Genomic DNA, 288,358 nt, shown 5'->3' with positions numbered 1-288,358 from the left:
GCAATAAAACAACAGAATAAAACAGCAATGTTTAGCCGCTACCTGAAAATACTGAATTCAACAGCTCTCAGATTCAACTTGCAAGCTTGCACACGCATTGCACGCACAAAAGTTCCAGACATGACGAATTTTACGCGCTCCCGCGTAATGCGTAGTCTCGCTCGCGTACGCTACAGTAAAAGTGTGGATACATCATGGTTTAACAACGGCTGGCTCCTGTACAAAGGTATAGGATGAGTTGTTGAAGTATGCATTTATTATAAACCTATATAAAGACCCATGGGGCATTATGATTGTTGAAGAAAATATATGCTCGGTGTTCACGACATTTATTTAAAAGTGGCCAAAACAATGCTGACAATATCCGTTCAATGAATGATTCATGCATTCAATTTCAAACTTGACGTTGAAGGCCGGGCAGGTCCCCGTCAAAATCGGACCAGCCAAATTTACACGCTACAGAGCCTGAAAAATAAGATCCCGCAAATCACAAATTGACACACGTATGGGAGCTGCCATGGGGTGGTCGGGGGGTCGCCGGGTGTAAACGAACGTGTCACCAGCAAGCGTCCTACGCGCTCAATAACGTGTCACACTCGGCAGTCCACACTTTTTAATGCGTGCCGGTTCAAAATTCTGAAAATTGGTGAAAGCGTGGGGGTTTAAACTTTTGGGGTAAAAAGCGTGGAATGATATAAAGCGTGCCAGGATTAAAATAAAAAGCGTGGGGCTTCTTCCAACTTTTTGAATGATAAAATACTCAAAGGGTGGGGGTAAAATAAAAAGGGTGGGAGTCAAACCCCACTGCCGAGTATGGTGTATCTAGGGCGCAATGGTAGCGCTAGAACTAAACACTCCAGTGTCCGCAGGGACCCCTAAACTTGCAGAAAATTAAAAAGTAGGGGGTCCGGAGTAGAGTTTGGTGAGTCCGAGTTGCACAAATGATGCATAAATAGTATGTCTGCAATAGCAAAAAATATAAAAAACTGGGGGGTCTGCAGGGACCCCAGAACTTGCAGAAAATTTAAAACAGGGGGGTCCGAACTCTAACTGGGACCCCAAAAAGCGACCTAGCGCTACCCACTAGGGCAAGCATAATCGCAGACTGCTGCCCGTTCGTTGTCAAGTCTGGATTGACTGCTTTTGACAGGGGGTCAAAAGCCACGTGGTTTGTTGTTTCCATTCCGTCCCCCTGGCTTTGATCAGGGGGACGGAGGATTTTTGATGACTGGCAACCTTGCATGTCCATGACGGCCTAATCGATGTATCGGTATTTTCGCTGACTCGCTCATCTCGCTGTGTTGCTGAATCCAGCCATGTCGGCGGTAGTGCGTTGTACCAGCAAGGCAAGGAATGGATTCTGCTTTTATTTCAACGATGGCTAGCTGTGTGATTGTGTGAAGATTTGTAAGTATTGTGTTGTGTCACTTGTTTATACATTTTAAAGTAAATAAAATAGACTAACGAGTACGACTAGGTTACAAACCAGACGCACGCTGCATGCACTATGTCTATGGCTATGCAGCTACTCATGTGCTGCATGCAATGACCAATGTCAACAGTGTCACCCTTCAACCCGGGCCAGGTCCAGGACCCTGACAGTGACAGCAAGTTGTTACTGCGTGTAATGCTGGTTTCATACTACCCTGCCGCTTGCCCAGACTAATTCCAATCTAGTTCGCAACGCAAACTTAAAAAACTGGGCAAAACAGACACGTCATTTGATCGGCATTGGCGCTGCCCTATCATTTTTGTGGGTTCCTGTATTAATTCCAATCAGCCGTCTACACTTCGCATGTACTGTGTTATGCTTCATAGCTGACTACTGATTATCTTACAGTTCATATCGTGACAGACTTTGAAAACTATTCAATGCGACTTGGTTGTGCGCTGCCGCTGTAGCGCGACTGACTAGCATGCTAGCGGCGCCTGTGTACCATGTCGCTGTACCGCGCCAGTATAAAAACAACAAACTCGGTCAAAAGGTCAATTTGGACATAACTGCGCATGCTCGACGGCACAAGAATCCTGTTGCAAAATCCGTCACTTTTTTTCCACTCTAGTTTTCTCAGTCGTCAATCCAGACGGTTGACAACCGAGGGCAGCAGTCTACCGCTTGCCGCTGAGTGGTGTGGCGCACGCGCAGTGGCTTGCAGACAAAAGGACACAATCAAGGCTTGTCATTGGTTGAAACACCCCTGCCACGTGCCACAGCGGGAAGTGGCAGGAAAGTCTGACGCAGAAGCGGACATTGACCCTGTCATCGCGTATCAGGATGATCGAACTACTGGTCGCGTACAGCGCACTTGAATGCGCGATTATGCGCGTACAGCAAAATAGCACCCCTGTTTTTGAATGGGGTCCCTGCAGATTATCTAGCGCCCTAGCGGCAACCCTAGATACTTTTAACCATACTCGGCACTGGAGTGTTTAGGGTTTGACTCCAGTGGGGTTTGACTCCACCTACCCACCCTTTTTATTTTACCCCCACCCTTTGAGTATTTTATCATTCAAAAGTTGGAAGAAGCCCCACGCTTTTTATTTTAATCCTGGCACGCTTTATATCATTCCACGCTTTTTACCCCAAAAGTTTAAACCCCCACGCTTTCACCAATTTTCAGAATTTTGAACCGGCACGCATTAAAAAGTGTGGACTGCCGAGTGTGACACGTTATTGAGCGCGTAGGACGCTTGCTGGTGACACGTTCGTTTACACCCGGCGACCCCCCGACCACCCCATGGCAGCTCCCATACGTGTGTCAATTTGTGATTTGCGGGATCTTATTTTTCAGGCTCTGTAGCGTGTAAATTTGGCTGGTCCGATTTTGACAGTGGGGGACCTGCCCGGCCTTCAACGTCAAGTTTGAAATTGAATGCATGAATCATTCATTGAACGGATATTGTCAGCATTGTTTTGGCCACTTTTAAATAAATGTCGTGAACACCGAGCATATATTTTCTTCAACAATCATAATGCCCCATGGGTCTTTATATAGGTTTATAATAAATGCATACTTCAACAACTCATCCTATACCTTTGTACAGGAGCCAGCCGTTGTTAAACCATGATGTATCCACACTTTTACTGTAGCGTACGCGAGCGAGACTACGCATTACGCGGGAGCGCGTAAAATTCGTCATGTCTGGAACTTTTGTGCGTGCAATGCGTGCAAGCTTGCAAGTTGAATCTGAGAGCTGTTGAATTCAGTATTTTCAGGTAGCGGCTAAACATTGCTGTTTTATTCTGTTGTTTTATTGCAGAGAAATTATCGAAGATTTTGTAAAGATGAGTGGCAATGATTTTAAGTGATATTCCTCGTGAAATAATCGGGATTTATACGATCTTTAGCTTCTTTTCGTTGTTGAAAGGGATTCAATCATGTGTCACCGTTGTTCATCACCGTTTAACAACTCGCATCCGGCGCGTCAGCAAAAAAAAGTAAAAGTAAATGTCAACAGTGTCACCCTTCAACCCGGGCCAGGTCCAGGACCCTGACAGTGACAGCAAGTTGTTACTGCGTGTAATGCTGGTTTCATACTACCCTGCCGCTTGCCTAGACTAATTCCAATCTAGTTCGCAACGCAAACTTAAAAAAACTGGGCAAAACAGACACGTCATTTGATCGGTATTGGCGCTGCCCTATCATTTTTTGTGGGTTCCCTGTACTAATTCCAATCAGCCGTCTACACTTCGCATGTACTGTGTTATGCTTCATAGCTGACTACTGATTATCTTACAGTTCATATCGTGACAGACTTTTGAAAACTATTCAATGCGACTTGGTTGTGCGCTGCCGCTGTAGCGCGACTGACTAGCATGCTAGCGGCGCCCGTGTACCATGTCGCTGTACCGCGCCAGTATAAAAACAACAAACTCGGTCAAAAGGTCAATTTGGACACAACTGCGCATGCTCGACGGCACAAGAATCCTGTTGCAAAATCCGTCACTTTTTTTCCACCTAGTTTTCTCAGTCGTCAATCCAGACGGTTGACAACTGAGGGCAGCAGTCTACCGCTTGCCGCTGAGTGGTGTGGCGCACGCGCATTGGCTTGCAGACAAAAGGACACAATCAAGGCTTGTCATTGGTTGAAACACCCTGCCACGTGCCACAGCGGGAAGTGGCAGGAAAGTCTGACGCAGAAGCGGACATTGACCCTGTCATCGCGTATCAGGATGATCGAACTACCGGTCGCGTACAGCGCACTTGAATGCGCGATTATGCGCCCTATCAGGGGTAGCGCTAGGTCGCTTTTTGGGGTCCCGGACCCACCAAAATAGAGTTCGGACCCCTGTTTTTAAATTTTCTGCAAGTTCTGGGGTCCCTGCAGACCCCCCAGTTTTTCAATCTAGCGCTATTGCAGACATACTATTTATGCATCATTTGTGCAACTCGGACTCACCAAACTCTACTCCGGACCCCCTACTTTTTAATTTTCTGCAAGTTTAGGGGTCCCTGCGGACACTGGAGTGTTTAGGTCTAGCGCTACCATTGCGCCCTAGATACACCATACTCGGCAGTGGGGTTTGACTCCCACCCTTTTATTTTACCCCCACCCTTTGAGTATTTTATCATTCAAAAAGTTGGAAGAAGCCCCACGCTTTTTATTTTAATCCTGGCACGCTTTATATCATTCCACGCTTTTTACCCCAAAAGTTTAAACCCCCACGCTTTCACCAATTTTCAGAATTTTGAACCGGCACGCATTAAAAAGTGTGGACTGCCGAGTGTGACACGTTATTGAGCGCGTAGGACGCTTGCTGGTGACACGTTCGTTTACACCCGGCGACCCCCCGACCACCCCATGGCAGCTCCCATACGTGTGTCAATTTGTGATTTGCGGGATCTTATTTTTCAGGCTCTGTAGCGTGTAAATTTGGCTGGTCCGATTTTGACAGTGGGGGACCTGCCCGGCCTTCAACGTCAAGTTTGAAATTGAATGCATGAATCATTCATTGAACGGATATTGTCAGCATTGTTTTGGCCACTTTTAAATAAATGTCGTGAACACCGAGCATATATTTTCTTCAACAATCATAATGCCCCATGGGTCTTTATATAGGTTTATAATAAATGCATACTTCAACAACTCATCCTATACCTTTGTACAGGAGCCAGCCGTTGTTAAACCATGATGTATCCACACTTTTACTGTAGCGTACGCGAGCGAGACTACGCATTACGCGGGAGCGCGTAAAATTCGTCATGTCTGGAACTTTTGTGCGTGCAATGCGTGCAAGCTTGCAAGTTGAATCTGAGAGCTGTTGAATTCAGTATTTTTCAGGTAGCGGCTAAACATTGCTGTTTTATTCTGTTGTTTTATTGCAGAGAAATCATCGAAGTTTTTGTAAAGATGAGTGGCAATGATTTTAAGTGATATTCCTCGTGAAATAATCGGGATTTATACGATCTTTAGCTTCTTTTCGTTGTTGAAAGGGATTCAATCATGTGTCACCGTTGTTCATCACCGTTTAACAACTCGCATCCGGCGCGTCAGCAAAAAAAAGTAAAATTTGCCCGTCAATTTCGGATTGCAAGTAATAAAATACACACGTAGCGCCCTCTTGGTGTGGCGGGACAGAATTGTTAAATTTGAAGTTACTACATTATTTAAAAAAGATAGGGTTTTTTGTTTATGGTATTATAAAGGTCTTCTGTATAGACAATTTTACCACTAAAAAAATCTCAGTGGACTTTGCAAAAATAAAGAACTAAATTAAAATAGGTGTAAAATTCTGTCCCGCCACATTTTGAGGTGATTTTTTTACGTTCCGGAAGGGACAAAAAAAAAATTCAGTCAAAACTTTCCAAAATATCAACTAAATATTCCTGAGTACACAAAATTTGAATTCATCAACATTGCTAGACTCAGAGCCATTTTAACTTCTTCTTTTTTCAGGCCTTTGTAGTAGGATGTCAGCAATAATTCTATTTTCAGGGTCTGGTGTAAAACATGGCCCGCCAGTCCGCTACATTTTGAGATGATTTTTTTAAGTTCAGGAAGGCATAAAAAATTTCTTTCTCAGTCAATATTTTGCAATAATTTTTCATTGGAAGTGAAAGAAAAGACAATTTTGTCAGTTTTAAAGTGAATCAATTTTTTTTGTGTTGATTTTGACGTGGTGGCCAAAATTCTGTCCTGCCACATTCCCGCCATGATTTTTAAAAATTAATGAGCGTATAAGTGGGGTGAATTTTAAAATTATAACAAAAGAAGGATAGTTGAAGTTAATACCCATGTTAGAAACAAATGTTTTATCCCAGTAGTACTTTTGATACAAATTCAACAAACATACTGTGTTCACAAATACATGAAGTTTATCATTCCGTCCCACCACATCCATAAATTTGTGTTACCATGGCAACATGTTGATTTTTTGGACTATTTTTCTTGTGTGTGAATATAGTCTGTAACTTATTTGTTTTTATTAAGAACATTATTATTAATCCATAAAATAACAGGCACAGAGCTACAATATATAAAAGGTCTATCAAAATTTCCTCCCACCACAAACGGGAATTTTGGCTCTGGCTTCGCCGCCATTGTGTGTGAGTGCGAGCAGTCAAAGCTTCACCCGATAATGAGGGCCAATTGTTCCATGAAATGAGACGGGCAAAACTGCTATGTACTTACCGCGTATTTTTAAGGTCTATCCCGTAATCGCGAAGGCACGCATGTTCATAAATAATTATGCTAGCATATGTACATGTATCATGCCAATAAATTAAAGTGGTACAGGGCTATTTTCAACTTTTTGTCACAGACAGTGGCCCATTTAGCCGTAGTAGAAACATGTATGCTGCAAAACTGCCACCCCCCTGCAAGTGTCCCAATGGTAAACACATGCAAAAAACAAAATATAAAGGGTATTTGCTGTAGAAGTAGCAATGTAACAGGACTAATTACCATAGCAATGGATACACTATTTGACTTTAGGGTCAAAATTTACATAACAAAATGGCAGCCAAAATCATTAAATTAGGGTTTACTAGTGTGCAAAACTCCTAATTAGATTCCAAACATAATCTTTTTTTTAAAAGCAATTTTGGTATACATGCTGAATCTAAAAACAATGATTCTCTAATTAATCGTTAAAGTTTGAACTTCTAATTTGCGTGCGTATATGCTATGTGCGATTAACTTTATGAGTGTGATTCGAAAATGCGACCGACAAAATACACACGTACATCACTACCAAACTATATTACATGTGTGGGTATTTTTTTTACCAGACTAATGCAGTAACATTCAATATTAGTCAAGTTGATATTACTGATTAGTGATTATGCTATTATGTCTTTGTGTTTGGTTTGCAGTTGGCCCAGCTTATCAATGTGTGGAGATGTGTAAAATCTGTAAATGGATTGATTAATTTCTATGAAGGGTCTGTAAGGAAACACTTGATATACTTAACTGTAACTTGGTAAGTAGAGTCATGACAACAGTAAAACTATTATACAGGGTGTATCAAAATTAAGTATACAGTTTGAAAAATGCAGCTAGATTAAAAAGTATGAGGTCTGTGTTCAAAATTCTCTAGTTGATAACTTAATCAACATCTTGTCCCCCTATAGCTGACAAATCACTGGCGTGTGACCATTGCCCAATAATAAGGATTTGGTGGCTACTTTTGTGAAACGAGTACAAAAAGCAGTTGCGCGAAGTCAATTAAAATCAAAACAACATACAAATCACAAGAAAGTCTCACCTCCACATGCCCACAATTCTTCTGTATGCAGATTTCGGCTCTTCTCAACATGGCGTTCAAAGCACGTCTAATGAGAGGCCTGTCCTGCCTGAGAATGTCAACTTGTGCAATTATGCATCTCTGAAGTTCATGAAGGTCTGCAGGAGGACTTGTGAAAACATTTTTAATGCAAACTCTGCTTCATCGCCAATGATGAAATCTTCCAGGAAACGTAGAGGATGTTCAAGAAGCCACTGACAGAACACAGTGCGACGTTGGTGATCTGCTTGCCGAAGTTGATGTCTCTTTATCGTGAATGGAATCGTGTAGGGATGAAATCGCAAGTCATAAATGAGTTATTCTGTTAAAGGTTGCAGATGGTATTACAAGTCCATTTCAACAGCAGCTAATTTGACCTCCTGCTTGCTCCGTCTGCAGAGTGTTACGGACTGCTAGGATATTTGCAGCAGATCTTCCAGTTCGGGGCGACCACAATGTTCTCTGTTCAGATTACGACTCGTTCCAGTTATCTGATACTCGCAACATTTTTGTAAATAGCACCACATGAAGGGGGCGTGCATTTGGGTACTGCTGGCGAAATCTCCGAAGCACTTCTGCTGGACTCTGGGTGCGAAGATACACTGCAACAAGGAAGGCCCTTTGCTCTAGCGTGTACTATGGAGTATCCATTTTAATGTTACTATTCTCCTTGTCAAGTAAAACCTAGCATATGTAAGAAGATAGTTGCCCAGATTTACCAAAAGTCATGTGTTATGTAACTCACACATGCACAGGATTGGAACCCTAACAATGAGGATAAATGATCTGTACACCTGCATGTTACTCATGGCTGCACAACAATATCAAGCACCGGGCATTTAACCAATTGACTTCGCGCAACTGCTTTTTGTACTCGGCTCACAAAAGTAGCCACCAAATCCTTATTAATGGTCACACGCCAGTGATTTTTCAGCTGTAGGAGGACAAGATGTTGATTAAGTTATCAATTAGAGAATTTTGACCAAAGACCTCATACTTTTTAATCTAGCGGTATTTTTCAAACTGTATACTTAATTTTGATACACCCTGTTCAGTAAACAAATTCAGATCAAAGGTTGGTGGCAGGGCTGTCAACATTTTGGAATTGCTTGGCGTGAGACACTGTCGAACAGTGGTGTACCGGGATGAAATTATTGTTTGCCGACTATGATGTTCATTTTGAGTCATGATTATTTGAGCGACAGCCAGTGGTGGCGCCAGGATTTTTTTTTTTTTTGGGGGGTGGGCAAAGTGAATTTCAGGGGGAATCAACAAATTTTGCGCAAAATTGGCTCAAAAAGTGGAAATTTCGTAAGTTTGTTTTTACTGGGGGCAACAGGGGCAAGAGTTTGACTGGGGCAAACCCCCCATTTAGGCCTACTATTTAAGTGCAATAATATGTTAAAGGTACATGGAAATGTAATAATGGATCAGAAATTATTATGTCATGACTCTTAAAATGGGGCGGTTATAACCCGGTTATAAAGACATTTTAAGCACTATCATAGCCAAGTCAAGTATTATTTTTTGGAGGCAATGTTCATAATGGCAAGCATTATGCAATATTCAGTTCTTTACAGGGATGGCACTCTCTCATTTCTATGAACTCCATAGCGCCATTAGGCGAACGTTTACGGTACATCCTGACTCCGGCTTATATATAAACTCTCCATCCAGCAAGAAACTCATTGAAATACAAACTTTGAAATCAATATCATAGGCCTATTGAAATTCAATTAATATACCATGCAGATAATAACCTTGACCAAATAATTATTAGGGATCCAATTAAGATAAGCAAACATTACTGGGTAGATAACAGGAACTGAATTTTGTCAGTTGGAAGTAATTGAGTAAATCGTCTGTATCAAAATAGCAGTGTATTTTTCATGCAGTAATATGCTCAGCCTTATCACAAATAAACAATAGCAGTGACCTTACCCACCAATCAGTAAAGCCTATTATAATCATGTGATGGCTCAATCCAATAGTAAACATGCTTGGAAAAAAGGCAAAAAAATAGTCCTGGCTGCCATTGTCTCAATACAAGATAAGATGTTCTAAAAAGTCCTTGTCATGTGAGGCAGGATTAGATAAAGGGATATAAACCCCGGTATGAGACATTAGAAATTATTTCCTAGCCTCTTAACCACAGGGTTGATGGGCTACATACATTCAAGACACAGTGTATGTAAGGGATTAACTGTGCATATGAGATATGGGTCCAAGTGGGGGAAATGTTCACTCCGTGAACAAAAATAGACCTTTCAATCACACCTCCACTTTAAACCTTTACAGGGAGGTATAGAATCCAAGATCCAAGAAATTCATTGGTTGAAATTAATGTTGGTAGATTTCGTCCATGCATTGCATGCAAAACATTGATTATACATCAAATGGTTTTATAATTTCTGCTGTCTGAATAATTATGTTCTTGTTATTATTGTCTTCTTTCACAGGGGCATGATGATTTGAAAAGGGGACCTCAGGACATCAATCTACCTCTTATAGAGCTGCCATGGTTACAGAAAAAAAACATGCTTTTTGAATGGAGCGTACATTTTCTTGTTGGTACCATTTATTCAACCTACACAATTTGTCAAACAATGCTATAAATTAGTATTTATGTAAAGTACCAGCCTTCAGCAAAAGTCAAGAGATGAATTGAATTATCTTTGGCAATATTAAGTGACATTTTATCAGACTATCTTTAATGATCTGGGAGACTAATTTGTGGCCTCACATGAATGACATTGTATGTCTCATGTTAAAAACTGCTGTGGAAGAAGTAGCCGAATTAAGGTAAATAATGGGCTTAACCCACCACTAATTGCAACAGAATCCATAATCACCTAGTGCAGGCTCTGTGCTGGACTCTTATACCTGTATGATGATCTAAGATGCTTGCTGGTTTGGGAATGGAACTTGCTCGCTAATTGCAAATTGAGCTAGTTCTATTTATCATCCATTAATTTCAAAAAAGCAGAATATATCACCTTTAAACTAAACCCTTCAGTTGATAGCACTTTACACTGCATGATTAGCAGTGTGTCTGCTATCTTCAGTAGATAGTATACAAATATTGACTGCTATGAGCGGTTATGATTATAGGTTTCAGGTGATCTCAAAACCATGCTATGACCCAAGGCACAGCCGAGGGTCATAGCATGGTTTTGAGATCACCGCGGGCCTATAATGTTAACCATGACCCGAATAAAGCAGTCAATATTTGATTTATATACTTTTTGTCATCCGATTGGTTAAAAGGCCTATTTTATTGTTCATAGGCCATGGTAAAATTTACAAAGAAAGTTTTTCGTTATGAACTGATCACGTCACCGCAACTTGCAGGCAGCGGGTTGGCGCCGCGTGCGTAATGCTAACACGCCATCGCGCGCATAGAGTTTGATCGGGACGCACACCGATGATGTGAAAATGACTATGCCCGGGGAATAGTCTTTTTGAAAGACTATTGCCCGGGGAATAGTTCAGTTTTTACGTAATTCTTAAAAAGGAGGGCATAGCTAATTCAATGACTGCACTTTTAACCAATCAGATGACAGGAATCTATATATGAGGTATGTAACACTATACGCCGTAGAAGTGACGTCATAATCGGATTAACTACCATGTAGCAAAAGATGAATACAAGTTTTGAATATACCGCGCTGCACTGCAGCACGTTGCACTCATCACCTGTCTTCAATCATATAATAGAATACCACTCTTTTCAAAGAGACTAATCTTACAGGTGCAAGTGATCAGCATTTCTTTGACATCTATGGTACCGCATGAACGCTGTAGTGCGGGGCGATATAGCCAAAATTGTATTCATCTATTGCTATGGTAGTTAATCCGATTACCTACGTCACTTCTACGGCGTATATACTAAAAAAAGAGAGAAAGAGAAAGGGAGATAGAGAGAGAAGGGGAAAGAGGACTGGTACTTTGTGTAATCAATGTGTATACACTGTAATCAGTGGTATGTCTGCTATCTTCAGTTGATAGCACTTTACACTGCATGATCAGCAGTGTGTCTGCTATCTTCAGTAGATAACACTATATACTGTGTAATCATAGTAGAGAGATCACAGCGGTCTATCTGCTCTATTTTTTGTGCATCATTTTTAGTTTTAGGCAAAAGTGTTAGCCAGGTTGAAATTATCCAAAAATAAGAGTGTCATCTTTCTGATTAATCTGGCAGGCATTTCTGAAAAGCGACATGAGATGAGATATTTGGTTTGAAAATGCAGTTTTTGTGATTTTTTCCTTTTTTTAACCAAAAATGCCAATTATTAAAACAGACATAACTTTGAAAGCAAATATAGTATGAACTTCAAATTTGGTGTGGAGAATACATGTCACATGTGTATTCAATATTTGTCTTTATAGGTTAAATACCACTAATTATGTATTACACGTGTTTCAATGGGAAAATGCCTAATTTTGGGTGGAATTTTCTCATATTCAGAACTCTCACAGTTCAATGCCACCAATATCAGGTGAAACTATATGATTTAGATGCCAAATGATCAAAAATTCAACATAGGTTGACCTGAGACTTTTCTTGTTTTAACGCACTGAACCGTAAACACCTTAAAATGACAGTGCGCCCTCAAAGCTGAAAGTTACAATATGATAGGGCGACTATTTACTAAAAACCGAAGCCGTGCGTATGAATTTTGGTACTATTACATCAAAAATGTCATATAATGAGAGAAAATGTACCATTTTGAAGCATCAAACTCTAAAAAGTACTTTTTTGGCTATATAACTTGATCAATTTCAGCGATTTTAATGCAGTCTTTTCGAATGCCATGAAAACAAATAGTTACTCATCGTATTTCAATGTATCGCCCAGGCCTATTAGTGGTATTTAACCTATATCTTGATGCAATATTTTGGGTAAAATCTATTATTTTGATGATTTTGTTTAATTTTGACCAAAAAAGTTAATTTTACATGATAAAAAATATTTGAAATAAAAAGTGTTAATGCATTGATATGAATGTTGGGCGAAAACTTCAAAATCACTTTGTGGCCTCTCTAAATCTTATTATAATCATAGGACTTGTTATTGTGGGCTTCCTGCTATTATAGGTCTATGTATTTACATGTATAAAAGTGAAAAATCCAAATAATATGTATTTCATGCTGAAATGGCCTATGGTTTTCTGGAAGGCATACATCAAAAACTATGGGTCACAGAAATAAGTCAGTGTGAACTTTTTCAATTCAAAGATCCAGCTCAATACATTGATATACATTTCTTGTCAAATAAATAAATTTTCACTCCCCAAAATAGTGTAAAACTTGGCATTTTTGGTAAAAAATTATAAAAATCATGAAAATGTTTTAACCAAAATTTTTGCCTCAATACGGTATGATGGAATACAGCTGGGTATTATTTTTCAATTATGCTTTCGGTGATATTTTAGGGTCATTTAGTCTATTCCAGAAACTTGTTTTTTTGCAAGTCCGTCCATAGAACAGGTTTTCGCACACCTTATATTAATTTTCCGAACACCAAGACCACTGAAATTAGGAAAATTGGGCATCTACCTTCCACAGAACCAAATCACCAATAGAAAGTAGTCTAGGTCCATGCCTGGGATATTAAATGTATTTTGAAGATGTCAATTGTGTATCAAAACGTCAAAATGTTGTGTATGCAATAAATAAAATGACTCCCAAATTTTGCTTATGCTTTGAAACTTTGCTTATTTTGTTTGTATTTAGTGGGTTTTTTTTTGGATAACATATGGGTACAAAAGCTACTCCCAGTCCATGAGTATGGGTATGGTACGGGTACAGGTCTGAAAGTCAAACCAAAATAGGGCTTGAGTACGAGTACGGGAAGTTGGGAACAGAGCCATGGGCATGGAAATTGGGACTCGAGTACAAGTACTACAAGTCTGCTGATTTGACAGTTTTGGACAATTTTTCAATTGGGACGCATATTTAGGGACTTTTTGATTTGAGTTTAGGTGTTTCTTACAAGAAACCAACCCTCTGGAGTGGCACATCCCTGTATACCTTATAAGGCTGTATCAAAATGATTGTTATACCCAACAGTTTCCAGTACAAGTACAAAAAGACACAAAATCACCTAATCAGTATATAAATTTCTGTCATTTCAAGAGGATTCTATGTTGCAAATATCACAACTTTATTTAATATGTCAATCATTTTGATACAGCCTGTAATATGGCCTCCCATTATCCCATATAGTTTTTGCCTGCCAAAAATTAATTCCCCCCCCCCGGCACATGAATAATGTAAACGTGGACATTTTCACAGAACATTTGTGCTTTTCACGCTTAATGCAGATACCACGAAAATAATAACTGCTCAAATAATAATTGTGTTCATTCATGTATAGGACTGCAAAAAAACTGGTATCCTGTGGTAGTTCAAAATTGGCAAAGCACACAAAATTACCGGTACATGTATGAAAATTCCCACATTTTATGTCACAGACCAGGAACTTGTGAAATTTGGTAAATAATAAATATCTGCTGTGAAACAAACTTAGGGCTCATATTGAAATACCCTACCACGTTTTCAAACAGAAAGGATTCCACTCGCTATAAAGCGCGTGCCTCAGGAAAGCTCTGTCATAAAACGGATGGATTATATGCATCAGTGATACACCCTGCCCAGGATTTTAACAAAAGAAGGCTAGCACAGGAAAGCTGCAGGATGGCGCACAGTCGCACACCTTCCTGTGTAAGAGAATTTCAATATGAGCCCTTAGATAAGTAATTCTCTCATTCTCTGGCCATGGGTAGTGATGGCTGGCAAAAGGAAAGGGAAAATGGTGCTTTAAGTTAATTTATAACCTTATCTACATATGAGACAAAATAAATTCACACCAGAAAAACAGGTTATTGTTCAGCAAATTAATTCTTATATTATTTAATAAAGTTTGTTGTAGAAAAATAATTGATCAGGATACACTTACCCAATAAATTCTAAATAATCAGCAGTACTATTTCCAAAAGGTACGTTTGACCAATACAAATTTAGATTTATCAGTATCTTTTCATGGAAGTACATACTTCCATGATCTGATCAATTGAACAAGATACACCTTTCCTGTAAATCATTCAATCTGATCAAAATCCTATCAGTGGCGTAACTAGGGTTGGTAGCGCCCGTGGCAAGAAACAAAATTGGCGCCCTACAAAATGTACCCCCACCCGAGAATATCTTGGACGCTGGGGTGATAATAAGACATGAAATTGCAATATTTTTTTAAGTGAGGCCGATTTGTCGCCCCCTAGTGGTAGTGCCTGGGGCACATTGCCCCCCCCGTCCCCCTAGTTAGGCCACTGAATCCTACTCCCTATACATGTATACAGCACTATTTTTTTGAACTATTTAAAAAAATATTATCCTGTTGCGCCAAATGAAACAGTTAAATCCTATAATCATTTAGTTCTAAGGGACCATTCACAAACACTTGTTAGGGGGGCCTGATGCAAAATAAGGGGTGCCTTAAATGTTTTGACCCTCTTAAGGGGGCCCTGAAAAAATTTTCCTGGGAAAATTGAGTTTATATGCTTTTCTATGGGGTTAACCCATAATTTTCATGTCAAAAAGGGGGGGGGGGACCCTGAAATTTGTGACTGATTTGAGCATTACCAGAAATGCATTAAGGCCAGTGTAATGGGAGAGAACATGGACCTTTTCGAGCATCATTATTTTTGAATTGTATGTCAAAAGTATAAAGGAAATGAGTCAAGGAATCCCATGGGGACGTCGGATTTGTTCAAAAATCCCTAGTTTTTGAAAAAATCACGAAAATTCACTTTTTTACCCCCAATTTTTTTGTGACAACTTAGAAAAATATCCGTTCGGAGTAAAAAAAAAAATCAGTTAGCTTTTCATAAAGAAGAGACATGAACTTAGGGAAGGTTTTTTTTATTTTTTGAAATTCGTCTCTTTTTCGAAATATTGAAAAAACATGTGAAAAAAGCAATTTTATCACTCTATTAAGCTAAAAATTGCACAGAATGGTGTATATTTTTGTTTAAAACAAATATTTTGAAAAAATGAGAAAACCTTCCCTAGGCTTTGATGTACTCTAAACGATAGTGCAAAAAGTTTACCTTTTGCTTACATATTTTTCGAGTTATCTTGTCACAAAAATCGTGCAATATTGTCAAAAGTGAACTCTGAGAAATCGATGTTTTAGTAAAAAAATGTCAAAATTATGCACAAAACGTCCTTATATTTTAAAACGGTAAGACTTTCACGTTTGTAAAAGCTGTATCTGGTGCATGGTCTAAATATGCATCTTTTTGCACCAATAAATCTATAATGTCTGCTTTCAGTGCGCCAAAATTCAAAATAATTAAAAAATCTAAGTGGCATATGACTGCAAATTTTTGTTTTGTTTAACAACAAACCGAATGCGCCTAGACTCTAGACTGCGTTGGACATATGCGCAGAGTTGCGCCGCGTCATGCTAAGCGAATCGTGCGCGTAATTAAAATATTTCGCATTCACACATTTCTGACTCGTTATTTCCCGCCAATTTACAAAGCTGTCTTGAGCCATGTGACTTTTTAGAGTTGAAAAGAGTGAAACAAATCAAGCAAAAATACGAGTAAATATTAGCAAGTTGTATTTTATCAGTTTCAAGTGAAAGAATACATCTTAGTGTTGATAAATATCAAGAAATCTCAAATTCAGGCGTGAACGAATGTGTCTTCCATCTGGCCTTAAGCTATTTGCTCTGAACAAGCAATTGCAAACCCCATGTCACATATGGATGCCACTGATTTTCCATGAACTGAAGCATTTCATAGCAGAAATATATTCCAGCAAATATTTCAGGCATGCGACTACGTACACTTTCCTGAAAAACCAAAAATGTGTGTGAAGTTGGGCAAAAAGTACCAAAAAGAGGCTGAAGTTAAATAAAGTTGTGGAAATTTTGGCTAAGAAAAACTGAATTCAGTTTAAAACTGAAAATTCTCATGCCTGGTATTTGCCCAATCAGAACCATTTCCTGAAATAAAACAAAATGTATACGACCCCTGGATGACTTTTGATTCCATTGTCCTTCTTCACCCGTCCCATAAAAATGATACAAGAAGAATTTTAATCAACCTTGGGTAAGGGGCTATCATTTTTTCGGAAAGGGGTCCCAAATTTACATTTATGACCCCCCCCCCCAACCACCAATACACCTTATCCCCAAAACAGGCCAAAATTGTATTGAAATCAGTCTTTTTGAATAAAATAAACACAATATCTGCGGTCATCTAGTGACTCCCTACATTTTGGTTATCAAAATTTTGATGACCTCCCCCTAATTTTTCTTTCCAAAAATTTATGATCCCCCATATATTTGGACCCCCTTCCAAAGAAAAATGATAGCCCCTAAGGCCTACAAAATCATTTGATTGGCGTAACCCGACCGACCCTAAAATAGGCCCAACCCTAGACTTTTTTCTTATTTGTTTTGCAACAAAATTTTTAAAACAAAAAAGTTCCAAGGCCTTTAGCATAATGCAATTTACTGCTTAAAATGTGTGTAAAAAAATTTAAAAAGAATTGCCGACCGACCTACCCTAAGATCACATGTCCGGATAACAGAGAGATCCATATAGTCCGGATAAGAGAGGTTGGACTGTATGGTCAATTGGTCATTGGGAAAATTTGCCCCTTTTCTGCTGTAACTGAATAGGAAATACTACGTCATGATGAGAGGAATACATTGGTATTTTTTTAAACTAAGTTTGACCAACATTGAAATTTCACCCAGCTAATTTGTCATTTTAGAATTATGCAAATTAGGCACTGACTATTCCACTACTAGTTGAAAAAGCTTTTGTGTGAGCTTTTGTAAAATGCATGCATACAGCATGGGAAATAAAGTTATAAAAGGTAAACATATCTAAAAGTTAAATAAAACAATTGTAGTTTATTCCTGACTGTGATAGCAACAGCATTCATAGCAATTCCAAGAACAGTGGAATCTTAAAACCCAAAAGTGCCAGGGCCTAGAATTTTAGTTCACATTTCAGGAATTTGTGTTATCACTTATCAGGAAAATTGATATACAGGGTGAGTCAAAAAAAGTGCAATAGAGCAAAGAATCGATATTTATGTACAAACTATTGAAAGTTTCTATAAATGCCACACTCAATAGTCACCTGTTGTGAAAAAATGAAGTCAATCACATCTACCGTTTAATTTTTATGAGCCCTTTTGCTACGATATCCAATTTCAGTATTTGTCCACGAGGTACCATGTATTTTGAATGAGAGCACACAATGCACGATAAAGGCACCAGCTCTGAAACTGACTTAAAACTTAAATAAGGTTGATTTTTGCATTATTTTAATTTCTTTTTCTGTTCAAACAAACTTTCTAACAATTACTTTAAGTCATTCATACCTCACTCGACTCCGACTCAAGTTTTTTAAATCCCGATATGTCCACTTACTGGATATTTTATCATTCACTCCACTTCAATTTGCGCGTATTTCATTTCGACATTTGAAAAAATCCGCCTACAAATGTGTATGTTTTTGATAGAGAATAAACATCTTTAAAGCAGTATTTCGTGATGCTAGCATCCTCTTTTTATGACATTTTTCAGTACATATCCATGAAAAAAGCCTATTCCCAAAATTTCAGTTGATTCCGATTCTGCGTTCGCGAGTTATGCATGATAATGTGTATTACACTGCTCCATAGACAATGCGTTGTAATTTCGTTCTGGTGCACCAGAACTAAATTCAAATTTCAAGATATCTTTGCTAAACGAATTAATCTGCAAGAAATATTTTGTACATAAACATTATGTAACCAGAGGTTTCCAGTGATATAAAAATCTCAACTTTTTTTGAGAAAAGTGGGGGGATGAGGCTGTGGATCACGAAATGCCCTTTTAAAGTAAAGGTAAAATGAAAATAACAACAAATAATGTTTTATTTCCTTAAACAAGACCAAGGACAATAAAAACTAGAAACCACAGTTGTGTTTGATCAAACACGAATATCTATGCCCGTGATGACCACACCTAACCCCCTTCCCCTATTCACAAACGAAAACTTGGTGAGCACCATGTGAAACCCCTTGTTTTAAACTATCATTTGATATACATGTAATGCTCATAACACTAGACTAGCCCACACTCTCTCTAATACCCTACCAAGCCTTCACTCTCATTTATACCCCACCAGACCCGCACTCCCTCTACAACACCACCAGACTGGACCACACTCTCTCTGATACCCCACCAGACCCTCGCTCTCTTATACTCCACCAGAAACTCACTCGCTCTAAAACACCACCAGGCTGACCCATACTCTCTCTTATACCCCACCAAGCCTTCACTCTCTTATCTTATCTCTCTCTAAAACACCACCAGACTTGCCCACACTCTCTCTAATACCCTACCAAACCTTCACTCTCTCTTATACCCCATCAGACCATCACTCTCTCTTATACCCCAGCAGACCCCCACTCTCTCTTACACTCCACCAGACACTCGCTCTAAAACTCCACCAGGCTGGCCCCATACTCTCTCTAATACCCCACCAAGCCATCACTCTCTTATACTCCATCAGACCCTCATTCTCTCTGAAACACCACCAGACTGGAGAATACCCCTTTAATCCCAAAACATTTTGTCCCTTTAAGCGGTTAACCTCTTAACCCCATTGTACGTCGTGACGTATATTTGAAGCCTTCATCATTGCAAATACAGGTAGCTACCAAAATTCTACCTATTGCGATACACTGTATTAACCGGTCGTACCTATTTTGCTTTTAAAGCATATGAACTTTGACCTCTGGGGTTGTGGCTAGCATAGCATACTTCTAGGGTCATAGGCCATCATTGTACCAAGTATGAACCCTGAGGGCGCTATAGTTTTTGAGCTAGAGCTGTTTGAAATTTTATACATATTGCCCCCTGTAGCCCATGACCTTTGACCTTGGGGGTCGGGGGTACCCTAGGATGTATCTAGGGGTCATGGGCCATCATTGTACCAAGTATGGGCCCCAAGGCTACTTTATTTCTTGAGCTAGAGGAGTGCAAAGAACTGGTCTTGAGAAGAAGGAGAAGGAGGACTAGAAACCACAGTTGTGTTTGACCAAACACGAATATCTATGCCCGTGATGACCACACCTAACCCATGAGCACCATGTGAAACCAAACCCCTTGTTTTAAACTTTCATTTGATATACATGTAATGCTCATAACACTAGACTGGCCCACACTCTCTCTAATACCCTACCAAGCCTTCACTCTCATTTATACCCCACCAGACCCTCACTCTCTAAAAACACCACCAGACTGGACCACACTCTCTCTGATACCCCACCAGACCCTCACTCTCTCTTATACTCCACCAGAAACTCACTCGCTCTAAAACACCACCAGGCTGACCCATACTCTCTCTAATACCCCACCAAGCCTTCACTCTCTCTTATACTCCACTATACACTTACTCTCTCTAAAACACCACCAGACTGACACACACTCTCTCTTATACCCTACCAAGCCTTCACTCTCTCTTATATCCCACCAGACCATCAATCTCTCTAAAACACCACCAGACTGGACCACACTCTCTCTAATACCCCACCAGCCCTCACTCTCTCTTATACTCCACCAGACACTCACTCACTCTAAAACACCATCAGGCTGACACATACTCTCTCTAATGCCCCACCAGACCCCCACTCTCTCTTATACTCCACCAGACACTCACTCGCTCTAAAACACCAACAGGCTGACCCATACTCTCTCTAATACCCCACCAAGCCTTCACTCTCTCTTATACTCCACTATACACTCACTCTCTCTGAAACACCACCAGGCTGACCCATACTCTCTCTAATACCCTACCAAGCCTTCACTCTCTCTTATACCTCATCAGGCCATCAATCTCTCTAAAACACCACCAGACTGGACCACATTCGCTCTAATACCCCACCAGACCCTCACTCTCTCTTATACTCCACCAGACACTCACTCGCTCTAAAACACCACCAGGCTGACCCAAACTCTCTCTAATACCCCACCAAGCCATCACTCTCTTATACTCCACCAGACACTCACTAGCTCTAAAACACCACCAGACTGGCGCACACTCTCTCTAATACCTCACCAGACCCTCACTCTCTTATAATCCACCAGACACTCACTCGCTCTAAAACACCACCAGGCTGGCCCAATTAAACTCTCTCCAATACCCCACCAAGCCATCACTCTCTCTTATACTCCATCAGACCCTCACTCTCTCTGAAACACCACCAGACTGGATAATACACCTTTAATCCCAAAACATTGTGTCCCTTTAAGCGGTTAACCTCTTAACCCCATTGTACGTCTTGACGTATATTTGAAGCCTTCATCATTGCAAATACAGGTAGCTACCAAAATGCTACCTATTGCGATACACTGTGTTAACTGGTCGTACCTATTTTGCTTTTTAAAGCATATGAACTTTGACCTCTGGGGTTGCGGCTAGCATATCATACTTCTAGGGTCATAGGCCATCATTGTACCAAGTATGAACCATGAGGGCGCTATAGTTTTTGAGCTAGAGCTGTTTGAAATTTTACACATATTGCCCCCTGTAGCACATGACCTTTGACCTTTGGAGTTGGGGGTACCCTAGGATGTATCTAGGGGTCATGGGCCATCGTTGTACCAAGTATGGGCCCAGGGGCTTCTTTAGTTCTTGAGCTAGAGGAGTGCAAAGGACTGATCTTGAGAAGAAGGAGAAGGAGAAGGCGAAGGAGAAGGAGAAGCCGAAGACTAAACACAACAAATACAATATCTATGCCCCGTTGCACGGGCATAGATAAGAAGAAGAAGTCGAAGACTAAACACAACAAATACAATATCTATGCCACCGTTCCACGGGCATAGATAATTTGGGTGCTCCATTTTATTTCAATGCCAATGAGGTTAAGAAAATAGCAGTTGTTCCGAATCTACCTTACACAGAGTGGGCTGACATTCAAATTTTAGATATTTTTGGACAAACATTAAAATTGGGTATCGGTATAAAATGTGTCATAAAAACAAAACGGTAAATGCTAATTCCTTGGTTTTTTCACACAAGGTCACTAATGGATATGTCATTTATAAAATGTTTTAAAACCTAAAAGTTTCAAATCGGTTCTTAAATAAAATTGGATTATTTTCTCTATTGCACTTTTTTTGACTCACCCTGTATAATATACTCTGATCAGCTCGTAATAGGCGGAAGTCATAAAGCTTCATAACATCGTGTATTGATATAGAATTGCGTACACACAGCTGGGCGCGGCGCCTACGCGGATTGCGCTTTGCGTATTGCGTGAATGACTCGCGCTTTTGTGAATTTATCCCGGTGGGGTCACTCCCTGGCAGGGGGGACGCATAGGACCGTTACCACAAGTACAAATTACCCCCTTTCGCAGTCGATTTCAAGGACAAATCATGAAATTTTACCCCCTTTTTTACTCCAAAACAAGGACAAAATGGTACTCTGAAACACCCCTATTTTTTAGATTCCGAGGACACATTTGCAATTTTGACCCTATTTCAACATAAGGGATTTTTAGGCCTATGAATGGTTTTTTTTCAGTAATTAACAAGGGCATCACAGAATTCAAGTAGTACCCCTTGCATATAAATCAGAACCGAGAACAATATTGATCACAGGATGAGTACAAAGTAGGAAACCAAATTTATTCCTGTGATTTTTTTATCTGGCCACGGGATCAGGAGAAAATAATGAGAACCCCTTTTTTCAATTTCGCAGACATTTGTGCAATAAAACACCCCTATTTTTCCAATTTCACGGACAATTTTGTCCGCGGACATGCCCTAAAAATGACCCCTTTTTCCTTGATTTTGGTAACGATCGTGCGGTCAGTATTGCAAGTTGAGTGACCCCACCGGGGAATTTATGCGAGCGTAAGTTTGGACTTTATTGACTCGCGCAGTAACAAAAAACGAATAATTCCTGTATTACGAGCTGATCAAAGTATAATGTATATGTACTCTGGAAAAGTTTTGTGTTATCAGGAATTTTTATGTTGGCAGATTTTATTGTAATGAGTTTCCACTGTTCTTGGTATAACAATGACTCATCAGTTTCTGGGGGCGGGGTAGTGCAATTGGTTATTTCTAGGGAGGGTCCATCACATCAACACTGGGCCAGGTCCCAGGTCTACTTCATCAGCAACAGCAGCTTCTACATGATTGGTGGCTGACATGAATGATCAATCCTGGCTGATGTTGACCAGAATGCTGCAAACAACAATATATAATCACAGGCACACTATCCAGCACCATCAAAGCAGGAGAACTTCTTCTTGTGGTGACCATTCAGGTGTTCAATCAGAACTTATATCCTGGGGGATCTGAGCTCTGAAAATCAGTGAGAGAGAGAGAGAGAGAGAGAGAAAATTATTTCATGTACAGAATGTATTGAACTGTATTCAAAATTTCAGCATAACATTGGCACACACCATGCACAAACAAGTTGACAAAGTAGTGCATTTTCTGAATCACAACTAGCTCGATCCCCATGCACAAATGGACGATTTATAGGGAACCTCAATTTAGGCACCTCCATGATGGGTCATGCAGTGCTACAGACAAACCTGAGCAGTCCAGATACTGTTATCATGGTTATATTAGACAATGAATAAAGAAAACCCTGTTCTACAGGCCTGACTGACCTAGATTTTGAACAATTTGGGAAAAAATTTCCTGTACAACTGAATGCCAACCCAAATTTCGAACATTTCAAGAACAATTTTGTATTTTTTTGTATTTTCCCCAATGGAAAAATATTTACAGATTTGGTGATTTTTTGGGTCATTTCCAAAATAATAAAAAAAGCCAGACTGACCGACCATACTTGAACCTGAGGCCCGTCCGATATTACAGGGTTTTTTTATCGTCTTAAGGGCGATTTGGAGATGTTTTCGGTTAAATCTTCTTTTAATTCCAAGGGGAGAACCTTAGGCACACCAGAAAGCTTTAATTAACCAATCTTCCTGGCAATAGGGACTCCCCGGTTCTGGCACTCAGTGTATACTATCCATGGGTACTATAATGCTCGTTTAAATTTCACGAAATTTGGGGTATTTTCAGATAAAGAAAAGAGATTTGTGAAACACAACAAATAGGGGGCGACGTCATTTTCATACCACTTGTTTGCAAAATGAAAAAAAGGCCCTCTTCTTTAACGAATCACAATCCTATGCACAATCACCTATTTCATAATATTCTGTGCGGTGCACATTACATCACATCAATTTATTATATGTCGCATACAACCGCAGTCCGGTGTCGTGCATTATGTGTCCTACACGTTTCCGGCAAAAAGGGGTATAATTAGAAATATTGTTTGTGTTTTATCCATGATACACGGAGATGAAGTGCCAGATTTGGGAGGGGTTCTGGATCTGCCACTGTCATGCCTACTTCCCCCTTTCAAAAAAATCATAAATAAATTACCTATTGCATGTCTTCCTCCACTTCTGTGCTAAGCTCATGTCTCGAACAGAAGTCATCATCCATGTATGGTTTTCAAGTATAGCCAGAATTTCTGAGAAGTCCTTGCAGCTGTTGATTCTCAAAAGCTCAGCTGAGATACACTTTACTGTCATCATGCTGCTTGACCAAGATTGTGCCACTATCATGACTACATTGTGGATTCTACACCAGGCGTTGATGATACTATTACCTGTATTCATGAAATTAACAGTAGATTGAATAAATACATGATGGAAGTATACACTTTGCATTGTTGACATACCGTAACCGGACTAACCGGGTATAAATGTAAAATACATGATCCCATGGACCTCGAGTCAGTAAAGTAAATTTTGAGATTTTCTCAAAACTCAATTTATAGGAATGTGATTAAATGCTAATTGGATTCCTTCAATCATTTCCTTTCTTTATGTATTTTTGTTGTTGTTTTGTATTGTTATTGAAAAAAAAGTCAGGGTCAGGCCTAATTTTAGGGTGTTTCGGCCAATTCGGGTTACCCCAATCAGTGGCGTAACTAGGGTTGATAGCGCCTGGGACAAGAAACGAAATTGGCGCCCCTTCCCCCGAGAATATCTTGAAACAATTGCGTGTGGTGCGCACCCGGGGGGGGGTCACTCCCATTGAGGCCTGTACACCATCCGCGATAATCAACTTTTGAAAAGCACCCTAAACAAGGATTTAACCCTTAAATGACACCCTAAACAGGGAATTCATTCCTAACATCAAATCATACCCTAAATTTTATTTCCGCGTATTTAGCAATTGCAATTTTGCTACCCTTTTTTCTAATTTTTCATGTTTTTGACACCCTAAACGCGATACGCGCGTATCGTGCCTACCCACGAAACACGACCCTTTTACGCGTTTTCATTATCGCGGACGGTGTACAGGCCACAATGGGAGTGACCCCCCCAGGGGTGCGCACAAAATTTTGGACAAATAAGGCCTACCACTTATTAATGTTGGTCACTAGAAGTTGAATATCGGTCTTAAAATGTTCTTTTTAACTGACTTTGTGCTGAAATGTGCGTGAAGCACACAGAAATTTTGACTTTCATCGCTTGGAGGGGCACAGAATCGATGCTGAATTGGTCAATTTGGCGCCCCCTAAGGTTAGCGCCAGGGGCACATTTTCTAAAGGACTGAGTTCGTACATCACCAGTCCTGTATTCACTATTTATAAATAGCTATCACCATGAGGTACATGGGCGCAGCCATTACACAACATCGTATCACCAAAGAGTATCTAGATAAGCATTCACTCCATACAAATGAATAGGAAAACAAGATGTCGGTATACATGAATTTTCACAAAAACGATATGTGCCAAAAATCTGAAGATTGGGGATCCTGTAACTTACATGTTATGAGAAACTGATTTAAGAGAAAAGTTATCGAAAGCGTTTTAAAATTTACCGAGCGCCATTCATTTTATAATGGTTTTTATTCGGTAAAACACACCAAAATTCTAGTTGCTGAAGTCAACTGCCTTACCATTGAAAAGTACAGGAAGACCACCCACTGTGCTAGAGGTCAACACTCCCTGACATACTGGCGCCCAGCCATAATGGCAACCTCCATTTCTCTCTATCAAGAATTTATATTGCTATTTATATTATAGTGAATACAGGACTGATCACTGCTGGTATTATTTTTTCCAGATTTTCTTCAACAAATTAATCGCACTGCCAGTCGTCCAGTGCATATTATTTTCCACAACTTCCACAAGGTCCTTTGCACATGCTAGACGTTGCGCGCATACGCGATGGTGAACACATAAACATGATAAAACTAAAAGGAACCCTGATTGAATAATTGTATACATCAGGTAAATTAGGTAATTCTTGGCCAAGGGAACCAAGGGAGAACAGTGCCAGTCATGAGGGTCTTAGGCAGGATTGAAGGTTTGGGTGTGTAAATTCAAAAAACTGGGTGTGTAAATTTAAGATTTGTGTGGGCAAAAACTGGGTGTGTATTTACAAATTTGGGTGTGAAAACACTCCCTACACGGCTGGCTGCCTAGCCCTTGGTGCCAGTGCATTGATTGGTCACCCCAGGTTAAATAATAAATAAATAAATAAATAAATTCGAACATTATGAACGCTAGTGGCTCTGTGATAAACACATGCGCAGATAGCATGCATGGCCAGAAGAAAGCATGCCCGGGCATACACACGCGCCTTACATTAGTCATTACATGCTACATCATACATTTAATGGATGCACACCACGCATGATCGTATATCGCGTATTTCAATCTACAACGCAAACACACAACCTTCGATACAAACCAATCACACCAAGTGCGTTGCCATGGTTTGATTCACTTCCTCGTTACTAACATCATGACATGAACGCAAAAAACGTCACGCTACTGTCACTGTCAGGCTGCGCATGTGCGACCGCTGCGTTCATTTAATTGGAATTTTACTTACCTGGCTGTATAATTGAAGACCGAATTAAAAAGACTAGTTTGCGTCTGACGTCCTGTTAACCAGACCAAAAATGCCGCACTGCGCAGATCAGCAACCAATCACACTGCACCGCTGCCCTGACGTCAGATGCAAACTAGTCTTTTTAATTCGGTCTTCAAAATAGTTGTAGTCAGCTAGTAGTAGTATCAATTCAATAATCAAATTAAGTATTTCGTGGCCAAACTGGAACATGCGCGTTGCGTCCATGTAGTGAAGCGTGTACGCAGTCGGCAGTGTGAAGGTCCGTTCATACTACCACTGCATTTGCGATGCGATGCGTTGCTTTGCGATGCGGTGCGTTGCCTCACTGCCGCCATGCCATGGTACTGCAAACTACTGGTAGTGGTACCGCGCTATATTCGTGTGTGTTTATCGCGGAGCCACTACTGCACTAGCGACCGTTCAGAGACAGCCACAGAGTGTTCCAGTTTGGCCAACTTGAGAAATACTTAATTTGATTATAGTAATTACTATTTAAAATAATAAGCATGACCCTAAATAAACTTACCACAGTCAGTGCAGTATTTAGGTCTTTTCTTGAAAGCTGGACGCTAGAAGATTCAAATCCATGACATTAATGGCTAGCACTACGTTTTAAGCTTAATCAGTGCATGAGTATGAGTGCAAAACGTCGTCTGCTGCAGCTGTCCTGATCCTGACCGTCGGTCTCGATCTCTCTGCGGCTCCGTTAGTTTCGTATTTTCACAGGATTTTCACCTGAATAATCGATGTATCGGCAAATTCACAGTCTCAACAGACTCAACCCCGGGCTTAACCGATCGCTTACATACCAAAATAAACGGACCTGTAACTGAACTTTGACTCTACGAGGTTATTACAAAAGCTAAATTTTCTCGAAAACGGCCCATGGATACTGGAATATATATGGCTAAAATTTAGATTTTATGTTTTTCTTCGTATGGTATTCATTTGGAGTGATTTCAGTCTGGAATAAAATGGCACAGATGAAATGAATGTCTATGTTTCTCTTTGTTTTTATATTTCTAACGAAGATGCTCAAAAAATCCCTACACCACGTTAATTTGCGTATTTGAGCAATCATATTTCCCTGAATCCGCGATAGTAGTATTCAGTTAGTCAACAGGCCATAATCCTCCTTCCCCCCCTGATCAAAGCTTTCGTCGTGTGCTGCCACCTAGCGGTGGTTCCGGGAACGTTGCGTCCAGACATACACAACGACTAGACCAACCGTTTCTAGCTGTGTCTCACCGGAAAGAGCCAAATATAGAGGCAACACTGAACAAGGCAAGTGGGCGTGGGAGTATGGGGTGGGTGTGGATGTGTGGGGTGTGTTTGTGTCCGAAGTCAGGGTGAAATTTTCGATAATTAGATCCACATTGACAAGCAACACCGTTTTTAATAACTTTAAATATGGTGAAAGTAAATATAAATGACATTCAAAACTTTGTTGTTGCTGTACAAAATGAAAAATACCAAAGTACCTAGAATGTAAAAACACTTTTTCATGACAAATTTAAGGAACTTAAATAAAACCATGTGTCCAAATCAATTGAATACCTAATAGTCTTGACAAAGTATGGATGTCTTTAATAATCCACCAAAAAACGTTGACAACGTAAAGAAAGCAGCAAGTTTAAAAAGCCCCCACCTCGGCTCACTTTTTGAAACTTGGTCCCATTTGTAAAAGATACTGATTTAAACTTTGTCATAATTATCAACTTAAAACATTTCCAGAAGTGTTATGTGTCTTTAATGTGCCGATGCGATATAAAGTTGTTAGTATTCTGGAACGATCAGAAAGGTTATTATGTTGTTCTTGGCCAATATCCTATATGTTTTGTTTTATAATATTAAGTTCATGATCAATGATTGAATTAAACGGATAACAAGTAGGCATGTAAATGGCAATGATGCTATTGTTAAAACGTTAAAAAACACCGATTTGCTGTTGATATTCAAAATGGGACCAAGTTTCAAAAAGTGAGCCGAGGTGGGGCTTTTTAAACTTGCTGCTTTCTTTATGTTGTCAACATTTTTTTGGTGGATTGCCTTTCTTTTTATGAATGTAGCCAAGCAGCTCCAAGCTTGGAAAGTCATCGGGTTACGAAGTACTCCATAAAACGAATAAAACGAAAAATAGATGTTTGAAATTATGTTATCCTTGATTTATGACAGTAAATAATTTAATAAAACTTTATCAGCCGTTTATTGCTGGTCACAGCTACCGCGTGACTGTAATGTTAATAGGGATACATAATATGATCAATATACATTTTAATATACTTTAATTATTCAAGGCAACTAAGAAAATGTAAATATGAACAACACATACCCAATGTTGACGATGCCAGCGAGACACAGAGTCAGTCCGATTTACTTCTAATTGAAACTGAGAAATGCGCGTATATGTAGCAAGGCTTATCCTACGGAAGCGTCTAAGTGCCGCGACTTAGCAAGATAATTATGTTTTAATGATTGTGGTTTTGTAGCCTGCGCGGGCAATCTAGTTGGATATCCAAATTCGCGGTTGATAGTTCTTTGTAGCCCTGCGGGGCAATCTAGTTGGATTTCCTATTAAGCGGCGGTTGTTGGCGGTCTTTCGCGGTTTGTGGTTTTAATTTCTCTCATTCTTCATGCCCTACCCTCTATCGGGGGTTAATTTATAGTTTAAGCTTGTTGGATAACTATACTTCGGGTGTGTGTGGTTCTTTGTAGCCCTGCGAGTTGGATATCCAAATTTCGCGGTTGATAGTTATTTAGATTTAGATCTAGTTGGATTTCCCTACTAAGTTAAGCGGCGGTTGTTGGCGGTCTTTCGTGGTTTGTGGTTTTAATTTCCCTCATTGTGATTCTTCATGCCTTACCCTCTATCGGGGGTTAATTTATAGTTTAAGCTTTTTGGATAACTATACTTCGCGGTGTGTGGTTTTTGCAGCCCTGCGGGGCAATCTAGCTGGATGTCTCTATTGAGCGGCGGTTGTTGGTGGTCTTTCGCAGTTTGAGGTTTTAATTTGTTGGATATCCAAATTTCGCGGTTCGTGGTTCTTTGTATCCCTGCGGGCCAATCTATTTGGATATCCCTAGTGAGCGGCGGTTTTTGGCGTTCTTTCGCGGTTTGTGGTTTTCATTTCTCTAATTTTTCAGGCCCTGGCCTCTATCGGTGGCTAATTTGTCTTTTAAACTGGTTGGATATCCATATTTCGCGGTTTGTGTTTCTTTGTAGCCCTGTCTAGTTTGACATCCCTATTGAGCGGCGGTTATTGGCGGTCTTTCGCGATTTGTGGTTTTTAATTTCCTTCATTCTTCAAGCCCTGATCTTTAGGGGGGGGGGGTAATTTATAGCTTAAGCTGGTTGGATAACCATACTTCTTTGTAGCCCCGCGGGGCAATTTAGGTGGATATCCAAAATTCGCGGTTTGTGGTTCTTTGTAAATGTGGGACAATCTAGTTCGACATCCCTAATGAGCGGCGGTTGTTGGCGGTCTTTCGCGGTTTGTGGTTTTGATTTTCCTCATTCTTCAAGCCTTGCTCTCTATCGAGGGTTAATTTATATTATAGCTTAAGCTTGTTGGCTATCCAAATTTCACGGCTTGTGATTCTTTGTAGCCCTGTGGAAAATCTTGTTGCACATTCTTATAGGCTGTGCCAAGTTGTTCCGTGTGTCTGTGGTGGGGACAGTCCATTTGGGTATTTTTGCCGCTTTGCTATTTTGTCTTTACGTATGACTTTAGGGGATCTGGAATGAGCGTTTTGAGCGTTTCGACAGTATTTTTGTGGGACATGAGAGCACATCAGACATATCGAATTGCATTCTGAATACGAAGAATGTCTTTCTGATATCAAATGATTTTCATTTTTTGAAATTCACGATATAATACAAATTTTATGACAAATTAATAAAATTTGACATTTTTCACATTTTGATATATAACAGTCCTCGAAGTAAATTTTATAAATCTAATGACATATTCTTAAAGTGTATAGCTAGGGAGGAAAAGCCGACGATCAATTGAAAATTTTGACGTTTCATATTGAAGATATGGATTTTTTCCCAAAAAGGCCTAATTTTTTTTGGAATATTAAAAAAAAAAGTCCATATCTTCAAAAAGAAAGGTCAAAATTTTCAATTGATCGTCGGCTTTTCATCCCACCTACATTTTGATATCAGAAGGACATGCTTCGTATTCAGAATGCAATTCGATATGTCTGATGTGCTCTAATGTCCCACAATAATACTGTCCAAACGTTCATACCCCACGCCTTAATGGCCTTCCATATTTGGTTGTCTCTTTTTGGATACGTTTTTGTCCCTGCTGGCCTTCCATACTAGTGGAACAATTTTTCACACCTATAGTGTGTATGCAATAAACCAACCGGAACGGTATAACAATTTAAATGACAGTCATGTTGGGTTCTACGATAGCTGAAGATGACAGAGGGACATGTCTCTAGATCGATTCAACAACCATTCATACATATTACATGTTTTATTGTCCTATTATCATGCGAATCGCCCCGTGGTATAGGACAGAACTTTATTTAAATGAGAAAAATATTGGCAGCCTGATCTAGTTACTTGTGTTATTCAGATTTAAATAAATATAGAAAGAAATAAAGAGATTTCTTTTATATTTGTTCTGCTAGCGGCTAGCTGCACTAATTAGTAGGCCCTTAATATAATTAATAATATCCCTGAGAATCAAACATCTTGCTTTGATAAAAAAAAATAATATCACAATAGCACTGGATGATTAAAATAATCCTTGATTAATGACAATAAAATTTGTGTTTAATAAAATATTGAAAAAATCAGTCGGACATCGGATTTCGAACTCGGATCCGCGTATCCGGAGTCGAACGCCGTAACCATTGGGCCAAAAAAGGGGCATAAAGGACTACCTCTTGGGGGAAAGAAAGAACTCTGATGTAAATTGCTGTGTCGAAGTGCAGCATTTATTATATGAATTTATGCATCGTCCGGAAAGAACAAAAGATGATTTTTTGGCGAATGGGGTTCAGAAAATGCTAGGGTATAATTGGAAGTAAATCTGAAAAAGTAGTGTGTAGGTGATTGCCCGCTAGTGCTGTAGCCTTGTCCAAAAATTCCGTGTCAGCATTATTTTCCACTAATTTTTGCCATGAAATACCGCGTGAAATGAAGCAAAAATATTTGTTTATTATCAAACAATGATTGACTGTAGGATTGGTGTCCCTTTTTGAATTAATGGGTTGTCAAGATATTACATTTGCCGGACTCTAAATAACATTAAACATGGTTTTAGATACAATTTATACCCAGCGAAAAATATCATAGAACAATAGAAGTGTTTTAATGTTACGTGTAAATATAGTCTCGCGGGAGCATCTGTTTATTAGTCTTCTTTATCAGTCTTTTTTTTTAAAACTTGCTGGTCACGGCTACCACGTGACTCTAATATCGGGGTACTGCAACTATTCTGTACTCCTCGGGAACAAGAGTCATGCCCATTTCTGGTTCCAGGCTTGGTTGAGCTCCTTCTGGTAGACGAAATGAGAATTTATGAAGAAGATGGGTAAAGATAAGGAAGAGTTCCATCAAAGCCAACTGTTCACCCAAACATTTACGTTTTCCTGAACACAAAGAAAAACAATAAGTAGGGCATATGATTAATTAAAACATCCATAAAACTGCCTATTTCGGAATCAATGTTGCAAAGTTATTTTTTTAAGCTTTGACACCTATATTCTTATAAAAAAAAACCACGTTTGCAGCCTACAAGTGGCGCAGGGTCCATAAGTACAACGACTGTGACTACCCTAACAGCTTCCCATTGCACAAGCGAGCCAAAGCGCCTTACCCAAGGGCGCAACACGGTGGTGGGACGGGGAATCGAACCCACGCACATCGAGCAAGCTCTCGGATTATGAGTCCAAGGCCGTAACCACTGAGCCACCGTGCCTTCTCTGGCTCACGTTGTCTGCGTACTAAATATTCGCTCATTTGACTTTTATGATGATTTATATTATTGGTGTTTCTTTGCATTACCTTTTCGATAAATACCATAAGCCTTTGCGAGTACACCTGAGATGTCGTCATTTGACGTCACGCCGATGTGCACATCGTTTAGCAAATATCGTTTCTGCGCATTCCAAAGCCGTGAAGTGCGCAGTACTGATGTGCGCATCGGTGTATGGGATTTAATTACCGAAAAGGTGAATTCGTTGTATTATGTATGCCTACTGTGTCCATAATGTAATATTTGCCTCGCAAATCGGCCCCTGCTTCCGGGATAACGTTGTCATGGTTATTTTCCATAGCCAATACTGCGCTTTACTGCCAAAGTATCATAGTAAAACCCCTGAGAGGCACTCAACTTTGCAGGTGACGCGTATGTAGGGCTGTTAAGACCCCCCTTTTCAGCGTCGCTGTCAGCCAAAGACCCCATATTTTTTTTACGAACACATGCTCTGTCACCCGAAGACCCCTATTTTTCCATTTGATCTGTCACCCAAAGACCCTTACAAGTTCAATTTGAACAACAATTTTCATTTATCACTGATTTTGTTACTTATTTTGAAAAAACAAAGAATTTCGAAGCCATTTAGAACTAGAAGTTCGATTTTCGAGGTTTCTGTGGCGCTGTTTCAGCCCTCACCCAAAGATTCCATTTAAAAAAAAAGTCACTGATTCTCACCCAATGACCCCATATTTTTACATTCTGCTCTCACCGAATGCCCCTTGGTGCGAAAGTGCCAGCCCTACCCCTATATCCTTTTCATATTGAAGTGTCCCCCCCCCCCGGAGTAAAACACAGTGGTATTCAATTGTTATATAGACGAATCCAACGAGCCAAGTCATGGTCAGGATTTGGTCGGCATGCACAAAATGGTGTTGTGAGTGCCCAATTGGGTGGATTAATTTGAAATGGATATAGGTGTATGGCTGGCACTTTCGCACTAAGGGGCATTCGGTGAGAGCAAAATGTAAAAATATGGGGTCATTGGGTGAGAGCATGATATTTGGCATTCGGTGAGAGCAAAATGTAAAAAATATGGGGTCATTGGGTGAGAACATGACTTTTTTTTAATGGAATCTTTGGGTGAGAGCCGAAACAGCGTCGCAGAAACGTCGAAAATCAAATTTCTAGTTCAAAATGGCTTCAAATTTCTTTGTTTTTTCAAAATAAGTGACAAAATCAGTGATAAATGAAAGTTGCTGTTAAAATTGAACTTGTAAGGGTCTTTGGGTGACAGATCAAATGGAAAAATAGGGGTCTTCGGGTGACAGAACATGTGTTCGTAAAAAATATGGGTCTTTGGGTGACAGCGACGCTGAAAAAGGGGTCTTAACAGCCCTACATACGCGTCACCTCCAAAGTTGGAGGGCTCCCCCCGGGATTAAACCTGCTTAAAATTCGATGTTAGATTCTTTTGTGTTGTAAACTGCCATCATTCTTTTGTCTACGTGTAACACGGGTGATAGAATGCAGTTTAAAATACCCTCCAAGGCCGCATCATTTCACATTTTAGGGGACCCAGCTAATGGCTGCCATTGAGGTGTAGGAATGCGTGAAATTGGATTCGTCTATACTCAAGGCTGCATTTTTACTCAATTTGGAGCGAGCAGACAGATTTGCTTCCATGTCAAACCAAGCCCCTAACAGAACGTGACCGGTTTATCGCCCGGATTTATCGTTTGCTAGGGTACCACAGTCTCGGTTCGGTTCTGGGTTTAACGATACATAGTGCCGATAAACCTGTAACCCCCTGAAAGGAATCCCCTAATATTGTAATGTCAAGGGTATAAACAATCACAAGATCTGGGCAGATCTTTGATGAAATGAAGTGATCTGTGATCTATGAATTTAGCACAGCAACGTGTTCACAAAGTTAAACACGTGGAATCAGCCAAATTGGAGTTATAACGAAGGTGCTGTACAATAAGCTATTGACCGAAGGGGATATTATGGATTACGCCAATGTGCACAGTCATTCCGAAAGAGGGATTTATTTTGGTCTTCGTCGTCAAGTTGAGAATTGATTCAATAAGCTTCTAAAGTCTGTCAAGTGGAAAAGAGTGGATTACCTAGAGCAAGGAGTGAATGGTGAAAATAACAGTTTGAATGCCAAAGGATATATTGTCGTGGAATTACAAAGTTGGAACTGGACATCACATTACTTCAGAGAGTTGTCTGGAAGTGTGAGTGCATCAGGACATTGCATGCAGAACAAGGATCTCGTAATGTTTGTATAAATTTACACGTGGAAGCATTGTTCATACACAATGTATTTAGAAACAAATTAATGTTTTGTTTATATTTTAGTTTTTATTCGCGGTCATATCTTTAAAACTATTTTATCAAATGAACTCTGGTTTCCGGCAAATTATAGCTAATAGACGGGGCTCTCACGTATGTAAACGCCTAATGATGGTTGAGAACACTTTTTAAAATCGCCACATTCGTTGGATCCCGTTTTTATGGGACACCCTGTATAAGTGAAATATAATACATTCATACCAATCGAAAATGGGATCAACTCTTCCCTGCGATTCACTTTTCCATCAGAATCTAGAAATCTCTCTGGCTTAAATGACTCCGCTTCCTTCCAGATTCTCTCATCATGATGAATAGCCGATAGATTCGGTATCACCATCGTACCTTGTGGTATATCAAATCCACAAAGCTTAGTATCAATAGTAGTTGCTCTTGGCACTCCAAGAGGAGCGACACTACCAATGCGCTGTATTTCAAGAAGCGTTGCTTCGGTGTACGGAAGTTGAGGTCTGTCCTTTAAGGAAGGCATTCTATTCCGCTGAGCCACAGAATCCAATTCGGCTTGGACCTTCTCTTGGATGTCAGGTTGCAGCACCATGTAAAGGAAACCCCACTTTAATGTTGTGGACGTTGTTTCTGTTGCAGCTCCAAATAGATCACCTACACACGCTACGAAATCTTCATCGTCGAACCATTCAGCAATATCAGGGGTTTCTTCCTTAATGTTCTCTTGATTATCCAAGTACGTCTCGATGAAACTAGTGCACGGATCTCCTCGAGTGTAATTCTCACGCGATAGGTCAATCATTTCTTTACAAAATGCATCAATTTGACCACTGAGTCGTTTGACGTTGTCAAATCCAGAGAATGGTAAGTATCGCATCCAGGGTACAAAGTTTGCAACACCAGTGAAAGAGCCATCTTTTAAGATTTGTACTAGAACATTGAGAATGCGCAATAGTTTCGGATCATCATAAGCAAAGCCATGTCCGAAAATGAGACACCAGATGACATTGCAACTAGTCATTTCTAAACAGTGAAATGGTGAGAATTCTTTTCCTTCATGTTTAGAAATAACATTACATAGACGTTGGATTTCTTCAGCGATTTGGTCTTCCAGTTTGCACTTCCCCATGCCAAGATCACGGAAAGCAGTTAATGCGAATCGCCGTCGTATGCGTTGCACCATACTACTGTGAGCTCGAACAAGACCTGTAAGTGAAAAGAATGAATGCATCCCGTAAAGAAAAGCAACTTTGAAATTCATTGTTCTGACATTTCATAATAAATATTTCGAAATATCGTCATTCCCAACTTAAAGGTTCAATACACGCTAATCCAACAGGTGCGAGTGAGACGTACATGGTTTCAGCATAATGTGAAATTTCTATAGAATCACTATCCAGACGACCGTCCATCTCTTCACGGTCTATGAATAGACCGAATGAGAATATCAAGGATTTCACCCACCAAGTGTAAGTCCAATCGGGCGAAGTTTAAAATGTGACCCCATAATGACCGTTGACCTTGGATGACCTTCGATTGTATTTTTTCACATTCCCCCATATCAAGGATTCCACTCACCTAGTTTAAGCCAAATTGGACAAAGCTTAAAATTTGACCCAATGGTGACCTCCATTGTATTTTTTGTACATTCCTCTTATATCATGGATTCCACTCAGCAAGTTTGAGCCCAATCGGATGTTTGAAATTTGACCTTTGACCTCCGATTTCAACCAAACGTAGTTTATATTACTCCTCGTATTTTGCTCGATCTCCCGTATGAATTTGGCGATATTCAGGTCAAAACTGACGGAGTCTTTTACACGTACACAAGGCAAATTATGAGTGAATATGAGCAAATGTGTGATCATAGTGCATGTCAGTTTCACCAGTGATCTGATCCTGGGGATCTGATGATGTCCTAAACGTCGATTTAACACACATCACAATGTATTAAAAAACAAAAACAAACAAACACACAATATTCCATGGCCCTAGTACACTGCAACTACAATGGCTTAAACCGTTTAAACTATTACGGAATAAAACCATAAATGTATAACTCGTGCTACTGTTTAAGGGTTGTGGTTTAAAGCTTAATATACAGTGTTTTTGAGTATTTAAATAAAAAAACTGTTGCTTAATCATTTAAACAGTGGCAAAGTTTAAGGCTTTTTGTTAGAAGTGTGCGTATATTAAACAATGCAGAGTTCAGTAATTTAAAAAAACGTGTAAAGACTTATTAATCGGCGAATGAAGAGTGTGTGGGGGTGTGTGTGTTTAGCCGAATGTTTGGCGTAAATGACTGCGATTTTGAAGCTCCTTAATTTCCCAAAGACCCGATTTCAAAACTTTTATTGCTGCACCTACCTTTTCCAGACGGTCCATTCAAAACAAGAATTTTAGGTCTGTCATCAAACTCAGCACCTTGTTTAAGAAACGCTTGACGCACGGACTCAAAATCGTTGAGAATAAGCACAGGAAAAGATCCGAATTGTAGGCGATAAACTGGTCCGTACTTCTGAGTTAATTGGTTGATAGTTTTATAGGGTTCCTTTGGATCGAGACTTGGGAGGTTACCTAATGTGGGCCACCTGAATAGGGGACCCGGTGGTAACTTTCTTGCTGGTTTCCGATTATTTATGATGCTAAGATATAGTAACGCAAACGTAAATACAGCGAGGAGAATCGTTGTCCAGTCCTGAATGAGAGGCTGAAGAAGGTTATTCATTATATTCGCCATCTTTGAATTTGCCAACTAAATCTGTGTCGTGTCACTAGTTTGATTGCAAATTTAAGGCAAATTCGTTATGCTTGACTTAGAATTAGACTTATGCGTGAACTAGTTCTGCCTATTGCAGGTGTACCGCGACTTTATACTGAGTTGAAAAGTGCCTATTGTTCTTTTCTAATTGAGCAGCGAACCAGAACCTTGGGACAAATGTAGGGGAACCTGTTGACCTGTTGTCGAATGCCAAAATATACCATGTTTACGGTGAATAGTTTCACACTGCAGTTGTGTGTACCTGCGATAACGAATATGGGCTGCAGGTAGAATCAGGTGCAAAGTATATACAAAGGTGAAGTGCGATAAAATAAAAAGGATGCCAGCTGGTTACAAGGAGACTTCGCTCAATGCTGCCTTAAAGGCATTAAGCGAGGTGAAGTCTCTTGGGTCCTTGGGCCTTCCATTCCCTGTGGGAAGAAGGAAGCCAAGTAAGTCTGGGAGCTGCTGTATGGTGTCCAGAATCTGGAAGCATGTCCTCTGGTGCTAGATGTTGCTAAGGTCAGGTGATGCTCCCAGTTGATGTCGACCAGATTGTACCTTATTCTGTACAGCATGGAGAGTCTGGCTTGGCGACGTCTAGATTGGAGTGACGGCCATTTGAGATCACTAAGAAGTGACGTGACGCTGGTCCTACGATCATACTTGCTGGTGACGAATCGCGCGCTACTTCTTTGGACGCATGATGGAGACTATGCTCACAGAGCTTACACAGGATTGATGTCAGTGATATAGGTCTGTAGTTGAATCTGAATGACGGATGCCCGCTTCCAAGAAGCTGGTACTGTGCCCTGATCCAACGAAGCTTGGCATAGTAGAGTGATCGCAGTAGCAATTTCTACTGCCGTTTCCCTGAGAAGTCTTGCTGGAATTCCATCTGGACCTGTGGACTTGTGTGGTTTTAAGTTCTGGAGAAGCTTGATGACACCTGGAATGCTGACAGCAATTCTATCCATTGGTGGATGGGGACTAGGTCCAAGGTTTGGCATGGTGGTTGACTTGTCATCAGTGAATACAGATGCAAAGTGACGGTTCAGGATGCTTGCTTTGGTCTTTGGATCACTGTGGAGGATGTTGCCGTGTTGGTCGCAGCGCTTAGATTTAATTAGCGCACCAAGACGTTTATTTCCACCTGGTTCGCTGCATTATGATGTTAGTGAGATATTGGTTGTAGGCTTGCCGGCATGTTGTTTGAGCTTCGTTCTTAAGTCTCCTGAAGCGGCGCCAGTCTCTGTCCTTATTGGTCTTCCTTGCCTTTCTAAAGGCACGATTTCCTACGACAGATTCTCTTGGTGGTAGTTGTGAACCACGGTTGATTGAATCTTGATGAGCTGCGTTTTAAGGCCAGAATAATGGAAGACACATTCGTCCACGCCCGAATTTGAGATTTCTTGATATTTATCTTCGACTTTCTTGGACCCATATGAATATTGATCCGGGTCTTATGATGAGTGTCGTCCCCGGGTGGAGAAATATTATTATTTGTCAACAAGGTTTATTGAACGTTCTTATTCTAAAAGACATGTCTTAACCTACTACATGAACAATATAATTCATGTCCCAAATGACTTACCGAAAGAAATTACCTTATTTTGCAATACACAGCTGTTTAATTAAATAATTACTGTCTGTTCAATTAGCTTAGATTCTTGAATTTTTAAGATATTTGAAAAAATAAAAACTTGTGGCCAAAGTCATCAAAGAAAAGTGTTAGAACAGCCTTAGACCTAACGTGATTTATACTTTTCAAATTCCAAAGTTCAATTTAAACCCCATTTCTTTTCAATTTTGCCTCATTTTAGGCAGTTACTTGTGTCCACCGAAAGGGTTCGCGACCTTTTTACAAATCGAGTGGGACGGTCCATTGTCAACTTAGGGCATTTAGCAAAACAATCTGTCCACCAATCTGTCGTGCCATTTCAATTGTTATACCGTTCCGGTTATTGGATAGGTTCAATGGGTGATGATGGTCCACCGGTTTTTGTTACATGCATACTGCAGTTACTGTCCGTTTTCCTATACACAATACACAGTGCTCTTTCCCATTGACGCGTGACCTTTACAAATAGCCCTACGTTAACAGTATGGGGATATGACTAGTTAACGTCGCTGTGTGAAAAATAACCGGCCAATATTAAAAGTACTCTTCTAAAGTTCTAGAAAATATAGTTTTTAACATGTCCTAAATTTTTAGCTAATTTAGATGTTTGGAAATATTCGTACTTTGGTGTTTTAGTTAATGTTATAGGTAATAGTACATTGCCTAGTTAACGTCGCTGTGTGAAAAATAACCGGCCAATATTTAAAGTACTCTTCTAAAATTCTAGACAATATAGTTTTGTAACATGTCCTAAATTTTTAGCTAATTTAGGTGTTTGGAGAGGGTCGTACTTTTGTGTTTTAGGAAGGACATGTAAACGACAGATAACACCAAAAATATGAAGAAATTATTTCCAAACCGTGTTAAGTCAAAAATCATTATATTGCTCATTTTCAAGAATGCTGGTTTACAAAAAGCACGCCATTGTCTGATTTCGTGAACAAAGCCACACATAACATTGTTTCCTTTCGTTTCCTTTATAATCGGTTACCCAACTGAAGCTATGAATACCAGCTTTATTGCGATATCGCACATGAAAACAGTCACTTGTGCACAACCAGAGAAGATCCGATTTAATCAGTTGAGCTGTTTCAATGAGTGTTATCTTGGTTTAATAGCTTTTAATGGGGTTAAGTCCTGCAAAGGTCGAGATGAATTCTACTGTAGACATGACTGCATCATGGCACGAAATTATATGGCACGATTACGTTTTATGCATTACATTATTGTGAGCATTATTTTTTCCTAAAGAATGACTTCAAGATTTCGTTCTTATTTCAACTGGTTCACTATGTAAATTGAGTTTTGTTTAATACCACCATTCCTTCCCAAGAATATCAGCATTCGCTTGACATTGTCAGATACAGTGACTTTACAAGAATTGTTTTCTGTAACCTGATTGTTTTAAATTATATGTTCTTGTACAAAAGTTCTTTTGTTTCACAGTTTTTTCAGTTTGTATTCAACAAACAAAACGAAATAGCAAATTGATAATAAATGTGTAGATTTATAATAGGCCTATTATAGGCCTACACCTTCTCAGACCCATTCTCAGACCCATAAATAAATAAATAAATAAATAAATAAATAAATAAATAAATAAATAAATAAATAAATAAATAAATAGATAAATAAATAAATACGCAAGGAATGTATTTATATAAGCTGGGCCTATTTTAGAAAACCTAAGTTCATAAATAATAACGTAATGATTCAACAGTAGGGTTTCAACACAAATAAGGCACACTGGCAAATATTTTGCTGGACAATACCGGTACTTCCTGATGCGGATGGTCGAATAAATACTATCTCTGCGCATTGTGACATTCGTCCCCATTGCTCCAAATGGATTGATTCAAAAAAGTTTATGGTACCCGATGTTCTACGGCTTTTTATAAAAATATCGCGCGAAAATACCAAAATTGAAAAGAAATTGGGTTTTAAATTGAACTTTAGAATTTGAAAAGTATAAACCACGTTAGGTCTAAGGCTGTGCTAACACTTTTCTTTGATGACTTTGACCACAATTTTTAATTTGTTCAAATATCTTAAAAATTCAAGAATCTAAGCTAATTGAACAGACAGTAGCAACAGTGCGATTTTTCTGCTATGTTATGACACAAATGGCTTGCCATACTAACACATTGCTCAACGCATGCATCATTTTACATAAGTTTCACAGTTTACATTACTGTACACAAATTGCAAAGAATATTTTTTATAAGGTTCATCGAAGCATCTTACACGGTGATAAGTTACAATACATGGTACTTTTTTTTTTTAATTTACCAAAGCACATTTTCCATGTATACACCATATTAAACAAAAGGCACCTATCCGCACTCTCCACTTCATGCACCTGTGGTCTGAACTATTTAAAATGCCCAAACTCACAACAATTGATTTGAACTCAATTTATCTACTACACCTGTACTCTCCCTTAAGCGCGCTTCAGACTCCGAGTATTGTACGTACAATATTGTATGTACAATATGTACGTTATTTAATCTATTGCCATTCTATTTCCAGCAATGTTTAAGTTCTAACGAATGTTTGATGACGAAAAATCGATAATATGTTACATACAATATCTAGGAGAAATATATTATCGATTTTACGTCATCAAACATTCGTTAGAACTTAAACAGTACAGGAAATAGAATGGCAATAGATTAAATAACGTACATATTGTACAATATTGTACGTACAATAAAAAGTCTGTATACTGCTTTATAGTCTCACCCGCAGCACCTGGGCCGAAACTGCGCCTCTTTACTTTCTTTGATAATCCATATACCGTGAAGTCATGGACGGTCATCTGCAGCATATCCTTTGAAGCTATGGTGGTTTCGCCTGAACACAAGACAGATGTCTTCAAACCTGCCGTACAAAAGGTCAATAACTCAACTCTCGTCCACTCAATTGCATTATCAGTCGCAAACCAATGGAATGTTGTGCTCTGAGCATCCGTGAGACCAAGGCTTATATAACGCAAATTGAAACTCATTCAATGCCAGAGTAACAGGTAGTGTTAGATAAATCGAAACAGTGAATATATTTTGTTATTTAATTAACTTGAAACTGCAGCAAATAAGCGTTTTTTACCGTTTCATTTCTTGTATTTATAATTGTTTTGCGACAACAGAGTTTACATTGCAGTCGTAACTGTGTCAGAGACAATGTAAGTACTTCGATTGAATGTCGCTTCTTTCAAACACGCTAATCCAACAGGTGCGAGCGAGACGTACACGGTCTCAGCATAATGTGAAATTTCTATAGAATTACGATCCAAACGACCGTCCATCTCTTCACGGTCTATGGATAATCTCACGTCACCCCAGGAGGTGAAAGCGCATAGGAACAATGCCGGAAACTACGTCACGCTATTGTTCGACCTTGGCTACATATTTTTTAACGCATGCGTGTTCGTCAATACCAACGCACTGAAGAGTCTATTGTTCTATTGTGTCCGATTTGAGCGCTGACATATTGGAAAATGTTGCCAATCAATATTAATGAAGTCGTGCGATCGACACCTACAACTGTTCAATTGGGCGACTTTATTGTTAGGTGCTTTTATTCATACATTGGGCGTATCGAGCTGTATCGGTTGGTCCGCTATTATATTTAATATAGTATTATAGGCCTACAAGTATGATTTGCTTTGCTTTATTGATTGATTCAGAAATAGTATGGCTATATGCTTCTCGAATTATCAGCAAATACGAGTATCACATTTGAGGACCAGGGTAGACTCTATTATACGCGATTCTCATGTAAAATACTATGGTAGGCCTATACATAATAAAACACCATGTGGACCGCGGCTAATGTCCTTAAAAATACTACAGTAGGAGTGATATCATAATTACTTCAAATCCTTATATGTAGACCTATTGGCAAACAATGTAGACAACTTACTTGTGTAGATTCTTATATCCGCCACACAGAGCGCACACTTTGCCTATGCTGCTGAACTGTCCGAAATGGTAGAGCAAAGCGTGTTCACTGAGTATAATCAAATGAGCGCCCAAACCAATTTGGGCGCTGCATGCAATAGGTTTGTATTGTAGGTGAACCTCTGTTTTGTGTGCATGCGACAACTCACGCACACCCTTGGGATGGACTAGTACAAAAGGTACCTCTCGTTCGTATAGGCGCTTTTACGTGACTTTCGTTTCATCACTAATTGACAATAGCCTGCCTATTATAGCGTTAATACGCTGGTCAGGTCAGTTACCGATTTAATGGCGGAAGCCCTTTGTCTCGAACAAAAGGTACCTCTCGATGAATAGCGTGTCGGGAACTCCAATTGGCACAAAGGAACAATAAGCGTTACATAATCTATTTCCCCTCCTTCCTATATAAACTCCTTGGTCAATACCAACGCTCTGCAAGGTCTATTGTTCTATTGTTTCCGATTAGAGCGCTGACATATTGGAAAATGTTGCCAATCAATATTCATGAGAGTGTACATTCAACGTCCAGTTTGCGAAATTGGGTGAGTTGTGTTTGGTAGGTGTGAAATACATCTGACTGGGCGTTTTAATTACGTAACGAATAAAGGCATTGACATCGTCGAATGGCTGCCCAGTGCTGTTATGTGTTTAGTTATTATATAGGCCTAATAATTATTATTAAATGTATTCATCATTCCTTTCTTTTCCCTTCTCTGTACTTATTCTTTCCTAGGCCTACATTTTATCACTCCCTCGCTCTCATTGTCCCCTCTCACCCTCCCTCTCTCATTTCCATAATTTTCCTTATATTTCTATTTATCTACTTGTCTTTATTATCCCTTCCTCCAGCCCTCTCTCATTCTCCATATCCCCTCCTCCCCTCTTCCTCCCTCCCCCTCCCAAGACTTCTCACAGAGGTGAATCTGTCCCTCCCTAACCCCCTCCCCTCTTTGGGTACGCCACTATTTCTATACCAATCTCCTTCTTAAAATAAAATTAAATGGAAATTTCTTAAAAACAACCTTTATAGGCCTATACTTATACTTACATGTATACGTATAGCGATTACCATTATAGTGTAATATAGATAATGGACTGGACATGGCAGCCTTCATACATTCTAATGTGTAATCGATCAGCTAGAGCATTCAATTTATTTAAATGAAACACCTATCGTCAGGTGGGTGGTAAAGATGATTGCATCGACAGCTAAAGCCTCCTTATAGTCTTCAGACCCACACAAGCACACATTTGGGATACATTGAGTACAATGGTACCACTTTACACATGACTGCCCTTACACATGACTGTAGTGTGGTCACTTATTGATACTCGCCTGTTGTGTAGAGCGTTAATATGATGCCGGATCAGTGACCAATTTAATGGCGGAACCCCTTTATTCGAAACAATGGTACCACTTTTATGAATAGCCTGTCGCAGCTTCTAATCGGCATCAAACGAACAAAAGATTATATAATCTATTGCGACTCTATTTCTATTTAAAAGCTCTTTGGTCAATACAGCTTTAGTCTCCTCCACCTTCGCAACACGGTACGTGGAGTGTCTGGAATCACACTGACGGCGGAGGAGAATACTAGCTGGTCAGACAGTTTAATTTTATCAAGCATAAAATACCTGAACAATCACCGTCATTTGATCGATTTACTACAGAATATATTGCATATTCAAAATATAATTTTAATATTGTAAACCTGTTAACTTATATATTTGTGTACTAAAGTATAAGGACACGTGAATAAAATCATGTCGAAGACAAAATGGCCGCTAATCCGCCTATTGTCTAGACCTAGGATACATATTTCGAATGAGGGCAGCAGACTAGGATGCTTATCCCTTCCTCTAGATCCCGGGATCGAGACTTGGGAGATTACCTAATATGGGCCACCTGAATAGGGGTCCCGGGGGTAACTTTTTTCCTGGTTTCCGATTATTTCTTACGCTAATGTATAGTAACGTAACGGTAAATAGAGCGAGGAGAACCGTTGCCCAGTTTTGGACGAGCGACTGAAACAGGTTATTCGTCATTTTGGGATTTGACAAGTTACTCATTCTTTGTCGTCACTTGATGCCTTATTTGCTTGCCCGGAATGGTGACGAAGTAGTTTCAACAAAGTAGTCTGCAGCGTAAATTTCGTTCACAAAGTTTATCAAGACTTCCTAGATAGTGTTCCCTCGACCAAACTCCAAACTTTCCGAATTGTTTTCTCTTATGTGTACCATGACCTCACTTTGAAATATGCATTTAGTGTCAACATGACCTAAGCGCAAGCGCAGTCTAGGTTATGTTGGTTATGTTTTTTTCTGATTGCGCATCGGACCCGATCTTAAAGGTCGGAGCCACTGAAGCTTCACAGCGACAAATGCGTGACCAGAAAAACGCGAATTATGGGTCCTTTTAACCGAGTAAACGCGAATCGCGCAACTTGGTTAGGTGGTAAAAAGGCCAGTTTTCAAAAAAGGGTTGTTTTTTAACCTTCATTTTAATGATTCCGCTATTTCACAAAGCGTGTTTCCCTGGCATGTTTTAAATCAGGAATATCACCCAAACATAAATAATAGAAAATTATAAACATGCAGGTCTACTATAAGGGTTTACTTTATCAAGATAAAATTATAAACATGCAGGTCTACTATTTTTTTAAATTTATTCATATTTATCCAGGGTAGCCCAATTCAGCCGATAACTGGTCTTACATGGGGCCCTGCAATACATTTACATAACATTAAAAGGCAACAATTTTCAACATGCAATATATAAAATATACAACTATTAGATACAAAATTAAAATACAGAAATATATACAATTTTCAAAGTAAAATAGAAATACATCATTAACAAGTACATGCTCAATTTTTTTAAGACTTGAATCTTTGCTTGAAAGTCTGCACATTTATTGAACTTCTTACATCATTACTCAGTTTATTCCAAACCTCAACCCCACTATATGAAAAAGATGATTTAAAGTACCCAGTGTCATAACCATTTGTGAAAGGCGGTAGAGCCAATAAATTGGACGCAGCTTGTCTGGTGTTCACATTATGCTTTTCATGTACATAAGAAAACCTGTTGATAAGGTACTGTGGTGATAAATCGTTAAGACATAAACATTAACAGTGATTTGAAATACATTGCACGATTTGGAAGTGATTCCCATCCTAATATAGGAAACATTATATCAGAAGACGTAAGGTAGTTGGCACGCAATATTATTCTAGCACATCGCTTAAATGTAAAACACATAATTTACGTACATCTTCATTGAAGCGACCAAACCAAACTACACTGCAATAGTCGAACTGCGGTTGGATAAGAGCCTTATATAAAACATTAAGAGTGCGAACGTCAAGAAATGTTTTTAGACGTCTCAAGAGTCCTATTTTACAAAATAATTTCGGTATGACTGAATTAACATGATCGTGCCAAAGTAATTTAGAATCTATATCTTTACACCAAGACATTTGGCACTATGAACTCTTTTTAATACAAGTTGACAATCATCAATGGAAACTGAAAAAGCAGAGCATTTATCATTACGTAACTTAGGCTCACTACCAATGAGCATAACATTTGTCTTATCAGTATAGATCGTCAGTGAGCTTTTTAGAAATAATATCAGTATCAGTACCACTGACAGACAGAGTGGTGTCGTCTGCGTACATAGATATTTTCCCATGTGATATTACATTTGGCATATCATTGATAAAAATCAAAAATAATAATGGGCCCAATATACTGCCCTGGGGAACACCAACTTTTATTTCAAGAGAATCAGAGATAATACCCTTAAAAGTAACTCTGTGCTTTCTACAAGATAAATACGATGCAAACCATTTAACTGTATCTTCAGATGCCCCAATATAATGGAGCTTTCTAAGCAAAATATCATGATTTACGGTGTCGAACGCTTTTCTAAGGTCGATAAAGGCAACACCAGTCATTTCACCGCTGTTGATGTTCGTCAGCCAATCGTCAACCATGTCAACAAGAGCAGTCTCGGTAGAATGACCAGGACGAAATCCTGATTGATGAACATATAAGATACCATTTCGATTTAAAAAAGAGTAAACATGATTATGCATAGCCCTTTCAATGATCTTATACTATAAGGGTTTACTTTATCAAAAACCTGTAAGGGTGGTACATTTGAGATAAAAAACCTGCTTAGGGGTATCTTTTACAGTCCTGTTTACTAGGGGTAAAATTTGTTGCGAAACCCATCTAAATTTCTAAAGTGCAGGCATAAGAAAGAATAAGTGCAGAGAAAGGAAAAGAAAGGAATGAATGAAGAAAATGATAATCATTATTATAGAAACTAAGCATATAGCAGCACTAGGCAGCCATTCAACGATGCCAAAACCTTTATGCGTCACGTAATTAAAACACCCAGTCAGATGTATTTCACCAAGTCACCCAATTGCGATAACCATGGACGTTGAATGTACACTCTCATGAATATTGATTGGCAACATTTTCCAATATGTCAGCGCTCAAATCGGACACAATAGAACAATAGACCCTGCAGTGCGTTCACTGCGTTGGGACCGACCACTTTAACGAGGCAAATAATGTAAAGGTTGCCCTGCTTAACAGTGGCGTAACTAGACATTTTCATTGGGGGGGGCAAGCGGGGAAAACATAATAAATGAGGGGCGACAAAAGAAGTGTATGGTACAAATGCGCGCGAAATTTTTGGCATATTGAAGCTGAACTGGTGACATATGGTAAAAAAGTGGAATAAATGCGTGCGAAGCGCGCAAAAATTTGTGTTTTTTAAGGTTAAAATGACCAGATATGAGGTTAATTAATAACTCTCAGAAGTAGGCCTACTTTAAAATGGGGGGGGCTCCAGCCCCTGCCCCCCCCCCGCTGGTTACGCCACTGCTGCTTAACGGATTAAATGATGCCGTCAAGGTGGTGGAGACATTGCGTCCGACGCACCGCGCACGGCGAGAACCGCGAAATACTAGTTACTTTAGTTCAAATTCAGAAACAAATCGCTTCCTAAAAAGAAGCTTGAATGGTATTGATGACGTCACCTTCAACCCATCCACATGGCATGGTATTTGATGCTAACAAAGGCTATATATAGCGATCGTATTCAACTTTTAAGTTCGTGGACTTTGCAAAGTCCTTGAACTTAAATTTAATATGTTGCCAACACGAGATACCTACGCCATTGATAAGACACCGAGTTGGTTTATATTGTGACAGTACATCTAATTATTTAAATTTTGGCATATTTGGTTATTTTCATTTATATATTTGTTTACATATTAATTAATTAATTAATTAATTAATATTAATTAATTAATTAATTAATTTTATAATTTAGCATTATTCGGTAATTAACCTTACTTTGCACCAGTTTATGTTATAGCAAAGCCTATATTTTTTCAAATGCATTTGAAAATGCAAAGGATAAAAAAGTGTCGGCCGCAATGCCTCCACCACCTTGACGCGTGAAAGTGTGCCTTTCCCAAATAGCACGTGTCACAAACATAAAGTCTTTATCACACTACACTCTCAGAACATTGGTTAAAAATTTTAACCAACTATGTATTTACAGGTGAACAGCCCAACAGTTGGTTATATTGTTAACCAACCTGGGTTGGTTAACAAGATAACCACAGGCTGGTTAAAAACATTGACCAACTACTGGTTAACATTACGGTAACCAACCAGTTGGGCAAAGCATGTTGGGCAAAATATAACCAATAGTTGGTTAAACACTATGAATGGGAAGTTCATTTCATTGTTCATATTTTAACCAATTGGAGACACATTTGAAGGTAGGAAATTATATTATAAACATTTTATCACTTAGTTTAAGTGTGTGCGAGGCCAGATTGTGAGCAAGACTTACAATGCTTTATCGACGGCAGCTACCACCACAACGTTGAACCGGTAAGCGTAACATTATCATGTTCTTTCAACACATATATTCAAGTGCAAGCCCTACAATTGGGTTCTTTTGAAAGCAAAAATGACGGGAGATATTCAACATTTTTTACCCCGGTATCCAAAAGATCTATCGTTTGAAAATCAATACACGTGTAGCGTGCATAGCCGAGATAGACGTGTATTGATTTAGTTTCCCTGCCTGTACAATATTCATCAAGCGTTGTGCACCAGACGTACTCGTACTCGATTGCTTATAAGTCACGTGATCTCATTTCGGTGCAATTTGCGAATGGGGTTTGAAAAGGTATATAAACCCATTTGTTGAGGTCTGTTCTACTATGGAGGTATATTATATACCTCCATGGTTCTACTATTACCAATAATGAGGTAAAATGTTAAGAAATTCCATTTTCTGAGGAGGATATATATATGCACCTCAAACACCACTGCGTCATGTAAGTCTATTAGACCCATATTTTCAGGTCTGTTTTACTACAAACAAATGAGGTAAAATCATCATCATAATAATTATAGATAATAAAAGCCAGACGTGTGGCGCTCATGCCGAACTTCAAAATATGTGTTCCCCGCTAAACTTCAGAGCGGATTGACGCCCCACACCGACATCGCCCGGTTAATAATTACATTATACATCAGAGACACTGAAATGAATACCCGGGATCGATACACGTGAATGTGCTATGCACGATGTGATATTCAGACGATAAATCTTTGGATACCGGGGTAGAAAATGATGAATATCTCCCGTAATTTATTTAGTCTAAAGAAGCCATATTTTGTTCCTTGCACTTGAATATATGTGTTGAACGGATATGATAGTCGGTAGCTTGCGTCTTGAGAAAGAACCGTGCGTCTTGAAATCAAAAACTGACAAAAATTCTGATTTTATATGTGCCGAACTATCCCTCGGCTCATTATGCGTCTCAAAGGTCGGAACAAAATGGCCATGCGTGGCTGTGGATTCAACCTACCATGGCGATTTATGCCATGAAGATATTGGGGCGATGACACTGTGCGCCCCTGACATTTATTATTTATAACTTTATGGGGTCAAAGCGTACATGATCATACTTTTTGTAGTCACTATTATCCTCAATAAATTTGATCATAGACTCTGTGTTTTGATTTTATACAATTTGATTGAATGTTCATACAATCGAGTGAATATTCTGCCATTCTATTGATAATTTATTTTCATCATTAAAGTGGTTGAAAGGTAAATTGAGATCATCATTGCAAAGGTCGCCGTGCCAATTATATGTGGATACATTTTTGTTTAACTTCGTCGCCAGTCAAATCGCTACAACATTTACGTATGCTGTGTTGCATAAAAACATATCAATTTCCTGTGATGTCTTATCGGGGTACTGCAACTATTCTATACTCCTTGGAAACGAGAGTCATGCCCATTTGTGGTTCCAGGCTTGGCTGAGCTCCTTCTGGTAGACGAAATGAGAATTTATGAAGAAGATGGGTGAAGATAAGGAAGAGTTCCATCAAAGCTAACTGTTCACCCAACATCGACGTTTTCCTGAACACAAAGAAAAACAATAAGTAGGGCATATGATTAATTAAAACATCCACAAAACTACCTATTTCGGGATCAATGTCGCAAAGTCATTTGCTTTAACACCTATATTCTTCTCTGGCTAACGTTGTCTGCATATTAAATATTCGCTCTTTTACTTTTATGATGACTTATATTACCGGTATTGGTGTTTCTTTGTATTCATTATATTATGTGTCCATTTGCCTCGCAAATCGGCCGCTGCTTTTAGGATAACACGCAGTATCTCAGAGCCATGTTATCACGGTTATTTTCCATAGCCAATACTGCACTTACTTCCAAAGTATCTGCATCATTATTAAAACACAGTTGTATTCAATTTATTGTAAATGCTCAAGGCTGCATTTTACTCAATTTGGAGCGAGCAGACAGATTTGCTTCCATGTCAAACCAATCACCTGACAGAACGTGACTGGTTTATCGCCTGGGTTTATTGTTTGCTAGGGTACCACAGTATCTGTTCGATTCGGTTCTTGGTAATGGGAATGATACATAATGGTCTATAACAAAGTCCTGTAACCCCCTGAAAGAAATCCCCTAATATTAGAACATGACTGTAATGTCAAAGAGCTTCAAGGGTATAAACAACCGAAAGATCTGGGCAGATCTTTAATGAAATGAAGTAAGTGAGCTGTGATCTATGAATTTAGCACAGCAACGTATTCGCAAAGTGAAACACGTGGAATCAGTCAAATTGAGGTTATATCAAAGGTACTGTACAATCAGCCATTGAACGAGTGGGATATAATGGATGACGCCATAAGTGCACAGCCATTCCGAAAGAAGGATTTATTTTGATCTTCGTCATTGAGAACTGATTCCATAAGCTTATTCCATAAGTCTTTCAGCTGGAAAAGAGTGGATTACCTATAGATACATGAAGAGCAAGAAGGAGTGAAAGGTGAAATTAACAGTTTCAGTGTCATCACTGCTAAACATGCTAAAGGATTTATATCCATTACCATAATGTTCTGATTCATTGATGAAAAATAGCAAATTGATCCACAGATGGACGCACGTGGCCTGTGCCCACACGGCAATTATAAATTACTTTAAAACTATTTTATCAAATGAACTCTGGTTTCCGGCAAATTATAGCTAATAGATGAGGCTTTCAGGTATGTAAACGCCTAATGATGGTTGAGAACACTTTTTAAAATCGCAACATTCGTTGGATCCCGCTTTTTATGGGACACCCTGTATAAGTGAAATATGATACATTCATACCAATCGAAAATGGGATCAACTCTTCCCTGCGATTCACTTTTCCATCAGAATCTAGAAATCTCTCTGGTTTAAATGACTCCGCTTCCTTCCAGATTCTTTCATCATGATGAATGGCCCATAGATTCGGTATCACCATCGTACCTTGTGGTATATCAAATCCACAAAGCTTAGTATCAATAGTAGCTGCTCTTGGCACTCCGAGAGGACCAATGCTACCAATGCGCTGTATTTCAAGAAGAGTTGCTTCGGTGTACGGAAGTCGAGGTCTGTCTTTTAAAGAAGGCATTCTATCCCGCTCAGTCACAGAATCCAATTCTACTTGGACCTTCTCTTGGATATCAGGATGCAGGATCATGTAAAGCAAACCCCACTTTAATGTTGTGGATGTAGTTTCCGTTCCAGCTCCGAATAGATCACCTACACACGATATGAAATCGTCATCGTCGAACCATTTAGCAATATCAGGATTTTCTTCCTGGATCTTCTCCCGATTGTCTAAGTATGTATCAATGAAATTGTGTGGATCCCCGGGAGTGTATCTCTCACTCGATAGGTCAATCATTTCTTTATAACATTTGTCATTTTGACTACCTAGTCGTTCGATGTTGTTAACCCCTGAGAATGGCAAGTATCGCATCCAAGGTACAAAGTTTGCAAGACCAGCGAATGAGCCATCTTTGAAGATTTGTACCAGACCATTAAGAATGCGCAATAGTTTCGGATCATCATAAGCTAAGCCATGTCCGAAAATGAGACAACACACGACATTGCAACTAGTCATTTCCAAGCAGTGAAATGGTGAGAATTCTTTGCCTTCATGTTCAGAAATAACATTACATAGACGTTGGATTTCTTCAGTGATTTGTTCTTCCAGTTTGAACTTCCCCATACCAAGATCACGGAAAGCAGCTAATGCGAATCGCCGTCGTATGCGTTGTACCATACTACTGTGAGCTCGAACAAGACCTGCAAGTGAAAAGTAAGAATGCATCTCGTAAAAAAAAAACTTGATTTACTATCCCACGGAAATTTCATACTTTCAAAATCCGAAATGTCGTCTTACCCAAGTTAAAGTTCAATAGACCGAATGAGAATTTTTCTTCATGATTCAAAACATATAAACATGATAATGTTATGTACAACCGATCAGTTCAAATTCTTTCTATGCCATTAGTGTTTTTCTCCTTCACTAGCTTTAACCATGCTCACTGCACACTCTATTATTCAGGAAGTTGAAATAACGCTATTTAAAGAGGAAAAGTTAAAATGAATATGGCACATCTACTTCAAATGTCCATCAAAAACATCAGCTATGCAGACGGAATATACTCAGGGACTTACAACTTACTTTTGTACTATAATTTGGAACAGTTTGGCGTAATGATCACGATTTTGAAGCTCCTTAAGGGATGGGGTATGAACGTTTGGACAGTATTTATTGTGGGACATTAGAGCACATCAGACATATCGAATTGCATTCTGAATACGAACAATGTCCTTCTGATATCAAATAATTTTGAATTTTTAAAATTCGCAATGTAATACACATTTTATAGCAAATGATTAAAAATTTACATTTTTGATATTTAACAGTACTCGAAGTAAACTTTATAAATCTGATGATTTATACTTTAAGTGTATCTAGGTGGGATGAAAAGCCGACGATCAATTGAAAATTTCGACCTTTCGTATTGAAGATATGGATTTTTTCCCAAAACACCAAAACAAATTAGGTCTTTTGGGAAAAAAATCCATATCTTCAATATGAAAGGTCAACATTTTCAATTGATCGTCGGCTTTTCCTCCCAGCTACATACGCTTTAAGAATATATCATTAGATTTATAAAATTTACTTCGAGGACTGTTATATATCAAAAATTTGAAAATATAAAATTTTAATAATTTGTCATAAAATTTTTATTATATCGTGAATTTCAAAAAATTGAAAATTATTTGATATCAGAAAGACATTCTTCGTATTCAGAATGCGATTCGATATGTCTGATGTGCTCTCATGTCCCACAAAAAATACTGTCGAAACGCTCATTCCAGATCCCTTAATTGGCAAAGACCCGATTGCAAAACTTTGCTGCTGCACCTACCTTTTCCAAGACGGTCCATTACAAAAACAAGAATTTCAGGTCTGTCATCAAACTCAGCAGCCTGTTTAAGAAACGCTTGACGCACGGACTCAAAATCGTTGAGAATAAGCACAGGAAAAGATCCAAATTGTAGGCGATAAACTGGTCCGTACTTCTCAGCTAATTGGTTGATAGTTTTATAGGGTTCCTTTGGATCGAGACTTGGGAGGTTACCTAATATGGGCCACCTGAATAGGGGACCCGGTGGTAACTTTCTTGCTGGTTTCCGATTATTTATGATGCTAAGATATAGTAACGCAAACGCAAATACAGCAAGGAGAATCGTTGTCCAGTCCTGGATGAGCGACTGAAGAATGCTATTCATTATATTCGCCATCTTTGAATTTGCCAAGTAAACCTATTCAATCGTTGTCACTTGATTGCCGATTTTATATGCTTGACCGGCGAAGTGACGAATTAATTCGGCCTATTGCAGGTGTACAGCGAACTTGACTTTATACCGAGTTGAAAGCTGTACCTGTACAGAGGCGCAAGCGTTGTTTATAATAATTGTTGGGTGTCTTTTTCTGATTGCGCAGTGAACTTGAACTTCTGGACAAAGTCAGGGAAAACTGCTGACCAGTTGTCATGCCAAATTTACGAGAACACGGCGTATAAATGTATTGCTGGATTTTCTGGAATAACACATATTCATTCATTCATTGTATTTTATTAAGTACGTAGGCCTCCAGCCCATAGTACAAAGCAAACAATAATTACACGGTGACAGACATTATTTACATGCATATGAAAGAAAAATCAACAATTTAGATTAATAGAGAAACATTATGTATCAGAATGCATATTATACCTGAGTTTGAGAGCAATATAAATAAACTCTGAAAGTGTTTGAATAACATTAATATCTTCATTTTTCATCAAAGAGATAAACTTATATAATGATGGATTGACTCTATAAAAAACAGGAATGTACTTATCTCTTAAAATCCGAAAAAGGGACATACCAAAACAAAGTGATATTCATCTTCAACACTACCATCATTGCACAATTCGCAAAACCTCTCCTCGGCGTTTATTTTATTCCACCTGCCAGTTTCAATTCTGAGAGGGTGATCGGAACATCTTAATTTTGCCATGGCCCTTCTTTTACCAAAATTTCTAATCAATAATAAGTACCTTTCAGGAGCAAGGAGTGATTTGAACTGAATGTAGGTTCTTAATTTATTCCTTGAACTCATATCAGAAAACCAATTTTGAAAGGAAATATCTCTAATTCTGGTGGCAAAAATATTCAAAAATAATTTTAAATCACCAACATCTTGAGTTTGCCACACTACACCGAAACCAGACGTCTGCAATAAGTGTTTTATATTTGTAGTCCAATTTGTCATACCACGTTGATCTAAATTAAAAAGCATCAGATAACATTTCTTTGGGTATCTATCATTTGACATAAAAATTAATTTCAACCAATATTTTATACAACGCACAACCTGAAAAGTATACATAGGGGGTCTTCCGCATTCACCCAAAGAAGCACTATTTGATGTATTGTATGATACCCCTAAAAACTTTTTACAGACCTTAATATGTACATTCTCAATCGCATCATATCTTTTTACACCCCAGATCTCAGAACCATAAAGCAAAATAGGTGCAATGACTGAATCAAAAATTTTGAAATATGCAGAGAAGGGCAAACCACCAACCTTTTTCATTGCACTTTCTAAAGCATACATTGCTTTTGTTGCTTGCATAGCAAGCGTTTTGGTTGCTTCAGTAAAAGTATTACCAGTTGAAACCATTACACCAAGATATTTATAGGCGCTAACAATTTCAAGCTCTTTACATTGAAAAAACCACTTTTCATACCTTCCTGATTTGCCTCCTTTTCGGTTTATGATAACCTTGGTCTTATCTACATTTACTGACATGCCCCAAGTATTACAAAACAATTCAAGAACATCGATGTGTTTTTTTAAACTACCAACACTATCTGCAACTAAAACAATATCATCTGCATAGAACAATGATTTGACTTCAGTGTTATTATCAAGTTGAATTCCACGACCACCATTAACATCAAGAAGTCTTGAAAGCTCACTAATAAAAATTGAGAAGGAAAGAGGGCTAATTTGGCAGCCCTGACGAAGACCAAAGGGGCAATCAAAGAGATCTGAAAGATGTGAGCCACTTTTAATACACGATTTTAAAATATTGTTTATATTACAAAGAATATTATACAATTTACCATTAACACCAATATCCTTAATTATTTTAAGGAACTTATCCCGAGGTATGCTGTCAAAGGCCCTCGAGAAATCAACATAAAGACAATAACATTTACCACGTTTTCTGACCAAAAATTTTTGAATAATACCATGGAGTGTAAAAATGTTATCAACAGTCATATAGCCTTTCCTAAAACCGGCTTGATTTTCAGGCAAAATATTATTATTTTCACACCAAGAATACAAACGACTGTTTATAATATACATAAAAATTTTTCTTATGACATCGAGAAGAGAAATAGGCCTGTAATTTGAGGGACTATTCACATCACCCTTCTTAAAAATTGGAACAATAATACTTACTGTCCACGAATCTGGAATGACAGCAGTATCAAAAATTAAATTAAAATATCTTTTCAACAAAGGCAAAATGTAATCAAGAGAAAATTTAAACACCTCAGCTGGTAGCCCATCAGGACCAACAGCTTTTTTACATTTCATTTTAGAAACAGCAACTTCAATTTCATGCCTACTTATTGGAGCATTAAGCTCTTCGACGTCACGATTTGGATCAAACAAATTCTCTTCTTCAACCTCATTTTGATCAAAATTCACAAAATCATTTTTTTGAAAAACAGTTTGAAAGTGATTAAACCAATCATCAATACCCAAATTATTTGCAACTCTAGGCTCATTTTTAGAATGTTTCCCAAAACTCGTTTGGGTCATTGACCTTATCTTCCAACTCCGTTTGTAACATTTTGTTATAAACGTCTTTTTTTGTTTTACATAACTTCTTATAATCTGACCGACAAGCAATATAATTTCTTAAATCAGTTTCAGTTCTTTTTGTTCTGAATTTCTTAAGTAAATTAAGCTTTTTCTTTTTCATACTTCTACATTCATCATCAAACCAACCATCATTTTTCATATTATTATTATTACTACGACTTGGTTTACACAGCATGTTATTTGCAGCCAACTTCAATGCATTAAGCAGCTGGGATGTAGCACTACTTCCGTCACTGGAATTTATCGCATTGTCACACCCATTTAAAAGTTCATAAACCTCATTTGAAGCTAGATTGCACCTAAACTCATTAACATACTGGTCTTTCCATTTATACTTTTCATGAATGCTACCTGTACTACATGTATCATTGATATTATTTGTGAACATGTTATGCAAAGCTCCTGTCTTAATAGACCAGGTGATAGGTAGATGGTCGGATTCAGTACGCATAGTCACTTCAAAATCATTCACCGCATTAAAGAATTGGCTGCTCACCAGTAGATAATCCACAAGACTAAGACCTTGGTGACTAACAAAGGTATATTCACCTTCTTTATCTCTTTCTGACCGTCCATTCATGATGTGAATATTAAGTACTTTACACAACTCAATAAGTCTACGACCCCAAACATTAACAACTTTGTCCTTAGAGCAGCGAGCTGCACAGAAAGAATCTACGTTATAAACATCAACATGATCAATGCTTGGAATATAGTCATATGAATCGTCCAAAATAAAATCATGTTCAGTACCTGACCGGGCATTGAAATCACCGAGATAAGAAAATTTGCTGTAGAATAAGACGTTCTTAAATCTAGAAGAACATCTTCCAACGAATCAAAATTTAAATCAGACTTTCTTTCATGTCTTTTTGAGTCGATTGGTGGCAAATAAACAACTCCAAAAACAATATCATTTGTAAAACCAAAGAATTGTTTGTCCAGAAATAAAAACACAGAATCACTTTGTTTTGTATTCAGAAGTTTAACACCACCAATCAGATCATGTTTAAGGAAAATAGCAACACCACCTGCAATTCTACCTCTTTTTGGTTTTTCCCCATTACATGTGTGACGGGATTCGAAATATTAAATATTATAAAGTAGTATCCTTTAATTTTGTTATCTAAATCACGAAGTGCGCCTTTTTAAAGGCGAATTTTCGTTTTGCATTACGTCATTATCAATCAATCAATTAACTGGTAATACGCCTCGCTGATTGGCTGCTTACCATGCGGTCTCGCTGGAGTGGAAATTTCCCCACTCCGGTGATGATCGTTCTAGGTAATTATATTTCTCTTGTTTCTTTCGTTATTCTTTTATTATTTTTATTATTATAAATGATACTAGGAATTAGATCATTCCAACTTAACTTAGATTATTATGTATAGAACACGTAGAGGTGATTTGGGAGTCGTGAAATTAATTTTAGAATGTATTTTAAGCGATTTTCTGTGAGCAGTTCGAGTGATGCTTCGTTGTTTTATTTTCCGTGTGCGTGTATACGGAAAGCATAGCATCTCTGCACATTTCTTATCGGTTTTGGCCACAAATTCACCCCCAAAATCATGCTTTATCGTGTTCGTATTTCAAAATCATATGTTTTAAACAATATAGTATTCTTTGCTGCTCATTTTGGTGTATAACAGAATTTTCTAGGTAAAGCGGAAAGAGAGAAATGGCTGATTTAGTTCGTCTATCTTAGATTATTTTGTGATTAAATTTATTTGGGTTCCATTATTGCTGACATGGCTGACGTGCAAGATTGTGCATATCAATGAGGTCAAAGGTATACGTACCGCACAGCGCATTACTGAGTAGCGCATATACATGTACATGCGCTAATTGCGTTACTCGGGTTTTCCCCGAATATTATTTTGGATCTTGGATTTGATTAATTATTTGAGATGGCGAGTTGCGTATAATATTAATAGGATTATTATATTTTCGCGTAGGTATTATTTTCGTTTGGGAAATAATACTCTCACTCTCTTTCTCACTTTCCACAATTTATTATGTGTTTATTTATATTGTCTGACTTTTGACATTATTGATGATCATTAGTATGCAAACATTGTAGCCTCAGCTAAAAGCATTTGTTTAATAACGAAATTATATTTTGTCAAATTATAGAGGCTTTAACATTTGGATCAGACTCACGCAAGTCACACCCAGATACTATTTTAGATTAATTAGGTCTTTATTATGAAACATGTCATGTACAGGGCCTATGATCTTATTTTGGCCTATAAATTGTGTGAAGTATATTTAAATATTCATGATTTTTATTTTTATAATATGTGGATGTGAAGTGCTCACGGGAAGTTATTGGTAAGATGATATGGTATATTTTTATCATTGTTATGTGTGATTTCAACAGACATTGTGTTGTGGTTACGTGCACGTGTATGTTTGCTTTTCAGTGCGGGAGAGAGAGAGGAGCACGGAGCAAGGAGCACGGATCCATAAAAGAGGAGGAAGTCCAAGGGGCCCATGCAGTAGCGTGGCGCAGCCCAGGACACATCATCAGGTAATGGTAGCAGAGAGGAGGTCTGGGGCCTAATTACTGCGGGGAGTAGTATTTGGCGAGTTAAGGGTAGTAGAGAGGAGGAACACGTCGGGTAGGACTGGTGTCCTGGTTCTACGTGGACTGGTGTCCTGGTTCTACGTGGACTGGTGTCCTGGTTCTACGTGGACTGGTGTCCTGGTTCTACGTGGACTGGTGTCCTGGTTCTGCGTGGACTGGTGTCCTGGTTCTACGTGGACTGGTGTCCTGGTTCTGCGTGGACTGGTGTCCTGGTTCTACGTGGACTGGTGTCCTGGTTCTACGTGGACTGGTGTCCTGGTGCAACGTGGGCTGGTGCCCTGGTACTGCGGGTATTTGGAGGAGAGTTGGGCCAGTCCGAGTTGGGTGATGGAGGAGTTTGACTAGTCCGAGTTGGGTGATGGAGGAGTTTGACTGGTCCGAGTTTGGGTGATGGAGGAGTTAATCAATCCGAGTTTTGAGTGATGGAGGGCTTGGAGTTTTGATTGGTGGAGCACAAGTTTGATTGGTGGAGCACAAGCTGAGTGATGGAGGTAGTGACAAGGCCTAATGGTATAGTAGGGCCTAATGGTTTGTATAGTGCTATTGTTTATAACACATAGTCTGTTGAAATCTAACTATATTGTTTTATTATGTTGTAATTTTAAGAGTAATGATGCATAGGGATACATACGTCATGTATCGTAAAGATACATACATATGTCATCTTTTTATGTATTGTTGAAAATCTGGTCTGCACCTAGAGAGGGGCCTCTATGTGCAAATTTTCAATTGCGTTCAAAAACTTAGCTGTATTTATCAAAATATTAATATGTGCCAATGCATACTAGTATGTCATTTGCATGTATTATACCTATTGGCATGCGCCGCGTGGGGCCATGCTGCCCAATTTTTCGTATGCCTATAGGTAGTTGTGTTTTATATCATATTTGTCAAACTTTGTGATGATACCTTGCCACTACATGCTTGCATGTCGTACGCAAGTGTCGTCAGGATTAGCATGAAGCTTCACTTGGGCCGCTATGCCCAAATTTTCATTTTGTACTAAATAACTTAGATTTGTGTAGGCCTAACATGTTATATAATTATATTAACACATTTTTCTTCTTCACTCCGGTTTTGATCGTTCTAGATTCTGGTGTGGACCGTTCTAGCATGTTAATTTGGCCCGGGTTACCGATCAGACTGTTGCCGTTGTGTAGCGTGTTATTGGTGGTACGGCAACTTGTGGTTACTGTTACCTGCTGCCCGGTTATTGTGACGCGTGAGACAGCCTGCTGGCCAGATTAAAAGCTGAGGTTGATCAATATGTGAGATGGTATTACTTTGTGGAGATAAAGTATATTTTGGAAGCCGTAGTATGTAATGCAGATAAGACAAGTGCCACGAATAAATCAGTATACATTGTTGAAGTAAAACAAGATATCACTGTAGTTTCTTTGAGGTCCATCACAGTCTCCTCCAGTGCATAGCCGGATTCTAGCTCCGGCAAGCCCACCTATAAAACCACTTGCTAAGTACCTAGCCGCTCGGTCCCGTCACAAGTGGTGGCAGCGGTGGGATTTGTTCTGAGATTAGGAGGAGTTGTGAGTTAGATGGACCCGGAAACTACTGTGGTGTGAACGGAGAGTAACAAGTCGAGGGAATTGAGCAAGTATTAAACCCGGAGTCGTGGAAGACAGTGAATTTAAAGGGAGGTGGAAGAGCAAGGTGAAGTAACAATAGAGGAACAGTGAGAGTATTGAGCAATGTCGGGAAGTGAAGTAGGAAAAGATGGAGGTAGCCCTGGATGGAAGGAGAAGTGGGAAGGAGCTCGGCCCGGTGATAGTAATGCATCAGAGTTAAAGTCAACAGAGGGCAAGGTTGAACTAGAGCAATTGGAGGAGGCAGGCAGTAATGAAAGTGATATTGAGAGTGAGTCTGGAAGTAGTTTAGGCGCTGTTAGTGACTCAGATATGTGGGACGAACCTGATGATAGAGGGCGAAAGGCTGCACGATCTAAGAACATGGCTCGGAAAAGAAGGGATAGTACTTCTGAGGAAGGGAGACAGACTCAGAAGAGAGAAGTAGAACGGTTGCAAAGAGAGGTAGAAGAAAGACTCGAAATGTGTCTGAGGAAGAAGCACCTGGTAGTGAGATTGAAGGTGATGGCGCTAGACAGGAGCGCAGAAGGAGACGGTACAACCTTAGATCTAGAGGATCTGAGAAGATGGTTTCAAGGTTGGAGGCAAGTGAGGATGTTGACTCTCGAGAGCAAGATGCCCTGATGAGAGCAGCGAGGAACAGGCTTGATGTGAGTAGTAGAGATTTGGAACAAGAGTTGATGGAGGAACATCAGCGTCACCAGTCGAAAATGACAGAGCTGGATAGGGTCAGGCGCGAACACGAGAAAGAACTTGCGGATAGGGAATGGGGGTGAAGGTGAAAGAAAGAAGTATAGAGGATGCAAGAAGGGCTTTTGAGGAAGCAGCTCAGGATGCCCAAAACCTGGAGATGGCACGCAGGAACGGGAAAGAGAACAAATGGAGGAAAATGCACGGGCAGAGCGTAAGATGCAGAAATTTGAGGCTGAAGCCCAAGTTAAGAGACAGGAAAGGCAAAAGAGGAAACAGGAAATGCAAGAGGAGGAAGAGGAAGGGGAGCAGGAGTTACAAATGATGGATCAAAAATACGGGTGATGAAACAGGAAGCACGAGAGAGGCAGGAGAGAATAAACCAGTTCCAAGATAGTCGTAGAGAGCAGGAAGAGTGTGAGAGGGTGGAACGAGAAATGGCGAGAAAACGCGAAACACAGCATGAAGAGCGGCAGTGGAAAGATATGCAAGAATGGGGAAAGAACACCAAAAGTCAGGCATTCCAATTGGAAATGTCGCAGAAGGCGAGCGAAGTTGAAAGTGCTATGCGTGAAGCCGAATTGCGAGGGGTAGAGTTGCGAGCACTGCAAGACAGGGAGCGTGAGCAAAAGTATGGGCCTGTGGATATGGCATGGCCATCCAGAGAAGGAGTGGAAGTAGGCTGTCAGACCGATGATTCCAATTCAGGAGAAGAAGTGAGACGGCAGTCGAAGAAACAAGGTCGGTTGAATAGAAGAAAAATACTGCGCAAAGGACACAAGGATAGTGACACTGCAGAGCAAAGCCAGCCACCCCTCTTAAGTCGTGATAAGAGACTGAAGGGGAAAAGCCCATTTGAGGCCAAGTTTGGATCCGTTTCGGGAAAGGCAAAAGCAAAGGGCACTCTGCATGGCCAGGAGACTAAGTCAGATCAAGTAGGAGGTAAACAGTCCAAGAAGAAGACGAATAAAGTACGGACATGTTCGAATAAGTCACAATTGGCTAGCGAGACTGAAACTAGCAGTGAAAGTGAATCGGAGTCTGACTTTAGGCCTAAATCGTCTCCCAAGAGAGCATTGGTGTCAAAGAAGAAGAAAGCGATAGAAGTAGAGAGTGAAACTGAGAATAGCGATAGCAGTGGGAGAGACTCTGACACAGTGTCAGAAAGTGAAGGCAGGCGTAATAAAGTCAGCAAAAAGGCCAAAAGGAGCACGTCAGCGGTAAAGCTGCTGAGGGAGTCCAAGGGGTCTAGTGAGGATGAGGCTAAATCACACTCAGGAGTGAAGTCAGGTAAAAAGAAGTCTTCGAAGGGGAAGAAGTCGCGGGGAAGGAAGAAAAATAAACCTGCATTGACATCCACGGATGAGTCCACCAGTGCAGACGACACAGTTAGGAAACGAGGAAGTATGAAGCCCCCGAAGTTCAATGGGAAAGGTTCATTTAAGGACTTTGCCGCCCAGTTCGATGCGTGTAGAGACTACAATGGCTGGTCAGATAGGGAGGCAGCCTTCCAGATGTTTTCTTGTTGCCAAGATGAGGCACTGGCCACGCTGAATGTGAATGATATTAATCCACGTGAGGCTCGTTATGCCAAAGTAGTGAAGGTGCTTAAGCGAGAGTTCGGTCCACGTGAGTGTCCGAGAATTACTTCCTGTCTCTGTCTCGGCGTGAGCAAAAGCAAGGAGAGAGCCTCCGTGAACTGGGGAAGCAAATAAAAAGACTTGTGGAGTTGGCGCACCCGAAGTCTGAGAAAGCGGAGAAAGATTACATAGCTAGAGAACATTTCAAGAGGGCGATAGCTGATACAGAGTTGCGCAAGGAACTCTTCCGGTCGACCCCTAGAACTCTGGTGGAGGCTATAGGGCTTGCTGAGAATGTGGAGTCATTCTGCAAGACAGAACAAACCAGGGGTCGTGGGAAGCAGGTTGGCTATAGTAGAATAGCGAGTGAAGAGAGAGACTACTCACCCAGAGATTCTGAAGTGATTGAGTTGATTGCACGTGTGAGCGAGATGGAGCGTGACTTGAGGTCAGTTAAACAAGCCAGACCTGAAGTTGCCTCTGGTAGGGTAGAGAGGAGTGATAGTCTTGGATACCAGAGCCAAGATGAGATGGTGAGGGTCTTGCTAGAGAAAGTGGAAGGAATGGAGAAGACGATGAGTGGTGTGAGCCAAGGTCCAGTTAATAAGAGTCCTCGGCCATCTCCTGCAGCAAAGTCACAGCAACCACCGCCAAATGGTAGAGTGAGTCCGCGTCCTCCAGCTCGTCAAGACTCCCCACGGAGATGTTTCAAATGTGGAGAGCCAGGGCATATGCAGAGGTCCTGTCCACAGCTAGCTGGTGAACAGGTAGACCAGTGGAGTGAGTGTCGCAATTGTGGAGGCCGTGATCATATTTGGTGGCAATGTGAACGCCCGTTGGCATGTTTTGAGTGTCATCAGGAAGGACACATGTACCGGAATTGTCCTGCAAGATGGCAGGGAAACGAAACGAGGCCAAACCAAAGGTCCTGGGGGAGGCCACCTATGAGGAGGGACCAAGGCTGGAGACCGAACCAATTTGCGGGACAGGGGAACAATCAGAGTCAGACACCGGGGAGACCGAACTTCTCACGGACATAAGAGAATTCGCCTTGGGGATAGGGGAGAATGAGCCCGGGGAAATAAAGGATCTATGGGTTTCGACTGTCATACAGGGAGAGAGAGTAATGCTTTGTGTTGATTCAGGGGCCTCCAAAGTAACATTAACACCAGAGCAGTACCGTCAAATCCCGCAGGCGAGACGACCACCATTGAAAGAAGAGAAGGTATACTTGCGACAGGCTGATGGGTCCAGAGTACAGATAATGGGATCAGCCTATATGGAAGTACAAGTGGGTAGTCATGTTGAGAGTGTGCCAGTCTACGTTGCACAAGTCAGCGATAACTTGTTGGGGACGAATTTTCTGAGGAAGTGCGGAGCTAAGATAGATTTTGATAGTCTGCAGCTGATAATTCGTGGCGAGAGAGTGGATTGTCGTACTAAAGATGACAAACCATTGTATTCAAAGCTGGTTACGTCATCAGAGATTCGTATACCTGCAGAACATGAAATGGTGATCCCTGCATGCTTGGCTGGTAACAGGAGAGGTAGCATGATGTGCTTGGTGGAACCCATAGATCAGGGGATAGAAGATGATGACTTGATGGTAGCCCGAGCCGTAGTAGACGCTAGCTCGGAGATCATACCCGTGAGAATTATGAATTTGGGCTCAGAAGAAAAGGTGCTTAAGGCGGGAAAGGTAGTTGCCCGTTTGCTCCAGATTGAGGAGGAAGATGTTGAAGTTGAATGCGAACAGTCGGTTCGCAGATGTGAGGAAGTGGGAGCGGACGTGGAACTTCCAGAGCACCTGAAAGAATTGTATGAACGGTGTGCCACTGACTTAGAACCTGAGGGGAAGAGACAGATCTTCGAGTTGCTTGTCAAGTATCAGGACATATTCTCGAGGGGCGAGTATGACATAGGGCGTACCAAGCTGGTCCAGCATAGCATTGACACACAGGGTGCCCAGCCTATTAGACAGCCATTGAGACGCTCTTCACCTGAGCAGAGGACAGAAGTTGAGAGACAGGTGGCTGAGTTATTGGACAAGGGTCTGATACAACCTTCTGATAGTCCGTGGGCAAGTCCGGTGGTTCTTGTGAAGAAGAAGGATGGGTCAAAGAGGCTGTGTTTGGATTACAGGAAATTGAACGAAGCTTCCGTCAAAAGCGCTTACCCGCTCCCGCGGATTGACGACTCGCTCGATGCGCTAGGAGAGGCGAAGTTCTTTTCTACTTTGGACCTTGCGTCAGGCTACTGGCAAGTAGAGCTGGACGAAGATGCCCGTGACAAGTCTGCATTCAGGACAACTAGTGGCCTATATTCCTGGAATGTACTCCCCTTCGGGCTGTGCAACGCACCTGCCACGTTTGAGAGGTTGATGGACAATGTGCTGGCAGGCCTGCGTTGGGAAGCGTTGCTGGTCTACCTAGATGACGTCATTGTATTTGGCCGTACAATTGAAGAGTCCCTGACAAGGTTGTCCTCAGTGTTTGACAGATTTGGGAGTGCCGGGCTGAAGGTCAAGCCAAGCAAATGTTCCCTACTACAGAAAGAGGTCCGGTATTTGGGGCATATTGTGTCCGAGAAGGGGATACACACAGACCCGGACAAGATAGAAGCCGTGAAGGACTGGCCGACACCTGTTACACAGACACAGGTCCGTAGCTTCCTGGGACTGGCGTCGTATTATCGGCGATTCATACGTGATTTTGCTGATACGGCTGCACCATTGCACAGGTTGACGGAGAAAAGTGCAAAGTTCCAGTGGAATGAAGATTGCGAGAAAGCCTTTGGCACATTGAAGGAAGCATTGATAACGGCACCAGTTCTTGCTTACCCTAAATCAGCAGGACAGTACATCCTGGACACAGATGCAAGTAATTTTGCAATCGGGTGTGTACTGTCGCAAGAGCAAGAAGGAGAAGAGAAAGTGATTGCATATGGGAGCAAGTCGCTGAAAAGGGCTGAGAGGAACTACTGTGTGACGAGGCGAGAGCTGCTAGCAATTGTGGAGTTCTTGAAGAAGTACAGACATTACTTGGGAGGGGGCCAAGTGAAGGTGAGGACAGATCACAGCTCCTTAAGGTGGCTGTCGAACTTCAAGAATCCGGAAGGCCAACTCGCCAGGTGGTTAGAAGTAGTGCAAAGCTTTGATCTCTGCCTTGAGTATCGCCCTGGTAGGCGTCACCAGAATGCAGATGGCTTGTCCAGGCGCCCATGTAAACAGTGTGGTCGATGGGAAGGGCAGATGGCCAAAGAGGCAGAAGAAAGCCAAGGACAGGAAGCAGAAGTTGAGGCTGGGTTAATAGAAACAAATGAGATTCCTATGGCCACAAATGAAATTGGGACCCAGACAGAGCCAGAACTCGAGCTGGAAAGTCGTGAGGGGGCTGAACTTGCCCAAGTCAGCACTGAAAACGAGTATAGTAGCGGTGGAGAGCACACTCTTGAGGTTGAAGGAGTTGGTGTTATGCTGGACACACCAGTGACAGAAGCAGCAGAGAACAGTGACACTGAAGTATGGCTAAGGCATATCACTACCATGCCTGAGGTTTCACTGACTTCTATCCGAGAAGCTCAAATGGCTGATGGGACCATGTCACCCATTATAGTGTTGAAGGAATCTGGGGGTGAACGACCCAAATGGGAAGACGTTGCACATCAGTCAGCTGCACTAAAGACATACTGGGGCCAGTGGGACATGTTGACGGTGAAAGAGGGCGTCCTTCTGAAGCGATGGGAAAGTGACGATGGCAAAGAATTCAAATGGTTACTAGTGCTTCCGAAGTCACTAAGGAGGAAGGCACTTGATGCACTGCATGCATCGAAGACTGCAGGCCATTTGGGTCGAGAGAAAACCTTGCCAAGGCTGCGAGAACGGTACTACTGGGTTGGTATGAGTGCTGATGTCAGAGTTTATGTGCGGCAGTGCGTAGACTGTGCCCGTAAGAAGAACCCTCCGTGCAAACGTCGAGCCCCGTTGCAGCAAACTCGTGTTGGAGCCCCTCTAGAGCGAGTGGCAATCGATGTCTTAGGGCCCCTTACAGAGACTCACCAAGGAAATTCATATGTCCTTGTGGTGGGGGATTACTGGACTAAATGGATGGAGGCATACGCCATACCTGATCAGCGTGCTGAGACAGTAGCAAACAAATTAGTGCATGAATTTGTGTGCCGGTTTGGAGTTCCACTAGAACTGCACTCAGACCAAGGGAGGAACTTCGAGTCAGAAGTTTTCAGCGAAATGTGCAAGATACTGGGCATCACCAAGACAAGAACTACCCCTTATAACCCGAAGTCTGATGGTTTAGTAGAAAGGTACAATCGTACCATAACCAATGCAGTGTCGCTGATGCTGTTGCCACTACAAGACCAGAAGGAGTGGGACAAGTGTCTACCCTATGTGGGCTTTGCATATAGATCAAGTGTCCAAGCATCTACCGGTGAAAGCCCTAATATGATGATGTTAGGACGTGAAGTATCTGCCCCAGTTGACCTAGTGTTTGGTGCCGTGCCTGGAGAAGGAGAATGTGCAACTGACTATGCAGAAGAGTTGAGAGAGAGAATGAGAGGTGTACACGAAAGGGCTAGGCATGCTCTTGAAGCGAGTAGTAGGCGTCAGAAACGGAACTATGACCGCCGAACACGAGATCCTATCTATAAGGAGGGTCAGTTTGTGTGGCTGTTTGATGTCAAGAGGAGACCTGGCTTGTCAAAGAAACTCACACTACCATGGGAAGGTCCCTACCTAGTGGTGACAGCACTATCGGATGTCACTTTCCGCATACAGAAAACGGCCAGAAGTAAACCAAAGGTTGTGCATGCGGACCGCCTCAAACCATATGAAGGACCAGAGCTAGAACCATGGGTGTTTGAAGCTCCAGTCCCGGCAGAGAAACAGTCTGAGTTGGAGACTGATGTGTTGCCAGAGGTGGAAGGATTAGTGGAAGCACCTAAACCAGATGACCCTGTAGCAAATGGGGACGAACCTGTAGAGAGTCAAGAAACTGGAAAGAAGAGTGGAAGAGAGAGGAACTCAAGTACGAAACGGGACACGGAGAGACCAAGTATCTTGCGGAAACGTCCAATGAGGGCGGAAGAGAAAAAGAGAGTCCAGTTGAATCCAGAGGTAGCAGTGCGACACATTCCAAGATGGGGAAAAGGCAATAGAGTCCCAGGGAGTGGACGTATGGTGGAGCAGGTTGGAGACACAGGAGAACCTAAAGGAACACCTAATGTGAAAGACACATATGGACCCCAAATGTGGGTGGGACGTCGGAATCCAAGCCGAGTCAGGCAGAGACCCATTAGGTATCGTTAGCCTAAGAGTAAACCAGGAGAGATTGCTGAAAGTAATAATCCCTTGTATTTTCTTATATTACAGAAATCGACATGGCTTCTAATAGAGCAAGAGTGGATGAAGAATGGGAGAAGGAAAAGGAACGATGGCGAAAAGATTTCCGCCGTGAGTACCAAGTATGGGAGAGAGAATTAAGAGAAAGGGAGAGGAGAATGAGTCAGGCGGAAGGGTACTATCAGCACTGGATGGAAATGAGGAGACATGAACGTTGGCAGTGGGAGATGGAGTTAATGGAAAGAGAACGGAGGGTCAGTGCGCAGGAAAACGAGTTGGGCATGCTGGAGCGGAAATTAGAAAGAGCAGAAAGGAAGTTAAAGAAACAGCAAGAGCGGGTAGAAAGGAAGGAACATGAGAAGCGACAATTGGACAGGAAGATCGAGGAGGCAGAGGAAGAGATACAGAGACTAGAAGAGCTCGAGCGGCAAGTCATGGACCAAGAAAGAAAAGAGAAGGCGGAAGGAGAGTATCGACAGAGCCTAGAAGAATGGTCGCAGCTAGGGGCTGAAGAAGACTAGAGATCTGCTGCCATCCGAAGACCGACTCCATGTTAGACAAAGGAACTTGTTGGCTTCAGGCATGTCAGATGATCAAGCTGACTACCATTGCCAGGAACTTGCTGGCTTCAGGCATGCCAGATGATTAAGCTGACTACCATTGCCATGACTGAGCCGGGAGGACCATAGGACGCTATATATTTTAAAATGTTGTAGAGTAAAATGTGTATATATATATGTGTAGAGTAAGACAATTTCGAACCCCGTTAGTGTTTCAAAGATCACATTTTGACGGAGCGTCAATAATGTTGGGAGGGGGCTGTGTGACGGGATTCGAAATATTAAATATTATAAAGTAGTATCCTTTAATTTTGTTATCTAAATCACGAAGTGCGCCTTTTTAAAGGCGAATTTTCGTTTTGCATTACGTCATTATCAATCAATCAATTAACTGGTAATACGCCTCGCTGATTGGCTGCTTACCATGCGGTCTCGCTGGAGTGGAAATTTCCCCACTCCGGTGATGATCGTTCTAGGTAATTATATTTCTCTTGTTTCTTTCGTTATTCTTTTATTATTTTTATTATTATAAATGATACTAGGAATTAGATCATTCCAACTTAACTTAGATTATTATGTATAGAACACGTAGAGGTGATTTGGGAGTCGTGAAATTAATTTTAGAATGTATTTTAAGCGATTTTCTGTGAGCAGTTCGAGTGATGCTTCGTTGTTTTATTTTCCGTGTGCGTGTATACGGAAAGCATAGCATCTCTGCACATTTCTTATCGGTTTTGGCCACAAATTCACCCCCAAAATCATGCTTTATCGTGTTCGTATTTCAAAATCATATGTTTTAAACAATATAGTATTCTTTGCTGCTCATTTTGGTGTATAACAGAATTTTCTAGGTAAAGCGGAAAGAGAGAAATGGCTGATTTAGTTCGTCTATCTTAGATTATTTTGTGATTAAATTTATTTGGGTTCCATTATTGCTGACATGGCTGACGTGCAAGATTGTGCATATCAATGAGGTCAAAGGTATACGTACCGCACAGCGCATTACTGAGTAGCGCATATACATGTACATGCGCTAATTGCGTTACTCGGGTTTTCCCCGAATATTATTTTGGATCTTGGATTTGATTAATTATTTGAGATGGCGAGTTGCGTATAATATTAATAGGGATTATTATATTTTCGCGTGGTATTATTTTCGTTTGGGAAATAATACTCTCACTCTCTTTCTCACTTTCCACAATTTATTATGTGTTTATTTATATTGTCTGACTTTTGACATTATTGATGATCATTAGTATGCAAACATTGTAGCCTCAGCTAAAAGCATTTGTTTAATAACGAAATTATATTTTGTCAAATTATAGAGGCTTTAACATTTGGATCAGACTCACGCAAGTCACACCCAGATACTATTTTAGATTAATTAGGTCTTTATTATGAAACATGTCATGTACAGGGCCTATGATCTTATTTTGGCCTATAAATTGTGTGAAGTATATTTAAATATTCATGATTTTTATTTTTATAATATGTGGATGTGAAGTGCTCACGGGAAGTTATTGGTAAGATGATATGGTATATTTTTATCATTGTTATGTGTGATTTCAACAGACATTGTGTTGTGGTTACGTGCACGTGTATGTTTGCTTTTCAGTGCGGGAGAGAGAGAGGAGCACGGAGCAAGGAGCACGGATCCATAAAAGAGGAGGAAGTCCAAGGGGCCCATGCAGTAGCGTGGCGCAGCCCAGGACACATCATCAGGTAATGGTAGCAGAGAGGAGGTCTGGGGGCCTAATTACTGCGGGGAGTAGTATTTGGCGAGTTAAGGGTAGTAGAGAGGAGGAACACGTCGGGTAGGACTGGTGTCCTGGTTCTACGTGGACTGGTGTCCTGGTTCTACGTGGACTGGTGTCCTGGTTCTACGTGGACTGGTGTCCTGGTTCTACGTGGACTGGTGTCCTGGTTCTGCGTGGACTGGTGTCCTGGTTCTACGTGGACTGGTGTCCTGGTTCTGCGTGGACTGGTGTCCTGGTTCTACGTGGACTGGTGTCCTGGTTCTACGTGGACTGGTGTCCTGGTGCAACGTGGGCTGGTGCCCTGGTACTGCGGGTATTTGGAGGAGAGTTGGGCCAGTCCGAGTTGGGTGATGGAGGAGTTTGACTAGTCCGAGTTGGGTGATGGAGGAGTTTGACTGGTCCGAGTTTGGGTGATGGAGGAGTTAATCAATCCGAGTTTTGAGTGATGGAGGGCTTGGAGTTTTGATTGGTGGAGCACAAGTTTGATTGGTGGAGCACAAGCTGAGTGATGGAGGTAGTGACAAGGCCTAATGGTATAGTAGGGCCTAATGGTTTGTATAGTGCTATTGTTTATAACACATAGTCTGTTGAAATCTAACTATATTGTTTTATTATGTTGTAATTTTAAGAGTAATGATGCATAGGGATACATACGTCATGTATCGTAAAGATACATACATATGTCATCTTTTATGTATTGTTGAAAATCTGGTCTGCACCTAGAGAGGGGCCTCTATGTGCAAATTTTCAATTGCGTTCAAAAACTTAGCTGTATTTATCAAAATATTAATATGTGCCAATGCATACTAGTATGTCATTTGCATGTATTATACCTATTGGCATGCGCCGCGTGGGGCCATGCTGCCCAATTTTCGTATGCCTATAGGTAGTTGTGTTTTATATCATATTTGTCAAACTTTGTGATGATACCTTGCCACTACATGCTTGCATGTCGTACGCAAGTGTCGTCGGGATTAGCATGGCGCTTCGCGGGGCCGCTATGCCCAAATTTTCATTTTGTACTAAATAACTTAGATTTGTGTAGGCCTAACATGTTATATAATTATATTAACACATTTTTCTTATTCACTCCGGTGATGATCGTTCTAGATTCTGGTGTGGACCGTTCTAGCATGTTAATTTGGCCCGGGTTACCGATCAGACTGTTGCCGTTGTGTAGCGTGTTATTGGTGGTACGGCAACTTGTGGTTACTGTTACCTGCTGCCCGGTTATTGTGACGCGTGAGACAGCCTGCTGGCCAGATTAAAAGCTGAGGTTGATCAATATGTGAGATGGTATTACTTTGTGGAGATAAAGTATATTTTGGAAGCCGTAGTATGTAATGCAGATAAGACAAGTGCCACGAATAAATCAGTATACATTGTTGAAGTAAAACAAGATATCACTGTAGTTTCTTTGAGGTCCATCACAGTCTCCTCCAGTGCATAGCCGGATTCTAGCTCCGGCAAGCCCACCTATAAAACCACTTGCTAAGTACCTAGCCGCTCGGTCCCGTCACACATGCAAAAACATCATAATCAACAAACATATGCGAGAAATCATTTTCATCAATTGACCACGTTTCTGTGGTACCAATTATATCAAAAGTATTACAAAATTGCATAAAATCAGTATCAGTTGTTTTGTTTTTAAGTCCATTCACGTTCCACGACATACATTTTATAGTTCTTCTGCACAATGGAATAGTACTATTTAGGCCTTGACCATGCCCCTATAGCGACACTATTTCATTAGAGTTTTCGTCGAAAACAAACACCGACTTGTTATCCGCGTTATCGACGACCACCCGTTTTTTGTAACGTACATCGGCCTTTTTTACATGAGCTTTTATTTCTTTTTGCCGTTCTCGCAAGATTCCCTGGATTCGACGGGTGTTCTTACAGTAATCTTCGTTCACATACATATCACTACCTTTCAATTTAAAAGACTTTGAAAGTACATTGTCTTTGTCCTTGTATCGAGAGAACATTACAATAATTGGTTTGCTATTATTTACTCTCGAACTAGGCCCATTATGTAAACGATGCGCTCTTTCTATATCAATGTTTTCAGTATCTATCCCCATCTTGTCTTTTATCACCTGTCTGACTTTTTTCTCCGTCTGCTCCCAAGATTCCGCACGTCCCTGCTCAATACCTGAAAATATCAGGTTATTACGTCTGTTTCTATCTTCTAGTTCGTCCATAGAGCGATTTAGCGATTTGTTATGTTCTATCGAGTTTTTAAGATCTTCTTTTGTTTGACGCAGATCCTCTTCTAATAAATCAATTTTGTTCAACTTTTCTTGATTTTCAACAGATTTTTGCTCAATTTCACTCACCGAGTCTTGCAATGTTGATAACTTATCCGATAGTGAGTTCCATTGTATTTTCATGTCGTCGATATCATGTAATATCATGTATATAGGAAAATATAGGGCCTATTAGAGCCTACTATGCAATGTCTGTTCAATTAATGGTTAGATTTTGCATAATAAAATTAGAATTGGTAGAAACTAAATGAAAAATATAATTTTTGGATCAAACTAGATTTTGCAATTTTTGAATGCAAAGTTAATAATGCCTATATTATGCCTGGCAACAGACAGACCTATTAGTTTCAACAAAGTACAGTATTTTCTTTCTAAATCCATGCAAAATGTGTGATAGTAGCAAAGAAAACGGCAAACTACGAAAATAGTAAATAAACTCCTCAACAAAAGTTCGGAAAGTTTTTTCAAGCATATGTATCTCAAATTATTTGTGACATATTCATATCGTGTTGCATATCAATGTATAGCTACAATACTCCCCTTTTATACAATGACACCCCATTTGAAACAATAACATTTTCATGGCTAAGTACACGCCTTGTGAATGTAGTGGGGTGCCAAACAGAATTTGCCACATTGACCATTATTCTGTGCTCAAACAACTCTAGCCACTAACCTCAATAGCGGATGGAAAAACCACAGGCAGCCACAATAATCAGGCACCTTCTCCTCAGGCTGCTCACCGACCTGGTTACACGTTACTGTGGCATGGCATTCCATTCTTCAATAAGGATTCGTCGCAGGTCATTCAATGTGGTTGCATATGGGCTTCTCTGGCACGTACAACACGATCAAGCTGGTCCCACAAGTGTTCAATCGGGTTGAGGTCTGGCCTGATGGCAGGCCATTTTGGCTCTACTCCCATATTCTGTAGGTAGTCGTTGACTATCGTGGCTCTGTGGGGAAAGCTTAAAGCGGTGTCATCTTGGAGGATTGCATTAGGTCCCAGATTGTGAAGATATGGGATTGCAGCTTGCTGCACAGAATAATGGCCATTTTGGATCTACTCCCATATTCTGTAGGTAGTGGTGACTACCGTGGCTCTGTGGGGCGAGCGGTGTCATATTGGAGGATTGCATTAGGTCCCCGGTGAAGATATGGGATTGCAGCTTGCTGCACAGAATAATGCTCAATTTGGCAAATTCTGTTTGAGACTCCACTACATTCACAAGGCGTGTACTCAGCCGCGAAAAATGTGATTGTTTCAACTGAATGGGGTGTCATTGTAAAGGGGAGTATTGTAGCTATCCAGTGATCTGCAACACGATATGAATATGTCACAAATAATGTGAGATACATTATGCTTGAAACAACTTTCCAAACCTTTGTTGAGGAGTTTATATGATTTACAATAAGGCCACTCGTAACGCAATTTTGTAGGTGGGGGAGGAAAGGTATAGGCCTACACAGAATTTCCAAAATGTGGACCTTTTCCAAGTAATGCCTGCATGCAAAAAGTGGACTTCACTTCAATAACATTTGCCTGTTTGGGGATATCTTGCAGTTTAACATGTAAAAGTTGCCCATTTTGTTAACCTTTGTGTTTACACAGCTTATGAGCATTCATTCCAGTTTACCGTGGTTTTAAAATGTTTATGTCAAACATATCAATCTGGGAGATAACACTGACGAAACTTCAGAAAGGCACAAGTGACCTTGTGAAGGAAGTCGTCGTACTAGATGCTGGTTGGCGCATTTTGCAGGACAGTGTAGCCTACAATTGAACATATTACCTTATGATCGCAATCGACTGTAACAAGGTCTTTTTCAGGATCTTTTAACATGGGTCATCTAGCGCACCTTTTCCAGATGAGCCACAGGGAGAGCGGATTTGATTTTTATTTGAATCCGAGACCTTTCGCACCAAAGGCAAAGACCTTAATCAGCGAGTCATGCTGCTCCATGCACTTTAACCTGAAAAGTGGACTTTAAAAAGTTCATGACATGTAAAAGTTGCCCATTTTGTTAACCTTTGTGTTTACACAGCTTATGAGCATTCATTCCAGTTTACCGTGGTTTTAAAATGTTTATGTCAAACATATCAATCTGGGAGATAACACTGACGAAACTTCAGAAAGGCACAAGTGACCTTGTGAAGGAAGTCGTCGTACTAGATGCTGGTTGGCGCATTTTGCAGGACAGTGTAGCCTACAATTGAACATATTACCTTATGATCGCAATCGACTGTAACAAGGTCTTTTTCAGGGTCTTTTAACATGGGTCATCTAGCGCACCTTTTCCAGATGAGCCACAGGGAGAGCGGATTTGATTTTTATTTGAATCCGAGACTTTTCGCACCAAAGGCAAAGACCTTAATCAGCGAGTCATGCTGCTCCATGCACTTTAACCTGAAAAGTGGACTTTTTGCTAAGTATTTTTTTGGGGTGTCTGGATGATAAACAATTTTTTTTTTAGCAGCATGGATACTGATATTGGACTCCGTCATTCTTGACATTTGCTTAAAAAGTTACCTTTTTCAGAGTCTTGGTTAGCAGCGACGTAGCTTGCGACACCATCACGTAGTGTTTACAATCCTCCGGTCACACTTCGCTGAATGAAGATGCCCTGATGGTGTCACAAGCTAATACGTCGCTGCTAACCAAAACTCTGAAAAAGGTAACTTTTTAAAGCAAATGTCAAGAAAAATTTTGTTCTACGGTCAACAGACTTGCCATTTAATTGCTTTCTGGTAGAGGCTAAATTGTTTGTTTGTTTAAGGGCTGGGGTATGAACGTTTGGACAGTATTTATTTTGGGACATAAGAGCACATCAGACATATCAATTGCATTCTGAATACGAAGAATGTCATTCTGATATCAAATAATTTTGATTTTTGAAATTCGCAATTTAATACACATTTTATGGCAAATCATTAAAATTGATATTTTGATATTTAACAGTACTTGAGGTAAACTTAATAAATCTGATGATTTATACTTAAAGTGTATGTAGGTGGGATGAAAAGCCGACGATCAATTGAAAATTTTGACCTTTTCAGTATTGAAGATATGGATTTTTTTTCCCAAAACACCAAAAAAATTAGGTATTTTTGGAAAAAATCCATATCTTCAATATGAAAGGTCAAAATTTTCAATTGACCGTCGGCTTTTCCTCCTGCTACATACACTTTAAGAATATATCATTAGATTTATATAATTTACTTCGAGGACTGTTATATATCAAAAATTTGAAAAATATCAAATTTTTATAATTTGTCATAAAATTTGTATTATATTGTGATTTAAAAAATGAAAATTATTTGATATCAGAAAGACATGCTTCGTATTCAGAATGCAATTCGAGGTCTGAGGTGCTCTCATGTCCCACAAAAAAAATACTGTCGAAACGCAATAAACGCTCATTTTGGATCCCTTAAACGGTAGCTCCGTGTGGAGACACGCTTAGACAGGCTCAAACAAAATGCTCAAGCCATGCTAAAAAGCCTATATAAGCATGCTGGCCTATATGGAAATGGAATTGAGAAACAGATTTGAAGACAAAGAAGGCCACTCCCAACAATCAATTGAACAATTTTACTGTCAGCCTTTGGATCAAGAGAAAGGAAATGCTTAATCCAATCTCAACTGCCAAGAGGCTAAATTACCCTAGAGCAGGTGCGTAGCCAGCATTGTCAGTCCGGGAGGGGGGAAAATGTCAGTATCATCCCAATTTTATCCTTGCCCTTTATCCTTTCCCTCTTTTCTCCCCTTCTTCTCGTCCCCATTTTTCTGCTTCTCCGTCCCCATTTTAGGTGTCCCGGGGGACAGTCTGCCCCCTAATATATAATTAAATGACATCACACAAATGAAGTTCCTTCCTTAACGGTTTATTGCAACAAAATAAAGTCATGAAAAGAATATAATGGCAGTAGAGCAAGAATATTTCTTGCTATTGAATTCCTACATCCATTTCTACAACTAGAATACTGGTATGTCCTGTTTCAAGTTCAGAGTAATGCCATGTTGGATTTTGCAGTGGCAGATTCAAATATGTGTGTGTATACATCCCACAAGAGTAGGTTAGTGCATGCGATTCTAATCTGCCACTGCTAATCCAACATGGCATTACTCTCAACTTGAGATGAGACAGTATATATTTTTGTAACTTCTCTTGAAAAGATAACAAGTTTAAGAATAGCATAACTATAAGAATAATCTATACTAAATAACAAAGGGAAATATTACTGTCTTTTTATTCTTAATATTCAAAGAAATCATTTAAATAATACATTTATTATCTTAGTAATATTAAAACAAATGCGCATAAAGAGAGATAACAAAAAATATGCTGTTGCTTTCTTTTTTCAACAACGGTAGTCCACAAAAATATAGTCATGGATAACTCTCAACGAGAAACTAAGGTTTTCTAACAAGATCGTTCTCTTTTGTACAAATGCACTCTCTCTGACTGTATTGCTTACAAAACAGCTTGATCTCCAACTTCTGTTTCTGTTGGTTGCCCGGGGGAGGCAAGTTTGGTTTTGGTAGGGATGTGTCGCTGAGAAATTGAAAGTGGACCCATAAATATACCAATTTTCAAGAAATTTGGACCCATTGATATACCTAAAGTCAAAATTCTCGGCCAAATTTAACCCAAATTGTCTTAGTTTTTACAAATTTTCCCAATTTTTGGGGGGACAATTTCGAAATTTTTGCTAGATTGAGGCAAAATTGGGCTATTTTTCGAAAATTTGTGAAAAAAGGACCCATTCATATACCAAAATTGGCTTAGAAAAAGGGGCCATTGATATACCAAAAGGCCGGAAATGCTACCCATATTAGCGGCACATCCCCGTATGGTCATTTGTACTAAGTACCCCCCTGGGGTTGGTTGTTGCCCAATTGTATTGAGTCTTCCTTCATTTTTGTTTGTTAGCCCTACTATAGAACTTTTAAAACTTGCTATATTCCTAGAACCACTAAAAACCCAGTGACCCGTTCTACCCAAAACTGTCAGAGGGTTTTAGCAGTTCTCGCGGTATAGTGTTTTTTTTTTAAGGATTGCCATGGTCAAAAGGCTAGTAGGGCTATTTTTGTCTCAATTTTTTTATTTCCTTTTATTTGCTATAGAGGCCTTGCATGTGGCATATCATCCCGTAAATATGTCGGACTACTCAAATGCATTCAACAAAAGCATGATTGCAATCTACCGTGACAGTTCGTCTCACACACATAACCCTGCACTACGATCAAATAGGTTGATGACAACATTTGATTGAATGGACTGCACTCCGCCATAACTACGGTGAAGGACACGGCTCAAATCCTTTGTTTGGAGCCAATCGATAATTTCATGTAGAGCCTCTATTAAGCTACTTGCACGGTTCGCCATTATGCACTATGTGAGGGGAGAGCCTCGAACTGGCAGCATACATGAATGGGAATTGAACTAGTCATAACGTTCTGTGTAAGGTTACATAATTCTTCCTTTCATGTATGCTGCCAGTTCGAGGCTCTCCCGCATTATAGTGCATAATGGCTGAACTGCAAGTAGCTAATATTAAACAAACTAACAATTGCTCAGAGACAGATAATGGCCGGGACAAAGAGACACATTTGAGATTAGGCATTTACCTGCCACGCCAAAAGTATTACAAAACACCTTCCTTCTGGTGTGACAAACAAAAACCAAATGATACCAAATACTAAACAAAGAAGAGCACAGCCAATGCCAAGACTAGAATGCTGACAAAGATGCTGTATCTGAGCAACCAGAAACGGTCTATTGCCATTTGGTCTAATACCATTTCGTCTAATTCCTGTTTAGTCTATATTCATTTTGTCTATTACCAGAAAGGCCAATTGCCACTTAGTCTAATAATCATATAGTCTAATGTCTAATATTGTTTGGTCTAATAACCAGTATGTCTACTAACCATATAGTCTAATAACCATTTGGTCTAATATTTCTTAAATAACCATTTGGTCTAATAACCGTTTGGTCTAATAACCGTTAGGTCTAATACTCGTATGGTCTAATAACCAGTTAGTCTAATACAATTTCGTCTATTTATTAACAAACTAAATGCTTGTAAGACTAAAATGGTTTGTAGACCAAATGGGTATTAGACCAAATGGCTATTAGACCTATTGGTTATAGACCAAATGGGTATTAGACTAAATGGTTGTTAGAATAAATGGTTTTAGACTTAATGGTTATTAGACTAAATGGTTATCGGACCAAATGGTTATCGAACCAAATGATTATCGAACCAAATGATTATAGGACCAAATAATTATTGGACGTAGTGGATATAGACCTAATGGATTTAGGCGAAATGGATGTAGACGAAATGGATATTAGACCAAATGGTATTAGACCAAATGGCAAATCCCCCAGAAACAAATTGATTCAGCAGATATGGCTGGCTGCGCTTAAGGACCCTTGTGCATGCATGGCTAGCCAAAGGCCCCCAAACAGGTCCCAATTATCTACTTAAGCATTCATATATTCACTTTTTCAAACTGTATTATATTACTATTTTGGAGCAACTTGTATGAGTCTCTGCGAGACATCCAAAAAACGTAACCTCATTATACTATGATCAGCTCGTAATAGGGGAAAATTATTTGGTTATTGTTAATTCATGCGTCAAAAAATGTCTGAGTAAATTCACAAAAGCGCGCGTCAGTCAAGGAATACCCAAATCGCGTTTTGCGTAATTGATGCGCCAAGCTGTTTGTACGCAATTCTATATTAATCCACAATGTCATGAGTCCCGCCGATTACGAGCTGATCAGAGTATAGTCACCATATAGTGATATTGGGCATAACAAAATTTGCATATAACATTGTTGACAAAACTTCTTGTAAGTTGTATCATTCCAAAAAAAAAAGGAGCTCATGGCTATAAAGAATCCCAACTCCATCAGTTTAGACCGGTGCGTATCGTGATGGTAAATCCACCATCTTGGACTGCCACAAATTAGGGCCAAAATGCTGTACTTTTCTGGAATCAATACTGATACGGTACAATATTTGCTATCTAGCCTTTTGGGTAATGAGAAAGGACTAACAGTTTGTTACATGTACCTATTTTGATACCAGTCAGTCAATTACTTAAGGGTGGTCTTAACCCTGGAATTATGGAAACTTTCGGGGTTCATAACTGCTAAATTATTATTAGAATATAAAAGTATACATTTTTAGACTGGAAATGACTTGCTGAATTCATCTGTGAGGTTCAATTTGGGCCAAAATGCTCATTTTTGGAGAAAATCCTAAAAATTTTTTAAAAACTACATAAAAATATCTAGGGACCGCTTTTTTTTATTTTTTGAATTTTGACCAACTTTGAGAAATTTGCACCAAAAATGGTCAAAAAAATGCTTAATTAAAAAAAAATCATCACAAAAGCCCGATTTTTGCCTAAATTTCAAAAATTTTTAATGAAGTTGGTCAAAATTTAAAAAAATGAAAAAACGGTCCCTAGATATTTTTATCTAGTTTTTAAAAATTGAGCATTTTGGCCCAAATTGGACCTCACAGATGAATTCATCAAGTCATTTCCATTCTAAAAATGTATACTTTTATATTCTTTTAGACTAATAATTTAGCAGTTATGAGGCCCGAAAGTTTTCATAATTCCAGGGTTCAGACCAACCTTAAACTACCAATGGAGTACTCATCTAATATTGATACCCCACATGCAGCTGTGAACCAGTATGTTTTCAAGGGGGCATTGAGGTGGCAAAGTGTGAGGTGTTTTTTTTGGGGGGGGGCACAAATCTGAAAATGTGCCCAAACTTTGGCCATTTGTGCCAAAAATAGAGGAATTTTTAGTGGTTTTGTTCTGACTGGGGGAAATACCACATGCCTCTTGTGGTGCCACCACTGTCCACAGGTTTTGGAATTTTACCAGTACAACACCAGTCCTGGTATAGGTGTTCAGGTACAGCCTTGTACCTTCTAGATCTATTCTAAACATGTGGACCATTCTTATAAGCTGTGTGATCTCACATAGAATATGACACAAGAAAATATATGATAGAGAATTTCCTTTTACAGAATACCCATCTACTGCCATACTACTAAACACATACTCTCTGCATATTGACCAACCTTAGGAAATGTCTCATGCAAATATTTATGACATATTTTGTATGAGAATATTAAGGAAAGGGATGTACAATGTAACATATTCCTCTGTTATTAATATTAACACAACTTTGGAAAATACAATATAAACGGATTGTTAACAAATAATACACAAAATTTCAGAGCTTCTTCAGTGGCAATAATACAGTGACTGCTTTTTGTTAGCATCAGGTCCTAGCATGGAACCCTGGGGAACCCATCACTATAATTGACAATTTGCTACTCTGCAAATCAAACTTATCATGACATAACATCAACATGACAACTGCTGATCAATTATTGGTATGTCTTCATATGTCACCTCATCTATTGTATAGTACTCCCAGTCAAAAAAAATTGCCCATGCACATTGCATATAATTGCAGACAGAGATAAAAAGACTAAAATGCTTCTGACATCATCTGTCAATCCAACTCGAGCAGGGTTTGTTTACAAGTGTGTCGTGATGATGAGTTGCTGAACGTGGCAGTAAAACCGGTCACCTTATTGTTAATTTTGCACCTTCAAACATACAAACCATCTCTAAAGTTAGGTCTTTATAGTAGGAAACTTTCTTTCCCGAAGGCACCATGTCAACAATGCCTAGAAAAGTTGCCTTGTAAAAGTACGTTATTTTTCACCATTTTCTGCTATTCCTTTTCTCCAATCAGCACCAGATAAATAGACCTTCCTTTTACGCGCTAATTAAACAATCAAGGATCGTAGGTAATTTGATTGACAGTGGTGTCAGATGCATTTTAGTCTTTTTTTTTTATCCCCGTCTTCAATTATAGTTATTCAAATGTGCATGTGATAATTTAAATTTGTCTTCAGAAGTTGATGACCGATTAGGTAGTCATAAGCAGTCACAACAGTTAAGGCTAAGAACACCCTCTTCTTCAGGTAAAAACTGCACCACAATCTGTTCATGTAATCTGGAGATCTGGATTACGTAACATCATGTCATTTCCATTTTTATCATGTTTATGACAAATTGGGCATGCAGTAATTTTACATTTTCTCCCAAACTTGACTACCAAAATGTATGAAATTAAGTGTTTATAAAGCCAAGAATATCCTCTTTTGTTATTGTAAGTTGCAGTAAAAATATGTCACTGCAAACTGAAGATAACCAAGGTTCTATAACATCAATATTTTCTACTCACTCAGGCCAGGGGAGGTATTTTTTTACCAGGAGTATATATGTGACACGATCTGGTCCATGGGGCCAAAACCGCAAATTTGAAACTGAGATAAAGGTAAATATATGGAGTAAAAACAATAAAATACATAAGAAAATAGACATCAAAAACTTCATAACTTTAGAACCAAGTATGCTAGACCTTTGGTGTTTTCAGTAAATGATAGCCTACCGGTATTGTATGTATAATGTAATAATTACAGTAACTCAATTTTCAAAAATGCTTCCTTTGGCCCCCATGGACCAGATCGTGTCACATATATACCTCTCACAACTGGCAGAGGACTGGGATGAATCCTTGGTGAAATCATGATGACAGAAGCTTCTTGTACATGAATTTTACATTAATACAATACAAAATGGCCTTAAACATTTGTTCATACATACTCACAATATAACGACGTTTCTGATTGGATTTGCGTCCTTTTTTGCTGGTCATAAATACCGTTTATGACCAGTACGCAGGGCATAAACAAGCTGCGTCATGCAGCGTTGGAACCCAATTAACATGATCCACGATTTGCTAGTGTTGCGTACACGTGCATGTCACCGCGCCCATCTCACGCGGAGCGCAAAAGATGACGCGTATCATGCATTGACTACCGGCCGTTGACCTCATGAGCCGAGCTGCTTCCTGCAAGTAGGCCTACTCATTTTCTTCCAATTTATGAATGAAAACGGTATGGAAATGTTATTTAAACTTGTAAACCCTTATTATTTTCATCTGTATTTAATTGCTAAGAATGTTGGGTATGTATGAACGGGGTTCATTCATAGGATTTCGGGCATGATCGCTGTTTATGCCCTCAGCTCGCGCCTCGGGCATAAACAGCGATCATGCCCTCAATCCTATGAATGAAAAGGGAATGAACCCCTAATGTGTATTTATGTAACTCAGAATAACTAAAGGCTCTTCTGGGAAGCTCTCCAATTACATATAGTGCTCAAAGCAGCCACTGTATAGCAAAGATTTGACAGATAACATTCATTTTGGATATATTACAATATTATATATTCAAAAGAGCAAAGTATGTACAAGAATATACACTACAAAAAATGTCCATATTCTCATTAATAGGGGATAGTTGATAAGAGATTTACAAGAGAATATTCAGTTCTCAATTAAATATAGATCTGTCACCTGAAAAAAAAACCCACAGTAACTAGAACCAAGAGAGACTTGTTACATAGCATTTACAATACACTGAACTTAAACAGATTGTACAATGTGAGTTTTATCTCACAATAAATATTAAACAGTTTTTAACAGCAGAATAAAGCTCTGCAAATGGTACATGACATGAAAATGAAAACATAATTTTGATCTTACTCAACAATAATGGCTCATTTTGCTTGGTTGTGTCACATATGGCAACTATTTAATGGTTTTAATAAAATATGAGTTCCCCAGATTTTGCTATATAGAAAGGGGTGGGGGTTGTGAATCAAAACGGGAAGGGCGACAAGGATTACATACATATGGCAAGCCAAAAACCGGGGCCAAAAAAGGGGAATACAAGCAATTTGTGAACACCAATGTTCAAAATCCCTCCTGGTACACTTATTGTGCAGCCCAAACAGCTCTGTGTATAATATACCACTGATCAAGTTTTCTTCAAATTGCCCATCAAATTATTTGTTACACAAAAATTGTAATGATCACCCATAAATGAGCCACAAGGCAACTGCTCCTATATTGTGGTGTTAGCGTCCCCCACCACCCCACTTGGTTGCCTCTGTTTGGGTCCTGCATACAGACAGCTTGAATGATTTGACTGAAAACTGCGTTTTTCCATCGATGCTGGCCAACAAATTTCTCCAGTAATATTGTTCCTTCAGAAGGATAAGTGTCAGTGAAAACTCTCGCTCCCAGATAAATATAGCAGAGGATGTTTGGTTCCATTATTAACTTCTTTGGTGGTATATTCCGGAAAATACACAATACATGGCAAGACTGGTACTTGCATACACACTGATATTTGGCAAATGGGTTTCTAATCTCTCTGATAGCCATTAGTATAATAAACACAAAATAGTAAAATTAACGAAATATATTATTTCAGCCATTACTCATTATATATTATAAAACAATGAAATTTCTATGACTTTTAAAAACATACATGCCAAATACAGCAGCTTTGATGCCTTTTTTGAAACTTCTCAATTTAGGTTATAACAACTTTATACTTTCTTAAAGGTTGTACATGAAAAGCTATAGATCATTATACCGTATTCATTCCATTAACCGCCCAAGGTGCTTAACAAAGTCATTTTGGGTGGGCACTTATTTTTTATATAGTTCACATAATGACATATGTAAAAAATGGCCCAGAATATGGACTTTGTGTGTTGATGGCTCTGTGTTTGATACACGAGTAGTTGCATGCATGGATCCTGCACATAATGATAGAGGATTATTTGTAGTAAAGTCGCTGGGTGGGCACTTATAGGGGTACAGGCGGTTAATAGAACGAATACGGTACATCAAAATGTGGGGAAAACTCTCAGAAAAGGAACTGCCCGATTAAATATTCAATCATAAAGATTGAATTTTCAATCTCCTGCAGTCCTAAAAATTAATAGGGACAAATCATTTTCGACTGTTAATTCAGTGATTCTCAATCTTTAAAAAAAAGTTTGTGGCACTAGTCTAGTCTACACTCGGAGCCATTTTGAAATGGGATTTTTTTGGGGGGGTCCATGCTCAAAAAAGGTACTTTTTTTGGAAAAACGTATGCCCGTATTTTTAACGAATTCCAGTACGAAATACGGAAAAGGTACTAGTTGGCAGGTCTGCTACGGTATTTTGGCAAATGAAAGTATATTCCAATTATCGTCTTTACAAATTACATCCTTTTACATGTGAGGGTCATTGAAAAAAGTTGACCAATGTAAAGGAGGAATCATGTTAGAGAAGTGAACACAAGATATATGGCCTTTACCATAGTAGCATATGCAGCGGAAGCAGGGGGGACACATTCTCCTCTAATTTTGGCAAGGGGGAACCAAGAAAAAAAAAAAAGCAATAATTGTTCTGTGCATCTTGCTTTTTAAATAAGATTCTGAATACTAAAGTAAGATTGGCACAGACTTAAACATCAGAAAGCCCATCATTGAGAGGAAATTGTGCTACTTTGGCCACATTGTCAGAAAGGATGGTGGAGTTGACAAGCAGATTCTTCAGGGAGCCGTGGAAGGGGACGTCCAGCAACATCTTGGACAAATGATGTGAAGAACGTTTCATCACACGGAATGTATGGTGCAACACGTTTGGCTTTTGATTAAAGTACATGGCATACTCTTGTGAAGACCACAGAAGCGCAATCCTGCGCCATCTGCCCAGAGAGATATCTTCGTTTTAGCACAAAAAACACTAGTTTTGGGCCCAAATAGGGTAAAATGGCAAAATTTTGGAAACTTTGTGCACATTGGCCCATTAAAAAGCAAAAAACACCTTCATTTGGGGCTAAAGTAGACTGAAAAATAACCATGTGCAAAATAAAGTCTAGAAAACAGGAAAAATATACACTCGTGCCCTGACCCCCCCCCAATTTTAATGCTTCCACCGCTACTGCAAGGGCCGACAAATGGCAAGAATCAAGTGTGTCAATGATAGCATACTAATTTTTAATACACATCTGGTATTATCATGACTACACAACATGGTGCCTATTATGTATGCCATACATCTACTCATCAACGAGGCCTCAAACTTGATAGTCTTTGTAACAATAAATTTGATCATCAATGTAACAATATCATCTTTAGTTTTATGCTGGTATTGTTTAGGTACCGCATGCCAAAGGCGAATAACAAAACGGAGTGTCGTATTTCATGTCCCGCAGGAAACCGTGCATACATCAACTCATTTACAGAGCATTGACATGTTACTATATACTTGAACAGAATAATAACATCAAGGACAGAAATAGGCCATTCCATTTAAAATCCACACTACCCCTATGGAAGATTTAGCTAAAGTCTTCCACAGAGGGAGTATGAATTTTGAATAGAATATGCAATTGGGTAACTTCCACTTGAAATACTCACTCCAGTGGAAGATAATGGTAAAGCCATAATACAGGGGGAGTATGGGTTTCAAAATGATTAACCCTGACTAGTTACATTTGAAAAATGTACTCCCCTTGTGGAAGATATTTCCAAAATTTTTCCACGGGGGAGTGTGAATTTCAAGTGGAATAGCCTAATGCATACAAATTTAAATTGTGAACATTTTACTTTTTTTTTTTTCGTTTGTGATGAAATAAACGTTTTGAATAATTGGTTCCTGAATCAGGCTGATGACTCATCCCATGAATTCTACTGATGAAATTATATTTCAAACTTTAGTTGAGACATTGTACATAGGATGAAACAATAATAACCCTGTATCATCTTAAAGACATTATTACTGTCTTTTAGTACCATACAATTTAAGCATTTTACATTCTTAGAAATATTTTTATGAATCCAACCATAGAAATAATAGTGGTTTTACAATTTAATACAAAGATTTGTCATGCTTGCAATGATCAAATCCATAGGTCTGTATGCACAAAACAAGTTAGACCAGGTCTAACTTTAGACCTGGTCTAACTAGGGAGTAAGTCCTGTGGAGAAGGTACTTGATGGAATTTACTTACCTTATTCTACATGTCTGTAGATCATGTTAAGGGCAAGTATATAATTATGTGATCAGCTGCAACAAAACCGGGAACAAGTCGTCAGGCATGTTTTTGAGTTACAGGCTTTAAAGATGACATTCCCATAAAAAAAATCAAATATTGGAATTATTAATTTCATGGTATTTGACTGTGGGATTAAGTGGACTTTCAAATCCTTGAAAGTACTTACTAAAACGAGGTTTATTTAATCAATAATTAACAATTGAACTATGATAATCCCTATTCAATCCTGTGTAAGGCAGAAAACTAATTAGCCCATTACTCAGAATAGCAATTTGACAAAAATATAAAGGTATCATATGATACATGTAATACGATCGGCGATTGTAGGCGCTGGAATGAAATCGCAATTTTCTTTGTTATACCTCATTTGTTTGGCTTTAAATTAAAAGGGGATAATGTGATCAGTGAAAACAAACATTTAAATAGGAATCTATTCTTTCTACATTTTAGGGCCAAATTATAGGCTGTTGAGCTAAAAAATTTCTAAATTATTTCCAAATTTGAGCTTAAAGAGCTACAATTGTCAGAGTTTGAGGCTCAAAGAACTGGAGCAGATCCAAATGTGGGGCTTAAGGAACTGCCGGAGAGCCTGAAAAGGAACCCTTGAGCCCCACACATACCCGTACCCCCTTAACATGTGAGTGCCCCCCCCCCCCGGGCCAAAACCTTATGCATGTACACAAACCAGGTACCGACAAATTCAAAGACTTGAGGTGTGTGATACTTTCATTATTCAGGGAAGGATTTGCAGGTCTAAATTTATCACAATAGACTGAAGAGAATGCTATAGCAAAATTTTAAAGTGAAATTTGCATCCTTTTCTGCTGTTCTTACATTTGAATTTGCCATCAGTGATATTTTCAGAAAGCAGGACTGTCCCTCTTTTTAACTTTGGAAATCCCTAAATGAGGGACAGTCCCTCAAAATGAGGGACAGTTGACAGGTCTGGAAAGAAAGTAGATAAACTATAGGCCTAGGACTTAATAAATACTTTGTGATACTTCTAGCAAGATATCACGAGACAATTCTTGAAATAAGATATATTGATATCAATCCACAATGTTATATGGCCCGCTGATTACGAGCTGAATAAACTATAATCAATTGCGCAGAAAATAACCACTATCATTTTGTCATAATTAAAAACGCATATAAAAAATGTCACTTTTAAGGGCTTTTAAGATGCTTGGTAAAATCTCTCTGGATTCATGACACATTCTTAAAGCTTCCCTTTCCATTGCTCAAAACACGTAACTATGGTAATGATTTAAACACATTAAGACTGTCACATTGGCCACATGTTACCATGGCAATGGGACTCATGACTCGTCAGTGAGATCCCCTAAAGTACCATTCAACCGAATGCGACCGAAAACTGGGCACTGATTAATAACCTATAAGGAGTATTTAGAAAGAAGAATAACACAACATGATTGACACAATTGGAATGCTTTTAGTAGACATTTAAAGGCCCATTCAGTGATCCCAGCGCAAGTGTAAAAAAAAATTGTTTATAAATTGCTTAAAAGTGAAGGATAAATCATTCAAATTGTCATTTGATATTTTTGAATTAAAAATTTTGGCAAAAAACAAAGAAAACAGCAGTATTGACAAAGTTGAAGCCCTATTCAAATACATGTAGCTAATTTATATATTGTCAGTATATAAATTACTGATTACTTATTGACCTTATTTTGTCTTACATAGCTTTCGGCTGAACCACTAGCAGGCTATGTTAGCGCATAAAGGGATTATCAAAATAAAATCAATAATCTTTCAGCATTCTATTTTGGTCCAATTCAGGGGTCTTTCGTAGCTGCACGGTCCAAAAATGGGCATTTCCAGGAGAGCAGATATGGACATTGTCCATGTTCAATGCCCCAGGGGTATGGTATGTATGCATGCTATAGACCACTTGACATGTGACGTCATTGCCCGGCAGTATGCTTGCAAGTACGCATCGCAGTTTGCTCAGGGTATGTGCATTTTAAATTGCCCACCACATTTCATATAGTACAAGAAAGCCATTGAAGTGTAGCTGTTTGTTCAAGCATATCAATAGACCAGTCCCTCACCTTTGTTGATAAACAATGATGGCAAGTGGTCTATTGCTAGCAGTAAACACCGATGATACCAATTTACACTTAAGGAACAAACCAAAAGTGTGATGATGTCTTATAAAATAAACCAAAATCCTTTTGTGGTGGGGGCTCAAAGTATGATTATACACTTGCTATGGGTCAGAGTTGATTTCGAGTTGAAATTTTCAACATTACATACTTATGTTACAGGGAGGCAGGTGGTTGCTTCCTAATGAAAGCACTTTGTTTATAGGATGACATCAAACTTTCGGTTTGTGCCCTTACAAAGTAAGTTATTAGAGATATTATGATCAAATCGGTCTATACACATAGTTGTTGTTCTTTGTAGTAGGTGCTGTTAGGGAACAACCAAAAAGATCTATGATGTCCTATAAAATAAACTAGTAAACTGGGGAGGGGGGTTAAAATGATGTATGTTTCTCCTATGCTCTTAAAAACATTACTTTGACCTACTTCCAGTCAGTGGTGGCGGCAGGAAATTTTTTCGGGGGCATAAGGGGAAGAGTGAATTTCAGGGGGGCAAAATCAAGTGGAAATTTTCGTAATTTTGGGTTTTTTACTGGGGGACAACATGGGGGGCAAGAGTTCTGACTGTGGGGGGGGGGCATTTGCCCTCCCATGCCCCCGTGGGGCTGCCACTGAAACTAGTTAACTCAGTTTTACAGGATGTAATTGATCTTTGTGTTGTTCCGATAGAAAAAAACTTTGTACAAAAATCTCTGAAAATAAAACAATATTACAGTCAGTCTACTCTGAAGTACAAAGTACGGACGCACACATTGTGCCGACTTTGAAGGCACGCATACATGCAGCAGAGACGCAGCACTACGCACTTTTAACGTGCTGTATACGCGCGCATTGTCACTTTGTACTTCAGAGTGGACAAACTATAGATGTAATGCCTCATTCCATCGTATGATGCACTTTATGGCATGCTGGATTGGGTTTATTCCAGTTGAAATCCACACACAACCTATGTCACAGTGGCGCGTAGCCCCCCAATCTATTGCAAAATTTAGAAAATCCCATAGGAAAATAGCTGAAAAATGGCTTTTGCCCCCTCAATCAGACCCGGTGCCCCCCCCCATATGATGACCACGCTTCGCCACTGAAGTCACGACCTCAAGCTTCCACACGGGGAGTGTGAATTTTAGATGCGGTTATACCTGCATGGGTGACTCCATTTGAAATCTACACCCCATGTGTTGTAGATTTAGGTCATGTCTTGGGGTGTATGGATTTCAATTGGAATAGTCCAATACAGAAATAGCAAATACTTCTACATCCCGACTAAGTCTGTCCAAGTATGCAGGTAGCAGATATCAGACACAGCAATAGAGAATATAAGGACATTTTTTGCAGTGATTGCATATCAAAAAGTGTCTATCTGAATGTCTACAAAATTGGTTGATGGGTCGAGGCCTGCCTAGGTCATGTGATCCCATCTTCTCTGCTGTCTTCTGAATAGTAATCTTTGCCCTGTGGTAAATAAAAAGTTAATAATACATAAAAAGTATGGTTATCACGTTTGACAACTTAGCAGATATGAAAATTATGAGAACATTATTTCAAGAATCAGCTTGACAGCTTGGTAGCCTAACAAATAGGGCATTTGACTCATGATCACAAGGCTGTGAACCCCATCAGTGCCAATGTGTTGTTAGGGACGCACCATTAGATTCTCAGGGGGGGCATGGGAGTTTGGGTCAGGCAGAATTTTGTTTTTTCCGCCGTCATCAGTGAGGCAAATTTTTTTTTTTTTCGTCTCACTAGTGGGCGAAATTTTTTTTCCGTCTCACTAGTGGGCTAATTGTTTTTTCAAAAACTCCCATGCCCCCTGGAAATCTAATGGTGCGCCCTTCTTAATATTGTCCCCCCGATTTGTATACAGCAGAGAGCTGTTAGGGATAGTCATACTGGCACCACTGTTGTTGACAGTGACATGGGTTATATCCACAGGCAGCAGAAGTGGGGTGGGATAGGGAGGGGGACACATCCCCAAAATTTTTGCTAAAGGGGAAAATGCCATGTTTTGGGCCCAAATAGGGTAAAATTGCAAAATACCAAATCGCAAAACATGCACACCTTCATTTTGGGGCTCTAAGCCACTGGAGCCCACACTTCATTAAATTGTACCATTTTATGACAACATGATGATTACTAAACTGAAGATTTGTAATCTAATTTGATATTTTTAAACCACAGACTAGGACAAATTAACAATATGTGACCATCCAGCACAACTGAGCCCTGAACTCGCCAATCATCATTTTTGAGATATTGAACCAAAATATTCTGCTTGAAATTAGCTTTAAAATTATGTATATCATGTTTATAGTACTTGACATTTAAGTAGTGAAAAATCAATAAAACAGTCAAGAAATCCTTTGTTTCCTATTGTTTATTGTTAACTTCAATGGAGCATATCTCAATAGTGGCACTGGCGACATCCAAGCTCAGTTGTGGTGGATGGTCACATATGTGCAATTCTTATATTGTATCAGGCACAGGTCACTATATTTGAAAATATGTTTAGATCTACAATTGACTGGCGAAGTAATGTAATAATCAGATTAACTACCATAGCAATCAGGTAAAACAATTTTTGAATATACCGCACTACAATGGTAGGCCTACATTCATGCAGTACCATTGAACCATATCATGCTGATCACTCGCACATGTAAGATAGTATCTTTGAAAAGAGCAGTATTGTATTCAATCTCCGATTGCAGACATACACAGGTGATGAGTGTAACCTGCTTGTAGTGCAGCGCGATGTATTCAAAAATGGTTTTACCCTATTGCTATGGTAGTCAATCCGATTATTACATCACTTCACCAGCGAATACAATATTAAACCACTTCTTCAAATTAATTTCAAATGAATAACAAGCACTGTCATCAGTGGAATGCAGCTTTTTTAATCACTAAGAAATAAATAACTTACTGCCCACTCATATTCAATTACAACTATTGAAGGAAAAAAAGCATAAGAAATTGGGTAATTCATTATTTCCCAACATCATCTCTGTATTTGATTAAAAATAATTTACATGTTTTGCTTCAATGCGGTTGATTGTGTTGTATAATTTGTGGTAATTATACTAAAAGCAAATGATTATAATAGCAAATGGTTTTATAGGTGTAACGACCCGTCTCTCAAATCTCATGGGATGGAGAAGATGAAGTGTTGACTTAATGCTCTGAATGCTAGCCAATAGACATCAACATAAATATTCCAAGTTTTGAGAAATTTTCTCAAAATATAAAAAGCTATCTCAAGAACCACTGAACCAATACTAGTCTTGTTTGTACTCATTTTGATGCATTTTACATGTTGATTCCAAATATGGTCATGAAATTTTACAATTCTGAAATTTTTGAATTTTTCAAATTTTTTGAAACTTGTAGTCTGCAGTTGACACCCGTGTGGAGAGAATTAATTATGCCACTCTCCAAGGAATGGTTATTGTAATCATAAAAAATAAAGTGACTATAGAAAAATGAGTTGAACTCAGTGGCGTCACCATGGGGCATTATCCTCCAGTCAGAACTCTTGCCCCTCCAGCTTCCCCCAATAAAAACCCAAAATTACAAAAATGATTTTGCCCCTCCTGAAATTTACTTTCCCCCATCCCCTACACGTAAAAATGTCATGGCACCAACACTGGTTGAACTACATTATTTATAAAATATGGTCAGATGGGGCATGCTTCTTTATTGTTTAATGGCAATACAAAGGTATGTAAACAGCTCACATAATTATATATTATTACACTTAATAAGGGGCAATTTCTTGAATAAGACATTTTATGAGTTCACTGGATAGATAATGTGACTTGTTCTGACAAAACTAGGAACAAGTCACATTTATGACATTTAATGATTTGAATAAAAATGTAAGCATTAAGACAATAAGCTTTAAAATGATACCAAAATTATATAAATTGCATCAATATTTTTCAAGATACTGATAATTTTGTAAATGATACCTTGATATTTTTGCCAAATTGCTATTCTGAGTAATGGGCCAATTAGTTTTCTGCCTATGAAATGAAGTCCAAAATTTGATTTTGTTTATAGAAATGTCATCTATTATAGTCTTTAGGTCTATAACTCAAAAACATGTCTGGCGACTTCTTGCGGGTTTTGTTGGAGCTGGTCACAAATTGGTTTACATTGCACTATTCCGGTTGAAATCCACACACCCCCTATGGAAGATGTGACCTTAATATTCCACACAGGGGGTGTGAATTTCAAATGGGGTTACCTTGTGGGAAATTAAGGTCATGATTTCCATAGGGGGTTTGATTTCAACTAGAATAGCCCATTACACATATTCACAATGCATACATACCTGTTCAATTTTTTCATCTAATATTCGAAAAAAATCTGTTTGACTTTGTGAGGTTAATCTGAAAATGAAAGGAACAAAACTTATCAATTAAAACCACATGGTAACATTTCTATAAAAAATAGATTTATTATTTCTTTCCCATAAAATGTTAAACTTTTACTGTCAAATATGTCCCCTTTTAATTTTGAGCCGATCAACTGAGGTAAAGCAAAGAAAATTGGAATTTACTACCAGCGGCAGAGCTGATGTCGCCAATGCATGTCACTCTGTCGGTCGTTCTATTGTACGGTCCTTTGTCCCATGTATTACTGTCCCGCACGTCATGTAAATACTGTGTATGAACATCGTATGTGTTCGACTAAAATTTCCTTTGTAATAATTCAATTTATTCAAAATCATGATTTTGACAAAACTACAGCACCTTAAGTCTTGATTTTTGAACAATGCAATTTTATTCCACTAAGCTATACTCATTTGAATGACAAATGGTGGAGTTTAAAAAGTGACAAATCTAGATCCTCCTTCAAGGTGATTTCAGCTTTAATTTTATGCTATCAGGGGTAGATAGCAAGTGATGAAGAATAAGAACAATTACAAATTCTTTGACAGTTCCCTTCAGAGTCCCTCGCAAAATACACATTGTACTGTGTAATGTAATGTAAACACCTTGATCTAAGCAAATCCCCACTGGTTTGTGGGGTCAGAACTTTGAGCACCAATAATTAAAAGCAATAAAATTGTTATTAGCGTGAGGAGAAATGTTTCAGCTAGAGTATGATACCGAACATGTTTCTTGCGCTTCCCTGGTCTGAGGCAGTTGTGTAAAAACAAAAGAGGACCTCTTCATTTGACATGGTCACTCACCAGAGTAGATATTTTATACTTCCCATAATGCATTTCTTCCATTTCAATTTTCTGTATGGATTTGCTATCTAGTGCAACATGGGTTGATAGTGACAAAATGTACCTCAATGAATAGAGGACATTAACCCTAACCGCCTAAGGGCTTTTTGGCGACGGGAAGGGAAAGAAGGAAAGAATAAAGCGGAAAAGAAGGAAAGAAGTTGTTTGCTCTGGGGGGGATTCGAGACCCCTCGCATGCCAAGCACTCGGTCGGCGACACTTTGCCACGGGTCTTGGGCTTCGCTGGCCAGCGAAACCTTGCCTATATATCACTTAGGGCGATTGCGTCATCACACCACGTGGGATGCATGCACGAACAGCGCATATATCAAGTAGTATTTTGTAGCATTCAGGAGCGTTAGGGTAAAGGAAGCCTATACTGAGTTTCGATAGTGGTAACCTAACCCTAACTGCCTAAGGGCTTTTTGGCGACGGGAAGGGAAAGAAGGAAAGAATAAAGAGAGAAAAGAAAGAAAGAAGTTGTTTGCTCTGGGTGGGATTTGAACCCGAGACCCCTCGCATGCCAAGCACTCGGTCGGCGACACTTTGCCACGGGTCTTGGGCTTCGCTGCCAGCGAAACCGTGCCTATATATCACTTAGGGCGATTGCGTCATCACACCACGTGGGATGCATGCACTAACAGCGCATATATCAAGTAGTATTTTGTAGCATTCAGCAGCGTTAGGGTTAAGATCTTGAAAAATATATTTATTATTTTTTGACTATCGACCCATTGGCCACTTGCAGTCTGCTCTTAAATTGATAATAAAGGGAACCAGTACAAAGTAATGGGCATGTCATTTGATGAAATGAGGCGATTCATCATGTTGCAAAGGATTCTGGGAAGGGTAAGGTATCTTCTATGGTCACCCATACACAGTTGTTATGAGTCTGCTTATAAAATCTGAATATGGTATAGTAACTTACTTGTTGCTGTTATACAATGGACTACATGGTGACAAGTTTGGTCTATGTGGCTTGCGTCCTGATGGAGATCTCTGCAGAATTAAAAGAAAGAAGGAAACAAAAGGAAATATAAATATGATGACACAAAAGTATATTGCACTATGTGGTGAATGTTTAAATGCTGTACTCTCTCGGCGCAACTTTAACTGCATCTTGTAATTAATGCAATGCACACTTCTGTGACAGGTTGCATGATGTGAATTTATGAGATATTATTTTGCTTTAAAATGTCGCAACACTGGCACTATACCATTTTTCACCCTTATGTGGCAGTGACGTCAGTGTGCATTTCATTTGGGCATAGCTTCAAGTAGCTAGTGGATGCTCAAAGCACTGACATACGTACGCACACGCATAAAGATGCCGCATAGATTCGTGCACGAAACAGCTGCCTCAACGCGTTGACGTCACATAGTGAGAAACATCTCACTGTCGTGTCTTTTATCATATGTGACCCGGCAGCACAAATGAGCCGTAAATTCCCTAAATTGTATTCTGAGTTACGGTGTAAAGTGTGTACGAAGGTCGTATTCATCAGTAACTTAAGCTGGCCCGACATCAGTCTCATTTTGATAGTCAAAAACTAATCACTAAATTATCCTATTGTTGAAGTGGATAATAAGCTTCTACCTTACCCAGCAAACACAAAACGTTTTCGACATCATTCGCAAAAGGTTATAAAAGGTTGTCAGAAAACGTTTAAATGTCGGGTTATATAAAGGGTACATTAAGAGTATAAAACGTTTTCATAACCTTAAAAAACATTTTTACATTAATCTACTGCTCAGCAAACAAAAATGTTTTACAGAAAACGTTTAAATGTCCGGTTATATAAAGGGTATAAAAGCGTTTTAATAACATTCCAAAAACATTCTTGAAAACTTGATACAAAACATTCTAAACAGAATGTTATTTTGGGAGTTGAAAAAATATTTTGCGAAAAATGTTTGCCCAAAATATTTTCAATAACGTTTTAAAAACGTTTTCATGACCTTTATATAACCCGACATTTAAATGTTATTAAAAGGTTTTGAAAAAACATTTTAAGAACATTTCTGTGTTTGCTGGGTTCAAATATTTTAACATAATGTTATTTAATTAAAGAAATGGAGCTCAGACAAACTGGCATTATAATAATGTTATTTAAGTATTGACACAATATTTGGCAAAAATGTTTGCAAAAATAGTTTACAATAACATTTTTTGAAAACATTTAAAAATATTGTTGTAGTGTGTTTTCATACAAAAGCGTTTTAAAACGTTATCATGACCTTTACATAACCCGACATTTTAATGTTATTAAAACGTTTTTACCTAAACCAAAAGCCAAAATATAACTTATTTAAAACGTTTTTGTGTTTGCTGGGTAGATGGCTATAGAACTTTTAATAGCTCTGGTCTTTGTTTGCTTTTGCTAAATCCTGTTCACGTGGTGGGTTACCAGGCATTGTATTTTGTACAGGTATGCATAACCAACAATTAACAATGAGAGAACTTTCTTAAACCTCATTGACTTGGGGATGATTTGAAATCACCGCCAATTATGACTGTTTGATATTAATTGCCAGCAATGTGGAAAAAGAGACAGATAAAAAAAAATAAAAAGCTATAATTTTGTTGAAGGAGAAAAGTTTAACAAACCATAACCCCGCTTCTGAATATCTTTTGAAGTCAAATGATATACCATTTTTAAGTTTATGATGTTTATTTTTAAACACAAAATAAAACAAAATTGACGGGGAGGAATTTACGGCTCATTCGCCGTGAGCGGTCACATATGGGTGTCTATCGTGCTACGATGGGAATTTATTGTGTATACATTTCACAATTAGCAAGCGCCGGACACATTCAAAATTATGGTCCGCCCAAAAGAAACATGCTGGCAGTCTAGTACGCCGTGTCATGTTGGCTCTCCATCTCCTAGCATGCTGTGCGGATAAACTTACTGGGGACCATCACAATCTTTCGCTACATGTTTCATGACTACTTATTGACCAACTTAGTGGAGAATTGGACATGGACAACTAGACGTCACTGCCACTTTCAGAAGTCCACAGTGCCAGAGCCAAAAGGGCATTTCCCTCTCCCCGACTGCCTCCAATCAGAATAAAAAAATCACTGAAAACCCACTATATGGACAAATAATAATAATATAAAAAAAAAGCTGTGATCCCCTCCACCCGCTTTCGTTTTACCCCCCATCCCCGATAGAAAATTCCTGGTGCATTAGCTATCAAGAAAGAACAACAAGTCAAATTAAACAGAGACGGGGCACACCGACACCGCCTGGCTAATAATTATTTGGTGTAGCAGAGACACTAAAATGAATACACGGGATCGATACACGTGAATTGCTATGCACGATTTTGAGATCAGACGAAAATCTTCGGATACCGGGTTAGAAAATGATGAATATCTCCCGTAAATGAATTTTCTCAAGAAACCAGATGTGGTCTCATACACTTGAAAATACGTGTTGAACAGATATGATGGTCGCTAGAATGCGCTTTGAAAATTGGCTGTGCGCTTTGAACTCAAAATCGGACCAAAACTCTAATTTTATATTGCGTTGGTCCTGTATGGACTACATCGTGTAGTACAGCTGCACTCACTACTATGCAGTATAAAAGTCGATGACCATTGACTTCAATGGGGTATACAAGCTTATTCACGCACAACCAAGATCAATTACCCGGCTATTGTGAGTAGCCTTAGTCATGTCCCTCGACTAATTATTCGTCTCAAAGAGCTTCAAAGGTCTGAACCAAATGGCCAATCGTGGCTGTGGATTCAACCTACCATGGCGATTTCTGCTATGAAGATATAGGGTCGATGACACTGTGCGGGGCTGAGATCTTCCTAAAATTTACGAAATTCTTCTAGAAACACCTAAACCATCCAGGTGTGAAGAAGACAATCAGCCAGTCACTGGCTGAGGATGGTAACAGATTGTTACCTTGCAAAAATATTTGCAAGGTAAATGAAAATTGTCCTTCATTACCCAGGTAGTTTCTGTTGAAAGTTTCAAAACTACTTTTGTTAAAACTACCGGAACATACAAGCCTTCACTCAATGCCAGATGCTGAAACATGGTAAGAGAATTAAGGGCACCTACTACTATATCCTCTGTATTTACTCCCTTAAACATTTTAAAATTAAATGTTGAAATGATGCCATTTTACTTGAGTGGTACTAATAAAGCCTGTAAATATCCAATCATTTATGATATAAATTCATCAAATTATGTCTTTTATGCATGCAAAAATAGAGCAGTCTAATTCTCTCTAGAAAATTAACACTTCAAGTTGTAAACATCTCCTATTATGAGTCAACTTTTTTATACTTGTTCAGAAAATTTGATTTTTCATTGATCAGAGAGCTCTTCAGAGCAGGTTCCTATCAATAATAAATAACAACTCCCTATAAAAGTGCTTTAACCTAAATGAGCTATTCCAGTTGCAATCCATACACCATATGGAAGACATGACCTGAATCTCCTACACAGGGAGGGTATATATCGAACGGAGTCACCCATTCTGGTATTCCCATTTGAAATTCACACTCCCTGTGTTTAAGATGAAGGTCACATCTTCCACATGGGGTGTATGGATTTCAACTGGAACTGCCAAATAGAATACAAAAAAAAAAAAAAAAAAAAAACCACCTAAAATGGAATAAAAGCTAAAACTTTAAAACAAGCAATCAGCCCTGAAGCGTTTCAGTAGTTTTCTAATAAATTGATGATGAGACACAAAATGAATGATCTTGTATTCAGAATTTCATCTCATATATTTCCTTCCTGCTGATGTTTTATATTTTTCTTGTTGATCAGTAAACACAAAATTAGGTCATTCATAGATGCCTTACTTAGAAAAACTCTATGGAATACCAACTTGGGTTTATAATATGACATTGTGTTATAATGGAAGCTGCTTTATGTATTGTTATACAGATATTGAAGGGTTGGTTGCAGTAAGTCCCTATCTGGAATGCTCAAAGCTGCAATCTTATTGTGTAGGGACAGGTGGTCAAATTTACTCCTTGTTTGCATCCCCAGTCACGTAAATTTTGATGGACATTTTTCAAATAATGTTCTACGTGTAGCTTCAACCCTCCTGTAAGCTATATCCCTCCCCTTCCCCCACCAATGACCCCGAAGGATGATCAATTTTAGTTCATGGTCCTAATGTCCCAAGACTAAATTATATGATTGTGGGTGCAGTTGTGATGCACCCTTCATTCCAATCCCCCCCCAAATGGTCCTCCTATCTGTAAAATATAATATTGAAATTAACTCTTTTTTGAAGGAAAATTTCATAGCCCCGTACCCTCCTCCCCAAAATCCTGGCTGCAGACGAGAGCCGGCCTGGGGCTCTGAAGATCAGTCCTACATCAGCTTCCCAGCAAACACAAACACGTTTTAACAATGTTTTTTAAAACATTTTTAAAACTTATAACTTTTTATAACTTATTTAAAAATAAGTTATATTTTGGCTTTTGGTTTAGGTAAAAACATTTTAATAACATTAAAATGTTGGGTTATAGGCCTATAAAGGTCATGAAAACGTTTTTTATGAAAACACACTACAACAATATTTTTAAAATGTTTTCAAAATGTCATTGAAAACTATTTTTGCAAACATTTTTGCCAAATATTTTGTCAACACTTAAAGGTCCGTAACCCGATCGACAGCATCATCCCCGATTTTTTTCATTGTTGATGAGGTTTTGGTATCACATAATAGATACTATTTTTCTCATTACTATCCTGAAATTTGACGCCCAAGTCGATGTATTTCGGAGAAATCATGAAACACAGCGGCTTTTACAGGTATACCAGTTTGTAAACAATGGTAAATACTTTGGATCATGGGCCGGGAATTATGAACGAAATAGCTCGTAATATCAGTCGCCTCAACAGCTACTTTGGTTTCGCGTCATACACATTCTGTGAAAAAGCGAACCACACTAACTGCTGAGGAGACGCGTCTAGACGGTGTGCCGTATTTAATTATAAAATTTCCACGAAGGAGGCAGCGGGCCGATTAGCTCAGTCGGTTAGCGGCGCTTCATGTTTCTACCGAGAACGGTAATCGGTTCAAAATCCGTGTCGGAATGTTTTTTTTCCTCTCCATTTTTAACCCAAACTTTTTTATATTCATTTGAAATGTACATATTGCAAGGGGAAATATATTTTGTTTCCTTTTTTTCTGAAACGGTAAAAAAAATTCAATACGGTCCGGGCATTGATTGTACAGCATGTCAGCATTAAATTCGTCATACGAACGGAAATGGTTGTTGATGCTTGCCTACCCAGAATGCAATTCACGTATACCAAGGTATTGGATTGCAAATTTGGCTATTTATTCACATTTACGCCGAAAATGCTCTCGTTTTTTTCACAAAGCAGCATAAAGGGGGCGATATTTGATATTATTATGTAATTTTAAAGACAATCCATATCCAAAACCAATAGGGTTACCCCCCTTTAAATAACATTATGTTAAAATATTTGCATCCATCAAACACAGAAATGTTCTTAAAATGTTTTTTTCTTCAAAACGTTTTAATAACATTTAAATGTCGGGTTATATAAAGGCCATGAAAACGTTTTTAAAACGATAATGCAAATATTTGGGGCAAACATTTGTCGCAAAATATTTTTTCAACCCCAAAATAACATTCTGTTCAGAAAATTTTGTATCAAGTTTTCAAAAATGTTTTTGGAATGTTATTAAAACGTTTTTTATGCCCTTTATATAACCCGACATTTTAACGTTTTCTGTAAAACATTTTGTGTTTGCTGAGCAGTAGATTATCAAAAAATGTTTTTTAATGTTAAGGAAACCTTTTATACCCTTAATATAACCTTTAAATAACCCGACATCTAAATGTTTGCTGGGTTGTGATCGCATATTTGACGCACTTCATGCCATTTTTAGGGGTCCACCACTTATGAACCTCTACCCTTTAAAATGTATGGATTTACATGCTGCAGTGCAAAAAAACTGTTATGGTCGTGTGTCTTGAGCTCGCCACCAAAAAAAGGTGGCGACGTTACATTTTGCCAAAGTCGACTCAAAACAAATGATGATATCTCTGTCAAGCAAGAAGGTATTGCCATGCTTGTGGTCTCATTTTATTGCTAAATAAAATGCACTTTCAACCCCGTAAAAAGAAATACTTGAAATTTTTTAATACTGACACTGTGCTTCATAGAATTCAGAATGGGCAGGGTGGCGGTGGTGGGGGATGTGGTGGTGGGGGATGTGGTACACACAAACTCTATGGGATTGGTATTTTTAGTGCGTAATCTGCTTCTGTAAAGGCTGTAAATTGGATTTGGACTCTATTTAGCACAGCTAAACAATTCTACTAATTGTTTTTAATAATTTATGATTGGTTTAGTCTAGAAAATACAAACTTTTCCATACAAAACTACCCGTTGTCATAATGTTGTTAAAAATGTAAAAGTTACTGTAAAATTTTAATTACTTATCCTATCATAGTCAAAGTATAGATTTTCTGAAGGGAAATTTGACGAGGAATCTAAATATGGACATATTGTTTCTGTATGGGTTAGGGGGAAAATGTTTAGGTTCAAAATATGTTGAATTGTAAAAAAATCTAACATACTTTGGGACACCCTATTTTCCTAGATTACCAAACAGCTGTGATTTTGGTTTCTTCCAAAGTCAGTTGGCTCTCCATATCCTCTAACCAAATGAATGTTGTTTACTTCCAGTTTATTACTGTAAGTTGGTAATAAGCAATGCATTGAGTGACCCATTTTTTATCAAAATCTTATTAATTCCACCCTGTATAACTTGCAGGTCACCCTGTATAATGAGTTGAAATGTATATATGTGAATTGCTTATCATGAGAAACCAGGTATCAACTAAATTGATATAAAAGGTGTTGGTTCTTATTAAAGTGGTTCCTTGTTATGCAAATTTCAGGGCTTGCTCTTTGTCAAGCTAAAACCTTTCCCTATTTCACATGCTCAAGGCCATTTCCACACAGGTGAATGAACATGAAAAGAGTCTACCGCACAACAATATGGTGTGGACTAAATATCACATTAGTGTACTCAGGGAATGTAATGTTTCTACATCAAATTGACTCCAGGCAGCAATTTCTACCATCCATACATAACACTATAACTTCACAGAATTTGCAATGCCAGTATATCACACACAGATAAAAGAATAACATACATCCGCCTGCTGCTAGCGGGGATGGGTGACTTTTATACAAAAACCCAGACACATTATTAAGCTTCTTTGTAATGGGGATCCTCTCTATGCCAGTATGTGTAATAAATATTTGGAGGTACAAAACTGGGATAAGCATAGTCGGATGTTATGTAAATAAACCTGGAGACACAGAAAATCAATCTTTTTAAGTTATACCAAACAAGATAATATTCGTTCATAGAATTTATTAATTTTTTGATATTTTATATTACCATAATGTGGTGATAACAAATATGATAAAAAAATATATATAAAAGGAGGGCTATGGAGTCAAAATTTAAACAAAATCAATTCCAAAACCAAATTTTGCTTTTCCAAAATTTTACTACAGACTCCTATGGAAAAAATCAAAACAAACATGATGCTGAACTTTTTCATAACTTAGCAACTCTTAAATAGCATAGCAGATACTCTGTATTGTCAACTACTTTGTGCCCACAATGATTGCAGTTTTATTTTTATTTTAATGGGCCATCCTTTCATGTTGTTCATTTTAGTGAATACCTATGCCCTGTGGAAATTTCATCCATTTTGAAACAATTTTTGGGGTGTTGTTTAAGCTTCACACAGTGCCAAACTGTGATGCAAGCTACGCAGTGTATCTTTTCTTTTATCTCTACATGACAAGCTAGCCAGAAAATGATCTTACACTACCCCCTCACCCATATAACAATGTCCTAAAATAAAACCATGAAACAGCACCTTGAGGCTACACCTGAACTTTACCGAAGAGGAAATCAATGTTTAAAACCTCTCAAGACAAGCACAGAGGGATAAAACATTATAACTGACGGGCAAAGATGTTCTATAAACATAATGACAGGGACAAGAATAAATTGATATTTAATAAACATGTCAAAAATACTCTCTGAACTATTTTGGCAATTGGCAAGAATGGCTGTGTATCAACAATGCACTGTCACTTCACTTGCAGGAAAAAATGAGTTCATTGAGTATATGGTATTTCATGAGAAGCATAGTTGAACTTAATATATAAGGGGTGGAAAATAAGTTTCTACAGTCAGTCTACTCTGAAGTACAAAGTACCGACGCGGACGCACACATTGTGCCGACTTTGAAGGCACGCATACCTGCAGCGGAGACGCAGCCCTACGTACTGTTAATGTGCTGTATACACACGCGTTGTCACTTTGTACTTCAGAGTGGACAAACTATAGGTATTGCCACTCAGGCATGACTCAAGTAACATTTATTTACAATAATAACAACTAACTAAATAATAAAGATTGTTGCAAAAAGATAAATATGCGTATATGTGTGAATGGTATGCATGATTTAAGTAACCAAAAAAAATGTATGAGAAAATTTCATCAAAACAAATTACAATTTGACCAATATCGTATATTATAACTTTAAACTAAAACAGCTTTTTGACTGATATTGAGAAAACCAAACGATATGCAATGTTTTTGAGCTCAATAATTACCAACTTGCAAAGCTGTTAATATTAGACTTGTTTGATTCGCAAAATACTTTACTCTCTCTACTCAAAAATGTGATGGGAATGAATGTTGATTGACTACAAAGTTGCTTATATTTCACGTCCACTGAAGCATGTGTGACAGTATTTAAAAAAATTGGCCTAATAGCTTTGTGGATGCTTGCTAATTGCCATTTTCCAATTTGTCTCTGAAGTTTACAAATTGAGAAGAAAGTCAAATGAAATGTAAAACAATTTTAATGTTCAAAGCATTGAATTTGACAGATATGACAAACTGCCTCCTTTGACAATCAATTAACCCTAATACTGTCCCCTGCTTTTTGCTATCGGAAATAAAGAATAAACAAAAAGGGAGAGAAGATGAACAAAGAAGTCACTTGACACCACAGGATTTGAACCTTAGACCCCCCTGCATGCCACGCACACGATCACCGACCGGTAGCCAGGTTACGCTGCCCTGTGCAACGATTCTGTGAGCATCTAACACTTAGGGTGAGTGCGTCATCACAGACCCTGGGATTCATGTACATGCGCAGCGGTTTTCATCATGCTATTTTGTGGTATTTATGGGTGTTAGGGTTAATGGGCTAGTAGTCCAGTTGAAACTGTTTGGCCCCTAAAGCAGGGCACTATTCTTAGGCCATCATGAAAATCACCACCTTCTGGGTTTAGCATGGGGGCATAGCACACTAAATAATTTTTTAAACCCAGAAATTACATTCAAAATGTGCATTTCAAAAAGTCAGCTTCTTCTGTTAGTAGTCAAGGGTCTATGCACCCTTACGGAAGACATGACCTTAATCATTAACACAGAGAGTGTGAATTTCAAATAGGGTTACCTGAATGGGTAGCTCCATTTGAAATCTACACCCCCGGTGTAGGATATTATTATTAAGGTTATATGTCCTCCATAGGGTGTATGGATTTCAACTGGAATAGCCCATTAACACCTAGATTAATTAATATGGCCCCTTTTTGACCAACCTTATATACCTGCTCCTTCAACATGTTCAAGTGCCTTCTCTGTAGTTAATAAGAAAACACACAAATAAGGAGGAAGGTATACTGCTGCACAATACCAGTAAGCTGCCACTTGAGAGAATTTGGAATCATATTACAAGCAAGAGATCATACTTATGTCAGTCTTTAAGAAGAGGACATAGGCCTGCTGTAAGTAGAAATTTCCATGACTGTAATTTTTTGTGCTTTACCCATTAAATTTGTGATTCTAAGCTTACATACATTAAACTAGAAACAACAGGAATATAGATGAGTTGATCTCAGTGTTTATCAACAAAGTTAAGGGACTGGTATATCGATATGCTTGGGTGAACCGCATACAACCACTACACTGTTCAATAGCTTTATTGTGATGTGGCGGGAGTTTTAAAAACACAAGCCCTGAACAAAATATGATGCTTGCACATACTGACAGGCAAAAACATTGAAATTGTGATGATGCGTATGCATACTGTCAGGCATTGATGTCAGAAGTCAACTCAACTATATTTGCGTATTGTTATTTTCCACAGTTGTTTGATGGCTTGTAGAACTGTTTTTATTTTTAAGCAAAGTTGAACACTTGTTTGCTTCTTTACAAGGGGTAGACACTTGTATAACAACATTAAAACAGCAGACAAATGAGTAACAAATAGGAAAGAAATTTTCTAAAATATTTTTATCATGAAATGAAAGGGATAATTAATTTTATTGGGTTAAATTAAACTTAGAATATATGTAAATAGCACCCTCAATTTGCAAAAATATACAATATTATTATTTATATCAGGCATTTGAGCGATACAACAAAACTATATATTGTATATATACGTGCCAAATATTGGGGCTGAAGACGTCCAAGAGAACACTGGATGAAAGCTTCCTCTCGGTAAGCAATTTCAAGTTTGTGAGAGATAAGAAAAGTTAAACAACATATGTATTGTATAGTTTGTGCAAAATACCCTGATGCAATACAATATTGTTTTTAATATTGTATGTGTAGCACGTACGCCATGGCGCGTCATCATGGTCACAGCATCTGACAGCAGCACCAACACGCATCACAAAACAACTTTGTTATAAAAATCAATAAATGATCACATCAAACAACCATATTTTTTGCGGTAACTGCTTAGAACACTAAAAGCACAAACAATTTAAAATGTAGCATGAAAATTTCCACTTAGACTCAGTTTTTCGGTCAAATTGGTTTAGGGAAAACAGTGTTGACAGTGAACATTTTAAGGGACCCCAAAGATGTGTATTTAATGATTTTTGACCCCCTGAAATTAACTTAAAGGTCATGTCTTCCAAATGGAGTGTATGGATTTAAACTGGAATAACACACCACAGGTTGCATAGCATATTACAATTTCCTTTGATGAAAAATGTGTCAGTTACCAAAAATAATCCTTTTGTACTAAAAATAAACTTGTCTTGCTCAAAATGTCAAATTCTATTTCTGGTTAACAATGTTTAACATGCCAATCTGCTAACGAAACACAGGTATGTACTGGTACAACATTATAAAAAAAAAAAAATGTGTGTTTTTCACTCAAATAAACGTGCTGTACTCAAAATGTCATTGCACACGTGGGTGTTACATCATATAGAGCCTGATCGTAGTTCAAGTTGGCACATTTATAATCTCAATGACTATATGTCACATTTAAAGCACCATTTTGCCATTATCAACTGAATAATTTATCGCATTTAAAACACCATTTTTGCTATTATCAACTGAATAATTTGTTACATTGATACACCATTTTAATATTAACTGAATAAATTTATAAGCAACTTACACCTTGATACACCTCAAGTGGTTCTGTTTGTCTGTCAAAGTTGCATAATAAATACTATCTTGAGGGAATCTATTTTAGATGCTCCAAATGCAACTGCAGTTGCCGTGTGTCAAATGATTCACCACCACACAGCCCAGTTTGAAGATACCGGTACTCAGCTATTGCGTTGGAGCTGTACAGTGGATTAATGAATTTGCTTCCGCCCGGACAGCCACCCAACTAAGAAATAAAGAAACAAACAACCAGGCAGGCAACCATTTGGATGATAACATAAGCCCCACATATGTGTGGGGCCAAAAATTGATATCTTTTACATTTTTTATATTTAACAGTCCTCGAAGTAAACTTGTGAAATGTAATGATATGTACTTGAAGTGTACGTAGCTGGGAGGAAAAGCCATCCATAATTTGAAAATTTTGATCTTTTGTATTGATTATACACAATTTTTCCCAAAAAAATATATGTCTTTTTGTTAAATAAGGACATTCCTCAAAATTCACAATGCTATTCGATATGTTTGATGTGCTCTTATGTCCCACAAAAATACTGTCCAAACGTTGCTATCTGATCCCTTAAGGTTATCCACTACAAATTTGTACCACTTAAAAAAATTACTTATTTTTGTTTAAGCTCTGGACACTGGCACTACCCTCAGCACCCCCTGAATACACCCCTAATTAGGCAATATTATCTTTTGTAAATATCTAAAGTAACATATTCCTTAAAAGGTTGGCAGAACTCTTTGAGATTTGTGTGGGTGTATGGAGTTCATCGAGTATTTTGTATTTTGTTACCGACACATCCGTCCAGGCATCACATACACCTCTGAACAACGAGAGTTCACAGCACCCTTTGCACTACATTTTCTTATGTATCTATTATTCATATTTTTGTACCTTTGGCTTAAATCATTGTGTTTGTAGAATCTGTCATACCTGTATTTTAATATAGCTATCTTATATTGGATTTTAAAATTATATGTTAAAGGTGGGTAGTCAGATTTTTTTTATATTCTGTTTTCTATCTTACATTGAAGCTCACTCTGTAATCATTTGCTCCACTGCTGTATAAGTCTTGTATATCTGTTTTTTGACAGACAGGCAAGCACATGATCATAAAATCAGCCTCCACACAATATGTTGTATACATGCTAAAAATTAGGCTACATAAGTTGAAATCTATACATCCCCTACGGAAGGTACCCCCATTTGAAATCTTCCATAGGGGGTGTATGGATTTCAATTGGAATAGCCCAATGAATGAAACTAGGTTGGTTTAAAGAAAACAGCAACAGGTAATCTACCCACATGTCTCTACTGCAGCCAAGAAAGGTCATGTTTTTGATATGGCAATTTACAGTCGCCACTGTTACCGGGTACAGCTCCTTTAAAAAGTCTTACAGAGATCCGTCCAGAACAAAACAAGTCTGTACACATTTTCTGAAGTTGCTTAAAAATGGATGATAAATTGGAGAAATACCCATAAACCCATTTGCTGTTCAAAAATATATTCATAGTATGATAGTGGGGAGGGGGCACCATTATGCATCCTTAGCCCCGGGCGCCACAACCCCTAGCTACGCCACTGCTATTTACAAGTAAGATATCAAACACCAAACAAAAATGCCTTTTCAAAGGGATGAAGGGAATAGGCTGGTGGTTTTGTGAGCAAGTCTAAATATGGTGCTGCTATACTTGACAATAGATCTGGATTATATTAACATATTGTTTAAACTTTTACAAGTGTCCTGTGACTGATAGAATTAGGTATTGCTTGATTCTTGATGTTGCTATCAGCTATCTTCAGTAGATAGTATGTTGTTAGCAATGCACATGCTGCATTGATTTGAGTCGGCATCATACTTTTTTTGAGGAAAAGAAGCTTAAAAGCTTCTTTTTCTCACAAAATAAATCAGAACTTTTAATTTTGAGCTAAAAAGTGAAATCAAATCAATATATCCTTCCAGCTCTTAGATACTGAATGCATGAATCTGATTGGCTGATTCAAATCTTGGGATGACCCCAGGATTTTATCAAAATCTCAGATTGTGTAACAAATATGTACAGAACCTGCATTTTAACGGCCTTACTTTTCAAAAGGTATTTTAGCTCATTAAGACACATTATCGTGTAAAAATAATAATTTTGAAGCAAAACTCATTCTTGACAATGTAACGAACTGTGAAAACTCGATCAAAATTGGAGCTTTATTTCCCAGAGAAATAAATATTTTTACACTGCAGACAACAACACAAATACAAAAGAAGTTTCAGTTATATCTCAAAAAAATAATTTTTGCGATAAACAATTCATCTTACATAATCACTTAACACATGAATATCATTTTGCATACAATATTCGTCTTTGCAAATTTTAGCTCTGGTTTTGTCAATCCTTGGCTCTGGTTTTTTATTTCCAACACAAAAGAAGTAGGTCTCCCCTAATTTACTCTAGGCCTAAACCAACTGATTTAATTGAAATTGATTGAATCCAATCTCTTTTTTCAGGCTTAGATGTTGAATATCCATTACAGGGTCCTAATGGAAACAAAATAGCCCCAGAAATAGTTAGTTATCATCAAAATGAAAATATTGGTACGATTTGTGTACTTTGTATTGAGGTACCGTATAATGGTTTATTTTTGCGGAGTTAATTTTTCATGATTTTAGCTGTTCTTAACAGTTTTATGGTTTCTTTTCTTCACAGTTTGACACAGCTACATATTGAAGCCATATCTGCAGTGGTGTGCACAAAGGGGGGACCACCCGGGGTACTCAAGTTTGGTTTTGGTAGGGACGTGCGCTGAGAATTTGAAAGTGGACCCATAAATATACCAATTTTTCAAGAAATTTGGACCCATTGATATACCAAAAGTCAAAATTTTCGGCCGAATTTAACCCAAATTGTCCTAGTTTTTACAAATTTTCCCAAAATTTTGAAATTTTTTGCTAAATTAACGAAAAATTGGGCTATTTTCCGAAAAAATTGAGAAAATTTTGAAAAAGGACCCATTCATATACCAAAATAGGCTTTGAAAAAGGGTCATTGATATACCAAGAGGCTGAAAATGCTACCCATATTTGCGCACGCCCCCGTATGGTCATTTGTACTGAGAACCCCTTCGGGGACCACAGCCCCTACTCTTGTTAGTCAGTAACAGGAAATGCACCCAGTTGGGTAAAAATCATGGGTTACCAATTACGGACATTGTCATGAGAAACCACATAGCACCTACTTTGCTCAAAAGGATATTGGCTCTTAAACAAAAGTTGTGCCTGTAGCTTTTACACTGGATTTCCGAGCTTGCCCTTTGGTAATACAAATGTATGCTCAAAACTTTCTGTATTTTATGTGTGCAAGGTCATTCCTACACAGGTGAATGAACATGAAAAGAGATAAGAGTATCGCAAGAGTATACGACTAAAGACCGCATTAGTGTACTCGGGGAATGTAATGTGTTGCTATTTGCGCTATTCAGCATATGCGACACGATCTGGTCCATGGGGGCCAAAGGAGGCATTTTTGAAAATTGAGTTACTGTAATTATTACATGACAGGCTATCATTTACTGAAAACACCAAAGGTCTAGCATACTTGGTTCTTAAGTTATGAAGTTTTTTGATATTTATTTTCTGATGTATTTTATTGTTTTTTAACTCCATATTTTAACCTTTATCTCAGTTTCAAATTTGCCGCCTTTGGCCCCCATGGACCAGATTGTGTCACATATTAACAAAATCAACAAGTAATTCTTGAATGGTTTATATGCCACACATTATGCATTACATTGAGCATGTAACACTAAACTCCCATTTCAAAGTATCCACTATACATCCACATTATCTCAACTTACTTGAATATCATCCACTTGGGTTTTAAAATAAAAAGCTCTGCAGTGACAAAACGAGTCTATGGTGACATCTCCAATATCAATACAAACATTGCAATTGGGGCAATGAACTGTGGATTGTTACAGCAAAAAAAAGCCAGATATTGTATATCTGGAATTTTTGTGGGCATAATTATTCAAAATTTCTACGGTTTTGTATAATTTTTGCAAATTCTTAATTTCACAGGTTCTGCCTGACCTATAAAATCAATGCTATGAAATATTTTTAACCTTTTTTATTTTCACTATCATAGCTAACCTGTCACTTGCAAAAGGGTTAAAATAGCAATGCCACAAAAGTTTACCATTCCACAATACTCTGAACACACAGAACATGGCTAAAACTGATCAACTAACATTGGTAATGCTTTCCAAGGTGATGAGCTTGAATTTCACCATATTCCAAGTTTATGTAACAACGATTCTTTTTTCAAAAAACCAGGAGGCTTATCTTGGTAACTTGTAAATAGATAGTATGCTACTATTATATAGGCATGTACATTTAGACTTTTTTGGAAGTATTTTCATGAAGATATCAAATAAGCAAAGTAATTTGAAACACTGATATATCCAGTCCTGCTAAAGGGCTGTATAGTCCAATGTTTTTCCCTAGCAACTGTGTCTGTTGCAACTGGAAAGTGCCCACAAGAGGTTGAACTATATTTCGCCCTTATTACAATACATACACTGCAAATTTTTTTGGAAAACCATAGCCTGTTATGGAAATATTTTTGCATACTTGAATATTGTCTTCTTAATTGAAACTGAGAATAATTCAACATCATGACATTATTTTTCATGAAGAGATATGATGACAATTTCTAAATCTGTATGCATCTGCAACACCTTTTGAATGCATAACAGGTGTTTCATATTTTTTCTTATTTTTTTCCAAGGCCCTGCTATGGTAACTTCTGTTCTACACTAGCTTTCAGAAAATAATGTGAGGTTTTGTATGCTCTTCATGAGTGCCAATCTGCGCCAGACACAGGTTTGACGCATAACTGGCCAATCAGATTAACAGTCTGTCGTTATGATTGCAAGATGATTGAATCAGCCCGTCAAAACCCAAATTTTGTGTTTATTCTGTGTACACACTCAACATACGGACAAGAGAGTACCTGTCTTCTCTGAAAGCTAGTGTAGCCTGTGTCATGTATTCTAAAACAATTTATAACACTATCACACACATGTGTCACATGTTCAAATTTCTATTAGAGCACATGTCAGGTGGTTAAAAAGGTGTTCCATTGCTGAACGCATCCAACGTGTTCTGTCAATATGCAGTGATAGTATTATGTAAAGAAAAGGTTAACGAGATACAAATAGCAGAGCTTACAAATTAATTGTGCAAGGAAGTGTAATTTTAGAAGATTTGAAGCAAATATCTTTCAGACTTTATAGTGCACCACATAATACAAAGCCTGTTTGGGTTACATCTCACTGCAGGCCATATCATTTTATTAAACTCAAACATATCTGGCCAAATGAGAGGACAGAGAGGTGACAGCCAGTCATTTTATATATCTATGCTTTCAATCCAAAGTCGTTGGGGGAGTGAGTTCCTCATGCCCTCATGCTCAAATGCACGTATGTGGGGGGGGGGGGTAAAATTGCAAAATATTTTCTGCACACTGACCCATCAATACCAACATTCACCTTCAGTTTTGACTAAAATAGCCTGAAATTAACCAATTTTCATACGCATGCTTTGCGCTCAAATGTCCCAGTAAAACTGGCACAAAATATGCCTCCCCTTCAATTGTGATGCCTCCGTTGCCACTGGAGAAAAAACGGATTGTACAAAATCTATGTTATACCCCGAACAAAATGTATATGGTGAGAGTCGTTATCAAGTCAATAATAATCAATTGGATTTGTTTACATGAAATTTTACAAATGACAGCAATTAATAGTGATTGCTCTCTACCAGATTTCTATTTGCTTTGGTGGTGTGGAATCATCGAGTTCTTCACCAAGAACTTGCTTTGTTTTCCCTAAAGACATTTTTCTTATAAAGCCTGCTGACCCATTCCATGTCAACTCCAGGGATGTGCACCGCAGCACCTCTTCAATTTTTTTCTTTTTCTGTGTGGTGGTAGATATTGATGAGAAAGTAAAATTCGAAAATGTGAGCTTCATACTCTATTTCGTTTTCGCGTGGCATTAATTTTAAATTTAGGGGAAATAAATATAAAAAATGTGTCGCAACGCGAAAGACGACGTTTGGAGGTCCATAAATGTATAAAGGGAACCATTTACAACTTTGAAAAGTATGTATTCTGGGGTACTTATTTGTGTAGAATTCAAATCTGTCATCAGAAAACTTGTAACTCCTTTACTTTAAAAGATATAGGGCCCTCAAAATGCAACTTCGTCCATCCAGGACCAACTTTGGGGGGTCAAAACTCCAAAAGTAAAAATAATTTTAGTGTCCATTTTTTTGCCAGTCAGAGCCCTTTGGTAGGACATTACTCTTATTCAATATTGAGCCTATTAGAATATTTTTAGCTGAGATATTACTCAAAATTTTAATAGTACATTTTTTTAACATTTTGACCCCCCTGAAAACCAATGTCAGACATTTTGCCCCACCATCAACTTCAGGTATGTTGAAGATATGTCCTTGGACAACATTTCTGAGAGATATTGGCTTTGGGACTCGATGGCTTCAACACATCAGTAAGGTTTGCATTCTCCATAGAGTTGTACACATTTTTGATTTCGCATGTATAATGACTTATGTACAACTCTATGGAGAATGCAAACCTTACTGATGTGTTGAAGCCATCGAGTCCCAAAGCCAATATCTCTCAGAAATGTTGTCCAAGGACATATTTTCAACATACCTGAAGTTGATGGTGGATCAAAATGCCTGACATTGGTTTTCAGGGGGGTCAAAATGTACAAAAAATGTACAAGTGGGGTTTTGTATGGGTAATAAATCAGCTAAAAATATTCTAATAGGCTCAATATTGGATAAGAGTAATGTCCTACCAAAGGGCTCTGACTGGCAAAAAAATGTACAGTAAAATTATTTTTACTTTTGGAGTTTTGACCCCCAAAGTTGGTCCTGGATGGACGAAGTTGCATTTTGAGGGCCCTATATCTTTTAAAGTAAAGGAGTTACAAGTTTTCTGATGCCAGATTTGAATTCTACACAAATAAGTACCCCAGAATACATACTTTTCAAAGTTGTAAATGGTTCCCTTTATACATTTATGGACCTCCAACGTTGTTCAAGGCTATACACATTTTTACGCTGACCCCTAAATTTCAAATTAATGCCACAGGAAAACGAAATGGAGTATGAAGCTCAAATTTTCGGGATTTTACTTTTTCATCAATATCTACCACCACACAGAAAAAGAAAAAAATTGAAGAGGTGCTGCGGTGCACATCCCTGGAGTTGACATGGAATGGGCCTGCTTCAAGTAGAAAATTGGATAATAGATATCACCCATGTTATGTTTTTAGGAGCCATATAAAGTCATTTCACTTCATGTGAATCTGGTCAACAACCTCATATTCTAGCTACAAATGCTGTCTTTGACGCCATCTATCTATAACTTGTAAGAATATTGGTTGTTAGAAGCTGCCTTTGACAATTCTATACATGGAACCATTTTGTCATCAAAATGGGGCATTCTATTTGACAGGCCAAACTCTCGGCTTTCAACCTCTCCTTGTGCACTTAACTCTATCCATGCAGGTGTCGACTGCAGACATCAAGTTTCAAATTTTTTTTTAATTCAAAAATTTCAAAATTGTCATGACCATATTTGGAATCAGCATGAAAAATGCATTAAAATGTGTACAAACAAGCCTAGTATTTGTTCAGAGGTTCTTAAGATAGCTCTTGATATTTTGAGACAATATCTCTATACTTGGAACTTTTTATGTGGAAGCCTATGGCTATAATAGTACATAGAGCATTAATTTAGTCCAGTACCACAATATATTTTGAAACACTGATTTGTACTTGAAAAGTAGCAGGTGATTCCTATTTATTTAGTGTGCATTCTGCAGACAGTCATATTCATTTTTGATGCCTTTTGAACCAAGGGAGTACAGGTATTTAGTGTATGTCATGCACCTTGAATGTTTTGGAGTCTACAGTAAAAGTCACTTCATGTCCATCTGGTCAACAACCTTACATATACCCTACAGCTATAAATACTGTCTTAGATGACATCTGCAACTTGTAATATGAACGAATATTGTACATTAGGAACCAGAGGATGATTTAAGCACTTCCCAGCAAGTCTTGCGGTTAGCACAGCTGTGTGAGTGAACATGACACCACTGCCCGCCCACTGCATACACACGTGCATGGTTAAATTTGAATTTGGACAGATATATTTACAATAAAAACACCTTCTAAAGGTTGGTCGATTTCACATTTTATGTTATCTACAGAAGGTGTGGATTATCATTCATGCATACATCACTTTAGATCTGAAATTGACCAACTAATGATGACACACGGGCAATTCTAAAACAACATCTTTTGCACAGAGTTCAATGGGAATTGAAAAGTAAAGTGGCAGTTGAAACTCTAGTGATAACACTTTTACAGTGCATGATGGGGCTTCCTTAAATCATCCTCTGATTAGAAACTGCCTTTGACGATTTTATCATTGAATCATTATTTCCAATCCTCGCATATTTTAATTGTGATTCGCATTGTCTTACACCCTGCCAGGGTGAAGTATATGTTTTCATGCTCCATAGCTTTCACACTGGATTTTGGAGCTTGCTTTTGTTACACAAATGTATGCTCAAAACTTGTCCTATTTTATGTGTGCAAGCTTGTTCCTACACATGTGAATGAACATGAAAAGAGTCTACCGCACAACAATATGGTGCGGACTAAATATCACATTAGTGTACTCAGGAAATGTAATTATATGGGGGTGGGAGACATTGAAATTTGGCTGGATTTTGTCCCTATTTGGAAAATTTGGTTTGGTATTCCAAAACTGTCCACACTTTTTCATTGTTTTTAAATGAAAATGGTTGGAAGTGAGCTAAAACTGTTTGAATTTTGTTAGAATCCCAAAATCTCCACCAAAGGGGGATGTAATCAAATGGAATAGCTACAAATGCAACAAGGTAGGAACTAAGAAGGTTGTTTAACCTTGCATTGGGATATTCAGTTAAAGTCTACATTCTCCCATGTGGAATATTTTGGAAATATCTTCCACAGAGGGAGTATGAATTTCAAAAGGAATTAGCACATTAACCAACCCTATTTGAAAATCACCTTCCTTATGTGGAAGATTCATGTTGAATCTCGAAATTCTAATATAGATGCCTGGTACATTCTATTTGAAATGCATACTCCCCCTGTGGAAGATATTTCCAAAATCTTCCAAGGAGAGTGTGGAGTTTAAATTGATCATTGAATAGCCCATTTGATTGTCATTTTCTCCAAGGTAATTTAACTATCTTTGTGAGCTTCTTTCAGCCTATGCTCCCGGAAGAGAAAGATTGTGATCTTCTTCCGATAAGACCCTAGGGCACATAGAGCAGCTGGTTTAAATAACTTCTCTGTCTCTGGCCCGAGGGAATGGAATAAACTCCTTAAAGCCATTCTAAAGGGAGTCTCCCTCAATTCCAGTTTTTCAGAAAGAACTGAAAACTCACCTTTTCAGTTAGTTTCTTTCTTGTTCCTTCTGTATTTCTTTTCTTTATTCTTTCTCTCCTTGTGCAGCGTTTTGATAAATTAAACATTTTTTATGTATAACCAATTCAATCTACATTTGCAACCTTCATCCTGTAGGCTTACAAAGACCCAAAACTGAACAAATTATGGGTCCAATAAATCACAAACCTCTACACACATTTGTTTAGAGTAAGCTACTTTTGAGCACAAGTTCCAAGATCTGTGTTTCGAAGCATGATACTCTGAAGACTTTGCCAATTTGTCCAGTGTAGGAGCTAAGTGAGGAGGGCAAAGGGGGCAGCTGCCCCCTGTGAGAAGTCTCCCCCTGCCTTTTGCTTCCCATGGGATGCTGGCCACCTTAAGATTTTCAGACTTTTGTGCTTTTTAGCAATTTGACCATTTTTGTCAAATTTAGCACCCCTTTAAAGTTGCCTTCCCCCTTGCTCCTCCTCTTAAAAAGTCCTGGCTACGCCACTGACTTTGTCCCCTCCCTCACCTTGGAAATGTCATCTGAGACACTAATGACTGTGGTTAAATTTCCCAAGGCAGCTATTCCATATACTGACATTTCATTCACCCCCAACCACTTGTTTTGATCCAATGAAATAGACTTGAGTGATATTTACAGCTTAAGTCAGTCGGCTGTCCAGTCTGTAGCCAATTACATCCCATTGAAATGAAGTCAATGAGCTATCTACTATGACGGCTGGACACATCTATGGATGCAAGCGTAAGGATACTGTTGAAAAAAGCTTGGCCAGAATTAAACCTGGGCATGAAAGCAATAAAAGCCTATTACCTGACATTTCAAATTGCCTTATCAGACAAGGAGCTAGTAAAGTTGAAAACATTGGGATTAATAGTGTCTGTCTGAAATATTTCAATCTGCGGGCTTATTTTTGCAATGATTTTCCTTGCAAAAAGTGCATTAAAACACATCAACAACAACAACAACAACAACAACAACAACAACAACAACAACAACAACAACAACAACAACAACAACAACATTTACAACAAGTCACAGATATAGAGTAAAACCCCTTTTTTAAATGCCATAGGTTTTTCCATTTCTTTTCTTCACCTCATAAGCATTTAAGAAGGTTCCTAATGGGGCATGGCCTAGCCGTGTTAGCACTTAAATATTGAAACATATAAAGCTGACACTTTTGACAATGTTCAGATCCCCCTGTGAGAAGTCTCCCTCCCCCCTGCCTTTTGCTTCCCATGGGATGCTGGCCACCTTAAGATTTTTAGACTTTTGTGCTTTTTAGCAATTTGACCATTTTTGTCAAATTTAGCACCCCTTTAAAGTTGCCTTCCCTCTTGCTCCTCCTCTGAAAAAGTCCTGGCTACGCCACTGACTCACCTTGGAAATGTCATCTGAGACACTAATGACTGTGGTTAAATTTCACAAGGCAGCTATTCCATATACTGACATTTCATTCACCCCAACAACTTGTTTTGATCGGATGAAATAGACTTGAGTGATACAGCTTAAGTCAGTCCGCTGTCCAGTCTGTAGCCAATTACATCCCATTGAAATGAAGTCAATGAGCTATCTACTATGACGGCTGGACACATCTATGGATGCAAGCGTAAGGATACTGTTGAAAAAAGCTTGGCCAGAATTAAACCTGGGCATGAAAGCAATAAAAGCCTATTACCTGACATTTCAAATTGCCTTATCAGACAAGGAGCTAGTAAAGTTGAAATCATTTGGATTAATAGTGTCTGTCTGAAATATTTCAATCTGCGGGCTTATTTTTGCAATGATTTTCCTTGCAAAAAGTGCATTAAAACACATCAACAACAACAACAACAACAACAACAACAACAACAACAACAACAACAACAACAACAACAACAACAACAACAACAACAACAACAACAACAACAACAACGTAAAAACCCATTTTTTTAAATGCCATAGGTTTTTCCATTTCTTTTCTTCACCTCATAAGCATAAGAAGGTTCCTAATGGGGCATGGCCTAGCCGTGTTAGCACTTAAATATTGAAACAAATAAAGCTGACACACAAAAGAAATGGTATGAATTCTGTAAAGATAATCCCAAGGCTTGAAATATGTGGTGTAATTTCCACCTCATATGCATAATTTTTCGCGGGAGGAAATGCCCAAAACTATTAATAGTTTTGATATAATATTATTGACCTTAACTCAAGAACCACAAGACCTATGGAAATATAAATGCGAATATTGGCCAATTCCTTTCAATAAATATAATATTAAGAAGTGCAATGCAGTTTATTAGTTAGTGGCTAAAAAACCTTGAAATATGCTTGAACAGCCATCCCACTCGGCTTCACAATCACGAGAGGAAATTCTGATTGGTAGTAAGCTAAAAAATCTTTTAGACATCAAAAGGAAAACAAACAAATTAAAAAAAAACCAAGACCATTGCCATGCCAAGAATTTCCATAGCCCAACATTTTCTTAATGTCCTAAATGATGGCGCATGATAAGACACTGCTCTTCACATCAATAATACTATTAATGCCCTACATGCTAACTCATTGTAATGCTGATTCCAAATATGTGGTGTGATTAAGCAAAATCAGTCTGAGGTCGGTCATATTCAATTTTCAGTTTCTTATAGGATAGTAAAAAGCATTTAAAAAGCTGTATTTTGCAGAAAACCCCATTGAAATTGAACAACCATTTCAAAAGTTATGAGAAAACCCCATTGAAATTGAACAATTGCTATATCTCAAAATCAATATTTCTGACTAGATGAAATTCATGAAAAAGTACAGTTCTGAATTTTTTTAACCAAAAAAAATTGAAACGTGTCCTCTGCAGTTGATACCCACGTGAAGAGAGTTAACACCACAATGATATTGGAATACCATAAGCAATAAATAACAAATTAGAAGAAGGAAAAAAAGGACCCCACAACCACTCAGAGTTCACTCCATGTTCAATACAAAGCATTTTGGTTGAATTGTGGCACCATTATAGAAGGACTCATTCAGTGATAATCAAGTTAGATGTGAGGCCGTTTAGAGTTGAATTCTGCCACTAATCAAATTATCCGTCATACGGCACTGTTTGACAATGTTCAGGTTCATATGAAATGGGCCGTTTACCTCATATTAACATTCTGGGACACCCTTAGCGTACCATGTATGTAGCATATTGCTATAAAGCATGAGCCAACAACTATTTTGTACCAAAATACGGTATTTACATAATGTTAATTTTTCATTTTTTTCATTTAATTATCCTAGCTTACCAATTTAACAGATTTAATTTCAAAACTGAACGATATTGGAGTAAATTGGTTTTTTTAAATAGATGCACATTATGACACCACATTGAATGCACAAAAAGATTCCAACAAGTGCACAAAGAGACAGCACAGTTTCTTTAATTTAAAGCAGTTTTTTTCCAGTTTTTACTTCTCTGCACTTTTCTCAACTTTCATTTTATTTGTCAGTTCCCTTGTTTAAGTTTTCTTTTGTTCCTTTTGTTTTAAATTAAAGGCACACACAAATTAGCCATTCACCACTCTCAAACCAGATGTCTAGTCCGTGTTGTTTTGAATAGACCAGTTTGTCACTTTTAAAATTTACCCAGATATGGTTTAGTTTTAAAATTAGGATTTTTCTTCGAAGTGTATGGATACCCCAGCAAACACAAAACGTTTTCGACATCATTCGCAAAAGGTTATAAAAGGTTGTCAGAAAACGTTTAAATGTCGGGTTATATAAAGGGTATATTAAGAGTATAAAACGCTTTCATAACCTTGAAAAACATTTTTTGATAATCTACTGCTCAGCATACAAAAATGTTTTACAGAAAACGTTTAAATGTCGGGTTATATAAAGGGTATAAAAACGATTTAATAACATTCCAAAAACATTCTTGAAAACTTGATACAAAACATTCTAAACAGAATGTTATTTTGGGAGTTGACAAAATATTTTGCGAAAAATGTTTGCCCAAAATATTTTCAATAACGTTTTAAAAACGTTTTCATGACCTTTATATAACCCGACATTTAAATGTTATTAAAAGGTTTTGAAAAAAACATTTTAAGAACATTTCTGTGTTTGCTGAGTTCAAATATTTTAACATAATGTTATTTAAGTATTGATGACAATATTTGGCAAAAATGTTTGCAAAAATAGTTTACAATAACATTTTTTGAAAACATTTAAAAATATTGTTGTAGTGTGTTTTCATACAAAATGTTTTAAAACGTTATCATGACCGTTATATAACCCGACATTTTAATGTTATTAAAACGTTTTTACCTAAACCAAAAGCCAAAATATAACTCATCTAAAACGTTTTTAAAACGTTTTTTGTGTTTGCTGGGACTTTTTTGGCGCAGTATATATTGTTTATTTGTTCATGCACTCTATGTAGCACTCCACAATACCCTCCACACATGCAGTGTTAAGTTACAAATATTGCTGGCCCTCTTGCATTCCATGGTTTAGAACAGAAACTGTCACAAAAGTGTCACAAAATGTAGACCACTGTGACATTAGAAAGTGTCACAAAATGTAGACCACTGTGACATTAGAAAATGTCACAAAATGTAGACTACTGTGACATTATAAAATGTTAGAAAATGTAGACCACTGTGACATTAGAAAGTATCACAAAATGAGACCACTGTGACATTAGAAAGTGTCACAAAATGTAGACCACTGTGACATTAGAAAATGTAGACCACTGTGACATTAGAAAGTGTCACAAAATGTAGATCACTGTGACATTAGAAAATGTCACAAAATGTAGACCACTGTGACATTAGAAAGTATCACAAAATGAGACCACTGTGACATCAGAAAGTGTCACAAAATGTAAACCACTGTGACATTAGAAAGTGTCACAAAATGTAGACAACTGTGACTTTAGAAAATGTAGACCACTGTGACAGAAATGTCAGAAATATTTAGACCACTGTGACATTAGAAAGTGTCACAAAATGTAGACCACTGTGACAGTAGAAAGTGTCATGAAATGTAGACCACTGTGACATAAGCAAGTGTCACAAAATGAGACCACTGTGACATTGGAAAATGTCACAAAATGTAGACCACTGTGACATTAGAAAGTGTCACAAAATGTAGACCACTGTGACATTAGAAAATGTAGACCACTGTGACAGAAATGTCAGAAATATTTAGACCACTGTGACATTAGAAAGTGTCACAAAATGTAGACCACTGTGACAGTAGAAAGTGTCATGAAATGTAGACCACTGTGACATAAGCAAGTGTCACAAAATGAGACCACTGTGACAGTAGAAAGGGTCACAAAATGTAGACCACTGTGACATTAGAAAGTGTCACAAAATGAGACCACTGTGACAGTAGAAAGTGTCACAAAATGTAGACCACTGTGCCATTAAAAAGTGTCACAAAATGAGACAAATTTGACATTAGAAAGTGTCACAAAATGAGACAACTGTGGCATTAGAAAGTGTCACAAAATGAGACAACTGTGACATTAGAAAGTGTCACAAAATGAGACAACTGTGACATTAAAAAGTGTCACAAAATGAGACAACTGTGACATTAGAAAGTGTCACAGAATGAGACAACTGTGACATTAGAAAGTGTCACAAAATGAGACAACTGTGACATTAGAAAGTGTCACAAAATGTAGACCATTGTAACATTAAGGCCAGTTAGCTGCTGTAAATTGGTCGAATCATGGTATAGACCACTTGACATGTGCGTGCGAATTATGGCACTTTCCATTGTTCTTTGCCCTGCAGTGTGCATACGCATCGTAGTTTGCTCAGGGCACATGCATTTTAAATCTCCCACCACATTTTATACAGTAGAAGAAAGCCATTGAAGCGATTCGTTCGAGCATATCGATAGACCACTCCTTTGCCTTTGTTGATAAACAATGATGTCAAGTGGTCTATACTGTGACTTAGTCATGACCTCTGGTAAAAATTGTTGTGGTTATTTTGAAGCCAACCTGACGAAGAATTCAAATATCACCATGATCACAGTTGCACTTTTGTAGGTTCTTGAGTTATGATGTAACGAAACATCTTCTTCTCAAGAACCACAATACATTAAGCAATTTTTGAAAGTCCATGTTTTTTGCAATCTGTAGACCTTACCTAAGGGCCTAAATAGCCCTTGAAAATCTTGCCTTAATCTCCACCTGCCTTAAGCATTTAAGTCAAAATTGAATCTGACTGAAAGCTGCACTATTTGCCACTCATGTTCACAAGTCTTTTGATATCATTGTATACTTTGAAATTCAATACTATCTAGCTGTGACTATCCATTAAGTAATGTGTTATGTAATATATGCGTAGACATAGAAACATTATGTATGTTTTTAAAGTCAATGCCATGGTCCATCGTTAACAAATTGCATGATATTTTTGTTATACAAGCTACAGTGGATAGTAAGGAAAATTCTCCAAAACTTACCCCTACTCTTTAAAAATAATCTTGTAGCCACCAAGTTTATGAGGGGTGTGCAAGAAGTGCACACACACCCCCACACTCAATACTAGGCTTGTTTGTACTCATTTTGATGCAATTTTCATACTGATGCCAAACATGGTCATGAAAATGTACCAATTTTAAAATTAAAACAAAAATTGAATCTTGTAGTCTACATTCGACACCAGCGTACTTCCAGAAAATGTTATTGTGTATCTAGCCTTAGCCTTTATGTCTAAATAATTCAGTTTTTGTTACTGCGCGTGAATAGAGACCCAACTTACACCCAGGTTAATGCACAAAAAGTGCATTTTTCTCAGTCATGCAATAGGCCTACGCAAAGGTGCTGTACCTAGCTGTGTACGCCTTTCTATATCAATATATGATGTTATGAATCTCATCTATTATGACATGATCTATTTTACTTGTACTAATTTATCACACTCTGCTTTTCCAGTTGAATCTCATCCACCCTATGGAAGACATGATCTTAATCTGTGACAGGGGGTGTAGGTTTCAAATGAAGTCACCCATTCAGGTAACCCCATTTGAAATTCACACTCCCTATGTGGGAGTTTGAGGTCATGTCTTCAATAGGGGGTGTATGGATTTGAACTGGAATTTGTAACTTTTATTTTGGTTTACAAACTACATTTAATGCCTATGGGTTCCAAAAACTTGAAATTAACTGCAAAAAGAATCTTTCAGCATGGAAAGGGGCAAATTGAGTCGAGCACCACAGCATCCAAGAAATTGTTTGCAGAGAGGATGGTCATTGCCCTAAATGTGAACAGAAATACTCAATGCACTAGGATTGCAAACATGCTCATCTAACAGTACACAGTTCTTGACCCCCTATATATTTGTACACTTGTAGAATGACCTTTGAATAGGTTGAGTACAAAAACTCATACCCCACAACTTGAGATTATATTTTGAGCAATGAATGTTAACCCTCTCCACGTGGGTGTCGACTGCAGACGACAAGTGTCAATTTAAAAATAAATAAAAATATCTCAGAATTGTACATTTTCAAGAACATATTTGGAATTAGCATGAAAAATGCATTAAAGTGAGTACAAACAAGCCTAGTATTGGTTCAGTGGTTCTTAAGATAGCTCTTGATATTTTGAGAAAATATCTCAAAACTTGGGGCATTTTATGTTAAAGCCTATGGCTAGCACACAACTAGTGAACTTGGTCATTGGAAATGAGGCCATATTGGCTTGTAGAGATGTAATTGAATCATTTCTCACCAAGAGACATTCTGAACACGGTGTTACAAAAACACAAATGTCAGTCTTTATAATACTGAACATTGTTCCTGCTTAATAAGGAGGGATGTTAGGCAAAATGGCAGACGGCAAGCCTAGTACATTCACACTTGAATGTGATGAAGTTTAAAGTCAAATTGGGTTTTCAAAATGTAAAACCACAAAGATATTATTTCCCCAAGAAGTTTCTTAGTATCCAGTCATCAGTGCCCCTCTCCAGGTTAAGATGGAAGGCGGTGTGGATTTTAAATAGATGGAATAACCCATTTGCACAATTTTATGTTATCAATTTTCTTAAAGGCGCATTATTTTTCCTTCAACATTGAAGCATAAGAAGATCATATAACATATAGGCCTATATTTATTATTTTTTTACTTTAAAAATGCCTATGACTGTTATTCAATAAATTGCAAAAGGGTTTACTTTTGGACCTTTAAGGGATCTGGAATGAGCGTTTTGACAGCATTTTTGTGGGACATGAGAGCACATCAGACATATCGAATTGCATTCTGAATTGAAGAATGTCTTTCTGATATCAAATAATTTTCATTTTTGAAATTCACGATATAATACAAATTTTATGACAAATTATTAAAATTTGATATTTTTCATATTTTTGATATATAACAGTCCTCAAAGTAAATTTTATAAATCTAATGATATACCGGTATTCTTAAAGTGTATGTAGCTGGGAGGAAAAGCCGACGATCAATTGAAAATTTTGACCTTTCATATTGAAGATATGGATTTTTTCCCAAAAAGACCTAATTTTGTTTGGTGTTTTGGGAAAAAAATCCATATCTTCAATACTAAAGGTCAAATTTTCAATTGATCGTCGGCTTTTCATCCCACCTACATACACTTTAAGTATAAATCATCAGATATCAGAAAGGACATTCTTCGTATTCAGAATGCAATTCGATATGTCTGATGTGCTCTAATGTCCCACAATAAAATACTGTCCAAAGGTTCATACTCCACCCCTTAATATAGTATTGATATGCTGATCGAGATGATTACTTGGTGATGACAGGAATTAAACACAACAAGGGGCATCATGGGTGCAGAGGCAATTGCTTTCTTATTGATCTGCATCATGTAATTTTGTAATGATTGTAGCAGTGACTGTGTCATGGGGGCAGGGATATTTTACCCCAAATGTAAGCACTAGCAGAATGGTCGACTGTAGACCCGTGGGATAACGCTTTTTTCAATGGGAAATGAACTTTGCTGCTTGGATCTGCACTCGACCAGCCTCCTAGTGTCAAGACTCCACTATCTCAGATAGTGGCAAACAATGCTGAGCTTGTATCTGAACAACCACAATCCTATGATTTCCCAAATTTCAATTATATTTTTTAGTGTTGATGTCTAGTTTTTTTTTTTTTTTTTTTTTTTTTTTTGGGAGGGGGCTAAATAAATCCTACAAAAGTGCAATGGGCTATTCAGAAAATAGATGCACACCCCTATAGAGGAGCTCGGATTTCGGACTTTTGTCCAGTTGTGACTGTTGGAAATCTAGACTTTTAAAGTGTCCAAAAGCAAAAAATCCGGCAGAAAAATAGTTCAAAATCAGAAATCCTGAACTTGAGAGCTCATTTTGGACATGTCCGTGATTTTTCCTTCATTTAATTGGATTTCCAAGCTTTTTCCAGTGACATTGGTAACAGGAATTCAGGTCGTTTTCAGAAAGCTGACTTGGAAATCCGGACATTTCTTTGAGTGAAAAGTTACTCCTCTATAGGGGGTGTGCACTTATTTTCTGGAATAGCTCAATGGCTCCTTCCACCTCATCTGCACAATACCCTAAGCTATAAGATGCATGCATTTTGCAAAATTGCACATGTAGGTCAGTTCTTCAGAAAAGTTATACAGATATATCGCAATAGTAACACAGAAAGTTTGATATTCTTAACCCCCTGAATACTACCGGCCGATCTAACATTGCCTCTGATTGGTCAATTACATGATATCTTCACTTTAATCACCAATCAGAATGGAGCTTTGCAAATAATTCACCCCCATTTTTTTGTGTGGTGAAATTATTCTAACAATGTTGCTGATTGGTTCAATTGATAATGAAAACTTCTTTTTGGCCAATCGGCAGGTAGTTCTCATGGGGTTAAGTTTTGCTATAGCTCTAACTGCTATACCCATTTCTCATACTCAGAGAGCAAGTTTCTTAAATTACAACAAAATAAATTTCCTAGCATTTTAACCTTTGTGTATAAAATGTCCACAGTACCTCACACCTGTATGACCAGGATATTGGACTTGGCTATTCCAGTTGAAATCCATATACCCCCAATGGAAGACATGACCTTAATCTTCCACACAGGGAGTATGAATTTGAAATAAGCTTACCTGAATGGGTGACTCCATTTGAAATCTACACTCCCTGTGTCGAAGATTAAGGTCATGTCTTCAATAGAGGCTGTATGGATATTACCTGGAACAGCCCACTGCTTTGGATAGACAAGCCGCGTCATGTTGTTTGCTAGATAAATGTCGGATAAATTGAAAGCCACGGTATAGGACCATCTTTGTGATGTGATATTTTGTTTGCATTTGTACCAGACATGACATATCAATGTCTTGTTCACAAACGATGCGGCGGTTGCCTTCTGTAATATTTTTGAATCACAAATGCTAAGCTCACCGTCATGTTTTAGGCCACAAATCTTTACAGGCCCGTGCGCAGGATTTCATTTGGGGGTGCTGATTTTGAAAAAGTGGACCTTTTTTTCCAAATTTTGTGAAAAGTGGACTTTCTTCCTAAAATTTGGACCTTTTTTGTCCAAAAAAAAGCGTAAAAACTCTGATTTTTTGGTTCGCTACGCTCGCAAATTCTGAAAATATTGGACTTTTTGTATACTTTTCCAAATTTGGGGGAAGTGCGTGCACACCCCTGCGCATCTGGGCCTGAATCTTTATAATGCTTGACCTTGCTAGATTTGTGCTAGCTTTCTTATTCCTTTATGATAGCCCCGGAATATGTCGCTGCTGTGATTGCTTCGCTCACGCTATTCGAGGGGTATCGCGAAGGTGTAGTTTGACCTAACCTCAAATTTACTCTCAAATTAGATTGTTTATCTCAAGAGGCCATAACAGTAGGTTATTCTTTCCTGCTATTGTCAGAATAGTTCATTATTCAAGGGCAAAGGCCCTATCAGTGATTCCTGGATCCCATCAGCAGTGTACTTAGGGTATAAAATAAAGGCACTTAATTTAATGCCCATATGACCAGATGGGCGCTGACATTACAGCTTATAGACAGGAAGTCTGGAAAAGTGACCTTTGGCACAGCGGGTGGTATTCCTGTGTTTTTCAATTGGAAACGTGGGATGCATGTCCAGATTTTCTAGCAAATTTGTCATTTTTTTGCAACTTTGTAGTATTATTGTAAGAGTTTGCGTCGATAATTTTTTATCCGTCGATAAAAACTTTAGTTCTTGAAAACATACTAAAAAAGCAGAATCCCCCAATATGTAATTAGGTTGCCTTATACATTTTCAACAATTTTGATGATATTTGTCTGAAAAATTCCTATCTCTTAGCATTGTAAGCACATCTTAGCAAGAAGCACTGGTGTACTTACCGACTCGTCCATCTTGTTACTTCCATCAGTGGGTTTGCTATTAGAGTTGTGGTTGTTGTTGGCTGATGTCTTGTCCAGCTTTCGTTTAGGAGTTGAGTTACTATGTGATTTATTACTCTTGCCATCTGAAAGCAGAAAAAATTACAAACGATGTCGTAATGAACCAATTCAGTGTTTTGTCCAGAGTCCTGCACTGAGATTTTATACAACAGAAAAACGAACACTCCTGACAGCAAATCGTTCTCTGAAATTTTATTATTTGTAACAACAAAAAAACTGTTTGCTTGATGAAAATATAACTGAATCATTATCCTTCAGTTTGACATGAGTGGGAGTAAAAGTCAAAAGGGCCAAAAACTACATGAACTATAAAGCGGATGATGTTAGATATGGAAATAAGCAGGGTAACAACTTTCTGTGTACCGTCATGACCTCGCTATCCAGACTTTCAGTAAAAAGCTGTGGATTGAAGAAAACACACACATTTTTGATCTCAGTGGAAATGTGAAGGATAACAGTATTCTGCATTTCCGCACCCAAAAATAGCAGATAAAAAAGTGTGCAATGGCGTGTCTTTTGTGGAAACACACTGATTTATTAGTTGTTCCTCCTTGGTGAATATGGCCATTACGTGCCATTCAACGAGTTACAACACTCTATTTCTCTCTAACAATTCAAGTGGTAGCAAAAACGTTTTAGTTTAAGATGGAAAGTATTGTCATTTTCTTTTTCTTTTCTTTTACTATGTTTTATTCCAAAGTTCCTACTATATCTGTGTTGAGTAGTATGTGAGTTTTTGTGCTGTGATATAACGACATAATTTGGTAAAACATAATTATCATTATAACCTTTTCCAGCTTCTGATACATTTATTTACCAGTTGAGAAAACACAATACACACAAAAAAGGTCAATGTATATTATTTATCATAATTATATCCAGACAAACAAATGAATCACACACAATACAAATGATATGCCTTTGAATCACTATACATTTTCATGGTTGCCACACAATTATGGTTACCATAATTATTTGCACCACATGGGCTGGTTGGTATTTTGATCACATCAAGCCTGGGTAAAAGTGGAATATGTATACAAAAATGCAGTAAATACTTCCTAATTAGGCCTAATCGATTCCATTGATATTTCAAATTTAACTCTTTCTATTGTGTTGGAAGCAGCTAGCTGCCTACTCAAATCATGATATACTAGTATTAAGGCAGAATACAGGTGTACAGGTCTATTTTAGTAACTAGCATGAAGAGGGTTAAGTACTCATAACTTTTGAGTGCATTTCTTGTTAGACTGGTATTGTCATACATTGCAAACTTTTTTCCAATAAGCATTTTGCCTTAACATAGCTGGCAACCCTGTGGCCCGCCCTGTGCACACCAGAAAAACCCAAGTTGGTAAGTAATATTGTAGAAATTCTCAAACATTTCGCCGCTTGTTGTTTTTCTTCTTGCTGTGTTGCATAGTATTTTTGTGTTACATCATGGCTTCTGTAATGCTACAGTATATGCTTGTCATTCTCATGTGTCAGGTACTGTATTCTGCTTGCTTTCATTCCACAAGCGGACAACCAACAGAACAGACAAACTCTTGTTATCCACAAGGAAGTATCGCTTGTAAAATGTGGAATTACACCAATATGGATTGTACCTACAGAGACTTAGTCTGTATCCCACCATTACAGCATGCGGCTACAATCACGTCACTTGATCTAAGTTTCAATCAACTTAGCACTATTCCTGGTAACGCATTTCTTGGTCTTCGCATGTTGCAGCAACTGGATCTTACTTTGAACCATATATCATCATTGCATGATAGCGCATTTTCAGGACTTCATGAACTATTAACTTTGATTTTGTATGGCAACTCTATATCCTATATACAAGCTGATATATTTAGTAGCTTGCACAAGTTACAACATTTGCATCTCTCTCTTACCAGTATATCAGACTTGCACAATGATGCATTTACTGGACTGGATCATCTATTAACTATAGACTTGAGCTACAACTTGATTTCATCCTTGCACGATGGTGTATTTACTGGACTTCTGAATCTAATAAGTTTGGATTTAGGAGGCAACTTAATATCTTTCATAAGTGACAAAACCTTTAGTGCACTAAACAAACTTACTGATCTGAACTTATTTGGAAACAACTTAGTGACTTTACCAGGTTCCCCATTTAAAGATCTCATCTTGCTGCAGACACTTGGACTCGGTTGGCAAAATCTATCAAGTCTTGACACTTCATCACTGCGAGGGGTGGAAAATGTACAAACTCTGTGGATGTCTTTTGCAGATATGTCTGATAATATCACTGGTAACCCTCTAGCTTCATTTACATTTTTGCATGAACTGCATATTAACAGTAAGTATGATTGCGATAAAATTGATAAGCTGTTCACTGGATTATATAACCTGCAATACCTTGACATCTATATTGGTGGGTCCTGTGCTGAAATCTTGTTTTGTTCATCATATCAAAAACCACACCATCTCTTGAATGAAAGTCAAAAATGTAACACATTGATTCCTTTGAAAAATCTTCGATTTACCCAGATCTATACTACCAGTCTTCCAGCATTTGAGGTACTCTATAATCTCACCAGTCTTGAGTTAAACCTCTCAGATGATGTATATCCAGCCATAGAAGCTTTGAACAAGCTAGATTCTCCTCTTCTAAACCTAACACTGACACAATACAAGCAAAAGTTTCAGTTGACTTCAAAAGCCTTTGCCTCATTGGGAAATTGGAAGGCATCATTACAGGTATTAAAATTATGTGCTGCTGAATACGAGTTTGAAGGTGCACCTTTTGAATGGTTCATAAGTTTGCAAGTTTTGGATCTCACACTACCTGGCACCAATCCTGACCTGCCTTTGGACAGTGCTCTGAGTACCTCTTCAACCAGATCAGACCTATCATACAATCTTACTGACTTTGAGTTTTTCTGGGAACAATTGTGTAACATGTCATCACTTGAAACTATTCGCCTGCCATATAATGATATGGGCCATGATCATCAACTAATATTTTGGTCATGCTCTCCACCAAATTTAAGAAAACTTGACTTACGTTTCTCAAATAAATATTTAGAGTTCAGTGCAAATTTATGTGCGAAAGCATCTCAGTTAAAATATTTTGATGTGAGTAAATCACATGTGTTCTTTCCAAATCAATGTACCTGCCCTGAACTAGTAACTTTAATTTTTTCTAAGTGCGTCATCTTTAGGGCTGGATTTGGACAACCAATGCATTTACCGGGTTTACAGTACCTGCACTTAGATGGACTTGATATTCCTTCTTTAAGTATTGCTGATGTACTGAATGTCTTCAAAGCACCCAAGTTACAAAAACTTTACTTAAGTGATAATCGGATCACAGAAGTTGATAATGAATTTGCTCAGTATTTTAGTCACTTAACATACCTGGATTTACGCAACAACAGGCTGGTATCAGTGAGCAACCTGTATCATCTACACAATATAATAACACTATTGCTCTCTAACAATGCAATTAAAATAGTTCCTGAAGCAATGCTTACCAAATCAAGCCATCCTAATATGAGCTATTTGGATGTAGGTAACAACCCATTCCAATGTGACTGCAATGTGGAAGCATTTAGGAACTGGATACTTACTGATAACGTGGTTCATTTGAATAAGGACCCTGGTGGGATAGATGTGCTCAATACCAATTTATACCAATGTTTTTCACCAGATTCAAGAAAGGATCTTGGCATCACACAGGTGAATTTAGACTGTGGACTACACCTATGGAAGTACATTTCAATTGGCATCACTTGTGCTGTGATAATACTAATTTCAGTCATTTTGATCGTACGGTATCGCTGGCATATTAAGTACAGATATTTCCTAATAATCAACAGAAGACGGCAGCAACAGCACTTCCTAGTCAATGATGATGATGAACACATTGATGATGATGAGGATGGCATCCCTCGATATGACGCCTATGTCCCCTACCATATAGAGGATGAAGATTGGGTAGATGGAGAACTTTTAGCCAATATCGAGGAAGGTGAGGAACCTTTCAGACTTTGCTTAAAGACTCGCGACATACGTGCTGGGCGACCAATTTTTGGTGAATTATCTCTTCACATACAAAGAAGCCGCAAAATTCTTGTAATACTCTCGCCGCGATTTGTTGAGAACAATTGGTGTTATTTTGAATTAAACATGGCGCATCACAGAGTCCTGGAGGAGGGCCGCAATGTCATGATTCTCATCATACTGGAAGAGATACCAGATAATAAAATGACTTTGTTGCTAAGACAATTATTCTGTAGAGTGCAGGTCTTAAAATGGCCAGGTGATGGGTATGGACAGTACTTGTTTTGGAGTCGACTTAGAGAGGAACTTAAGAGACCTGTGCCTTTAGACCGTCGCTTTAATATTTAATTTCCTTACAAATTCATAAGGATAAGAAAGCAAGTGTGTGCCTCCATCAACAGAATTTGGTGACAATGTGATGCGATCAAGCGAAATGAGTTGGATGTCGGAAATATTGGTTTTGAGATATGGCCAATAATAGTATTCAACTTCCTTTGTATTTTATTGTTCTGAGCAACACTAAAATGGCCATATCTCTAGATCCGTAAGTCTAATTATGATGGGAGTTTTCAGCAAAACAAAGTTCTGAAAATGGCTCATACAATGAAATTGAAAAATTTTAATTTTAATCGACATCGAATTCATTTAGCTTGATCGCATCACATATATCGTTATAATTACAGCATTCTGATGAATAGCATTCCACTGTAAACCGTCTGCTTTTATATTATGCTACACAGCAGACACTACCAATTTGTAACAAGTTAAGGGATCTGGAATGAGCTTTTCGACAGTATTTTTTATGGAAAATGAGAGCACCTCAGGCGTATCGAATTGCATTTTGAATCTGAAGCATGTCTTTCTGATATCAAATAATTTTCATTTTTGAAAATCACGATATAATACAAATTTTATGACAAATTATAAAAATTTGATATTTTTCAATTTTTTGATATATAACGGTCCTCGAAGTAAAGTTTATAAATCTAATGATATATTCTTAAAGTGTATGTAGCTGGGAGGAAAAGCCGATGATCAATTGAAAATTTTGACCTTTCATATTGAAGATATGGATTTTTCCCCAAAAGACTTATTTTTTTTGTGTGTTTTGTAGAAAAAATCCATATCTTCAATACGAAAGGTCAAAATTTTCAATTGATCGTTGGCTTTTCATCCCACCTACATACCGTTAAGTATAAATCATCAGATTTATAAAGTTTACCGAGTACTGTTAAATATCAAAAATGTGTATTACATTGCGAATTTCAAAAAATCAAAATTATTTGATATCAGAATGACATTCTTCATATTCAGAATGCAATTTGATATGTCTGATGTGCTCTAATGTCCCACAATAAATACTGTCCAAACGTTCATACCCCTTCCCTTAAGAAACTTATAATTTTATAATTGAGTTCTTAATGGGGGGGCCTGGTTGAATCCAAGTTGGTACAAGTACAGGACTAGGGAAGGGTACAGGACTAGGGAAGGACCTAGCAGGGTCTACCCTAACAGAGAGTGTATCAAATTCACAACATTTCATTTATGTCATGGAAAGAGGGTATCTTTCTGTGAAAGCGGGACAAGAAGGATATTCTGGTCTTTTGGTCAATCTAATGCCCTGTTCTTAAAAACAAATACCAAAAAAATTAACTCAGATCAGTTGTAATAAAACCAATTTGAATCATACATTGGTTTTTTGCAATAAGGAATTTTATAATATTATGGCTATATGTGACCGTACAGCACGAATGAGCCGTAAATGTCCTCAATTGTATTCTGAGTTACAGTGTAAAATGGGCATGAAGGTCATATTCATAGGTACCTCAATTTGGTGCTACGTGTACCTTATTTAATGAGATACACGTAGCACCAAATTGAAATACCTATGAATATGACCTTCATGCCCATTTTACACTGTAACTCAGAATACAATTGAGGACATTTACTGCTCATTAAATGTACTGTCACATATAGGATATATAAATATTCAATAGATGACAACTACAAATGGTGTCTGCTACATGGCATGCATGATTCTCTAATATCAAAACATTTCAATTATATCCAATATTGTAAAATGTAAACTACAAAAACAGTTCGGTTTTAAATGTTGAAATTGTTGCATACTTATGAGGCCTAAAGAAAAAATTGTATTGCCCTTAGAGTTGTAAAGTCAGGGTTGGAATGGTCGGTGGGTTAGTACTTTTTTGGCCACATACAATATCAAGAAATGCAAGTTTACCACACCATTGTAAACAGTTATTTATAGGGTTTCTTATGCTTGTTTTTTAATATATTAAAGTTGTGCAGTACAAATTACAATCAGGAAAAAGATTTTGACAACATTTTCATGTATTTTATATCAAATATGAAAATTCTAATATGAGGAAACCAAAAACAAACAAACCACAACCCTATTTTTTCAGATTTTAGGGTCGGTCGAGAAGGGCGATATAAATTTTTCTTTTTAGGTCTTACATGTAGGAGGAAGTATAATGTGAAGGAAAACAAAGAAATATCTGTACAAAGGTAGTATCAACTTTAACTCTCTCCATGTGGGTGTTGACTGCAGACGACAAGTTAAATTTTTTTTAATTCAAAAATTTCAGATTTTATTATTTTCATGACCATTTTTGGAATTAGCATGAACAATGCATTAAAATGAGTACAAAGAAGCCTAGTATTAGCTCATTGGTTCTTGAGATAGCTCTTGATATTTTGAGAAAATATCTTAAAACTTGGACTTTTTATGGCTAGCAGGCAGAGCATTAATTTATGCTTGACAAACCACAATGTGGCCTGTTTTTTCCTACAAAAACCAGAACATAGGCAGACATATTATTAAAGGTACAAACATAAAAACATATCAAATTCTTAAAAAATGAGTTTTCATTATATTACTTATTAAAGGATAAAAGCGTTTAATGAAAGTAAAGTAGATAATGGGACTGTGCATCCTGCCTAAAAACAAATAAACACAATGGGAAATGATTGCTAATTATGAAACTGAACATAATTAATAAGAAAGAAAGAACAGTTTACCAACCCAAACCGTTACAATTAAACAAGACAACAAATAAACACAAATCGACTGCTCACATTAGACCCAGTTTTAACCACCGTTTATCAGTGGGAGCTGGTAGCTTAATGGATGGGTCTGGTAATCGGAAGGTTATGGGTTTGAATCCTACGCCGGCACATTCCTTTGCATTTTTTTTTCAAGTTGGGTTGTGTGCCGGTTGGGACTTATTCAGATTAAATCTAAATGAATGGTGATATAAGTCATTGGAATTGCAACTTCTTGAAATAAAATTAATTACGACTGTACCTGTGCATACGTATGATTATGATCAATTGATTATGACTGTTGCCCAGGGTTGTTGATTTTTTTGATTTAAATCAGATTTTTTTTTATTTAAATCGATTTTTTTATTTTTTTATTCCAAGAACTGCTATACCCCATGATAAAGTAAAAAGAGTACCAGTGGAATGCCAGTCATATGCACAATCCTATCAGGTATTTACAAAAAATCAAAATGTGTTTTTACATGTGAAAATAAAAAAAAAAAAATTTGGTAAAATCATGGGAAACAAACCTGTTGAATTCTGCACCTCAAAGACAAATTTTTAGTCATAGATAAAGTGACATCATAGAGGTATTTAATTGTATCCAAAAGTTGTAGAAGCATTAAGAATGAAGTAAAACAGTCAATTTAAGCAAGAAATTAACTTCCATTTATCAAAAATGGTAAAAAATGGGAAAAGTTGATTTAAATCAGTGATTTTTATAAAAAAATTAAGTGATTTAAATCGCGATTTAAATCACTGATTTAAATCGGCGTGATTTAAATCAAACAACCCTGCAGTGTTGTCCAATACAACAGTGTATAATCTGATGTGATGGTTTCAACCAGTTACCAATCATATGATCATCTGGTGGTGCTACCAGGTCACTCCAAATCAGTGGGTATGGAGGGTTTGCAAAAGTGACAATATCTTGGACAGTACCTGCACACAAACAAGCTGTGTAATATTCTTGTGTATCTAAATAGCCAGCTCTACTATAGTGGGAATTCCAATTGAATGAGCGCAGCTTTCAATAGCGTGGCAATTTTTTGCGTACACTGCGCGATGTGCGCCAGCTTGTGCGACTGTGCGTGAGTAACGCGGAAGTGAATCAACCATGCCATGCCAACGCACTCGTGATTGGATAGCATTGTATCCAGGTCGTGCGTTCGCATTGTAGTTTGAAATACGCAATATACGATCGCGGTTGGATCGAGTGCAGCTGTTAAAAGCTGCGTTCATTCAATTGGAATTCTTACTATAGAGATTGCACAGGTATAGACACACACAGAAGAAACAAAAAAGCTATCATGACCGACCTACATTGTATGTTAATTTGATTTAAGTGTTTGTAGAGTAAGAATGTAGTCTGAATCTAATATAATTATGTCTCATATATATGATGAACCAATTCACTTCAAAGTTTTTATCTTTCTTGCAATCACCTTTCTCACGTACCGAAGGCTATATGTAATTCATTCAATTCAAATTCATTTACTAAGACAGACAGTGGTCTAGCAAGTTTTTCAAGATCGAGGGTGGGGGTGCAAACAGTAGCAAATGTACTGATTCTTGGAATCAAATGGAAAAATATCTAATCTAAAAACATAATCACATTGTATTTATGTCAGAAATACTTACTTTTTTGCAAATTTACAGTGATTTTTGGCAAATTTCATTTTATATATAAATCAGGTCAGACACTTTAAAAACCTCATCAAGTAATTTGAAGAAAAAATCAAACTTAATTGAGACAATCAAATTCTTTTACAATATATTTTTCCATAGTGACGAATTGTGTTGTACATGATAATGTGTCCTTATTTCTTTTGAAAGTACAGATGAAATTTATTTATTTTGCTACAGAAATTTCACATCAATTACAAAATATAATGAATGTCCAATTGACGCAAGTCAATTTTATACTGGAATTTCTTCAAAACTGATTTTCCCAAAAAGATGTTTACTTGTGGTGCCCCACTATACGCCACTATGGAATACAGCCGACAAATTATTTTTGAAAAATCTAATTATGACCCAACACTGGTACAAACCATAGCTACTGCTGATATTGGTATTGATGAAGTCAAGTTAGCTCAATCGATAACGCGTTAGACTATGGTGTGATACGTTGCGGATTTCGACCATGGCGGTGCCTAGTACGCTCTCGTGGAAAAATTTAGTTAGCTTGAAATTCCCTGGACAAGGAACTTACTGCTAATTGTCTCGTTGTAACCTGTATGAAACTTGAGGAGCTGATCCTGGTTGCGAAGGTTATTTGTGGAATGTCTAGGGTGTGCGCTCTTGTAGCAGCAAAGTCCCTGATTTGTTGTTAAATGGTATATGAAATGATGTGGGGCCGTAGTGGTCAGCGACAACCTGTAAAGTGTGCTGAGGCTTGTGGATCAATGTCTAGGCGTTATGCCTGTGCGTAGCGCACTATAAATCACTGTGCTTTTTTTTTACCGAGTAACTTACCTTTGGATTGCGATACCTTTTCCTCCTCATTGCTCTTCTCTGACCCTGATTCTGATTGGATAGTCTTAGTTGCCGAGCATCCCATGCCGGTACTGGCTCCCTGAGTAAGCTGGCATCACAATCAAAGTCTGATGATGGCATTTACCTAAATAAAAGAAAAAAAATGAAGGACAATGATACATTAGAATACAATAAAATTACAGGTAGTTCAGAAACAATAAGTTTGAGCTGAATTCATCATCACTTTGTAAGCAAATCCCAATGTTAATACCACTCTTAAGATTAGACTATGGAGCTACTCAGTGGCGTAGATTTCTTTTTGACATTGGGGGGATGAGGTTGGAAAAAATTCTCAAAGTATACTGAATCCAGCACCTTTTGGCTCCTGAATAAGTTTATGGAACAAATGCCCGCGAAGCGCACAATAAAATTTGCCATTTTGAAGGGAAACTGTTGAAACATGATGCACAAGTGGAATAAATTTGCATGAAGCGCGAAAAAATTGCACTTCTGGGGCTAAAATGGCCAAATATGAGGTTAATTTGGTCAGAAACCCACATACAGCCATCAACATTGGGTGGATGATTGTATGGACCATCCCCCCGGCAAAATATGGGGTGGGGGGTAAATCCCCCATCCCCCCGGGATCTACACCTATGGAGCTACTCGGTACTCAATCATATACAAAATGTGTGGCTATTTGATCACTGATATCAACAGTAGATAGCCACTTCATCAATACCAATATCAGCAGTAGATAGCTATTTCATCAATATTAATGCCACCAGAAGATAGCCACTTCATCAATACCAATATCAGCAGTAGATAGCTACTTCATCAATACCAATATCAGCAGTAGATAGCAACTTCATCAATGCCAATATCAGCAGTAGATAGCTACTTCATCAATACCAATATCAGCTGTATATAGCTACTTCATTAATACCAATATCAACAACATCAACAGCAATATCAGCAGTTGTAGATAGCTACCTCATCAATATTAATGCCACCAGAAGATAACCACTTCATGAATACCAATATCAGCAGTAGATAACTACAACCAACATCAGCAGTAAATATCTACTTCATCAATACTACTCTCTAAATGTAAAAGAGTGAAAATTTCACTCGGAACTTGGAGTGATTTCATTCTCACTCTATTCGAGCGGTCAGTCGTTCTTTTAGAGTGAAAAAAAGCTTCTACTCAGTCAATGTAGATTCACTCCTTACAGAGTGATCCAAAATTACCGCTCAATTTCAGAGTGAAATTACAATCACTCTTTGCGGAGTGAATCCACAGTTCGTACAGCCAATCAGAAAGCGGATTTTCACGCTGAGAGCCACGTAAAAAATTGTGATTATTCATTCGCGAATAGTCGTTGCAGCAATGGCGGTGGAGTTGTCAGTAGCAGTTTGGCGAAGAAATAACCAATATTTTCGTTAGTAAGTATACTTAGAACTATTTTATTTATATGTTGAATCATTGCAGATTGTAATCGACAACTAAAAATCTGATGTTACTGTCTCAAAGGTGATAATTGTACCCATGAAGCTTCTTCATTTGTTGAACACATTGATTCACATTGTCGGTCCGGCATTACGGTAGCACACTCATGCACTGCTATGCATACCTGGTACATGCATTACTTCATAAACCTGTAAATGATTGAGTGTACTTGTGTAATAATTGTATTGGAATAATATTATATTGTTAGTATGTACCCGATCACATCTCCGAGTCCGATGCGCTAGTCATGCTATACATACCAGTAGCCACAGGATCACATGCAGCAAGGCCAGGCCATACCTAGCTAGGCTTAGGCTATAGACGAATCCGACCGCGCACTCTCGAAAGGGCGCCCTCTTACATCGCCGCCATTACGGGGGGCCATTACGGGGGCCATTTGTGCAGCATAGTATAGGCAAACAACAACAATACTTTGGATATGCTTCTCTAAGTTCACTTCACTGGCACCATCATCAAATTGCCATGGCTGCTTAGGCAGATGATGTTCGAGACTGGCCAAAACTAGAATTTCAAGGTAATTTACTTGTCAAAAAGTGAATTTATGCATCTTTTTTTCGCCGAAGCGTAGGCCTAATATTGCAAACAAAAGCTTATTTCATCCGTATGAAAAGTGTTAAAAAGCATCGGTCGCTTAGCTCTGGTTTAAAGAACCGGATAGGCCTACAGGTGTATTGAAAATAGTTTTAACTTTTAATAAGTAGTATAAAATATCGCAAAATTTTCATCAGAAGTAGAGTTTTAAAAAAAAAAAATGCAAATGATGAATGCTTTTAATTACGAAGATCTAAAAGAACTAGATAATTATCGGTCTTTGACTGACGATTTTCTTGATTTAATTGAAAGTCCGATGCGGTAGGCCTACTTCCCGATGAGGCCAATTGAAAATAAATAACGTCCCCGCCCGATTTTTGAAGATTTTCAAATATTTTTGTTATTTTGCTTCTTTGGTCCCTTTCTTTGTTTCTAAAATTGTTGCAATGAAAAGACATGTTTCGAAGTTCTTGCTTACCATTTATAAACATGTAGGCCTATTGCAAACACTCTCTTCAAGCTAGGGGTAGGCCTACGGCTTTGGGGAAATAACAAAAAATATTAGGGGCCTCCCCGTTTTTATGATGCGTTGCCAAAGCCTTTGCAATTGCAATTTTACACAGAAATGGATGGTAAAAACAACATATAAATAACAAATAATAAGGGACTCCCTCACTGATTTTTGAAAAAGTCCGGACGGCACAAATCTTCATGAGCAAAAAAAGATCCATGACTTCCCATGATTTTAATTAAAGAATTCCATGACTTTCTCTGGTATATAATGCACCAACCATTTTCATACAATTGTACTATTTGTGTACTTCAAAACCCTAACCATGCTAAGGGGCACTATACTTTCAAAATATGCTTTAATTCAACCACCTTCACATTGAACATACAAACAATTGTCAAAGAAGCTCCATTTTCAAGTTACAACACTTTAAAATGTCCACGTCCTCATATTCAACTATGCACGAAGCATTTTTAAAACTTTTGCACTGGCTTTATTACATGACCTATGCATAAACTAACAATTCATTGATTCAGGTGGACCACCCACCAGAAGCTTTAGGCCTAACATCGTGTTTTGTTAGGGCATGTTTTCAACAACAAAAAAGAAAGATAAAACCTAGTGCTAATGTTAATTAGAAAACTCTACTGGATATGTACGTCTATACCAGTTGTCTATGCATGGTTAATATTAATGTCGGAAATTATCTTGTAGGCCTAGGCCTATTACTTTGCACCAATATAGAGCTAACTAAATACCTTCAGACGACAAAGCATGTGTAGCCGTTAGATAGCCCGGGTTAGATAATTAATAAAAAGTATGTGCATGAACCATCTGAAAGTCTGATGAAGTAAATGTGACATCATCAGGGGATGAGTCACTTGTCGGCAATTTTCAATTAGAAGTTTTTTGGATCATTTTCTAGCTGTTTACAAATTAATGCTACATTTTGATGCAAACTCCATCAAAATCGGACGTCTGGTTACCGAGTTATGAGCAATTTATCAATGGCTAAAAACAATGATAAAACAAAAGAATTTGAACATTGTTTTTGCCAATATCTCAAAAACAATATTAGCGACATCCGACTCATTCCCCTTGATCATGTCACAAATTATTTCGGAAATCATCTTGTAGGTCTATACATGTTAAATAAAAAAAACAAAGTGCGTGCATGATCTGAAACTGAGACGAATTCGTCTCAGATCTGAAAGTCGAAACGAAAACGATGTCGATGTCGGAAATCATCTTAGGCCTATTATTTTGCACCAATAGAGCTAAATAGTTAACTAAATAGGCCTACCTTCAGACAACAAAGCATGTACGTGTAGTAGTTAGATGGTTAATAAAATATTAATGTGAATGTGCATGAACCATCTGAAAGTCGGACGTTAACTATATCGGAGATCATTCTATAGGTCTATTAAATACAAAAATTAATAATGTGCATGCATGATCCGAAAGTCGGAAAGAAAACGATGTCGGAAATCATCTTGTAGGCCTAATATAGAGCTAAATAAATTTAGTTTTACTAAGGCTTACCGGCAATTCCACGGTAACGGAATGTAACATGTATGTTTACCTTTTCAAAAACAAAATTGTGTGCAGAAAATCATGTCTTTTGAAAAATAAATCAGTACTGAGTAGTAAACATATTTCAATATATAACTGCAATACGCATCAAATTAAAGATATTGTTCTACTCTATCATTTCATACCAAATTTGTAATATTGTGGCACCAGTGTTTTTGGAGATATTAACTATTTTCACCATTTGGAATTTGCTCTCTATCATACGGAATTGCCCATATACCTTCCGACGACATAGCATGTGTATAGCAGTTAGGCCCTAGATAGGTCTACTTAATGAAAAAATATTAATGTGCATGAATCATCTGAAAGTCAGAAGTATTATTTCGGAAATCATCTTTTAGGTAGGGCCTATAGGCCTATTAAATAAAAAAAATAATGTGCATTCATGCATGATCCGAAAGTCGGAACGAAAACGATGTCGGAAATCATCTTCTAGGCCTACTATTTTGCACCAAAATAGCTAAATAGTTAACTAAATATATACCTTCAGACGGCGGAATAGTGGGCAAGTGGCATAATTTCTGTGTAAAATTTACCCAGCAGGTGCTGGCGGTAAATGCGTTGATTTTACTTTCCGATTTAGAAAGTAGGCCTAACAATCGGAATGGATTTTAAAAACACGGAAAAGGGTGAATGAATTTAATTACCATTTTTGGTTTAAAATAATATTATTAATCAGAGAAACTTTTTTGGGGGAGCAAATTGTTCTTTGGGGGAGCAAATTCCACGATTTTCTGAATTCCATGACTTTGCAGGCCTGGAAAATGAAAAGCAAAATTCCATGACCCATACTGAACCCTGCTTTGCTCTCACAAAACGTGTTACGTTTTTTATTGTAGGCCCATGGGCCCGAGTATATGCTCGTTTATTGATAAATCATGAATGAATCCCACCTCTAGATCCCTGACTTGAAGTTAAACCTTGTCTAAAATAACACTACCAACATGCCAATATCGGTTGTGAGAGCCGGCGAGTTATACTAGGGTCGGCTACCCGTGTCAATGCAGAGTAGGCCTACCAACCAAAAATAAATGACTAGTCAGGCCCAAGGCCTAGCATGCCAGGCCTAAAGTTGAGCATCAATATAATTGTAGGTCTAAATGCTCAAAAATGTTCCGACCACAGCTCCTCAAAATAAGGTAGACCTAATCATGAAAAAATTGTAGTATTAACCTGATTAAAATCGGGATTAAAATAGCTTAAAACAGATGAAAGGTGAACATACAGCGTGCACGTGAACTTGAATCAAGCGCTTAAATGGCCCCGGCAATGGCGGATTTAACAGCGCCACCCACGGTTGAGGAGTAGAAACAGCTCCCGTCGGATTCGTGTATAGGGTCAGGCCAAAGCATATGCCTGTTATCTCTGACCAGTCTCTAATTTATCATGTTTATATACTGCAGCACATTATATCTGCATGTGTGATGCCAAAAGTCAGAGGACTATAGGCCTCTAGCTAGGCTTAGGCTATAGGGTCAGGCCAAAGCATAGGCCTGTTATCTCTGACCAGTCTCTAATTTATCATGTTTATATACTGCAGCACATTATATCTGCATGTGTGATGCCAAAAGTCAGAGGACTATAGGCCTCTAGCTAGGCTTAGGCTATAGGGTCAGGCCAAAGCATAGGCCTGTTATCTCTGACCAGTCTCTAATTTATCATGTTTATATACTGCAGCACATTATATCTGCATGTGTGATGCCAAAAGTCAGAGGACTATAGGCCTCTAGCTAGGCTTAGGCTATAGGGTCAGGCCAAAGCATAGGCCTGTTATCTCTGACCAGTCTCTAATTTATCATACTGCAGCACGCCTATCTGCATGTGTGATGCTAGGCCCATAGTCCCACGTCACTAAGCTTTTAATCATGCCAAAATTACCATTTTAATCTTAATTAACATGTAATAACACTTATTGTGTTGTAATTCCTTTGCTCACAAAAATACATGAATGAATGAACATTTTGTGCCTATTTCTGTGATTATTTTTTGTCAGTCTCATTCACTTCTTTATTTCAGAGCTATTAACTCAAAAAGAGTGGTTTTTCCCCGCCTTCTTGGAGCTGTATGAGTGACCACTCCTTTTGGAGTGAAATTCACTCTCACTAAAGAGTGATTTTATTCACTCTTTAGTGAGAGTGAATTTCACTCCAAAAGGAGTGGTCACTCATACAGCTCCAAGGAGGAGTGGAAAAACCACTCTTTTTGAGCTGTTTTTCACTCTTTCACATTTAGAGAATAATATCAGCAGTCGATAGCTACTTCATCAATACCAATATCAACAACATCAACAGCAATATCAGCAGTAGATAGCTACCTCATCAATACTAATGCCAGCAGAAGATAGTTACTTCATCAGTACTAATATCAGCAGTAGATAGCTACTGCATCAATATTGATATGATATCAACAGTAGGTAGCCACTTCTTAATACCAACATCAGCCAAAAATAACTACAACCAACATCAACACTACATAGCTACTTCCTCAATACTAATATCAGCAGTAAATAGCTACTTTACCAATACCAATATCAGTAGTAGATAGCTACTTTATCAATACCAATATCAGTAGTAGATAGTTACTTCATCAATACCATTATCAGCAGTAGATAGTTTCTTCATCAATACCATTATCAGCAGTAGATAGTTTCTTCATCAATACCAATATCAGCAGTAGATAGTTTCTTCATCAATACCATTATCAGCAGTAGATAGTTTCTTCATCAATACCATTATCAGCAGTAGATAGTTTCTTCATCAATACCAATATCAGCAGTAGATAGTTTCTTCATCAATACCATTATCAGCAGTAGATAGTTTCTTCATCAATACCATTATCAGCAGTAGATAGTTTCTTCATCAATACCATTATCAGCAGTAGACCGTTTCTTCATCAATACCAATATCAGCAGTAGATAGTTTCTTCATCAATACCATTATCAGCAGTAGATAGTTTCTTCATCAATACCATTATCAGCAGTAGATAGTTTCTTCATCAATACCATTATCAGCAGTATATAGTTTCTTCATCAATACCAATATCAGCAGTAGATAGTTTCTTCATCAATACCAATATCAGCAGTAGATAGTTTCTTCATCAATACCATTATCAGCAGTAGATAGTTTCTTCATCAATACCATTATCAGCAGTAGATAGTTTCTTCATCAATACCAATATCAGCAGTAGATAGTTTCTTCATCAATACCAATATCAGCAGTAGATAGTTTCTTCATCAATACCATTATCAGCAGTAGATAGTTTCTTCATCAATACCAATATCAGCAGTAGATAGTTTCTTCATCAATACCATTATCAGCAGTAGATAGTTTCTTCATCAATACCATTATCAGCAGTAGATAGTTTCTTCATCAATACCATTATCAGCAGTAGATAGTTTCTTCATCAATACCAATATCAGCAGTAGATAGTTTCTTCATCAATACCAATATCAGCAGTAGATAGTTTCTTCATCAATACCATTATCAGCAGTAGATAGTTTCTTCATCAATACCAATATCAGCAGTAGATAGCTTCTTCATCAATACCATTATCAGCAGTAAATAAGTACTGTATCAAATATTTTTGTTAATATTCTCAGCCATCAATACCACATAATAATAAAAGGAATTACTGTACTAATCTGTACTTACTATACTTTATCAATACCAATATCAGCAGTAGATAGCTATTTCCTAAATAAAATAAAGTTACACCTATCTACATCTACAATGTATTGCCTGTAGTACATAGCAATTTTTGTAATCAAAAACAATACCAGCACTGTATAACTTTATTAATAGTATATAATGTCATAACTACTTTACAAAAATGATTGATATATCATACAGTTCATGTTTTCCTCATCATGTTCTTTCTTTCCATGACTTGTATTAAGTATTTCTACAGATGAAAATGTTACATGGCCGGTATGAGCACAAGAACATCCTATATGCGCAGGCAAGCAATAGCTACCATTTACTTTATTATAATGAACCAAATTAAGAAGGTGACAAAAAACAACCATTTTATGGAAGTATGGACTTTTCAAGCCGAGTCAGTCGGTCAGGATTTTTTTCTGGAGGCTAAAATGACCCTTAAATATCACCAAAAGCTTTAAAAACCAGGCAAACATTTTGATGATTTTTTGCAAAACATATTTTTGAAATGTTGTGAATTTTTTGTAAAAATTTTCAGTCAAAATCAATCAATTTTGGCAACAAACGACTGATTTTACATGATTATATTTATAGAAAATCAAAAACCAAAATTCACTCGATCATGGGCCAAAATAGTACAAAATACCAAATTTGTGCATGCTATGTGTGCACATTGTTCCAATAAAACCCTTTGGTCGAAATTGTGAAGACATTTATATTCCCTCTCCCTCAACCAAGAAAGCTGGCTATGCCCTTAGATCATAAAAACAAAATAATATTCCCATCAATTATTCTCTAATTGGTCACAAGGAATGCAATAGACGATATCAACATCTTACACCAGTGCTTCCAAAACTGAGGGTCGTGACCCTTTCGGGATCATGGCATCTTCCAAAAGGGGTTGTCGAACTTGCAAAAAAAAAAATACATCACCAAGCATTTTAGTGAAGGGTACCATCGTATTGGGCATGTAACCCTATTTTGGCCAGTTTTAACATCAAAGTGGTCAATTTTGACGCGCTTCACGTGCATTTGTCCCAGTGGTAATTGTGTCTCCTTTTTTGCATGGCATTCCGCTGAGAAGTTTCAGTAAGTATAAGAGTATTGTGTTATGTGTGGGTTGCGCCATATTTTTCTTCCGAAATTTGGGAAGCCATGTTTTACACTGCTGTGTTTGTGCAGCACACAGAATGCATTTGACATAAAGCAGCTATGCAACCAAGATATTCTTGTATTCACACAGTATTATGACATTTGCTTGAAGATCCCAATCAAAATGTCATAAACGTGCTTTAATGCACTGTATTGTGTCCAACTGGCAAATATATAAAATAGCAGGTGGATTGGTTTTGTCTGTTTTATCAATACGTTGCAAAAGTCATGTATACAGGATCAAAATAAATTTATAATATTGCTGGAGTATGATAACTTAGGCCTAAAAAATTATTTGATTGGCGTAACATGAAAAAAATTAGGGTAGGTCAGTCAGCAATTTTTTTTTTTTTTTTGTAAATTTTTTCTACACACATTTTAAGCTGAAAATCACGATTTTTTATATTTTTTATTTTAATCTTTTTAAAAATTTTTTATTCATTTTTTGCAAAAAATAAGAAAAAAAGTCTAGGGTCAGGCCTATTTTTAGGGTCGGTCGGGTTACGCCAATCAAACAATTTTTTTAAGGCCTTATGCTTGCTCTGTGCATTGGTGTTAAGTAGTGGTGTGGCCTGGACTTTTCAGAGGGGGAGCAAAGAGAGGCAAGACAACTTTCTAGTGGGCAAACTTTGATGCATATTGTCAAAAATGTGCTAGATTGTCCTAAAATCAAATATTAAGGCAGTTCCTCCCCTTGGCTACACACCACTGGTGTTGAGTGTTAACGATGATTCCTTTGCTTAATGGTGTTATAAAACATTGTATAATATCGATTAATTCAAATAAAACAATTTATCAAGTGGCCATGGGTGCCATCATTAGGCATGTTCCAAGACTACCAAGTGACAGGTGATGGACCGTACAGACACAAAAGAATAGGCACTTTATTGAGAATTTTCTTAAAAGAGAAGTTACTTAAAATGAGCACTAATTAGGAAAAGGGCACTAAATAAGGTATACAGAGGTGTAAACATTTTGCAATATTTAATAGTAGCCTACAGCAAAGATATCCCCCTATACAGTATCCTGGCAACAAGTCCAAAAGAGCCCAATTGGGTGCTTTAAGTGGAGGAGTTTGCCAAGACTTGGCAAAACTGCTCCCCTCTTATCTTCAAATAGATCATGATGGGAAAGGTGGCTGTTTTCATCCCAACTGGCTGACAGTATTTTCATGATAGGTATCTAAGGATTGATATGCAAAACCCTTTTTACAAATAAGAAGTAAGAAATAATGTCATTATTAATATACTTTTTAAAGGTCAGGCTCAGATTAATCCTATATATAAATGCCATAAGAATGGATAAATATGAAGAATATTGCATACTAAGAATTTGAACTTTTCAAATCCCAATTTATGCAGTCAAAGTGATGGCCATGCATGGTGTATATTGGAAAAGTGCAAATTATGTAAATTATTTATTATTTTAACTTTCTTTAAGTAGGGTAGCCCCTTCAATGACAAACGCTGAATTCCCAGGAGGCCCTGCGAAGTTATGTAGAACCTGGCATCCAATGACCTTTAATAAAGAAGAGTAAGAGAATTACAAATGTCACCACACATCCCCACAAGTCAACCAATTGAGCCAAATTGACTGCCAAACACTTCTACTCAAAAACAACCAAAACACTTGCCAATCTGTCAGCTATTATCACAGCTTCTCCGCTATCACATGATATATTTATTGTATCTCACACTTTATAGAACTACAATCCACTATGTTTAGGAGCTGGCTTAAACATACACACCCCTGTTTGTAAATACGTTCAAACAAGGACCTCGACTTTAGGAGGATCTAACCAAGGACTTACACACCCGTTTTTAATCGACACACCGTGGACCTCACCCAAACACACCAGACTACTTACTATCCAACTGAGACCCGTCCTATACCTCCTATGGGGGACCTATCTTATATGCTATCTTATATGCATATTTGCATCATTTACGTCATCCTGAACATGGTTTCAAACCGAGGACGTCCTCGTTTGGAGGTGAGTCCTCATTTTATGGTGTGTATCCATTATAGGTCCTCATTTGAAGGCATTTACAAACGCACACACACACACCACCGTGGACACGTGTATTGCTATCAAAGCACGGACATCTGAATCAACATTTTAATCAACAAACTTATGACCAAAATGGTGATTCTTTGTGTGTATAACTATGTAAATATGTCTACCAATGAAAGTCACTAAATATTTAATGCACAATAGAGGACGTTTCTCTGCAATGCATTTGAAATGTAATTTTGACCTACTGCAGAGATCCACAAAATGAGGATGGTGCTCACTTGCAGGTAAGTCCTAGTCTTTGTCAAAGACGACTCACTATCCCTCCCGACGATCCTGGCCAAGTGGGGAGGGAGCGTCGAAGCCGCGACAGCGAGTGGCGAAGCGATGAGATCGAGCCGGTCGCTGCGGCACTATTTTACTACTGGGTATTTTTACTGGTACAATATTTTTGTGGGAAAATATTAACCAACTGGCCTTTCGGAAAGGCTAGGTAAGTCCACAGTTTAAATGTGAAAAATCTTGCAGTTAAACACCAACACACAAGCACCAGGGTTCGATTTAACTTTAACTGTCGCGGAGCAAAATGCTCCCCATTTTGGACAACCTGCTACACAAATTTCAGCTTGTAGGCCTATAGCAATTTTATACAATGTAAACATATGCTAATATTATAAGAACATCACCTAAATAATGTTTTCGCTAAAAATTGCTATGCAATTTTTTCAAAGTAAATCGAACCCCTGTCAAGCACCTTACCAACAGAGCCAACCAACTTGACTGCCAAACACTTTTTGAGAATTCAACTTTATAACAAACAAAACACTAACCTTGATATAACAACCTGTCAGCTATTATCACAGCTCAACACTATCACATGATATATTTATTGTATCTCACACGTTATTACTCCCATAGTACTACTATCCAAGTGAAAGCAATGACAAGAGTGGTAGAACCAAGTGTTATATTAAATCTACACACACTTTGCTGACATCTACACTGACATGCCACCAAACCTTGACAGAATGAAAACAGGAGAGAAAGAGATAGAAGCTGCCCTAAGGATTATCACCTTACACTACGATCTCAAACATGACAATCTCTGGGACACAGTTCCTTAACCCCAATATGTTTCTACACTCAAAGAATGACATTTACACGCATTAGGATCTTAAATATGACAATCTCTAGGACACAGTTCTTTAACCCCAATATGCTTCTACACTCAAACAAATGACCTTTACACACTACGATCTTAAACATGACAATCTCTAGGACACAGTTCCTTAACCCCAATATGTTTCTACACTCAAAGTTTGACCTTAACACACACTAGGATCTCAAACATGACAATATCTAGGGCACAGTTCCTGAACCTCAATATGTTTCTACACTCAAAATTTGACCTTAACACACACTAGGATCTTAAACATGACAATATTTAGGACACAGTTCCTTAACCCCAATGTGCTTCTACACTCACTGAATGACCTTTGAATGTGTTAGGTACAAAAACTCCTGTACCACAACTCGAGGTCAAATTTGAGCTTTACTTGTTTGATGAGGGTCATTGAACTGTGTTATTGCAGATTGCAGATATCCCTGTGTAAGGTGATTGGTCAGCAATTGGACACGCAATATGTCCATCAATATTTTACTGAAGCCATACAACCACACTGGGCACACTCCAGTCACTGTTCTCTATATAGATAGCCAGCTAAAAGTCGATTCCTCCCCATCCACGATAAATTCCTGGCTATGCCACTAGTATTATATAATTACTATTATCACAAGAAACCATTTTTAAAGACATTTCACCTCACTTTTTAAAATGAAAAAGTACCTATACAAGTCATAGTCTTCAATACCCTTGCATAAAATATCAGGTGAATTGCATAGTTTAAGAAATGCATCTCTTATAAGCTTACCGCGAGTATCGTTAATGACCTCAAGCAACAGCACAAATCAATTATCGGATTATCATCTTCCAGCAGCAAATTGTCTGATGATGCACTGCACACTACAAATGCTGCTACACTTCTGTTAACAATGTTACTATGTGAGTCACATTGGGATTGTCTACTACAAGTGATGTCAATGAATGGTTGTACGAGTATACACTGTAAAAAATAACAGTGAAATTTACAGTAAAATACTGTAAAAAAGGCTCATTATTTACAGTATTTGGCTGTAATTGATAAAAACAGGCAAATACTGTATTTTTTAGTTTTAATTATCTAGGTCTATCAAAGCTGAAATTAAAATTGGAGTTATAATTCAACGTTTAAGCAATATCAATATCATCACTACACTGTAAGAATGGTCACTTATACGATTAAGTACTAATATCTTGTGACTAAATTTTACAGTAAAAGTGTGTGCAGCCAATCTGCCAACCAAAACCTGTAAAATTTACAGTATCCTGTAAAAAAGATGAATTTTACAGGTTTCAACTGTATTTTCTTGACAGGAAACTGTAAATTTTACAGTTAGGCGATGCAAAAAACCCTTTTCTATGGGAAGGGTGGACTTTTGAAGTCAGTCAGCATTTTTTATCCTAAACACATTCTCAAGCTCTAAAATAACTCGCCAAATATACCTATTTTACAGCATTTTGAGTGTGTTCATTTTTACAGGATACTGTAAATTTTACTGGGTTTTGTTGACAGATTGGCTGCACACACTTTTACTGTAAAATTTACAAGATTTTTTTTACAGTGTACTTGATCTGTTTCACTTGATTTTTAGCATAACAGTGAATGTGATAGTATAATAAACAAGAATTGATGAATTGTTACAATATTCTCAAGTGTTTCACCCTTCATTTATGCGAGGTAGCTAAAATGCGTTAAAAGAGTCATGCATTTTTATTACATTTATTTTATTTTAGTCATGACACTGTAATAGCATTGTATTAAATCAGAATACTTTGATTAAATGAAGCAAAATGACAAAAGAGAATATTGCAGTTAGTTAGCCATCCGAATGGAACAGATCTTTGCTTTAGCTTCAATATTCTTTCTTACTTCATGAAAACCAGTATCAGTAGTATTTATAGATAGCTACTTCACCAATACTGATAGTATTACTTAAGTAGTTGGCTACTTCATTATTGTCAGTATGAACAGCAGACAGATAATGTATCAAGACCAATATCAGCAGTAGATAACCACTTCATCAAGACCAATATCAGCAGTAGATAGCTACATCAACAAGACCAATATCAGCAGTAGATAGCTAATTCATCAAGACCAATATCAGCAGTAGATAACTACTTCATCAAGACCAATATCAGCAGTAGATAGCTAATTCATCAAGACCAAATATCAGCAGTAGATAACCACTTTATCAAGACCAATACCAACAGTAGATAACTACTTCATCCAAACCAATATCAGTAGTAGATAGCTACTTCGTCAAGACCAATACCAGCAGTAGATAGCTACTTCATCAAGACCAATGCCAGCAGTAGATAACCACTTCATGAAGACCAATACCAGCAGTACACTGCAAAATTTCCCAACACATGACGCTTCTCAGACGCCGTCCGAGGTGTTCATAATTGTCTCTTTAGAACACTAGTGTTTTTGAAAATATGATAAGCCTTGCACATTAGTGTTCTTTTAGTATAATGTAGAACACACAGTATTGATCAGACGTGTCACAAGTGTTCTGAATGATTATATTGAATACTGGTGTTCAAAAATGGAACGCATGTAGTAATGATACCGATGTGGATGAGCATATAGTGGCGTTGGAGAGCTGCGACGTGTCAGCAAGAAATACACGGTGCTCCTTTGAAGGAGGGATATAAGTAACAACAACAACAATGGCGATGCAACGTGGAAACGCTATTCCAAGCTGTCTATTTCAAGACAACATGGGATGATAGTGAGAGTAAATTCGAAGGATTTAGGGAAGAATGAAATTCAGGGCAACTTTGGGAGTGACTCGAAGCCCGTATATCTGTTGACAGCGATGAACAAGCATCATAGAGACACACGAGGGCGAGATGGCCGAGCGACCGCCGGAGATACGATCGGCAAGGGTTCGAGCCTTGGGCTTGCCTTAGGTGAAAACTCTCGAATTTCATCGGAATTCTTCGGAACACCGCCATTATCTTGTTTTTACTACCGTGCAATTGTTTATTATCGAGTAATGAGATTTTGAAAATGTATAAATAAAGGTTGAACACCAGCATTCTGAAAATCATTGTTTGAACATGTGTCATGTGTTGAAAAACCGTTACATTTCTTTCATGTGTTCGAGGTGTTCATAGATAGTAATTTTGAACACCAGTGTTTAAAGGATTAGAACACGTTACACTAGTGTTCTGAGGTAATAACACCTGTGTTCTCTACATTAACACTAGTGTTCTCTAAATAAGTTGAACATGTGTCATGTGTTAAAAAACCGTTACATTAATGAACATGTTCCATGTGTTCTGGCCAATTTGCAGTGTAGATAACCACTTCATCAAGACCAATACCAGCAGTAGATAACCACTTCATCAAGACCAATATCAGGAGTATAGCTACTTCATCAATACCAATATCAGCAGTAGATAGCTACTTCATCAAGACCAATATCAGCAGTAGATAGCTACTTCATCAAGACCAATATCAGCAGTAGATAGCTACTTCATCAAGACCAATATCAGCAGTAGATAACCACTTCATAAAGACCAATATCAGCAGTAGATAACCACTTCATCAAGACCAATATCAGCAGTAGATAGCTACTTCATCAAGACCAATATCAGCAGTAGATAACCACTTCATAAAGACCAATATCAGCAGTAGATAACCACTTCATAAAGACCAATACCAGCAGTAGATAACCACTTCATCAAGACCAATATCAGGAGTATAGCTACTTCATCAATACCAATATCAGCAGTAGATAGCTACTTCATCAAGACCAATATCAGCAGTAGATAGCTACTTCATCAAGACCAATATCAGCAGTAGATAGCTACTTCATCAAGACCAATATCAGCAGTAGATAACCACTTCATAAAGACCAATATCAGCAGTAGATAACCACTTCATCAAGACCAATATCAGCAGTAGATAGCTACTTCATCAAGACCAATATCAGCAGTAGATAACCACTTCATAAAGACCAATATCAGCAGTAGATAACCACTTCATAAAGACCAATATCAGCAGTAGATAGCTACTTCATCAAAACCAATATCAGCAGTAGATTAGGTCTACCTCATCAATTCCAATATCAGCAGTAGTCTACTTCATCATTACATAATCAGCAGATGGCTACTTTTCAATACCAATTTTAGCAGTAGTACCTTCATAACAGCAATATCATGATTAGAAGGTAACTACTTAATTAGTATCAAAATCAGCAAAATAGGTTCTTCATCAAACCAAAATCTAGATAATATGAAAGCTGCTTTATAAAAACATACATCATCAGTAGATGGCTACTTCATCAATACAAGTATCAGCATGGACGTATTATAGAGCACGAAGCGCGATGGACTTGCAACTCCGCTCATCGATGTGAGGTCAGCGATCGCCACGCTTGCAACATGTGGACGAGATGGCAGCAGCATTTTTCTTTAATTAGCATATTCGTGACGCCATGTTAACGTAAGTCTTCACAGCACTACGCATATTTTTTTTTAGGTAGCTTTTAGTACTGTCGTGGTGGCAGCAGCATTTTTCTTCACTTTTCTAAAATGGCGACGCCCAGGGTTTAATTACAAATTCTTCAATTTATCAATATTTCATGAAAATTTACCAAACAAACGGATACAGTCATGACAGTTAATATTTAAAGTACATGTATAAATGGTCATAGTTATAAAAGAAAGAACATAAGAAACATAAACAAATGAATTGTACCAATATTCAATATTAATGGCAGCGGCCGTGACTTATCAATGGCGCTGGTGGGTAATACACGGGGGAAGCCGACGGTGTCGCCACCTTTTTGCATTGCGCTGGTATACGAGTTGCAACGGCCTGGTATCAGCAATAGCTACTTCATCAATACCAGTACTACTTCATCAATACAAATATCAGCAATAGCTACTTCATCAATACCAGTATCAGCAATAGCTACTTCATCAATACCAGTATCAGCAATAGCTACTTCATCAATAACAAACCAAAATCAGCAGCAGATATATGAAAGCTACTTTATAAAAACATGTCATTAGCAGATGTCTACTTCATCAGCTTCTTCATCAATATCAACATCAGCAGATACTTCCATGATCCATCCATACCAAGTTCATCTGTAGATTGCTCTTTATCAACACAAAAAATCCAATACCACATACCACATGAAATAGCTATTGCATCAATTCAAATACCATTAGAAAAAAGCTATATCATGATCACTTTTAGCTACACATATCTACAAATCACTATCATCATCTGATGTACTTGGCTACTTCATCAACACGGATACCCGCAGAATACTGCTTTATCAACACTATTAGTATTACCGGTAATACTATTATCTGTTCCAACTGTAACACATGCATATTTTCCTGGGTTACATTAAGCCAATGTTGAGGGGCAAGAAAGCTAGCATTGATATCCCTGTTATATTGATTTTTCGAAGTAAAATGTTAATACCTACTACAATACACCCAAAGGTCCAGGGAAATAAATGAGGTGTCACTGGATCTAGAATAGATAATACACTGCCATATAAATTAGGCAGAAAATTCCTCAATATAAGTATCATGTATTGCAAGCTAAACAGCTATCTCCAATTGCTATGCATTTTCCTATTACCACACTCTTGCAGTATTTTGATTTATTTTGATGTTTTTGTGTTAATCACATTCAAATGTCAAAATGCTTGACTATGTCACACTGCAATCAATCAATCACCATTTAAATCAGAGATCGTGTTTGAGATTGCCCCATTATATTATGTCATCCATTAACATGCATTCTGTCATCATGAAGGGGACATCAATGTTATTATGGTGTGTTAAGGTTTAGGGAACAAACCAAAAGTAAGTCCTTTCATTAGGGGAGAGGGTCAAACGTCCTTCCATTAGGGGAGATGGTCAAAAATATGTTTGTAAAAAATTAGTTAATATATCATTGATCTTTTGAGGTTAGAATTATAATATTTCACACTTATGTTACAGGGAGGGAGGGAGGGAGGAGGGAGGAAGGGGAGGAGGAAGGGGAGTGGGGTCAGCCTCCTAATGAAAGCACTTTTGTTCATTAGGATTTATAGTACCCTGGCCAATTTGTGCCTATTTTTGCATTTTTCTCAAAAATTATAGCACATTGGTGACAAGTAAGATATGTATATTATAGGGGCAAGGACTACAACTACTGTACTGAAAATTCAGCAACTCAAAGCAAGTAGTTATTGATTTATTGATCAAATACTGGTTTTCCTCATTTTGACTGTAACTCCACAACTGTTGTCTGTGCTGAAATAAAATTTCCAGTGCAGTAGTTGCAGTCCTTGCCCCTATAATATACATATCTTACTTGTCCCTAATGTGCTATAATTTTTCAGAAAAATGCAAAAATAGGCACAAAATTGGGCAGGGGTGTAGTACCCCCTTAAGGTTGTTCCCTTAAATCAAACCTGTTTGAATGTGCAAATCAGGCCATGAAATAATTATGAAAAGTATGAACGGTATAAAATGGTGTTCAGCGATATTTTGATATAACAAAAATAAATTCAGACGTTTTGTACAAAAGTTCTTTATCAATGTACGAAATGTCTGAATTTATTTTTGTTATATAAAAACATCATTGAATACCATTTTATTCCATTCATACTTCTTTATTATCATTGAATTTTTTGTGGGAATCTTTACTTTTATCATGAAATAATTTCGCCTTTCTGGGAACTAACAATTTAATAATTTAAATTAAGACTTCAACACTACTGTTTATTTTAGTGGTTAATCATAGTGGAACTTCTTTAGTGGAACTTCCTTGTGGTCTGCCAATGTTGTTATATATAGCTTTGATCTTTTTCTTTGAAACAGCTAGAGAAGTTCTTTGAAAGCCCTCCCAGTATGCAAAATAAACAAGTAGAGTTGAAGTCTAATTTAAATTATTCTCATTTTATTATCAGTAGGGGGTTTCAGCTAGCAACAAAATAGCATTTGGATGCACTATGTATTCAGCACTAAACCAGGCCAAAATAATAAATACAGCCATTTTGTTGACTCTTCACAAGCCATCTTAATAGAGGTTATCTGTGTTCTATAAGCTGCATATCTTATCAGCGACTGCTATACCTTGTTTAGGATTTTCAAAAGAAGTACCTGCATGTGCAACCATGAATGTTTCAAAATAGCCCACCTAAGTCATGCAAGTAACTCTGAGGTCGTGCATTGAATTGGTTTCTCCAGTGAAGTGGTTACATAACTCCCTGGTAACTGGATCACGCACCTTTTGGAATTGGTAATACATGCCATAGACTTTGTGTTGCAATCATTTCGATCGTGGTGCAGAACTCGAAAGCGTGATCCAGTTGACATGGTGATAATCGAATTGCGCGTAACACTTCGCTGGCGAATACTACGGGAACCAGAGCCTTTTGTTAAAAGTCACACATGAGTAACATGGATAACCCCTATTCATTTTCTGCACCTTCTAAAAGATTTTCTGGGAAGTGTGTTTTGATGTTCCTACCCGGGTTCCTACTCTTTTTAGTATAGGTTAAAATAGCGGCTTCCCATGCACCTGAATGATATATTTTTCTAACCTATTTCTTCATAATCCTTAAAGTCTCTAGTAGGGCCTGAGACACATATTTTGTTGTTCCAAAAACAAAATATTGTCCCATGGGACAACTAGTATGTTTATCAAATAGAATTAGCTAGGGCTAATATTTTTGAAACCATACTCCCCCTGTATTATGCCTTTACCTATATCTTCCACTGGAGCAAGTATATCAAATGGAAGTTACCCAATTGTCTATTCTATCTGAAACCTACACTCCCTCTGTAGAAGACTTAAGCAAAATCTTCCACAGGGGGAGTGTGGATTTCAAATAGAATAGCCTAATTGTCACTCCAATCCAGATATCCAAAACTGCTCAGTTTCATACAAATACACACCTCCATGCCTCTACTATCCACACAAGGTATACCAAAATACATACAAAAAATCCCTATCTAATACTACTGTAACTCCGTTATTCAATCAAGCTCTAATGCGATTGGGAAATCATCAATGTACACAAAATTGGGGGAAACCTGTACAAACATTCAGTTCTGTGTAAAATATGGTTTCTTTTTAGTTTTCTAATACAGCATTTTCTAATCTAGTCTCTGCCTCTTAATAGTATTGTTCAATGTACCTTTCTAGTACCCTCGGATGTTTGATAGCCTGGGGAGGTGCTTTTGTTTGTTTGTTTGTTTGTTTGTTTGTTTGTAAAGGCGGGTCAGAGCAGTGCCTGAGCTAGCAGTGTTTGAGAGAAATAAAGCCCATGCAGGCTCACAGGGAAAGGTATATGACCTGAATGCTCCGACTTGCCTTAAAATATGCCCATGGCTATCTTACTCTTGTGTGGGCCTTTCAGTATTTAAACTTAACATTGGGTACCGGTAATTAATATTACGAGTTAAAGTGCGTAGAAAATGGTAATCTTGGAAAGCATTTCTAGAAATTCTCTTTCAATATTGTTGAAATATAATGTTTTTTTTTTTTCTTTCTTCCTATAATTAGATCCACTATGTTTATTACTCTGAATATACTACTGTGAATTCTGACACACATAAATATCTACCTTTCTAAAACTGAAAATTCAATCTTTTTTTTTTTCAAACCTGATATAATTATTTTCATATTTGTATTGTTTACACATGTTCCAATTTACAACTACATGGAACCAGTCAAATGTATTTTGCTTGTAGAAAAAACCCATCCAAACAAAAACATTTTTAAAATGTTTTGGTCAAAATATTTTAATAACATTAAATGTTGGGTCATATAAAAATCATGAAACCATTTTTTAAAGTTTCAAAGGAAAAAAGAAATGACAACATTTTTTAATTGTTGCAAAATGTTTTTGTAAATCAGTTTGTGAACTCTTAAATAATATTATGTTAGAATGTTTTGCAACAAGTTTTATAAAAAATGTTATCGACACATTTTATACCCATGTTCCTTTGTATTATACCCAATATTTAAACGCTTTCTAGCAACCTTTTCTAACCTTTTGCGAATGTTTTTGAAAGTGCTTTGTGTTTACTGGGATTTCAGTAAGTCTCCCCATTGAGCATAGAGCTAAATGGTTAGGATAAGTGTTTTTTCTTTGGCTTAAAATGGATAGAAAACATCCGACAGGTATTTTTAAAAATATTATTTTAAAAATCATTTTGTAAGAATGAATAACACAAATTTGACAGAAATGTTATATGATGGCTTCAACTCCTGTTAGAAAGTAGATGAATCAGCTAATTATGTGATGATCAGATAGATGGTCTCTGGCACTTTAATGATCAAATCGCATCATTCATTTTTGCTCATAGAGCATGATCAATTTGGTACCGTTAAATTCCACAGCATCCTGAAGAGAAGTAATTAGCCATGAGGTGAAATTTGCCTTTCTCCAAGGTGGGAGGGGAGGTGAAGAGGGAGAGGAGAGGGAGTGGAGGGGCAGGGGGAGTGGGTGGTTCCAGGGATGTTTTGGAGATGACAATTAACAATTTGGTGTGACAGGCAGGAATGATAATAATATCTGTGCAATAAATCCATCTTTTCATAATGTGTGTAGTTTATAAGAATTTTAATTATGTATTTTTTTCTTAAGGGCGAGGTAGCGATGTTTTCACCTGTTTTCACATATTTTTGTGGGACCTGAGAGCACATCAGACATATCGAATTGCATTCTGAATACGAAGAATGTCCTTCTGATATCAAATAATTTTGAATTTGTGAAATTCATGATATAATACAAATTATTAAAATTTGATATTTTTTTAAAATTTTGATATAGCAGTCCTCAAAGTAAACTTTATAAAGCTAATGATATGTACTTAAAGTGTATGTAGCTGGGATGAAAAGCCGACAATCAATTAACAATTTTGACCTTTCATATTGAAGATATACATTTTTTTTGTGTTTTTGACCTAATTTTTTTTTTGTTTTGGGGAAAAGAGTCTATATCTTCTATATGAATGGTCAAAATTTTCAATTGATTGTCGGCTTTTCATCCCAGCTACATACACTTATCATTACATATCATTAGATTTATAAAGTTTACTTCGAGGACAGTTAAATATCAAAAATATGAATTTTTAATCATTTGCCATAAAATGTGTATTATATCGCGAATAAAAAAAAAATCAAAATTATTTGATATCAGAAGGACATTCTTCCTATACAGAATGCAATTCGATATGTCTGATGTGCTCTCTTGTCCCACAAAAAATTCTGTGCAAACGCTCATACCCGACCCAGTCATTGATCTTTTAATTGTGTTTTGATTGTAAATCACCATGTGAATCAGCCTTTGCTGGCACTTGTGTGAAATGAATAAATATACCTGAAATAAGTTTGATTTAGTCCAATCGAATGAAATTAAAATTCATTCAATTTAATCTCATACACCCTATGAAATGCTACGGATCTCTTGTATCTTAATAATGCCATCTGTAATTCTTTCCTACTTAATTTAATTCTCCCAATAATCCAATTTCCATAAAATTAGTAATTATATTATCCACAATCGACAGATATAGAGCATTAGTCAAGTCAATATTCCCATTATTGATCGTAATAATCTGTGTAAACATGTTTCACACTTAAACACCCTTGAAAGCATAGAACCAGATCTGGTTCTTAAATGTCCCTGTCGGATATGCTAACAGCTCCGCAACGATTTACGCAGTCTTGTACCTTCCTGCTATATCTACCATAGTTAAACAATGTCCTTGAGATGGGTACGTGCAAATTGGTCGCTTCTCTTTAAGATATTGATTAGAGGGCGCTTGTTAGTGTGACTTGGCATCCTTTCTACCAATCAAGCTATGTATTTTATTGACTAGCTGCAAGATATGCCTCTCGACCTCTGAATTTGGCAGACTTGTTTTTGCAGGATGGTACTTTGGTAATTTGGTTTGGGTTTGTATGCCTGTAGTGTAAGACAGTCCCATTTTTGCAAATGATAATGAAGAGTTAGAGAGAAAGAGAGAATAAAAAAGTGCATTTAAAAGGTCACAAGGTGGCAGATAATGTGGAAGAGAGACACAAGAGTGTTTGATGTAAGGGAAGATGACAAACTGCGTGTCCATGCATTGATAATGTGAAATCAGACTATTATAAAATAGCAATAAAACATAATAAGCCCATGGAAGCTGCAAATGTCAATTGCGGTGCTCTGAGGCTGCTAATATTATGAAAGCAAATATTTTTGTTGTTATTAGAGAGAGCCAATAAAGATGCAACTTGTTTATCAGTGTACTATAGTATATTTAAAAGACTATGTGTGCCTGACAAGAGGTAGTAGATTTGAATTGAGGTGCATGCGCTTGGTTCAGAATGGTATTTCGAGGGTTGACAAACAGAAGGCCTTAAAGGAGGATTTCGTGATCCTAGCATCCTCTTTTTATGACATTTTTCAGTAGATATCCATGAAACGCTTTGCGAGTTATGCATGATTATGTGTATTACACTGCTCCATAGACAATGTAGTTGTAATTTCGTTCTGGTGCACCAGAACGAAATTCAAATTTGGCGATATTTTTGCTAAACAAATTAATCTGCAAGAAATATTTGGTACATAAACATTATGTAGCCAGAGGTATCCAGTGGTGTAACGGGGAAAAGTGGGGGGATGAGGCTGTGGATCACGAAATACCCCTTTAACTCAAAAAGTGCCTTTTTGAGAAAAATGAGTAAAATAATATTTTGCATATGAGATGTGACCAAGTATTATTGTGCTATAGATGCAATAGGAAGTTGAATTGAGTTAAGGCTTTATGATTTTAAGAATCTGTGGTATTACAGATTATTTTGGTACCAAAATCTCAAAAGGGCCAAAAGTGAGTTAAGGCCTTCTGTTTAGATTTAGAATATCAAATGAAAGTTCATTCTAGCACCTATCAGCATCAGCAGATGTGTGATGTTAGCCTTTCGTCCGTGCTTTACACCAAACTTGTTTATTTACACACTCCACGCATAGAAGCATATTCGAAAGGCTAGTATCTACCAGCGACAGCGGTAGATACCGGTAGATGCAAGTATGAATACAAAATCATTCAAGTGCATTTCCCTTATGATCCGTTAGGTCCGAGAAGTATGAAAGTTTGTGAATGATATCTTAATACTAATCATGGCGTGTCCGTCCATCCGTCCCTCTGTCTGTGCGCTATCGCGTGCGCGCGGCGTGCTTGCATCGGAAAGCATTACAGTGTGGCTAATCGTGCAGGTGTATCTCATCGGATCAATAGGCCTATTTTCAATATATTTCAATACGGCCTATTTAGAGCTACAGCAGGACAGCAGGTTTCCAGATTACGGCCAAGTACATCACAGCTAAAAAACTACTAAGTTGATTATATTGTGTCAAATTGGGTCTTGATCATTGATAGACGTATATATCATAGGTCAGGGCAGGTAGGCCTATATGGGTAACGGGTGTTGGGTAATTATAGATAGTCCTATCACGAGAACCACCCTACCCGAGAACCGCAAAATCTAGTTCTATATAAGTCAGTGGAGAATTACGGTATGCAACTGCATCCAGAGGCAGATAGGCAGATTTGCACTACAGACCTTTGGTTCACGCCACACACACAGAACATTCAGTTACTTCCCGACGTAAATGAGCATCACAAATCAACTAGCAGGCATGTATTAAACACAATATCAAATTCCAAAAAATTCCAAAAGCAATATAACACTTATTCATTATACACCTCTTGCAAACTTGAAAGCGTATGTGGAAAATTGTAATTGTATCATAATCTGATGTCAAGGAAACAAACTATAATATTAATCAAAATCAAGAATAATATCAAACAATATCGTCCTTAAAATGACCTATGTTTCCATCGAAAACTTATAGATAATTAGTGGTATTGAACCATGTGTGTACACAAGTGTTGGAAGTATTTTCTAAGGATTTCCAAATGTACACCATTTTCAAAAGATTTTAATAAAAATAAAACCTGACCCACTTGTGATAGCACATTATGCATATACTCCACTGATTACACCTGGTATAGTCTGGTATGTCCTTGTATGCCTGGCAGGCAGCTAGACAGCAACTGAACAAGTCAACTTACTTATAGTAGGCATGTCCACTAAAAATTGAAGTACTTTTAAATTGATTCAGACCTAACTTATTGGATGGGAATTGATGAAAGAAACATTTTGGCGTTTAAATAATCTTAATCGGACGTTTCATTCCAGAGATATGGCCTTTCGAAAGTGTCACGGTTTTATATAGGGCTGCTAGAACATGTTAAAAAGTTAAAGTCCAAAAGGAATACTAACAGAAAGTGCAACTTTAAGGTACTTTTTCTTAATGTATTTATTAACTATCTTATCTGGAACATTATATTTGCTTATAACAACATGAAAATAAGATCATCCTGAAAATTTAATCGATTTTGTTGACATACAACAAAAACTATAAGACCTCAAAACCCATGGTTTGTTTGTTGAAACCTCAAGCATGATCATAGATGGCCGCCATGGAAAATATCTCCATAGAGGAGATGAACAATAAGTGCATTATTTCAAATGAAAAGCGGTAGTCTTAAACATTGTTCAATCTTTTAAAGTCAGCACATTTTATCTTCAAAATTATTATATTTCATCATGGCATAAGTTTGGTAACATTAATCACTACCAATTTTGAGAAATTTGCTCCAACTCAAAGGTTATCTTTACTACATTGAGCAATACACTGTGTGCATGGAAGCCATGATGGTCCCCGGTTTTTATACTCCCTATGAAATGGACATGGTAGTGAGAAGTGCACGGGAAGTGCATGATTTGAGATGGGCCATGTAGGCTTAAACATTCTTAAATTTCTTAACATCCTACACATTTTGTCTTCATAAATAGTTAAATTTTATGAGTATGTAAGTTTGCTTGTCTGATTCACTCCAAATTCGGAGATAATTGCGTTTGAACACCTGATGCACGGAATGGTGTCACTTCAACCTGTTGTAGTTCTCATCTCATTAAATTTTTCATTAAAAAAGTTGATCTCTTCATGCAGGAAGGTCCTCTCTATTTACTGACCAAACAGGAAAAAGTTTGGTGAATGTTTTCTGGTGGAATCAGGAATTTCTTGAAACACCCTGATATAGGCCTACATTTGGATCAAAACAAGTATGTACGCCATTTAACATGCCTGGGATTTCTTGTATCGATCAGTTTCTCCATAGACAATACGTGTGTGAGTGCACGCACACAGTAAATGAAAAATCGTTCTAGTGGAAACTGTATTGAGAGTGGGCATCCCTACTTATAGTACTTAAATGATAATGTTAATGTCACTACCCAGCAAACACAAAAGCGTTTTCGACATCATTCGCAAAAGGTTATAAAAGGTTGTCAGAAAACGTTTAAATGTCGGGTTATATAAAGGGTATATTAAGAGTATAAAACGTTTTCATAACCTTAAAAAACATTTTTGATAATTTACTGCTCAGCAAGCAAAAATGTTCTACAGAAAACGTTTAAATGTCGGGTTATATAAAGGGTATAAAACGTTTTAATAACATTCCAAAAACATTCTTGAAAACTTGATACAAAACATTCTAAACAGAATGTTATTTTGGAGTTGAAAAAATATTTTGCGAAAAATGTTTGCCCAAAATATTTTCAATAACGTTTTAAAAATGTTTTCATGACCTTTATATAACCCGACATTTAAATGTTATTTAAAGGTTTTGAAAAAAACATTTTAAGAACATTTCTGTGTTTGCTGTGTTCAAACATTTTAACATAATGTTATTTAAGTATTGACACAATATTTGGCAAAAAAGAATGAAAAAATAGTTTACAATAACATTTTTTGAAAACATTTAAAAATATTGTTGTAGTGTGTTTTCATACAAGACGTTTTAAAACGTTATCATGACCTTTATATAACCCGACATTTTAATGTTATTAAAACGTTTTTACCTAAACCAAAAGCCAAAATATACCTTATTTAAAACGTTTTTAAAACGTTTTTGTATTTGCTGGGTACTTTCTTACATGAAAACATGTCAACTGGAATAACATTTCTATTATTTGGCTATTCCAGCTAAAACCCATATACCCCTATGGAAGACATGGTCTTAACCATCCCACAAAGGGGGTGTAGATTTCAAATGGAATGCCCCATTCAAGTAACCCCATAATATTCCATGTGTGTGAAATTAAGGTCATGTCTTCCATATATTTCAACTGGAATAGCCATTGCTTCACTTTGAACCCTGGGGGTCCTCTATGTGAAAATTGCAACACCGCCCATTTTCAATTACAGAATCAATGATTACATAACAATAGGGAAGCCATCTAAGAACTATTTTGATTGGTTAGAAAGAGGAGTATAATTATCATGTATTGAGTCAATCAGAGATGTGGTAAGAATAGTCAGTAGAGCTGAAGAAGATCAATGCTTAAAACACATTCGGAGATCTAAAAGCTCTACTTTGATTGGTTACTTGATATGTATCATGCAATTAACCAATCTTGGGCACTGTAAAAATGTAGTACATTGCCTATGGGGTTGATATAAGCACAGTGTTTCATGTCTAAAGACATGAAAGAATGTTTTGGCAGTTCAGCTTCGGGCCAGTTTTAAATAAATTCACCAAAACAATTATAAATTAATGTATGTTCAGTTCCTTTAATTGGACTTGTAAGATGGTAGAAACTATCTCGGTATATTTTCAAAATCAGCTTTTCCATCAAAATGCATAATATAGTGAGATTTCATTTATACAGGAAGGAAGATATTCACTTAGTAGAGCAGAAAGCGATATCATTTTACATCCATACTTAAGCAATCATGGGCAAAATGCAAGAATATATTGACATTATCTAAAATCGAAAGTGGCTTAATTGCGCTGTAAGCTTTCAGTCAGCGGTTTAAACATCTAGAGGCAAATATCATGGAGATTAGCTTTCCCCATGTATGCTACAAAAATATGATGGCCTTTATTGATTAAATTACAAAGCATAATTGGTTTCCTAAAACATTAAAGGGATTACTATTGTATTTAACTATTTACTGCTCTGGGTGCTCATGGTTGCCAAACCCACGTTTTGGTAGCCCAATTGGATGACTTTTTAAGATTTTCCCTGAGACTATTGCCAATTTCCTGTCCCATAGAAACCAATGGTTAAGAACAAAATTGGGCGTCTTTTCAACATTGGCTATCACAATTTCCGGTAGTTTCCTATCCCATAGAAACCAATGGTTAAGAGAAAAATTAAGTGACTTTTCCATTATTTGACTCGTGATTTGGGCTGAATTTTTTTGGCAACCTTGGGTGCACACTGCTTATCAAAGTAATTTCAAGTGAATTGCTTATTATTTGGTGTTTTAAACTCAAAATGGAAGTGTTCCATGCAAGAATATGTTGTAATCACAATAACAGAATGTGATAAGGCAGTAGAGATAACAATTCACAGTGCTTTATTTTGCAATGCTATCTTCATTAGATAGCACACTGCACTATATTGTATTCAACAATGCTATCTTCAGTAGATAGCACACTGGACTATTTTCAATAGTGCTATCTTCTGTTGATAGCACACTGCCCAGTGTTTTATTTTGCAATGCTATCTTCAGTAGATAGCACACTGCACTATATTGTATTCAACAGTGCTATCTTCAGTAAATAGCACACTGCTTTGTGTTTTATTTTGCAACGCTATCTTCAGCAGATAGCACACTGCAGTATTTCAGTCGATGTTTCAGCGAATAACACAATGTACAATATTTATTCAACAATGAATTTCTTCATTAGATAGCACACTGTTAATGGTACTTCATTCAACAATGCTATCTATCTTCAGCAGACAGCACACTATTTATTCAATGTTATCATCAGCGGACCTCATCAGCTAGAGCTTCACTCTTTCTTCGCCTGGTAAATTTGAACCAATAATTATGAATTGGGAAAAATCATTCAACATTGATAAGTATCACCATGGATGCATGCATGCACTTAATTTGATATCCCACAGATACATAAATGCAGCTATGAATCAACGGTGCTTTATATATGGCAATAGATATTATTGTGTTGCTTTACCCAGGCAACCTTATTATCTGATCAAATATTTAAATCGTCTTTGTTGTTGTAACCATCAGTAGTTAGGTGTATTGTCTTCCATTTCAGTATACATTGCGGATATTACTACAACAGTTTCAATTATGAAAGAAAGAACAAATAAACAAATCAATGTTTTTTGCCTAACATCCAATCCAACCTGTACCATGCCACTGTCATAATTTCAATTGTTGAGCTGTCCGACTGACCCTCCATCTTGGCCAATTAAGCCACAGTGGTTTCATAAATGGAATTGCAAACAAGGCAGAATGAAAGACTGTCAATATGTCATGTTCAATTCATTTCAGCTAATCGAAACTACTTACCACAGCAGAAAAGGGGAGAAACCACACACTGGGCTATTCCAGTTGAAATCCATCCACCCCCAATGGAAGACATGACCTTAATCTTCCATACCACACAGGGAGTGTGAATTTCAAATGGGGTTATTCAACTGGAATAGCTTATTGTAATGACCAACCCCCCAAAAAAAACCCAGGTATTGTTGTTACATTTGGTGTCAGGGCAGTCTGGAGCAAAGGTTGCGAGATGGCCAAGTGGTTAAGGCATTGCACTGCCGGCCGGGAGATACGATCGACGAGGGTTCGAGCCTTGGGCTTGCCTTAGGTGAAAATTCTCTTCCGCCCCCAAAAGTTCCTATATGGTTGAGAATCCTTCAATTAAGTTCAGTTACATCACAGAATTTAATTGAAGAATTTTTTCTCACCCCCATACACTGCTTAGCACATGCAGATATAGGTAGTGTATGTGCGACGTCTGTGATTCGGAAGTCACATAAAGCCGTTGGTCCTGTGTACAGGAAGAGTCAAACCCTGTGCACGTTAAGGGTCAGAGCTATTCGAAAAGAGAAGGGGGACCATCCTCGGTTCGGATACCTGCAATCAATCCTAGGTTCAAGGATCATGCCTAGATAAAACTGTGCACATTAAGCCCGTGCAACAATTATTCAAAACTCAAATTGAGGTATGCACATATATAGGAAGAAGAATTGATGAATCACAGGAAGAGTAAGGGGTTCAATTTGTAAAAGCCCCATTGTTACACCCCTTTATATTCTGCTATGTTTTTTCATGAAGAGTTCAGATGCAAAATGCCATTTTCAAATTTTTTGAGCTAAGGCCATTCTAAGGACTATCTATGTCAGGATGTAAAAAAACAACAACAATATATTGGCCACTCAATATCAATAAAAAATCATTAAATTGATTTTCCTCCCAATTTTACTCATATCTTCTACATTTAATTCATCCATAAATTTATTATGATGTAACCCATACCTATGTAACAAGATGCATCATGCCATTTGGACTCACAAATGCACCAGCCACCTTCCAGCGACTTATGGAGTGCTTTGCCACTTGGACTCACAAATGCACCAGTCCTTTTTTCAATACAATTTTTTTCATCGGCAACTTTTTCTTCAGAAAGTGATATCGGCGATGTCAATATTATCGGATAGTCTTATCGATTATTATCGATATATTGACAGTCCTTATTCTGTCCTATAATGCTAGCTTTAATTGCCACCTTACTTGAAATTTTTTAAGGTAGATTATAAAACTATGATCAAAAGTAGCGTATATTTTCTTATCATCGTCTTTATATTTGACTAGTTATATTTGCCTATGGATCTATCGCTTATAGGGCATAGGTTTAGTATTTCTACCTCACCTCCCGATACACACCCATCAAGGGCCCATTGTCTCCAAACTTTATAGCGCCATCCTTAATTACCTATTTCAACTGCGTCTACAATGACTTCGCCAACATAAATACCAAGACCTACATCAATTGACCAACTGTGTCCACACCCTAAAAGGAATGTGTCAACACTGACTGCACTGACATGAAACCAAGACCTGTACCCATATTCAGTTACAAAATCAAATTTAACACTTTGAATCACAAAATAGTATACCCCATCATGAACCCATTAATGCACCGATCACTTCTATGCATTGAAACAAAATACCCCCTGCACCTAAAAAGTCAAGTATAGTACACCAACCACCAATTTATGATGCTACACTCTGATTTGACACTATTCATTTATCTGAGTAGAATTCCTACTCATTTATTTTTTATCCCTAACTATTCGTCCAGATGAGATACCGTAGAATTCTGTATAGAAGCAGAAGCATATATGCCTCTAAACAAGGCTTTTTTAACGAAAGATATGAAAGGCCAATACCCTTCTCAAAAACATTGCAATAGATTGGTCTTACAAATATACATGTTTGTGCAGCCGCCTTTATCAGTCATATAGTTGTTCAAACTCCAAATAACGTTTTTGTTGAGAGTGTCTGCCTCTTGTCTCTTGTGTCAAAAAAACCTCGTTTAGAGGCATATATATGCTTGTAGACGGAATTTTACGGTATATTGTTCATTTTGATTAGGTATATTATCACTTTGAACTGGCAATCTTATCAAAATGAATAGTTTCCATTTTACCCTAACAAGTAACTATTTGAAAAGATCTCCAACATATTATTTGACAAGATTATCCATTTCATTTTGAAAAGGTTCTGTAATATTCAAATTTCAATATTTTGGTCAATTTTTGATAAGAACCTATTCATTTCTGATAAGAACCAATTCATTTTTGACAAAAACCTATTCATTTTTTAAAATGACATGGCACTCTTATCAAATTTGGAGAGTTTGATATTTTGATGAGAAAATCTGATTCATTTTGAAGAGAAATCTGTTACTAGTCATACTAGTCAAATTTAAATAGATTCTATTCATTTGTGAGGAATTAATTTTTAGAATGTATACTTCTGAATTATTCCGCTTTTTGCATCTGAATTCTACATATGCTCGAAATCTGAAACAACATTGCTTCTTTAGCAAGAAACTGTGGATGTCATTATAATTTTTAAAAAAAAGTTTTTAAAATTAGCAGGGTGAGGTTTAGGGTGACTGCCCTACACCATTCCTGTAATACCACTTCTGTTTGGAATTAGGATTATCAGATGCAAATCCTATATTTTCACAGTTGTAGTCTAAAATCTTTTACCAAAGCGTTACATCTTAAGCCATGCATTAAATACAATTACTTTATCATGCCGGAAGCCATCATTTTGGTCTGCAATTGTAACAGTTTCATTTGCTTCACTTATACAGGAGTACTCTAATGAACAATGTTTAAAACTCAACATACATCTCATCACTTAACAACGAAGGAGGACTTCATCATGTTATTGAATGTGCTGCAGCTTTTTTCCTCACTCTCGTTAACCCCATGAGAACTACCTGCCGATTAGCCAAAAAGAAGTTTTCATTATCAATTGGACCAATCAGTAACATTGTTAGAATAATTTATTAGAAAAATTATTTGCAAAGCTCCATTCTGATTGGTGATTAACGTGAAGATATAATGGAAATGACCAATCAGAAGCAATGTTAGATCGGCAGGTAGTGTTCAGGGAGTTAAAGCACTAGCAACCCTACTTGATTAAATGGATTTGACTTCAATCAATAAATTCTAAATCTTGTCAAGAAGGTGGAGGTGTATTGATTATTCCAGTTGAAATCCATACACCCTATACGGAAGACATGACCTTAATCTCCCACACAGGGGGTGTAGATTTCAAATGGGGTCACCAATTTGGGTAATGCCATTTGAAATTCACACTCCCTGTGTTGACCATTAAGATCATTTCTTACCTATGGGGTGTATGGGTTTCAACCAGAATACCCCAATAGGCTTAAACACCTTGAATCTTGAAGATAACATCTAGATGTAGAGATGAGAATGATTTTGCTCTCAGTGCCAGCAATGGGCTATTCCATTTAAAATCCACACTACCCCTGTGGAAGATTTAGCTTAAGTCTTCCACAGAGGGAGTAGAATCGAGTAGACAATTGGGTAGCTTCCATGTGATTACTCACTCCAGTTGTGGAAGATATAGGTAGAGCCACAATACAGGGGGAATATGGGTTTCAAAATGATTAACCCTGACTGATTACATTTGAAAAACATACTCCCCTTGTGGAAGATATTTCCAAAATCTTCCACAGGGGTAGTGTGGATTTCAATTGGAATAGCCCAATTAAACTGATGCTGGGCTATTACCATGATTACGGTACTGAGAATGGTTGCACTTACGATGTTTTATTCATGATATAATTTCTATACATCACCGAATGCAATGAACGTGCATGTATATACATCAGCAAAATTTGTTAAAAGTTAACTTCGATATTACAGCAGCTTTGGAAAAATTGCTCAAAACTCTTGGGGAATATTTCACTTAACTTTCACACCTTTGTAATTGAACTAATCTTTTACAAATATCCTTTTACTAGTCATAACTTTACAAAGGTTCCCTGTCAGGTAAATCCCTATTACTACTTGCCACAATCAATAGCCACTTTATGTGAAAAAATTAAGTGAATCACAGCTAACATGGCTAACGTTTAATTTTTTGTCTTCAAGGCACCATGTATTTTGAATGAGAGCACACAATGCGCAATAAAGACACCAGATCTGAATCAAGGTTGATTTTTGCGTTCTTTCAATTCCTTTTTTTCTGTTCAAACAAACTTTCTAACATTACTTCACCTGACCCTAACTCCAGTATTTTTATTTTTAAAAGGTAAATATGAAAATAGCAAGAAATAATGATTCTTCTACTTAAACAAGACCAGTGGCAATACAGATTCTCTAGAATTTGCGGCGGACCTTTGGTGTGGTGTGTAAATTTTAAAACCCTTTTTAACAGTGTAAGCTATCTTTCTAGCATTGGCTGCTGCAGGTAGTGGTAAAGAATTCACACACAAAAAACCTAACAATGTTTACCATAAAATCACGTCAGCGACTTATACCAACTAATATATAACTACTTGTGACACCTTGTGGCTGTTCTAATTCCAGCTTAGCTAAAATCTGGGATATATTTGTGCCACATATTCTTATTGGGCAACTTAATGCTCTGCGTGCTAGCCATAGGCTTCAACATAAAAAGTTTTGAGATATTTTCTCAAAGGATCAAGAGCTATCTTAAGAACCACTGAGCCGATACTAGGCTTGTTTGTACTCATTTTAATGCATTTTTCATGCTGATTCCAAATATGGTCATAAAAATGTACAATTCTCATATAAATTAAATTGAAAACTTGTTGTCTACAGTTGACACCCCGCATGGAGAGAGTTAACTATGCACCAGACTTGATTTTACCATAGAGCAAAACGTCTAACCAGGGGGTAATAGCAACCACTTTAACCCATATTTTTCCGCTAAATGCCGCAAGAAATTAATATCACATCTCCTTCCTATAGATTTTTCATGCATTCGTAGGTACGCATCTAGGCCAGTTTTTTTCTTCATGAAAACATGTTTTAAAGTTCAAATCCTACCCTTGCCGTTTGAGGGTAAGCTTAAAGGTTGGATTTAAAACAGAGTAGAGTATCTAAATGAACATTTATTATGATAGGATCTATTTTTATGCTAGAAATCATCACATGCATTGAATTCAGAGCACACTGTTGTCAGATCTGCAAAGATTTGTTTGTTTTGAGAGAGAGAGGAGATGTGAATAAAATCATTCTTAACATACAGGCATGTATGTAAATGCTATGTGATATGCTTGACAGCCTCATCCCCCTATATTACCCCATCAAAATTAATATTTCAGTACCAGGTGAAAGCACATATTTTCTCATTACCCCAGTGAAATTTGGGGGCCTGATGTGTGTTTCGTTTAAGCAGTATGAACAAAAACATGATGGTTTATTGGTACATCATCCAAAAAATCATGTACCGTACCGTACCGTTCCATTAACTGCCCGCCCGAGCGACTTTACAACAAGCAAAATGGGGTATTATTAACCGCCCATCCAGTACTGTCAAAATACTTCCTTTAAGCTTACCTATCGAGTGACTAGGCCTATACTGGGCCTTAAAAATATCAACAATGTGCACTAAAATCAAATTACACTATTTCATAGTATAGACATTAAAAATACTTATCAATAACCACCAGCAAATGCCTTTAGAACACAAAGTTTGACCTAATTCTGACTTCAAAATAGTATTTATTTGCCGACGGATGATGCCATTGGTAAATAGACCTGGACATATCTGGACACCATTTTTTGAGGGTGCACTAACTGTAACTAAATACTATCAGATGCTGATTGATGACTATTTAACACTGTAAGTAATAAGCGCAAACCCAAAATGACTTTCTTAACCGCCCTGGGCGGTTAATGGAATGAATACGGTCAACCTGGTCACCCAGCCTTAATATAGATACCACCTTTTTGTTCAGAGTAAAAAACTATAATTTTGCTGGGGCATAGAGAAAACCCTAAGCTTTTAGCTGAGACCAATCTCTCAGTGTTGATTGTGTAAGGTGCGGGATGAGACTGAAAATCAAGTCATCAATAATAAGCTTAATCCAAATGTTGTTGATGTCGATGTGGATTTAAATATACCATGCAGATCGCATCAGTTAGAGCAGCATGTATCATTCAGGATCAAGCCCCCTATGTATCAGGGAAAACATCTGATGTTAACCTTTTGATTTCAACTTTTCTACTCAATTGATTTATGAATTGTGACCATTACACTTGACTAAAAACTGAATTCAAAATTGAATCAGTGAGAAGAGTTAGATAGAATGTCCTTAAATCGATAAAAAAATCACAGAAATTGCATACTTGTTTAGACCCTTGTCTAAATATAAATCTCCCAATCATCAGGTTTTGAAAACAATTTTTAAGTGCAGTCATTTTCAAGGCCATTAAGTGCTTACAAATGCTTTGAAAATTAGGGCAACAACTTAAGGCCAAATTTAATGAAAGGCTAGCTTTACTTAAAAGGGCATTTTGTGATACACAGCCTCATCCCCCCCACTTTTCTCAAAAAAAAAGTTGAGATTTTTATATATCACTGGAAACCTCTGGCTACATAATGTTTATGTAGAAAACATTTCTTGCGGATTAATTCGTTAGGAAAGATATCGTGAAATTTGAATTTCGTTCTGGTATACCAGAACGAAATTACAACACATTGTCTATGGAGCAGTGTAATACACATAATCATGCATAACTCACAAACGCAAAATCGAAATCAACTGAAATTTTGGGAATAAGCTATTTTCATGGATATTTACTAAAAAATGTCATAAAAAGATGATGCTAGGATCACGAAATACTCCTTTAATTTCAATCCTAGTCTTTCTTTTCACCAACTCATGTTGATCCATAACATCATGTTGCATTTGAACAAAAATTCATGTCCGCTTAGTCAGTACACCTATCAAGCAAACTTAATTGCGCTATTCCAGTTGACATCCACCAACCCCTATGGAAGACATGACCTTAATCATCCACACAGGGAGTGTGAATTTCAAATAGGATTACCTGAATGGGTGATTCCATTTAAAATCTCCACCCTAAGTGTAGGAGATTAAGGACATGTCTTCCACAGGTGTATGGAATTTAACTGGAATAGCCCATTAGTACCACACATATATGCACAGCACATGAGGAATTTACTTTAGACCAGCACGGCTTAATGTATTTTCCTAGCGAAGATTTGAAACAATTCACTTAATCTGTTTGTCTTCAATTATGGATGCGGTGCAGAGACACAGATTGACATTTAGCAGGTGGATGAATGCTCCATGGATGAGGGCATATAATAGGGTATTCCAGTTGAAATCCATACATCCCCATAAAAGACATGGTATCTTCAGTAGACAGCACACAGTACAGTATTTCATTCAACAATGTTATCTTCAGTAGACAGCACACTGTACAGTATTTCATTCAACAATGTTATCTTCAGTAGACAGCACACAGTACAGTATTTCATTCAACAATGTTATCTTCAGTAGACAGCACACAGTACAGTATTTCATTCAACAATGTTATCTTCAGTAGACAGCACACAGTACAGTATTTCATTCAACAATGTTATCTTCAGTAGACAGCACACTGTACAGTATTTCATTCAACAATGTTATCTTCAGTAGACAGCACACTGTACAGTATTTCATTCAACAATGTTATCTTCAGTAGACAGCACACTGTACAGTATTTCATTCAACAATGTTATCTTCAGTAGACAGCACACTGTACAGTATTTCATTCAACAATGTTATCTTCAGTAGACAGCACACTGTACAGTATTTCATTCAACAATGTTATCTTCAGTAGACAGCACACTGTACAGTATTTCATTCAACAATGTTATCTTCAGTAGACAGCACACTGTGCAGTATTTCATTCAACAATGCTATCTTCAGTAGACAGCACACTGTACAGTATTTCATTCAACAATGTTATCTTCAGTAGACAGCACACTGTGCAGTATTTCATTCAACAATGTTATCTTCAGTAGACAGCACACTGTGCAGTATTTCATTCAACAATGTTATCTTCAGTAGACAGCACACTGTGCATTATTTCATTCAACAATGTTATCTTCAGTAGACAGCACACTGTACAGTATTTCATTCAACAATGTTATCTTCAGTAGACAGCACACTGTGCAGTATTTCATTCAACAATGTTATCTTCAGTAGACAGCACACTGTGCAGTATTTCATTCAACAATGTTATCTTCAGTAGACAGCACACTGTACAGTATTTCATTCAACAATGTTATCTTCAGTAGACAGCACACTGTGCAGTATTTCATTCAACAATGCTATCTTCTGTAGACAGCACACTGTACAGTATTTCATTCAACAATGTTATCTTCAGTAGACAGCACACTGTACAGTATTTCATTCAACAATGTTATCTTCAGTAGACAGCACACAGTACAGTATTTCATTCAACAATGTTATCTTCAGTAGACAGCACACTGTGCAGTATTTCATTCAACAATGCTATCTTCAGTAGACAGCACACTGTACAGTATTTCATTCAACAATGTTATCTTCAGTAGACAGCACACTGTGCAGTATTTCATTCAACAATGTTATCTTCAGTAGACAGCACACTGTGCAGTATTTCATTCAACAGTGCTATCTTCAGTAGACAGCACACTGGACAGTATTTCATTCAACAGTGCTATCTTCAGTAGACAGCACACTGTGCAGTATTTCATTCAACAATGCTATCTTCAGTAGAGAGCACACTGTACAGTATTTCATTCAACAATGCTATCTTCAGTAGACAGCACACTGGACAGTATTTCATTCAACAGTGCTATCTTCAGTAGACACACACACTGTACAGTATTTCATTCAACAATGCTATCTTCTGTAGACAGCACACAGTACAGTATTTTATTCAACAATGCTATCTTCAGTAGACAGCACACTGTGCAGTATTTCATTCAACAATGCTATCTTCAGTAGACACACACACTGTACAGTATTTCATTCAACAGTGCTATCTTCAGTAGACAGCACACTGTGCAGTATTTCATTCAACAATGCTATCTTCAGTAGACAGCACACTGTACAGTATTTCATTCAACAATGTTATCTTCAGTAGACAGCACACTGTGCAGTATTTCATTCAACAATGCTATCTTCAGTAGACAGCACACTGGACAGTATTTCATTCAACAGTGCTATCTTCAGTAGACAGCACACTGTGCAGTATTTCATTCAACAATGCTATCTTCAGTAGACAGCACACTGTACAGTATTTCATTCAACAATGTTATCTTCAGTAGACAGCACACTGTGCAGTATTTCATCAACAATGTTATCTTCAGTAGACAGCACACTGTGCAGTATTTCATTCAACAATGCTATCTTCAGTAGACAGCACACTGTGCAGTATTTCATTCAACAGTGCTATCTTCAGTAGACAGCACACTGGACAGTATTTCATTCAACAATGCTATCTTCAGTAGACAGCACACTGTGCAGTATTTCATTCAACAATGCTATCTTCAGTAGACACACACACTGTACAGTATTTCATTCAACAGTGCTATCTTCAGTAGACAGCACACTGTGCAGTATTTCATTCAACAATGCTATCTTCAGTAGACAGCACACTGTACAGTATTTCATTCAACAATGTTATCTTCAGTAGACAGCACACTGTGCAGTATTTCATTCAACAATGCTATCTTCAGTAGACAGCACACTGGACAGTATTTCATTCAACAGTGCTATCTTCAGTAGACAGCACACTGTGCAGTATTTCATTCAACAGTGCTATCTTCAGTAGACAGCACACTGTGCAGTATTTCATTCAACAATGCTATCTTCAGTAGACAGCACACTGTACAGTATTTCATTCAACAATGTTATCTTCAGTAGACAGCACACTGTGCAGTATTTCATTCAACAATGTTATCTTCAGTAGACAGCACACTGTGCAGTATTTCATTCAACAATGCTATCTTCAGTAGACAGCACACTGTGCAGTATTTCATTCAACAGTGCTATCTTCAGTAGACAGCACACTGGACAGTATTTCATTCAACAATGCTATCTTCAGTAGACAGCACACTGTGCAGTATTTCATTCAACAGTGCTATCTTCAGTAGACAGCACACTGTGCAGTATTTCATTCAACAATGCTATCTTCTGTAGACAGCACACTGGACAGTATTTCATTCAACAATGTTATCTTCAGTAGACAGCACACTGTGCAGTATTTCATTCAACAATGTTATCTTCAGTAGACAGCACACTGTGCAGTATTTCATTCAACAGTGCTATCTTCAGTAGACACACACTGTACAGTATTTCATTCAACAGTGCTATCTTCAGTAGACAGCACACTGTGCAGTATTTCATTCAACAATGCTATCTTCAGTAGACAGCACACAGCACAGTATTTCATTCAACAATGTTATCTTCAGTAGACAGCATGCTGCACTGTATTTCATTCAACAATGTTATCTTCAGTAGACAGCACACTGTGCAGTATTTCATTCAACAATGTTATCTTCAGTAGACAGCACACTGTGCAGTATTTCATTCAACAATGCTATCTTCAGTAGACAGCACACTGTGCAGTATTTCATTCAACAATGCTATCTTCAGTAGACAGCACACTGGACAGTATTTCATTCAACAATGCTATCTTCAGTAGACAGCACACTGTGCAGTATTTCATTCAACAATGCTATCTTCAGTAGACAGCACACTGTACAGTATTTCATTCAATAATGCTATCTTCAGTAGACAGCACACTGTACAGTATTTCATTCAACAGTGCTATCTTCAGTAGACAGCACACTGTGCAGTATTTCATTCAACAATGCTATCTTCAGTAGACAGCACACTGGACAGTATTTCATTCAACAGTGCTATCTTCAGTAGACAGCACACTGTGCAGTATTTCATTCAACAGTGCTATCTTCAGTAGACAGCACACTGTGCAGTATTTCATTCAACAATGCTATCTTCAGTAGACAGCACACTGGACAGTATTTCATTCAACAGTGCTATCTTCAGTAGACAGCACACTGTGCAGTATTTCATTCAACAATGCTATCTTCAGTAGACAGCACACTGGACAGTATTTCATTCAACAGTGCTATCTTCAGTAGACAGCACACACTGTACAGTATTTCATTCAACAATGCCGTCTTCAGTAGATAGGACACTGTACAGTATTTCATTCAACAATGCTATCTTCAGTAGACACACACACTGTACAGTATTTCATTCAACAATGCCGTCTTCAGTAGATAGGACACTGTACAGTATTTCATTCAACAATGCTATCTTCAGTAGACACACACACTGTACAGTATTTCATTCAACAGTGCTATCTTCAGTAGACAGCACACTGTGCAGTATTTCATTCAACAATGCTATCTTCAGTAGACACACACTGTACAGTATTTCATTCAACAGTGCTATCTTCTGTAGACAGCACACTGTACAGTATTACATTCAACAATGCTATCTTCAGTAGACAGCACACTGGACAGTATTTTATTCAACAATGTTATCTTCTGTAGACAGCACACAGTACAGTATTTTATTCAACAATGCTATCTTCAGTAGACACACACACTGTACAGTATTTCATTCAACAGTGCTATCTTCTGTAGACAGCACACTGGACAGTATTTCATTCAACAGTGCTATCTTCAGTAGACAGCACACTGGACAGTATTTCATTCAACAATGCTATCTTCAGTAGACAGCACACTGTGCAGTATTTCATTCAACAGTGCTATCTTCAGTAGACAGCACACTGTGCAGTATTTCATTCAACAATGCTATCTTCTGTAGACAGCACACTGGACAGTATTTCATTCAACAATGTTATCTTCAGTAGACAGCACACTGTGTAGTATTTCATTCAACAATGTTATCTTCAGTAGACAGCACACTGTGCAGTATTTCATTCAACAGTGCTATCTTCAGTAGACACACTGTACAGTATTTCATTCAACAGTGCTATCTTCAGTAGACAGCACACTGTGCAGTATTTCATTCAACAATGCTATCTTCAGTAGACAGCACACAGCACAGTATTTCATTCAACAATGTTATCTTCAGTAGACAGCATGCTGCACTGTATTTCATTCAACAATGTTATCTTCAGTAGACAGCACACTGTGCAGTATTTCATTCAACAATGTTATCTTCAGTAGACAGCACACTGTGCAGTATTTCATTCAACAATGCTATCTTCAGTAGACAGCACACTGGACAGTATTTCATTCAACAATGTTATCTTCAGTAGACAGCACACTGTGCAGTATTTCATTCAACAATGCTATCTTCAGTAGACAGCACACTGTGCAGTATTTCATTCAACAATGCTATCTTCAGTAGACAGCACACTGGACAGTATTTCATTCAACAATGCTATCTTCAGTAGACAGCACACTGTGCAGTATTTCATTCAACAATGCTATCTTCAGTAGACAGCACACTGTACAGTATTTCATTCAACAGTGCTATCTTCTGTAGACAGCACACTGGACAGTATTTCATTCAACAGTGCTATCTTCTGTAGACAGCACACTGGACAGTATTTCATTCAACAATGTTATCTTCAGTAGACAGCACACTGTACAGTATTTCATTCAACAATGTTATCTTCAGTAGACAGCACACTGTACAGTATTTCATTCAACAATGCTATCTTCAGTAGACAGCACACTGTACAGTATTTCATTCAACAATGTTATCTTCAGTAGACAGCACACTGTGCAGTATTTCATTCAACAATGCTATCTTCAGTAGACAGCACACTGTGCAGTATTTCATTCAACAATGCTATCTTCAGTAGACAGCACACTGTGCAGTATTTTATTCAACAATGCTATCTTCAGTAGACACACACACTGTACAGTATTTCATTCAACAATGCTATCTTCAGTAGACAGCACACTGTACAGTATTTCATTCAACAATGCTATCTTCAGTAGACAGCACACTGTACAGTATTTCATTCAACAATGTTATCTTCAGTAGACAGCACACTGTGCAGTATTTCATTCAACAATGCTATCTTCTGTAGACAGCACACTGGACAGTATTTTATTCAACAATGTTATCTTCAGTAGACAGCACACTGTGCAGTATTTCATTCAACAATGCTATCTTCAGTAGACAGCACACTGTACAGTATTTCATTCAATAATGCTATCTTCAGTAGACAGCACACTGGACAGTATTTCATTCAACAGTGCTATCTTCAGTAGACAGCACACTGTGCAGTATTTCATTCATCAATGCTATCTTCAGTAGACAGCACACTGGACAGTATTTCATTCAACAGTGCTATCTTCAGTAGACAGCACACTGTGCAGTATTTCATTCAACAATGCTATCTTCAGTAGACAGCACACTGGACAGTATTTCATTCAACAGTGCTATCTTCAGTAGACAGCACACACTGTACAGTATTTCATTCAACAATGCCGTCTTCAGTAGATAGGACACTGTACAGTATTTCATTCAACAATGCTATCTTCAGTAGACACACACACTGTACAGTATTTCATTCAACAATGCCGTCTTCAGTAGATAGGACACTGTACAGTATTTCATTCAACAATGCTATCTTCAGTAGACAGCACACTGGACAGTATTTTATTCAACAATGCTATCTTCAGTAGACAGCACACTGTGCAGTATTTCATTCAACAGTGCTATCTTCAGTAGACAGCACACTGTGCAGTATTTCATTCAACAGTGCTATCTTCTGTAGACAGCACACTGTACAGTATTACATTCAACAATGCTATCTTCAGTAGACAGCACACTGGACAGTATTTTATTCAACAATGTTATCTTCTGTAGACAGCACACAGTACAGTATTTTATTCAACAATGCTATCTTCAGTAGACACACACACTGTACAGTATTTCATTCAACAGTGCTATCTTCTGTAGACAGCACACTGGACAGTATTTCATTCAACAGTGCTATCTTCTGTAGACAGCACACTGGACAGTATTTCATTCAACAATGTTATCTTCAGTAGACAGCACACTGTGCAGTATTTCATTCAACAATGTTATCTTCAGTAGACAGCACACTGTACAGTATTTCATTCAACAATGCTATCTTCAGTAGACAGCACACTGTACAGTATTTCATTCAACAATGTTATCTTCAGTAGACAGCACACTGTGCAGTATTTCATTCAACAATGCTATCTTCAGTAGACAGCACACTGTGCAGTATTTCATTCAACAATGCTATCTTCAGTAGACAGCACACTGTGCAGTATTTTATTCAACAATGCTATCTTCAGTAGACACACACACTGTACAGTATTTCATTCAACAATGCTATCTTCAGTAGACAGCACACTGTACAGTATTTCATTCAACAATGCTATCTTCAGTAGACAGCACACTGTACAGTATTTCATTCAACAATGTTATCTTCAGTAGACAGCACACTGTGCAGTATTTCATTCAACAATGCTATCTTCTGTAGACAGCACACTGGACAGTATTTTATTCAACAATGTTATCTTCAGTAGACAGCACACTGTGCAGTATTTCATTCAACAATGCTATCTTCAGTAGACAGCACACTGTGCAGTATTTCATTCAACAATGTTATCTTCAGTAGACAGCACACTGTGCAGTATTTCATTCAACAATGTTATCTTCAGTAGACAGCACACTGTGCAGTATTTCATTCAACAATGCTATCTTCAGTAGACAGCACACTGTGCAGTATTTCATTCAACAGTGCTATCTTCAGTAGACAGCACACTGGACAGTATTTCATTCAACAATGCTATCTTCAGTAGACAGCACACTGTGCAGTATTTCATTCAACAGTGCTATCTTCAGTAGACAGCACACTGTGCAGTATTTCATTCAACAATGCTATCTTCTGTAGACAGCACACTGGACAGTATTTCATTCAACAATGTTATCTTCAGTAGACAGCACACTGTGCAGTATTTCATTCAACAATGTTATCTTCAGTAGACAGCACACTGTGCAGTATTTCATTCAACAGTGCTATCTTCAGTAGACACACACTGTACAGTATTTCATTCAACAGTGCTATCTTCAGTAGACAGCACACTGTGCAGTATTTCATTCAACAATGCTATCTTCAGTAGACAGCACACAGCACAGTATTTCATTCAACAATGTTATCTTCAGTAGACAGCATGCTGCACTGTATTTCATTCAACAATGTTATCTTCAGTAGACAGCACACTGTGCAGTATTTCATTCAACAATGTTATCTTCAGTAGACAGCACACTGTGCAGTATTTCATTCAACAATGCTATCTTCAGTAGACAGCACACTGTGCAGTATTTCATTCAACAATGCTATCTTCAGTAGACAGCACACTGGACAGTATTTCATTCAACAATGCTATCTTCAGTAGACAGCACACTGTGCAGTATTTCATTCAACAATGCTATCTTCAGTAGACAGCACACTGTACAGTATTTCATTCAATAATGCTATCTTCAGTAGACAGCACAGTAGACAGCACACTGTACAGTATTTCATTCAACAGTGCTATCTTCAGTAGACAGCACACTGTGCAGTATTTCATTCAACAATGCTATCTTCAGTAGACAGCACACTGGACAGTATTTCATTCAACAGTGCTATCTTCAGTAGACAGCACACTGTGCAGTATTTCATTCAACAGTGCTATCTTCAGTAGACAGCACACTGTGCAGTATTTCATTCAACAATGCTATCTTCAGTAGACAGCACACTGGACAGTATTTCATTCAACAGTGCTATCTTCAGTAGACAGCACACTGTGCAGTATTTCATTCAACAATGCTATCTTCAGTAGACAGCACACTGGACAGTATTTCATTCAACAGTGCTATCTTCAGTAGACAGCACACACTGTACAGTATTTCATTCAACAATGCCGTCTTCAGTAGATAGGACACTGTACAGTATTTCATTCAACAATGCTATCTTCAGTAGACACACACACTGTACAGTATTTCATTCAACAATGCCGTCTTCAGTAGATAGGACACTGTACAGTATTTCATTCAACAATGCTATCTTCAGTAGACACACACACTGTACAGTATTTCATTCAACAGTGCTATCTTCAGTAGACAGCACACTGTGCAGTATTTCATTCAACAATGCTATCTTCAGTAGACACACACTGTACAGTATTTCATTCAACAGTGCTATCTTCTGTAGACAGCACACTGTACAGTATTACATTCAACAATGCTATCTTCAGTAGACAGCACACTGGACAGTATTTTATTCAACAATGTTATCTTCTGTAGACAGCACACAGTACAGTATTTTATTCAACAATGCTATCTTCAGTAGACACACACACTGTACAGTATTTCATTCAACAGTGCTATCTTCTGTAGACAGCACACTGGACAGTATTTCATTCAACAGTGCTATCTTCAGTAGACAGCACACTGGACAGTATTTCATTCAACAATGCTATCTTCAGTAGACAGCACACTGCAGTATTTCATTCAACAGTGCTATCTTCAGTAGACAGCACACTGTGCAGTATTTCATTCAACAATGCTATCTTCTGTAGACAGCACACTGGACAGTATTTCATTCAACAATGTTATCTTCAGTAGACAGCACACTGTGTAGTATTTCATTCAACAATGTTATCTTCAGTAGACAGCACACTGTGCAGTATTTCATTCAACAGTGCTATCTTCAGTAGACACACTGTACAGTATTTCATTCAACAGTGCTATCTTCAGTAGACAGCACACTGTGCAGTATTTCATTCAACAATGCTATCTTCAGTAGACAGCACACAGCACAGTATTTCATTCAACAATGTTATCTTCAGTAGACAGCATGCTGCACTGTATTTCATTCAACAATGTTATCTTCAGTAGACAGCACACTGTGCAGTATTTCATTCAACAATGTTATCTTCAGTAGACAGCACACTGTGCAGTATTTCATTCAACAATGCTATCTTCAGTAGACAGCACACTGGACAGTATTTCATTCAACAATGTTATCTTCAGTAGACAGCACACTGTGCAGTATTTCATTCAACAATGCTATCTTCAGTAGACAGCACACTGTGCAGTATTTCATTCAACAATGCTATCTTCAGTAGACAGCACACTGGACAGTATTTCATTCAACAATGCTATCTTCAGTAGACAGCACACTGTGCAGTATTTCATTCAACAATGCTATCTTCAGTAGACAGCACACTGTACAGTATTTCATTCAATAATGCTATCTTCAGTAGACAGCACACTGGACAGTATTTCATTCAACAGTGCTATCTTCAGTAGACAGCACACTGTGCAGTATTTCATTCAACAATGCTATCTTCAGTAGACAGCACACTGGACAGTATTTCATTCAACAGTGCTATCTTCAGTAGACAGCACACTGTGCAGTATTTCATTCAACAATGCTATCTTCAGTAGACAGCACACTGGACAGTATTTCATTCAACAGTGCTATCTTCAGTAGACAGCACACACTGTACAGTATTTCATTCAACAATGCCGTCTTCAGTAGATAGGACACTGTACAGTATTTCATTCAACAATGCTATCTTCAGTAGACACACACACTGTACAGTATTTCATTCAACAATGCCGTCTTCAGTAGATAGGACACTGTACAGTATTTCATTCAACAATGCTATCTTCAGTAGACAGCACACTGGACAGTATTTTATTCAACAATGCTATCTTCAGTAGACAGCACACTGTGCAGTATTTCATTCAACAGTGCTATCTTCAGTAGACAGCACACTGTGCAGTATTTCATTCAACAGTGCTATCTTCTGTAGACAGCACACTGTACAGTATTACATTCAACAATGCTATCTTCAGTAGACAGCACACTGGACAGTATTTTATTCAACAATGTTATCTTCTGTAGACAGCACACAGTACAGTATTTTATTCAACAATGCTATCTTCAGTAGACACACACACTGTACAGTATTTCATTCAACAGTGCTATCTTCTGTAGACAGCACACTGGACAGTATTTCATTCAACAGTGCTATCTTCTGTAGACAGCACACTGGACAGTATTTCATTCAACAATGTTATCTTCAGTAGACAGCACACTGTGCAGTATTTCATTCAACAATGTTATCTTCAGTAGACAGCACACTGTACAGTATTTCATTCAACAATGCTATCTTCAGTAGACAGCACACTGTACAGTATTTCATTCAACAATGTTATCTTCAGTAGACAGCACACTGTGCAGTATTTCATTCAACAATGCTATCTTCAGTAGACAGCACACTGTGCAGTATTTCATTCAACAATGCTATCTTCAGTAGACAGCACACTGTGCAGTATTTTATTCAACAATGCTATCTTCAGTAGACACACACACTGTACAGTATTTCATTCAACAATGCTATCTTCAGTAGACAGCACACTGTACAGTATTTCATTCAACAATGCTATCTTCAGTAGACAGCACACTGTACAGTATTTCATTCAACAATGTTATCTTCAGTAGACAGCACACTGTGCAGTATTTCATTCAACAATGCTATCTTCTGTAGACAGCACACTGGACAGTATTTTATTCAACAATGTTATCTTCAGTAGACAGCACACTGTGCAGTATTTCATTCAACAATGCTATCTTCAGTAGACAGCACACTGTACAGTATTTCATTCAATAATGCTATCTTCAGTAGACAGCACACTGGACAGTATTTCATTCAACAGTGCTATCTTCAGTAGACAGCACACTGTGCAGTATTTCATTCATCAATGCTATCTTCAGTAGACAGCACACTGGACAGTATTTCATTCAACAGTGCTATCTTCAGTAGACAGCACACTGTGCAGTATTTCATTCAACAATGCTATCTTCAGTAGACAGCACACTGGACAGTATTTCATTCAACAGTGCTATCTTCAGTAGACAGCACACACTGTACAGTATTTCATTCAACAATGCCGTCTTCAGTAGATAGGACACTGTACAGTATTTCATTCAACAATGCTATCTTCAGTAGACACACACACTGTACAGTATTTCATTCAACAATGCCGTCTTCAGTAGATAGGACACTGTACAGTATTTCATTCAACAATGCTATCTTCAGTAGACAGCACACTGGACAGTATTTTATTCAACAATGCTATCTTCAGTAGACAGCACACTGTGCAGTATTTCATTCAACAGTGCTATCTTCAGTAGACAGCACACTGTGCAGTATTTCATTCAACAGTGCTATCTTCTGTAGACAGCACACTGTACAGTATTACATTCAACAATGCTATCTTCAGTAGACAGCACACTGGACAGTATTTTATTCAACAATGTTATCTTCTGTAGACAGCACACAGTACAGTATTTTATTCAACAATGCTATCTTCAGTAGACACACACACTGTACAGTATTTCATTCAACAGTGCTATCTTCTGTAGACAGCACACTGGACAGTATTTCATTCAACAGTGCTATCTTCTGTAGACAGCACACTGGACAGTATTTCATTCAACAATGTTATCTTCAGTAGACAGCACACTGTACAGTATTTCATTCAACAATGTTATCTTCAGTAGACAGCACACTGTACAGTATTTCATTCAACAATGCTATCTTCAGTAGACAGCACACTGTACAGTATTTCATTCAACAATGTTATCTTCAGTAGACAGCACACTGTGCAGTATTTCATTCAACAATGCTATCTTCAGTAGACAGCACACTGTGCAGTATTTCATTCAACAATGCTATCTTCAGTAGACAGCACACTGTGCAGTATTTTATTCAACAATGCTATCTTCAGTAGACACACACACTGTACAGTATTTCATTCAACAATGCTATCTTCAGTAGACAGCACACTGTACAGTATTTCATTCAACAATGCTATCTTCAGTAGACAGCACACTGTACAGTATTTCATTCAACAATGTTATCTTCAGTAGACAGCACACTGTGCAGTATTTCATTCAACAATGCTATCTTCTGTAGACAGCACACTGGACAGTATTTTATTCAACAATGTTATCTTCAGTAGACAGCACACTGTGCAGTATTTCATTCAACAATGCTATCTTCAGTAGACAGCACACTGTGCAGTATTTCATTCAACAATGCTATCTTCAGTAGACAGCACACTGTGCAGTATTTCATTCAACAATGCTATCTTCAGTAGACAGCACACTGTGCAGTATTTCATTCAACAATGTTATCTTCAGTAGACAGCACACTGGACAGTATTTCATTCAACAATGTTATCTTCAGTAGACAGCACACAGTACAGTATTTTATTCAACAATGCTATCTTCAGTAGACACACACACTGTACAGTATTTCATTCAACAGTGCTATCTTCTGTAGACAGCACACTGTACAGTATTACATTCAACAATGCTATCTTCAGTAGATAGCACACTGGACAGTATTTTATTCAACAATGCTATCTTCAGTAGACACACACACTGTACAGTATTTCATTCAACAGTGCTATCTTCTGTAGACAGCACACTGGACAGTATTTCATTCAACAATGCTATCTTCTGTAGACAGCACACTGGACAGTATTTCATTCAACAATGCTATCTTCAGTAGACAGCACACTGGACAGTATTTCATTCAACAATGCTATCTTCAGTAGACAGCACACTGTGCAGTATTTCATTCAACAATGCTATCTTCAGTAGACAGCACACAGTATACAGTATTTCATTCAACAATGCTATCTTCAGTAGACAGCACACAGTATACAGTATTTCATTCAACAATGCTATCTTCAGTAGACAGCACACTGGACAGTATTTCATTCAACAGTGCTATCTTCAGTAGACAGCACACTGTGCAGTATTTCATTCAACAATGCTATCTTCAGTAGACAGCACACTGTGCAGTATTTCATTCAACAATGCTATCTTCAGTAGACAGCACACTGTGCAGTATTTCATTCAACAGTGCTATCTTCAGTAGACAGCACACTGTGCAGTATTTCATTCAACAATGCTATCTTCAGTAGACAGCACACTGGACAGTATTTTATTCAACAATGCTATCTTCAGTAGACACACACACTGTACAGTATTTCATTCAACAGTGCTATCTTCTGTAGACAGCACACTGTACAGTATTACATTCAACAATGCTATCTTCAGTAGACAGCACACTGGACAGTATTTTATTCAACAATGCTATCTTCAGTAGACAGCACACAGCACAGTATTTCATTCAACAATGCTATCTTCTGTAGACAGCACACTGGACAGTATTTCATTCAACAGTGCTATCTTCTGTAGACAGCACACTGTACAGTATTTCATTCAACAATGCCGTCTTCAGTAGATAGGACACTGTACAGTATTACATTCAACAATGCTATCTTCTGTAGACAGCACACTGGACAGTATTTCATTCAACAGTGCTATCTTCAGTAGACAGCACACTGTACAGTATTTCATTCAACAGTGCTATCTTCTGTAGACAGCACACTGTACAGTATTTCATTCAACAATGCCGTCTTCAGTAGATAGGACACTGTACAGTATTTCATTCAACAATGCTATCTTCTGTAGACAGCACACTGGACAGTATTTCATTCAACAGTGCTATCTTCAGTAGACAGCACACTGTACAGTATTTCATTCAACAATGCTATCTTCAGTAGACAGCACACTGTGCAGTATTTCATTCAACAATGCTATCTTCAGTAGACAGCACACTGTGCAGTATTTCATTCAACAGTGCTATCTTCAGTAGACAGCACACTGTGCAGTATTTCATTCAACAGTGCTATCTTCAGTAGACAGCACACTGTGCAGTATTTCATTCAACAATGCTATCTTCAGTAGACAGCACACTGTACAGTATTTCATTCAACAATGCTATCTTCAGTAGACAGCACACTGTGCAGTATTTCATTCAACAATGCTATCTTCAGTAGACAGCACACTGTGCAGTATTTCATTCAACAATGCTATCTTCAGTAGACAGCACACTGTGCAGTATTTCATTCAACAATGCTATCTTCAGTAGACAGCACACTGTGCAGTATTTCATTCAACAGTGCTATCTTCAGTAGACACACACTGTACAGTATTTCATTCAACAATGGTGAGGGGGGTGATAGAGTTACGCAATCTAATGTTCAGATATCGGTAGGCCTATATTTTTTAAGCGAATAGATAGGTATAGCTATATATTTTACCTTCGTGCAAATTCATTGCTAAGTTTTAGGTAAAAAGAAACTATGTTTTTGCTATGCAAAAAATGCGTATAGAGGTTGTAATATGGGTGGTTGTGAAGAAATTCCAACCAAATGGCCATTAATTCCGTGATAGGAAAATAGACACTTGAGTTTCTCTATTTTTGAGAAACTTATAGAAAGCTATCGTAGGACGCGTTTCGATTAATGGTGATCAAGGCTTAGTTGATCTTTTTATTAATCTCATCAGCTACATTTTGCTCAGCTTAATTTTAAGATCACCTAGTATTTTGGTATATTTGTTCACAGTAGAAACATGGATCTGCATACCTAATTAACTTAGGTCTAAAGTGCCTAACTTTTTGACATTTGCAGTTTGGTCCATTTTTAGTGACAGAGTTTTTCTCTAAAAATGGCAAATGCAATGTCTATTATGACATTGTGTAGGCCTATGCTAATATTTAGTGGCAGAAATCATGTTCTACTATGAAAATTAAGTATGAGTGGTTTTGATTTCATTAAAATTGATGTCTTTTCTTTATTAGAAAAGAGAAGACCTATTACTAGGCCTACATATGATCATGATAATGAAAATCTAGTTGGTACAATAGGTATAAAGTTTGTATTTGGTATAAACTGAGGAGTAGGCTCTATAATTTAAGTGCCTTCATAGTGAATCAATAAGTAGGCCTTTATGATTATGCTACTTTTAGTCCATTTAATTAAATCCATTATGTTGCGTTGCTTAAGCGCATTTTATATAATGGAGTAATTACTGGTCTCAGTAAAAAGCATGTTTGAAAAGGTCACAATAATGAAATCACGGACAGTTTAACCAAAAACTAGTGTCACGAAATGTCATAAACCCGTGCTATAAGAAAGAAAGAAAGAAAGAAAGAAAGAAAGAAAGAAAGAAAGAAAGAAAGAAAGAAAGAAAGAAAGAAAGAAGGAAAGAAGGAAAGAAAGAAGGAAAGAAGGAAAGAAAGAAAGAAAAAAGAAAGAAAAAGAAAGAAAGAAAAAAAAAAAGAAAAAAAGAAAAAAAAGAAAGAAAGAAAAAAGAAAGAAAGAAAGAAAGGCTAAGAAAAAGAAGGAAAGAAAGAAAGGCTGAGAGAAAGAAAGAAAGAAATAGAAAAAGAGAGAGAAATAAGAAAAAAAAGAAAGAAAGAAAAAAACGAAAGAAAGAAGCAAAGAAAGAAAGAGAGAAAGATTGTAGTATCCCTGTCAAGCAAAATTGCTTTGATTTTTGGGATATCTACAAATTTCAAATGTCTCCCTAACACAGAATATTCTACATCAGAAAATGTTTTTCATTTGCTAAGTTTATGACGAATTTTTTGTTTATATTGGCCAAGTCCTGAAGTGTTTTGGACTTCTTGGATTTTAAGAGTATTTTGGAATTTAAGTGACAGTTTCTGGACTTAATTTTGTCCTTATTTTGTCTCTTAACACCCTTGTTTTGAAACTTTCTTTTATTTGCCATTTTACACTATCAAGTATCAAACTGTTGATATTTTGTTTGACTCAAGTAGCATTATGGTATTTTCTCGCATATTTGACACATAGATCTCTCTAAAAAAAGAGCCAACTTTAGATTTTAAGTTGGCGAGCTGCATGCCTTTGGTTTCTCTTCTAGTCCTTGGTCTTGAAACTTCTTCATGATTGGCTTGGTGATTGGTTTGGTGATTGGCTTGGTGCTGCATGCTTTTGGTTTCTTCTTCTTGTCCTTCTTGGTCTTAGAAGACTTCTTCAGGATTGGTTTATTCGGCTTGGTGATTTTGACGTTCTTCACAGGAACTACTGCCTCTTTTCTTTTTGGTTTGGTGGTCGAGTCGCTGTCGTAACTACTACTGGTATAGCTGATGCTGAAGTCATGTTGACGGTCAGATGGCCAGTGATGTGATAAATTTATTATTGAGAGAGGAATGTGTCAATTCTCTAAGGTCGCGCTGTCTAAAATATTGGCGTGAACGTGCGTGTACGCTGCGTAGTAGCAGTTGCGTATACGCGTTCGTGAGTAGCCAAGTAATAATACTATCTTGAGTTGATAGCACACAGCACAGTATTTCATTCAACAATGCTATCTTCAGTAGACAGCACACTGGACAGTATTTCATTCAACAGTGCTATCTTCAGTAGACAGCACACTGTGCAGTATTTCATTCAACAATGTTATCTTCAGTAGACAGCACACTGTACAGTATTTCATTCAACAATGTTATCTTCAGTAGACAGCACACTGTGCAGCATTTCATTCAACAATGCTATCTTCAGTAGACAGCACACTGTGCAGTATTTCATTCAACAGTGCTATCTTCAGTAGACAGCACACTGTACAGTATTTCATTCAACAATGTTATCTTCAGTAGACAGCACACTGTGCAGTATTTCATTCAATAATGCTATCTTCAGTAGACAGCACACTGGACAGTATTTCATTCAACAGTGCTATCTTCTGTAGACAGCACACTGTGCAGTATTTCATTCAACAGTGTTATCTTCAGTAGACAGCACACTGTGCAGTATTTCATTCAACAATGCTATCTTCAGTAGACAGCACACTGGACAGTATTTCATTCAACAATGCTATCTTCAGTAGACAGCACACTGTGCAGTATTTCATTCAACAATGCTATCTTCAGTAGACAGCACACTGTGCAGTATTTCATTCAACAATGTTATCTTCAGTAGACAGCACACTGTGCAGTATTTCATTCAACAATGCTATCTTCAGTAGATAGCACACTGTGCAGTATTTCATTCAACAATGCTATCTTCAGTAGACAGCACACTGTGCAGTATTTCATTCAACAATGCTATCTTCAGTAGACAGCACACTGTACAGTATTTCATTCAACAATGCTATCTTCAGTAGACAGCACACTGGACAGTATTTCATTCAACAGTGCTATCTTCAGTAGACACACACTGTACAGTATTTCATTCAACAATGCCGTCTTCAGTAGATAGGACACTGTACAGTATTTCATTCAATAATGCTATCTTCTGTAGACAGCACACTGGACAGTATTTCATTCAACAGTGCTATCTTCAGTAGACACACACACTGTACAGTATTTCATTCAACAATGCCGTCTTCAGTAGATAGGACACTGTACAGTATTACATTCAATAATGCTATCTTCAGTAGACAGCACACTGGACAGTATTTCATTCAACAGTGCTATCTTCAGTAGACAGCACACTGTACAGTATTTCATTCAACAATGCCATCTTCAGTAGACAGCACACTGTGCAGTATTTCATTCAACAATGCTATCTTCAGTAGACAGCACACTGTGCAGTATTTCATTCAACAATGTTATCTTCAGTAGACACACACACTGTACAGTATTTCATTCAACAATGTTATCTTCAGTAGACACACACACTGTACAGTATTTCATTCAACAGTGCTATCTTCAGTAGACAGCACACTGGACAGTATTTCATTCAACAGTGCTATCTTCTGTAGACAGCACACTGTGCAGTATTTCATTCAACAGTGTTATCTTCAGTAGACAGCACACTGTGCAGTATTTCATTCAACAATGCTATCTTCAGTAGACAGCACACTGGACAGTATTTCATTCAACAATGCTATCTTCAGTAGACAGCACACTGTGCAGTATTTCATTCAACAATGCTATCTTCAGTAGACAGCACACTGTGCAGTATTTCATTCAACAATGTTATCTTCAGTAGACAGCACACTGTGCAGTATTTCATTCAACAATGCTATCTTCAGTAGACAGCACACTGTGCAGTATTTCATTCAACAATGCTATCTTCAGTAGACAGCACACTGTACAGTATTTCATTCAACAATGCTATCTTCAGTAGACAGCACACTGTGCAGTATTTCATTCAACAATGCTATCTTCAGTAGACAGCACACTGTGCAGTATTTCATTCAACAATGCTATCTTCAGTAGACAGCACACTGTACAGTATTTCATTCAACAATGCTATCTTCAGTAGACAGCACACAGTGCAGTATTTCATTCAACAATGCTATCTTCAGTAGACAGCACACTGTGCAGTATTTCATTCAACAATGCTATCTTCAGTAGACACACACACTGTACAGTATTTCATTCAACAATGCCGTCTTCAGTAGATAGGACACTGTACAGTATTTCATTCAACAATGTTATCTTCAGTAGACAGCACACTGTGCAGTATTTCATTCAACAATGCTATCTTCAGTAGACAGCACACTGTGCAGTATTTCATTCAACAATGCTATCTTCAGTAGACAGCACACTGTACAGTATTTCATTCAACAATGTTATCTTCTGTAGACAGCACACTGTGCAGTATTTCATTCAACAGTGCTATCTTCAGTAGACAGCACACTGTGCAGTATTTCATTCAACAATGCTATCTTCAGTAGACAGCACACTGTGCAGTATTTCATTCAACAATGCTATCTTCAGTAGACAGCACACTGGACAGTATTTCATTCAACAATGTTATCTTCAGTAGACAGCACACTGTGCAGTATTTTATTCAACAATGCTATCTTCAGTAGACAGCACACTGGACAGTATTTTATTCAACAATGCTATCTTCAGTAGACAGCACACAGTACAGTATTTTATTCAACAATGCTATCTTCAGTAGACAGCACACTGTGCAGTATTTCATTCAACAATGCTATCTTCAGTAGACAGCACACTGTGCAGTATTTCATTCAACAATGCTATCTTCAGTAGACAGCACACAGTACAGTATTTCATTCAACAATGCTATCTTCAGTAGACAGCACACTGTGCAGTATTTCATTCAACAATGCTATCTTCAGTAGACAGCACACTGTACAGTATTTCATTCAACAATGCTATCTTCAGTAGACAGCACACTGTGCAGTATTTCATTCAACAATGTTATCTTCAGTAGACAGCACACTGTGCAGTATTTCATTCAACAATGCTATCTTCAGTAGACAGCACACTGTGCAGTATTTCATTCAACAATGCTATCTTCAGTAGACAGCACACTGTACAGTATTTCATTCAACAATGCTATCTTCAGTAGACAGCACACTGGACAGTATTTCATTCAACAGTGCTATCTTCAGTAGACACACACACTGTACAGTATTTCATTCAACAATGCCGTCTTCAGTAGATAGGACACTGTACAGTATTTCATTCAACAGTGCTATCTTCTGTAGACAGCACACTGGACAGTATTTCATTCAACAATGCTATCTTCATGCAGTAGACAGCACACGGGGCAGTATTTCATTTAATAATGCTATATTCAGTAGATAGTACACTGGACACTATTTAACAATGCTATCTTCAGTAGACACCACACTGTACACTATTCAACAATGTTTCAGTAGACAGCACACTGCACACTATTTATTCAACAATGCTATTTTCAGTAGACAGCACAGTGCACAATATTTATCCAACAATGATATTTTCAGTAAACAACACATTGTACAGTATCTTCAGTAGATAGCATATTGCACTATCACTGCACACTACAGTAAATATCACACTGCACATATTTATTCAACAATACTATCTTCAGTAGATAGCACACTGCACTGTATTTTATTCAACAATGCTGTCTTCCAATACATTGCACACAAAATCATGTTATATCAAACAATGTCAAATAGTAATTTCACAATTTTATCTTCAGTAGACAGCAAACTGTACATCACTTTATTCAACAATATTTTAGTAGATAACACACTGCATATTAGTGTACCCAATGTGCTATCTTCAGTAGAAAGCAGACTTTTTGTTTTATTTCACATGCTATCTTCAGTAGAAAGCACATACCATAAAACCCCGTCTACACGCATATAGAGTGCTTCTGATTAAAGCTACATTAATCCAGGCGCCATTATGGAGCTTGAGCAAATAAATTACGGATCCAAGCATATACAAACAAGTATTATTTTAAGCCCAATATATTGTATTAGTATATTTACGCTTGCTTCAATTAATTTAGCTTTCATAAAAACACTATATATGCTTGTAGACGGGTTTTACGGTATGTATAAGTACTACATTTATTATGCTAATAAGTGCCCCACCTGTAATAAGCGCCCCTTAAACTTTTCACCTTTACACCTGTCCAAGCATTCCTTTCAGTGTGCTTTTAGCAAGCAATGGGTTACATAATGAAATCAAAGGAAACTCATTGCTACAGTAAGTTGCAATGGCCATGACATTTACTTAGTTCTTAGTACTATATTGTGAATTACAACATTGTTTTGCATTGAAATGTCCATGCTGATCTTCATTTATTTAGTAAATAATACATGTGCCCTTGAAATGACTGGGATGCTTAAGGGTAGACGAGGTATTGTTGGTCGAAGCAACCTAAAAATCGATTTTCATTATCTAGATCAATATATTATTGAAAATTAACACCTTGATGTTTTGCAAAAGCTCATTCTACAAATCGTATACTTTGCAAACTTGCTTAATTTATTGTTGTTAATGAGTTATGTACGTTTTACAAAAGTGTTGTTGTTTCAGCCCTCTTTACAACGTAACTCAAGAACCGCAGCACCTATAAAAGTATATCTGTGATATTTTAATTCTTCTACACGCCGCTATGAATTGAGCAATGCAGTTTTTATGTAAAAGCTCACTACTATTCGTAAGATGCTGTGAACTACCAAATCACAACAGTTTAAAATAATTAATAACCTTAATGATGGTCTAACATGGTTCATAAGAAATGCTGAAACACTTTATTTCTCTTATTGCTCTCTTGAATAATCATTTTCTACCTATAGTCTGTATTTGATCAAATTCTTGTTAATTTTTGCAGGAATCTGTTATGCTAGTTGGATACCTTGCATCGTTTCCTTTCTGAAAATGTATACTTTGATATACTTCTCATCACAACGTTCTGTACTTTATGCACTCTGTGATTAATTTTGTTGATGTTTCAATGAATATAGATGTGAAGTGCCCCTCATCACACTTGAGTTTGTTGGCTTATTTTAATAGTTCTCGTACCTGCACGCACTCACGATAGCTCGTGGCGATTTAAACATGTAATGATTTTATTCTCTCGTAAATGTCTCACGGCTAAGTAAATTACTTACAAAGAGAGGGGCAGACTATTTGCCATGTCCTAGCAGGACAACAGTAAATGCTAGGACACAGCAGATAAGCAACCCCTCTTCAGAGTTTTTAATTTTGCTAATTTCAAGTAGTAATCTACTTCATCAGTTTCCAATGTTTGTGATTATTTAAAGGGGCATTTCATGATCCACAGCCTCATCCCCTCCCCACATAACAAAAAAAAAAAGTTTAGATTTTTATAACACAGGAACCTCTGGCTACATAATGTTCATGTACAAAATATTTCTTGCAGATTCATTCGCTTAGCACTGAAAAATATTGTCAATTTGTATTACGTTCTCGTACACCAGAACGAAATTACAACACAGTGGCCTATGGAGCAGTGTAATACACATAATCATGCAAATGCAAAATTGGAATCAACTGAAATTTTGGGAATAAGCTTTTCTTGTAGATATCTGCTGAAAATTTCATAGATAAGGATGCTACAGTTTTTGTCAGAAGAATGGCACTTGTTTACATTTTGAGAGGATGCAGAGCGTAAACACAGAAGTGGGGTTCTGATTGGCTAAATCAATCGTCTGAAAATCATAGCAACGGACCGATGATCTCATTGGCCGATTGTGCATCAAATCATTGGTTTACAAGATTGGCACCCTTGAAGTGAACACAAAGCTCTGCATTATGTCGCTCATTAACAGGGCGCTCAGGTCAATCTGAGCAAGGGACTGCCGTTCTTCTCTGAAACCCAGTGTAGGATCACATAATACATAAAAAAGGAACAACAAATTCATTCATTGGACATTTCACATTGTCTTATAAAGACCAATAAAACATGATGACATAAGCTAATAATCTTTTTGTATCATTAATCAGTAAAGCCATAAAGTTCCATGTGTACTGATATGCAAATTTTTATATGCACTAATTGACACCTATGTAATAACACATAGCACCACATTGATATACGATGTCAGCTTGCTGCTGCTGTAATGTCAAGCAATTTCTCTTCTTTTCATGTTTTTGTTCATACCAAATGAAATCCCATTATCTTTCCTACATGATGCATGCATGTGCTAAAAAAATGGGCTATTCCTGTTGAAACCCATACACCCCCTGTGGAAGACATGACCTTAACCTCCCACTCAGAGTGTGTGAATTTTTTTTTCACCTGGAATTTCAAATGGGGTTACCTGAATGGATGACTCTATTTGAAATCTACACTCCCTGTGTGGAAGATTAAGGGTATGTCTTCTTTTGGAGGTGTAAGGATTTTAACTGGAAGAGCGCAATTCATAATATTTCTGTGGCTGGTACAATGTAATTCAATATGCAAGGTGTAATGTGATAAATATAGTGCATTTTATGAAATGCAAAAGTGCCAATGCATGGACAACAGGAATTTATTACAAGGGACATGCAGGCAGGGCCGTTAGCCAGAAATTATTTTGGGGAAGGGTGGATTTTTGAAAAAGTGTACCTTTTTCAGGCAGATTTTGAAAAACCATATTGTAACATTTCATAAAAATAGATTAGCATTTGTTTTTCATAAAATGTTAGCTTTTCCTATCAGATATGTCCCCTTTTAATTTTGAGCCGAACAACTGAAGTAAATTGGAATTTACTACCAGCACCGATGTCACCAATGTTTGCTAGCGGTTGTGTTACAGCACGGTCCTTTGATGTGTCCCGCACGGCATGTATGTACTGTGTTATGAACATCGCGTACATGTTTGCCTTATGTTTCCATCGTAATAATAAAATGACATTTCAAAATCTCAGTTAAATTTAGTGTAAAAAGTAGAATTTTGAAAAATATTGCGGGGGGGGGGGTCTCCTCAGCAAATGTTACAATATGGCTTTAAGGGGGGCTGGGAGCATTTGGAGGTCAATTTTGGTGATTTGGGGTGGACTCATTTTGAGGATGGGGAGGGGGGTATTTGGGCAGATTTGAAGTGATTTTTTGTACAGGGGTTACCTCTCCTGCTAGAGCTTGAACTTTAAAAAAAAAAACCTCCACTCCAGCATCAAGTTCCAACACGAAGTAGACAAGGAAGAGTGGGAGGATTTGTCATTCAATTTGCTAATAATGTGCTATGATGTAGTACGAAATGTCATTAGGTATCTTGTGTATGTTTAACATCATTTTACCCCAATGATGGCGCTATGGGGGCATCTGCATAAATTTCCACTTTTTGCAGCAATTTTGCACAAAATTGTCTATTTTCCCCCCCCCCCCCTGAAATTCACTTTTCCCAAAAAAAATTCCTGGTGCCGCCACCCAATATGCATTTGGATTTGTTTACAAGAACTTTTGCAACTTATATTAATTGATAATCATGATGAACTTAGTTGTGAATTCTTCAAGCTATTTCATGATAATTATAACCCATTTCCATGAAAATGATAATGATTGTTGTTCAGTGATTAGGTGAACCTTTTAATCCACCATTATTACTACTGCTGACAGTCAAAATGGTCTATTCCAGTTGAAATCCATACACCCCCCACGGAAGACATGACATTTAGGGTCCATAACTTTTTAAAAAATGTTTTTATTTTTTTTGGTTTTTTTTGGAAAAAATCTGGATTTTTAGTCCAAAAAATCGGAATTCCGAATAAAATCAGAAAATTGGCATCTCTAAACTTTTAAGTTCAGAGATGGCAATTTTCCGATTAAAATCTCCCACACAGGGAGTGCTAATTTCAGTCATGGTTACCTGAATGGATGACTCCATTTAAAATCTACACCCCCTGTTTTCCAGGTGTTGTTTCATATCCTTGATATAACAACTGTGCACAGAATATCTCTATACATCCCTTTAATGCACCAATTACCAATACTGACAGTCAATATGTCAATAGAGAATGCAATCAATTTTCATTAAAACACACACATAGTAAAAGTGTCTCTGTGCAGGAATCCTGGGACAGGAATATGACCAAATTGCATTGAAATTATAGTCATTTATTTAATGGGGCTATTCCCGCTGAAATCCATACACCCCTTGTAGAAGACATGACCTTAATCTTATACACTGGGAGTGTGAATTTCAAATGGAGTTTCCTGATGGGCAACTCTATTTTAAATCTACACCCCCTGTGTGGGGCATTCAGATCATGTCTTGCATAAGGTTTGTATGGATTTCAACTGGAATAGCCCAATTAGCAGGGGGGGGGGTTCTCCGAAAAAATTTGTACGGGATGTGCCACGCAGACTTTCGGATGCTGATCGACTTTCTCTATACCTACCTTTTGCTGTTTTTGCTACCCATCAGTATACCAATTTTCAACAAAAAGCACCCAAAAATCACTCAAATTTGCCATATTTGGGCGCTTTTAAGGACACTTTTGCCAAAATCCGCCCAATTGGGCGTATTGGTCTCCACTTAAAACCCACTCATTGATATACTAAAATCGCTGAAAAGGTACCCCAAAACCGTGGCACATCCCCGTATACCTTCAACCAGGGAGAACCCCCTCCAGGATTAGCATGTTTTAACGGGACAATCACCAATTTTAACACAATAATATTTTGTCAAACTGGTTCCACCAAATGATCATCGAGGATAAATATGACAAAGTGATCTAAATGCCTCATGTTTATTTCATAAAATATTGCAAAATAAAAATATGTTTACGAATATCCCAAACGTAAACTACTTGTGTTCATAAAAGTTCATCTGCATTGCTATAAATCATGATTTTGATCCAAACACAAAGAAATCTATTCCTACCTCAGAATTTTCAGTCGACTACTTGTGTTTGTATTCTATTAGCCATAGTTATTAACCATAATTAATAATGCATCATTTGCACTGCAAATAATTGAATTATTGTCTTTATACAAAATTTTCATTCCTTATCGTTGCATGTGTGTCAAATAATTATTATAAAAGACAAAATCAAAACATTAATTTCATTTAGCTCACAACATTGACATTTTTACACCACACACATTTTATACTATCTATAACACATGCCTGCATGCATAGGTATGCTGTTTTACAACACGCCAATTAATAAAACCTGATAAATACAAATCGTTAACAGTCAAATTGCTGCTGGCTGTCAATATGACAACGTACCTGACCTTGACAGCACAAAAGATTCCTCGGGTATAATGATTGATAAGCTTCTAATGTAAAGATATCACTTACACGGAACAAAACACATGTTACTACATGGCATATTACTCATACTTACTGGGAACCATTCAATGAGCGTACGATACCAATATTTATATCTGTTCCATTAGACACACTGTAAGCACGCAACGGCAGCAATTCAAGTTGTCAATGGCATTGACTAATAACACCAATGCTCCAGATTCAATACTGCAAAATTGTTATAACTAGGTCCATTTGATTCTAGCAGGCACAAGTGATTATTTTCCCTTTGAAGCAAATTCACAATATTGCAGAGCTTGATGTTCCCAACAGTTGCATTGTATACATCGTATAGAAGATGATTTTCAATTGACCTCAAATGAGAGAGATATTGCATGCATGTTTTGGCCAATCAAAATGCAGTGTGGATCCAATCAATAAGCCACGATATATTCCCTGCAACAAATCAGCTCACGTGTGAATTCCATTGGTTGCTACGGACCACTATATAAACAGTTTGATCACTACCTCTGCATAGCAACCATTTCTGCTAAATGAAATGTCTGATTGTTTTTTGAACCACACATCTCCATTGGAGCATATCTTTGAAATCAATACAAAGTCCATTGAAATGGAATGGTGATTAAAATCACTTGCCGGTTCAAAATATCTTTCAAAATGGAATAATATTGCTTGGGTACTTATTATGGTTGGTCAATGAACTTTAAAAGCTTATGCCTTTTGGCCATTCTGGCATATGACATAACCGTAGGATACAGCATTAGAATTCATGAAGAATCCATGAATCAATTCTTGTGTAGATTCTTGAAAGAAGATTTTTGGCGGAATCAAAATTGATTTTCGTAAACAGTAGATAACTTGTAAGAATCAAATTATTAATCACAAAAAAATTCCTTACGGTACAGTTTTAACTCTAGGAAAATTTGTAAAAAACCTTTAAGGGCTCTGGTATGAGTGTTTGAGCATTATTCTTTGTGGGACATTAGAGCACATCAGACATATCGAATTGCATTCTGAATACGAAGAATGTCCTTCTGATATCAAATAATTTTGTGAAAATTGCAATATAATACACATTTTATGGCAAATGATTAAAAATTGATACTGTTGATATTTAACAGAAATTACAGTAGTCGAAATAAATTTTATAAATCTAATGATGTGCACTTCTAAAGTGTATGTAGCTGAATGAAAAGCCAAAGATCAATTGAAAATTTTGACCTTTCGTATTGAAGATATGGAAAAATTTAGGTGTTTTGAGGAACAAAAATGTTATCTTCAATATGAAACGACAAAATTTTCAATTGATCGTCAGGTTTTCATCCTATATACTTAAATATCATTCCATTTATAACGTTTACTTCAAGGATTGCTAAATATCACAAATTTTAAAATATCAAATTTTAATAATTTGTCATAAAATTTGTATTATATCTCGAATTTAAAAAAATCAACAATTATTTGATATCAGAAGAACATTCTTCATATTCAGAATGCAATTCGATACGTCTGATGTGCTCTTATTTCCCACAAAAATACTGTCCAAATGCTCGTACCAGAGCCCTTAACAGTGATTAAATTTATAACATTTTTTTTTCACACATTTTTACTATTCAGTTTTGTATTTCTTAATCAAAATGTAATGACTGGTTCACAAATATCTAACTCTAATATCAACAGTGACTTGCACCATTTTAAAAAGATAATACACACCTCTGTTAACATGCAAAGTTTTTCATCTTCTTGATCAACATGAATTGGGCTATTCTGGTTGAAATCCATACCCCTTATGGAAGACATGTCCTTAATCTTTCACACAGGGCGTGTGAATTTCAAATGGGATTACCTAAATTGGTGAGTCCATTTGAAAACTACACCCCTGTGTGTGGGACACCTGTGTGTGGGAAATTAAGATCATGACTTCCATAGGGGTACATGGATTTAAACTGCAATAGCCAACTGACTGGTTTTTTTGATCAATTTGTCAGCAGCAATATTTCATCAATTTGTCATTTCTCCATTCCACTTTTAAGACTTGGTGGAAGAGGGCCCTATCTGTCTGCAATAGCTGCTGGGTGTTATGTGTATACATTCATAACCTCATTAATATATGCGAAGCTTGTAATCCAATCAAAAGAAATTGATTGCCTGACCGCGCACTAATTGCGTTGCTGTGGTCATTAATAACTCACAACTCCCGGAATACACCAAGATGTGTTACAATGACTTCTGCTGCGCGTGTGCGTGTAGACGCTAAGCGCTATGGCAACACACACGCCTACGCGATGCCGTCGCACTTCTGTAATTGGTAGCTCTTGTTGTCGGCGCTAATGTTAAATTCGCCTGGTTGATTGTTTTGTACGGTAGGTAATAACAATAATTAAACTGGTTATATTTAACAGCGTTTCATGACATAAAATAACATAAAATGTCATTTTGATTTGTTCAAAATATCAGATACAACGGTAATGAATGACAATCTATTTTGAGTTTATTGTGTGAAATTGCCGGGTTTTGTTTTGGGCCTCGGTATCTACTTTCTCGGAAAAGTACCTTAGCCCAAAAAAACCACCCTCCGATTTCACACAATGACCTTAAAATAGATGGTGCGCAGTCATTTTTGTCCAAATATAGAATGCAGAAATGGTCAAATGTCTCTATATGGCAGCTATTGCAGATAGGACCTGCTTGCACTCAGTCCTTGATATGTTCTGTATAACAGTATTTCTATCTAGGCCATGGTCTGTGGATGACAAGCCAGGATGAGAAATGTTAAAGAATGCATCACTGCATGTTCAAATATCGATCTTGCTTGGCAGAAAATAGCATTGTAATTTTTGTCCTCTTTCATGTTTCGCATAGAAATACATCTGTTTTATCTCGGGAACTGGCTTGCAGGTAGCACACATTTGTATACATCAATAAACTTTCAATTTCATAGATAAAAGTCACCAATCGCCTCAAGCAAAGACCTTAATTCAAACAGATTCTGTTTGAGTCCAACACGTGTGCTGGATTCGGATACCTGTACGATCTCGCTCGCTATTCGAGGGGTGTCACGGTTTGCCAACAGGGCTAGTTCTACTTGATTCCCAGAGTCCTTCCTTCAACTTGTTAGTATTTTAACAAATTGTAACTTTTATAGCATCATTATTAATGTTTACATCAACATAATTACCTGTTATATATAACATCACATATGCTGCAATAGCAGCCGAAGTGATTTTATTAGTTCTTACCAAAATCAACTGCTGAACTGTTTTAAGAACCACTGAACCAATACTAGGCTTGGTTGTACTCATTTGAATGCATATTTGCATCAGGATTTCGAATATGGTCATGAAAATGTACAATTTGACAATTTCTCTTGGAATTGTTTTAGGATATAGCCCTATTTCATAACATGAACACAAATACACGCTAATTTCTAAGGATGCATAATTCTTTTCGAATTACACTCACATTTACACATTGTATAGCATAGGGGTAGCTTTGGTTTTATGTTTGCAGTCAATATGTAAGTGCAATGCCTTGAGTGCTACCGAGGGGTAACTGGTTATATGTCACTTGTCAGGCGCAGCAATACCATAACAGGTACACACATGGAATAATTTTGTCATGATGGCTTGTAATACTGTAAAACTGGTAATTTTCGCATGTGTAATTTTTTGCACCTTGCCGATTTTGAACTACATTGCTTGTTTTTAATTTTGCCATTTTGAGTTTTCGTATATAGACCTATACATTAAAAGAACATATTTACGTGCTTTTATTTTCGCGGTAGCTGTGTTGCACGCAAAAATTAATGTACCACAAAAATTTCCACTTTTGCAGTACTCATCCTCAACAAATCCAAAAGTAACATATCATTTACTTTATGAATGAGTGTTTTTGAATTGTGTCAATGGAGATGAGGTTGATTTTTAGCTCATAATACATACTTGGCACTTGAAAACAATTCGCTGTTACAGTGCTTACTCCCCATTCCAGAAAAATACAGAACAAATTTTTTTGGAATATTATCATGTTCTGCAAAATGAAACATAGCTCAATCCTAATTATTAATCAAATCATATGGTTAAGTCTGTCTTTTTATTCTACAGAGAACTGAGATGCACATTTTTTCAGCGTTTTTGCTATGAAATTGTGTCAGAACACTTAGCATTCAGGTTTTTTTCTATGCTCCCTGTATGTTAGATGAGAGATAGGATTATAGTAGGGTAGTACGGGGTATTCTAGAATTATTTCAAAAACTTATGCCAAGGAAGTTCTTAAAAGCATAAAACTTGTCCCTATCTCACTTAAAGCCTTAATGTACGATTTCCGTCAAATTTTAATTTTGTTATTCTTTATTCACAATGTTGAAATAATATTAATAATAACTGACGGGAAGGGTTGATGTCCATTTTAAGTTGAAATAACAAGGTAAAGTGAAAGAAACCACACTGGTTATTTTGGCCATTTAACATGCAGTCCGCGTGCAGTTCTATGGAGGACATATTATCATAATTTTTAAATTATGATAATATATGGAACTTTGCTCTATTGAACTAAAAACACAACAACTTTGGCCGATTCCATTTAGGTGCAAGTTGGGACATGTGTAAACATTACAAATGTGCAAAAAAATTAGGGTTGAAAAAAATTAACCAATTTCATATTATAAGATCAGTACATTATGGCTTTAAAGCCATATTATAACATTTCTCAGCAAATGCTATAATATGGCTTTAAATGTATTTTAAAACAATTTTCTCTTTGCTATGACATTAATACAGTACTCATGCTATTTGGGCTGAGAACCTTTGAGTATGAATAATTAATTTGTATTGACTGACTACCCATATATCCTGTGGTAGATATCAATAAATGGGCTATTCCAGTTGAAATCCATACACCCCTTATGGAAGACATGACCTTAATCGCCCACACAGGGTGTGTAAATTTCAAATGGAGTCAACCATTCTGACAACCCCATTTGAAATTCACACTCTGTGTGGAAGATTAAGGTTTTCTCTTCCACATGGGGTGTAAGAATTTCAACTGGAATAACCTAATGCACACAATGCATATCATACCAACTTTATTACTTCCATATCAGGCAATACAATCAAAGTAAATATCACTGATGTGATGTGATCAAGCAAAATCAGTCAGAAGTCAAAAATATTGATTTTCAGATATAGCAAAACGAAGGAAGTATTTCCTTTTTGTTTCCTTTTGTTTTGTAAACTCTTAAACTGCTCATATCTTTTGAACTGATTGTCCAAATTCAATGGGGTTTTCTGTAAAACGTAGCTTTGCAAATGTTGTTTACAATATAAGAAACTGAAAAGTGAATATGTCCGATTTCAGACTGATTTGATCACATCATATAATAGTGCAGTCAGCATATCACTGCACTTTTACTTTCATTGAAATGTAAAATGTTGTTGCACCTGCTTATGTAGTTTTGTAAAATTTACAAAGTGCAAAACAATAAAATTTTAAAAAGTATGCTATCTTCAGTAGAAAGCATTCTTACACAAACATAACCAAATTTTGCATTAAGCATGAGAAATGTTTCTTATATGATGTCATCAATATTCTATGAAAAAATAAATGACCATAGTTTACCAAGAGCAGTATATTAGCCTATGCTATCTTCAGTAGATAGCTCTTAAAACCCTTAATGTTTCTTTGGTAGGCTATCAATAGTTTATTTAAAATGAGATGTTTCTGAGATTTGCTATCATCAGTAGATAGCTTTCCATCTGAAATCTGATGTTTCTTAGATTTGCTATCTTCAGTAGATAGCTTTCCATCTGAAACCTGATGTTTCATAGATTTGCTATCTTCAGTAGATAACTTTCCATCTGAAACCTGATGTTTCAAAGATTTGCTATCTTCAGTAGATAGCTTTCCATCTGAAACCTGATGTTTCTTAGATTTGCTATCTTCACTAGATAACTTTCCATCTGAAACCTGATGTTTCAAAGATTTGCTATCTTCAGTAGAAAGCTTTGCATCGGAAATCTGATGTTTCGTAGATTTGCTATCATCAGTAGATAACTTTCCATCTGAAACCTGATGTTTCAAAGATTTGCTATCTTCAGTAAATAGCTTTCCATCTGAAACCTGATGTTTCGTAGATTTGCTATCTTCAGTAGATAGCTTTCCATCTGAAATCTGATGTTTCTTAGATTTGCTATCTTCACTAGATAACTTTCCATCTGAAACCTGATGTTTCAAAGATTTGCTATCTTCAGTAGATAGCTTTCCATCTGAAATCTGATGTTTCGTAGATTTGCTATCATCAGTAGATAACTTTCCATCTGAAACCTGATGTTACAAAGATTTGCTATCTTCAGTAGATAGCTTTCCATCTGAAATCTGATGTTTCTTAGATTTGCTATCTTCAGTAGATAACTTTCCATCTGAAACCTGATGTTTCAAAGATTTGCTATCTTCAGTAGATAGCTTTCCATCTGAAATCTGATGTTTCTTAGATTTGCTATCATCAGTAGATAACTTTCCATCTGAAACCTGATGTTTCAAAGATTTGCTATCTTCAGTAGATAGCTTTCCATCTGAAATCTGATGTTTCTTAGATTTGCTATCTTCAGTAGATAACTTTCCATCTGAAACCTGATGTTTCAAAGATTTGCTATCTTCAGTAGACAGCTTTCCATCTGAAATCTGATGTTTCTTAGATTTACTATCTTCAGTAGATAGCATTACATCTGAAATCTGATATTTCTCAGATTTGCTATCTTCAATAGATAGCTTTCCATCTGAAAGCTGATGTTTCTTAGATTTGCTATCTTCAGTAGATAACTTTCCATCTGAAACCTGATGTTTCAAAGATTTGCTATCTTCAGTAGACAGCTTTCCATCTGAAATCTGATGTTTCGTAGATTTACTATCTTCAGTAGATAGCTTTACATCTGAAATCTGATATTTCTCAGATTTGCTATCTTCAGTAGATAGCTTTCCATCTGAAATCTGATGTTTCTTAGATTTGCTATCTTCAGTAGATAACTTTCCATCTGAAACCTGATGTTTCAAAGATTTGCTATCTTCAGTAGACAGCTTTCCATCTGAAATCTGATGTTTCGTAGATTTACTATCTTCAGTAGATAGCTTTGCATCTGAAATCTGATATTTCTCAGATTTGATATCTTCACTAGATAACTTTCCATTTGAAACCTGATGTTTCAAAGATTTGCTATCTTCAGTAGATAGCTTTACATCTGAAATCTGATATTTCTTAGATTTGCTATCTTCAGTAGATAGCTTTTCATCTGAAATTGGATATTTCTTAGATTTGCTATCTTCAGTAGATAGCTTTACATCTGAAATCTAACGTTTCTTAGATTTGCTATTTTCTTCAGTCTACAGTTCTTCAATAGAGATTATCCGTGTTCTATAAGCTGCATATCCTACCAGCGACTCCTATACCTTGTTTAGGACTTTCAAAAGAAGTACCTGCATGTGCAACCATGACTATTTCATAATAGCCCGCCAAAGTCATGCAGGTAACTCCAAAGTCGTGCATTGAATTACGTTTAAATGAGGAATACTACGGGAACCAGCACCTTTTGTTGGAAGTCACGCATGAGTAAAGTGGATAACCTCTATTAAATGTGGATTACATGCATCTGAAATAAATGAATATAGTTTACTTCATCCAAGGGATGTTTCTTAGATTTGCTATCTTCAGTACATATCATTAGATTAATTAAGTTTTTGAGGACTGTTAAATTAAAAAAAATTAAAAATATCAAATTTTAATAATTTACCACAAAATTTGTATATTGCAAATTTAAAAAAAAATCAAAATTATTTGATATCATCAGGATATTCCTTGTATTCAGAATGCAATTTGATATGTCTGATGTGCTCTCATGTCCTAGAAAAATACTGTGCAAAAGGTGGGTGTGACCCACCTCTTAAAGAGTTCACATAATTATTATACCTTTCACTTATTATTGTGCAAACGTTGCTATTTGAGCCCTTAAGGAATGGAATAAATCCATCTTCACAAGTGTAATTCATAGCCAGTTCATATTTGTATATTATCTACTAGATAGCTCAAACCCAGACATGCAGAATTCCCAATTTCCAGAAACAAACACTCACCCTGACTACATCAGTGTTCAACAATTTCTAGCAATAACACCACCCAAAAATGAACATACAACACTAGCAGACTATTATTATAACCTCAATAGCAATACATCCCCTAAGCATTTTTAGTTAACATACAGACATTCTCATTGATGACACAGTCTACATCTTAAACAGATATACAAGCTCTTGAGTTCAATATTTCAACTGCTAATGATCAAGCATTTCAATTCTGTATTTGATGTGAAAACAAGAGTGTCAATTCATTTGCCTTGTTTGCTTATTTGTATATCACAGTTCTTCACTTCTTTATTTTCTTAAAAGTGAACTTGGCTTATAAAAGATAAACTGAAACTCACAGATCAGAGAATGTCCCTCTTAAGTGGGCTATTCCAGATGAAATCCATACTCCCCCCTATGGAAGACATGCCCTTAATCTCTCGAGAGTGTGAATCTCAAATGGGGTTACAGTAATAGGTGACTCCATTTGAAATCTATACCCCCTGTGTGGGAGATTAAGGTTATGTCTTACATAAGGGTGTATGGATTTCAATTGGAATGGCCCAATTTTGAATGTTTGGCACGTGGTGTACAAAAACAAATATAGAAAAAGATCTGCTTAGCTTTGACCTAACGGGCTCCCCAAAGTATCCACATAAGCAATTGTATGCAGCTTGCGTAGCCGTATGCTGGCATATGCCTCCCCAAGAGAAAAAGTAAAGATCAGAAAAGGCTTCTTAAAGTTTGTTTTTTTGGCATGGCGTGCAAAAACAAAAAAAAGTTTTCTGTGTAGCTTTGATTTAGCAAGTATTCACAGTGTCTGTATGCAACTTGCATATGCTGGCACCCCTTAAGATTGAAGTAAAGATCAGAGAAAGGTTCCTTAAAAACATTGATGCATGGTGTACAAAAACAAATAAAGAAGTTAGGTTAGTGTAGCTTTGATTTAGCAAGCTCCTTCAGTCTATAATACTAAATTTATTAATTCGTTTTAAACAATTCATTGATGCCAGCACTGGTGGCATCCATTACTGCCAGTAGATAGGATGTCTGGAAAGGTGACCTCAATGCTGTGGGTGGTCTTCCTGTGCTTTTGAATGGGACAGCAGTAACCTTGGCCAATTTTTAGACCAAAATTTTGGATTTTTTTTCTTAGTTTGTGCGAGCATAACAAGATTTTCCATTGACGGAATTTTTTATTTCCGTTGGTAAATATTTTCTAAATTAAGTTTTTCATAACATAATAAAAAGACAGAGACCCCTGCTGTATAATAAACTACCTAAGTAAGTTTTGAGTAATCTTTATCAAAAAAGTGCCTACTCATTTGTGTGGGTACGGTCCATCACCTGTCACTTGGTAGTCTTGTAACATGTCTAATGGCGCTGCCCATGGCCACTCGATGAATTGTTTAATTCAAATGAATCAATTTGTTATTATAGACTGATATTGTCTGTATTGTACTGCATGCAACTTGCATAAGCTGACAAATGCCATCCTGCAAGATTGAAGTACCTATCAGAATTTGCTCCTTCAAGATTTTGATTTCTTGAACATGGTGAACAAAAACAATTAAGAAGTTAAGGCCTACATATTATACATAGCTTTGATTTAGCAAGCTCTCTTTAGTGTCTGCATTCTGCAAGGCTGTATGCAGCTGCTGGCACCCCTTAAGATTGAAATAAAGATCAGGAAAGGCTCCTTAAAAAACACTGTATAAATTTTGTCGATATGGTGTCAAAAACAAATAAATAAGTTAAGGTTGGCGTAGCTTTGATTTAGCAAGGGTCGTGTATTGCTTACATGCAAACTCATGTGACAGAAGTAATAGAGATCAAAGAGTGCCCCTTTAATGCTCTGCGTGCTAGCCATGCGCTTCAATGGAAAAATTTCTAGTTTTGAAATATTTTCTCAAAATATCAAAAGCTATCTTAAAAACTACTGAACCAATACTAGGCTTGTTTGTACTCATTTTAATGCATTTTTCACGCTGATTCCAAATATGGTCATGAAAATTTATATTTCTGAAATTTTTGAATTTTTGAAAAAATTTTGAAACATGTCGTCTGCAGTCGACACCCGCGTGAAGAGAGTTAAGATTGAGATTTTATGGTACTAAAAACAAATATAGAAGTTACAACCTGACAAGCTTTGATTTAGCGGGTTCCTCTTATAGTCTCTGTATTATGTATGCACCTTGCGTATGCTGACATATGCCGAACCCTCCAGATAGCTAGCCGAAATTCAATAGTAAATATCGCACCATAATGCAGACACATGTTTATGGCATATCACAAAGAAGATAATCAATATAATGGGAGTCATGGATAAATGTATTGAACTTGAGGTAGTAATAGAGTGCAGACTAGACAGAACTATCTACATAATATAAAATGGTCTGAGATCATGTTCTATAGCAATAGCATTGAAAATTGCCTGGGGTGGGTGGGGAAGTACTTAAGTTTTGTTTGGGTAGGGATGTTTTTCTGAGAATATGAAAGTACAACGCATGTTTTTCATACCTGAAATTTGGTTCCTATTAAGTGGAAAGGAACAAAATGTGAAAAAAATAACCCAATTTTTGTACCAAAATTGACTGGAATGGAAGCCATTGTTATACCACTTTGCACTTTTCTGATTACTTGCATGTTTATCTGAAAGTACATGTAGATAAATTTAAATTTGTGTATAAATTGGTGAAGGATAAGTCATTCAAATTGTCATTTGGTAGTTTTGAAGTAAAAATTTGGCCAAAAAAAAGAAGAAAAAAAAGAGAAAAGCAGCAGTATTGACAAAGGTGAAGCCCCATTCAAATACATGTATAGCTAATTTCTGTGCAAAAAAATGAATTTCGATGATTTTCTGAATGAGCAAATCACTGAATGGGCCTTTAAAGCTCAGCTCTCGAAAAATTGCAAAATGTATCGTTCACTTGCGGAAATTGTGAAATCCCTTAAATTTTGTGGGAATAAATTTGGGTGATAAATTTTTGGGCAAACTTAAGGACTAGAATCGAGATCATTCACACAGTACATTTCCTTATGTTTTTGCTCGAGAACCGCATTGCTTGAGTCTGTGTGGACATGGCTACTGTTCCTTCATCTGTTTCCACACATTTGTTATTCCCCATCATTCAGAATGTCAACCCAATCATCATCATATAATTCTTATCAAAACCTTGAATTGCACAAAACATTGTTATCTTTTATATATATCACAAGGCTTATTAATCTTGAGAACTTGAAAAAGTCACATCACACTCGCAATGATAAGCTTACTCTGTCAACAACCTCTCCAAGTATCCTCCCCGGAGATGGGGGCCACCATTTTTATTTTAATAACTCTATCCAGTTGTTTTCTTGAAGTTCAACGAGCCCATCATTTGCAGCGGTCCATCGAATCTAATTCAATTCCCACAAGTCTGGCGCTAGCTCACCGCTAGAAGCTTATGAATTAGGATGGAAACACATTTACTGGGAATTAATACATAATAATAACAATGCAGCATAATCGGTCTATCTTTAACCTTTGCATTCGAATCAAACTTTGATCACATAAAATTCACTAAAGTTTACAAAATTTTGGATAGGCGTAGTTTACTTTTTATGATCACAGTTGAAGTCTAGATGTAAAATGTATTAAAGTGAGGCCAAACATGGCTGATACCAGTTCAGTTCTTATAATTTTAGGAAATACCAATAAGCATCTGATAAATGATTATAAAATATATGCGTAAAGTATAGCCACTAATAAATTACTTGCACACTCTCTAAGCATGCCAATATTTATGCAGATGCTAATAACAACTTCCAATTTCACATTTAAAAGTAAGAAGAAGAAAAAGCCTCAATCAAATATTTATAATTTCATTAAGGGGTACTACACCCCTGGCCAATTTTGTGCCTATTTTTGCATTTTTCTCATAAATTATAGCGCATTGGTGAAAAGTAAGATAAGTATATTATAGTTGCATGGACTACAACTACTGCACTGAAAATTCAGCAACTCAAGGCAAGTAGTTATTGATTTATTGATCAAATATTGGTTTTCCCTCATTTTTGGCTGTAACTCCACAACTGTTGCCTGTGCTGAAATAAAATTTCCAGTGCAGTAGTTGTAGTCCTTGCCCCTATAATATACATATCTTACTTGTCACCAACACGCTTAATTTTTTGAGAAAAATGCAAAAATAGGCCCAAAATTGGGCAGGGGTGTAGTACCCCCTTAATGGTATAATGATTTATATGAGGGACAAAAACTACCATGAGCCCTAAAATGCCAAATATTTATTCACAAGTTCTTAGTTCTCAACTCTCTCCATGGTGGTGTTGACTGCAGACTGTTTCAAATAAAAAAACAATAAAAAATCAAAAAAAAAAAAAAAAAAAAAAACAAGCCTAGTTTTGGTTCAGTAGTTCTTCAGATAGCTGTTGATATTTTGAGAAAATATCTCAAAACTTGGACTTTTTATGTTGAAGCCTTATATGGCTAGCATGCAAAACATTATAATAGACTATACACCAGAGATGGAAATATGTAAAAATGTTGCAAATTTCAGATATAACTTGCGGTCAAAGATTGTATATACTTGTGTGCAAAGCATCAAGCATACATATATGAGTTGATGAGACTGTGTCCATACATGTATGAGATGACCAAAAAAAAAAAAGGGGTATTTTTTAGGCAAGGCAAGTTACTCATGTGATGCATTTAGGGTCTAAAAAACACTGATTTTTAAGAATAAGGGTAGCTTTCTGAAACTAAACAACTGGTTTAGGGTACCTTTTCAAATTTTTGGTAAATTACGAGTCCAAGAAGGGTACATTTTTTTTCATTTTTACTAGCTAAAAACTCATTTGGGGGTCAATTATATTTCAAATTACATTTAAGGGGCTAAATTTGCTGATAGGGTAAGACTCATTTAGGGGGTATTAAAAAAAATTTGGTCACACATGTGTACACTATCATACTTGAGTGACTACCCTGGGGATGATACGACTGTGTCCGGAATGATTTCTTACTAGGTCAATACTGGACAAATTTAATCAGCCGTGACATTTAATCAATACTCATAAGGTTCATGTACTGTATTCAACTCAATTAGTGCCATGAATCTAATTAGTGCCTTAATGGAATAGGCTAAAATACCTCTTTTTCAATATATAAAAATCTTGTAAATTTTCATGACCATATTTGGAATCAGCATAAAAATGCATTAAAATGAGTTATCTTTTGAAGAGGTTATCTACTGAAGATAGCATATCAAGAGTTATTTGAATAAAGAGTTATCTACTGAAGATAGCATAATAGAAATACTTCTTGGTTCAAGAAAACTATGGTAATACATAATTTATGCAAGGGTATCTACTGAAGATAAGCCTTATTGTAAGATTTCCTTCAAATTTGTTATTCTATACTCAAAATGCTGAAATAATACTGGTAATAATTGTCGGGAAGGGTTTCTGTCCATTTTGAGCACTGAATGACTGAGGTGCAAAAAAGGTTTGAAAAAAATTAACCAATTTCATATTATAAGATCATATATAGCTATCTACTGAAGATATCAAATCTGAGAAGCACAGTCCTTCATTTCAGATGAAGGATATCTACTAAAGATAACCTACCAAAGAATCAGTTGAATAAAGAGTTATCTACTGAAGATAGCACATGTAAGAAACACTATGGTCATTTTCATTTCAAAAGAAATGCTTTGATTGCAAAGCTATCTACTGAAGATAGTGTATCTAAGAAACATCTCTAGGTTTCAGTAAACTATGGTGATTTTATGATCAACATCAGTCAGGGCAAATTATTGGTAGTTTAAAAGACCTTTTTGCATTTGCGGTATTCAAATACCTTTGAAATTGATGTATCGTAATTAGTCCTATTTAGTGCTTTGACAGTCTAATGGACAAGTCAGGTGCATGTGTCTGTCTGTAACTTGCTCCTACAGCAAAATTTGTCTTGTCAATTTTCATATGAAAAGGGGCTGAGGAGAGAAAGAAAATTCATTGCCTTCCCTTCTCAGTACCACATTGTAAGTGTGCAATTCTGTACACAGATCAACTGGATGAGTTAAATAATTGCTATTGTTAATACAAAAAATGAATGGACATTCAAAACCTCATGAATATATGTGATGCGTTTGATCCAATGATCCCCTATGGGATATTCCTCGGTTCCAATAGAAGATTATGTTATGATTGAAGGTACAAATATGCACCAATACTGACCCTTTGCACGGTCATCTTTGAGGTTCCACCGGCAAAGTGCATGTTGCGTGTGCATACACCTGTCAAATGCTTTATTTACCACATATGCTTTGCAAAAGCCTTTTTGTGCATTGCTAGAAAAGAGAGAGAGAAAAAACACCACTTTTTGCGCATTGCAAGATGGCAGATCCGTGCAAAGGGCAAACAGATAATGGCACAAATAGCCTGAGTAGCTGAAAATGCCAACAAACACAACAACAAACAAACGTAAACTGGATGCAAGCTATTGATCAAGTTCTTTCATAGTTAGGTGCTCGCTGGTAAAAAAAAAAGATGAAAGAAGAATAAATTTCAGAATAGATCATTCCAAAACTGTGCTATACATTAGACTATACATACATAGTGCATGTCCCTGAATTAAAAAATATATAACAAGCCATTTGCAGCAAGCTATACTCTTCAGTTAGCTAATAAAATAAAAGTTACGCAGAAAATTACAACGGGGAACGGAAAAATGCACTGAAAGCCTTGGGAGTATAAACAGGCCCTTAGTCAAAATATCGAAGAAAATACATGAAGAAACAAACTAGAAGGTATTAAATGGAGTTTCAGCCTACTTTCACGGACAACATTTTGTGCCTTTTACAAATGGCAGCTTATTATAATCTTTTGTGGTTTCCCTTCACAAGATGATTATTTCTTTCCACGAGAGGCGCGTCTTTTCCCTTGAGATGTATAAAAATAAACAGGACACGACTTATGCGGGTGTTATCAAAAGCAAATACACAGTCTAGGTAGAAATGATAGCATAAATGTGCCTATGGTGGTATAAACTCTTATGAAACAGGGCATTTATCATCATATAAATAATGAAGCCATCCTCTTAGCATTCTCCAGTGAATATTGGTTCAGTATTACAGATATAAATTGATGAAATGTAAGTAGAAAAAAAGACTATTATTATTAAATGGAAAATAGTCACTTTGTATTATTACTTTGGACTATTCCACTTAAAATATAGACAATTTTTGCCAGGCTTATTGATAATAATCGTACAGTATTGCATATTGTATGGATTCCCCATCTCTCTGCCCCTCCTCACTTTTTTCCTCTTTCTCCCTTCTTTTTCCTCTTTTTTCTTGCACTAGGGGGCGGGGCCCAAATAGGCAATTTTTACCAGTGGGGAAATTGTCCCCTCCTTCCCCCGGTAGCTACGCCACTGCAAATTCCGATTAAAGGGAATGTTCCAGCATTTATGGTTTAGATATTTTGTTCAGATGGTGTGAAAAAAATAAAATAAAACATATCCATAGTGGTAATGACCACAGGAAGCTTCTCATATCAAAACGGTTGGAGCAATACCATTCGAAATTTGGAAACAGAATGTTTTAATGGTAGACCTCAATATAACAGAATATGAAAATATCTGACCACCCAACTTATAACCCTAGGGGGTGGGTACTCAAATTATTTTTTGACAGGGTGTGTGGCCCGAGGTCTGAAACCCCTACCCATATCTAAGGATTTTTCTCCCTCAAAAAACAGCTAATTTGACTGTTTTTCCGGAAATTTTTACAAAAGCGAGACCAATTTCTAAGGGTTTTCAACCTCACAAACAGCTGATTTTTATTTTTTTTCTCGGAATTTTTGTAAAATGGGACCCCTTCTAAGGATTTTTTGACCAAAATTGAATCCTTATCTAAGGATTTTTGGTGAAAAAGTAACCCATTTGGGCGGCACATCCCCGTATGCCTTAACATGTGAGTACCCCTCAGAAAGTCCAGAAAATATTTTTTGTGACCTTCAAGGTCAGATTATTCGTGCTGTATGTAATACCACCCGTCAAACCTTCACTCGAACTGTTTCTACTGAAGCTAGAATGTTACCCCATATTCAATACTATATTAACCACCTCAAAAGGTTGCATCACCTCACATTCACCCAATCTGTTACTAATGAGGCCGTTACCGCATACTCCTCGCATCACCCCAAATTAATTTGAATTCACCGGCAAATGTTTGCTCAGTAGAAACACGTTGTTTGATGTAATGTGTTTAGTGCTATAAAAAAGGCAGCATTAAAGATAATAAAATATGTGACCTTTTAACCCTAACCTTACCAGATACTACATACTGTGTGTTTCCCATTCAGGATGGCTGGGGTGGGCAATATACCTCCGACTCAACCCCTCTCAGAGTATTAGGGGTAAAGCACTCGCATTAACCTATGATAAAACTAGTGGCGGCGCCAGGAATTTTTTTTCGGGTGGGGCATTGAGGGGGCAAAGTGAATATCAGAGAGGGCAAAATCAAAAAATTTTGAGCTAAATTGAGGTAAAAAATGGAAATTTTTTGATGTTGGGTTTTTACAGGGTGCAACAGGGGGGAAAGAGTAATGACTGTGGGATATTTGCCTCCCATGCCCCCCCGTGGCACCGCCACTGGATAAGACTTCTATTGGCTTCAATAGCCATTGCAGTGTTAACTCACTAGAAGTCCTAATACAGAGCTACCTTTAACAGAAGCATTTGTTTTTATTCACACACAGATGATGTTATGTTAACAATTACTGATGTGACAAGATACCAGGAAACATACACAGTAGCAAAGCAAACATCTGGACGGTTGTTAACCAGACATCTAAAACAAACACTTAGATACCGCTGTATCTAACCAATTGGTGGCTGACCGGTCAGCAGACTGATATGGGACGATTTGACCATCACAAACTGTCGCATTTACTGATAGTGGTTTACTGTGAACTATTTACACAGAATGGTAGTACACTGTTTGATAGTTCTGTAATGAGCATGATGATGATGTGATGGGAGGAAGGGGAATGCAGGTCATTTGTTTAAATTCACTCTGTGTGGATACACACTTGGGTCCTGATGGGATCAGGCTCAAATGTTCAAGCCAGGCTACAAAGCCTATTTCAGCATGCTGGCCTATATGGAAAGAGAACAGATTTGTAGATAAAGAACAACAAAATGAAGGCCACTCCCAAAAATCACTGTGATCTAAATCTACTGTCAGCTTTTTTTTTCAAGAGAAAATAAATTCTTGATCCAATCTCATCTGCCACTGAGGTTTATTTACACATTTATCTAGTCACACATCTCTTACAAATAAATAAATTTCAGATTCACATAGCGCCTTTTTCCAGGTCTTAAAGGATTCAAAGCGCTGTAAATTCGCTGCCATGGTGAATTATCACAATCAAATCGCATCAACTAGGCCAGTTACAGCCGAACATGGCACAGACCTATCCGCACTTAGATTGTAACATCCACCAATTATCTGTGCAGCTCCCCAAATTCCATTGGGTGAAGGAAGTTATTGATAACCAAACAACTAATCACCGATTTTTGAAAGCAGGAGGAAACCGGAGATCCCGGAGAAAACCTGCGAGAGTGAGCATGGAATTGGGATAAACCAAATGCACATACAGTCCTTGGACACGGCCGGGGCTTGAACCCGGGACCTCAGTGGTGCAAGGCGAGAGAACTACCGCTGCGCCAACTCGCTCTCCCAAAATAACTGGTACCTTTCTGTTACAATATAGAGTTGCCATCAAACAAATCTTCAGTAAAAAATTACTCATCCATGAACCAAAATTAGCCAAGAAAAACGGGTTACTGATGTTTGCGGAACATCCCTGTATGGTCATTTGTACTAAGTACCTCTGGGTCTTAATCCAAACCCTAAAACATATAACTCTCACCATAATCTCTTAATGTGGCACCAGTTATTCATCATAAAGTCTTTGAATCATTAAATGTGTATGACCAGAATGTGGTCCCATTGTAACACATGTGTGTTTTCTACCTCAGTTTTGAGTTGAATTGCTTCAGTGATTTGGATTCAAGAAGCAAAAATGGGAAAAAACAAACAAACGTTGCACAACTTTATTGGTAGTAGCCAACGAATGACCATTTTTTCATATTGCCTAAACTAAACATATTCCAGACCTTCACTGGGGTTATGAGAAAATTACAAGCTTTCGCCTGCACACTTAAAACTACGGGGTCAAAAAATGACCCAAACGGGGTCATTTTTGACCCCAGCATAGTTATCAACTAAACACCATACCACTAACGGGGTCATTTTGACCCCATTGGTCGGGGTCATTGCAATGACTACGTATTTGGGTCAAATAGTAACCCCATTGGGGTCAAAATATTACCATATTTCGGGGTCAAATGAAATGACCCCTTCAAAAGGGTTGCCTTATTGGGTTACTTAATGACCTCATTTCGGGGTCAAATGAAATGACCCATTTGAAAGGGTTGTTTTATAGGGTTACTCAATAACCACATTTAGGGGTTGTTTGGATTTTTTTAGTAGGCCTATGGTCATGCTGGTCCCACCAGGACATAAGTGTGTTTCTGCATAGAGAAAGCATTACATAAACAGCACACTGCAAAATGCATCTGTGTATCACACTCACACACAGTCAGTCATCGCCTATGACAGTTCACGTATTATAAGCTTACATGATATAAGCTTATAACAACTGCAGCCAAGACACCAGCCACGACAGCATGAAATTGGAATGAATCTGCGTGCATAGACAAGGGTCTATGCATCCTTGCAGTCTCACTTTTCAACTAACTTTTCATATTCCATCATGCAGACAAGCACACACGACAATCCGCTGAGCTGCACAATCAGAACAAATATGGCGCTGATGTGACCACGTGAGCCGATGCACACCGTGTGTGCAAATAGTTCGAAATGCAAGTCATTATAAAGTTGACAAATTGGGTAACTTCGGTCAAAAATTAGTTTTATTTATTAATCAACAAACATTAATTGCAGCTCATGTTTAAACTCATTTATGAATTGAGATTTTCAAAGCGGAAGATTGAAACTGATATCAATGCGCGACGGTATCGGCAAAATGACCACTAAGTTTTTGACCACGTTCGTCGTGGCTAAAATGACCTCGTGAATGTGGTCAAATTAAAACAGTACAACCCCCTTGAAGGGTCAAAACAACCCCAAACGTGGTCAATTTAAAATGACCACGGAAAATATAACCCCGTAGTTTTTAGTGTGTGATACCATATGACCATACAGGGACGTGCCGCAAACATGGGTAGCATTTTTGGCCTTTGGTATATCAATGCCCCCTTTTTCTAAGCTAATTTTGGTATACATATGGATGAGTCTGTTTTCAAAATTTCTTCAAAATTTTTGATGGGTCAAAATTTCTTGAAAAATTGGTATATTGATGGGTCCACTTTCAAATTCTCAGCAGCAAACAAACTTAAGATCCTCCCGGGCCAAGATCTGCATTTAATGGGATAAAGTGGAGGGATGGTGATACTGTTATCTGGTCAAGAATCTTTAAAGATTCTGCAATCATGTCAATTTTTATCTTTTGTCTCTCACACAAGTGCCCTATTTTTTAATTTACAAACCCTTATGTAATATACCATAGCATTCTTTTCCCATATTCAGTCTCCTGTGATAATATTATATAACTGAATCTTTGTGATGTGGTTTCTACAATACAATCAAGGATGATGAATTGGATGACCTGAAAATTTATTTTAAGATTTGGCCAAAATAAGCATACTTTCATTTGTTTTGCATTGTTTGAGGCACACTCTGTTTTGTGATAAGGAAAATGGAGGCTTATTTAATGATGGGAATTTATCATAAGCTTTCAGCTGTTACGATGGTAAAAGAAACGAAAATCAAAGCATGTTTGTACTGTACATTATATGAAACTCAGTTCCTTCTCATTTAAATATCATATCCAATGAGTAATAAAGATCAAATTTCAAAATGTCACAATATCAAATGAACTCTCCTTCATAAATGCCAAATATGAGTACAGTCTCACAAAGCCTCTTAAATACTGTGAGCCAGTTTCAAAAGACACAGAGTGTCCTTTTAGGTGCAATACTGATGTATAGAGTGGGTATCTTTGCGCACATAATTTTTCCAACAAATGAGACCTTTGTTCATGTTGGTATTTTCTTGAAATTCTTTTTTAATGAGTTTGGTCAATTTTTTTCATACTTGATTTTTGTGGCACTAATGATTACATGTATGTCTATTAACATCCAATTGGATTCAGTCAAATTCATTGTATTTTAAGGACAACAGAGCAAGTTAAGTTATAATCCCCCACAGAACAAAAGTGTATTTCAGGGAAGTGGGGGGGGGGGGGCAAAATCAATTATATTGTGTGCAAAATTGCTGCAAAAAGTGGGAATTTACGTAATTTGGGGGGGACAAGAATTATGACTGAGGACATTTGCCCCCCCCCCTCTTGGCACTGCCACTAGATAGTGTCTTTAATTTCTGTCAGAACTTTTATCTCAAGTACGAGTTTTAAACCTGGGGTTTTAAATAAGCAAATCAAAATTAAATTGGGACTGACACGTTTGCCTTGATCACAACACTTATTATCACAAAATATACACACACAATATTGCACTGTCTTTATAAATAGCTAACCGCATTACCCAAGCACCTTCTCACCTCCTTCACTACACTACCTCCCATATCAAGAAAAAAAAGAGGCCATATACATACTTACAGGTATGAAGAGGCAAATTCCAAAACCAGGAAAATCTGAGAGCTGCCTTGTGTGCATGTTTTCAATGTAATGATTAAAACTTAAAATTTTGCAATTTACATAATTACATAATGCTTATTGCTGTGTAACACAATATGGTAAATGTTCATGTCTGCGTTCACACACTCCGTACTCTTCATTAAAAAAAAATAAAACCCCTACTGATTTATTTTTGATCCCGTAACTATTCGTTTTGATGAGATATACTGCTCATTTTGATTAGGTATATTATCACTTTGAACCAAGAATCTTATTACAAATGAATAATTTCCAATTTTATTTGAACAAGTAACTATTCCAATTGACGAGTTCGCCAACTCATTATTTGATAAGATTACCCATTTCATGTTGAGAAGATTATGTTAAGCCCCCTCTGACAAAACATACTATTCAAATTTTTTGGTAATTTTTGACAAGACAAACTACCGTACTCAAATTTGAAAAGTTGCGTCATTCTTTGACAAGAACCTAATCATTTTTTTAATGACAAGGTAATCATATCAAATTTGATGAGTTTCCTATGTCAAATTGGACAAGTTTCTATTCACAGCTGAGTAGATCGTTTAAGAGTGTATGCTCAGTAGTGCCCATTTCTCTTTCAAATTTGATTTTTTTATTTATTTTTTCATTTGAGGCATATCTAGGTATAAAGAGATTAAATCTGGGAGATAAGGGGGTTACTGTAGATAGCAAGTCACTGTAGATAGTGGATTGGGGCATTTTTACAGGACAGTAAAGTGTACCCGACAATCGGGTGTTACCCTGATCAGGACCGGTAGTAACAAGGTCATCTGCCCCGCCTTTTTAAATAAAATCTGCTCTCCCCATGGCTGATCTGGAAATGCCTGTACTTTTGTATTATTTATTTAATATCAATATTTTGTATATTAACCCATTAATATATTCCCCCGGGTATATTCCCTGATTCACCGGATCTGTAGATTTTGAAAATTGCTAAATCTGATTGGCTGTCTGCAGGGTGTCGGTCGGGGTATCTTGGATTTTCGGGTTGCCACGCAGGGCATTAATGGCTATATCGTGTTTTGAACCAGCAAGTTCAGAATCACTAGAAGCTTGGCACGTACCGCTGAGCCACTATGCCCTGTTTAAAACATCATTAAAAAACTCATTTGAATTTTAATATCATAGTTTTTTTTAAGCACCACAAGGCAGCATATAGATATAAATCCTAGTTTGGAAATGAGACTCTCCATATCTTAAAATGCCACTTCACAGACCTATTGAATGTAAACCAACCCTACCATAAAACCTGGTCAGAAGTCAACCAAAACAAACCTGTCCTGTAACTCCAGAACTTTATTTTGTTCATCTTTTGAGACGGAAAGAAGAGCCAGGCTTTTGTAAATACCTTCGAGGAGTTCCCAACAACGTGCAAATAGTCATAAAACTGGGAGGAGGCAGGCTGTTCAATATACACAGATAGAAATCTGTAAATGGTCTATCTTATAGCTATAAAACTGCGCTGCTTCATTGCCCAGTTTGTGCCACATGTGATATGCAGCTTGTCTTCAAGATATATTGACTCTTGTTATCATACAAGTTTTGGCATGCTAAATTGATAGTTGCATAAAAGAAGGTTGTAAGTACGTAGTAATAACAATGCACTTACCTTCTTGTACTGAACGAAAACAGGCTATTCCAGTTGAAATCCATACACCCCCTGTGGAAGACATGACTTTAACCTTCAACACAGGGAGTGTGAATTTCAAATGGAGTCACACATTCAGGTAACCCCATTTGAAACTCACACTCCCTGTATGGGCGATTAAGGTCATGTCGTCCATATTGATGTGTATATGGATACCAACTGTAATACTATTTCATACTTGGCTATATTTTTTTCCCAATTTGCTCAAAATCTGGGTCGGTCCGTCCTGTATATAGAACAGGGTTTTCTTTTTTCGTCGCCTAAAGGGAAGAGTCAAATCCTAGATTTAAGCAACATGTACTTTGTTTCTTCACTCTGAACAAGCAGTCAGTGCACACAAAATTATCTATTATTCACCCAACATTTTTGTCCATCAAAGCCCGGCCTAAGATTTACGGTCTACGCAACTGATTTGCTGGCATCGCTCTCATTGACTTGTGTTATTGATATGCATTTTGGCTTTTGGAGCAGAAACTGGTTTTACATTGCTTTGCCTACAACATAAAATTTTTTATTCCAGTTGAAATCCATACTCCCCCTTAGAAAGACCGTAACCATAGGGATTGTGAATATCAAATGGGGTAACTTGAATGGGTGACTCCATTTAAAATCACTACACCCCCTGTGTGGGAGATTATTTAGGTCATGTCTTACATCTGGAAGAGCCCAATCTAACCAAATCTGCATGGTATGTAAGGGGTGAAATCAAAACTCGACCGACGGTTGACCGGTGGTTCCGTCCGGTTCCGCCCGGTTGCCATTGTTTAGAATAATAGCAACCGGATGGAACTGCCGGTCGAGGTTTGATTTCATCCCTAACACAACTGAATAGAACTTCAATAGGATCATGCCTAGATATAAAATTACAAATTACAAACATTTTGTCCCGATATTGAACTAAAATTACAATCCAGAAATAGCTATAAAATCTTGGGAGAAAAAAATTTCCTTCGGGGATAAAATTGTAATATTGCCTGATATCCTGTATTAAGTTATCAATGTTGAGAGGTATAGTCGTGTTCACATTTTGAGTTACACCCGGCGTAAACTTTCGCTAATATTGATCAAAATTCCACAAATATTTTCCCTACTCCTACTGCGTGTCCACACCTAGCCTACTCCTAGCACTATGCCGACCAGTTCCACCAAGCATTCATTTCTGGTCGGCGTAAACATCAGCTACCACTTCTGGTGTTTCCATGACCTTTTTCAACCACGCGATGTGTAATTTTGTAAGTTCCGACCCAATAAAGGTCAAACCACAAATCCTGGAAATACCGGGTGCCAGGCGTAGCAGTGTTCACATTGCAACTTATGCCTGGTGGAGATTACACCCAGCTCGCTACTCCAGACTTTTGTCAGGAGTAAATCGTCGGACGTACGACTGGCGGAACTTACACTGACTATCGTTCACACTGTCACTACTCCTGGCAGCACCTACCGCTACTCCTAGCAACTTGCGCCGACCAAGTTCCGCCAGGCGTAACGTTTGACAATGTGAACACATTAACTGTTAATCTTGTTAATGCAACATACAGCTTCTAGCATGCACGATTAAGCTCGGTTATAGGCCTACAGCAATAACAGTAATTCCCAGGTTCAGTGTGAATCCAAACAATTTGAATGCTTCCCCCTAGAGCTACAGCTTAACAAATTCACACCCAATGTTAAAGACTCAAAATTTCAAAAAAAATTTCATGTAAAACCGTTTTTACATGATTGTATATAAATTAATTTTTCAAGAGAACCACATTTGTTATTTATGCCAGTCTCATTTGTTCTTTTCAACCATTTCAACACATCTCATATTTTGACTGCTCATCAGTGCCAGAAGTGGGTAAGTGTAATAGCTGCCATGTGTAGCTGCCATGTGTAGATGAGTACAAGTTACAGTGTGTAAATTGATAAATGTTCACAGGGCAGCTATTGCATTTACCCACTTCTGGCACTGAGCAGTAGATATTTTTTAAATACTTGTGCATCATGATTCAGGAGCAACTAAATCACTATACATCTAACAAGCTACCTTTTCTTGTTGCTATGCCATGATTAACTACTAACTTCTGGCAATTTCTTTCACAAATGAGAAAAAACACACAACTTTGACATTTCTAAGCAAGCTGAAAGCTTAAACTGACATTAATATTGTTCTATTGGAAAGGTGATTTTCAGTTCAATTAAATTTCTATTGCAAGAGAGGAAGAACAAATCACATTCATCCGTTATTTGTGATATCGCATGGCATGGAATAGCTTTAAAAAGTTTAATCAAGGAAAAAGTAACACTTTCCTCTGTTCAATCATAGACCCGTGTGTACGATTTTTTTTATGACAAGGCATATTTAGGCTCTAACAGAATCAAGCTATCATCTTGTAGAGACTGCTGACAGGTTTGCACCCTGATAGCCAGGCCCGTAACCAGGATTTTTTTTGGGGGGCTGATTTTGAAAAAGTGGACTTCTTTCAAAATTTGTCTTTTTGGGACTACAGGGGGTGGACTTTTTCCCAAAATTTGGACCTTTTTGGACCAAAAAGGCATAAAAAACCCAATTGTTTTCCTCGCTACGCTCGCAAATGGCACTTTTTGGGTCAAAAAGGGAACTTTTTGGGTATTTTGGGATTTGCCAGCCCCGGTTACAGGCCTGCTGATAGCTATTTACCCTCCTTGCAGAAGGTGACAGTAGAGATCTGTACAGGGAAAGCATTCTACACTGCATGCTGTAGATGTTACAAAAGATCTCTGATCATTGCTGACAATGTTTGATCACTGCACGTCTATAGAGGGAATTCCATTTAAATGAATGCAGCTTTCAAATAGCGTGACAAATTTTTGCGTACACTGCGAGATTTTCGACAATGTGTGCGACTGTGAGTATAACGTGGAAGTGAATCCAACCATGCCAACGCCCTCATGATTGGTTAGCATTGTATCCAAGCCATGTGCCCTGGGCGCCACCCTTAAGGGGCGCCGAATTGACCAATTCAGAATCGATTCTGTGCCCCTTCAAAAATGTCCGCGCACTTTGCGTGCATTAAGACCGATATTCAACTTCATTATATTCAAAATTAATGAGCAAATTTGTGCAATTTTTTGTGCGGGCCTGTATTCAGCCTCATAGTGTACAATTCTTCACAACATCAAGTGTAGGGGGGTCTTGACAGTTGACACCACAATCACATACTACACTACTCAAAAAATCAATGTATCAGACACTGAAAATCCTGACTTACATTCTTTCTTCTCAGTTCTCGTGGTTCTTCAGTGTCATGTGACTTTAGATTTGATAGCGTAAGTGTTCTGTTGCCTAAATATTACTAAATGAAATGACACTCATCTGATTTACAAGGGTAATGCTGTTTTTGAAAATGCTAATAAATAAGTCTGATCCTTAATTTTGTTGAGTAGTGTATAGCTCAGTCCTGGCCAATTCAATTTGGCACTTGGATTAGATGTACTCAACAACTATGTTCATTGCATAACACATAACATTACACCAGCTTATACCCAATGACCACCTTTTTTAAAAGTCATACCCCCTTTTCTCTATCATTTTATCATCAAAATGTGTAAATAATGTAGAAAATTTCAAATTCTCTAATTTGAGCAAATGTGCAAATTTTGAACAAAAATACAATTTTTCTCCATTTTTTAGATATTTTCTATCCAATGAAGATGATGGTCCCTTCTTTCAAACTTTTATACCAAATGACCCCTTTTTCAAAATTTTATATCCAAAACCTCCTGCATTGATATGAGTACAAACAAGCCTAGTATTGGTTCAGTGGTTCTTGAGATAGCTCTTGACATTTTGAGAAAATATCTCAAAATTTGGACTTTTTGTGTTGAATCCTATAATAATATAACGGCTAGCACTCAGGTAGGGTTATTGAACTTTGCACTGGACATGAGACAATGGTCATTCATGCTCTGCATGCTATGCCATAGACTTCAACATAACAAAATCCAAATAGATGCACATGCAAAACAGCTGCTTCAACACCTTGACATCACTGCCACATCAGGGTGGAAAATGCTTTAAATACTAATCTTGTTTGTACTCATTTTCTCATTTTATTGCATTTATCATTCCAATTTCAAATATAGTCACGAAAATTTACAAATCTGCAATTTTTCTATAAAAAAAAAAAAAAAGAAATTTGTCGTCTGCTGTTGACACCTGCGTATAGAGAGTTAATGATACTTATTGAACTGTGGAAACCATACCATTTGAGCTCACAGTGAGATTACCTTATCAGACAGACACACAGATAAGTGGCACTTTTGGATACAAGCCTTTTTCTGGGTTTCTAAGCTGATTTGTCTGAGTTTTATATACCACAGGGCAAACAAATTTATAAGTCCAAATTATTTAGTATTGGCTGCAGTATTTTATGGTGACTCGATATGACAGAATGTGGAACATTTTGGATGAAACTAATAAAATACCAAACTATACAATGCTAAACACAATGTGCTGGGACACATATGGTATAATCGCCTTATTTGAATTCTACTGAAAATAACATTGTTTCAGTAAATTGGATTTTTACTAATAATGGTTGCTATATCTACTGAAGATAGCAATGGCTCAGTATAACAGACTCATACATCTACTCTGCTGTCTACCTAAAACAACTGAAATACTGCTTCCTTTGGCATCAAGCTGAACCCTTCCCTATCTTCCCCCTTCCTCACCAATGTTGAATATTACTGAGAGCATTAACAAAATTACGGGATTCATATGTTGATCGGAGAATCAGGGGAGGGGGGAACTCATCCCACCACCTTGTTGAGCATTGTAGTTTTCAACTTATCGACTGCTCAGTGCCAGAAGTGAGTAAGTGCAATAGCTGCCATGAGTAGCATTTTTGACCATTCATTATCATGAATCAGGTTTTCCCACCTTACATGGTTTGTGATTATCTTGTCTTTCAATATTAAAGATGATTATTACCCATAATTGGCTATTCCAGTTGAAATCCACTGCTCAGTGCCAGGAGTGGGTAAGTGCAATAGCTGCCATGTGTAAATGAGTCAAGTGTAGATTGCCAAATGTTCACAGGGCAGCTATTGCACTTACCCACTTCTGGCACAGAGCAGTTGTAATTTCAATTTGATTTTACCTCAATACTTTTTCACTAAATAAAGTGTTTTCTGATACACAGCATCAGATAAATTGATTCATCAGTGCAAGATTCCAAGTATAAGGTTGCTTCAAAGGGCTAGTTTTTGGTTATTCATCAGCCTTTTGACCAACAGGAATTTCCTTTTCATGCTTGTGTACGTGTACCAACACAAATTATGTGGTTATCATTACCCTGTTGGTTTTCAACCAGATGAGATATATTTTTATTTCTCTGTCTGCGGATAATGTTTAATTAAACCCACCCACTGTGTCATTATTGCGGATGTTACGTAGCAAAGAGCGGCGATTAATTTGGTTTTTTTACGCTTCTATGAGTATACCTTGATTTCCTGCCAGGTGTTTTGGTACAGTAATTACATTCATACAGTTGTCATGGCGTTGAGCTACCAGTCATGGTGGAACATAGAAATTGTAATACGGAATGAATTGTAAATTTTCATGACCATATTTGGAATCAGCACGAATAATGTATTAAAATGAGTACAAACAAGCCTTGTATTGGTTCAATGGTTCTTATGACAGCTCTCGATATCTTGAGAAAATATCTCAAAACTTGGACTTTTTATATTGAAACCAATATGGCCAGCATGCAGAGCATTAAGAGTGACTTCCTATTGACTATACACTCAAGCACATCCAATATATTATAGATTCAACAGCAATGTCAAACATGGAAATAGATGGATATCAGACAGCTAAAAAGAGTGTACGTCTGATATTTGTGTAAATCAACCCATCCCAATTTCCGTCTTTTTGTGCTAGCAAGTTATTTTGAATTGTAAATGTGGGATTATAGAGATATAAGCTTGGAAAAGTTCACAGTGTGAAGGTGTATAATATTACCATAACTGCATTTAAATTTTAAAATCTTGCATGTGGATTTGTTTTTAACCAGTCCATATGAACAGCTGTCTTTGGTAGACAGCAAAGTAGAAATATGAGTCTACTATGCTGAGCCATTGCTACCTTCAGTAGATAGCAAATATTTTTAGCACAAGTTCAATATACTGCAATGTTGCTATCTTCAGTAGATAGCAGGTAAAAGTGAAAAACTTATATACTGAAACAACATTATATAAAAAGTATATAAAAATGAGTAAAGGTCAATTCCACTAAAACACTGCTATCTTCAGTAGATGGCAAACTATGAGTACTACTAGAGCATTGTACTAAATATGCTAAAGCACTGTTCTCTCCAGTAGATGGCAAATCTTAAGTATAAACACTGCTATCTTCAGTAGTAGCAAAGTAAGATTGCCAGTCTCTGTACAAAAATATTGCCATCTCCAGTAGATAGCAAATTACCATATGTATACATCTATTAAACTAGAACACTACCATTCTATTAAAGCACTGCTATCTTCAGTAGATAACAACTATAAGTAGGATTGCAAATCTTTGAAAAAAAATACTGCTATCTACAGTAGATAGCAAACTATGTGTATATATATATTAAACTACAGCACTATCATTCTACTACAGCACTGCTATTTTCAGTAGATAGCAAACTACACTGAAAACGAAAGTTGGTCAATTGACTAAAAAAAATAGTCATTTGCTATGTCTTATTTGACTAAGAAATAACTAGTCATTAGTTCTTGAATTGACTAATATTAATTAGTCCTTCAGCTTATGTCTTATTTGACTAATCCAGAAAATGATTAGTCTAGCACAAAATTAATTAGTCCGTAATTAGTCATACACTAAAATCGATTAGTCTTGTATTAGTCTCTTGACTAATTATCAACTAGTCAAAGGCATTATAATTAGTCTTAATTGTGAACGAGTGCCTGCAGCGTATAATAATGGTCTCTGATGCGAGCGTACATTTTCAAGGTCGTGGTGTGGCGTCAACTCAAGACTCTCGAGATGCTGCGTTCAGGAATTAAAATCCAAAACAGTAGTATTCATGTCATGATTGACATGAACATGTACATAATCATGCAATGCCAATGCTTTCTATTTTCAATAAAAATGGCCACAGATTTAATTTTAAGATTAACTACATTCCCTGGCAACACAGACAATGGCAGATGACTTGCATAAAAACTTACATTCACAATGTCAAAGAGACGACCGTCGTGGAACGAGTCGTCTGCTGATAATTTACATAAGCTTAAGCCCCATAATCATGACAATATGCAGCATGAGCCACGACGACTCGAATTACCTCTAACAATGGGACTAAAATATGAGTTAAAGCCACGACCGTGAGTGTAATATATAATAAAATGTACACCTTTAATTTATGTTCCATGTGTACTTGTTAAAACGATTTTTTACATGTAATTCTGAAGAAAAAAATCACGAAAGCTTACCTCCAAATTTTGCCTGGCACAGAACTTTCCCGCTGGCCCCGCTGTGTTGAGTTGGAAACCCGTTTTGTCTGGACGAAGTTAGTATTTCGACAATTAATTAGTCTTGCAATTAGTCGAGTGCGTGATATCAGTCAAACCTGTTCGTATTGACGAAGCACCATTAGTCAATCAACACTGAACGAGTTAGTCAAGAATTATCATTTGTCCTGCATTCGTAATGACCAAACTTTATTTAGTCCGTCATTTATAGTCGACAATATCATGAAATTAGTCCTGTGCCGTTTTTAATAGAAGACTAATTATTTTGACCAAAATCACGAAAGCTTACCTCCAAATTTTGCCTGGCACAGAACTTTCCCGCTGGCCCCGCTGTGTTGAGTTGGAAACCCGTTTTGTCTGGGCCGAAGTTAGTATTTCGACAATTAATTAGTCTTGCAATTAGTCGAGTGCGTGATATCAGTCAAACCTGTTCGTATTGACGAAGCACCATTAGTCAATCAACACTGAACGAGTTAGTCAAGAATTATCATTTGTCCTGCATTCGTAATGACCAAACTTTATTTAGTCCGTCATTTATAGTCGACAATATCATGAAATTAGTCCTGTGCCGTTTTTAATAGAAGACTAATTATTTTGACCAACTTGACTAACTATTTTCGGAAAATTACTAATTTTCGTTTTCAGTGTATATGACTGCAGGTCTTGGTACAAAAATATTGTTAACTCCAGTAGATAGCAAACTATGTATAAGTAAGTCTATTATACTAACATACAGCTATCTTCAGTATTCAAGCTTGTTATACCAAACTACTGAGCACTGTCTTTAGATGGCAAAGTAAGATTGCAAGTCCAATCTACTAAAACACTGCTATCTTCAGTAGATAGCAAACTATAGTATAAGTCTATTATACTAACATACAGCTATCTTAAGTCCATTCTACTAAACCACTGCAATCTTCAGAAGATAGCAAACTTTGAGTATAAGACTATATATATTATACTTTTCGCTATCTTCAGCATATAACCAAAGTCACAAACTAATCTTTGATGAGTCTTTTATTGTCAAAATATCCAGTTAATTATGCTTCTCATTACTAGAAGATGACATGATTAGCTCACCGAACAGTTAAAGGTGCGAAAACATAGATGATGATGAATGATCACAAATGAGTTAACCTTGTAAATGTAATGTAATCTGATCACTTGGGAGTCACTGGAGGCACATGATGTATCTACAGGACAAATCTCAATCTATTTTGATTCAGTTATACATATTATTGTCCATGTAAAAAACTGAGAGCAGATTTTTATTGGAATAGACCAAAGACCTAGTGGTGGTGTCATTATTGCCAAGTGAGGCAAGTGAAGGCCAATCAGACCATAATTTAACAGTACAGTATTGCATTTGCACTCAAAAATTTATATTTCTTGTGAACATTTAACAAAGTAGCATGCAAAATTACCATACATTTTCATACAAAATCATGAGAGCAATTTCAGAATTTAATGATGGTCTATTATTGGGTTTTAGCATGTCAACAATATTTCACACTTTGGGCTAGAGCTGACAAGTACATCGCTATTCCAGTTGAAATCCATACACCCCCTTTAATATTCCAAACAGGAAGTGTGAATTTCAAATGGGGTTACCTGAATGGGTGATTCCATTGAAATTTACCCCCTCCCCACACACACACCTTTGGGAGATTAAGGTCATGTCTTCCATAGGGGGTGCATGGATTTCAACTAGAATAGCCCGATAGACCTGTATAAGCCCAATAAATCTGAATCCTTGTCCCTCAAGACACGAGATATGTTTTTTGTGTTATCCAAATCTGTACAACCTATCCTTTATTGGAGAATTTGACACTACATTGGTGGTGCTGATTTCAAGGGGTTGTTGCAAGAAAGCCATACCTGCAATAGCTGCCAGGTGTCATATATTCCAGATGTGTATACTATAGAATGCAGAAATTGTCAAATGTCTGTAAGGCAGCTATTGCAGATATGAACCTCTTCCTCAAACACTTGAATTTTCAGTAGAATAAAATATGATATATCACCTTTATCTATCGTATGTTGCAGAGATTGAATACTGTACATTTGGTATAACAGAGATATCCATCAATTAAATTTTTGGGAAATCTAATAGGAAAATAAATTAAACTTCATATGAAAAATCTTTGATAAAACAGTTTGGATAGCTTTACAATTTATTTTATCTTGACTATGATCAAATTTTACTTGAACATTCAACATCTTCTTTACTCATAAGAAGTGTGTCAAGACCCAAATATGTGTGAGTCTAGCTCTTGGGATTCAAAAATGATACTCATGAATTTACTTTCCAAAATTTTTTTGAGATGATTGATTGAAAAAGATGCGAGCCAGGTACGGTATTAAATCAACTTGATGTGGTATAAAACTAATGCAATATGCAAAAACCACAGGGACAAGTAAACAAAAGTTAATAAAAATGCAACCGACAACATGTCAAGCAGGTATACTGCCTTCCTTGGAGACAAGCAACAATAACTGATTTACTGATCCTCACCATAGATTTTCAATATCATCTTTGTCCCCACTAAATTCAGTGTTGCCAAAACTTTTCAGCGGCAAGGCGCGGCGCATTGACTCACCAGGCCGCGGTAAAGGATTCTCAAGTCGCCCAATTTTTTAAGCTTCCAAAAAAGTGCCCAATACCGGATATTTGGGCTGATTTACCCGAATTTATAACGCAAAACACCCAATTGGGCGGAAAAGCACTTGACTTTGAAACTTCCGGTACTTGCTGGGAAGTTACTGACCGATCAATAAATGGTCACAAAACCTATTGTAATTGCAATTTGGAGCTTCAGAGACACAAAACCTTTATAAATTGGCTAAATTGAAAGGAAAATACATCAAATTACTGCCGTGGCCTGAGAATGGCAAAAGTAGCCCAATTTTAGGCAAGTAGCGGCATGCTTTTTTGAGTAGCGGCAAGTGATCGCCAAGTAGCCCAATTGTGCGCCTAAGGCGCGGCGTTGGCATCACTGACTAAATTGTAAAATATGGATAGCAATGTTACACACTGACAGTGACGGCTTCACAAAAGAATTTCCCAGAAATTTGCTCCGAACATATATGTGATGCGATCAAGCAAAATCAGTCCGAACTCGGAAATATTGATTTTGAGATATAGCCACACAAATGAAATATTTCCTTTTGTTTCCTGCTGTTTTGGAAACTCTTTGATAGCTCATATCTTTGGATCTGGTTGTTCAATTTCAATGGTGTTTTCTGCAAAATCTAGATTTGTAACTGCTTTTACTATCATAAAAGAAACTGAAAATTTAATATTTCCGAGTTCCGACTGATTTTGCTTGATCACATCACATATGATGCGTTTATAACATACATTTGGTGGTTCAAAATTGATTGACAGGTGAATTGACATCGGCTTTTTTCTTAGGATGTCAACATTGAAAATTTATCACTGATGCTTGAGGTAGACTAATCTGTACTCCTAAACTACTCTGTAAGCCCCCTCACCCCACCCCGATAAATTCAGGTCGGCCTTTGGTCCACTGTAGAACATTTGGTGCCACTATACTGTTTCATTGAATATATACTCCAGAGCTCTTGTTCCAACTATTACCTGACAACCTTGCAATCTCACAACGTTGCAGTTAAAATTCCAAGATCTAACCTCGTTATCATTTATTTATTTATTCATTTATTTATAACATTTGTCCACAGCCAGACAAAGCACAATAGTGCTCAGAGGCTACTAAATTAAAGGGATGCCAACCGAATGTTAGACATGAATGGTGCTTCATCCCATCTTCAGTCCGCACAGTGCACTCCTATCCCAGGAATTGTGAAATGTGTCAGCTTCAAAAAGGCCAGGCAAAAAGGAGGCTAACAGCTGTCAGCTCACAGATCAACAGATATTGGAACATTCTTCTAATATCTGTGGTCAGCTTTATACCATTTATATGATAAGGCCAAAAAAAAAAAAAAAGGTTTGTCTCAAAGTTCACGAGAAATTTAAAAACAAACGCGAAATGCGAATTTTTTTTTTTTTTCCCCCGACTTTTTTCATGGTATTTTGAGAAAAAAGTCTGATTTTCGCCGATTTTTTCTGGAAAAACTAAAAAAAAATTTTTTTGAAATAAAAAAAATTCCGCATTTCTTATTTGTCAAATCGTGCGATTTTACAAACGCGCACGCAAGCTTTAAGACGAACCTTTTTTTTTATTGGCCTAATAGCTGTTAACGCTTTGATGTCTTGACATAAAAAAAAATATTTTGAAACAATTGATACTGATACAAACACCAAGTACGTTAAAATTACTAACTCTTACTGGTGCCGGTGGTGCAGGTACACTTATAACGACTGCAAGTGCACAGTCTCCACGTCCATCATTTCTCCTTCAAAATTATCAAAGAAAGTGTCAAAATTCAAAATATATATTATAAATCAATTAGATTATACAACTAATTGAAGTAAATTTTAAATAATATTATGTACAATATCCAACTTGCATGCTCATTATAGTTAATAAAATTTTCATATTTCTCAGGAGTGTCTTTTCTGTTCCAGTAAAGTTTACTTATATGTTTTGTGTCATACCTGCTGGGACATCGTACACATTCTGTCATCCTCATTACATACTTAACTATTGTATCTCAAAAGGCTTCCTTTCTGATTTCTTTATTACTGTCAGCTAATAGTAAAGAGATTAAATTTATAAAATTAAATGTTATATATGTGATGCGATCAAGCAAAATCAGTCGGAACTCGGAAATACTGATTTTGAGATATAGCCTTTTGTTTCCCGTTGTTTTTAATTGCTCATATCTTTGGAACTGGTTGTTCAATTTCAATGGAGTTTTCTGTAAAATGCTTTTTAGGATCCTATAAGAAATTGAATTAAAAAAAATATTTCTGAGTTCTGACTGATTTTGCTTGATCGCATCACATATAAACTTTGAGGTATCATCGTAATATTACAATCCCATGTCCATTCAGAAATAACAGCATGCTGAAATATAAAATAAAGATATGAAATACAATAATGATAATAGCAACAACATAAGGCAGCCATTTGAGATACAACATTGTGTGATGAGGACGACGACTTGACAACTCAATCCCTCTTCAGTACATACTATTTTCGTTTACCAGATCAATGTCAGACAGCTTTATTGGCAAAATCATATTTCCTAAGATCAAGGATATCGATGTTGAATTCACACACGGGTGAATTATGAACTACAATATTTTGATGCAACAAAGGCCTATCTGTAATAGCTACCCTACAGACATTTGACCATTTCTGCATTCTATATTGTACACCTCTGAATAGATATGATACATGGCAGCTATTGCAGATAGAACCTCTTTGTACTAACCGCTTGATTTATGAACAGGATATTGAAATACTTGCTGTTCATGAATCCGACTTGTTCTCAGAAAAACCAGGAAAGCGTCATGTCAGTATAGCTCAAAATTGAGCTATAAGCCTGCCTTCAAAGCTAGACAGCAGTGCCATTTCCCATTTTATTTAAATATTTTAGTGCATAAAACATTTTACTATTCAGCACCTATCTACTATCATAATGATATCTTAAGATGACAGTGGTGTATTATAAAGGGCTGGTCCACCTACATGTATGCTATTTTTTTTTAAGAGCGCAGTGATTTATAGTGCGCTACACACAGACATAAAACCCACAAGCCTCAGAACACTTTACATGACTGCTATCTACTGAAGATAGCAGTTATGTCATAAAAATGCTTTGAGCTGAATAAAGCACTGCTGTAATAGTATAAGTATTATGTCCATCTACTTTCAGAAGATAGCAGGACTGTAAAGGAGTTTGTCCATCAACTTGCTATCTACTGAAGATAGAAGTGCTGTACTCTCTTAAATTGCCAGATTAAATATTCAATCAAATAGATTGAATTTTCAATCTGTTTCCATCCCGACTTGTTTTCAACTGTATATTCAGTCAAGTGATTTGAATTTTCAATTTTTTTTTCAATCAAAGGGTGTGATTCTCAATCATTTAGCGATTAAAGTTGAGGCATATTTTTTTCGATTGAATTTTCAGTTGAGAGGATTGATTTTCAATGTTTTTTAATCTTTTGAAGGCTAGAATTACAGACAAATCCTTTTGCATTTCCAATTGAGAAAAAGATTGAAAATATTCACTCTAAAAAAGTTTGAAATCTCATTTCAAACATATGCAACAAATATCATTTGGCATATATTTAGATTGATTCCTATTAGAAATCGTTAAAAGATTTAAATATTTGAATCGGTCAATTTAAGAGAGTAGTATAAACTATTTGTTCTTCTACTTGCTGTCTACTACAGATAAAGATAGAAAAAATATGGTACATGTCCTACTTTCAGTAGATAGCAGTACTGTACATGTATTTAAAGGGACTTGTTCCTCAACTTGTTATCTACTAAAAGATAGCAATGATGTAGAAGTTAGCATGTTCTTTTACTTTCAGTAGATAGCTGTATTTGTAGCAGTGGCATAGCGTGGGTCATCACATTAGGGGCACCGACCATGATGGGGGGGGGGGCACCGGATCTGATTGGGGGCACAAGCCATTTTTTGGCAATTTTCCTATGGGATTTTAAAAAAATTTCGGATCAATTGAGGGGGCACGTGCCCCCCGTGCCCCTATAACGCTACGCCACTGATTTGTAGTAAATGGATTCGGCCATCTATTTGCTATCTACTGAAGATAACAGTGCTGTAGTAATGTACGTCATATGTCAGGATATTTTCCATAGAGAGCAGTAGTCAAGGGGCTTGTCAATCACCTATCTACTGAAGACAGTAGTTTCTCTAAAGATTACTTCAATTTACTGAGTGTATAAAATAATACCCAATAACTTAACTTTGTGGTTTGAAATCAAATTGCAACTGTCATACATTCCTATTATAATTTCACATTTGCTTTGATCAATACCCACCCACATAAAAAACCTGTTAACACCTATTCATTTATAAATTTCTTAGTATTTGAACAATACCTACATATTACACCAGTTAACACCAATTCATTTATAAATTACTTAGTATTTGAACAATGCCTACATATTAAACCAGTTTAACTGCTTTAAAAGGCAGTACTTAAAGACCCATTCAGTGATCTCAGCGCAAGTGTAAAAAAAATTTATGCTTAAAAGTGAAGGATAAGTCATTCAAATTGTCATTGGTATTTTTGAAATGACAAATATGGCAAAAATGGAAGAAAACAGCAGCACTGACAAAGTTTAAGCTCCATTCAAATACATGTATAGCCAATTTAGATACAGTCAGTATCTAAATTACAGATTCGTGTAAAATGTCTTATTTTGTCTTAAATACACAGCTTTTGGCTGAACCACTCGCAGGCTATGTTAGCACATCTATGACAATGACAAAGGTACCAAAATTTGAATTTTGATGATTTTTATGATCATCTGGATGAGCAAATCACTGAATGGGCCTTTAAATTTGAACAATACCTACATATAGCATATAAGGCAGTTCATAAATTACTTAGTATTTTCTACTATAATCAAATGCAGTAACCCTTTGACGAGCACGTATTTAAGCGTATTCACTACGTTAGATGCACTTGTCTCTGATTGGCTGCTGAGGCAAACTGCTCTTGCCGAGTGGAAATTTATGAATGAAATGTGCGCCGTACGCGTTGTTAGCTCCGAATTTGCAACATTGCGGTAGTCGCGCTCGTCAAAGGTTTGCTGCATTTGATTATATCTATGGGATGTGGGGGTGAGGCTGTCAGTAGTCACACATCTAAGCAACTTAAATATAATGTGCACAAAAAGTATCCGATTCCGAATACTTAAAACAAAAGAAATTTCCAAAAGACGCTGAATCTAAATTACAAAATAAAGTGATAGATAGATGGAGTAATTGTTATGCGTACTTTGATACATAATTCAGTATACATAATTCAGTATTCGCCAGCGAAGTGGTTGCATAACTCCTTGGTAACAGACATTGTGTTGCAATCATTTTGATCGTAGTGCAAAACTCAAAAGCTGATTCAGTTGACATAGTGATAACTGAATTGTGAGACTTCATTCCACTAAGCTATACGCATTTGAATGACAAAAGGTAGAGTTTAAAAACATTTTGATATTTCCTCCTTCAAAGCGAGGTCCGCTGCCTATTGTTACGGGTTCAATCCAGCTTGACAGATTAACGCTCACTCCGCTGTGTTCAATATCTTCATGCTTCAAGTGAAAAGTCAATGTGAATGTTTGTCACTTTTGAAAAGCTCTCTTTTTTATTCAAATTGATATAAGTCATGGCTTTTGTTTGAAGTGTTCGGATACTTTTTGTGTGCAGTGTACATACTACAGCCCTAGATTCTATGCATGATTAATATAATTTGGGATGAAATGACAAAGAGTCCCACAAAGGGTATCTATATCCATGTTTGTAACACCTCGCACTGTCAAATAATACTATTTTTAACTCGCTAGATGGCCTTGCAAATACGTGTTCATTCTGATTTACACTTACCTGTGTATTTCATTACATGTTGCATGTGCTACTAATTAAATTGGGTGTAAAAATAATATTCTTCTCATCTAAATGAAAGAAATGAGCTGCAAAGTTAACACCTTCAAAACGGAATGCTATAAACATGTTAGATGTGCTGGGAGTCTTGAATTCAAGGCCACTCGCTATTGTTAATCACAACAACCAGGCAAATTAGGTATAGCTGCTATTTTTATACCAAAAAATTTATTTTACCTTATTCAATAACATACAAATTATATAACAAATAAGATTGAAAATTTAATGCTAGTATCCATTGTGGATGACATATTTTTAGAAAAATATGTCATTATAAATATCAAGTAGGTCATAGCTTTCAGTGAAATTTAAATTACTGTGAAATGTATGGAGTGGCTCACAATACAAGGGTCGTTTGTGAGGAGTTTATGGTGAAAATAGACATGGCAAAGGAAATCAGAGCAATCAGGATATAACATCAGTTGAAACTGGCTTCATTACTTATTAAAGGCACAACATGCAGTAAGGTTAGGATTGATAGTTAGAGATTAGAGGTTATTAATGAGACTGCGCATCAGTTGTTTTGAGGGTATTGTGAAAAATCTAAACAATTCGCTTGGGGACCAATTTCCCAACTTCTGAGGGGGACATCCCCCCTCAGACACCACCCCCCCTGCATGGGTAAATCAGTGGCTGTTTTAGCTTCTGCTTTGGACATAATAGTGAAAATGTGTCCACAAATGGCTTCAATTGCGCCATCATTTCACAAATTTTCGGCTTTTTCAAACTTAAATTTTGCACAATAATAGTGCCAAAATGGGCCACCAAATGGCTTCAATTAGGTCTTCATTTTCCAAAAATGTTTAATTTCTAAGGGGGCACATCCCCTCTCAGACACCCCCTGCATTGCGCAAGCGTGACGCGATGGGTACTTCTCAGCCATTTTTGCCATTCTATTTTCAATTTTATACACATTTAGCCCCCCCCCATCCTGGATCTGCCCCTGTTTTGTCCATAGGTCAATGTACTATTACATGTAGGTTAATGTACCGCAGTTTAAAAACAAGTAAAACAGTTCACAATAATTGTCAAAGCGTGACAAATTAATCGCGGAAACATTTTCACTTTTACAGTAGATAAAAGGATTCTCTACCACGGGCTCTACCATCACCATAGCAGCACAGCTAGAAGCACTGTTCACATGAAATATTGAACCAAATGATGATTGATTGTCAGCTGCAAGCATGTATAAGTAGTATAGAGTGAAATGCTAGATCATGTTGGCATATATCTTTCTACCATTCAAGAGTTTGCCCATCTCAAATGTTCTAAGATTTGAGGAGCACAACTTTGGTGACAAGTGGTGCTGGTATTATCACACATAGCAGAAGATTTTAAATATTAATTAAGGTGGGCCATTCATTTAAGGTCAAAAGTACTGAGTTGAAGGAGCCCTGTGGTACTGTGCCACACATACCAAAATTAATGGGGAAGCCCTATCGTATTTCCCCCCTCCCCAGCCACTGATAAATAGAATTGCACAAGGTCTATTTTGGTGCATGGTATAGACGAATCCAATTTTACGCATTCCTACACCTCAATGGCAGCCATAACTGGATCCCTGCTGAGTCTATTCCACCAGAAATGTGAAATGATGCATCCTTGGCGGAATTTTAAACTGCATTCCATCACCCGTGTTGCACGTAGACAAAAGAATGATGAAAGTTTACAACACAATACAATATAACATAGCTTTTTAAGCGGCTTTAATCCACCCAATTGGGCAGTCACAACACCAGTTTTGTGCGCCAGGGATCCAGTAATGGCCGACTAAATTCTGCCCATCACTTGGCTCGTTGGATTCGTCTAGTGTGCTATTCCAGTTGAAATCCATTCACCCACTATGGAAGACATAACATAATCATTGCATATCTGAAGATAGCAGTGCTAGCTACTGAAGATAGCAGTGTTATCTACTTAAGATAGCAGTGCTATCTACTGAAGATAGCATTGCTATCTACTGAAGATAGCAGTGGTATCTACTGAAGATAGCAGTGGTATCTACTGAAGATAGCAGTGGTATCTACTGAAGATAGCAGTGGTATCTACTGAAGATAGCAGTGATATCTACTGAAGATAGCAGTACTTTCTACTAAAGATAGCAATCTACTTAAGATATCTGAAGATTACGTCAACCAAACAATTGTTTAGATGTTAATTCCCTTCAATCTTTATTACTGTATGACATTCCATTATGTTCCTAAAGAAAAGCATCATCATTTTCAAAATCACATGTATGCAGTCAAGCTCACAATAACTACAGCAATTAGGAATCACATAACTCATCTGAAAATATCTCGAGGAAAGGTATGTAAAACATTTAACAGCAATAAATATATTTGGAGCTTGAATATCCTAATTGCATTTTCTCTCACAAAGCTTCAGTATTTCCTCCCTATTTCACAACCATTATTGAACTGCTAGCATGTGTCAAAAACATATAAGGATTTAATCAAATTCTCTCTACAATACTTGTTATTCACCACTAATTGCCTATATTGCCTAAGACGATATCAACGCCTTACATCAAATCACAGCTTATCACAATTTATTCCCAAACGAAACAAATCTACTCTGACTTTCACATCAAATTTGAGCTATTCCAGTTGAAATCCATGCACCATACATTCCCTATGGAAGACAACCTTAATCTCCTACACAGGGGGTGTAGATTTCAAATGGAGTCGCCCATTTTGGTAACTCACTTCAAAATTCACACTCCCTGTGTGGAAGATTAAGGGCAGGCCTTCCATAGGGGGTGTATGTATTTCATCTGGGATAGCCAAATCTCTTCAATCATTTTGAAGCCAAAACTTAAATAAATGAGGTGACTCATTTGAAATTCACACCCTCTGTGTGGGAGATTAAAGTCATGTCTTCCATGGGGGTATATGGATGTCAACTGGGACAGCCCAATCTTTTCAATCATCTGTTCAGGTGTAAGCCAAAACTTCTACAAAGATATTTTTTCAAGATGCAAAGAGGAAACTATTGTAAAGCATGAAATATTTGTGCGCATAAAAAATCACTAATTTTCCATGTGACTTGCATGAATTCATTAATTTTCATACTCGCATATATATTTATTACTTTTTCTAACAAGCCTTAAAAAATGTATAAATTTTGCAAAAATTACAAGCTACAAAAATAGTGCTTCTTTACAAATTGCAAAAGAGTTGTGCTGTGAATATATTGTGCTTTACAATATGTGTGTTCATGATAAATCAAGACAGCTTTGAAATTACGACTATTTTAGATACAGTAACCAAGCCTTCATCTGATATCCAATTTGATTACTTGTTAAATGAGATGGCCTTATTAACAGTTGATTTAATATCCCCGCATCATTAACTCAAGCTTTACTTCTTCGTTCACTGACGCCCATTGAGAGTGACGGATGTATCGATCGCAATCGTGTCACACTGTAAACAAAACTGTCTCCGACGAGCTCATGAAGCTATTCTCATCTTTGATGTGTGATTTGCAGAAAAAGGTGAACACTCATCTGCTCCAATTCAATGTTGATTATAGATATCTATTGTGTGTTTAAGATTTATTACAATACTGCTCACGCACTAATGGAGTAATGGGCTATTCCATTTAAAATCCACACTCCCCCTGTGGAAGATTTTGGAAATATCTTCCACAGGGGGAGTATGAATTTCAAATGGAATTAGCACATTAGGCAGCACCATTTGAATTTCATGCACATTGCACGCTCTGTGAAAGATTCAACCTGAACCTTCCACTGAGGGAGGTCGTGTTTCAAATGGAGTTGCTAATGTGCCCATTCCATTCAAAATTCATACTCCCCCTGTGGAAGACTTTAGCTAAATCTTCCACAGGGGGAGTATGGATTTTAAATGGATTAGCCCAAGTGACAGACACAGTCCCTTTCAATCATTCTTTACACCTACGCTCTTCGGTCATGGAAAAGATACAGTTCAAAAACTTGATCAAAAAGGTGTTTAAATGCTAGGTGCTTACATGAACAGGTGATTTATTTTAAGGTTAGCAACTATTTTAAACTGTTGCGATTTGGTAGTTCACAGCATCTTGCGAATGGTAGTGAGCTTTGGCAAAAATTACATTTTTCATTTTATAGAGACTGTGTAGAAGAATTCAAATATCACAGATATATACTTTTATAGGTCCTGTGGTTCTTGAGTTATGTTCTAAAGAGGGCTGAAACAACAACACTTTTGTAAAACATATAGATAACTCATAAAACAACAATAAATCAAGCAAGATTTCATCAAAGTATATGATTTGTAGAATGAAATTTTGCAAAACATCAAAGTGTTATTTTTCAATAATATGATGAAAATCATTTTTTTGGGTGCTTGACCAACAATAACGCATCTACCCTTAAAATATGATTATGAAATAAACTCTCTTCCTAATTGGATCTGATATTTGTGATGGTTTCACAATCGTTTTAGTGATACATTGTTTTTTGCCCTTGCTTCCTCTGCAATAGAAATGCCTGACAAAATTTAAAATTTGTCATCTGGTAGCGACTAGCGTGCTGGCAATGAGTACTTTTGGGATATAATTTCAAAGACAGGTTACAGGTAACACTACAATTTTTTCGTATTTTCCCAAACTTTGTGAGAATGAGATGTTAAAAGGATATTCTACCAAGCTATAAACTAAACTGGCCTCAAAAAGAAACTTCACAAGGTCATATCTTAAAATCCTCTCCATAAAAATGAACAAAAATTGCACACAGGATTACTTCAATAATCTACTCTAAATACATGTCAGTAACCAAGCAGTTATCCAACTGACACAACAGCAAAATGCACTGACATGGGACAGCTTCCGGGACCACATTCACAGCCCAGCCCTGTTTCATGAAAAAAGTGTATGAAAAGCAGAAAGCAGCACCGTTTTATCATCTGTGCAAGGATCTTGTGTACATTCTCACAGATTTTTTGTTCTGGGTGCCAAATGTTGGGCTGTGAAAGTGAAGGAAGTCCAGGAAGCTGTCTCATGACAGTGCATTTTGCTGCTGTGTCAGTTGGACAACTGCTTGGTTACTGACATGTGTTTTGAGTAGAGTATTAAGGTAATCCTGTGTGTAATTTTGGTTAATTTTGATTGACAGCATTTTAAGATATGACCTTGTGATTCACAAGTTGTAAAAAATTATAAGTTTCTTTTTGAGCTCAGTTTATTTTGTAGTAAGCAACTTCAGAAATGGGTTATTCTAGTTAAAATCCATACACCCCTTTGGAAAACATGATCTTAATCTCCCACACACATAGCTGTAGATTTCAAATGGAGTTTAAGGTCATGTCTTCCATAGGGGGTTTATGGATTACAGCTAGAATAGCCCAATCATACCAATCTTTAAATGTGGCTTTTAGCAAAACTTACTACAAATTTCACATGCAAGTAGCTGTGTTAGACCTTTATCTTAAATTTCACTTTATTACTTCACCTATCCATATGCCAAAAATAAATTCAATCTAAAACAGCATGGTCTACACAAACCAAGGCAACAAAGACTAAATGTGTCTTGAGATTCCAGAAAAAAAGAGCACTAATTTTTTCAAGTTCTGCCAAATGAAACAGCTCAATCCTAATCATTCATTTAGTCCTAACTGGAAATAAAAGAAAAAGTTCCCTATTTTACTAATTTCTTTAAAAAGAGCCAAAAACATGCATTTTGGGCATGTTTTCTGACAATTGCGTCACAAAAATCCAAGACTTGGAACAAGTCTAAACATTCAAAATTTCCCTCTAATTTTCACGTTTATGTGTTAATTTCATTGAATGGTTGATTATAAAAATGAAATATGTCTGAATTAGACTTAGTACTTGTCTTTGGACTTGATTGTCACAGCATACAAAAAACAACCTAAAAATGCATGTTTCTGGCCCTTATTTCCAAAAATTTGCCAAATATTAAAATTTGACTTTTATTGCTAGTTATGACTAACTAATGGATTAGGATTTAGCTATGTTTCATTTGGCAAAACAGGATAATATTCTTTTAATTCCAAAAAAATTAGTTCTGTATTTTTCTGGAATAGGGAGTAGTTAGTTCACAGGCTAGAGAGAGCATAATTGACTTAGGGCTCCAACTGACCTCAATATTGGTCACTCTGGGCTGGCTTAATTGCATCTCTCGCTCCCATTAAATACAACCCAATTCAATTATGTTGTTATTTGTTGGTACACTGTTTAGAGGTTTAATGGGAAATGTAGCATAATTTGACAATATGTGGTGGTCAGGGTGTTTACATAACATGTCAAGTACTTGGTGCTAAAAGAGGGCAAGTGCAATAGCTGCCCTGTGAACATTTGGCAATTTACACACAGTATATTGAACTCATCTACACATGGCAGCTACATGTGGCAGCTATTGTACTTAACCCACTTCAGGCACTGAGTAGTTGATGCTAACAGCAACTACTTGATGTTGCATAAATCAGCCCAGCTGAAGACAAACATTTTGAACTTGGGGTTAAACTAATGATAAAAATAGCCACGCAGCATACAGGTAATCATTGTAGTCTGATTATATTGAGTGTTGCAAGTAGTAGCATCATTATCTTTATGACCATCTCATCCAAAACAGAGCTTAGTTCACAAGACCGCATATGAGCTACGCAAATATGAATTTTAGACCCCGTTTAGACTAGAGAAAAGTTGTATTCAAATTCGACATCGAATTCGATTAAGACGGAGGATTAGCATAAATTATTTGTGTTTGTGGTTTTTAGTAGGTGTTTACACTATGCACCCGAACGAATTTGACTCTGTTGAATTCAATTACAACTATTTACGCCCTCTGTCATCCAATATTTTTTTTATCAAACCTAAGATTATAATTCATTATATTATATTTTAAATGCCTGTACTTTTTAAACAAAAAATCTACATGCAAAGTAGTAAAATTGAGATAAAAGTCAGCGCTAACTTTGCGGTAGAAACGTTTTGAGTATGTCGCCATATTGAATTTTTAACACATATTCTGAGCATGTGCAGAACGCGTCGCTGCTCAACTTGTGACGTCATAGTTCATATAAAATTCATCCGCGGGGCGGCTCACAGAATTCAGGCCGTGAAAACTTTTTTGACCTTGCTTTATGAACTCCATTTGCTGATTTTGCTCCCCGGGTTTGCCCCATTTGCATCCGAGTTATGAGATGATACTTTGACCCATTTACCCTAAATTAAAGTTGGGGATTATTTCAGATGAACTAACACCGCGATAAAATCGGCCATTTTTTGTGGATTTACTTTGAGTTTGGAGTTAAAATTGGATGTACACTCACTACAGTATGCTGCACATGTACGAAAATACACAAGAACAGCTGTTTAGCGATATCACAGTGCCGTTGCTTAGCGACAAATCGACGGACCGGAAATTCACCTCGCCAGGTCAGCGATACACAGGAAAAAGTCGAATTCAATTCGACTGACTGTTTAGACCATGCAGGAAAAGTCGCACTTCAACCACGACAAAGTCGAATTGAATTCGACTTAATGAACCTCGGGAGCATTGTTGAACGACGACTTTTGAACTCGACTTCGGTCGTACTTGAACAACGACTGTACCTGTTTAGACCTGAATTCGACTGAACACGACTTCAAAAAAGTCGTTGTTGAAGTACGCCTTTTACGGGGTCCGAGAGTATCAGTTATTTTCCATGTTTTAAGGGGAAAAAATTGCATATCACTTTCATGCAGTTTCTTATTGTCTGGTAAGACCAAATTTGGCCTTATCACATTATCATTTGGGTTTTTTTCTGGAGTAATGGAATTCCCATACAAAAGTCATTTCATCATATTTTTGATTTCATGCCTGAAACTGCTATGTCTATTGAAGATGGTATACATGCTTCAATGTGACAGATCAATAAATTACACTGAAAAAAGCAGTGCTTTGAAAAATGAACTTGAATTCTGGCGATTCCAAATACAGCGTGCCACCTACGATCATGCCTGGCTGATCTACTTCGCGCAGAGCATCATGGGTAAAAGTCGACATCCATGACGCGTCAACGATGAAGCATCGACCCTGGAAACGGCGAGTGTTGCTATCGATTAATCAAATTTGTTTATTTACGTTGATGATGATCAGCTGTTGATTCAACCCTGAACCCTCCGACGATTTTTTTTTTTTTCATTTCTGCCTTTGCCTCCTTTTTAAAGTTAATTTCGACAGTGGGTTTAGGCCTACCTCTGTGAATGTTAGGCCTATTCCCACACAAAATAATGGGCATCAAAAACCCTTATTTTCAAACTTTCCGAGGCGCTTGGGAAAATACTTTAGGCTCTCGTTTACAAGAAAAGAAAACACTTTTAGGTCTTTAAGCTTTGTTGTAAGTAGGCCTATAATAGACTTGATTAAAAAATATGATTGGGGATAGGCCTACTTAGACCCTCATGCATATATCCTTTAAAAACCTTGTTTGTTTTAAGTAAAGTAGGAAGTAAAAATAAAATATGAAAAAGAAACATGAATTAATATTAAAATCGGGCATGACAACTGTCAAATTTAAACCTTAATTGTGACACGATCTGGTTCATGGGGGCCAAAGGAGGCATTTTTGAAAATTGTGTTACTGTATTTATTATACATTACACGTACAACATTTTAAATTGAAAACACGAAAGGTCTAGCATACTTGGTTCTATAAAGTTATGAAGTTTTTTCATGCATATTTTCTTGATAGGGGCCTATGCCTTAAAATAATGATCTTTTAAAATTGATGTAGGCCTACTCTTTTGCAGTTTGAAACTTTCTTCATCTTTATTATAATGCTAGAACTCTATGAGGTATTGTTGAACTTATGCATTAAAGTCTCAAATTGAAATATTAACAAAAAATAAATGTTATTTTCATGCGGTAGGCTATGCCTACAAAGTGTTTTTATTGCGATCGTAATTTTTTAAATGTTTGATAGTAATATATAATTAAGAATACAAATTTAGGCTGAAAATAAAATAATGACAATTCAAACAATTAGGCCCTACAATAATAACAAAAACGGCAAACCAATGTGATGCATGTTTATAAGTAATGAGACATTAAGAATCTTTTTAAAATTTACTTGAATTTCTTTGCTGCAGGCCTATCCCGCGCGACGGGCCGCTATAAGCGCCTTCGTGCAAAAAAAACCCCATTTTTAGAAAATGTAGGCCGATTACAAAAACGCAACACCTATAGTAGGCCTACGGATGTTCTTAAGTATGCTGGTGTTATATTATTATCGTATTGAACAAACAATAAATTCAGAAAGAATTAAAACAATTTATTCTAATAACCAAAATAAAACCTATGCGTTTTCCATTAAAAAAAAGGACAGGCCTAGGCCTACTTCGCATTTCGGGCTGAAAAGCATCGTAAAGTTTAAAAACAAAAAAAGGGCGGTGTTAGAAAATGTATAACAAAAAGGAAACACCTAGTATCAACATCAAGTTTGCGGGTTTTAGAAAAGGACATCTGTGAATATCAAACTGCAATATTTCACTTCAACACAGAAAATCTCAAAAAATTTCAAAAAGTACCATAAAACATTGTGTTTTTAGAGCAATAATCACAAATAAACATGGTCAGCTATGGTTGATGAAAAAAGATGTCGACCCCAGACACGGGAAATTCCAATTTTCACTGCCGTCATTGGTGGCGAGCTGTATTTGGAATCGCGAGAATTGTGACTTGCTATGAAATGAAGATATCAACATTTTAGGATGGCAATTATATAAACTATCTACTGAAGATAGTAGGGCTTCTGGAAATTGACTTTGAACATTTGCTTTGCTATCTACTGAAGATAGCAACATTTACGGATTTAGACTTATCTACTGAAGGCAGCAGAGCTTAGTCGACTTCAAACCTTCTCTTTATTTATAATATTAAACAACAAGACAGCATTGCTTATTTGATATGGAGATAGAAGTGCTTCTGGACATTGACTTTGATTTGCTATCTACTGAAGATAGCAACATTGTATATGAACGTGTAATCAAACCATTTACTGGAGACAGCAGTGTTTCTGAAGTTGATATTAAACATGTGATTTGCTATCTACTGATGACAGCATAACAGCATCAGATATAACTTGTAAAGTATCTACTGAAGATACCAGTACTTCTATAAGTTGGCCTTAAATGTCTCAATCACTATCCACTGAAGATAGCAAGATTTTATATTTGTTTTATTTATTTCTTTAAATTATTGATGGCTGCATGATCTATTGGTTTGTTTATAAAGCATTTCTTACTGGATGGTATCATAGTTTTATTTGTGCAATATGTTTGTAAAAGGTGACCATTTTGTGATTTTTTTTAATGATTGTAATGTAATTCTTTTTTGTGTGGTTTCTTGTAAAAATTTTAAAAAAACATTGAAACATAAAAAAGAATATGAACTAATTAAACTTTCTCCTGAAGATAGCAGTGCTTCAGTTAGTTGACATAAAACATCTGATTTGCTCTACGTAAGATAGCAACATTTTATGATATGGACTTGTAATTGCAGTGCTTCTGCAATTAGTTGTCCTCAAATGTCTGATTGTCTATCTACTGAAGATTGCTAGCAACATTATCTAAACATCTTGATTTGCTATCTACTGAAGATAGCAATATTACCTAAACATCTGATTTGCTATCCACTGAAGATAGCAACATTACCTAAACATCTGATTTGCTATCTACTGAAGATAGCAATATTACCTAAACATCTAATTTGCTATCCACTGAAGATAGCAACATTACCTAAACATCTGATTTGCTATCTACTGAAGATAGCAATATTACCTAAACATCTGATTTGCTATCTACTGAAGATAGCAATATTACCTAAACATCTGATTTGCTATCCACTGAAGATAGCAACATTACCTAAACATCTGATTTGCTATCTACTGAAGATAGCAACATTACCTAAACATCTGATTTGCTATCTACTGAAGATAGCAACATTACCTAAACATCTGATTTGGTATCTACTGAAGATAGCAACATTACCTAAACATCTGATTTGCTATCTACTGTAGATGGCAACATTGCCTAAACATCTGATTTGCTATCTACTGAAGATAGCAACATTACCTAAACATCTGATTTGCTATCTACTGAAGATAGCAACATTACCTAAACATCTGATTTGCTATCTACTGAAGATAGCAACATTACCTAAACATCTGATTTGGTATCTACTGAAGATAGCAACATTACCTAAACATCTGATTTGCTATCCACTGAAGATAGCAATATTTTAGGACATGAACTTTAATTAAACTATCTACTGAAAGTGTTGGTTTGGTAAGGTGGCCTAAATAGAATCATTCTAGCAACTATTTTGCTGTCTTCAGAGGAAAATTGCACAGTTGTAATGTAAACAAGTTCATCATAGAACAGTGCTTTAGTATACAGAATTCCTTATCATTTCTGATCTGCTGAATAAAGCAGTGCATGAATTTATTCTTGTAGGATCAATGTATATAATTATTATGATAATCTACAGTTTGTCAATGTATAGCTGTTGCACACACTAGCCCAATGGTGTTGAATGGTATTGAATGTAATCATTATGAGAGTTTAAAAAAAAAAACAGTTGAAAATTTTGGTCATTTTAAAATGAATAGAATTCATTTGAAGCAAAGATGTATTCACGGGTGTATTCACCATATTCAATGCTGAACCATATATACAAAATATCCTGATATGCATTAGTGGTAGCAAGTTATAGGGGTTGTGAAAAGGACAAGAATAAAAAGGAGAACTCAGAAGATAGATAATTCTGCAGAGCTGTACAAAGAGAAATCATAGAAAAGGACAGACATGGGCTAGAGATGAAAGGAAGGAGAAAAACTAATACAATATTTAATGCATTTAAAAGGTTTCCCCCTCTCTCCCCTAGAGAGCTTATATCTTCAATTGGGATACTGCATTAATGGGGAATCCTACTGCCGCCTTTGTTAACATTGTCTTTCTGAGGTCTCCAAAGATATAAATGGGCTATTCCAGATGAAATCCATACACCCCTTATGGAAGACATGACCTTAATCTTTCACACAGTTGGGGTGTGGATTTCAAATGGAGTTACACATTCAGGTAACTCAATTTAAATTCATATACTTCCTGTGTGGGAGATTAAGATCATGTCTTCCATACAGTTTGTCCACTCCGAAGTACAAAGTGACAACGCGTGCGTATACAGTGCGTTAACAGTGTGTAGTGCTGCGTCTCTGCTGCAGGTATGCATGCCTTCAAAGTCGGTACAATGTGTGCGTCCGCGTCTGTACTTTGTACTTCAGAGTAGACTGACTGAAGGGGGTGTGGATTTCAACTGGAATAGCCCAATAGGTACCCATAGTCAATTAAGATGTACATATTACATTGGGAATATTTGCCACTAGAGTGGGATATAAATGCTGCAAATTACAACACAATTGAATACCTGAGTGGAAGAAGGGCCCAACTCCAATTTTTTACAAAAATGAGTTATACCCAGTATTTTATTGCCAGCAGACTGTTCTTCCTTGTGTGTGAAAGATGAACCAAAATCCACTCTCTAAATAATCTTCCACGTATACTTAATCATGGTTTCATGGAAGAAAGGCCCAACTCCATGGAGTTGGGCCCTTCTTCCACAAATATTGGATTAAAGAGGAATTCTGTTCATCCATGAAATCTGCTTTTCACTACAATAAACTTTCTTGCTAACGTATTACATGCTTCTATTTGTGCAATTAATGGATAATTATCAAATTTCTGTAGCTATTTATAACACATCTGCTTACGAAACTGGGCCTTGCAGTATATTAGTGGAAGAAGGGCCCAACTCCAGCTCGTATTAAGACCTGTACCGTTGCCATGGAAACATGATATATAATTTCGAATGTATGTAATATTGTATGTTCATGTATTAAAGGTCCCCTGAAGATGAAAACATTCTGTCTATAAAACTTTTCCAAATATTAAGTTTTTTCTTAATATCTCAAAAACAGTTTTGATGGAGTTGGGCCCTTCTTCCACTCAGGTATTCAATTTCTCTTGGATAGCAGCAGTATACTTGACTTGAATATTCCAGTTGAAATCCATAGACCTCCAAAGGGAGACATGACCTTAATCTTCCACACAGGGAGTGTGAATTTAAATTGGGTTTATCTTTGGGGGCGAATCCATTCAAAATCTACAACACCTGTGTGGGAGATTAAGGTCATGTGTTCCACAGAGGGTAATGGATTTCAACTGGAATAGCACAAGGCACATATCCGTCAGGTATTATCCAAGTTGGTTCTTGGGGTACATTTTCCATTATCGTTAAATGGGTTCTGTGGTCAATGTATCCACAACATGCTCATCTATCAGGGGCACAGTTCTTTATCCCTAATACACTTCTACATTCATTGAATGACCTTTGAAAATTTGAGTACAAAAACTCATACTCTGCAAATTGAGGTCAAATTTTGCACTATGATTGTTTAATTGAGGTTATTGAACTATGTCATTGGGATGAGGCCATATAGTGGTCTATAGTGAATGCTAAAATGGTCTCGTTCAATAGTTGTAAGAAATAAGAACGGCGGAATTGCTACAGGGGAAAGATATTTTTGTTCAAGTCCAAACTTGAGATGAGGTGAAGGATAGAATGATACAGATAAAGTATACCTTTTGACAAATGTGCAAGTTTGGTACTCTAAAGCAATTTACAGTATATTCCGAAAGCCGTTATAAGTTGAACACTGAATATGGCATTCTTGATGCTACTGTTCATATTTCAAAGCAAGTGTAGTGGCAATGTGCCTGTATTGTTGCGTGACATGACAGTTGGGAGAATAGGAAAGGGCGTTGAACATGAATACTGGTTAATTTGCAAAGGCTTTCAAAATTATCCTCTAGCCCTAATTACACTAACCATAACCAAAAGTCTTCACTTAGCCATTTGCTAAACCCATTACCCAAATCATAACTCTGCTTTCAAAGCCTGGATGACCAGACTATATAATCCAGTATCCACAAGGGGCAAGCAAGGTATGTAGTTGAATAGACAAAATTTGGACCGCATTCCACTAAAAATACCCCTGAACCCTGGGCCCATCACTAAATAATAACAACAAAATGGTCAAAGTAACACAGGCCAATTGCAATAGGACAGAGTTCTAAATAAGCTTTTCACCTGGGCCTTAATTTTTCAGAGTTACAGGCAGTGGGGTAGCTAGGGGTTGTGGTGCCCAGGCCTTAATTTTTCAGAGTTACAGGCAGTGGGGTAGCTAGGGGTTGTGGTGCCCAGGCCTTAATTTTTCAGAGTTACAGGCAGTGGGGTAGCTAGGGGTTGTGGTGCCCAGGCCTTAATTTTTCAGAGTTACAGGCAGTGGGGTAGCTAGGGGTTGTGGTGCCCAGGCCTTAATTTTTCAGAGTTACAGGCAGTGGGGTAGCTAGGGGTTGTGGCGCCCAGGCCTTAACTTTTCAGAGTTACAGGCAGTGGGGTAGCTAGGGGTTGTGGCGCCCAGGGCTAAGGATACATAATGGTACGTGCCCCCACCATTCTTGAAACTGCGATAATTTGCACAAATATGGCCTACCACTAATTAATTTTGGTTATAATGAAGTTGAATATCAGTCTTAATTAATTAATTAATTGATCTTTCAAATGAATCTGTACTGAAATGTGCGCAAAGCACGCAAAAATTTGGAGGGGCGCAGAATGGATGCTGAATCGGTCAATTCGATGCCCCCCCCCCCCCAAGGGTGGCACTCAGGGCACATGCTCCTACCTGCACCCCTGTAACATTTTGAGGCATATTTCTAACACTGAGAACAAAGCCCGGGGAACAAGGTAGCACAGGCTGCAGTAGCGATAGTCTTTTTTTTTGTCATTGTGTTTCGCAGTAGCGATAGTCTGCAAGCTGCCACACTTGTGCAGATGTCCATCACTTTCAATCTTGCAGTGATCATAACAAAGCTTCACATTTCAACATATTTTCATTACTTACAAAGAGAACCTACTCAATCTCATTGAGTTGTTTATACAGCCGTATAGGTGAGACGGTTGGTAAAACATTCAACCTTAATTCTCTGCATGCTAGTTATAGGCTTCAACGTAAAAATTCCCAGTTTTGAGATATTTTCTCAAAATATCAATAGCTATCTTAAGAACCACTGAACCAAATGAAATTTTTGAAATTACAAAAAAAAAAAAATTGAAACATGTTGTCTGCAGTCGACACCAGTGTGGAGAGAGTTAATGCAGATATGCATGGATGATAGCCTTATATATCAACACAAAGCTTCTATAGGATAACTGTACTGGAGGCTAGTCCTCCAGTAATGCATTGTTGGTAATCAAGGGGCAAAGATAAATGATTTTACCAAACTGATTTATCCCAGAAACTGGTAAAGTACAAAATTGTCAATACTGAGCATTTCAAAGTATATACCCCAAAACAAAATATTGTTTTATTTCTATCTATATAATGGAATCAAATATCTTTTGCCAATGCAAATTTTGTTAAGTGTAAATTTTCATTCTCTAACAAAATGCCTTTCCAAATACTCCTTTATAAATACATGAGCACAGTTGCTGAGCAGAACAGGCTTTGAAGGTTGCTGGTTCGAACCCGGGTGACTCCATCATGTTGTGCCTAGAGTAAGGCACTTTATCTCGATTATTCCTCTCCACACAGGTGTATAAATGGGTACCGACTCGCTGTGGGGGATTGTGGTGACCACCACCGCGACATTTCATGGTGGAGTCTGGCCTAATCGCTAACAAAAGAGAAATGGGCACTCTGTAAAAACATACAGGTTCCACTCCTTTACCATTTATAAATACATACATGTACAAATGCAGACCTAAATGTACATAAAAAGTAACATACTCAAACTGGTCACAAAAATTTCTCTGATGATAATTTTGATTTTACTACACTGCAAAATCATTTATTTTGAAAATGAACTTGCATCTTATATTCTAACACCCTCGCTTTCCCTTGTCAACCCTGGCACATGTTGATGAACACAAAAATACGAGGAACAGAAAGCAAGCGAACTGTAAATCGCAAAAAATATCCTACCTCCAAATATGTTCACATCTAGAGTAACCCTGGGGATTTTTATCTGTACCAGGAGGAAAAGCAATACCCATCATATGTGAGGTTTTTGAGCAATGCTGCTTGTAACAGTTTCTCTGCATTTAGACAATTCAATAAAGCACATTTGACATCAAATGGCGCAACCAGGTACCATTCATGCGTGCGTACACAGTATACAATTTAGTCGGCCAATAAATGTGCTATGAAGAAGCAATGTGCATGCTCTACATGTATGTAATAAAAATACCAATTTAATCAGTTAATCGTATTTCCCTTGCAGAACACATTGCTAATGAAGAATCTATCAGCCTGAATCGGTATTGATTGTTGTTTTATTGATAAAATTGTCTGTATCAATCAGAAGGTGAATATATAATTAAAGGGGGAAAAGTAGCTTTTAGTATGACATCTTGACTTTCTCCATTAGTTTGCTTATTGTTTTATGTTATTTTGCTTTCTAGTATAAAATGGGCAAATCCTGTCTGCCTTTTCTGTCTATTGGCAAATTGGATTTATTGATCACAACTGAAATAGCTTTGACTTAGACACAACAGTTAAATTTTGCTGCTTTCCTACATTTTTTGTAGAAGCACTTTTTTCAGTTTTAGCTCACTGTGTCCTCAGCTGGGCTTTTCATATACCGGTATAGCAAGTGGATTGATGCATTTTGTGCTTGCGGATAACCTGATTTTTCTTAATTAATCTGGTTTCATCTTTTGCCATGTTATATTTTGTCATTTTTGTCATATGCGCTGCGCTCTTTATGTATGCAGCGCTATATAAATGCCTCAAATGTATGTATGTATTAGTATTAGTTTTCTTTGTGTGATGGAAACATGATTGCCACTTTGTCCTCTCATATAATGTCTGCATGACATATCATTTTTACACAAACGCACCAGAAAAGGCTTGAATATTGTTTTTATTATGGATTTTGTAACCACAAAGCAGACCCGTAACCAGGATTTGGGGGGGTGATTTTGAAAAAGTGGACCTTTTTTTTCAAAATTTGGAGGAGCGGATTTTGAAAAAGTGGACTTTTTTCCAAAATGTTATGATAAATAACCCAATGTTACCAATTCTGGAAGGCCTGAATAGTATCTTGTAATTTATCTTTCCAAACTCAAACACCTTCTTTCCCCATTCTGTATCAATGCCAGTATAATAAGAAACGGTACACTAGGATTGCATGCCCTTACTAAGGCCAGCTCTACATAGAAACAAATATGCAGTGCATACTTCCTAAAAATTCCAAAAAGAGGGAAAAGAGGAAAAGGAAAAAAAAGAAGGAATGGAGGAAGAGGAAATGAAGGCAGAAACCCTTTATGCCACCTGACTTCAAATTGGGTTATTCCAGTTGAAATACATACACCCCTAATTGAGGAAATGACCTAAGTACATGTAATCTTCCACAAAGGGAGCTAAAGGGAATGGTTACCTGATTGGGTGACTTCATTTGAAATCTACACCCCCTGTGTGGAAGATTAAGATCATATCTTCTACAGAAGGTGTATGGATTTTAACTGTAATAGCCCACTTTTGATCTTTTGATCTTTCCCCCTGCTTGTACAGATATCAAATGACTACTTCTTTTACCTGGTATCTGATCACCAGCTTTTTAAGCATTTCAAAATGCATACAAGAAATATAGGCTACTGCTTAAGGGTGTACTTACATTGAGCCCAATTTACTCCCGCTGTTTACCTGTGCCTAATACTCTCCTTTCCGCTGCCACTGGGCACATTTTAAAAGCCTCATGGATCATCTACTAGCTTCAGTCATCAGCATATAGGCCTCATTATTGATAATATAGGAGTACTAGTAGTATTATAGTAATATAGACTACACTGATATAAAACATACATGAGCTTAGATAAGTAGGTCGATCGATGTACGAACACCAGACACCAGAATTTGTAAACAAGAAATGTACAAAAAAATGACGCATGGTGTCTGACACTACCGCAGATGTAAATCCAGATATGCCTATCACCGGCTCATACAACATTAAAATATCTTTATGTCAATCATAAACATGCAGTCAACCTATAAATTTGAAATTATGCGAAAAGTGGGACAAGAAAACATCTTGAAGGAAAATATATTACATGCAGCTCACTGCAAAATTAAGACCAGGGTGGCCAACCTGCGGCCCACAACACCTTTCTTGGAAAAACACCCCCCAAAACATCATAAACACTTTTGCAAAAAAAAGTATAACATTGTCTGTGGCCCATCAAACTGTCTGAAATTTGCAATGTGGTCCTCAGTTCCAAAAAAGGCTGACATCATATTCCTGAGCTACATATATACATCATACTTCCAGGATTGGACCTATTTCTGATAAGGCTTGAACAGTCACATACAAAATACAGGAAGATCAATACTGCTAGTACCTAGTACCTGTGAGCACACCAAGAGTCTTGGGTAACTGCCGGTCAAATTATGCTGTGTGTGTACAAATTGAAATTCTGATTTGTACACACAAAATACACTGAATGTAGGGCAGGAAGTTACAGCAAATGCTATGGACTTGCCGATTGATAGAGCGTATTGCCCATAAGGCAAACACTCATTGATAAGCACTGCCACTATAAATTATAGACAGAGACATTTAAATTCCAATTTTTACAACAGTGGGCCATTTTAGGAAATTCACTTGTTCAGTCTACCGGATGTGTGTGATAAACACAAACTATTTAAAGTGGGTCAACTGACGGTGTACAATGCGTCGCTCGGATGATATAGTGAAGTATCACAAAAATGGCCATTTTGAGATAGACACATTTGAAATTTTTGCAACTTTTACCTGTTTGTCATACATTACCTCGATTAAAATGTCCCCTTTTCTTAAATGGATATGAAAAATACATATTTATGTTACGTTCAATGTACATGTATAAAATACATTGTTGTCATTCACCAATTACCGGTAATTGTAATTAAACTTATACACGAGTATGTCAAATGTTTTGAAAAATTATTCTCCATTTAAGATACGTGTCGTATGAATTCATATCCGTATTAGCCACGCAGCCGCTGTATACCAACATAGTGGCACTATGTCCTGCAAAACATGGGGAATGTTGTACAGTTTTCCCATTGAGTGAGATGCACCAAACCTAATTAGTGATAGTGATCTAGTTAATTGTGTCTTAAAAGTTTGTCAAAATGTAAAGCTTAACAACTTAACTTCATTTGCGTTAACTTATCTCATTTTGTCAAAAATGGCTGATACGCCGGTATGCTGTCCGCGCGACTAATTTAATTGATCCCAGGTTTGGGTAATCATTTTGGTATGATAGTTAATGCAATAAAAAGAATGTGTGGTGAACACTGCTGTATAAAATGTCAAAATGATGTTGGACAATGGATGGAACAATTATATCTAGAGCAACTTCTCCCTAATTAACTTGAGAGAAAATGCTATTTGAATAGCTATCTACTGAAGATAGCAACATTACCGAAACATTTGATTTGCTATCTACTGAAGATAGCAACATTACCTAAGCATTTGATTTGCTATCTACTGAAGATAGCAACATTACCTAAACATCTGATTTGCTATCCACTAAAGATAGCAACATTACCTAAACATCTGATTTGCTATCTACTGAAGATAACAACATTACCTAAACATCTGATTTGCTATCTACTGAAGATAGCAACATTACCTAAACATCTGATTTGCTATCTACTGAAGATAGCAACATTACCTAAACATCTGATTTGCTATCTACTGAAAATAGCAACATTACCTAAACATCTGATTTGCTATCTACTGAAGATAGCAACATTACCTAAACATCTGATTTGCTATCTACTGAAAATAGCAACATTACCTAAACATCTGATTTGCTATCTACTGAAGATAGCAACATTACCTAAACATCTTGATTTGCTATCTACTGAAGATAGCAACATTACCTAAACATCTGATTTGCTATCTACTGAAGATAGCAACATTACCTAAACATCTGATTTGCTATGTACTGAAGATAGCAACATTACCTAAACATCTGATTTGCTATCTACTGAAGATAGCAACATTACCTAAACATCTGATTTGCTATCTACTGAAGATAGCAAAGCATCTGATTTGCTATCTACTGAAGATAGCAACATTACCTAAACATCTGATTTGCTATCTACTGAAGATAGCAGCATTACCTAAACATCTGATTTGCTATCTACTGAAGATAGCAACATTACCTAAACATCTGATTTGCTATCTACTGAAAATAGCAACATTACCTAAACATCTGATTTGCTATCTACTGAAAATAGCAACATTACCTAAACATCTGATTTGCTATCTACTGAAAATTGTTGTTATGAAGGTGTATATTTGTGTCCAACACACTTGTGAACAATTTTGTCAATATATACATTGTAGCATTAAAGAAGCAATACTTCTAAAGGGCATAAAATTTGTATTTACGCATTTCCTCGAATAGTCGCCCCCCCTCAAATAAACACCCCCATCACATTTTTCAACCAAGATGTTTCAAAAATGCTGATATTTCCATGTTATCTTGTGTAGTAAGCTTACCAAGTTGCTCACATGGTCGATAATAGCAGCAATAATTGGCGAAAATCTGCATCAGAAACCCGGAAGTGAACCAAAAGTCAGTGTTTCTAGTTCATAGTTCATCATTTTAGCGTGACTTTTAAGGTTACCTAATGATTTTAACGGGAATTGTCGTGCTAAAAATGACCTCTAAAAAACGCCTCCCGTTTGGAAAATGCAACGCCTTGTTTTTGGTAACAAATTTGATGTGTAGTTTCCTAATGTATCCAGGGTAATCATACTTCACTTCCACGTATACTTCTGGTCAAAAAAACTCCCCTTTTCAGAACTTTTCAGATTCATAGCAATTTATTGTCCCTCCACCATGACAAATGCACTCTGCATGCTCCACTTTGCTTTCACTTTGCACAATAACAGCTCGTTCATTCTACTTCACAGTGAGCGGTGGCGTACCGTGGCGGCTCCTGCCCGGGGGGGGGGGGGCTGAAGAGAATTCAATTTTGCCGCCCCTTCCTCAACAGCCCGAATTTTTTTTTTGGTGGTTTGAAAAAGTGAAAGCAAAAAAAAAAGGATTATAGGCGCTAGCGCCCTAAAAGAAAAGCAACACATTTTGATGTATAGTACCATTTTTTCACAATTTTTTATATTTGTTCAAATTTTTTCCGCCCTTTTTTTTCTTTTACTAATTCTTTTTGCCGCCCCTTCTTCCGCTGCCTCTTCGTTTTGGCCACCCCCTACTTTTACCCCAGGGGGCTCGTACCCCCAAAGCCCCCAAAATATGCGCATGGTGAGTCTATAGTAATAATGTCCAGCAAATTTAACATGCATATTTTTGACAGGTATGCATTTTTCATGTGATGTCTCAATTGGACGAAACAGACAAGTTGTGAATGCTATGATCAATAATAAAAAACTGTCTAGGCAAGATGTCAGCAGCAAGATAATCCATTAACGTATTCATTGTTCAGACCTAGTTTACGTGACAGGTGTCACGGTATGTCAGCAAAATAAAAATGGGCTGACATATAACCATATTAAAGATAGCAGCATGGTTACTGATATTGGACTCTTGTCATTCTTGACATTTGCTTAAAAAGCTACCTTTTTCAGAGTCTTGGTTAGCAGCGACGTAGCTTGCGACACCATCACGGCGTCTTCATTCAGCATAGTGTTCATCAGGTGTTCAGGTGACCGGAGGATTGTAAACACTACGCTGAATGAGGTGTCGCAAGCTACATCGCTGCTTACCAAGACTCTGAAAAAGGTAACTTTTTAAGCAAATGACATATTAATGATCTTTATAAATAGCGGGAATAAACTGGTAGATTTACACAAATATCCTAAAAAAAAGTATGTGAGCATTTGTGGTAAATTAGAATGTGGATTAATTACTGATTCAACCAATTTCAACATCCCCTCTTTTGATATTTTTAGACAATGGAATCATTTTGTTATCTCACATGCAGGGGCTATTTTAACGTGTCTCACTGTCATGTTCGTGCCGAGATAAAATATTTGTGCAGTGACAATTAACAATTCGTGTAGATATGCTTTAATAGTAGACAATGGTAGAGCCTTTCTTACGGTCACATTCATGAAAAAATGTCAATTTTTTTATTTTGAAACGCACTCTACTTCATCAACACTTTTATCTCATTGCACGAACGTGACAGTGAGACACATTAAAATAGCCCCTGCTCACATGTCACTCTGTCATCATTGGTAATGAATTGTGACGATGCTGATGATGTCAATTCAAACCAATAGAGGCCATCAGCCTTTTTTGCGGGATCCGCCATCTTGTGAGTACTGCCGTTCTGTATGTCATGCGTTGGACATTACGCCCCCGATTACACGGAAGTCGCAGCGCGTGATACACCTCTTCAGTCAAGTGTCAACACGGTGAACTTAGCAACAAGGCACTCCGTACCCACAAGATGGCGGCATTGACGTCACAATGACTACCTCTAGGAAAAAGGAAGTCCATATTAAGTAAAATCAGTTACAAGCATTTAATATACATTCGCTTTGAAAGCCAGCCTCCATCCTGCCAACTCTACATTTTCATCAAGTGAAGACCTTATCTGATACTAATAACCGCAGGATCTGTGAAAACTAACAGTTTGTGATAAAAAAAGAAAAAATTAATTTGTCAAGAAATATCACATTTGCTTTGATACAAATCTCAGTTTATATCACCGGTCCATTTCTTTGATTGCTTAGACCTGAAGTACAAATGTCATGTTCTACAGACATGTTACATTGCATGAGTCATGACGTCATGTTGTCTGCACGTCCTTTACAAGAACAAGGAAAGCAAGTTGCATAAGCTGACACATTACAACATCTCGCCTATGGCATAGCCCCTGTGGCATAGATACCAACTCAAGATTGTAGCTCTATCTCGGTTAAAACTATTTTTTTACATGACTGCATCATGGCATAATCTTCCAAATGAAAGAAAGTGAGAACCAAAGACAAATGTCATGGATCATTTTGCCGTCATGCTGTCCATACACTAATTGCTATGTTGCTGCTGAACATACGATCTTGCAAACACAAAGGTGTCTTGTTCACCGCCTTTGCGGAAATTGTCGTCTGATGACCTTTAAATCAGAGTCTAATTATGATATCTAGTGTTTGTCTGTCTCTTATCTATACACCCAAAAGAATTGTAATTATCCTTCACTTAGTCTGCATGAGGAGGGGATAATGCACGCACAAACTTTGAATAAGTATGTAGACTCGGAGAGAAATTAACAGGCTACATGTTTTGGTTACAAAATGTATCATCGTGTGAAGAAAGTCTTCTCTACAACATTGGTTGTGAAAATAAAAATTGTCAAGAAATCTCACATTTGCTTTATACAAATCGCAGTTTATACCAGTCCATTTCATTGATTGCTTAGTCCTGCATCACACATACAAATGGTAGTGTTAGATACGTCACATTGCACAAGTCATGATGTCATGTTGTCTGTATGTCCTTTACAAGAACAAGGGAAGCAAGTTGCTTAAGCTGACACATTGGGCTATTCCAGTTGAAATCCTCACACCCCAGGGACAAGATTTTGTGCCAGTTTGCGAGAATCAAAAACTATCCGAGTTGTTTCACTTACTGCACAATTCAATGAAAGAAATGGATTCTCGCAATAAATGTTACGAGAATCATTACGAGAATTGATACAGTGATTCTTGTCGAATCTGAGGCCTTGAGGGGCCATGCAAAACATTTATCTTCTTCACTAGGAGTGTGAATTTCAAATGGAGTTACTTAAATGGGTGAATCCATTTGCAACCTACACCCCCTGTGTATCTTACAAAGCAGGTGTATGAATTTCAACTGGAATAGCCGATTATAACATCTTGCCTATGGCATAGATACCAAACGGCAACTCTATTTTGGCTAAAACAATTTTTTTTACATTATCTAACTTTTGAATAAGAACACAAACATAGATTGGTAGGAAATTAAAGACTATGTAGTGGTTGCATCATTGCTTTATCATGCGAGCGTGTATTCAAGAAAGCTTTATCTATATTGGTTGTGAGTTAATGCTTAAAGGACAGGTCTACTCACTATTAATTTGCTCAATAAAGGAACTAAAAATTCATCCAAAGTCAGGTTTTGGCACTTTTGTTAGTGTCATAGATGTGCTAACACAGCCTGCTAGTGGATAATTCGAAAGCTGTATATTAAGGGATCTAAAATGAGCGTTTATTGCGTTTCGACAGTATTTTTTGTGGGACATGAGAGCACCTCAGACCTATCGAATTGCATTCTGAATACAAAGCATGTCTTTCTGATATCAAATAATTTTCATTTTTTAAAATCACAATATAATACAAATTTTATGACAAATTATAAAAATTTGATATTTTTCAAATTTTGATATATAACAGTCCTCGAAAGTAAATTATATAAATCTAATGATATATTTTAAAGTGTATGTAGCAGGGAGGAAAAGTCGACGGTCAATTGAAAATTTTGACCTTTCATATTGAAGATATGGATTTTTTCCCAAAAAGACCTAATTTTTTTTGGTGTTTTGGGAAAAAATCTTCAATACTGAAAGGTCAAAATTTTCAATTGATCGTCGGCTTTTCATCCCACCTACATACACTTTAAGTATAAATCATCAGATTTATAAAGTTTACTTCAAGTACTGTTAAATATCAAAAATATCAATTTTTAATGATTTGCCATAAAATGTGTATCAAATTGCGAATTTCAAAAATCCAAATTATTTGATATCAGAATGACATTCTTCGTATTCAGAATGCAATTCGATATGTCTGATGTGCTCTAATGTCCCAAAATAAATACTGTCCAAACGTTCATACCCCAGCCCTTAAACTAAAAGGCAAAATAAGATATTTTACATGAATCATATATTTTGAATGGGGCTTCAACTTCGTCAATTAATGCTGTTTCCTTGTTTTTTGCCAAATTGTTCATTTCAGAGATACCTAACATGACAATTTTAATGACTTATCCTTTACTTTTAATTAATAAACAATTTTATTTTTTTTACACTTTCGCTGGGATCACTGAATGGGACACTGTACAAAATGTATGAATAAGTCCCTGTTTACACATATTTCAACCAGATTACTATAAAAAATGTGCATCTACTTCCCAAATTGCAACTCAGGAAGGTGCTATATAGAATATTACTTTGACCAATATTCTGTACAGCAACCTTATTTTGCAGGATTGTAGAAAGATAAAGCAATAACAGGTATCCACATTGGTAGGGCTATTCTGCTGGCTCAAGTTAGGAAGCCTGACCAAATTGCCACCACTTTCTACCACAGCAAATTATAATTACGTTTCTGACCCACTTGTATCATATGTCATTAATGTAGATACAATTACAAGGGCTAAAAGGACATCATAGCTTCATTTAAGTCTGGCTATACATCAAATGACCCAATTGAGGTCTAATAATACACAAACCTGCAAAACATATCAGTACTTTGGCAGATATTTGAGAAAGTGCTTCAGTATTGGGCCATTCCATTAAAAATTCACACTTGCCCTGTGGAAGATTTTGGAAATATCTTTCACAAGAGGAGCATGAATTTCAAATGGAATGAGCAAATTAACCAGCTCAATTTGAATTTCACACACGCTCTGAGAAATGGAGCTGCTAATGTAAAATTCATTTTCCAAAATCTTCCACAAGGGTAATGTGGATTTTAAATGGAATAAAATATCCCATTTTTTAGAAAACAAAGTAATGTATACATGCTATATTAGAACTCTACATCAGTCCAATAAATTGATAATACAAGCTCCAATTTCTTTCATTTATCCAAATGATAAGGAACATGAGGAGGTGTGCGTATTGAGGGAATCAAAATTTTGTTTGTTCAAGGAGGATCTATCATTTGTGGGTAAAATAAACATGGAAGTTTAGAAGAGAAAAAAATGCTTGTTTTCTTTTCTCTTACCTTATCTCGCAGGTGTAGTTTGTGTTGTGACTGTTGAACATACATGTATTTGTAGCGTTTGAAATCAGGAAAATAATCTGCTTGTCTACAATCTAGCCGGAATATTGGTTGTTTACCACAATTTTGAAATTACTAACTGCCAATATTTTTCAGCTAACATTTTTTATTCTAAAAGTTCCTTTGAGTGCGAGTTTACATTTTAATACAAAGACATTAAAAAATGTACCCAGATTACCACTATTTCGAATGCTGCATACATTGTATCCCTTATTCTCCTGACATTTCCGACTTCATTTCATCTTTGCTTCCCAGGCCTCAGGAAATCAGGATGCTCCTTCCTGGAAGTTTTTGGCATTTGGAAGTAAATTGTGTACCCGAAGATAAAAAGGAAACATTAGTACAAAATCTTTTGGAAATATTTGTTACCAGTAGGAATAAATTTAGCTCATCTTCGCAGTGAGTTTTTAAAAAAATGAGGTGTGTGATAAATAGCACGCCTCAAACTTGTGAGGAGTGCTATTTTATGAATGATGATTGTGATTGCCACACTCATCATACGAGTGCAAGTGTAAGCTTACAGATTAAAGAGTGTGATAAATTGCACTCCTTATGATCATTTAAGGAGTGTGGAGGAGTGTGACCGCACTCGCACTCCTTAGAACTCAAAGCCTATCTTCTCCCAGATATCATTCCCATCTCCAGCCATTCCTAATGACATAGTGCAGTATGCAATATCATTCCCCTCCTTTTTCTCTAATTCAACATCTCTTTCATTCACTTACCTCACACCTAGCTCTCTACCCCCCTTCAATCTCTTTAGATCTCTCTCTTCTCTCTTTGGACCAACTGCATAATTAGTGCTTTTAGCTAGATGTACATGGGATTCATAACTGACATTATTGTACCCTTTTCCTCTATAAACATTTCCTGAAGCACAATTCTAGAATTCCATTTCCTAACCTCAGGAAACATTACCTGCTGTAAATTCAAAATTTTGGAAACATAATCCCCCTAATAATAGTCAATGGCTCTCTGACTACTGCCATCTACTTATACACTTCCCTCTAAAATGCATCTGAATTATTTATTAGCATCCAATTAAACTGGTATAACCAAACAGGATTATTATTCCTTACACCCACCTGACACAACATCTTCAAGTCCAAGCCATCACTCTTAATGCTCTCCATGCTATTATAGCTTCAACATAACAAGTTCACGTTGTGACTATGTTCTCAAAATATCAAGAGCTATCTCAAGAACCTCTGAACCTATACTAGGCTTGTTTGTACTCATTTTAATGCATTTTTCATGCTGATACCAAATATGGTCATGAAAATATACAATTTTTTGAATTTTGTGTAATTTTGTCGTCTGCAGTCGACATCCGTGTGGCGAGAGTTAAGGCTTGCTTGGAACATCTTTTGTGTCTGATCAGTAAACAATATCTATTTCTTGAATCCTCACATTGTTTATACTGCATTTAGTTAGCTGCACCAGTTGAAAGTGGTACGTATATAGTTACATGGAGAGCGAATGCCAGAGTGGACATTAGTATTATGTTTCTTAGACTGAAAGTGAATCTGCTTGAAGATAACTTAAATGTATTACATTATTGACACAAATTCCACCATTGGAGACCTATTTCAATAAACATTACCTTTCTCATGTAGTGAATGGAATTACAATTTACTTGACATTTGGAACACTCTGCATTATAAATTCATGAAAATTGAATAGGATTCATCAAAACCTGTTTTTGCCTGCAAAGTGGCAACATGTTTTTTTTCCACCTGTGTCAAAAACCTACAAACCCTGAAATTGATGTTCACACGAGAAAATGCCTTCAATCAATTCGTTTTAAATCTTCATTAGATAATTAAGCATGCATTCACATAATGCTTTATGAAAATCAAATGAAGAAGTCCCATTCACACCAAACGTAACTTAAAAGGGGGTAACCCTATTGGTTTGGGGATATGGATTGTCTTCAAATTTACATACAATGTCAATTATCATCCCTTTTATCATAGATAGTGAAGGAGCAGTATATGGTCGAATCCAACGAAAAGTGTACACAGCATGTTCAGGGCCATAACTTAAAAGTATTAATCAATTGGCATTCGTTTTTTGTATTATGTTTATTCGCTTTGATCATACGCTTCGCTAGGCCATATATATAATAAGACCCCTTCTGTGAAAAACTTAGACACAGAGACCCCAAAACATGCTATTTTTACCCATTTTTTCAAAATATTTCTTAAAGTATTTTTAAAAACATCTAAATCAGTTATGAAAAGAAGTCATTGGATTGAATCTAAATTGATTTCCTGAAAGGTGTGTATTCAAAGATTGCCTGTTCAATTTTTCACATATTTGTACATAATTATGAATTTTTGTGATAATTTTTGAGTGGTATTTTTTTTACATTACCTACGAATGTAATTTTTCATAGCACTAGATATATCTTTAAAAAATGGAAATCACTAATAAGTGCGCAATTGATACAAGCTTTGATATGTCCAATACTGAAATGCATTGCATTGGACATCTTTATTATTGTGTTTAGCTGCCAGAAATTCTAAATGGCACAAAGGTAGGTTTGGTAAAAAATATGCATTACCTCCGAATACATGTTAAAAGCTGTGCCATTTTCACAAAGTGAGAGAATAGTAAACAATAGTTAAGCAATAGGTGCAGGGTAATACACTCTTTATTTCTACCAAGTTTCAATAACCTGCGTTTAAATATTTCTGAGATGTCAACAATAAAAGCAAGTATTCGTAGGTAAATTTCGGTAACCGAATGTTACCTACGAATACACTTTGACATCATGACAGTATTGTGAAACACTGCCATTCATGCCAATGCCCATATTGGTACATAACGAAGGCCTGTATGTTTGCTATCAAATCATATGTCAATGAAAGTTGCGAATTCACATACATGCCCACCATGCAAAACTGAATACGGCTTAATTGGTGAAAAATATGTACTGAAATAGACGACGGTCTGCAAAAAAAAAAAAAAAATCAGATTCAAAGAAGATTTGAAGGGGATAAATACTTGGATTCGTCAACTGTCATGTGTGCTTCATTTTAAATGTTTACCAACCTTCTGGTTTCTGAGTAATTTGTGTCCAAATTGATTTATTCGAAGGTAACTTTTGACGTTTTCGCTAAGGTTACCTACGAATACCATGGAAAAAAACAACTGTTCTCATTGTCTCATGATCTAGACAACACATTGATGGACCCTGGTATAAAGCTAATTGTAGTTGCCCTCAAACTAAAGGCCACAAGACGTAACTAACTAAAGATGTACTTCACAAGCCTGCAATACCAGTTTTAAGCGATTTGTGTGCAATTACAAATTAAAGTCACTTTAGTGCCTTTGTTTCTTACTTCAATCCTCTTTCAACTGCTGTGAACCGACATTGTTAATACATGATAGGGTCTAAAGTATCAATAAATGCACATAAAGAAAATAATACATTCAAAGTGCTTTATAAAATGAAGTTTTGATTGCGATATCCACCAAAAGTCTAATTCTTACCTACAAATACTGAAATGTTACTTACGAATACAGCATAATACATGACATGTGTAATGAAGTGTCCCTACCAATGGAAATTAATTGTCAAAACTTTAAGCGGTGCCCTAGGACACTATTATTACCCATATACGGATTCATTCAACAATTATTTATTATGTAAAATTGCTGATTAAGTACTTGTATATCAAAATGAAGTGGTCAAAATCTTGCTAAAAGCATCAAAAATTTTTGGATCTAAGGTAATAGCATTTATTCATTTGGACGTACCATCTGAAAGAGATCTAAAAACTACCATTTGATTAATTCATTACCATAATAGCAAAATTTAAACCTATAAACTCAATATAGATATTGTTAAATCGCTCATGTTACCTACGAATACCGGGTTTCTTCACCTTTTCATTGTATAAAGCGTTAGGTGTATGCGTATAATTCCTAATATTCTTGAAAACATATATCCTACTCGTTCTTATACAATGTGTAAATTGATTCATACTCATTTGATAAATAAAATACAGAAACTGACCTAAACTTCTTTTTCAAACATAAACTAGCATAAATTGACTAAGATCATATTGATCGCGTTATAAAAATAAAAACAAATATTTTCTGGTTGAGTTAGCATTTTCCTGACACCCTGTGGTCTACAAAAAAATAAAAAAAGCGTTAATGGGAATATTCCATTTGTTTTAGGTTGATTAGTATTGCGATAGTGAAAGCATCCTAGTGGTATTAAGTAGGTAACATTGGGTTTTGATATCACATTTACTATCACGCGTCCTGGATTAATTTTTCAAGATTAGTAATGGCACTTTTGGTTCCTATAAGGCCAATATGTCATCAATCAATGGGCAAAAAGAAAAAATTGTGGAGACATTTTTATTTCGGACTTTTATTTTTGGCCCGTGGACACTTTTGGTTGGATTCGACCATATATGCTTTTATGCAGCTAAGTGAAAAAAAATCAGCATAATGTGAATAAATAGCAAAATTAGCAGTACAATACCAGTTTTCACCCTGGCTCCCCCTGGCTATGCCACTGAAAGGGGACACATGACAACATTCTTCACAGGGCCTGCAAAAGGATTTTGGAAGTGGGTGGGTGGGGGGGGTAAAATTGTCTCGTAAGTGCCAACATCAGGGGGGAGTCTGAAGGGGATGTGCCACCTTCATCAGCAACTGCGAAATTTGTGATTTTTCAAACTGGATTTGTGCAATTTGGTGCACACTTTACATTAGACTATAGCCATTGGCGTGTAAGTGCCAACATGTGTGCGCACATGGGGTGTCTGAGGGGACGTGCCTCCCGAGAAGCTTGAAATTTTGTGATTTTTCAAATGGGATTCATGCAATTTGGTGCACACTTTGTTGAATTTGGGATTCTTCTTCTTCTCTTTGCCAAAAAGTGTGTGTGTGTGTGTGTGGGGGGGGGGGGGGAAATGCCCCCTCCCCCGCTTCTGCGGACCATGCTTCAAATTGAAAACTCACCTGTTTCATTAAGATGCTTTAGTCTCCTACCAATCAAAGGAAGAAGTACTTGATCACTGCATCGCACCAACTATTCCTCATACGCTCAAAAATAGAAATTAGGTGTATATCCACTTTTAAGTCTCCTCCTGCTTTTAAAAAAATTCACAAAATGATGTTTGTAGTTCCTAATCCAACTAGAAATGTTCACATAAAACTGTGTTTGCTAATAAACTGTATTTGTAATCGTACAGTATCACGATTACGTGAGGTGCTTAAGCGTAACGCAGTTTACACCTGCAAATGGGTAGTAATGTAGTCAATATGCACTGCAGCACATACCAGGCCAAAATGTGTTGCTTAAGTTTACGACTGTGTACGTGCCTCCTGGGAGAACTCTAGCTTCACTATCTACCACAAGGTATGTTCCTTCCTCAATATATTGCTTCAGCGACGATGCATGCCCAGCTGACGGCTGTCTGTAAAAAAACTCTTAAAATTGGCAAGTCATCTCAGGTTTTGGTATCAAATCAAGTCCTTCCTGTCAAGACTCGTCTCTTCAAATTGTATTCGATTGATGCTGCTTTATCTTGATCTCCCTAAAGAGATGAGAAAATAGAAATTATTTGAATAATTAATATCTTTTTAACTGTAATAGTTTTTATATTGGTTTTACTTTATCTTACTTTGTGCTCTGATTAAAATTGATATCAAGTTGCAAAGTTTGTGATATTATTAATTAAAATTCTTTATTTGAAGAGCTTTGTTACAAAAGCCCTTACATCCACTTTTTGACTTTCTGAGAAAAACAGCTTTTTAATTACTTAATTAAATATTACTTGTTCGATTTGATTCAATTTGGGTTTGGATAAAGTGTTGATGAATAGAAACTAAAAGAATAGGTTTGGTAACATTTTCAAGCCTTCCTTTTTTATTATTATATCATTTCTTTTATATATAGCACCTTTGCAACAAAATTAATTTACCCCTTTTCTAGAAACCACCTTTGCAATCAAATTTGAGCCCACTTGTTTGCACTACTTTATGTAACTTGACTAATGGTTTCAAAATCAAAAAGAAAACTTAAATATCTCATTTACATTTTTAATTATGAATTTTTAATTAAATCCAGCAAAATGCCATTTTTGAGCATTTCCGAAGCTACAACTTTTGTTAATTACAATGATTTTTTTTTCAAACATAGTGACCCCAAAACAGTTCCTTTTGGTTTTAATAAACATTCAAGGCTTGTTATTATACATCAAAAATTTATTTTCCTAAAATTTTATATTCATTTTAAGTTCAAATTTCCGGAAATTCCCTAAGATTTCCCAAACAGGAAATATACGATATCTCCGGAAGGTCAAACTACCACCAAAATGTGCCTTTTTACCCACACTAGTATAATGTCATGCCAATAACTCAATTTCCGCTAGAGGTGGATGTAAGGGCTTTAGCAACAGAGCTCTTCATTTGTTACCTCAAAATGAAAAAAACATCCAAAACCTTTAGGGAACAAATCAAAATATTGATGTCCTATAAATTAATTGATGTCCTATAAATTTTGTTAGGAGGCTGACCTGCCCAAAATGGGCAATCCCATGTCACCCCCTATGGAAGATATGGTCTTTATGTTCAATTACAGGGGGTGTGAATTTTAAGTGGTATTACCTGAATGGGTGACTCCATTTTAAATCTATACCCCCTGTGTGTGAGATTAATGTCATGTATTCCATATGGGGTGTATGGATTTCAACTGGAACAGATCATGAAATATTGCAAAGTCATCATTTTCTGCATCAATTATATGCTAATTCATGACCCCCTTCCCCCAGCAAACTTGTTTCATTCAGGCCTGTAGCCAGGATTTTTTGTGGGGTGCTGATTTTTGAAAAAGTAGACTTTTACCAAGGGGGCAATTTTGTGAAAAGTGGACTTTCTTCCCCAAATTTAGACCTTTTTTGACCAAAAAAGCTTGCTAATTCTTAAATTTTGGGACTTTTGTATACTTTTGCAACTTGGAGGGGGGTGCAGCTTCTGCTCTGGTATCATTTATAGGACATCATTGATATTTTGAAAGCGGGTCATTTCAAGGAGGTAGAATCAAAGAGTACTGACTCATGATGTTTTCTACCTCACATCAATGGGCTATTCCCGTTGAAATCCACACTACCCCTGTGGAAGATTTTGAAAATATCTTCCACAGAGGGCATATGTTTTTCAAATGTAAGTGGTCAGGGTTAATCATTTTGAAACTCATACTCCCCCTGTATTAACAGCTTTACCTATATCTTCCACAACTGGAGTGAGTATTTTGAATGGAAGTTACCTAATTGTCTATTCTATTTGAAACTCTGTGAAAGACTTCTACAGGGGTAGTGTGGATATTAAATGGAATAGCCCAATGTAGCACATCACCCAAAAATCCTTGTATCCAAGTTTTGAGCTTATTGCTCCAGCGGTAGTCCAGTGGTATATAAACTCTTGCAGAGCAGAAATTGTGATGCTAAGTTGAGGGTCAATTTTCTGCCAAGTTCTAAATTTTAGCCAAAATTAATTACAGGAAAAATTATAGGTTTTAATTATATGAAAAATTAAAAAATCAAAACAAAATACTTACTATCTTAGCTGCTCAATTGTGGTGTACGGGGATTCAATGGTTTTTTAAAAACATTCATTTGAAATGGTTCTATTATCATAATGTACATACAAGCACAATGAATTTGCCTGATTCCAATAAGGTGTATGTTGGGATATATGTTTAAAAAATCAGGTTTGAAAGAAATTAGTCAAATTAATTTTAATAGATCGTAAAATTACAGCTTTAAATGCTTTTTTGTCACTCTGTAATAATTACTGTCACAGTGAAAAGTTCACCTTTCGTTATTTTTTATGATATAATTTATTTTCACTCTCCTATACAGCATGCATAAAATTCAAAAACATTAAAAAAAAAGTTAATTTATTTTATTGTAGAAACTTGAAAATAAATACTTAGCAACTTACTGTCAAGCACGAATGCTTGAAGAATCAAATGCGTGAAAATGTCCACTTTGCCAGTATTTGTAGCAACATCCACGCATCTCATGTCAAAGAAGATATCTTACTCTTCCCACAATCCTTTGCAACATGATACATCATCTCATCTCATCATCCCTTTGTTTTCATTTTGAGAATATACTAGCCAAACATGGGTTGATAGTCAAGAAATAAACTTATTTTGTAAGATCTGGATGTACTCTATTCATACATTTTGTCACTATCAACCCATGTTTCACTAGAAATAGATAGCAAATCAGTACAGAAAATTGAAATTGGAGAAATGCATTATGGGAAGTGAACCAACATCTCGCTCATTCTTCATCAAAACATCACATTAGGACCCTAGAGGCATTTCTTTGTGCGTGCAGTGCTTGATGACAGTTTTGAGATTTACGGAAGATAGAAAAATGTATTCGTTTTCTGTCACAAGACAAATATTTGAGCAAATTATAGCTCCCGCAATTATCGTTTGAACATAGCTAATGCACATGTCATTTGCACATTACATTCAAATGCATATTTACTAACTATGATTGTGAAATACATTTATTATTGGATGCTTGTCATCATGGTTTTATCATGAAAAGTGTGCTTAAGGGATCTAGAATGAGCATTTATTGCGTTTCGACAGTATTTTTTGTGGGACATGAGAGCACCTCAGACATATCGAATTGCATTCTGAATACGAAGCATGTCTTTTTGATATCAAATAATTTTCATTTTTTGCAATTCACGATATAATACAAATTTTATGACAAATTATTAAAATTTGATATTTTTCAAATTTTGATATATAACAGTCCTCGAAATAAATTTTATAAATCTAATGATATATTCTTAAAGTGTATGTAGCTGGGAGGAAAAGTGACGATCAATTGAAAATTTTGACCTTTTATATTGAAGATATGGATTTTTTCCCAAAAAGACCTTTTTATGGTGTTTTGGGAAAAAATCCATATCTTCAATACGGTCAAAATTTTCAATTGATCGTGGGCTGTTCATCCCACCTACATACACTTCAAGTATAAATCATCAGATTTATAAAGTTTACTTCGAGTACTGTTAAATATCAAAAATATCAATTTTTAATCATTTGCCATAAAATGTGTATTACATTGCAAATTTCAAAAAATCAAAATTATTTGATATCAGAAGGACATTCTTTGTATTCAGAATGCAATTCGATATGTCTGATGTGCTCTAATGTCCCACAATAAATACTGTCCAAACGTTCATACCCCTTCCCTTAACAGTGGGTAAACTGCTTTAACGCTTTTAAAATAAGACCATGAGTAAGATGTAAAATCATAGTGTAAAGTGCTGCACATCCCCAATCACTCCCATAGTTGATTTATTTAGGGGCTGTCCAATAATTATGAAATGGGGGTAAAATTCAAAATGGCATGCCAAAAATTGCTGTCTCCCTCCCTGGGGGGGGCTCTAAAAATGGGTGATGGGGATGTGCGGCCACATTGACCTCCATTTTTTAACTCCCTCTCACCCAATGACCCCCTTTTTATTAAACTCCTCTCACCCAATGTCCCCTTTTTTCCCAAATAAATTTGGGAAAGTTTCTGATAATCTCTCACTGAATGACCCCATTTTTTTATTATTTGTCCTCAAATTTATCAAAATGTTGATGAATTTTTGAATTTTTTTCCCAGTCTCACTGAATGAACCCCTTTTTTGGTAAGATTTTCCCCAGTCGAACTCCCTCACCTTAAAACTCAAAGCCTGAAGCCCAATTTTTTGAGTGGGTCATTTTGTTAGCATGACACAACATACACAAGCACACCAGCTTCCATGTGAGGTCCAGACCAGGGACCCACCTTAGTAGGGACCCTGGAGAAGGTCCAGGGGATAGGACCAAAATTACAGAAAAATAACACGGCAAGATTGACTAAATTTTGATGCCGTCATTGGTTTACCATGTAAACACGAAAACTGACAAATAATTCCTAAAGAGTTGAGACGCTGAGCAAAAGACCCCTGTTCTTTCCATTTTTCCCCAGCCCATATTTTCCTTGTTTTCCCACAAAATCTCTTGTCCCTGAAAGACACCATATAGCTCATATTTTTCTTATTTCCCCCAAAAGGCCCATTTCTAAGATCCATTTTGTGGAAAAATCCTTACTGTTTTACCAAAATAATCTGCCTATGAAAGACAAAATTTCTAGGAACATCCCTCAAAATGGAAGATCTAATAGCATCTGACCCTGAAATGACACATTTTTAGGAATTTACCTTGAACTGACTCCCAAAGAATCAAATATTTCTTAAAATTTTGCCCCAAAAAGACCCTCCATGTTGAAAGTTTGAGCCCCCTCCCGTGAGTGCATAATGGTGTATTAACCCTAATGACCTAAACAACCTTTAGAAATAGAAGCTAATCGTGGATCCATCCTTTGTGCTCATTTTAATGATAAAATGTTTACCCCAACACCTTACCCAAGGGTAGGACAGGCCATCAAAACTGACGGGGGTTATGAGGCCCACTATTGGTTTCTACAGTAAAAACCATGATTTTCATTTCACTCTTAAAAAATTATTCCAAGAGCTATAGTTTGGAAAACCGCGCTAAATATTCAGTAAGCTAGGGGGTCAAATTGTACCCAAACCGGCAGACAAGAAATGTCATGAATTACGACACCCTTTTGGGCGAAAATGCAGCTTATTAAGCCAATGTGAACATGGGGTTATCGCGAGAAATATTTTCCTAGCATATTGAGCTAACACCTCAGCTACTTTTTCACAATAAGATACTAATGGAAAGAGATGGACAAACGTCTGTAATTTTTCGTCAGTTAAATGTTTTTTACAGAACGTTTTGTTTACATGCATCACCTCTTCCACAGTCAGTCTCTTACGCAACGCTACCACCACACGCTTGATTGCATGTTGAGTATCCTTGGCAAAAGTACCTCTCTCGTCCCTAAATTGACTGATGAAAGTTCATTGTAGTAAAGATGCATGTTACACATTGGAACTTCGCACTGTACATGATGCTGAAGAGGTACTTTTATGTGCGTGCGATTGGGGAAATTATTTCATGTTTCGGGTTTTATAAATGATTATAAATGATCTTTTATATTTGGGAGAAAATTCTGTGAAAATCATATTTATAGCCAGAATTTCCTTAATTTGCATGGATGTGCTCACATTATGACCTCACATTATGACCTCAAAGCAACACTATGTGGGGGATGTTTGTACTTATTGTGGTATCACTGGGTAGGAGAGACCCGTAGCTATACATTGGTATCAAATATAACAGCATATGACATTTATAATTGAAAATTAGGGGGTTGTAACAACAACCCCCTTTTTTGTGTTACAAAATATGGCTCAGTAGTTTTAGGGTTAACCTATAATTAATCAACGAAAAAAACCAGAAAATTTCAGAAAAGGAAGGTTGCTGAGCTACCCGGGTACCCGGGAGTACTGAAAAGTACAAGAAAGCACTGTCGCACCTTGGTTCTTATTAGTTTGTTTGTATGTTTGTTTGTTTCCTTCCTTCTTGATTGTATTGTGTGTGCCATATAAAAACAAAAGCTGTGAACGGAAATACTGCCACAAATTTTCTACACTGTAATATGTCCATAAACATACTTTCAGACTCTCCCATGATATCCTTGATCATGAAGTTTTTGACCTATTATGAACTAGCTATGATAAACTGATGAAAATAGGGACATTTTAAACTAGGATCAATGACCCCATACTGACCTTATGCCCCCTTTCCCTGGATGAACATCTGGTCAACATATTATCTACCTACTCCCTGGTCCCAAGGTATACAGTATTGGCTTACCTTTGCCAAATTTCTTCAGTAGTTCTGCTGATATGGGGGGGGAAGATGGATGTTCTTCCAGTTAAAGGTATGTGGCAGTTTTGGGTATATATGGTACTCTCAGGCCTGGAAAAATTGGCAATGGGCAAACTCTTTGCCAGGAAATTTGGTAATTTGGAAGGAAATTTTGCTTTTCTGGATAAAGAAATACATAAGAAATGGTGGGAAATCCTCCCTAAGTTAGAGGGAAATTTGTCTCTCTTGCCAGGGAAACAAACATATTTCCAGGCCTGGGTACTGTTTCTGTGATTTTGATATTGGTGGGTGGGTTTTCAGTGGAAACGAGTGAGGTAACTTTTTCATTTATTTATTTTTGTGACTTTCATTTTATGACCAAATATATTCAAATATGTCACGGTATAAAACATGTTGTTATTTACAGTGAGATGTAAAAGTACAGAAAATGAAGTGAGGGCGGGTGACAGGAAACTCAAAATCGACTTTATTATAATCAGTCAAAATGGACAGTTTCTATTGCATTTGTTGTTGGAGGACACTAGATCCAGTAACTGTAACCATACTCTCTATGGTCCGTATATGTCATTATGTTTATGATAAAGACTGAAGTCTTGCTGGCAAGACTAGGAGGAGACTGCACTTCTAAGATGACCGAGGGACAGGTCTTCAGATCGATTCCACAAACATTCATAAATATAACCTGTTTTATTGTATTATCATGCAAATTGCCCTGTGGTACGGTACCTTACGGAGCTCAGAATTTCATTTAAATGAGGACGACTCTGTTATGAGTGACATCGTTTTGCATTGGGGACCTACCATGTATTGATTTGAAATCATTTTGAAGCAAGCACTGTATAAATTAAAGCATTATGGTACTTCAAAAACCAAAAAAATTTTAAACTATATATGAAATCCTTAAAAAAAAGACCAACTTTGAACGATATTTTAACACTTTTTTAACCAATGTAGTCAGACTTTTTGACCCCTCTCTCTCCCCTAATGAAAGGATTTTCATTTATAGAACTTCATCAAACTTTTGGGTTGTTCCCTTATCTTGACCATACCAGCAATAAAACATGTAGCATAGCAGCAATGCATCATAGTACTACAGTAGTTAGTTCCAATAATTCGAAATTTGTAGTTACTACAACTACGGTAGTAGTAGATATAAAAGTAAACAATTATTGTATATAAACAGACCTGTAACCAGGATTTATTTGGGGGGGGGGCTGATTTTGAAAAAGTGGACTTTTCCCCCAAAATGTTTGACCTTTTTTGACCAAAAAGGCTTAAAAAACTTTTTTTCACTCGCTACGCTCGCAAATGGAACTTTTTGGTTTAAAAAAGGGGACTTTTGGGCCATTTAGCCCCCCGGATACAGCCGTTATATAAAACCATAGTCCTGCCAGCAAGACTTCAGTCTTTATCATAAACATAAATGCCCGGGGTCACTCCCATTGTGGCCTGTACACCATCCGTGATAATGAAAACGCGTAAAAAGGGTAGTTTTTCGTGGGTAAGCATGATACGCGCGCAACGCGTTTAGGGTGTCAAAAACATGAAATATTGGAAAAAAGGGTAGCAAAATTGCAATTGATAATACGCGGAAATGAAATTTAGGGTATGAAATTTGATGCAAGGAATAAAATCCCTGTTTAGGGTGTGAAAACACCTGTTTAGGGTATTGTTTAAGCCAAGGGTTAAATCCTCTTTTAGGGTGCTTTTCAAAAGTTGATTATCGCGGATGGTTTACAGGCCACAATGGGAGTGACCCCGGGCATAAATGACATCTAGGTATGACGAGTTACAGTTACTGGAACTAATAAAACCATAGATCATGATCTATGATAAAACATTGAACTGGTTGAGTCCAACAATACATCATGCATGATGTTGTTCTCAAAATGATGACAATAATATGTAACTATTTTATTAGCCTACCTGTAGGTCTTAGTCGTCAATTTCATCCGGCCCGCTTACATTCAGTGTGTATTTTCGCAGCTTACAAACCATGCACTACCGGGAAATTCTGCCGTAAACTGATTGGCCACAGTACAAGTCGTAAATGGTAAATATACAAGCTACACGGTAACCACAGCAGCAGAAATGCTGATGATACAATATTATTGAAAACCCCGCATGAACCGAGAAAATGAAGATATGGCATGAATTGCATCCCTTCAGATGGCAGTGTTGTCATTTCACAGTTGACATCACGTTGCACCAACCGCCCAATATAGGCATGAGTTTTGATTTTAACACCCAATTTCGCCTGAAAAATTGGCAACTGTTTTAGCGAGGGCAGCATTTGCTGAAGAAAAAGTGTGCACAGGTGTGCAGGTGTTCAAGGCAATGGCAATGTTGGCGCTTTCATCCAAATCTCTATTTATATGTCCGTATGAAATTAATGTTTTGGTTCTCGTCCCCTCCCTCCTCAATTTCTGGGATTTATCCGATTTTTTCCCTTAGATTTTTCAAAACATTGTAGACTTTGCAATACTTAATGCATATAAATAAGTTTATTAGAGAACATGGGTCACTTCCATCTTTTTGTGGTACTCTGGGGGTTTATCCCTCAGAATCCTCTGGACGAGAACCACAATAATATTAATTTTATACGGCCTATAGGCGACGAAAACATTAAAACATTAATTAATACCTGTCAAATTCAGAGATAACAATCGTCACTGATTAATTCAATAACCAGACAGGTTTGGTTTACCCCAGAAGAACTGCTCTGGCGGGCTTCCTCTTTAAAGACCCTTTCAGTGATCCCAGCACAAGTGTAAAAAATTAAAATTGTATGTAAATTCAAAAAGTGAAGGATAAGTCATTCAAATTGTCATTTGGTATTTTTGAAATGACAAATTTGGCCAAAAAACCCGAAGAAAACAGCAGTACTGACGAAGTTGAAGCCCCATTCAAATACATGTAGCTTTAGATATAGTCTCCTACACAGCCAGTTTGCGTCGGTCTGACACTCGTCGAGACTATACTGTCAGTATCTAAATTACAGATTCGTGTAAAATGTCTTATTTTGTAGTCTTATTTTGTACACGGCTTTCGGCTGAACCACTCGCAGGCTATGTTAGCACATCTATGACAATGACAAAGGTCAGAGGATGATTTTTAAGCACTTCCCACCACGCCACTGTGTTGACTTGCGGTTAGCACAGCTGTGTGAGTGAACATGACACCACTGCTCGCATATTGCATTGACGGGCCGTGGTTAAATTTGAATTTGGACTGATATATTTACAATAAAAACGCATTCAAAATGCTAGTCGAATTCACATTTTATGTTACCTACAGAAGGTGTGAATTATCCTTTATGCATACATCACTTTTGTTCTGAAATCGACCAAGTAATAATGACACACGCACAATTCTTAAACAACATCTTTTGCACAGAATTCAATGGGATTTGAAAAGTAAAGTGGCAGTTGAAACTCTAGTGATAACACGTTTGCAGTGCATGATGGGGCTTCCTTAAATCATCCTCTGGATAGACTACCCCGTAGTCCACTTGCCCATTGTGCATACTCTGGATATTGTATTTAAGCTTAAAACTCTGATTTAATTAATGTGTGCACAATTGATAGATTTTCACATCTGATCAGTCACCCTACTCCCTCTGTTTGTTAGCTTCCCAAGTGAAATTTCGGGGTTCGCTATCAATAAACTGGTAGATTCCAAAATCAGAATTGTTCAGTATTTAAGTGAGCCGTTATAATTATGCAAGATAATGTTGCATTCAATTACTTTTATTTTCACTAATCGTCTGATATTTTTAACTCTTTATGACCATTTTACTATTGAATACTTTAATTTTAATAAACATCAGTATAATTTTGAGTTCAACGAAATGGGTTCATCATGACTAATAATAACATGTTTTTAATAAAATTCGACTATGGCATAGTCTATCTTCTGGACAAAGGTAGGCCTACCAAAATCTGAATTTTGATGATTTTTACGATCGTCCGGATGAGCAAACCTAAGTTTTCTTGCAGTTAGGCCTACGTGCATGTTTACCATGACTTTTCTTTGAAAAATCTGTTTTGTCCAAATTTGTTACTTTTTTGAGTAAAAAAGACCTACGGTGCGGCGCGGTACCGATGATTTTGGATTTCCTTTGCACATCTTCATTAAGGTTCACGGTTTTTGTATTGCCCACGCAAACCTATGGCGAATTTTGCTAGCTTGCTCTCAACAAAGTGAGGCAAGGTATCGATCGGTTATGAATAATTCACATCAACTCTTACTCGGCCCGTGTGGTTGAGATCACCACATAAATGTGGAAGTTTAGCGAATTGGTTTTTTTTGTTGTTTTTTTGTCATTATATTTTTTATTGGAAAAAGCAAACATAAGAATAATATAATCACAGAGAATCACAATTACAGCTGCAAATGTGTGTATACATACATGGCATAGTGTACTACATAATGCACAAATAATGAATAATGAGATACATTTTGTATATCATACAGAGTCAACATACATGTACATGTGACATAATGGCAAAACAATATTACAGTGCTGATGCACCTTGTACATCAAATGTCAAAGCACCACTTTTTAAAGTGATTACTTAATTTACCCTTTTTATAAGCAATATCATATTCCATTTTTTTTTTTTTTTAATGAAGTTTTTCAAAGCAGTAAAGTTTTGGTTCACTTCCTGAAATCTACATCTGTAAATGTAGTATTTACTGCATAATATTAAAAAGGAAAGTAAATTATCATTGGCAATACCAAACATAAGGTCAAAACTATTAAACTGAATATTCAAGTGAAGTTTGTCATTTAACATGTTAAATAACTCATTCCAGATACATTTAACTTTATCACATTCACAAAAAACATGAACCACAGTTTCGGGAAATTTGTCACAAAAGAAACAAAGAGGAGAATCTTTTCTTCCAATTTTGTGGAGAAAGCTGTTGAAAGCAATTGCCTTATGGAATAGTTTAAAATAAAATGATCTTAATTGAGTCTCAATGGTACATTTGAAATTCCGGATATGAATTTCTTCCCACCCTACATTCCCCTTATCACAAAAATCTTCAAAGATATCTTCCCAGAATTTTTGAATTCTTTCCGGGGGAAGCTTGTTTAACATTATACTGTAGGTGTAGCGAGGGACCCTGGGGACCAGGATAAGATTATTAGAGAAAATGTCGAAAGTGTCAAAATCCTGGTCCTCAAAATCATCCAGCATCCCACAATAATGAACAATGCTATCCATCAACACATTATATTTTCTCCTATCTCTGTAAGAGATATCAAATTCAATTATTAAGTCGTCAAAAGATTTTAAGACTGGTGTGGGAAGATTATCATAAAGAACATCAGATAGAGTAGCCTACAAATCCCTTTAGTATACCAAGAATCGTAATAAAAATACTGTTTTGATTTGGATCTAATACTTCTATTGAACCAAATACAAGTGCTATTCTGACTCCTCATTTCTCGGATCTCATAACCAAGGTCTTCAGTGGCTTTATCTCTAAAAGAATACCACGATCGTATTGAATCAGCCAGCTGCACATTCTTCAGACGCGAAAGAATACTTTCAGGTGCATGAGATTTCCACAGAATTTTAACATCAGAATGAAATTTTTGAAGAAAAGAAATCTCAAGAGATTTCCATATGCACTCATAGTTGTCATCAAGTAAATATTTTACCCAAATCAATTTTTGAGCCTCCGCAAAACACTTTACATTAACCATACGTAAACCACCCAAAGAATAATCAAGACATACAAAATCCCTCTTCACTCTCTCATTTCCCCCATTCCAGATGAAATTAAAAAATAATTTATTTAAATTTTTGAAAAAAGTTTCTGGAATTTTATACAGAGCACAGAAAAAGATACAACAACTGTGGAAGCAAAAGAGATTTTATGACACAAATTTTACCAATGAGTGACAAACTTCTAGCTTTCCAACAATTTAAGGTTTGTTCAATTTGCTTCAGTTTCACCTTATAATTTAAGTCAAACAACAAACTCAGATTGAGGGAAAAATTAATACCAAGGTAACTGCATTTGTCTTGAACCCAGCAAAGCCCCTTATCTTGAAATGGAAACTCTTGGTTGCCTTTTTTAGAGCCTATCCAAATTGATTTGGATTTAGACATGTTTACATTACAACCAGAGCATTTACCAAAAGTGTTGAGGATATCAAACAGACTTTGAAATGATTCCTTTGAACCATCAATGTAACATGTAGTGTCATCAGCAAGCATGGACACTTTCAATTCTTTCCTGTTAACCAAAATACCTTTAATATTGGAATTAATCCTAATTGCACTCCCAAGCGTCTCCATGACACACAGGAAAAGGTATGGGGAGATTGGGCAACCTTGAAATATGCCCCGTTCCATATTGACTGATTTTGTAAGGAAACCGTTGTTAATAACAAAAGATTTCCTGCCTGAGTAAAAAGTTTTAACCCATTTGATAAAATTTTCACCAAAATTAAGATGATCCAACACTTTAAAGAGGAACTCATGACTGACCGAATCAAATGCTTTTTGGATATCTAATAAAATAACAGCAGCAGGGATAAAGTTTAGCGAATTGTACCTGATTGTACCAGGGTCTGTGATTGTACCTGTAGTAAAAACGCCCTCTGTCACGGTTACGACGGGCGGAAATGAGGTCAACTACTAATGATCCAATACAATAGCAGTGATAGTTTTTCCAAGAAAGTATTCCGATAAGGAATGTCTTTTCGCTATAGTTATGTCGAAATCAGGACTTACTGTCAATAATACGAAGGAAATGCATGACAGGCATAAAGATATGAAATATAAGTATTTTTAAAAAGTCACAAAAGCATGTGATACCTCACGTGACCTTGCATTACGACGCCGTATTTGTCTGTGTGTTTGCATTCTTGTCCTCGTGTGAAAAAATATCAATCTTCACTAATCAGATATAATGGTATTTGGTTCCCGGCATGGCTTATTATAAAGTAGGTCAAGAAAACCACACAATAGTGACTATGGTGTTAGAGTAAAGCGGCAATGAACCAAAAATTGAACAAGTCATCATGCAGTTATTGTTGCCTACATATATGCACACAACACAGGGGCACTCACATAGGCAATTGACCCCTACTGGTAGCGCTGTGTTGTAGATATAGGAGATGAACTAGTTAGCGTCATATATCAAAGAGTATAAAAGCTATGATTTTATGTTTCCATTACTTATTCTTTTCAAAATATCTGAATTTTCAACCCGGTACAAGCTTTAATAACGGAGGACCATACATTTGTATGAGAAAGAAATCCTACCGTTATATCCAAACTCCCGTGTTATTCCAATGCACATTTTGCTTCACCGGGCCGCCCTGGCTTGGTCGCATTTGGAAGAGGGGTGTCACGAAACCGTAATAGGTACAAATTTAGTACTTTCTGTCAATCAAGTATGGTTTATTTTATACATGTCAATCTTTAAATCATTAGCGTAGTCCTTATAATAACGGGGACCGCCTTGATGAGTAAATGACAGCAAACCATTGAAAAATACCCCAACATTCGGTCAGTGGAGCTCCGCCCGTACGTACATGTCAATAGACCTTTTTCCCTCTTTCCCATCATGCACTATTCCAGGGGGGTATGAGAGGGCGCACCACCAAAGCACTCCACGATCTATGTACCAGTGAAATTCGGTTAAAATAGTCCACCGCTTATTTCAGCTTGTTGCGGCTTTATTTTCTATAGATATTGTCAAAATTCGCTCGTTTTCAGCTCATTTGCTTCCGACAAGTGTCTGAATGAAAGAATCGGAGAAAAAATCCCAATATTTTATTTCAAAGGTGAAGTTTTGGCGCGAATTTGAACAACATCCGGTTTCAAAAATTGAGTGATTTTTTAGGGTTAAATTTGCACCTTTTTTCTTTGCGGCCAAATAGCAAAAAAAGTAGATGGTCACCAATATATTCTGTTAAAAGAATAATATTCTACACGTGATAAGCTTTAATTTGATACCAAACTTTTGATCTATATTACGTTTTTGCAGTGACAAAACGCCATCCAAACGTGCGTATTTTCCTGTGTTATCCAATGGCGCAATCATTGGTGGTGCGCTCTCTTATAAGCGGCTTTTAAAGTGTGTTGCTATGTACGCGCATTTTTAAAAAAAAAAAACATAGAATAAGGGCGGAAATCTTAATAAATCATTTTATTTCATTCGCAAATGCTTGAAATAACGTTTGTGATTAGTTTTAGCAATAAAATTTTTTTATTTATCCAAAATACAAGTCTCTGACGTTAAGAAAAGCATCAAAAATCTACTTATATGAGCGCTTTTGCTATAGATTTATACCAAATCAGAATAACGTATAAAACTTGTATTTTTGCTTAAAATGCCAAAATAAAAGTAGGCCTAGTTTGAAGATAGAGAACGAGAGGGGGGTAATTTGACTCAATTTTGTAAATAGGCCTATGTTTAAGGTATTCAAAATATTTGTACACACATAAAGTACTTTTAAAAAAAAAAAAAATTAAAATTAAAGACTATCTTTTTGCATAAAACATTCAATTTTGTGTCCAACCTCTGCAAACTTCTGCATGTTGATAAACACGTTGAAATTTGGGTCTTTTGGTGATTCGGAGCTGATTTTTAGAGCCTCATTTCTTCCGAACGGAATGTCGCAGAGGGATGAAATCTTGGGAAATGACTAGAAACTGTCTCTAGTTTACTTCAAAATGTAAAAAAATGGATTTTGATAACTAATGACGTTTATAAGAGGGCGCACCACCAAAGCACTCCACGATCTATGTACCAGTGAAATTCGGTTAAAATAGTCCACCGCTTATTTCAGCTTGTTGCGGCTTTATTTTCTATAGATATTGTCAAAATTCGCTCGTTTTCAGCTCATTTGCTTCCGACAAGTGTCTGAATGAAAGAATCGGAGAAAAAATCCCAATATTTTATTTCAAAGGTGAAGTTTTGGCGCGAATTTGAACAACATCCGGTTTCAAAAATTGAGTGATTTTTTAGGGTTAAATTTGCACCTTTTTTCTTTGCGGCCAAATAGCAAAAAAGTAGATGGTCACCAATATATTCTGTTAAAAGAATAATATTCTACACGTGATAAGCTTTAATTTGATACCAAACTTTTGATCTATATTACGTTTTTGCAGTGACAAAACGCCATCCAAACGTGCGTATTTTCCTGTGTTATCCAATGGCGCAATCATTGGTGGTGCGCTCTCTTATAAGCGGCTTTTAAAGTGTGTTGCTATGTACGCGCATTTTTTTTTTTTAATTATAGAATAAGGGCGGGAATCTTAATAAATCATTTTATTTCATTCGCAAATGCTTGAAATAACGTTTGTGATTAGTTTTAGCAATAAAATTTTTTATATTTATCCAAAAATACAAGTCTCTGACGTTAAGAAAAGCATCAAAATCTACTTATATGAGCGCTTTTGCTATAGATTTATACCAAATCAGAATAACGTATAAAACTTGTATTTTTGCTTAAAATGCCAAAATAAAAGTAGGCCTAGTTTGAAGATAGAGAACGAGAGGGGGGTAATTTGACTCAATTTTGTAAATAGGCCTATGTTTAAGGTATTCAAAATATTTGTACACACATAAAGTACTTTTCACAATTAAAAAAATTAAAATTAAAGACTATCTTTTTGCATAAAACATTCAATTTTGTGTCCAACCTCTGCAAACTTCTGCATGTTGATAAACACGTTGAAATTTGGGTCTTTTGGTGATTCGGAGCTGATTTTTAGAGCCTCATTTCTTCCGAACGGAATGTCGCAGAGGGATGAAATCTTGGGAAATGACTAGAAACTGTCTCTAGTTTACTTCAAAATGTAAAAAAATGGATTTTGATAACTAATGACGTTTATAAGCGGCTTTTAAAGTGTGTTGCTATGTACGCGCATTTTTACAAAAAAAACATAGAATAAGGGCGGAAATCTTAATAAATCATTTTATTTCATTCGCAAATGCTTGAAATAACGTTTGTGATTAGTTTTAGCAATAAAATTTTTTTTATTTATCCAAAAATACAAGTCTCTGACGTTAAGAAAAGCATCAAAATCTACTTATATGAGCGCTTTTGCTATAGATTTATACCAAATCAGAATAACGTATAAAACTTGTATTTTTGCTTAAAATGCCAAAATAAAAGTAGGCCTAGTTTGAAGATAGAGAACGAGAGGGGGGTAATTTGACTCAATTTTGTAAATAGGCCTATGTTTAAGGTATTCAAAATATTTGTACACACATAAAGTACTTTTCACAATTAAAAAAATTAAAATTAAAGACTATCTTTTTGCATAAAACATTCAATTTTGTGTCCAACCTCTGCAAACTTCTGCATGTTGATAAACACGTTGAAATTTGGGTCTTTTGGTGATTCGGAGCTGATTTTTAGAGCCTCATTTCTTCCGAACGGAATGTCGCAGAGGGATGAAATCTTGGGAAATGACTAGAAACTGTCTCTAGTTTACTTCAAAAAAAAAAAAAAATGGATTTTGATAACTAATGACGTTTATAAGAGGGCGCACCACCAAAGCACTCCACGATCTATGTACCAGTGAAATTCGGTTAAAATAGTCCACCGCTTATTTCAGCTTGTTGCGGCTTTATTTTCTATAGATATTGTCAAAATTCGCTCGTTTTCAGCTCATTTGCTTCCGACAAGTGTCTGAATGAAAGAATCGGAGAAAAAATCCCAATATTTTATTTCAAAGGTGAAGTTTTGGCGCGAATTTGAACAACATCCGGTTTCAAAAATTGAGTGATTTTTTAGGGT

At 37.1% G+C, this 288,358-nt stretch overlaps 2 protein-coding genes, 1 long non-coding RNA gene and 1 pseudogene across 4 annotated transcripts; 1 reads left to right on the top strand and 3 right to left on the bottom strand.

Moving 5' to 3' along the window:
* Positions 1 to 1,297: 1,297 nt before the first annotated feature.
* Positions 1,298 to 10,445, top strand: LOC140138185 (uncharacterized). The gene is made up of 3 exons (XR_011856962.1): positions 1,298 to 1,407; positions 7,317 to 7,423; positions 10,186 to 10,445. It is a non-coding gene; the product is annotated as an uncharacterized lncRNA (long non-coding RNA).
* A 21,702-nt stretch (positions 10,446 to 32,147) lies between these two features.
* On the bottom strand, positions 32,148 to 37,717 carry LOC140138367 (cytochrome P450 2U1-like). The gene is made up of 3 exons (XM_072160274.1): positions 37,345 to 37,717; positions 35,215 to 36,183; positions 32,148 to 32,326 (listed from the first exon to the last, which is right to left on the bottom strand). The coding sequence occupies exons 1-3, from the start codon at positions 37,715 to 37,717 to the stop codon at positions 32,148 to 32,150; spliced, it is 1,521 nt and encodes a 506-aa protein (XP_072016375.1).
* Positions 37,718 to 49,693: 11,976 nt separating this feature from the next.
* Positions 49,694 to 54,534, bottom strand: LOC140138366 (cytochrome P450 2U1-like; annotated as a pseudogene).
* Positions 54,535 to 90,725: 36,191 nt separating this feature from the next.
* On the bottom strand, positions 90,726 to 279,740 carry LOC140138184 (uncharacterized). Of its 2 annotated transcripts, XM_072160107.1 has the most exons (7): positions 279,505 to 279,740; positions 270,732 to 271,309; positions 137,986 to 138,130; positions 128,347 to 128,471; positions 95,904 to 95,974; positions 94,073 to 94,130; positions 90,727 to 91,191 (listed from the first exon to the last, which is right to left on the bottom strand). In XM_072160107.1, exons 3-7 carry the CDS (start codon positions 138,068 to 138,070, stop codon positions 91,144 to 91,146), a joined length of 387 nt encoding a protein of 128 aa, XP_072016208.1. In that variant the 5' UTR covers positions 138,071 to 138,130; positions 270,732 to 271,309; positions 279,505 to 279,740; the 3' UTR covers positions 90,727 to 91,143. The 2 variants fall into 2 exon arrangements, with proteins under 2 accessions (XP_072016209.1, XP_072016208.1); XM_072160108.1 differs by lacking the exons at positions 270,732 to 271,309; positions 279,505 to 279,740 and adding an exon at positions 201,063 to 201,365 and having other exon boundaries at positions 90,726 to 91,191.
* Between the last annotated feature and the right edge of the window lie 8,618 nt (positions 279,741 to 288,358).

Source organism: Amphiura filiformis, chromosome 17 (assembly GCF_039555335.1).
Source record: "Amphiura filiformis chromosome 17, Afil_fr2py, whole genome shotgun sequence".
Lineage (NCBI taxonomy): Eukaryota > Metazoa > Echinodermata > Ophiuroidea > Amphilepidida > Amphiuridae > Amphiura > Amphiura filiformis.
The sequence above is the reverse complement of the archived record's forward strand: the minus strand, read 5'-3'. Positions and strand labels throughout refer to the sequence as shown.

Excerpts from the sequence above, each read along its gene's own strand:
- LOC140138367 (XM_072160274.1), bottom strand. The coding sequence starts at position 37,717 with ATGGCGAATATAATGAATAACCTTCTTCAGCCTCTCATTCAGGACTGG. Across the intron at positions 36,184-37,344 it reads GAATGGACCGTCTGGAAAAG|GTCTTGTTCGAGCTCACAGT; the intron begins GTAGGTGCAGCA and ends TTTCACTTACAG. Across the intron at positions 32,327-35,214 it reads GTTGATCCCATTTTCGATTG|GAAAACGTAAATGTTTGGGT; the intron begins GTATGAATGTAT and ends CTTTGTGTTCAG.
- LOC140138184 (XM_072160107.1), bottom strand. The coding sequence starts at position 138,070 with ATGGGATGCTCGGCAACTAAGACTATCCAATCAGAATCAGGGTCAGAG. Across the intron at positions 95,975-128,346 it reads GTAACAAGATGGACGAGTCG|AGATCTCCATCAGGACGCAA; the intron begins GTAAGTACACCA and ends TTAATTCTGCAG. Across the intron at positions 91,192-94,072 it reads TAGATGAAAAAATTGAACAG|GGCAAAGATTACTATTCAGA; the intron begins GTATGTATGCAT and ends TATTTACCACAG.